The sequence below is a fragment of the Pan troglodytes genome, chromosome 11 (assembly GCF_028858775.2).
Source record: "Pan troglodytes isolate AG18354 chromosome 11, NHGRI_mPanTro3-v2.0_pri, whole genome shotgun sequence".
NCBI classification, from domain to species: domain Eukaryota; kingdom Metazoa; phylum Chordata; class Mammalia; order Primates; family Hominidae; genus Pan; species Pan troglodytes.
Genome location: NC_072409.2, coordinates 11,891,657 through 12,180,014, shown reverse-complemented (window position 1 = coordinate 12,180,014; position 288,358 = coordinate 11,891,657). Strand labels below are relative to the sequence as shown.

Below are 288,358 nucleotides of genomic sequence, written 5' to 3'. Positions count from 1 at the left end.
AATTACAAGATACCACTGCTACCCACCATGATAGTTAAAAAGATAAAATATCAAATATTAAAGAGGACATGCAGAACAAGAACTCCCATGCACTGTAGGTGGGTACTTTGGCAAATTCATTAACTGCTAAAGCTGAATATATGCACACCTGTGGCCCAGCAATTCCACTCCTTGGTATACACCACACTAAATATTTATCATGGACATGTACGAAAGTGTCCATAGTTGTACTATCTGCCATAGTCAAAAACTCAAAACTACCTAAATGCCCATAAATAATAGAATGAATAAATTTATCAAAATAGATAAATTGTGGTGTATTCACACATTTAAATATTATACAAAAATGCAAATAAATTACAAAAGGGTCTGATATCGTAGAACCTTGGAGAGACTTGGCCTCAAAGACGCCATGTGTAAGGGAAAGTGGAAGTGGCACATGGGGCTTAAAACAAGGGGGTTGACTGAAGGCTGGTAGATAATGCTATCTACTCCTAGACCTCCCAACCCTACTTCTACACACAGAACACCCAGAACTCTAGTGTCTAGCCACCAGGCAAGAGGTCAGAGGGTTCCTCATTGGAGAAAGCCCCAGCAAAAAAGACTACCTCATTCTAGCCCTACCTCATTTGGGGTCTTTGGCTCAACTACTCATGTATGCAGGGCTCCCAGTCAGCTTTTCATTGCCTGCCTCTTAAATATAAACAGATAACCAAGATAAAATAGAGAAATCAAGTGTATAAACAGAAAACGTGAACCCAGAGGAAATCAAGATAACATGCAAAGTAGAAGAGTATTTCAAAAGAATCAAATTATTGTGCTCAGAAAAATTAAAGATGAAAAACTTGTAACTAGACTGTACTGTACTGTCTATGAGAAAGGAACTATCAATAAGAAAGGACTCTGAGAAATTAAAAATTGAAGTGCTGAAGTGAACAATTCAATAGAATTAAAAGATAAATTTAAGGGATTTTCCCAGGAGGTAAGATAAAGATAAAGGAGGCAGAAAACACGAGAAGAAAATAAGAAACATAAAATATTTATTTAAGGGTTTCAATAGTTGACTAATGGTAGATCCAGAAAAAATTAATTTTAAAAGGGGGCGTGGAGGAAGAATTAACAAAGATATAATACAAGAAATTTTCTCACAGCTGAAGAATACAAGTCTACAGAATAGACAGAACCACTGAATGCTCAACAAAATGCAAAGTAATCAACATATAGATACACTGCCATGAAGTGTCAGAACACTAAAAATAGGCAATATAAAAAGCTTCAAGAAAGAAAAATATGTCATACATAAAGGATTAAGTACCAAAATGCCATCACATTTTTCAATAGTAGCATTGGATGCAATATTTTCAATATCATCAAAATTCTGAGAGAAATCATTTTCAACTGAATTTATATGCCCAGCCAAACTGTTGATCAATGTGAGATTAAAAGAAATAGTCTCACAAAGTTTACCTCCAGTGCACTCTTTTTAAAGGAAATTATTTGAGAATGTGCTCCAGCAAAATGAGGGAGTAAACCAAGGAAAAGGATACATGGTATCCAAGAAACAATGGGCCAACCCAGAAAAACAGCAAAGAGAAATCTCAGAAGAGAAGCAATGCACAGAGCCAAGGAGGAGCCAGACCACATTGGAGATGGAGTCTCTGGAAAGGGAGAGTATAATAAAATATGGAATTGGATGGGAAGGCTGGAAACAAATGAAAATGTGATAATGGCAAATAGCACAAGGGGAAAAGGGCAGGTAGAAATTCCAGGTTGGGGTTGGGGGTGCGGAATGATATTAAAAAAATAAAATACAATCGTAATACACTACTTGGCTCTCCAAAGGAACAGTATTTAAATAGTGTTTTCGGTGTGGAGGGGTATAAGCTAAAACCTCACCTATCACAGCAGGAATACAATGACTAATGAAAGATACATAATAAATCAAGAAACAGAAATTGAAGCATATTATTGCAAGTGATCAGACATACTGTAACTAGGAGCTGTAAAGGAGCTGAAATTCTGGGATGAGAACTAGGGATTCGGGGTGGATGTGGGCAGAGATCTATTTTTTTAACCAACGTATGTAATACACTGATGTCTTTTTTAAATGGCCTTTAACTCTGGTGGCAGGGTAGAACTCTGATTACAGGTGGTTAAGAATAGATTCAGGGAAACTGGTTAGGAGAGTATTGCAGCAGTACCGGCAGGAAACAAAGGTTTATTGGACTACATTTGTGGTTGGTGGAGATGGGGACAAGATGATGGAAAAAATGCCATTAGGAGATCAAATTGACAGGCCTAGCTGGTGGGTTGGGTGAAGGGATAGTGAGAAAGATGGGGATCCAGGGAGGATGCCTAGTTTCCTGCTTGTGCATGTGGGTGGACAGTGAGGCCCCCCACTGAGAATCCTAGTCAAGAATCAAGTTGTTAGGAGGAAGTAGTGGGCTCAGATGGAGACAGGTAGAGTTTAAGGTGCTTGGGAGGCATGGAGGAGAAGACACTAGGCAGGAGGTTATGAACACAGCTCTGAGCTCCCATCACATATCCAGGGCTAGGCAACAAGCCTGTTAATGCAGGTGAGCTCTCCTAGGGAGGGACTGAGGACGCCAGAGAGAAGTAGTTGATGGTGTAAGGGTGACACTGGTCTCACATCAGATATATCCAGCACAGAGACCCGGACTGGTACAGATCTAAACATAGTCACACAGTCACAGCATCCTTACAGGCATACTTATAACTCAGACCCCCCAAGGATTAGCCGTTACTTTAATTTTTTTTTTCAAGACAGGGTCTCACTCTGTCACCCGGGTTGGAGTGCAGTGGTGCGATCACAATTCACTGCAGGCTCTACCTTCCCGGCCCAATCCATCCATCCACCTCAGCCTCCCCAGTAGCTGCGACTACAGGTGCATGCTACCACACCCGGCTAGTTATTTTTTATTTTAACTTTTTGTAGACACGTGGTCTCACTATGTTACCCAGGCTGGTCTCAAATTCCTGGGCTCAAGTGATTCACCCACCATGGCTCCCCAAAGCACTAAGATTACAGTCATGAGCCACTGTGCCTGGCCTAATATTAAAATAAGATAGTTCAAGCACTCATCCTCATGCTGTGGAAGACCTCGTCCAATATTTCTATCCTTGGTTTGCAGGAAGACTCTCCTGAGTCAGATCACACTGTAGCTACCCTCAGCACAAGCCCCAGCCCCTAACTGTGGCCCCGACTTCCAACTTTGGCTGATTGTACCCACATACCCACCCCATTTATTTTCCCCAAATGGCACCAGCAAAGGTTGTTGTGTGTAGCAGACTTCTATTAAAAATTTGGGACAGTTACAGTATACAACAGGAAGCAAATTAAAACTCAGTATCAGGCATCATCATTTCTAGAAATGTATCAGCTGTACCGCACCATAGGGAATTCTGTTCTGGCCATGACTTTGCATGGAATCCCTCCCTTGCTCCCTGTTAGGGTCCTCTTCATTCCCTCTGGCCTTTCCTCCCATCTCCCTTTGTCTTGTCTCTGCATCCTCCAACCCCTGCCTCCCAGGCTGACCCCAGAAATTATCCAAGAAATTCAGCTCTCTCTTTGTTCTCCCTCACCTTGCAGACCTTGCCAGGCCACTTACAACACCCAAGGGGGCCAACAATTTATTTCACAAAACAAAGAGCCATCTCTCATGAGATGAATGATGTCTGTCCCCTAGAATGGTAGGTAAACTGGCTGCCTTCTGGCCATTCTTTATTTTTATTTTATTATTTTATTTTTTCAGAGGCAGCGTCTCACTCTGTTACCCAGGCTGGAGTGCAGTGGCATGACCATAGCTCACTGCAGCCTCTAACTCCTGGGCTCAAGCGATCCTCCCACCTCAGCCTCCCAAGTAGCTGGGACTACAGGCGTGTGCCACCACACCTGGCTAATTTTGTATTTTTTGTAGAGATGGGGGTCTTGCTATGTTGCCCAAACTACTGGTCTCAAACTACTGGGCTCAGGTAATCCCCCCAGGCCTCGGCCTCCCAAAGTGCTGGGATTACAGGCATGAGCCACCACACCCAGCCTGGCCATTCTCTAAAAAGCACCCCTCACATACACTCATATGCAGGCATGTACATTTACTTTTACATTTGCTTATGTGCACACATGTTCATAATTGCATATACACACTCATGTGCACACATTCACACTTATACACACTTGGACATGCAGATGGGCTAAAAGCTTTTCACAGTGAGCATCTAGGGGTAGATGGAAATCACCCACTCAGGTTAACCCCACCCCTAGTGCGAGTGTGTGCATGCACGTGTCTGTGCGTACACTGGCTCTCTGCTGCTTTACGCACTGAGCTGTCTTAAGGGAGTCTGCTTCTGAACCCGTGCCTGTCACCTGGGGAAAGGTCTCTCCTCTGCCCAGCAGCTAGAACCGAGCTGGTGAGCCTGAGTTGGCTGGGACTGTGCTGGGGTCTAAAACATGGCTCTGTCACAATGTCACAGAGGCGGCCTCACCCCGGGCAAACAAGCCAGGAATGGGGGGCTGTGGCAGGAATAATGGCCCCCACCAAAGACGTCCACGTCCTAATCCCCAGAACCTGGGAATATGCCAGTACCCATGTGCACAAGGGGCTTTGCAGACATGATTCAGCTGAGGATCTTAAAATGAGCTGAGCAGGCCCAATGTAACCACAGGAGTCATGAGGGAAAGGGAGGCAGGAGTGTCAGAGAAGACAACAGGACAATGGGGGAAGAGGTCAGAGGGCTGGAACACGGGCTTTGAAGATGGAGGAAGAGGCCCCAAGCCAAGGAATATAGCAGCCCCTAAAAGCTGGAAAAGGCCTGGGAAGGCTTCCTGGAGCCTCTGGAAGGAACGCAGCCCTGCCTTCCCCTTAATCTTAGCCCTGTAAAGCTCCTTTTAGACTTCTCCAGAACTGCGAGGGACTACATTTGTATTGTTTAAGCCACTAAGTCTGCTGCCATTTGTTTTGGGTTGTTTGCTTGTTTGTTTGTTTGTTCTGAGACAGAGTCTCACTCTGTCGCCCAGGCTGAAGTGCAGCGGCACAATCTTGGCTCACTGCAACCTCCACCTCCTGGGTTCAAGCGATCCTCCCACCTCAGCCTCCTGAGTAACTGGGATTGTACAGGCATGTGCCACCAGGCCCAGCTAATTTTTGTATTTTAATAGAGACAGGGTTTCACCATTTGGTGAGGCTGGCCTCGAACTCCTGACCTCAGGTTATCCACCCGCCTTGGCCTCCCAAATGCTAGGATTACCAGGTGTGAGTCATCACACCCAGCCTGCTGCCATTTGTTACTGCAACATTAAGAAACTAGCGCGGGTGCCCTGAGGTGCTGCCAGCTCTTGGAGGCCAGAGATCAGGATAGGGTGAGGTCCTGGGAGGTGTTGCCTCCAGCGGGACTCAAGTTCAGGCCTCTCTGGGTCACTGCCCTGCAGCTATGTGGGGAGCTCGCAAAGACTAAGGAGAAAGGTTCTGCCCAGGCTGCCAGGGAGCAGGGGCTTTCCGGGACTGCGTGGTGTCTCCGGGAGTAGGAGGCTCTGGAGAAGGAGTTAGGCCTGATCATGAAGCAGCCCCTCTCCAGAGGCCACTCCTGCAGGAAGAGAAGCTGGAGGCCAGGGACCCGCTTTCAGGAACAGCAGCCATGAGCCCCTGGGTCTGTGGCTGAGGAAGGGGCAAACCCTGCCATCCTACCGTCTCCCTTTGGAAGGGATTCCAGGTTCTTTAGCCGATGATAGCCAAGCCCCCAGCCTCAGAGGAGAGCCAGTCAATCCCAGCTTGTGTTAATTGCCAGACCAGGCAACTCAGATTCAGGTCTGTGCCAGCCATCTCTGGACCCCACGCCAGAGCAACTGTCCAGCAAGCACCAATGAGCCTGTGTAGGGGGCAGCAAGGGACAGGAAGCCCAGACCCATCTGGGATTGCTACAGAAAAGGGGATCCTCTGGGGCCCATGAATCATCCAGCCATGTTCCTGGACCTCCTGAATGGAAAATTCCAGGGCATCTTCAACCTTAGTTCCTCACACGCTTGGATGAGATCCTAAGTGTCACTCTTGACTTTGTGCTCATAATTCCAGCAGAACCCATGGTTCTCCTGGGCTGTGGCAGTCCAGTATAATCCCAAGAAATGACCTTGGATGAATGTCTTGAGTTCTGTAGTCCTCAGTCTCTTTCTCTGTGAAATGGATCATGTAATAGTTATCAACCTCACAGTGCTGTTGTAAGGATTAGGTGAAATAATGAGTATAAACTTCCTGGAATAAAGCGCAAGAAAAGACCTCTTTTTAAAAAATCTTTTAAAGTGTGGGGACCAAATTTCTGGATCACATTCTGGCCCATCACCATCTGATGCCCACCAAGCACTGGCTATCCTAAGAAAGCGAGTACTCTGGGCCATCCAGAATTTTCTGGGTTTTGCAAATTATTAGACCCTGGCCCCCCACTGGCCACTTTTCCAACTCCACTTCCCTGTTGATAAAAGTTCTCAAAAATGGGTGGAGAATCCTAGAAATCCCTTCTAAGGATTTATCTATGAATGCTAAAGGACAAGAGAGCAAGAGTGGTGTTTATTATGGTGAAAATGGAAAATTCCATGGCCAATAGCAAAGTTATCATTAAATATATAAAATGGGTTTGCTGACTAAAATGTTATGCATTGATATAAAGGTGTTTATACATTTTCTGAAAATTATGACGATGTATCTGTATGGAAATAGAAATATGTTCATGATATATTAAAAAACTCATTATTTAAAACTATTGTTAAATAATTATGTATGTAACATATAATACACACATTTTGATGTATATATGTGTGTTTATGTCAGATACACACAAATATCTTAGATTTATGCACATGTATACATATACACATATACATATAATTTATATTTTAAAACATGTATACGTGTGTATCTGTGTGTGTGTGTATGAATCTATGTACACAGAAAATGGAAAAACAATCTGGAATTAAATAGACCAAAAAGTTAATGATTGAAATGGTTATTACTGATTAGTGGAATTTCAGATGCCTTTTATTTTCTTCTTTATAGCTTTATGCATTGTCTGAAAAAAATGCAATATATATACTAGTCTTTTTCACAATGTTAAAATAAAACATTTTACACACACAGTATTGACGATGTCATAAAATATCATGAAGCTACCAATCAACTTAAGACATATGTTACTTTTATCGAGAGGAAAATTAGTTTAAGTTATTTTTTAAAATATGTGTTCCATGTCTTTGCTATTGCCAACAGCACTGCAATGAACATATGCATGCATGTGTTTTTTTAATAGAATGATTTCTACTTCTTTGGGTATATACCCAATAATGGGATTGCTGAGTGAAATGGTATTTGTGTCTTTAGGTCTTTGAGGAATTGCCACACTGTCTTCCACAATGGTTGAACTAATTTACACTCCCACCAACGGTGTATAATCACTAGTCACAATAGCAAAGACAAGGAATCAACATAAATGCCTACCAATAATAGACTGGATAAAGAAAATGTGGTACATATACATCATGGAATACTATGCAGCCATAAAAAAGAATAAGATACTGTCCTTTGCAGGGACATGGATGGAGACAGAGGCCATTATCCTTAGCAAACTAACACAGGAACAGAAAACCAAATACTGCATCTTCTCACTTATAAGTGGGAGCTAAATGATGAGAACACATGGACACATAGAGGGGAAATTAAACAAAATGGGGCTTTTCAGACGATGGAGGATGGAAAGAGGGAGAGGATCAGGAAAAATAACTAATGGGTACTAGGCTTAATAACTGGGTGATGAAATAATCTGTACACCAAACCCCCATGACACAAGTTTACCTGTGTAATAAACCTGCACTTGTACCCCTGAACTTAAAATAAAAGTTTTAAAGAAAAGTTTTCTATTATTATTCAAATAATAAGAAATATATAAAAATAAAGTCTCTAGTTCACCTCAATTTTATTGAATTATGAAATTTTATTGAAAAACTTTAAAATGTAATATGAAAAACTGGAAAATATATACCATATTTTTGGAGGGAAAGGCTTAATATAAAATGTCAATTCTCCCAACAGTAATGTATAAATGTAATGAATTATATTATAGTACCATTATAACTCATTATAATGAGTTACATTATAATACCATCTGATTATAGAACCATTTTTAATTGGATGAAATGATAATAAAGTTCATGTAAAAGAATAAATGTCTAAGAATGGCCAAAAAAAATTTAAAGGGAAATATCTTGCCTTGCCTTATAGATATTAAAATATACTATAAAGCCACTAGAATCCAACAACATGGTATTGGCATAGAATTAGTGGATTCACAGAAAACTTTGGAACAGAATAAAGAACCCAGAAATATGTCGTAGTATGAAAATTTAATACATAATAAATACTTTACCTCATTAAGATAAAAATTAATAAATAATGCTAGCAAAAAGCAGCTATTTGATTGTAAGAAAATGAAGTTGGATCCTTCAAACCAACACAAATTTAAACTCCAATGGGTTAATAAGACTTAAATATAAAAACAAAACATAAAACCTTAGAAAAAAATTTAGGCGAATACATGTATAATGCAGTGTGTAGGGGGCACTTTTACCTGTGACAAGAAACCTAGAATCTATAAAGAAATAATCGTTTTTGACTGCATAAAATTTAATCTCATCCAGTTAATTTTTATTTCAGATATTGTATTTTTTGGTTCTAGAATTCCCATTTGCTCATTTGTATAGTCTATTTCCAACTGAAGTTTTCTGTTTAATCATTCATTGCTAGTATATTTTTCTTCATGTCCTTGAGCATAGTTATAATGGCTACTTTTAAATTCTTGTCTCTTAATTCTAACATCTAGGTCACATTAAGGTTATTCTCCATTGATTGCCTTTTCTATTAATATGGCTCACATTTTGCCGTTTCTTCATATGTCTAGTAGTTTTGGATTGTATCCTGGACACTGTCAATGATAAGTTGTAGAGACTCTGGATTTTATTATGTTCTTCTGAATGTCGACTTTTTATTTTAGCAGGCAGTTAACTTGGCTGAACTCAAACTTCAAACTCTCCCCTCTGGTAGACAGCAGCTGAAATCTCTGTTCAGTTATTTTAGCCACAGTTAGGATTCCTGGAGCCTCCCAGATGAATTCACAGTTCAGAAAACAGTCTGAAGTTTGGGTGGAGAATTCGGAACATATCCTCCATGGAGTTCTCCTTCCTGGAATTTCCTCCTTTACTTTTCAATTTCTGTGGAAGTCCCAGATTCTGCCCTGTGATTCCTTAACAAGTAAGAATGCAGATTTCTATCCAACTTTTAACTGACTTATGTGGTGCTATGTGGGGCCCGCAGGGCAGTGACCCAGGGAGGCCTGAATTTGATGGCAGCCAAGCCTCCGGCCTCAGAGGGGAGCCAGTCATATAAAATATAAAAATAAGAAACACTGTCATTCCCTTCTTACAAATGTCAGATGTTACAAGTTCTGCCTGGTTTGGGTCACTTTTAGTGCCCCCACCTAGCCTTTTGTCCAGAATTTATAATTGCTATCTGTGGGAGAGATTGTCTTTTACAAGGTACTCTGTCATTATTGGAAGTACAACTCTCTGACTACATACAATTTAAACTTTTTTAGGCCGGGCACGGTGGCTCATGCCTGTAATCCCAGCACTTTGGGAGACTGAGGCAGGCCGATCACCTGAGGTCAGGAGTTCAAGACCAGCCTGGCCAACATGGTGGAACCCCATCTCTACTAAAAATACAAAAATTAGCCGGGTGTGGTGGGTGCCTGTAATCCCAGCTACTCAGGAGACTGGGCTCAGCAGGAGAATTGTTTGAACCCAGAGGCGGAGGTTGCAGTGAGCCAACATCGCATCACAGCACTGCAGCCTGGGCACCAGAGTGAGACTCTGTCTCAAAAAAGTAAAAAATAAATAAATTTTAAACATTTTTAGATGGCTAAATGTTCCCATAAACAAAGCTAAAAGACAAGCACTGAATTTGGGGAAAACATATTCGCAACGCCTACGACGGAGAAAGAGTTAATTTTTAGCTCTTACAAATTGTTAAGCAAAAGACAAAGCATCCAATAGAAAAATATTCCCAGGATATGAATAGGCTCAGAGAAGAGTAAACCCAAATGGCCAATAAACATATGGCTCAACCTCCTAGTACTCAGGGAAATGCAAATTAAAGTAACAATGAGGTAGCACTTCTCACCCAAAATTCAAAAGAATGTTAACACCTACTACTGATGAGAGTGATAGGAAAAGTATATTTTCATACATTGCTGGTTCAAATGAGAACTGATACTGCCTTTTTGGAAAGCAATATGGAACAAATCTATTTTAAAGATCTAAGTATACATAGGCTTCAACCCAACAATCCCACTCATAAGAAATTTGTCCCAGAAATAAACAAAAGCACTCAGATGTAGGAATATATAAAGGTGTTAATGTCACAATATTTGTAGTGGCCAAAGAGCTAGAAAGACTCTGTCAATAGAAAAGGGTTTAAATAATTATACGGTCATGCCATGGAACAAGAAGCAACCATTAAAAAAAATAGATTCAGCCGGGTGCGGTGGCTCATGCCTGTAATCCCAGCACTTCGGGATGCTAAGGTGGGCAGATCACCTGAGGTCAGGAGTTCGAGACCAGCCTGGCTAACATGGTGAAACCCCATTTCTATTAAAAATACAAAAAATTAGCTGGACATGGTGGTGTGCGCCTGTAATCCCAGCTACTCAGGAGGCTGAGGCAGAAGAATCGCTTGAACCTGGGAGGTGGAGGCTGCAGTGAGCCGAGATCACGCCATTGCACTCCAGCTTGGGCAACAAGAGCGAAACTTTGTCTCAAAAAAAAAAAAAAAAAAGAATAGATTCACTTGGATGGGTTTCCACAACGCATTGTTAGTTGAAAAATTCAAGAAATATATGTAATGTGATCCATTTGGTCAAATAAAGATCAGCAAGCCCTATATGTATACGATGCACAGGCACATGGAAGATATGGGATACACGCCAGGTTATTAACTTTGGTTTGGGGAATATCAGGGAAAGACCAGGGAGATGGAAAAGAGGGTCAGACAAAACAAAAGCGTTTTAAAAGTTTCCGCGAAAACAGCAAAGTATGTGATATATTTGTGGACAAACGTGTGTATGAAAGCAGAGAAACAGAAAGGTATTTGAGGACTGGGCACGGTGGTTCATGCCTGTAATCCCAGCACTTTGGGAGGCCGAGGAGGGTGGATCACCTGAGGTCAGGAGTTCAAGACCAGCCTGGCCAACATGGCGAAACCCTGTCTCTACTAAAAATACAAAAATTAGCCGGGCGTGGTGGCAGGTGCCTGTAATCCCAGCTACTCAGGAGGCTGAGGCAGGGAGAATTGCTTGAACCCAGGAGGTGGAGGTTGCAGTGAGCTGACATCGTGCCACTGCACTGCAGCCTGGGTGACAGAGCAAGACTCCATCTCAAAAAAAACAAAAAAAAGAAAAAGAAAAAAGAAAGGTGTTTGAGCAGGATCAAAATGTCCATGGTGAGGTTTAGGGAATTATTAATTTGTTCTTTATACAATTTTATATACTTCTTTCTTAAAATCTTTTTATTTATGGTAGAGATGAGGCCTTGCTATGTTGCCCAGGTTGGTCTCCAACTCCTGGCCTCAAGTGATCCTCCCACCTTGGCCTCCCAAAATGGGGAGAGTTTGAAGTTTGAGTTCAGCCAAGTTAACTGCCTGCAAAAATAAAAAGTCGACACTCAGAAGAACATAATAAAATCCAGAGTCTTTACAACTTATCACCTAGGCTGGAATGCAGTGGCATGAACATAGCTCACTGCAGCCTCAAACTCCTGGGTTCAAAGGATCCTGTCTCAGCCTCCCAAATAGCTAGGAATACAGGCAAACATCACCATGCCTGGCTAATTTTTTGTAGAGATGGGGTCTTGCTCTGTTGCCCAAGCTGTTCTCAAACTCCTGGCCTCAAATGACACTCTCACCTTGGCCTCCCAAAGTGCTGAGATTACAGGTATGAGCCACTGCACCTGGCCTTTAAACACTATTTTTTAAAAAATCTTTTAAGTATGTGTTAACTACATAAATAGAAAAAGTAAAGGTATTTTTATCATGAAGAAAGATTTTTTTAACTCCAGAAGTATATAGAGTCAAAAGTGAAAACTAAAAGACCAACCCCATTTCCATTCTCCAGAGCTAATCACTTTTAACATTTTGATGAAGGCAGGTCCAGATTATATAGATTACATATACATATACAAAATACATATATATGCATACCACATACATACACACACACACTATATATATATATATAAATATATATATATATATATCCTATTTTCTTTTCTAATAAAAAGGTCAGAAAAATAATAAAGGGGGTGGGAGGAAACTTTGGGAGGTGATGAATATGTTTATGGCCTTGATGATGATGGTTTCACACGTATATACTTATCCCTAAACGCATCAAGTTGAATAGATTAAATATGCACAGCTTTTTATACGTCAATCATGTCTCAATAAAGCAATTTTTTAAAAAAAAGAAAAAGAGTCAAAAGAAGAAGAAAAGATGAAAGTGTAGCCTTCTGGGAGTTTCAGAACCCGGGTTACAGAGTCTAACCTGCCCCTCCTCCACTGCGTCTCCTCCTACCTCTGTATTCCTGACACAGATGCCTGGGGCACTGTCACAGGAGGTCCTGGGCCCGGGACCTCTATCCTCGTGCATTCTCCTTACGGAACTGTCTCCTGTCAGCACCAAGTGTCCCTAAAAAAGGTGCCATCTCAGCAGCTGGAATGGTGCAGCACTGGCACAAGCACCCCCAGCTCAGCCAGACGAGGGGAACCCTGCCGTCCCTGTGGCTTGAATACTTCCCCATATACCATGGATGGTGCTGGGACTTAATTGTGTTCTCCACAAATTCATATGTCGAAATTCTAATTCCCAATAGGACAGTATTTGGAGATGGGGCCTTTGGGAGACAATTAAAGTGATACCAGATATTATTGGATCAGTGTTGAACTTCTTGGGTTGACCATGGTACTGTGGTTATGTAGGAGAGTGTCCTTGCTCTTACAAGATACTCTGAAGTATTTTGAAGTGAAATGTTGTGATGTCTGCAAATAACTCCCAAATGAGGCTGGGTAGGGGAGAAAACCAATGTTACAAGATTTTAATAGGTTGGTGAAGCTAGGGGATAGTAACTATTCTTTTCTTTCCATTTTTTGGTGAAGTTGAACTTTTTCAAAATAAAAGTTGTGGGAAAGCTGGGTCCACGTCTGGTCACTGGCCAGCTCCCCACTGCTGCTGTGTTGATCCTCCCCTTTCTCCCTCCTGATCCTTCTTCCCCACCCACCAGTCTATTCTCGCAGAGCTACCCAAGAGACTGTCTTAAGACTTGCCATTCCCATGACTAATTCTTTCTTTCTTTTTTCTTTTTCTTTTTCTTTTTGGATACAGAGTCTCACTCTGTTGCCCAGGCTGAGTGCAGTGGCATGATCTCAGCTCACTGCAACCTCCACCTCCCGGGTTCAAGTGATTCTCCTGCCTCAGCCTCCCGAGTAGCTGGGATTACAGGTGCGTGCCACCACACCTGGCTAATTTTTGTAGTTTTAGTAGAGATGGGGTTTCACCATGTCGGTGAGGCTGGTCTCGAACTCCTGACCTCTGGTGATCCGCCTGCCTCAGCCTCCCAAAGTGCTGGGATTACAGGCGTGAGCCACCACGCCTGGCCCTCCTAAGGCTTTCTTGACTCCTAAAACAAAATCCAAATTCCCTACTGAAGTCTCTGAGTCCTTCCACGGTCTGGCCCCACTGGCCTGCCATCCTCACCACACTCATTGTACCCCAGCCTCAGGGCCTTTGCACAGGCTGTTCCCTATGTCTGAACCCTCTGCCCCCAGATTTTCATGTGGCTCTCTTTTTCTCATTATTCGCACATCTGCTCAATGCCACCTCCATTGAGAAGCCCTCCCTGACTACTTTTACTTAAATAGCTTCCCCATTCCCACCCAGTTGAACTCTCTCTGTCAACCCAACTTAATTTTCTTCTCAGCACTTGTTTTGTTTCTGTCTCCCCTGCTGGAATGTAACATGCTCCCAAAGTGGAGGCTTTGTCTAGTCAATGATGTTCTCTTAGCACCGAGAACAAAGCCCAGCACATAGTAGGTACACAATTAATACATCTTAAATGAAGATGTAGATAGTCACTGATACAGACACATATAAGTGAATGTGCTTACACAAACACACACTGTCACACAGGTAGACACACAACTGCTCAGTGAAGTACACGTAGAGAAAGAATCACAGACACATCTGTGAACAGCACACAATTATGTAGCTCATATAAACACATAAACACACATTCATACAAGACATCCGGATGGACTCACGCACTAACACACGTTAATCTTTACCTATACGTCTACTAATCCACACACATACGAACATTGACGTGCACAGTCACGTATACCCAGACAAAAAAACATGCTCACGCAGCCACACGTGTATGAAGAGTCAGGAGTACAGTCATGAACGGACACCTACACACACACACACTCACCCTTGCCTGGCCTGGGACTGATGCCCTTGCTAAGCCTGGCTTGGGTGGGCACCACTGGGTCACTCTGCAACCCTTGGCTGGGAGGACCTCAAACCTCCTGGCAGCACTCCCCTCCCAGGATAGACGATCTGAGAAGGGGTGGGGGCTGCTAGGCACCTCTAGAATTATGACTGCTCTGAGGCTGCCGTTAGGAGCAGCAATGTCACCGAGGCCATTAGCTGCCTGGGCAGAGCCGTAAAACACGCCTGGCTCAGCACCCTCTCCTCCAGCCACGTCTGTGTCTGTGGTCACCCTGCCTACAGGGCAGTGCCGAATGCCAGAGACAATGGCCTCTCATGGCCAGGTGCTAATGAGACGAGGTCAGCAGGAAAAAGCTCCCCAGTGACCCCAGGTGGCTAATCACCTGGCCTGTTGGCTGACGACCCTATGGGGTCAGGGCAGGCAGCAGGCAGTGGTTCTCAGTGAGGCAAGGCAAACTGGTCTACGCTCTGCCCAGAGCCAGCTGGAGCCAGCAGGGGCTGGGGCTAGAGAGGGCTATGGCCACCAGGGGAGGGGCTGAGATGACACCTGGCCACCCAGGTGGGCTCTGTCAGTGCCTGGAGCTCCCAAGGCACACTCAAGGCCAGACGCCAGGCAGCAAGCCAACCCTAGAGCCCAGCAGCTGGCATAGCCCAGGCTGCTCCAGGCCCCCTGCCTGATGTGCCGAGGATGCCAGTCTGAGCTCCTGAAGTCTTCTGGGAGCTGGATGTGCCTGTTGCCCCAGCACCCATGTGGGAGACCCTGAAGAACCCTCTGTGGCCATCCTCCCCAGCCCCTGCTCACGGGGAGCCTTTGGGTGACGCCCCCTGCTGGGCGCAGGAGTGGAGGGACAGCTTCCAGAGGGGTCCCTACCATACGTCTAAAAGCCTAGAAGCTGAAGAGAATGCAGTTTGTTCAGGAACTCAGTGACATAGCTGTGAAGAGGGACCAGCATGATGGAGGGCGGCGGTGGGAGGGGACATGGTGCGTTCAGGGCTTGAGAGAAACCTAGGCTGGCTGGAAGGGGGTGGGGGAGCTAAAGAACAGGTGATGCCCAAACCATGCAGCCCCAAGACAACGATTTGGGGCTTTAGCCTGAGAACACTGGGAGCCACAAATGGGTAAAGGAGTGATGTGATCTGATTTGACACGATGTCCCTGGCCGTCTCCTGCAGCACGTGGCCATTATTCCAATACAGAAGTGCAGAGGTGGACTGGGACAGGAAAAGGGGAGGAGACATCTTACATTGTGTCAGGGACTGTGCACCAGCAACCCATGTTTTGCCAAAAGAATGCTACTTGCAACCGGTGTTAAACCAAGAAGCTGGGTTCCATTCATTCATTCATTCACACATGCATGCGTTCTTGCATCTACCATCATATAGGCCTCACGGAGATAAGAAATAAACCAGATCCTGCTGTCCAGGGGTGTACTGTCCAGTAGAGGAGGGGGAAAGGGAAGGGGCAGGAGCTGGAACCAGCATTTATGGAGCACCTGCTGTATGCCTCACAATCACCCACTGAGGGAGGTACTTCCCAGGCCATTTTATAGACAAGGAAACTGAGACTCGGGGTGAAGCCACCGGTCCACATTCTCACAAAGGGCTCCAGCCCCGGGGGCAGAAAGGTTTCAGAGTGACAGAGAGCAGCCTGAGCTCCTCCAAGGGTAATTTCAATCCTTGTCTTCAGGCCCAGCAAGGTTCTGAAGTTCCCAGAAAGGATGAGACCCTCGGGGATTGTCTGAGGGCCCAGCGCTGCCTCCCCCTCAGCTGTGATTAATGCCTGACAGTCCCTCCACTTGCAGGGAACTCATCAGACTAATGTTTCCTGATGTGAACTCCGTGTCGCCCTCGAATGAGAAATCCCAGCCCCTTCACGTTCCGTGCCCCAGATGAATGGGCTCCCGTCCCGAGTCCCGTGAATGATGCAGCCCACATCTGCAGAGGGAGCTTGATAAAGACCCTTTATCAGCAGAACCATGGCTCCCCATGGCCAGCCATCGGACCCCAGCTCCCCTGTCACACTACTCCCCTGGAGCTGACCCTGGACTGCCTGCCAGAGACAGGGAGGCAAGGTCAGTGGGAAGGTCTTTCTTCCCAGCAGATGGGAAGAAAGGGCTCCGTAAAGGAGGGATAGGCCTTCTCCAGCCCTGCCTCCCATAGCTGGGACTCTTGAGGATCAGAGGGAAGGGGCGGGGTCTGCCAACATTTTGTGGTGAGCCCAAGGAGGGCGTGAGCATGTAGCCAGGCTAGGATCAGATGCCTGCTGAAGGCAACCTAGAACCTCCAAAGTTCTGTGGAGTGGAAATGGTGGGTGTGGAACCAAGTGGTTCTAGGAACAGAAACACCAGTGGTTGGTCTAGTGGTAAGAGAAAATAGAAACGATACCCAGTATCATGTATTGAGTGCTCGCCATGTGCTAGGCATGGTGCCAAACATCAATATGCATTGTTGCCCCTGATCCTCACAGAGCCTCGTGTGAAAGGAGGTATGATCCCCTTTTACAGGAGAGAAAAGTGAGGCCTAGAGCAGTTAAATGATACTCTGAGTGGAGGTGTCAAGATTCAACCTTAGATTTCCCTAGCTTCCAAGCTGTGCTTTTAGCTATTCATCATGCAGACATTCAACTGCTATTTGTAAAATGCCATCTTTGTGCCTGGCATTGAGCCAAGTGCTGGGACTACACAAGGCAAACATGGTCCCTGTCCTCCTGGAGCTTGCAGTCCTGTGGGGAGCTGACCTCCCACAAGGGGACTGTGGTGCTTCAGTGAGCATGTGGGTGAGGCCTGGGTGCTCAAGGAGAGTCTCGCCAAGGAGAGGGAAGCACCTTATCTTGCCCTTAGCACAGTGCTTCCTAGGGAGAAGCCAGTCCAAGCCCTAGTGTGGGTCCTGAGAACAAGTCCTCCTTGAGGTGGCCAAAGGTGGAAAGAATCCAGGGCTGAAAGTCAAAGCACTGAAGGCCAAAGCCAGGAAAAAGAGAGCAGCCATCCTGCCCAGCAGGTGCCCATGGGCTGATGGCAGAAGTGGAGTTGGAATGTGGATGGGACAGAATCAACCAGAAGGAAACCAGGGGTCTCCTGCTCGAAGGAGGCGGCCAGAGCTGTGTGGACCCTGGCTGTGGGGCAGCTTGGGCTGGCCTCCAGATGGAGACGGAGAGGATGGATGTCCACACCCGAAAGGGATCTCCCCGCTGAGGGTGCCCCCCGCCCCGACAACAGGATATACTTGGAGTCAGGTACACAGCAGGTGATCCATCTGTGGGAGGCCCCGAGCCAGAGGCTCAGGGAGCAGGTGTGACTCAGGGGTGAGCTGGCATGCGTGATGAAGGCGGCTCAAGCCCCAGACAAGCAGGGTGGGTTCCAGCTCAAGCTCCAGGCCCTGCAGGAAGAGGGACAAGGGTAAGAGCCAGATCTAAGCAGACCCACAGCCAGAGCGGAGGGTGCTAAGAGTAACATTGAAGGTCACCTGCTGATGGTGCTGTGGCCAAGCGGCCACTCTCCAGTCAGTAAGGGTGGGCCTGGGGCTCCCACTGGGAAAGGCAGGGTAGGCAGAGCCACCCACCCACGCCTGGGGCTGCCAGGAGCTGGAAGTATGGGGTGGGAAGAGCCTAAGCCCTGGCTGCAGAAAAGCTCGTCTCTCCCCTGCATTTTACCTGTAGTTTGGCTCTAGGACCTCATCGTGTGCAGTTTCCTGTATTGTAAAGGACGGACACATCCTGCCCTCTGACCTGCTCCCTCCCTGAGCCCCACATGCGCAAGGCTCCACCCTGTTTCTGAAGCTGCCTTGAACCTGACCCTCAATTCATCCTTGACCCTTACCCTGTCCCTGACCCCATTCCTGAGCCTCACTCCATCCTGAAATTTCTTCCATCTCTGGGCTTCAGCCCCTCCCTGTCTTTTCACCCCTTCCTCAGTCCACTCCAGTTCTAAGCCTCTCTCCTCCCACATCTGGTTACCCCATTTCTGACTCCCGCTCCAACCCTCCCATCCCACACCCTACCCCAGATCCTTCCCCATCCTTCCTGCCCACACTGCCTCTGGAATGGGGTTGGGATTCAGCAAGGCTCTGGGAAGAGAGAGGAAGGTATCTGTTGTTCATATGCCTTATAAATTATTTCAAAGCTGACCGGGCGCGGTGGCTCGCGCCTATAATCCCAGCACTTTGGGAGGCTGAGGCAGGCACTTGAGGTCAGAAGTTCGAGACCAACCTGGTCAACATGGTGAAACCCTGTCTCTATTAAAAATACAAAAATTAGCCAGACCAGGTGGTGGGGCCTGTAATCCCAGCTACTCGGGAGGCTGAGGCGGGAGAATCACTTGAACCTGGGAGTTGGAGATTGCAGTGAGCCAAGATAGTGCCACTGCACTCCAGCCTGGGCAACAGAGTAAGACCCTGTCTCAAAAAATAATAATAATGATTATTTCAAAGCTGAGAGGTTCCTGTTTTCTTTGGGTAGCGGGGGCAAAAAAAAACAGGTGGGAATTTCAAAATCTACTTTATAAGACAGGTGGGAATTTCAAAATGACCTCATTAAAATGCCAGATATAGTATCAATCCATAGCTTGAGACATCAGAATAGTGGTCCCCCTTGTGCGAGGAGGGAGGATTGAGACTGGAGCAGGACACAGAGGGAGGGGGACTTCTGGGGGCGAGTGATGTGGTTTCTGGAGTTGGATGTTGGAAACACAGGTGTATTCAGTTGGTAAGATTCATCAAGCAATATATTTATTATTTGTGCACTTTTCGGTATCTATGCTATACTTCAATAAAAAGTTTTTCTGTAATGCTCTGTAACCTGGGCAGGTTGGACCCTCAGGGCAACAGAGCTGGCTGCTGGGTCCCTGTAGCAGTGGGGTCATGCCACCCTGGGGGCACGCCACCCTGGGGGCCTTCGGAAAAGCATAGTCTGGTTCTCTGCTCCCAGGACGGTTTCATCCCAACGGGATGCTGACGAGGAGCCCCCACCCGCCCTCTGCTCAGCCACAGACCCCATTGTCCGCTGGGACCTTGCCTTGGTGCCAGCTGCCTTTCCTACCCTAACAGCTGTATTTTTCAGGTACAATATGACAGGCTCAATCTATTCCTGTTATATATTTCCCAGTAAATGGACAAGGTGAAAACAGTGTCAGTTCAAATCACTATCATGACACTTAATTCTGATTTACTGTACCTTTTGCTGCAATCTTGAAAGTGCCTGCATCTGTGGTGAGCTGGATCGCCCAGCCAGGCCCCACGGGGTCGACGTTAAGATCAGCTTCAATAAACGAATTTAGGGTAAGGCAGCCCCAGGTGGGTGGGGGGCAAGCTGGAGCCCAGAGGACCAGCCAGCGGAGACGCTGAAGCTGCTGCTCTTCCACACCTCCCTCCCTCGACTCTTTGTCCCCAGCCCTGTGTTTGCAGCAGCTGGGAAATTTATGGAGGCTCCATAAACGGGTTTTACAGACAGCTGTTAGAGCGTGCGGAGCAAGGCTTGGCTGTCGGGGGACCCAGTCGCAGGCTTACAGCCAAGACACTTAAATATTATGGCCCCACATATATAAAAAGTGTGCTGTGCACGTCCTCAGCTGCCTCCCTCCTCCTGACCCAGGAGCACGGGGTCTGGCCAGAGAATAGCAATGCTCGCAGTTGCTGGCTCGGCAGAGACAGAATGCCCGCTGCAACCCCTTACCGCAGCCCCTGCAACCGCCACCGGGAAACTCTGGCACGGCTGGGAGCAGAGAGATTCATCCAAACAGCAGTGCCAGCGCGTGCTGGCCCCCGCCTGCCCCTGCCCTCCGGGCCTACTGCGCCAGGCTCAGCTCACCAAGTTCTCTTAGCCTCACGGCCTTGCTCCAGCTGTTTCTACTGCCTTGAAAGCGCTCTTTCTTTCTCCCAATCCTCTAGCCTTTTCTTGGCCAATTCCTACCTACCCTTCCAGAACCCGGCCTAAATGGTGCTTTCTCAAAGGCACGGTCACCACCCTTCAGAGTCAGGACTCCTCTTAGAAATGCTCATAGCCCCCCTGGACTTCTTCATAACATTTATAACAATTGTAATTAAATAATTATTGGTGTCATTATCTGTTTAATATCTGTCTTCCCCACTGGACAATAAACTCCGTGAAGACAGGGACTCTATCTGAATTATCCCTACTGCCTTGTGCAGGGCCTGGCACTCAGTGAATATGCAATGAATGATGGCATGCCTGAATGAGTGAATACGCAGAGATGAATTCCACACAACCCTCAGACAGAACACAGCGAAATGTGCTCAGTTCCTAAGAGCAGGAGAAGGATTCCTCAAAGAGAAGGCACTCTACAAGGGGGAATCCAGACAGGCTTCCAGGAAGAGGCACCATCAGACCTCATAGTATAAGTAAAGCGCTTTCATTCAGAAGCCCCAACCATGAAGCTTAAAATGTGAGACAATGAGTGAGTCCTTTAGTCTCGGTGAGCCTCCGCTTCCCATCTTTAAAATGGGACTAATGATGGTTCCTACATCATATGGTTATTGTGAAGGTCAAATGTACTTAGCACAGCACATGTAATAAAAGTTCTTTAAACTATATCACTAGTAAATACAGCTGGAGCTTGGTAATGCCAGGCAATGGGAACAACATATATGCAGGTATTGATGAGGAATAAAAATCATTCTCTGCTGCCTCGGAAGCCATGCCTTGTATCTCAGAAATTCAGCCTGAGCTATTTGATCAGGGGAGAGTGTCTGACCTGATAAGAGCCAATGATAGGTGGCTGGTCAGGGACCTATGACCTAAGGCCAACGAGATTTCCTCTCATGGGTGATTGATTGAAGAGACATGAGAAGAATTGGCAGGAAGAGCAGAAACTGTAAGTTCCATGATGAAAATATCATGGCACAACAAAATAGAAATTAAGTAAGTGCAGGGGTCAGAGAGAGCCAGTCCAGCCCCTCTCAAGCCTTATGATGGAAGTCTTATTTTTTTCTGTTGGAGGAGGCAGCATAGTAGTGCAATTATATTCAACTTCTCGCTCACAAGCGTACAAGCTGTGTGACCTTGGACAGAATACTTAACCTCTCTGAGCTTCAATTTCCTTATTTGTAACATAGGGATGATAAAAGCATTATCTCAGAAAGTTGTATGGATTCAATGAAATAATGTGGTGGACTATATTACCATTCACTGGTATCCTCACCAAGACCAACCAGCCTGGTTTCAAAGATATTGTGATTGCTTAAGACTTGGCACTACTCCAGGGCCTCTAATCTTTTGTGGATAGAAAACAGGCTGAGAGGCCAGGCATGGTGGCTCATGCCTGTAATCCCAGAACTTTGGGAGGCCGAGGCAGGTGGATCACCTGAGGTCAGGGGTTCGAGACCAGCCTGGCCAACATGGTGAAACCCTGTCTCTACTAAAAATAAAAAATTAGCTGGGCGTGGTGGTGCGTGCCTGTAGTCCCAGCTACTCAGGAGGCTGAGGCAGGAGAATCGCTTGAACCCAGGAGGCAGAGGTTGCAGTGAGCCAAGATAGCGCCACTGCACTCCAGCCTGGGCAACAGAGTGAGACTCCGTCTCAAAAAAAAAGAAAAGAAAACAGGCTGAGAAATATGCCTAACCCACAAACTGAATATATTCTCCAACATGGAGAAAGGATAGGTGGAGACTATGAAAATTGCCAATATTCAACCATTTTGGTTCACAAAAGCGGTCCCATAGAGTTCAACATTAGAAGAGGAAGGATCCCTCAGGATCCAAGAGCCCTGGAGAACGCAGGACTAGGGCATTCCTCCCGGGAGACAGAGTCAGGACCTGATCAAGGAACATTCCCCGTGCCCAGTGAAGGAACCCTTTGAAATGTGGGTCCAGCCTGATTTCAGAATTTCTCCAGTGCTCTGACTGCCATGTGTCTCCCATTCTGGTCCCTTCGAATAGAAGTGTTTAACTGAGATTGCCCTGTTCCATTTCACCACGGCATATTGAGTCTGTGGGTGGGAGGTAGCCAGTCTTTTTGGTTCATAGATCTCTGAACCAAAATGAGCCAGTTATTTCCTCTCCCTGATGAGTTTCAACTTGATCACAAGATCACACAAGATCCTGGACTTTGGGCTTCAGCCTGAACTAGTGGCTGGATGGAACTTTGGATTGCTTGCCTGGAGGTGAACATGTTCTACATGTAGGAGGTAGAGGGAATTGAACATGTGGTGACCAGAAGAACAGGGCCAATCCAGATATTTTTTTGGCCACTAATGCCCTAGCCCATTGAAGTCAGTCTTCGCCACGTAACTCACTTTGACCAACAAAATGTGAGTAGAAGTGACATGTCACTCTCAGCAGAAACTGCTAGAGTCAATTTGTATTTGGCCACATTTTCTTTCCTACTAAAACAACAAACACAACCAGCAATGGTCCAGACAGAGAATGCTCCAGCGGCCTGGATTCTGGAAGAAAAAAAGTGAATTGCCAAACCCTAGCCAACTTGACCTGGACAGTAGCATGAGTGAGAAATAGACACTGTAAGATCCTGGGATTTTCGAGGTTGTTTGTTACTACAACATAGCTTGGCTTATCCTGACTGACCCAATCACTCAGCACAGAGCCTGGCTCAAAATAGGTGCCATCACGACTTTTTTCCTATCTCTCGAAAGCCAGATAATCATATTAAAATTCCTGGAGACACACATAAAGTATGAGTTTGGTTTGGTAAAGAATTAAATGGAACTAGAGTGAAGCCTACATGGAGGGGAGTAGTTAACAATAAAAGTGAGAAACTGAGGCTGGGTATGGTGGCTCATGCTTGTAATCCCAGCAATTTGGGAGGCTGAAGTGGGCTGACTGCTTGAGGCCAGAAGTTCGAGACCAGCTTAGGCAACAAAGTAACACTCTGTCTCTACAAAAAAAAAAAAAAAATATATATATATATATATATATATATATATACATACACACACATATATATACATATATATATATGTATATATATATAAATTAGCTAGGAGAGGTGGCATGCACCTATAGTCCCAGCTACTGAGGAGGCTGAGGTGGGAGGATCACTTGAGCCCAGGAATTCAAGGCCACAGTGAGCTATGATCACACCATTGCACTCCAGCCTGGGCAACAGAGACAGGCCTCCTCTCTAGAAAATAAAAATAAAGCGAGAAACAGAGGCCAGATTATCAAGGACTTGCAATAGAAGCCATATGTTTGGCTGAACTTATTTTGTAGAGGGTACAAATAAAATCACCTTTACAATTCCAATGTTAATTTCCCTATCAGAAGAAAGAGTATCTTTCTTACCCTCTCACACCAAGTTAAATCTGAGATCCCCAGCAGGAGTCAGTTGAGGTTACTGCTATCTCACAGAGAGGAGCAGAAAATCCAATCTGTCCACCAGAGGGAGGGCCTGTGTTCCTGGCTGCTGGCTTCTCTGCCTTTCAGTGTCACAGCTGAAAACAGACCCGCCCAAAACAAGCAGCATAAAAGAAACAATTGATAGACCTCCCTACGCTAAAATGTAAAACTTCTAAATGACCGCAGACACCATAAACAAGCTAAAAACAAGCTATAGCCTGGGAGAAAATATTTGCAATTTATATAACAGATAAGGGATTAGCATCCAGAATATATAAAGAATTCTAGCAAATCAATAAGAAAAAGACAAATGGCCCAATAGAACACTCAGCAACTGATAAAAAACAGTCGATTTTTAGAAAAGGAAATTCAAATGGCCAATAAACTTGAAGAATGTTCAATTTCACTAGTAATCAAGGAAATAAAACATTAAGTGACTTTGAACTATATTTCACTCATCAGATTGGAAAAAAGAAATTAAAGCATTAAAGCTTGATATGAAATGTTAGTGAGAGTGTGTGGAATTCGGGACTCTTGGATCCTGCTGGTCATGATGCAAATTCGTATCACCGCTTTGAAGAACAAGAAATCCACTTGCCGGTATCTCCTCTGGAGGGAATGTTTGCACATGTACACAAGGAGACCTCTGTGAGGGTTTTTACTGAAGTACTTTCCATAAGAATAAAAAACTGGAGACAGCCCAAATGTCTATCAACAGGGGATTTGCTCAATAAACCATAGCATGGCCCTACTATGAAGTATTATGCAACCATTTAAAAGAATGGGGTAAATCTATGACATCACCTGGAGAGATATTGTTGGGCAAATAAAGCAAGAGGCAAAAAATATTTAGAGTAGTACCTTTTATGTAGAGACAAAGAGGATGAGAGAAACAGAAACACCCAAAGTAATTTTTTAAAATTTTATATGGATATGGATGCATAAAAAATATTTGAAACAATGATTCAAAAGGAAATACGAGTAGCAATCTCTGAGACTTCAGGAAAGGACTTTGTGTGGTGGTGGTGGTGGTGGTGGTGGTTATGGTTGAGAGAGTGGCAGGAAAGAATTAAAGGGGACTTGAGCTTTATCAATATTTTTGTATTTTTTACAGAAGACAAAAAGAAGAAAGTATTTATGAACTGCTTGTATAATTGAAAATTAATTATTCATAAAGAGAAAAACAGGCTGTCTGGCAGCTCAGTGAACCCCCTCCCACTGACAGAAAGACAGCACAGAGCTAGGAGCACACACATCCCACCACTGATGGGGGACAGTCATTTTTCAGGGCACAGTGGAGGGAGAAACAGTGGGTTAGTCAGGACAACCTAACTGCTGTAAATAACAACACCGACATCTCAGTGCTTTAACACAAGTTTTTGTCTCACTCACTTCACAAGTTAATGCACAGTTGGGTGGAGGCTCTGTTCCACACAGTCACTCAGGGGCCCAGGCCCCTTCCATGTTATGGTTCTGTCACCTCATGGTGCTTTGCCTTTCAGGCCTAGAAGTAACCATACCTCACATTCTATTGGCCAGAACTGAGTCAAATGGTTTCACCTAACTGCAAAGGAGGCTGGGAAATGTAGTCTAGCTGGGTGCTAGGAAGAGGAAAATGGCTTGATGATCGTATAGCAGTCTCTGCTACACTCAGCCCTGGTGGCTCCAGCTTCTATTTACACAGTTGTTTTAGGACATATCCCAGCCTGGCTTCTCACAATAAAATGGAACAGGGACCTATTACCTATAAGCCATCTAAAAATTCAGGTCTTAAACGTAAACTGCCCAATTCTCCTTGCTTGGCACCCTGCAAGTAAATGTCTTCCTTTCTCCCACTACAAACCTTGGTGTGGATATCTGGTCCTACTGTGCCAGGCAAGGGCACCCCACATTGGTTTGGGAGTCACTCAACTCCCAACAGCCTCTCCCCCGACCTCCCTGCACCAAGCCATTTTCCCCAAGGCACCCTCAAGCTGTCAGTTTAGGAGGGGTTTCCAACTCTGACCATCCTCTAAGCCTAGACCCACCCTCTGTCCCCATCTCACTGTCTTGGTAGTGTAGCAAAAAGGAAATCCCTCCCTAATCCCCACGTCCAAATGAAATACCCACCCTATTTGTATGCCCCCTACTTTCTCCAGGAGGAACGTTCACCTTTTGCTACACAGGGCTGGGGAATGCAAATTCCACTCAGAAGCAACAGGAGACTTGGAAAAAGTTCTGAGTAGGGCACTGATGTGACGAAATCCATGCCTCAGGAATTGGTGATGGGGCAGCAGTGAAGGGGTGAACCGGGTTTGGAGGTGATAACAGGGTCCTGCTGTGGTACTTGATGTGAAAGGATCACTTAGGCAAGTCTGGGGCATAGGAAGAAGATGAAGAAACCCTCAGCTCTCCTCAAGATGTGTCCTTGGAGCTCCCAGCATCCGGAAATTAGGTCAGCTGAAAGGATGGACTTCCAGACACTGCCCAGTCTCTGACACAGGGCAGAGGAGCTAAGACAGGTGGGAGAAGTGCTTGGCAGAGGAGGGAGCCCTGGGTGAGCCCCCATTTTCTGAGAGGGAGCGGCTGGGCCATGGAACCAGAAGCAGTCCAAGGGAGGGGAAGCTGCATGCCAAGGCTATCTTGAGGGCAGGAATGTGGCCAGGGTAGGCAGGGCCAGGTTCATGAGTAGGTACCTGTGAAGTCACACCCAAGCTCCAGCAGGCCCTGAGCTTGGTTTAATGCTCTGCTGTGGCCGTTTTGAAATTCTTAGCAATTTTATCTTTGAACTGTGTTTTGTAAGTAAAGATAATAGGGGCAATGGAGCATGCCGTGAACAGAGTAGATAACATGCAAAATGCACATCCCTGTTCCCCATTCTCAGTGGTTTCCATGCCCATGAGCACGGAATTCCAGTGGACCCACAATGAGTGGGAGTCCAATGACTCTCAAAGCAATCAGAAGGCAAGCGTGTTACTTCTGCGGCTAAGTGGGATGCTGAAAGCCCCAAGAGGCCACACTCCCTCTGCAAACCAGAACTTGCTGCAAACAGAAAGGAGGTGTTCTGAGAAACGTGAACTACCAAGCAACCCTAGCATATCCTTTCCTATCCATGATACTTCTCCGCATTAACCAACCACTTAGCCAAAAACCACGATGGGAGCAAAGGAACAGATAGCGCAACCGTCGTTCCTTTTCCCTTCAGACCTTCCGTACTCATCTATAAGCTGGAGGTAGACAGTGTTAGGAGAGTGTGCATATATCTAGAAGTGGAATAAAAGCAGGGAGTGAGTGTTGTGCAGTATTTCTACGTTCTGATGAGGACAAAATGCATATGTCTATGTGAGCTATGAAATACGTGTATTGGTGGCGGGCGCCTGTAATCCCAGCTACTCGGGAGGCCGAGGCGGGAGAATTGCTAGAACACGGGAGTCGGAGGTTGCATTGAGCAGAGATCTTGCCATTGCACTCCAGCCTGGGCAACAAGAGCGAAACTCCATCTCAAAAAAAAAAAAAAAAGAAATATGCGTATAACTTAGGTGACTCTGCACATGAGTTAAATGCTCTAATGTTTGCATTTAAAACTGACTTTGTAAAATACAGAGTAAAATTTGTACTAATAGTTTGAAATTATGTGTTTTTTATTTTTACTTAGAGTGACATTACATAGCAAACTGAAACCATTATAAGTCAAGAGAGAGACCACTGAGGAAAGGAGAAAACTTTTTATTTTAATATTTTTTTGGTGGCACTTTTCTCCTGCTTTTTGAACAGGGGACTCGTTTTCATTTTGGAACTGGGCCCTGCAAATTATGTTGCCAGCCCCAAGGCATTTTTTTTTAAGTGGAATCTCGCTCCATTACCCAGGCTGGAGTGCAGTGGCACAATTTCGGCTCACTGCAACCTCTGTCTGCCAGGTTCAAGTGATTCTCCTGCCTCAGCCTCCTGAGTAGCTGGGATTACAGGTGCCCACCATCATGCTCAGCTAATTTTTGTATTTTTAGTAGAGATGGGGTATCACCATGTTGGCCAGTCTGGTCTCAAACTGCTAACCTCAAGTGATAAGCCTGCCTCAGCCTCCCAAAGTGCTGAGATTACATGGGTAAGCCACCGCGCCCAGGCTGGGAAAGCATTTCGACTTGCTTTCTTCTTGACCAGGGATTTGAACTCTTCTGTAATCTTGCTGTATCTCTGATTCTGGTAGCAAATTGTCCCATGGTTTAGAGCTAGGCTTGAGCCAGGCTGCCTTGATTCAAGTCCCAGCTCAGCTTTTGCTGGCTGTGTGATCTCAGGCAAGTTACTTGACCTCTCTGGCCTCTATTTTGCCATCTCTTGAATGGGGATTTTGGTAACAGTACCTACCTCCAAGGGTTGTTGAGAAGGCTGGATGAGTGAATACCTGCAAAGTGTTTGCACAGCCCTTGAGATCTCCAAATGGAACTCAGCTGTGTGAGCTATTATCACAGCATTTTCCACAATTCCACTGCCCAGTGGAGGAAGCCCCCAGGTGCCATCTCCTCTTGTATCTTGGTGCCACCAGGAAATTGGGCCAAACTCAGGCTGAGGAAGGGGCTGTGGGAAATGTGGCCCTGGGCTTCATGTCTGCAGGGGTCCATGCTGCCTCCAGGGCTCTGTGCAAGGCTGTGAAGGCGATAGTGGGTCTGGGGTGGCACTGGGGGACATTGGGGGTCTCTTGGCCTCCATGTCTGAATTCATTTGCCAGGGCTGCCATGACAAAGGACCACAGACTGTGGCTTACACAACAGGAATTTATCTCCTCAGAGTTCTGGAGGCTGGAAGTCCAAGTCAAGTTGCCAGCAGGGTTGGTTTTTCCTAAGGCCTCACTCGGCGTGGAGATGGCTGTCTTCTCCCTGTGTCTTCACGTTCTTCCCTCTGTGTGTGTCTGCATCCAGATCTCCTCTTCTCCTAGGGACACCAGTCCTACTGGATTAGGGACCTCACCCCAGTGACCTCATTTCAACCTTCATTACCTCTTTAAAGGCCCTCCCTCCAAACACAGCACATTCTGAGGTAGTGGGTGGGGGTTAGGACTTCAACACATGAATTTTGAGAAAGACACAATTTGGCCCACAACAATGTCTGTGAATGCTTGGCCATTCCTGGGCCCCTGTGACTGTGTGATTGCACATCTGTGCTTCTGTGTCAGAGTCTGTGTGTCTGTCTGTCTGTCTGAGCGTCTGACCATAAAGAACTCTGTCCTTGTGAATTTTTGGGGCTGAGACTCCTGGGTCTCGGCTGCCTTTGCTTATGAGACCTCAACAGCGTTCTGTGTGGACTTGACCATGTCTGTAAGTTGGCCTGCAATCCAGGATGTTATAGGTCAGGGAGACTGGGACCTGTGCAAACAGGATCTGTCCCTGTCTGGGCCCCTGTGACTGTGGGTCCTATCATGCATCTATCTATGGTCTGAAATCCAGCCATCTCTGGGCATGTGGCTGTAAGGCAGAATTTGAAAGGAGAGGGGAAGGATCATATTAATTTGAGATTTGAAAGGAGACAGAGTGTTTACAAAAGCAGAGGAACAGCGGGTTAAACATCTGTTGACGATGACGGTGAGGACAGCAGCTGAGGCTGGGCCGGCTCCAGTGTGAGCTCTGTGGCATGTTGACATCTTTAAAACTGTCACAAAACCAGATACAGAAGCAAAACAGTGGGACTGAGGGAATCTGCTGATGGGGGCCGGGGCGGGCAGTGCAGGAAGCAGAAGGGTCTGGGAGGGGGACTTCATGAAGAGGCCTCTTTGTCTCGGGACCAGGGAAGCGCACAGCTGACCCCTCCAACACTGACCTCTTTCTCTCTCTCCACCCATTTTCTCTGCAGCTGAAACAAATCTGTGTGCCCCAAGGCCTGGGGCTGTCGGGTGGGCATGGCCCTCCCTGCCAAGACGCCACCCAGACTGTGCTCGGGGCTCTACAGGAAGCTTCTGTGTTCCTCCCTACAAGCCTGCAAGGGGCAGAGGGCAATTATTATTCCCATTTAAGAGTTGAGGAGGCTAGGCACAGTAGCTCACACCTGTAATCCCAGCACTTTGGGAGGCCCAGGTGGGAGGATCATTTGAGCCCAGGTGTTCAAGACCAGCCTGGGCAACATGGCAAAACCCCATCTCTACAAAAACACAAAAATTAGCTGGGCTTGGTGGTGCATACCTATAGTCTCAACTACTTGGGAGGCTGAGGCAGGAGGATTCCTTGAGCCCAGGATGTTGAGGCTGCAGTGAACTATGATTGCACCATTGCACTCCAGCCTGGGAGACAGAGAGAGACCCTGTCTCAAAAAAAAACAAGGGAAACTAAGACCCAAAGAGACTCGATGACTTGGTCAGGCTGTAGCACCTAGGATTTCAGTGAAGTCTAATTGCTCTAGTTGCCCAGGCTGGAGTGCAATGGCATGATCTCAGCTCACCGCAACCTCTGCCTCCGGGGTTCAAGCGATTCTCCTGCCTCAGCCTCCCCAGTAGCTGGGATTTCAGGCGCCAGCCACTACGCCCAGCTAATTTTTGTACTTTTTAGTAGAGACGGGGTTTCACCACGTTGGCCAGGCTGGTCTCGAACTCCTGACCTCAGGTGATCCACCCGCCTCGGCCTCCCAAAGTGCTGGGATTACAGGCATAAGCCACCATGCCCGGACTGTAATTTTTGTCTGTTAACTCACACTAAGCAGGGCCTGTCTTCCCTGGGTCTCCCGTGAGCGCTGGGTTGTGTCTATAGAGCTGTTCCAAGCTTGCCTCCACGGGGATCCAAGATTTTCCTCTGGTCCCAGGTGAGATTGCTTACTAATTTCACAGGGTAAATGCCAGTGGCTCCAGGCTTTATACTGGGGCATGCTCTAGCCCTGGACTCCCATTATTTTTTCCATTCCTGGCCCAAGAGATTGGCAAGACTATTTGCCTCCTTTGCAGACCAGCAGGCAAAACTTTTCCCTACAAGTTTTGATAGGTAGAGCTGCTGTGCTTGTTTATTTGTAAGCATGGTACTTTCTAATTTCCATGATATCAAGGCTTTGGGCCCCATCTATGAGTTTTGACAAGGAGCATTTTCCAACCCAAGCATCCCAAAGGCCCTTGAACTTTTGGCTTTGACCCGTCATTGATTCACAAATCTTTTGTTTAATTTCCAAAGTTTCCTTTTTCTTCTGATCTTTTGTCAGTTCCAACAGATTTTTAGAGTGGATACTAACTAGAAAGGATAGAGCTAGAGAGGTGTCTAGAGTTGTTATTTTAGTTGAATGTTTAACTAAATTGACAATGCCTGATTATCAGTATGCAGGCCAGTTATGGAGTGGCCGGGTCAAATCCCTGCTCCAGGCCTGACTTAGCAGTGCCACTTGGATGCCCCACTCCACGAATGGTCTCAGGCCACTGGCTGCTCATTGGGAGGACAGTGGGAGCCGTGGGCAGAGTTGTTCTGTCCCTCTTCCCCTGTGGCTCCTGGCTGTATGCACATAGCACTGTTCCAGCCCATTGCATTCACAGGGCCCAAGGCTCCCAGCACCCTCCCTCTCCCCAGCAAGCCCCTCAACCTCACATTCTGCTCACTGTCCCAACTCTGAATTTCCTCTTTCTCTGGTCCCTGGGGCTTCCTTTTTCTTGGCTAGGAACTCAACCATGCATTTATATTTTTTGTTTATATTTTATTGAGTATTGTAATGTATATAGAGCAGGAGGGGGGATTTCCCATATTGGCAGTTATGGCCTGAATGTGTCCTCCCCAAATTCACATGTTGAAACTTGATCACCAAGGCGATGATATTAGAAGGTGGGGCCTTTGGGAGGTAATTAGGTCACAAGGGCTCCATCCTGTGACTGGGGTTAATGCCCTTATAAAAGAGGCACCAAGGAGCTGCCGTTCCCTTCTGCCATGTGAGCACACAGCAAAGAGCCACCTATGAAGCAGAGACCCCTCACCGGAAACTGAATCTGCTGGCACCTTGATCTTGGACTTCCTGGTCCAAGATCCTGGTCCTAGAACTGTAAGAAATAAATGTCTTTTGTTGTAAATTACGCTGTCTAAGGGATCTTGTTACAGCAGCCTGAATGAACTGAGACACTGGCTTAGTGCACTGCATTAGTTAGAATCCCCAACACAATTAGCTACATGACTTTGAGCAAGATACATAATTTCTCTGAACCTCAGTTTCTTCGTGTATAAAATAAGTAGGTCCTACAATAAGAGTATCTATATAATAGGTTTTGTGGGTTTTCTTAGGCAGAGTCTTGCTCTGTCACCCAGGCTAGATGGAGTATAGTGGCGTGATCTGGGTTCACATGGCTCACTGCAACCTCCGCCTCCCAGACTCAAGCGATTCTCCCACCTCAGCCTTCTGAGTAGCTGGGACCATGGCACCCGCCACTGCCCCTGGCTAAATTTTTTGTATTTTTAGTAGAGACGGAGTTTCACCATGTTGGCCAGGCTGGTCTCGAGCTCCTGACCTCAAGTTATCCACCCACCTTGGCCTCCCAAAGTGCTGGTATTACAGGCGTAAGCCACTGCACCTGGCCCCAAAATAGGTTGTTATAAGGCTTGTGTAGACAGGTGTGCCAAGAGTTTAACATACATGGTGTCTGGAACAGGGTAGGTGCCCAATAAGTGATAGGTGCTATTGTCATTCCTGCTCCTGTTTTACATATAAAGGTCTGGGGCTTAGAGAGATTGAGTAGCTTGCCTAAAGTCACACAGCTGGACAGCAGTATAATCCCCAGATGTTTGAGTTTTGCCAGACCAGGAGCCAGACATGGGAGTGAATGGGTCTTCAGAATGACCTGGGCCGCAATCACTGTCTGAATACAACTTCATGAGAAACCCCAACTGGGAACTGCCTGGTAGAACCCAGCCAACTCCCAGATTTGTGAGCAAAGCAAACAATTCCTGTTATTGTAAGCCACTGTTTTAAGAAGGCTGGTCACACAAAACTAGATAACAGGAACAGTGTCCTAATGCTTACAGGGTACAGTTAACTCCTCAGCAGATGCAGGGAAACACAGAGCTGCATCATTTGTTCATCCATCCTGTATTAGGCCATTCTTTCATTGCAATAAAGAAAAACCTGAAGGCCGGGTATGGTGGCTCATGCCTGTAATCCCAGCACTTTGGGAGGCCAAGGCGGGCGGATCACCTGAGGTCAGGAGTTCAAGACCAGCCTGGCCAACATGGTGAAACTCTGTCTCTACAAAAATTAGCCGGGCATGATGGCTGGTTCCTGTAATCCCAGCTACTCGGGAAGCTGAGGCAGGAGAATCGCTTGAACCTGGGAGGCAGAGGTTGCAGTGAGCTGAGATCGCGCCATTGCACTCCAGCCTGGGTGACACAGCGAGACTCCATCTCAAAAAAAAAAAGAAAGAAACAGAAAAACCTGAGACTGGGTAATTTATAAAGAAAAGAGGTTGAATTGGCTCACAGTTCCACAGGCTATACAGAAAGCGTGCTGCTGGTATCTGCTTGGCTTCTGGGGAGGCCTCAGGAAATTTACAATCATGGCAGAAGGCAAAAGGGAAGCAGGCATGTCACATGGCCAGAGCAGGAAGAGAGAGAGGGGAGAGGTGCTACACACTTTTAAATGACCACATCTCATGAGAACTCACTATCATGAGGACAGTACCACAAGGGGATGATACTAAACCATTCATGAGAAATCCATCCCCATGATCCAGTCACCTCCCACCAGACCCCCACTCCAATGCTGGGGGTTACAATTTGATATGAGATTTGTTGGAGACAGAGATCCAAACCACATCACATCCACTCACTCAACAAACATTTATTAGCTCTTGTGTGCCCTGGGCTCTTTGCTAAGCACTGGGGATTCAAGGGCAAATAAGACAGAAACATTGGAAAGATGGGAAATAAACAAAAACACCAGGTAGTGAGGCATTGAGATTAAAATAAAACTTGGTGAGATAGAATGACAAATGGGGCTTTTCAACTTTTAGATGATCAGGGAAGTTTGCTCTGAGGAGGTGGCATTTAGGTTGAGGTGAATGTTAAGAGGAAATATTATCTGGAAGCAGACTATTCCAGGCAGAATGCAGATGCCACTGGGGGAGTGAGCTTGGTCTGTTTGAGCCTCCTTCAAGGGCCAGTGTGGCTGGAACAGGGTGGATGTGGGAGCCGAGGACAGGAGAGGGTACCTGAGAGGTAGGCAGGGGCCACAACACAGAGTGCTTTGTAGACCACTCAAAAGATTCTAGATTTTCTTCTAAATGCAATGGGAAGGCACCAGTGGGCATTTTTAGTGAGTGGTATATCAGTCAGAATGGGATAGGCATGCTACAGTAACAAATAAACCCTAGAATCTCTGTGGTTTGCTCTGATAGACATTTATTTCTCTGCTACATCACAGTCTGCCAGGTTTCTGGAAGGTTTCTTCTGAATGGTAAGCCAGGAGCCCAGGCTGCCTCCATCTTGTGGTTCCATCACCTTGTAGCTTCAAGGTCACTCTGAGGTTATCTACCTGAGGGCAGGTAGAAAGGGAAGAGAGAGTGGGGAAGCCCACGAGGTACTTAACTACTGTAGCCTGGGATTAATACACAGCACTTCTGCTCACATCTCCATTGGCCAGAACCAGTCACATGGCCAACCTAACTGCAAGGGAGGTTGGGAAACATGAAGGAGCACACCAATATGCTCAAGGGCCCCAGAAGCCTCTACCACAGATGGCAAGGTACTCTGATTATATTTTAATTGGCATTCTGGTTTCTGTGTGAGAAATTTAAATCATCAGTAGTGGGAGTTTCAGCCACATCGGGCTCTGAAATGACATCTTAACTCCTTCCCCTTTGGGTTTGTCATTTGGGGCCTTATTTGCCGGGTAAATTTTACCTCCTGGAACAAAAAAGCCTATGCTGAAAGTTGGTCCTAAGGGGACATTTAGGTCAAAGCTGTAGTAAAGAGTTCAAAGACAAATGTTTAATCAGGAGGCCCTGATTCTCAGACCTTGGGATTTCAGGGACTGGAAAATTCCAAAAACAATTTGGCAAACCAACAAAGAGTTGCGTACAGAGAAGCCAACAAAGAGTTAGTCTGTCTCGTAAGTATCTATGCTGTCACCATAATTTCATAAAATAAAGTCCATCTTAAAATTTATCAGTTAGAAGGAAATAATAACACAATGAAGAACATTCCAGCCGGGCACAGTGGCCAATGCCTGTAATCCCAGCACTTTGGGAGGTGGAGGTGGAGGATCACTTGAGCCCAGGAGTTCAAGACCAACCTGGGCAACATAGCAAGACCCCATCCATTAAAAAAAAAAAAGAAAAAAGAAAAGGAAAGAAAATAACACTCTTTTCATTGAAGAGACATTTGACAAATTTGCACATATCACACACACATGCACATGTACCACACACTCGCCAGATATTCACAGGTACTATACATTAGTTGGCCTTCTGGAATTGCCCATGAGAATCTTTTATCATCATTAAATAAGTGAATCTGTGCGATGACCCACTGTGGAAATACATGGAGTTGCCTGTGTGAGAAGCTGCTTGATGATAAATTACCACCTTTCATTCAAAGAATCACCCTAAAAACTTTCAATTTGGGAGTTATACTTAAAATCAGTTTGTCAGCCAGGCACAGTGGCATGCACCTGTAGTTCTAGCTACTCAGGAGGCTGAGACAGGAGGATCACTTGAGGTCAGGAGTTCCAGGATGCAGTGTGTGATGATTGTGTCTGTGAATAGCCACTGCACTCCAGCCTGGGCAACATAGCAAGATCCTGTCTCTAAAGTAAAAAATAAATGAAATAAAATCATTTTGGCTTCTTTTACTGGGGCATCTTAATATTCACCTTGTGTCCCTCTCAATTGGTAGCCATATAGGCCTCTTGTGTTAATAACTGCTTTCCTATTTGTGGTGTCTTTCCTCTTGGTGCCCTCAAAGTGAATTTTGTGCATACCATGTAGCTTCAGTTTTTAAGCCAGAGTATTCCAAACATCCACTTACATTCAACATGTCCGGTCATTTTCATGCGTTGTGGTAACACACAGACAGAAATGCAATTCTGTTTCTATCATGCCACATTGTCCCTATTTCTCATTTCCCTACTTGCATGTCCATCTCATTGACAAGCGCTGGTCTGTGAACTCGTGCTTGGAGACTATAGGGCTGGGCGTGCAACAGGAGCCAAAAGCCAAAGCCAAACACGGTGGTCTAGGAACTGTGATTCTGAGAGTCAAGGATGGCCACATGGGCAATGGGCAGAAGCCTGGGTGAAGACAAGAAGAGTAGGCACAGGGCTTAGTGCTTAGTGACAGGCTATGGAGGACCTTGAAGGGTAAGCTAGGAGACCTAGGGATCTGTCAGGACCTGTAGGAGCCGGCCAGACTCCATTCACTTCTGGAGCCTTCCTTCACCAGGTCCCCTTGAGTCCCCATCCCTGCAGTCAGACTGTCTTCCCTGCCATCCCCACACAAGACCTCTTTCTTATATTTTTGTGACCTTTGCCCATGACCTTCCTGCCTGAAGCATCTCCTTCCTGGGCCCCTGCCCCACCACTTCCGCTTGGCCAATGTGTATGTATCCTTCACAAGGAACATGCCTGTTCTTCCACACAGCTAAAAATAAGTTTGGCGCTCAGTAGAGGCACCTTCTTTACTGTCCTAAGCCTTGAAGCTGACAACTTGGAGGTGAGGCATAAGAGAAAAAGAGGAGGAGAAGATGGCGCCCAGGTTATTGGCTGAGCAACTGGAAAGATGGAGCTCCCGATGGATGGGGTGGGGAAGACTGAGGGAGGAGAAGGTTTGAAAGGGATGACCAGAGCTGAGGTCTAGATGTGGGATGCCCACAAGCTATTCAAATGGACATGTCAGGTAGGCTGTTGGATATACATGTTTGGGGTTCAGGGAAGAGGACCAGGCTAAAGGCATCAATTTGAGAATCACTAGCATAATTGGATTTAAAAGAATTTTTGGATGAGGTTATGTGGGATGTGGCTCCCACTAGCCCTCAGCCTGGGACACTAGATCCTTCCAACTGGGCGTCGTCCACCAATCGAGCCTCATGCCTTCCCCTCCCAGCTGTGCACCCTTCACACTGGCCCCAGCAACCTCTCATCCTCCTGCACCCTGCACTTGGGGACAGGTTTCCTGGCTTGTCTGCCTATTGACTGCCCCTCGTTTCTCAAGGACTGGCTCATACCTTCTTTTTCTCTGTAGCTTCTTCCTGGAAGAGTGAATATTTCTATTCTTACTTTTCCCGCAGCATTTTGACTGTATGTATTGATACCCTTGGCAAATGACCTCACACTATGTTATAATACCTGTGTTGTGGATAAATATTTTGAAAGAGTGTTTTCACCTTGGCAATTCCTTCTAGCACCTTAACCTGGTTCTCATCCCTCTTTAAAAGTTACGCTTCAGCCAAGTGTGGTGGCTCACACCTGCAATCCCAGCACTTTGGGAGGCCAAGGTAGGCAGATCACCTGAGGTCAAGAGTTCAAGACCAGCATGGCCAACATGGTGGAACCCTGTCTCTACTAAAAACACAAAAAATTAGCTGGGCATGGTGGTAGGTGCCTGTAATCCCAGCTACTCAGGAGGCTGAGGCAAGAGAATCGCTTGAATCTGGGAGACAGAGGTTGCACTGAGCCGAGATCACACCATTGCACTCCAGCCTGGGCAACAAGAGTGAAACTCCATCTCAAAAAAAAAAAAAAAAAAGTTAGGCTTCATATCTCAAGGAAGAAGTGATACAAAACAAAAACAAAAAATAAACAGCAAAACAAAAGGTTAATTTTGTAGCTTTGAGTTTTTACATTTCACTACTAAAAATCTATGGCATCAAGAGAATGAGAAGACAAGCCACAGACTGGGAGAAAATATTTGCAAAAGATATAACTGATAAAGGACTATTATTCAAAATATGTAAAGAGCTCTTAAAACTCAACAATAAGAAAAAAAATGATTTAAAAATGGGCCAAAGACCTTAACAGGCACCTCACCAAAGAAGATGACAAAATAAGCACATGGAAATATGCTTCACATCATATGTCGGTAGAGAATTGCAAATTGAAACAACAATGAGATACCTCTATGCAGCTATTGGAATGGCCAAAATTCAGAACACCGACAATAACAAATGCTGACAAGGATGTAGAGCAACAGGAATGCTCATTCATTGCTAGTGGGAATGCAAAATGGTACAGCTACCTTGGAAGACAGTTTAGCAGTTTCTTGCAAAACTAGACCTACTCTTGGCGTACAGTCTAGCAGTCAGGCTCCTTGGTATTTACTCAAAGGAGCTGAAAACATGTCCACACAAAAACCTCCATGTGATGTTTACAGCAGCTTTGTTCATAATTGCCAAAACCTGGAAACAATCAAGAAGCCCTTCAGTCAGTGAATGAATAAACTGTGATACATCCAGTCAATGGAATATTGTTCAGCCCTAAAAAGAAATGAGCTATCAAGCCATGAAAAGACATGGAGGAAACTTAAATGCATATCACTAAGTGAAAGCAGGCAATCTGAAGAGGCTACATACGTATTGTTGCCAGCATTGAATCCATATCTGTACAGGTCTGCAGCAACCTCAATTCTTGCCTCTTCAGAAGAAAGAACTCAACTGAGGGGCATAAGGCAGAAGCAGAGACCGAGGCAAGTTTTAGAACAGGAGTGAAAGTTTATTAGAAAGCTTTAGAACAGGAATAAAAGGCAGTAAAGTACACTTGGAAAAGGACCAAGCAGGCGACTTCAGAGATCAAGTGTGCGGTTTGGCCTTTTGACTTGGGGTTTTATACGTGTGCGTATTTTCAGGGTCTTGCTTCTCTTATCCCCTGATTCTTCCGTTGGGTGGGCTGTCCACATGCACAGTGGCCTGCTAGCGCTTGGGAGGGGAGCATGCGCACTGTGTTTACTGGAGTTGTACCTATGCTCACTCGAGACATTCCTCCCTTACCAGTCTAGCATTCCTAGAGGAAGATCATTTACCAGTTAAACTCCACCATTTTGCCTCTTAATGCTTATTCTTGAGCCCACTCGCCCAACTCCAGAGATCTTATTTGGAAGCTGCTGATCGCCAGTTTCAGGTGTTCTCTGACTATTGGAAGACTACCTTTCCCTAGCAACGGATGTTACCAATTATTATTTTACAGAGACAGTCAACAACCACCTGACCATCACCTGATTGTCACCTGACATTCCTGCTGTATGTGTGTGGGTGGGTGGGGGGAACACTCTCCTGCCCTGCTCATGCCTGACCAGCTACCCACTGTAACAGTATGATTCCAACTAGATGATATTCTGGAAAAGGCAAAAAGGTGAAGACAGTAAAAAGGTCAGTGGTTGCCAAGGGTCAGGAGGGAGAGAGGAATGAACAGGCAGAACACAGGACTTTTAGGGCAGTGAAACTATTCTGTGTGATACTCTAGTGGTGGACATAAGTCATTATACATTTGTTCAAACCCATAGAATGTATACCACAAGAATGAGCCCTAACGTAAACTATGGACTTTGGGTGACGATGCCGTTTTAACATAGAGGTTCATCTGTTGTAACAAATGTACCACTCTGGTGGTGGATGTTGACAGTGGGGAGGCACAAGGGGGCAGTAGGGTGGCAAGGGTGGCAACCCTCTGTACTTTCTGCTCAACATTGCTGCGAACCTCAAACTGCTCTAAAAAATAAAGTCTATTAACAAAAAATAGTTAAGACCAAAAAAAAAATGCCATGGCAGAGAAATAGTTTGAAAGACCATATGCTTTTGACTTTTTTTTTTTTAAAAAAAGAAAGCTTCCTGGAATGGGTGTGAATGTGAGGAAGGCTTGGAAGATAAAGCCAGAGGGTTTGGATGCTAATTGTGGGATGGGGTGAGCTTGGGATGGGGTGAGCTTGGGATGGGGTGAGCTGGAGATGGCACAGCCATGCTCCTTGAGTTCCAGAACCAACTGAGGTGGGGTTAGGGGCTAGTAGAGGAGATAAGCAAACAGAATCATAACACAGCTTTGGGCCAATACATGGGTTGATTTTCCCAGGACCACCCATTTTCTTGGCAACCTGTTCTTTCTGCAGGAGCAGCTGTGTTCTTTAATGACCCTGTCCCTCTAAATGGCCTTGATCAGGCCAGAGTGGTCACCTGGTCATAGCTAGGCCCATTGGAATCTTTTCCCAGGATTTTTAAAGTGAATCTTAGACAGCCAATTTTTATTTAGTGGTAGAAGCAATAAGAGGATATAAAACTGTCAGCAGTCTGATTCTGCCATGTGGAAGAAGAAGGTCTGTAATGAGAGAACGAAGCTGAGATAAAGGAAGCTCTGGGTTTCTGGTTTCAGTTCTTCCTGAGTACACCTGCAGCCCTAACCTTCCTGAGGTTTGCCTGGCACAGGGAAGTGGGCACATAGATGTGATGCTATCCTGCCCTCTGTCCCAGTTTATTGGGTCTGGGGTAGTTCTGACCTTTACTGGGCCTGTCAGATCATCTCTCTGAAAGTCTGGAATTGGAGCTTAGAGATGCCTTGTCACTGTCTGCAGGCCACTGGGACTGATGTGATATAGGCTGTGGGCTGAGAACACCATCATGGCAGCAATTGTTAGACTGTGGACAGGGAGGAGAAGAAGAGAAAAGTGGTGTGTTAGAAAGGGCAGAAAACAAAGGCAGACACAGGGAAAAGGGGAAACAGGAGGAAACATAGCCCTGGAAGAGGCCTGGAAATGTGCCTGCCGTACGAGACTGCTTCCGTGAGAGAATCCCAGTTTGTTCCATGAATTCTGTTTTATGCCTAACTGGGTTTGAGAGCATTTCTGTTACGGAAAACCAAATGATCACTGAACAACATCTGAATCTCCCTACAGCCTGTGAATATCTTGAGGGCACAACTGACTCTGTTCGTCTCTCTAAATCCAGAAGCTTGGCCTGGACTCCCAGTGAGAGAGTGAAGAAACAACCATTGTCCTGAGAATCAGGGCTCTATCCAACACAATGCGCTTCAGGACTCTGGAAATCCTGCTCCAGAGTTTTGTAGACAGGTGCAGTGGCTCTCACCCGCAAACCCAGTGCTTTGGGAGGCTGACGGGGTAGGATCGCTTGAGGCCAGGAGCTCAAGACCAGCCTGGGTAATACCGCGAGATCTCTGCCTCTAAAAAAAAAAATCTAAAAATTAGCCAGGAGTTCAAGGCTGCAGTGAGCTAGGATTGCACCGCTGCACTCAGTCTGGGCAGCAGAGTGAGATCCTGTCTCAAAACAAAAACAAACAAAAAACAACAACAAAAACAAAACAAAACAAAAAAACACAAAAAAAGAGTTTTGTAGAGTGAAGTTCCAAGCATCGACTTTAGAGTCTAATACCTCCAACTCCTACTTTCCATGATATAACTTAGGAAAGCCACTTTATCTCTCTGAGCCCCAGTTTTTGTAGTTATAATATGGCAATCATACTCCCTGCTTTACAGGATCAGTGTTGGTTATTGAGTGAAATAGTTTAGGCAGAAGGACCTAGCCCAGTGCCTGACACAGAGGAAATACCCCGTGAATGGCAATGATCATGATTCCTAACAGTTGCGGATAAGGACCGACATTAATTCAAGAATTATTTGTTGAGTGCCTGCTAAGTCCTAGAGTGGTAAATAAAAGAGACAGGGCTCCTCAGGTGCCTGCCCCTGTGAAGCTTACAATCTAAAGAAAGGAAGTCGCTTTTGCTGAATGCTGTCTTTGTACCAGCTCTCTGCGGCACAAAGGCCCTCTCTATTAGGGAAGGTGTTGAAACAATCACAAGTTGGATCCGTTATTCTGTGGGGCCTCAGTGTCATAAAAGCAGGTCTGCATGTGTTTATGGCTTCTTCATTTCAACAGCACTGTTTGTGGGTATCCTCCGTTTATTTCTCACATCCATCCAGTCAAAGTCTTGTGAAAGAGAGCCTGCCACATTTACACACCTGTCCCACAAACATGCTAATCCCACCTGCCTGCTTTCTGCTCCTACCAGCAGGTCAAAAGCTGTGCAGATCAGGGAAAAGTTCTGTTTAGCCAGCAAGACTCATAACTGAGGAGATTTTACCCTTACTCTTTCAAGGCAGAATCAATCCATTCTAGTTCCCGCAGATCAATACCAGAAAACAGCCCTAGGAGTAATGATGTATTTATTATCATAATTGAGAGAGCCCTTAAAGAGGGCCAAAAAGGAAAGAAGTGAGTGGTGGGGATCTGAGCTCCAGGAAGCTGCCCGAGTTGGCCCTGGACCTGTGCAGGTGAGGCCTGGTAAGCATGAAGACCTGCTTCGCACGGCTCTCCACACTTAACCCATCTCTTTCAGAACAAGTACTATTTGTGGCACTGAACACTTTCTGGGATCTTATCATGTATGAAATGCACTGACATTTTTTCCCCTGATTATAAAGGTCATATAGTTCATTATTAATTTTTTTAAAAACTTAATTGCCTTCTTCCTTGATAATGAAACAGTGATTTTTTTTTTTTTTTTTTTTGTATTGGCCTGGAAATACAGCCAGTCTCAGGAAGTGACTGCCATTGACAAAGCCAATTTCCCATCCTCCCTTGCAGTGAGGAGGGGCAATGTGACCCATTTCTAGCCAATGGTATCTAAGCAGGCCTGGTGGGGAGTTTCTGAGAAAGTTTTTGCTGCCAGGCCATGACATCTGAAGCTGGGGGAGCAATCCTGCACCCATGAGGCAATGACAGAAAAGACATCAAGCATGAGCAGAAAAGACATCAAGCTGAAGATGTCAAAGAAGTGTGGATGGACATGTATTCTTAATGGCTTCATTCTTTCATAACAAGAAGACTGAAGATGATTACTGGCCAGTAAAATAAACGCCTACTGTTCAAGCTACTGTTGGTTGAGTTTTCTGTTATTTTTATCCATATTCCTAAGTGATGCAAATATGCTAAAATAAAAAATGATAGTCTCTGTGTAAACCATTCCCATACATAGCCACTGTTAAACAGTTAACATTGGGTATATATTTTTTCAAGAATTTTATGCATATATGAATACATATAAATAATCACAAATACATATAAAATTGATGGGCTTATATAATAAATGCATTCTGTTCTAGAACCTCTTTTTTACTTAACAAAATACCATGATATATTTCTATGTCAGTACAGCTTTTTTAAATGACTCAATCTATTGCTAGACATTTAGGCTATGTCCAATATTTTCTCATTATAAGCAATGCTGAAATAATTATCCTTGAACATACATCTGTGTGCACTTGTCTGATTGTTTATTGTGGATAAATTATTAGACATGGACAAAGGGAACACACATATTAAATGTTGACACATCTATCTAGAAAATGTTTATTGAGGGGCTAGTATGTGTAGTACACTTATGCTTAGTGAACAGAACAGATATGTCTCCTGTCTGGGTGGAGCTATTTGTATGCTGGGAAGACTGACAGTTGAACAGGTTAACAAATAGTGGATGGTTCCAAATTGTGATGAGTGATAAGTAGGAAATGAACTAGTGGGGTATGGAAATAAAAGGGACCTACTTAGATAGATGAGCCATGAAGGCCTCCAAGAGGGTGACATTTGAGCTGAGAGCTCAAGGATGAGAAGAGCCCAGACCCTATAAGACTGAAAAGAGTGCTGTAGGCAGAGTCACCCAGGGAAGAAAGAGCTTTGATGTTTAAGGATCTACAAGGAAGCCAGTTGGTTAGAATGGCTGAGAGGAGGCTGGAGGGGAAGCTGGGTCCATATAGCGTGGGACCTTGAAGGCTGTGCTGGAGCATTTAAATCTTATTTTATTTTATGGAAAGTCACTGGAGGGCTTTAAGCAAGGGAGCACCTGCTGCATTTTTATTATTTATTTATTTTGTTTTATTATTTATTTATTTATTTATTGAGATAGGGTCTCACTCTATTGCCTAAGCTGGAGTACAGTGGCATGATCACAGATCACTGCAGCATCAACCTCCCAGGCCCAAGCAATCCTCCTACCTCAGCCGCCCGAGCAGCTGGAACTACAGGTGTGCCACACCATACAAGGCTAATTTTTGTTATTTTTCATAGAGATGGAGTTTCATCATGTTGCCCAGGCTGGTCTCAAACTCCTAGGCTCAAGCGATCCTCCTATCTTGGCCTCCCAAAATGCAAGGATTACAGGTGTGAGCCACTGCACCCAGCACTTATTATTATTTTTTTATTTTAAAAAAGTATTTATGTATTTTTTTAGAGACAGGGTCTCTCTGCCATCCAGGCTGGAATGCAGTGGTACAATCATAGCTCACTATAGCCTCAAATTCCTGGGCTCAAGTGATCCTCCTGCCTCAGCTTCCCAAGTAACTAGGACTACAGGTTCACACCACCATGCCTGGCTAATTTATTATTTTTTGTGGAGATGGAGTCTCACTATGTTTATTGATCTTGAACTCCTGGCCTCAAGCGATCTTCCTGCTTCAGCATTCTCCAAATGCTGGGATTATAGGCATGAGCCGCCATACCTGGCCTATTATAATTTGTTAATGATTGCTCTGGTTGCTACTTTCCATTGTTTGGGTAGGGCAAAGCCAGGAGACCAGTAAGGAAATTACTAGAGTGGTCTAGGCCAGAAAATATGGTTTGGAGTAGGGTGTATGAAATATACAAATTTGTATACCTTATTTGTATACCTATATACAAATAGCTCAATAGATTAAAATGGATATTCCTATTATATACAATAGATGTATAATATACAATGGATATACCTATTTTTACAGGAATAGTTATTTAAAAATCTACGCATTCTCAGCAAACTAACACAGGAACAGAAAACCAAGCACCACATGTTCTCACTCATAAGTGGGAGGTGAACAATGAGAACACATGGACACAGGGAGGGGAACATCACACACTGGGGCCTGTTGGGGTGTGGGAGGTAAGGGGAGGGAGAGCATTAGGATAAATGACTAACGCAAGCGGAGCTTAAAGCCTAGAGGACGGGTTGATGTGTGCCGTGAACCACCATGGCACATGTATACCTGTGTAGCAAGCCTTCATGTTCTGCACATGTATCCCAGAACTTAAAGTAAAAAAAAAAAATCTATATCTATATCTATATCTGTATCTATATCTATACACACAAATAGATAAATGGATAAAAACAAAGCATTTATAAACAGAACTTAATATATGACAAAAGTGTATATTCTTACACTAGTGGCCCATAGTTTCTTCTGAAGTTTTACATTATATTGTAATATTTGTTAGAGCAATATTTTCTCATTATTCTTCCATTTCAAAAATTTCATGGGTATTTCCTCATACTTATTTATCAAGATAAGTTTCTTGTTTGTTTTTTTTTTGTTGTTGTTTGTTTGTTTGTTTTTGAGATAAGATCTTGCTCTGTTGCCTAGGCTGGAGTGCAGTGGTGTGATTATAGCCTACTGTAGCCTCAAATTCCTGGGTTCCAGCAATCCTCCCACCACAGCCTCCCAAGTAGCTGGGACCACAGGCACACACCGCCATACCTGGCTCATTTAAAAAATTTTTTAAGAGACAGGGTCTCACTATGTTGCCCAGTCTAGTCGCAAACTCCTGGCCCCAAACAATCCTACCACCTCGGCCTCCCAAAGTACTGGGATTACCAGCATGAGCCAACACACTCACGCCAATCAAGGTAAATTTTAAAATAATTTCATCATGTTCCATCTCACCTCACCCCTCAGATCATAGTGGTTCCTTGATCTGAATTTTACTAAATTTATAAAGTGAGTTGGGGAGACACAGCATCTTTGCACTGTTGAGACTTCCTGCCCAGGGATTTGTTATATTTTTCCGACTATTAAGATCTTCTTTTATGTCCTTCAGTCAGGTTTGTAGTTTTCTTTCCATGGACCTTCACATTTCTTGTTAAGCTTATGCCTAGTATATGCCTTATAGTATTCATTGCTAATGTGAATATGCTTTTTTTCCATCATACTTCCTAAATGGAAATAACTGGTATTTAGTGTTGTATTTGGAGGTCTCTGTAAGTAATACCTCCCTCCCTATTCTAAGTTTGGAACAAACTGGGGCATAGACACAGGAAAGAGACATAAGACAAAAATACTACCTTAATTTTTAATGAAGCTGACTGGAAAAACTAGCTTTTGCTCTGTAGCTAAGTGGGCTTGCTATATTTCTCCCTGAATTGAGTAGATTTATTTGTGTAGTGGCGGGTGGGGCAGGACAATAGTATCACTCTGTCCCTGAAACAGGTTCACTTAACCCACAGTGAGAGCGCATGGAAATATTTGCTCTCTGCAGTCAGCCAAATCCAAAAAGAGAACTCAGAAGCATCTATTCTTGTCCACTTTTTCCAAACTCACTCATCTTCCCTTAGAGTGGAGAGAGGCCAGAAGTCTTATTCTAATGGAAGTCCCTCTATATGGAAAAGAAGGCTTCTCCCTTCAATACCATAAGACAGGGTAAGGAAGAAAAAAAAGAATAATAATAAGAAGAAGAAGAAGAAGGAAGGAGAAGGCTTCTCCCTTAACATTTAGGAAAACCATTGATTTTGGTGTTTATCTTATAACTGACCACCTTACCAAAGTCTCTATGATTTTTAGTTGATTTTTTTTTATTTTTACTTTTTGGGAAACACTTAAATCATAAGCAAATAATGACAATTTTATCTCTTCCCTTCTAATATTTATATTTCTTATTTATTTTTCTTATCTTATTGCATTGGCTTTATTCTATAGCCATTATAGCAGGCATCCTTTTGACAGACTTAAATGAGACTACCTTTAGTGTTTCACCATTAAATATGTTTGTTGATGGCTTCTGATAAACTTTGTCATGTTAAAAGTTTAAACTTTCTTCCTATAATAGTTTACTAAGAGTTTTTAGAAATTTATGGGTCATTAGTTTTGAAGTTTATAAAATACTTTTAAAGCATCTATCCCATTGATAATATCCTGTAATTTGTTTTCCTTTAACAATGCAATGAATTTACAAATTCCCTAATGTTGGATTTTTCTTGCGCCTCTGGAATAAATCTTGCTTGATCATGGTGGGTTTTGAGTTGCTTTAATAGTAAACTGGATTCAAATGGCTAAAATTTTATTTAATAGTTTTACAACTATTATATACTTAAATATATAGTGCAGATTCACATATTGAAGATTTATCAGTGAGCTTTAGAAGGTGGTCCTGGCTCAGATGAGTTTGGGAAATGCCAGGTTAAACAAACCAAACAGGTTTCTTTACTCCTGGACTTCACAGAGGCCTTCCTTAATATACGAACACTTATCGTGATTCTCCAAAAGGTACACTATAAACGGCATGCAGCACTTTCTCAAGTTGCCTACAGAAGCCCATTTTCAAAAAATAAATATTAAATTCTCTGGGGACTCGTGTTCTAGGTTAGTCATCTGCAGTTCTTTTTGGTATTGTCTGTTGGATTTTGGTATCAGGGTTATGCTAAACTTGGGAAATGAAATAAAAATTTTTGTTTCTTTTGTTTATTTCTTCCTGTGTAACAGTTTAAGTAACATAGGGATGATCTGTGCCCTGATGGGATGATAGGGCTTGCTGTAAAGCCATCTGAACCCATGGCATTTCTGAGTAGTGAAGACACTGGGAATGCACACGTGCATGGCTTCCCTACAGGATGTTTCCCCCGACAGCCCATTCTGCTTGGCACCCTTTTCTTTAGGATCAAACAGCTATTATGGAAAAGCCTAGAATGTGTGAAAATGAGACTCAATGCATTAGCAAATCAATGCTGATCACTCCTGCATGGTCCTCAGGTCCTAATGAATGCTCCAGCCTCCTGGCAGGAAACCTTTCAAATCTTGCACACGCTGGCCTCTGCCTGGGGTGCCTGGCTGGGCCGTGTGGGGGGCATGGTTGGTTAAGGCGCAGAGTCCGCCTTTCCTACCAGCCACTCTAGCTGAGGGTCAAGCTCTGGACCCTCCCCCAACCATCCAGCTCCATTTTATCCTTGGCTTATGCCTTTCCCCAAGTACTGCAGGGTAGGACTCCTGCTAAAAACCTTCTAGATGCTTGCCTGAGGCTGGCCCCATAAACCTGATTCTAGGCTTCTGGGGATAAATCATCTAACCAACATAAGAGAATTGCTAGGAAATTGGGGTTAGTTTGAGACGACTGGCTGAGCTCACCTTAGGTGAGCTGGGGGGTGGGGAAAGATGAGCTGAAGGATTCTAGGGTTCAGTGAAGCCTAGAATGGCTGGGTGGGCGGAGAGTCCTTAGAAGGGGCCAACTTCTAGCCTGAGGGCCTGGGGGCTTCCAGGGATCTGCAGCCGAGCGGAAGACTGGTCTTGCGTACAGCGAGGCCTACGAGAGCTAAGTGGGCTGAGGGTCCCTGGAAAAGACCAGCCTGGGGGCGGGGACCATCGATGCCCCAGGCTCTAGAGGCCGTGGGCTCCCGGGGGCCTGAGGCTGGACTGGGGTCGCCGGCGGGCTCGGGGAGGCCCGGGTGGGCGCACCGGGGCCCTGCCTGCGGCTGACGGGCTGGGTCGAGGGGGAGGCTGGGGAGGCGGGGTGCCGGCCGGGGCGGCGGCGCGGGCTCGGGACGCCAGGGCTCCCTCTCCCTCCTCCCGCCCGAGCCAGCCTCGGGCGCCGGGCGCCTCCCCCGATCCTGAACCAGCGCCAGCGCCGGGAGGCCCGGAGCCCGGCCCGCCGCCGCGGCCCGCGGAGGGAGCCGCCGCCGCCGCCGCCACTGCCGTTGTCGCCGCCGCCGCCAGGCCGCGCCCCGCCCCTCCGCCGCCGCCGCCGCTCTCGGTGAGGCTCGCGCTCGAGCTGCGGCGCCGGCTCCTGCCGCCTGGGCCCCGGGCCCGGCCCCTCCCGCGCCGCCCGGGCGATGAGAAGCTGCTTCTGCGTGAGACGGAGCCGGGACCCGCCGCCGCCGCAGCCACCGCCGCCGCCGCCCCAGCGGGGAACAGTTAAGTGAGGCCCGGGCGCCGCGGAGGCTCGGCGGAGCCGGCCCTGCAGCCGGGAGGGCGGGCGGGCGGGCGGGCGCGGGCCCCGGGCCGAGGGGCGGGCGGACGGGAGGAGCCGGGCCGCGCCGAGGCCTGCGGGCTCCGTGCCCGGCCCGCGGCGGGGACAGGCCCGGGCGGCCTTTGCAGAGCCCCGAGCACGCCGCGGCTGCCGGTGCCCGGGCTCGGCCTGGCGGCGAGAGGCGGGAGAAGCTGGGGGACCCGAGTGCCAGCAGCGCCCCCAAGGCCCGGGCAGGTGAGGGGCGCCGAGAGCCACCTCTGCCCGCGTGAGAGGGAGGCGGCCCACCTGGGCACAGACTGGGGACAGTCAATCGTTTGACCGGCCTGGCCTGGGGTCCTGCTCTCTCTGGTCACGTGGGTGCAGACCAACGTGCACCTGCCCCAGGGGCATCACTGCCTCTGTGACCTGGGCACAGCAGAGAGGACACCTAAACCCTCGGGCACCTGTCTGCAAGGTGACATGCCCAGCCTGGGTACCTGAGACCCAGAGCACCCATCCAGGAACATGGTGGGCACGTCGAGCACCCTACAGTGACTCCAACACCAGCGAGACGGGAGGAGCAGGGGCTGGGACGAGAGCTGAGGCATGGCACCAGGGGACATCACATCCTCAGAGGAGGCACCAGGGAACGGGGTAGACCCAAGAGCATCTTTTGTCCTCTTTGTTACCAACACACAACTGTTCTAAATCAGCAGCCCTTCTCACCATGAAAGATGAGACTCTTCTGTTCCCTGCCCCTCAACACCTCTTGCACAAGGCACTGAGGAAGACCACAGGAGGGCAAAAGGCAAATGGTGGTTGCCCCTTCCCTGCTTCCTGCCCCCACCCAAGAACCAGAGCCCACTCCGATTGCTGCCACAAAAGCAGACAGCAGACCAGCTCCTCTTAGGGGCCTTTGTCTCTCGTGGTTCCTTCTCAGTATAATCTCATTGTACATTTCTCGACAGCTGGCTGGATCTCATCTCGTTTTAACAGGGCTAGGAAATCTTATCAGCGGCACCAGGAAAGCTTAGAAAGTTAAAAAATAAGCTCTGTGAAGCCTTGACTAACTGAAAAACTCAATGTGCCAGGATGTTTAGTTACAGTAGATGGTGACACCTTTCTTGCTTGTTAGAAATCATGTGGGGTCCTTGGAGATACTGTACCATGCTCAGAATCTTTAAATAGGGCCTCAGAGAGATGAGGCTTCTGCTTGGGACCCGGGCTCCAAGCCCCATGGGAAGCAGTTGATGTGGCGATTACTGGTTCATTTAAACCTAAACTTACCTTCTGTAATCCACATTTTTCATTCCTTCCTTCTAGGCTTTAGGTCACACTCCTAATTTAGGTTCAAGGCATTTTCCTTGCCCTGTCTCCATCCTGCTAGGGACCTTTTACCACTTCCAACTGGAATGTTGTGCCATGGTTATGTGCAGGGAGTTTAGAATTAGCCCTCAGCTTAAGTCTTGGCTTTCCTACTTACTTTGTGCCCTTGGACAAATTATTGAACTTTTCTGAGTTTCAGTTTCCTCATCTGTAGAGTGAAACTAATGATAGTATTCATCTCATGGGATTATGGCGTGATGTAAATGAAATTTTGCAAGAAAAGTCTAGCTCAGTGCCTGCTACATGGCAAGAAGTCAGTAAACAGTAGGGGTCATTATGAGAGGTTTGTTAACGGATGAATGAGAGGAGTAGCTTATTTATTTATTTTTAGAGTTTCTTTCTGTCTGCTTTTTTTTTGGTTTTTGTTTGTTTTTGAGACAGGGTCTCACTGTCACTCAGGCTGGAGTGCAGTGGTACCATCATGGCTCACTGCAGCCTTGAACTCCTGGGCTCAAGCGATTCTCCCACCTCAGCCTCCCAAGTATAGGTGCCTGCCACCACGCTCGGCTGTTTTTTAAATTATTATTATTTTTAGTAGAGTTGGGGTCTTCCTATGTTGCCCAAGCTGGTCTTGAACACCAGAGCTTAAGTAATCCTCCCACCTTGGCCTCCCAAATTCCTGGGATTACAGGCATGAGCCACCACGCCTGGCCTATTATTTAGTCTTTAACGGGACAACCAGGAAGTGATGGTATAGTAGAAAGAACACTGGACTTGGATTTACGAGCTTGAGTTTGACTCTCAGGCTACCTCCTGGACCCCAGGTGACCCTAGGGGAGTCACAGAACCTTTCTGAATCCCCATTTCCGTAATGTAAAAGTGTCTTAAGAACAAAGCCTACCCCATAAAGCTAATCAGTCAAGAAGAGCTGAAGGAGCTAATGTATGTGACTGCACTTGGCACTGCAGGAGGTGGCGGTCCTCATGAAATTTAAGTGTGCGATTCAGCATCCAGCAGCAGATCATGGTGTTTTTTCAGGTCCGATGTTTATACAATTTGTTGCGGGGAGAGCATTAAGAAAAAGAACACAAGAATATCCTGTGTTTGTACATGTTACAGAACCACACCACCATGTGAGCACACTGCTGGATGCCCTCTCAGGGCCTTGGAAGGGGTAAGGGAGAAGTGTAGTCTCTATCCATTTCATGGAGGTTCTTCTCCTGGGGGGATCAGAATCCAAATGGCATAGGCCCCTCTGTCTGAGTTTGCTGGAAGTGCTCCATACTCAAAGGGAGACATCCTTGCCACACTGCAAAATAATGACGGTGCTGGAGTCAAGCATGGGAAAAGTCGAAGGTGCTATGATGATGATGGAGATAACAAATGACTACATGGCTGGATGTGGTTAGGCTGAGCACACTGTGTTGCAGAGCCTCCTTTGCAGGTTGGGTTGTGGAGGGGAGGCCTGGGTTTCTTGAATAGACACCTTCTCCCCAGGCTGCTCTGGCTCTCACTGAGGCCCACCCTGGCCAGCATTTCCCCAACCCACCCCGCCCCCAACCCCGGCTCTCCTTGGCCTTCTGCTTGCTGGGCTGCCCTAGGGAATCGTGGCTTCCCTGCGCTGTCTGCACTAGTTGCAGTGGGTTTGCCAGAGTCAGGTCTCCTGTCTCCGGCTGCCTGGGAGGCAAAGCCACTGCAGAGTGTGCTTGACATTACCTCCCTTGTTGGGGACATCCTGTGGGCATGCATTTGGTTTACTTGACACGCTTCTGGCGAGATGCAGAGCTTGTCCAGGCAGAAATGTGAGAGCCCTGTGGGCCTGGAGCCCAGGGGTTGCACATAGTAGCTTTGTAGCTCATACTTCCCTTAGGACTGGAGGGCCATCTTGTTGGACCTGTGGCAGGAGTCAACACGAGTTTGTTCTTTCTTTCTTTACACACGCACACACACACACACACACACACACACACACTTACAAAAACAGATTCTAATCAGCAGAGCAGAATATTCAAAAGAATATCCCCTGATCCTTTAGAAGAGAGAAATAAATGAGTTTGTAATGCACTAAATATGCCTGTGGTGTTGATGAAAATGCAGATTCTAGGACCTCATACTCAGACTTTATTGAATCAGAATCTCTGGGGAACGGGACCTGGAATCTGCAGTCTTAACAGACACCTTGGGTTATACTTCTGCTTACCGAAATTAGAGACCTACAGTTCTTGATGCTTTCTAAAAAAGTGTTAAATACACGTAACATAAAATTGACCATCCTACTCATTTTTAAGTGCACAGATCGGTGGCATTATGCACATTCACACTGTGGTGCAACTAAGCTCCAGAACTTTTCATCTTGCAAAACCGAAACTCTGTGCTCATAAAACAACTTTGCATTTCCCCCTTTCCTCACCCCTGGCAACCACCATTCTGCTTTGTGTTTCTGTGAGTTTGACTACCCTAGGTAGTCAAACTGTATGATCCTAGTGGATCATACAGTATTTGTCTTTTTGTGACTGGCTTGTTTAGTTTAGCATACTGTCCTCAAGGTTCATCATGTTGTAGCATATTTCAGAATTTCCTTCCTTTTTAAGGCTGAATAATACTCCATTGAATATGTGGACCATATTTTGTTCATTCATCCATAGATGGATGCTTGGGTTGCTTCTATCTTTTGGCTATTGTGAATAATGTCGCTCCGAACATGGGTCTACAATTCTCTTTGAGACCCTGATTTAAATTCTTTTGTGTAGATACCCAGAAGTGGAATTGCTGGATCATATGGTAATTCTATTTATAATTTTCTGAGGAACCACCACACTGTTTTCCATAACATAGTGGCTGTGCCATTTTACATTCCCACCAGCAGTGTGCCAGAGTTTCCAATCTCTTCACATGCTTGCGAACAGTTATTTTGTTTGTATGTTTGTTTGTTTCTGGTAGTAGCCATCGTAATGAGTATAAGGTGAGATGTCATTTGGATTTGCATTTCCCTAGTGGCAAGTGATGTCGAGCATCTTTTTGGGTGCTGGTTGGCTATTCGTATATTGTCTTTGGAAAGACTTGTTATTCAAGTCCTTTGCCCATTTTTAAATTAAGGAATTTGTTTTTTTGTTGTTGATTTGTAGGAGTTTTTTATAGATTCACATATTAACTCCTCATCAGATACATGATTTGCAAATATTTCCTCCCATTCCATAGGTTGCCTTTTTACTCTGTTGATTGCCTTTTGCTGCAAATTCTTGATGCTTTCTACACATTATAACCCTGTAGAAACAATATTATTTGCTATTCCGGTTTTATAGGGATGGAAACTCAGGCCCAGTTTAGTTTAACTTGCCTAAGGTTATACAGTAAGTGTCAGAGCTGGAATTCAAGTTCGGGTCCCTTGGACTCCAAAGGGGGCACCCCTCCCATTCCTCTGCTCTGCCTGACTTTCCCCCCTTAGAGCTAATAGCATAAGGAGGCCCCATGGAAGTCTGAAGGAAGGGGCGTTGGTTGGAGAAATGTTCAGTTGCAGGTGGGGAAGTATGAACGGAAGGCCTGGGAATCTCTTCCATTAGACCACTGGGGTGCCCCTTCCTGTAGCTCAACATCATTGCTTAGATCTTAGAAACAGCAGAGAAGTGCAGACAGGTTTTTTAGTTCAGTTTGATTGTGTTTTGTTTATTTGTTTTCTTAAGCATTTTATAAGCTTGTTTCAGAGCCCATCTGCTCCTTGCAGTTCCCCGAGCAGTCCCTGTGTGTTCACACCACGGTGCCTTTGTTGAGGCTGTGTCTTCTGCTTGCAAGACTTTCACCACTCCACACACCCCCGTCTTTCAGGGAGGCCAGTTCTTTGCTCACCTTTCCCTGCGTCACCAGGCAGAAGGAAGAGTCCCCTCCTTTGCAGTCCCTTTCTCTTGGGATATTTCCCACAGCCTGTGAGCTCCATGTCTTATTCATTGCTCTATCACCCAGCACTGTGGAGCTTCTCCTTGGCTGTGCACTCTCCAGTCTCAGTCCCAGCCTGAACCAATTAAATGAGAACCTGAGGATAGGGAATGGGAAAGCTGTGCTTCTACAAGCTCTCCGGGGCATTCTTCCTGCAGCCAGCCTGGGCACCCACTGGCCCCTGACAGGCCCACATCCAGCCTGGCTGCACTGAGTTAGATCTAAATCTGGAACTCCCTGGAAGTGCTGCAGTCCCTTCCCCCCTCCTCTGTAAGTGGCTCACCCCTGGGGTCATGGTGTGTGTCCTGTATGGAGGAATCAGTGATCCCAGACCCCGGGCTTTCACTGGAAGGGGTCTGACAGCTCTGCTGTTCCCCCGCCCCTTTATGTGCCCCTGCCCCTTTTGTGTCCCCACCCCTTTATGTGCCCTCTCCCCTTTATGTGCCCTCCTTAATCCAGTGAAACTTGGCAATTTTGAGAGGATAGGAATTTTGTTTGTTTATCCTTCCCCCATTCATTCATAATCCATTTATTGAGCACCCACCATAAGCTGGGCATTGTGGTGGACATAACACACCTTTGAGTAACTTACAGTCTGCTAGGGAAAGCATGTTCTAGCCTTCTGAGAGGAAAGGCTGTGTGTGTATGTGTACGTGTGCACGAGTGCATGTGTGCACATACGTGTGCTAAGACTACGTGCTTGCATGATATCAGGATTCTGAGTGGTGGCACCTGTCTGACTGGGAAATTGGAGAAAGTTTGAGGGGAATGGAAGATGTGACCCTGGTGTTTTGTTTTGGTTTTTTTTTGAGACAGACTCTCACTCTGTCACCCAGGCTAGAGTGCAGTGATGCAATCTTGGCTCACTGCAACCTCCGCCACCCAGGTTCAAGTGATTCTTCTGCCTCAGCCTCCCGAGTAGGTGGGACTACAGGTGCGTGCCACCATGCCTGGCTAATTTTTGTATTTTTAGTAAAGACAGGATTTCACCATATGGGCCAGGCTGGTCTCGAACTCCTGAACTTGTGATCCGTCCGCCTCGGACTCCCAAGGTGCTGGGATTACAGGCGTGAGCCACTGCGCCTGGCCATGACCCTGGTTTTATTTATTTACTCATTTATTTTTTTGAGATGAGGTCTGGCTCTGTCACCCAGGCTGGAGTGCAGTGGCACCATCTCAGCTCACTGCAACCTCCACCTCCTGGGTTTAAGCGATTCTTGTGCCTCACCCTCTCGAGTAGCTGGGATTACAGGCACCCACCACCACACCCAGCTAATTTTTGTATTTTTAGTAGAGATGCGGTTTTGCCATGTTGGCCAGGCTGGTCTCAAACTCCTGACCTCAAGTGATCCGCCCGCCTTGGCCTCAAAGTGCTGGGATTACAGGCGTGAGCCACCATGCCCGTGTGTGACCCTGGTTTTAAATGGTGGGGTGGGTGTCTGCAGGGGAGGAACCTGGTGCCCTTGGGTGAACTGTCAAGAGGAAGGAGGGGGAGACTGGAGGGCTGATTCTGAGGCTTTTGTCCATGGAAGATTACCTTTAGGTTCATTCCATCCATCCATCCATCCATTCATTCATCAAATACCTGATGAATACCTGCTCTCTTGTACTTAAATTTTGGACTGTAGACCAGCTGTTTTAGTGTCAGCTGGGAGCTTGTGTTACAAATGCATGTTCTTAGACCAGCTCAGGCCTACTGCATCAGTATCTCAGGGGGTGGGGTTCAGGAATGTCCGTTTTAACGACCTCTTCTGGTGATTTTTGCACATGCTAAAGTTGGATAACTCCCACTCCAGAATGTGGACTTTCCATCTCATTACTGTAGCCTCAGTGCTTAGCCCAAGTGGCTCCGTACTCATCTGTGGACTCACTGTTCACGCGCCAGGCCCCCTTAGAGACCGGGAATGTAGGAGGATGCTTCAGGGGGAAGATGGCAAGGTCAGCTGAATTTGAGGTATTCCTGAGCCATGTGGGCAAAGACACGAGACAGATACCTCTGAGTCTCAGGAGAAAAGCCTGGGCTTGAGGTACTTTGGAAGTCATTAGCATATGGGTAGAATGATTAGATGACCAAATATATGAAAAAAAATTCTCAAGACCCATGTGAAAGTCAGAGAGGGGTGTGGTGGCCTGGCTGGCCTGAAGACAGGTGTTCTGATGATTCTGGCAGGGGCCCCCATTTGCCTGGCACTGAAATTATATTAGTGTCTTTACTGTATGAGCACCGTGCCCATAAGGGCAAGCTGAGACTCCTATCACCAAACACTCAGGAACCATTGCTTTTGGGGCCTCCAGGATGGTTTCATTTGTAGGCATCTGCCTTCTGTTGGGGTCCTTTTTTTCTCCTTCTCTACAGGGGACAATATGGCACCACCCAGCAAAACCTGATGGGAGTGGACATGGACTACCCTCATTTGCAGTAATCATGGGCAAGCAGGTGGTACCCACAGTGTACTGGAGAATGCCCTACCCTCGAGTAATGTTCCCTGGTTTGTGCAGAGTCAGGCCTGTATGGGGCAGGGCTTTGGCCAGGGCTGTGCTGTAGAACTTGATCCTGAATTTATTTTTGGAAAGTGAATCCTGGAACCTACCATTGCACCATAAGGGCTGCAGCAATCTGAACCCTAGTCCTGCCTCATGGAGTTTATGCAAAATCTGTTTGGTAATCAAATGGTTAATAGAAATTTAAGCATAAGGCAGATTGAATACACACGTGCATATACTGGATTCTTCTGTTGGGGGGGAAAGGAAGTGCTCACAATTGTTAGTTCCCGAGCTGGAAAATTCTTTGCGATCTAGGAGAGCTTAGAAAAATATTTGCCTTAGTTGCCCAACAACTTAGCAGCCCTCCTAGCAGCCAGTGACTTGTTGCCACCTGACTATGTCCAGCAGCATTTGTCAGAGTGTTTTGACTCTGACTGGTCACCAGGTAATCTGTCCAAAGTTCAGAAGGTGTCAGGATGCTATCCTGAGGCTCCACAGTGACAGCCTCTCAGTCTGTGCACTGTCCCCCACGGGTGGCCCCAAAGCCAGCTGCCCATTTAACTGGGCACAGCATGGACACTGGCCTCAGCTCTCAGCCTTCTGAGGAGGTAGGTCTCTGCACCTTTCTGTAAGGAGGTGGCTGGGTTTGTGTGTGTGGTGTGCATTGGTGAGGCCTGGCCACAGGTTCCCTCCTTGGGGACAGGCAGTCCCTTGCCTGTCCTTCTGTCCCTTGCTTGCAATTTGCCAGCAGAAAGGTGTCAATAATTCCGGGGCACCAGAGGTGGGCATGTATTCCTACAGACCATCGCTGCCAATAGGAAACAGGCAAAGACCCTTTCTATGAAGGCCGGAGCAGCAGCTTTTACTGGGGGACAACCCATTTCCAGCAGCTACCTGCTCTTGTGGTGTTTCCTACGGCGAATGAAATGTTTATTCTTCTCCCTTCCTCAGCCCTGTAAGCTGGTATATGTGAGCACGCAGTTTTTGTCTTTGGTGCCCTTGACTTTGGATTTCAAGCAAGCTGATCACAAGTTTGCCCTTCTGTAGGGATGTAATTAAGCCACTGGTTTTGTCATTTCAATTACAGTAGCCCAATTTAGCCTGCCCCCCTTTAATACTTTGAAATTACTCTCCTCAAAAGTTGTATGCCAGTCATGCCTTCAGCCCTGAGCAGCAGCGCTGGCTGGCGCCGCTTCTGAGCCGGCCTCACCATGGCAGGAGGCCGAGATGGCGGGAGGCTGGAACGTGGGCCCACTGCCCAGGGCACCTGCTTTGAAGGCAGCGCCCCCTGCCCCCTGCAGTTGTTGCTCCCTGAAAGCACTTTAAACTCCTCGGCCCACACCCCGCCGCTGGAAGGGCCTCGGTGGAGAGAGGTCTGAGCTTTGTTAGTTGGGTTTTGATTTCAGTACAGGAGTTGATAAAACGAGATAAACCCCAGGCTCAGGAGGGCCATGGAAATTAAACAGAGATGATATCAAAGTTCCCCTGAGTTTTCAACTGTGATACAGTAGCTCTGTTTTCTCCCAGACTGGGGCCGGGAGGCACGCCTTTGATTCCGAAACAATGTTCAGCATCAGTTAAGCCCAGCACTGCTGACTTTCAGGGATTAAACACACTGTTGTAGTAATTCTTTGATCAGCTACAAGGGAGCAGTGTGCCGTCTGTATGAAGGGTCTTTATAGTTAAAGTTCATTTCTCCGTGAACCCGGGATGACAGCCTTGGCTAGGTGCTGCAGTGCCGGGAGCTGGGGCCTCCCCAAGCGCTATCTGCAGCACTGCAGGCAGAAGCTGGAAGCAGGCTTGCTCCTGGCTTTGTTGTGTGGTTTGCATGGTGCTCTTTGAGCATGGCATGGTGGAAAAAATCCTTCTAGCTTGGAAAACACTTCACCTTAACCCTCCCCAGCTTTCCCATTCCGTACACATGTGGGCGCACATACATGTATGTGTGTGCACGCACGCGCGCGCGCGCGCGCGCGCACACACACACACACACACACACACACACACACTCTACTCTCCTGCCTTGCCGAGGGAGCCTCTCGGGGCAGACAACACTGCCTGAACCGAGGCTCTGCAGCCCCCAGCCTTGGAAATGATCTCACAGAGGCTGTATGCCCGCTGAGGGGAGAGGTCAGAATGGAACCATCTGGGACCTGATGACCTGCGAGGTGAAAGTAAGAGGACCTGCTCAAGGTCCAATCTGAGTCCCTGGCATCCTACCACCTTTATTCCTTACCCAGCATGTATTGAGAATAGACTTAGATTGGCCCAATCCTATAGTTCTGAAAAATTTCAACATTTGTCTTGTCATCCAAAACACTGGGTCAGCTTTGGGGGTTCCCTATAGAGACCTTCCTTGCAGCCACAGCTGGGATGGCACAAGTTTCCCCATTTTGCTTCCCCCTCCTCCTGATTGGCCCTGCAACTGCCAGTTGGTAATGGAGCCCCTGTGAGCTGTCGATCCTGCTCGCACCGTGCCATAGATCAACCTATTCCCTCCTGTGCGGTGCTTGGATCTCCCTCATTAGGCCTAAATTTACCTCCATCCTACACAAACATGGCCTTAGCTCATTTTTATTGTTGTAAATTATTTATGAGGGGAATGTTGAATCTTGAAACTGAGGTGTGAGGAAAATTAATCCCGTGTTACTTTTATCCTTCTGTACTTTTTCCCCCTTGCTTGACTTATTGAGCTGTGGCTACAGAAAGAAAAGCTTTGGCATTTTGAAATATAATTAGTGTTGAAACTGCTTTCTCAATTGGATGGGATGTTGGTGCCTCTCTGCCTAGTACAACAGAAAACAGACCAGACCTAGGGAGGAAGACCAGCCGTCCCATTCCTGGAAGGTGACCCGGCCACCTCCCAGGTTTGATGTGAGCTTCAACTGGGAAGGAGCCTGAGAAAGCTTCTCGAGAGCTGCAAAGCGCTGTCCAAATGCAACAGACCTGTTAGTGTGTTTTGCGGGCAGTTTGGACTTTGAGATACAGATGGATGCTGGATGAGGAGCTGTTGATACAACCTGGGGTTGTTGCCAGTAGGCCTCCGGATTTGATGTGAGAGGGCCGGCATGAATGGCCTCCTCGAGTCCTTAGCCGCGGGGCCATCCTTCCTGGCTTGAGGCTCCGCGCGGCCTGGGAAATGTGGAGCGCTAGTTAATAAATGGCCTTTTGTTAGGAAGGTCAATTGAAGTGCCAGTAGAGACGCCGTTAAAAGTAATTTGCAGTCAGAAAATATGTAATTCAGGGCAAGCGGCTTTGAGTGATGGCCCCTGCCATGGATATCTTGGGCGTTTCTCATTAAAAGCTGCCTTGGCTGGTGATGGCGCTTCCTCGATGAGTCGACTGTAGCCCGCGCGGCCCGGAGCCATTTGTCCATATTTCACAAAGGCCGCCTCCGTCCGGGGCACAGCAGCTGGGGGGAAGGAGGGAGAACGGCTGGCGTTGGAGATGCTCTGCGCGCAGCTCTGCAGGGCCCTCTGGCAGGCCAGGCCCGGCTCCTTTGTCTGCCTCAGCCGGGGGCCGCCCGCAGCCATCTTTGAACCTTCTCCTGGGCCGCCACAGGGCATTGTGGGAGCAGCATGGCTTCTTCCAGGGCATGGTGACCCTCCTGCTGTTGAGAGCGGGCTCCAGGCAGAGGGCCATTGTCATCATCGTACCGGGGAGGATACTGTGACCAGGGGATGTGGCAATGAATCCACCAGCAAATAAGATACTGCTTATTCATGCTTACCCCCACTTCCCTCTCTCCTCCTTTTTCTTTGTCACTTTCTTTTCTCTCTCTCTGATAGTAGAGTCCATACTATCTTAAAAAAAAAAAAAAACTTACCTCACATGTTCTTTATTAAATTCACAGCGTGATATTTTAGCACTGGCAGAATTCGTACATTCTGTTAATGAGTTGTTAATTGCAAAGCATTCTTGGTAACCAACAGCAGGTACCAATATTTTGCAAACTGCAGCAATGTTATTTTCATGTTACCAATACTACGGGATTTTTCAAGTGCTGAGCCCTTTTGATCAATGCCTGCTCTGGATCTGCAGGTGCAGATATTTAATTCTAAACCTTTATTGGGGACATGCACTAAGTAAATATTCACTCAAATATTTACTTAGTGCCTACTGTGTGCAGGAAGCACTAAGCCCTGTGTTTTATGCAAATAAACCTGCCTGGTAAATGAAACTTGAAAGTAGAAAATGATGCAGTGATGCAGTGTGATACCCCCTGCCCTGGCCGTTTAGAAGCTTATTTTCAGAAGAATTAGGTAAAGCATAACTTTGTTAAGCTTTGTTGTAAACAGAAGAGGAGACTGCAGCTGTGCCAGGCACTTCCTAGCCTTGATCGAGGACTCAGCTCCACTGCATTGACAAGTCTGTTTCCGGAGCTTTTTGTGGGTTCCACTGACTTCATGGGAGACTTGCATACAGCATTTTGATTGTTCCTATTTAGGAGGCTGCAGTCATTTTTAATGGCCTCTGCCTTTTCTGATTCTAGGCTAGAAGCAAGAATATTCCTCCTGCCTGCTTAGTGAGGTAGGGTGTTTGGTTTGTGTTAGAAGCAGTAACCAGCCTTGAGAGATCTGGCAGACCTACAGCCAGTGGAGTTTAATTGCTGCAGAAGGAGGTGGAATTTGACTTGCTCTTTTTCACTGCTTGTCCTTTTAAAAGTACTTAGGTTCATTTACATATGGTGTTGCCTCTTTTATTTGCTTTCTGGTGCACTGCCACTCCAGCTGCCCAGACCCAGTGCTCTCTATATTCTACCTGTCTCCTCTGGTCGCATCAAGAGGCAGTCAGCAGCAGAATAATAATTCCATTTTCCCTCCCTTTCTCTCAAAGTGCCCGGCAAGAATTATGATCATTGTTAGTATTTGGCTTTGAGTAAGTGCCCACATGACCCGAGGGTAAAACACAGCAAAGGGATCTGCCAGTCCCCTATGGAGTGACGCCTATCACATTTCTGACCAGTTACCTGGACTTGTGTGTCCCAAACCCCACCAGTTTTATGTGGTTTTTTTTGAGCGCCTACTGTGTACCAGGGACCTCTCCAGGCCTTTCATTTACATCCACTCTCTTTGACTCTCTTGGTCCTCACAGCAGCTCTGCAAGGGTCAGTATCATGACCTCGTTTCATAGCTGAGAAAATGAAGGGTCCAGGAGGTTAAATTGCTTACTCAAAGTCACCAGCTAGTCAGTCATGGAGCCTGGACTCCAACACCATTCCTTCACCTGAGCCCAGAACACTTATTTCTGTGTTTGCAACATTCCTTGCTTCTTTGCAAAGCTCTGCGTGCTGAAGGCCTAACCTTGGCTGTGGGTTTGGAAGTCTAGGCCTCCGTAGGAGAGATTGCAAGGGAGAGAGAGGAAAGGTGTTGTTAAGCTTAGCCGTGTCTGATATGTCTTCAGAGCAGCTACTGGTATCTGTTCAGAAATCAAGCAGCTGAATGGCGGAGTTAAGAATGACGTGCTCTTGGGTTTGAGTCAAGCTCACCTCCTGAGAGTAGAGACAAGCTCTCATCTTAGCTCAGTGTTCAAAGCTAACTTGAGAAGAGTGGGAAACAGAGGTGATTTGAATTCTTGACCTGGGGAAAGGGTCACATAGGGTCAGGACTCATTCAACCAGTACAGGTATGTGAAACTCAGGGTATTTGCCCCAAGATTCTGGTTCTGTTTGAGACTTTATATTATTCACATAAATGCTATGTTTGAATTTTGTGTTTTCTTTTTCCTTTGCTGAACCAGGACCAGTCCACCATGCCTGAAGTCAAAGACCTCTCAGAAGCCTTGCCAGAAACGTCAATGGATCCCATCACGGGAGTCGGGGTGGTGGCTTCTCGGAACCGAGCCCCGACAGGCTATGATGTAGTAAGTCAAGATACTAGTTTGTACATTTTGCTCACTGATTCTACAAGTATTTATCTCCTGTGTCCAAGACCTTCTGGCCCTTGCGTGTAAGATGTGCTTCTTCCCTCTAGGAACTTAATCCAGGGAGGGCGTGGAGAGCATCCTGGTTTGGGAGTCAGAAGACCTGAGCCCATCTGGGCCGTTTCCTGGCCTTGACCACCTCTGTGATGGTCATTTTCACCTTCTGTAAAATTAAGGAGTTAGATTCATTGATTTTCAACTTCTGGTTGTGACATTTCATGAAAAGGATCCAGAGTCTATGAACGACTCCTGGTGGTTGTCATATATTGTCATGCATGTGTAAATATTGTAAAGGCATTGTCCTATGTCTGTGTAGCTCTTTACAGTTTAAAATGTTTCCTGCCCATGAACTCATTTAGCTCTCTTGGGCTTTTGGAAGGCTGGGAGGGCAAGTAGCTGTATCACCTCTTTGCTGATTAGGAGAACCCACGCTCTGAGAAGTGAAGTAACAGAGTCCCAGTCCTTGGATATGGTGAATCATCAGGACCAGACCCCCTCCAAGTCCAGTGCTGTGGCTGACCACACCACCACAATTTAGTGGAGAACTTTCGTTGCTTTTCAGCAGACATCTGTGCTGGTGTTCAGTAGTCCTGATGATTGGAACTGGTTATTTTGTTGTTTCAGTAGGTAAATTCTGATTCGGGTGGAGCTTGCAAAGTACAGAGGAACGTTAGGAGGGTTTAATTAACAGTGGATATTATCATGTGTTCTGAGATTCTAAGGTGGTCTTATGTTTACTTTCCTCACTTTGTTTGTGACGTTTTGTTCTTATTCACTGAAAATGTGCACCAAGAATGCATAAGAGTGAAAGAACACGAATCTCATTAGCCAACACTGAAAACCTCCCACAGCAATTAGAATAGTCTCTGATGTCCTGCAGTGAGGAGAATGTGATGCCCGGTCCAGCAGAAGAAGCCCTAAGGCAGGGTTTCCCAACTTCGGCACTGTTGACATTTAGGGCAAGACAATCCGATAATTCTTTGCTATATGTTTTCCTGTGCATCCTATGATGTTTAGCTGCGTTCCTGGCCTCTCCTTAGTGAATACCAGTAGCACCTGTCCCTCCTTCCCCAGTGGTGACAACCCAAAATGTCTCCAGACATAGCCAGATGTCTCCAGGAGCAGGGGGTGGCTGGGCAGAATCAGCCCCCATTGAGAACTGCAATGGTCAAGGCAGATCTGTACTGGGTCAGCCAGTGCTGGGTCCCGGGTAAGGAAGGAGGAGCCTGTTCAAATGCTACACATCCCTTCTCTAACTGTTTGAAAGCTCATAAACATTTTAAAAGTGAAAAAGTGAAGGAAACTTTTCTGACAAACATTTCAGTCTTACCTGCTGCTTGACTTCAAAGCGTGGTTTGAATGTATAACTTTCCATAAAATAGAATCATTAGGTATGGCTTTGTGCCACGAAACTCTGGGGGGAGCTAATAAAAATGTTCCTGATTTGAGAAGCCAAAGTGTCTTTTGATGAATTAGGGATGAAGCAGCAAGTCATGAATCAAGGCAGGGACTGGGAGTTCCCGCTGTGGGAGAGGACGGGCTCAGGGGTCGCTCTCCTAGGAGGGCTCACAGGGAGCTTGAGCCCAAGGCAGGGGTCTCCCCATCTTCCCATGCCCTCTTTTGTTGATCTGTATCTTTAGCATTCCGTTTGTACCTTTAGGGTCATCCTGCTTGCCTGGGTAGTGGGTGGCAGATGGCCTTTGATAGTTTGGTTTTCTGGAAGTCTTGGTAAGTCTGACAGGAGCAGAATCTATCCCTATCATTTTCTCCTAACATCTAGCTCAGGGCAGAAGAGCGCAGTGTCAAATGAGTAAAATTAATAAGCACATTTCATGATTGTGCTGTGCCATGCATTTTAGTGGGAGGTGAGCAGGGCAAGGGGCTTGAGCTCATCCGCCCGGTAATTACCCAGCTCTGCACGGCCGAGGTGGAGACTGCCTGGGCTCCCTCTGAAAGCCCTAACAGGGAGAGAGGTGGGAGTCCCCTCTTGGTACTGGCCTCTGGACTGTGTGCAGATAAGTGTCTCGTTCCCCAGAGGTCTGGCCCCAAGTTCAAGGAAGGCGGGGAGGGCATGGTGAGAAGAGAGACTTCTCATTCCTTTTATCTGGAGTTTCATATTAAGTCAACATCCAAACCAAAGTGCAAGGCGCTCTGTGGTGGCTAGGCTGCAGAGATGCTGAGACAGAACTCCAGCAGATGAGGAAGCCCTGCTGCGGATTGGGCCGAGACCTCTCTCTGTCTGTTGTAGCTGCTGTAGGATTAATTTCTCCCTGCGCACAGAGCCCGTTAAGTACTGCCACCACGCAGCCCTGCGAGTTAGGCACCAGATGGACTGGTGACCCTGAGTAGCACAACTGCTTTAAAATGAGCTTAGGTCCCATTGCTGCTTGAGGTAAAAGGTGCCAAATGTTCATTTATAAAAATTTAATTCAATAACTTCCCTTCTCTCTGGGTCAGGGGAGCCTTCTTAGGCTAGGGGGCTGGGGATTATTTGCTAAACTTCTCAATTTATTGTTCCGACGTCTGCGGTCCTCTCTGAAAGAGCCTCGCTTTTCTGTTCTGCACCCACACTATCTGGGAGTGACTGGTGCTTCTCGCCCCTTGCAGTCAGAGTTGGGGTGAGTCTCGTGCATCTTTGTGATGCCACGTGTCCGGAGTAGTGACTATATGTCATAGATAACCAGTGTTTGCCAAAGGTAGTGCATGCTGTTTTATCCTGGGTGGATGGTCAGTTTTCGAAGAATTGTAATGCTATAAGAAGCACTTCCTGCTACAATGCCTGTGTGCAGAATGTAACCTTTGATTTACAAGCCACTCTGGGATGTTGCAGTGTCTAAAGGGCATCAAGCTGGACATTACTGAGAATCATTGTTGGGTGTGTTTCCAGCAATACACATTTTACCTTTCACCCACATTCCTTTGCCTTTCTAAATAAATGCTTATGGCCAAGCATGGTGGCTCATGCCTGTAATCCCTGCACTTTGGGAGGCCGAAGTGGGCAGATCACTTGAGGTCAGGAGTTCAAGACCAGCCTGGCCAACATGGTGAAACCCCATCTCTACTAAAAATACAAAACATTAGCTGGGTGTGGTGGTGCGTGCCTGTAATCCCAGCTACTCATGAGACTGAGGCAGGACAATCGATTGAACCCAGAAGGCAGAGGTTGCAGTGAGCCGAGACTGCGCCACTGCGCTCCAGCCTGGGCAACAGAGTGAGACTCTGTCTCTAAATAAATAAATTAATTAATAAATAAATGCCTACAACTCAGAGACTGAAGCTGCAACACTATATTTATGAGATGACTCTTTTTCCATAAAGGACATGTCTTCCTTTCCTTGAAAATATACTTTTCTTGGTAAAAAAAAAAAAAAAAAAAAAAAAAAAACACAGAGAAAGTGAGACGAATCAAACACTCCAGAACATTTTAATTTTAAATTGTTTGTCTATCCACCCCATTTTTTGAGTACCTACTATGTGCCAGCTAGGAGCTGGGAAGACAGCGATGAGCAAAACACACACAGCTCCTGCCTTCACGAAGCACACAGTCTGGAGGGGAAGACAGGCAATGATGGTTGCAAATAAATAAAAGATGAAATTGGGGGTAAGTGCTTTGAAGGGAAGTCCTTATAGATGATTTATCTTTCAGATCTAGCTTTCCAGATAATTCTGACAGCATGAACCCCTTGCATCCTGCTTCGAAAAATCACTGATCATTCCCTTCCTTCCATACCTGGAAGCCTGCTAGGTGTCGGAGCCTTTCCCGGGAGACTGCCTCAAAGGTGCTCACAGTTCTTCAGCGCCAGCTTTCTCCCCTGCCACCACATGGCGCCTTTTTTGTTGGTGACATCTGCGAGGTTGTCCCATGGCTGGGTTCAGCTCCCTGCTCACCTGGCAGCTGCTGCTCTGGCCTTTCTGGCCTGTGTAGGGGTTGGACACCGCTCTCCCTGCATCTCCCCCTCCTCTGTGACCCTCCATGGTGTCTTAGTCCTTTTGTGCTGCCATAACGCTATCCCTAAGACTGAGTAGTTTATAAAGAGCAGGATTTATTTCTTACAGGTCTGGAGGCTGGGAAGTCTAAGGTGAAGGGCCTGCATCTGGCAAGGGCCTCATTGCTGCATCATCCCATGGCGGAAGTCGGAGGGGCAAGAGAGGGAGAGTGAGCAGGAGGGGGCCACACACATCCTTTAATTGGGAACCCACTCCTGGGATAAGACTGTTAATCTATTCATGAGGACAGAACCCTCAGGACCTAATCACTTCTCACAGGTCCCATCTCTCAACACTGTTGCACTGGGGATAAAGTTTCTAGCACATGAACATTGGGGGCACATTGAAAGCATAGCATATGGCTTCCCATAGAGCAGCTGAGACCAAACTTACTTTTAGTGAGACCTTTCTGGGACTTTGGGGATAATGGGAGTGAGATATTAAAACTCAGAGGATCTCGACAGCTGTGGTGGGGGTCCAGGTCCATGCTCAGACCTCTTCCTAGCCAGCCCTGTGTCTTGCTGTTGGCTGCCTTCATCTTGCCTACCTCAGAAAAGCGTTGAGAGCTGCCACACCTTAGCAGCCAGGCTAAACTGCATCCTGGTCTTAGACAGACTAGGAGATATTTTATTCTTTTCTCTCACTCCAATTTAAGACCTCCTCCATTCTCTTCTGGAGAAATCCCACCCAACACACAGGAGTCTTTCTGGCAAAGTAACCCTGAAGTGACAGATCAGCCTCAGGCTCCGTGACTCTTTCTGAAAGTCCAGGTAAGGGATTCCCAGGCGTTAGCGGGCCTCAGTCCCCTGGAGGGCCCTGCATCAGAGTTCCTGCCTGAAGGGTGCTTTCCACCTTCGGGCATATCTAGAAGAGCAAAGGCCTGATGATAATAAGCATAGGTTTCAGTGGCAGGCAAGGAGCCACTCCCCAGGAGGTCTCTCTGATAACCACATGTAGGATAAAAATCCAAATTCTTTGATTTGGCTTTCATGATTTCAGTGTATCTTACAGTCTTACTTCCTTCTGCTCATCCTTTCTCCAGAACCATTGAACGGCTCACTTTCTCACATCCAGAATAAGCAGGAACTTTGTACCATTGTACCTTTAAACCCTCTTTCTTCATGTTTCTGAAATGCCTATACCCAGTCCCCCAACTTTTAAGTAAAACTTTTCTCATCCTTAAAATCCAGGTTACATAGCCCCTTAGTGAAACTTTTTCTGACCATTACTCATTCATTTATTTATTTGCTCATTGGTTTCACAAATGTTTATTGGCCACTTAGCTATTGTCCAAGGCACTGGAAATCCAGTATCCTGAGAAGGCTGGGCTCCATCAGATGAGAGGTGAGAGATGAGGATGGGCAGGTGGGTGAGACCAGATCATAGCCACGCTAAGGAATTTGCAATTATTCTGAGGGTGGTGGGAGTCATTGGGAGATTTTAAGAAAAAAGAGGCTCTTAGACAGATTTGTGTTTTCCCAAGATCACTTGGTTGGCACGGAAAACCCTTCGGGGGAGGATAAGCAGTGAGGCAGGTGGGCGTGTGTGGAGGCTGTGAATTCGCGCAGAGTGAGAGCTAGAGCCTGCGCCAGGCTATTGACAATGGACATGTGAAGCAGTACGTGGATCCTGGGGCTGTGGGAGCACGGGACGTGGGAACCCAAATATGTATTTTTGATGGCAAGAATGGGTTGAATGTTGGGAGGTGGGGGAGTGGGGAGGAAGGGGAAGGATGAGAGTGCCACAGGATGTCTTGCTGGCCATGGGTAGATGCTGGTGTTCTCTGCTGGGACAGGAACAGAGACAGCCAGGTCGGGTGGAGGCGGGAGGGAGACTCTTGGGTCAGTTTTGAACACCTTGAGTTTGAGCTGCTTGTATGACATCTAGCGGAGCCCTAGGGCTGAAGGTCTGGAGAGAGGTCTGGGCACCATCCTCATATAGCAAGGACTGCGGGCCTAAGTGGGCTTGTCTAGGGAGGGTTGTGGGACTAGAAGAGAAGGTGTGCCATTTCAGACTCCACTACCGTGGAGGGTCACTGGTTAAGGATGGGTAGAAGAGGAGGCACTCAAAAGGGGACTAAGCCTGAGCATCTGGAGAGGTAGGTGGAAAATTAAAGAAAACTAAGGGGAAAAGTGTATTTCTGTAAGAAGGTGTGGTGAGTAATGTTCAAAGTTGCCGAAGTGGAAGGAGCCTGAAGGGTGTCCATTGGGTTTAATGCAAGGAGATGGTTGTGAACTTGGTGGCCAGCTCAGAAGCAAGGTTAGAGTGGACCTGCAAGGTAAGTGGGAGGTGACAACGAGAGGTTGAGAGTGCAGATGGCCTTTGAAGAGGGGAGGCCAGGGCATAGCGGGAGCTAGAGGATGCCATGACTCCCTTTGTTAAAGGTAGGAAAGTGTCGAATGTTTCTAGTTGCTGATGAGAAGGAACCAAAGAAAGGGAGGGGTGTAGATACAGGAGAGAGGGGCTGGCTGATGAAGCAGGGCCCTTGAGGGGGCAGAGGAGTTGGGACCCAGAGCCCAGTCTGAGAGGGGCACCGGGTCATGTTTCTTTAGCCCTTGCCCTGTCCTGCCCCTGCACACTGGGAAGCCAGCCTTGGGCTCGGCCTGTGCGGGCAGCACATGGGCCAGCTGCCCTGAGAGTCTCCACTTCCCCTTTTTTGCTGCTCCCGCCTCCCCCCATGTCTCTTTCTCTCAACACTATTTATTTCTGAAACTAATTAGACAAAAGAACCTTTTTTTAAAAAACAACTGGACCTGTATAATTTATATATGCCCAAAACGTAGTAGGAATTTCCTGAATACTTGGAGTTTCAAATGCTTGAATGCAAATATGCGGGACTATGGGGGTCCTAGGAGAGGTCTGCTTCTCTCTGGGCCAGTGGGCTGGGTATAGGGAACATAGGGAGGGATAAGTTTAAAATCCCAAACCTCCAAATGAGGTCCTATTCTTCTACTTACTAAAGTAAGAGAAGGAAAAAGAATCTCAATGGTGATACAAGTTCAAACAAGCTTGCATTTTTATATAGTGCTCAAGGAATTTTTAAAAATCACGTTATGAAAAACATGTGAAGATGGCAACTATATGTTGTTAAAAACATATGGCAGATATCAAGTGGAAATGTGGGACATTGGCATATCCCGTCTGAGCACAGCTGTCACATGGATTTTCAGAAAGCCGAAGCTGTGGTGGGGGGCCTTTCAGGGGGCAGGAAAATTGCCCTCGTTCTCCATGGGCTGGAGGACAGCGGCAGCCCAAAGCCTCAGGCAGTTAGTTGCCCCTCCTGGAACTCTGCCTCCATGAAGCCAATGAGGAAACAAGGGCGGCAGCTTGTTCCTGCTGTCGCAGCTTCCTGAGCACAGAGCTTTGCTATCGTGGGGCTACTAACTGCAGAAATAACCACAGACTTTGAGTCCTGCCACACAGATTGGTTTATTTTCAAAACCAGAGCTTGTTTTGATAAAAGGCACCAGGTGTTCCTCCTTTTTGTTTTGTTAGAAAATACATTAAGCTGAGATTTACTGAAATGCGGAAAGTGGTTTTTGTAACTAGCCCTGGGCCTTTGTTCCCTGTGGCCTGGATTAGCAAACCTCTTAAGGTCCTTCCCTCCACATTCCCCTTTGTCCTGCCGCACCCTGGACCCAAGGGAGTAGAGCTGTGGTCTGAGAGAATGCACGTGGCACACTTAGCACAGTGCTGGCATCCACGAGGTGTGCAGGAGGCAAACATCAGCTATCGTTAGGTGATCCTTTTAGAAATAGTGGCTTAAAGCACCTGGTTGCAGAGGAGCTGGTCTTGTTTTCTTCTAGGCCAACCATGAATTTTTCGTTTTGACCCAAAGTTCCCACTAATGACTTGTTCCGTAGTTGATTCATTTGGAAAGTGGTAGGGAACAGGCAGTGTTCTGGTACTTCCTTCTGTTCGCTAAAACTTCCTAATTCCCTATTTAAAAAGCCTTCTAATAATGAAACGTCAATTAATTGGATGGATGAAAAAAGACGAGGCGCTTGCTTTAATTTTTCTTTCTTTTTTTTTCAGTTAAACTTTTTATTTTGAGACAATGGTAGACTCACATGCAGTTGTAGGAAGTACTACAGAGAGATCCTGTTTACCCCCCACCAATGGTAAAGTCTTGCAGACTAGTACAATGTTACAACCAGGATACTGACATTAATACAGTACATTAATACAGAACATTTCTGTTTTAAAATGTGCCCAGGTTTTTGTTCTTATTCATGTATGATGTGGCCAATAAATTAGGAGAGGATTGCCACTGGAAAGATTATTACTCACAGTTCCCAAGAGGAGCAGACAGGCCACACCCTGTAGGGCCACCTGGGGAAGCGCAGGTGGGGAAACATAGGTGGGGAAGCGTGGGGTGTGTCAGGAAGCACAGAGAGCCAGGGAGAAACGTGCCAGGAAGGGCAGTGTCAAGCAGGGTGAGCACACTTAGGATTGATTAAGTTTGAATAATTTTGGCAGGTCCTGGGGTACATGGGTGAGTCCCTCATTGTCAGGTACCTGGCCCTGGGGTGATTTAGGGCAGGGGAATCATGTCCTGGACTGCAAGAGCCCATGAAAGCAGGCAGATGGAGATAAGAACTCAGCATTGGTTGGTTTGCATATCCAAGGCATGCACACAAGCAAGTCATTCACCTAGGAGGGGCAGTCCCTCCCTGCTTCTGCAAGACCTCAGGATATCAAAGCCTCATAAAATATAGAAAAAACCTGCCAAAATACAATTTCTATCACCATAAGGATCTTTCATGTTGTCCTTTTATAGCTACACTCACTTCCCTTATACTACCACCTTCTCCTTAACCCTTGATAGCCACTAATCTGTTCTCCATTTCTATAATTCTGGCATTTGAAGAATCTTATATAAACGGAAATATAGTATGTCACCTTTTGGAATTGGCTTTAAAAAAAAACTCAGCATAATTCTCCTGAGATTCATGCAGAGAGTCTATTGTGTGGGTTAATAGTTTATTTCTTTTTACTGATAAATAGTATTCCATGGTTTGGATATCCCACAATTTGTTTAACCATTTACCCATTGAAGGACATCTTGGTTGTTTTCATTCTGGAGCCATTATGAATAAAGTTGCTATAAATACTCAGGTGAAGGCTTTCATGTGGCTGTGTTTTTATTCCTCTGGGATAAATATCCAGGAATGCATTTGCTGGGTCACATGGTAGTTGCATGTTTAGTTTTTAAATAAAATGTTAAACTACTTTTTGGTGTAGCTGTAATGAATATATGAGGATCCAGTTTCTCGACATCTTTTCCAGCATTTGTTATTGTCAGTATTTTTTTGTTTTAGCCATTCTGACACGTGCATAGTGATAATTCATTTGGTTTCACACTGTATTTCCCTAGTGGTTAATGAATGATGTTGAACATCTTTTCATGTGCTTATTTGCCATCTGTATGTCTTCGATGAAAATTTCTCCATGCCCTTTACTCATTTTCTAATTGGATTGTTTGTTTTTTTACTGTTGAGTTTTAAGAGCTCTTTGTGTATTCTAGCTATGAGTCCTTTGTTGGATATGTGGTTTCCAAATATTTCTCCTAGTCTTTACCTGCCTTTTCATCTTAACAGGGCCTTTCACAGAGCAAATGTTTTTAATTTTGATGAAGTCCAATTTATTACTTTTTCTATCTGTGAATCATGTTTTGGTGTCAAGTCTAAGAACTCTCTGCCTAGCTCTAGATCCTGAAGATTATCTCCTGTTTTCTCCTACAACTTTTATAGTTTTACATTAACACTTAAGTCTGTGATCCATTTTTGCCTTAATTTCTGGAGGCTGGGAAGTCCAAGTTCAAGAGGCACATCTGGTGAGGGCCTTCTTGCTTGGTGAAGATTCAGCAGAGTCCCAAAACAGTGCAGGTCATCTCATGGTGAGGAGACTCAGAGTGCTAACATGCTAGCTCAGATCTCTTCCTCTTTTTATAAAGCCACCAGTTCTGCTCCCATGATAACCAATCAATCCATTAATCCAATGAATGAGCCCTCATGATCCAATCACCTCTTAAAGGCCCCACCTCTCAATACTGCTACAATGGGGATTAAGTATCCACAGGATTTTTTGAGGGGACGTTCAAACTATAGCAGGTAGAATGATTCCTTCTACTTTATTCTCCTTTCCAAAATGATTTTAGCTATTCCAGTTATTTGTCCATATAAATCTTAAAATAATCTTGCCTATATCTACAAAAAACTTGTTGGGGTTTTAGTGGCAATTGATGTTAAATCTGCATATCAATTTGAGGAGGATTCACATCCCCACTATGTTGAGTATTCCAATTCATGAACATAGTATGTCTCTTCATTTATTAGTTCTTCTTTCATTTCTTTCACCAGCGTTTTGTAGTTTTCAGCAAACAAGCTCTATAATGTTTTGGTAGATTTAAGCCTAAATATTTATTTTTAGATTTTGAGCAATTATAAATGGAATTGTACTTTTAATTTTGATGTTCACATGTTCATTGCTGTTATATAGAAATTCAGTTAATTTTTATAGGTTTATCTTACATCCTGTGACCTTGCTGCACTCACTATTAGTTCTAGGTTTTTGGTTTTGTTTTTTTCTTATGATTCCTTGTGATTTTCCACCTGGACAACAATCTCATCCTTTTTTCTTTCCCATCTGTATGCCTTTTATTTCTTTTTCTTGCCTTATTGCAAAGGATAGAACATCTAGCACTATGTTACCTGTGAGAGAGTAGACCTTCTTGCCTTATTGCTGATCATAGGTGGAAAACATTCAGTCTTTCACTCTTTTTTTTTTTTTTGAGACTGAGTCTTGCTTTGCTGCCTAAACTGGGGTGCAGTGGTGCGATCTCAGCTCACTGCAACCTGCACTTTCTGGGTTCAAGCAGTTCTCCTGCCTCAGCCCCCAAAGTAGCTGCGATTAACAGGCATGCGCCACCATGCCCGGCTAATTTTTGTACTTTTAGTAGAGATGGGGTTTCACCATGTTGGCCAGGCTGTTCTCAAAGTCCTGACCTTGTGATCCACCTGCCTTGGCCTCCCAAAGTGCTGGGATTACAGGCTTGAGCCACCATGCCTGGCCCCAGTCTTTCACTCTTAAGCATAATATTAGCTGAAGGTGTTTTGGTAGGTACTGTTTATCAAGTTGAGGGAGTTCCTTTCCACTCCTGTTTTTCTGAGAGTTCTTATCATGAATAGGTGTTGAATTTTGTCAGATGCCTTTCCTGTATCAATTAATATGATCATGTGATTTTTTTTTTCCTTTAAAGCTTGTTAACATGGTGGATTAAATAGATTGGTTTTTGAATATTAAACCAGCCTTGCATCCCTTTAATAAATTTCACTTGGTCATGGTATATAATTCTTTTTATTTATTGCTGAATTCTCTTTGATAACAGATTGTTAAGAATTTTTTTTGGCTGTTACAGATGTCTGAAAAAGAAAGAAAAAAATGTTGTGTTTGTATTTATGAGGGATATTGATCTGTAGTTTTCTTTTTGTATACTGTCTTTGTCTGGCTTGGTAATACTAGATTCATAAAATGAATTGGAAAGTGTTCCATCCTCTTCTGTTTTCTGGAAGAGACAGTGTAGAATTAGTATTAATTATTTTTTAGATGTTTAGATGTGGAAGTCTGGGATCCTTACTCTGGCTTTGTTGGCATGGGTGGGTGTGGGGCCACAGTATTTTTTGTGGCATTTGGCTGGGGTAGAGCAATTATTATCTAAACGTCTTCCCTCTTGCTAGGCTGCCCCCTGACTAGAGAAAGCAGGCTTCTGTTGTTTTTGTTTGTTTCTTTGGTTTTTGGTTTGTGTTTACTGCTGTTTCTGGGTTGCTGATTTCTTTAGCTTCAAGTCTGGGATATATGAGGCAGAAAGAAAACCACGGAACTCACCACCATGTTGTTCCCTGGGTCATGAGATCCCTAGCTGGTCAGACGGATTATTTCACCTTTCAGAGTCTTCTGGTGTTTGTTTGGTATAATTTCCAGTTTTTTTAGTTGTACTTACTGGGAAGATTAGGGAAAAGTATATTTACTCCATATTCCTGGAAGTGGAAGTACTGGCTTGCTTTAATTTTATGTTAATTCAGAGTTAGCCAGATAATCTGTTTATTTCTAAGCCTGTCATAAATCTTTCCAAAACATTTATGTTTCAGCCTTAATATTATATATATAGGCAGGAAGTATGCTATTGTGTGCTTGTAAAATACTTGCTAGTTACTCCTTAAAGTATGGAAGACTCAAAATGCTTCGGAGCCATCTTTCTCAATTTTCGTAGTCCAGATTTATAGTATTAAAAGGCTGTTTGCAGGAGGGATTATGCAAATCAGGAAGAGGAGATGTGGCTGGAGATGAGGATTGTGGCTGGTGAGCAGTATTGAAAGGTGGAGACCACTGAAGAAGAGAAGAGTCCATGAGATGTCTCCAGGAAGGGGAGATGAGACTGGAAGGAAGGATCTGTTCTGGTTCTTGAAGTAGGCAGACATCCAGGGAATCTGTCAGCTCACTTCTGTCATTCATTCATTCACGTCTTTGTAAAGTATTGTTTTGTTTTAATAGTGCAAGTATTATACTGTATAAATACACTCACACTGTAAAAGATTCAAGCAATAAAGCACTGTCACCTTCCCTTTCCCAGAGGTAATTATCGTTAACAGTTTGGTCTGTATCCCTCCAATCCTTTTCCCACAAATCTGCAAATACCTATTTATAGAGAGAGGCCCTATAGTTTGATGGTGACCTTGGTTAAGTTACTTTACCTCTTAGTGCCTCAGTTGTCTTGTCTCAAAAGTGAGGATTAATAGCAGGACTTTCCTCATAGAATTGTGTTGAGGATTAAATTAGCTAATATTTGTAATGTATTTAACAGTGATTAGCAGTAGCGTGAGTGTTGTGGCTGTTACCGTAGTGTTATTATTATGTATTCTTATGCAGTACATAGTGTGCCTTGACTTTTCTTTTTCCCTTAACATTATATGTAAGAAGTCTCTCCATGTCATGACATGCCACTCAGCCTCTATTCTTCTACTGGTATGTTTCCCTACTGTAGAATAACTTAGTAACCACTGCGCTGCTGATAAAAATTTAGATTTTTCTTTTTGGTCTGTGAAAAGCAATGCTGATGATGAGTATTCCCATTCATACGTCTCTGGGTGTGTGCTGGTGGATCAAAGGATGTGTACATTTTAAATTTCAGTAATTACTATACCAGGTAGCTTTTCAAAAATACTTTACCAATTTATATATACTCCTAGTAAACAGTATATCCAAATAGCTATTTACCCTTGTCCATACCATTACCCTTTATTGTCAGTCTTTTTATTACTTTTCAAAACTAGGAGCTCATTTTGCGAATGTGCAGTTCTGTGATTAGCAATAAGGCTGAGCATCTTTTCATGTTTCTTAGCCTTTTGCATTTGACTGTCAGTTTCCAGTTTTTGTAGTTGGCTCATATGGCTGGCTTTCTCTTCCTGGTTTCTAGGCTTCCCTTATATATTCTGTGTATTGATTCTTTGCCTGTTATATATGTTACAGATATTTTTCTCTCGGACTGTCAATCTTTCAGTCTTGTTCATAGTATCACATTTTGTTGATACGTTTGTTCCTCTTATCAAAGTTTTGTTTCATTTTTATGTAATCATATCTGTCAATCTTTTTCTTTCTTTCTTTATGATTGTTATGATTTGTTTGGTCGTAATTCTTTAAAAGACCTGTCTAGATGCTAAAACTAGGGGGTGATATTTTTATGAGAAACAGTGTATTTACAGAGTCTCAGAGTATCTTCCACAAAATTCTTCTTAATTACAAAGGAATAAAAGTGGGGAAACCCAGCAGATACCACTGTAAGCAAGTGATCCAAGTTAACATTACCAGTAATGAGACAATTAGATGTCATGTGCCTGCTGATATGCTACACTGAGAAGGACACAGCATGTAAATGACCACATGGATATGAAAACACATATATACACACATGCGTGGGAATGCAATGTATACATATATAAATACAGAGAAAGAAGGGGAAGCAAACATAGTAATGTTAACATTTTAGGGAATCTGGGGACAGGGTATATAGGAATTATTTGCATTATTTTTGTAGCCGATCTTGAAATATGAAATTATTTTTACATAAAAACTTAAAAAAATTAGAAACAAAAAAGCCTGACTACCTCAGGATAATAGAAATATCATCGATTTTCAGCTAATATACCATCTATTTTATTGATTTGGCTTTTTAAACATCAGATTTTTATTTTGGAGTGGAGTCTAACTTATTTTTTTCCAATTGTGTAGCCATTTTCTGAACACTGTCTTCTCCCTGTAGTTTTGATGAGCTGCATTTGTCATATGCTAGAGGTCTTTGCATATGCACAGATTTATGCTGATTAGAACGCTCGTTTCCTATCCCACAGATGAAACCCACAGCAGCTTCTTTTTCCTTAATATAGGGCCCTTATGCAGAGAATACAGGACATAGGGGAAAAAGAAATAAACCTTATTACCACCTCCTTCTGACCCCTGATGACCCCAAGCCAGACTCCAGCTAGCAGGTGAGGGGCTGATCCTGGAAGCCCCATCCTAGGGGTCTGCGGAAATGCTGGGTGGGCTTTGCCCTTCAGGCTGGGATGTGAGGCCCACGTGCATAGAGGTTGTAGTAGATACAACAGCAGCTACACTGCAGCAGGCCCAGGGCCAGGGGCATAAACAATACTCAGGTTAGGTCAAATCATACCACTAACAGCAAATCATGCCCTTAACATTCAACGCTACTTTTCTGCTTAAATTTAAAGTACTGCTTTATGAGGATGTTGCAACATCTTGCTTATAACTTAAGGCCTGCTGGCTTCAAATGATTTAGGAAGCAGCCTGCTGACCACAGGAAGAAATCTTGTTGTCGGGTGGCATTTGCTTGGGCCCCAAAGAGAGGGATTTTCCAGAATGTTTTTAGGCCGCATTCTCTTTAATTAATCAATTTAACCTATTCTTCCACAATAGCCCACTGTTTCAGTGATTGCAGGTTTATAGCATCGTTTTTGAAGTTAGCAAATTGTTGATTTTCTAAAAACTGAGGTAAAGTAACATAAAATTAACCATTTTAAAGTGAACAATTTAGTGGCATTTAGTACATTTATAATGTTGAACAACCACCACCTCTATCTAATTCCAAAACATTTTTATCACCCCAAAAGGAAATCCTGAACCCATTAAAAGTTGCTCCTCATTCTCCCTTTGCTGCCTTCCTCTGGCAACCACCAATCTGTGTTCTGTTGCTATGGGTTTGCCTATTCTGGATATTCCATATAAATGGAATCATATAAGATGTGACCTTTTTTGTTTGGCTTCTTTCACTTAGAGTCATGTTTTCAAGGTTTTTAGAATATGTTTTAATGTCTGCTAGAACTATTTCCTTCCTTCTCCTCTTTTTCAAAATTGTTTTGGTTACTACCACATATTATTTTTTCTAAAAGAACTTTAGATTCAACTCGTCAAATTGCACAAAATACTATGTTTTGATCCTCAGTGCAATTGCAGTGAGTAATAAGTTGATTTGAAGAGATTCGACATATTTGCAATACTGAGTTTTCCTATCTGGGAGCATGATTTGGGTACTTAGGTCTTGTTTTGGTACTTCTTAGTTAAATTTTAAAGTATCCCGCAGATGTTTTGTCATTTCTGTTATTGTATGTACATGTTTGGTTTCTGTCGCGCATGGATTTTTTTTATAGCTTTATAATTGACGTACAATAGACTGCATATATTTAGAGTGTATGATTTGATGAGTTTTGGTGTATGTATGTAAATGTCTGGGACACCATCATCACAGTTAAGATAATGAACATGTCCATCACCCCTAAAAGGTTCCTCCTACCCTTTTACAATGCATCCCTGATGTAGTTTGGGTATTTTGTCACCCCGAATCTCATGTTGAAATGTAATCCCCCGTGGTAGAAGTAGGGCCTGGTGGGAGGTGATTGGATCACGAGGGCGGATTTCTCATGAATGGTTTAGCATTCCCTTTGGGTGCTGTCCTTGAGAGAGAGAGTTCTTGAGAGACCTGATCATTTAAAACTGTGTGGCACCTGCCTTCATTCTCTCACTGCTGCTCCTGCTCTGGCCATGTCACATGCCTGCTCCCACTTCACCTTCCTCCATGAGTAAAAGCTCCCTAAGGCCCCCCAGAAGCCAAGCAGATGCCAGTGCCATGCTTGTATAGGCTGTAGAACCATGAGCCAATTAAACCTCTTGTCTTTATAAACTACCTAGTTTCAGGTATTCCCTGAGACTAGCAATGCAAAAATGGCCTAATACAAGCCATCACTCCCCCAACCCCACTTCTAGGAAACCGTTGGTCTACTTACTTTCTGTCACTGTAGTCTAGGTTGCATTTTCTAGAACTTTATGTAAATTCTTTATTTTGTCTGGCTTTTTTCCTCTCAGAATAATGATCTTGAGATTCATTCATATTGTTGAGTGTGTCCTTGTTTGTTTAATGAGTAGTGCTCTGTTGTACACCTGTATGACAATTTACCTGTTGAGGGTTATTTGGCTTGTTTCCAGTTTGGGCTATTAAAGTAAAGCTGCTGTGAACATGCATATGCAAGTCTGTGTGTGGACATACACATTCATTTCCTATGGATAAATACCTAGGAGTGGAAGGGTTGGATTGCACAGTAGATGCATGTTTAACTTTTAAAGAAACTGCCAAATTATTTTCCAAGTGGTTGTATCATTTTATATCCCAGCAGCCGAGCATCTGAGTCTCAGTTCTTCCACATCCTTGTCAACACTTGAGATAGTCATTCTTTTAATCTTAACCATTCTAGTGGATGTGTATTTGTTTATGATTTTAGTTTGCATTTCTCTAACAAGTAATGATTTTGAGCTTTTTTTTTTTTGCCATTAGTATAACTTCTTTGGTGAAGCATCTGTTCAAATTTTTTACCTGCTTTTCATTGGGTTATTTGTCTTATTCAATTGAAAGGGTTCTTTGTATATTTTAAGTACAATTCCTTTGTTGGATATGTATGAACTGTTTTCTCCCAGTCTGTAGCTTGCCTTTTCATTTTCTTAACAGTATTTTTGAAAAGCAAAAGTTTTAAAATTTGATGAAGTCTAGTTTATTAATTTTTTTCTTTTATAGTTAGTGCTTTTTGCATTACATTTACTAAATCTTTGCTAGCCCTAAGGTCAAGATTTTTCCTTCTAATCCCTTCTGGAAGTTTTATGGTTTTAGTTGTTATATTTAGATCAATGATGTATTTCAAGTTAATGGTTATATGTGATATGATATATGGATCAAATATCATTTTTTATATATAGCTGTCCAATTGTTCTAGTACCCTTTCTTTAAAAATCATCTGTTCTTCATTGAATTACTTTGGCACTTATGTCAAAAATCAACTGATCATAGATGTATAGGCACATTGCTAGACTCTGTTTTATTCCATTGATCTATAAGTCTGCCTGTATGCCAAACCCATACTCTTTGATTACTGTAGCTTTGTAATAATTCTTAACACCAGGTAGTCTTTTAACTTTATTCTTTTTCAAAGTTATTTTGGTCGTTCTAGGTCCTTCAAATTTTAATACAAATTTAAGAATAAGCATGTCAATTTTTATTAAAAAAAAAGCCTTCTGGGATTTTGATTGGAGTTGTATTAAATGTGTGGGTCAATTTGCAGGTAGTTGACATCTTAACAATATTAAGTCTTCAGATCCATGAATGTGGTACATCTCTTCATTTATGTAAGTCCTCTTTAATTTCTCTCAGCAGTCTTTTAGTTTTAGTGTAAAGTCTGCAGATCTTTTGTCTGATCTTTTAGGCATTTCATATTGTTGATGCTATTGTAAATGGTATTTATTTTTACTTTAACTCCATTCTTGTTTATAGAAATACAATTGATTTTTGTAGATTGACTTGGTATTCTGCAATCTTGTTAAACTCACTTATTAGTTCTTATAACGTTTTTGAATATTTCTTACAACTTTCTATGTAGATAATTATGTTGTGTGTGAATAAAAACAATTTTACTTCTTCCTTTCCAGTCTGTATGCCTCTTATTTCTTTTTGTTGCCTCCCTGAACTGGCTAGAGCATCCAGTACACTATTGAGTAGAAGTAGTGAAATCAAGCATTCTTGCCTTTTCCCAAATCTTAGGGGGAAAGCATTCGGTGTTTCACCATTTAAATATGGCATTTGCTGTGGATTTTGAAATAGATACTATTTAACAGAAAGTACTCTTCCAGAGGGTTTTTAAATCATACGTGGATATTGAATTTCATCACATGCTTTATCTGCTTTTATTGAAATTATCATATGGTTTTCTCTTTTTAATTTTAATTTTTTTTTTTTTTATGGAGACAGGGTCTCACTCTGTTGCCCAGGCTGGTATCCAGTCTCAGCTTCCCAGAGTGCTAGGATTACAGATGTGAGCCACCATGCCCAGCCTGGGTTTTCTCTTTTAATCATTTAATATAATGAAATACACTGATTGATTTTTGAGTGTTAAACCAAACTTCCATTTCTGGAATAAATCCCCCATGGACATAATAAATTGTCCTTTTAATATATTGTTAGATTCAATTTTCTAAAATTTTGTTAAGAAATTTTATGTGTATGTTCGTAAGGAATATGGATTGGTCTGTGGTTTTCTTATAATATCTAGTTTTAGTATTAGGGTAATACTGGTCTCATATACTGAGTTGAGAAGTGTTCCTTTCTTGCCTGTTTTCTGAAATATTTAATGTATATTTGGTATTATTTATTCTGTAAATATTTGCAGATTTTACCAGTGAGGCTCTCTGGGCCTGGATGTGGGAAGGTTTTTAAACAACAGTTCAATTTTTTAAATAGACGTAGTGTCATTCAGGTTATCTATTCTTAAATGAGCCTTGGTAGTTTGTGTCTGCTAAGGAATTTTTCATTTAATTTAATTTTTCCAATTCCTGGGCATAAAGCTGTTCAAAATATTTCCTTGTTATCCTTTTAATGCTTCTAAGATCTGGAGAATGTACTCTCTTTTATTCCCAATAATGGTAATTGGTGTCATCTCTCTTTTTTTCTTGCTCAGGCTGCCATCCTGGATCAAATAGTAGTTCTTTTTTTAGTTCTTTCCATTTTATTTTTGGTTATAGTCTTAGTTTTATCAATTTAATCAGTCTTCTCAAAGAACCAGCTTTTGGTTTTATTGACTTTTTCTATTCTTGTTTTTAACTTTATTGTGTTCACTTTTTAAAATTGTTTCTTCTGCTTACTTTGGGTTAAATGTTCTATTGTTTAAGGTGGAAGTTTTGGTCATTGATTTGAGACCTTTCTTCTTTTCTAACATAAGCATTTAATGCTACGAATTTCCCTCCAAACTCTGAATTAGCTGCATCCCTCAAATTTTGTTGTGTTGTATATAATTTTAATTCCATTCACAATGCTATCTAATTTCTCTTCTGATATCTTTTTTGACCCATAAATTATTTAGATGTGTGGTTTTTTGTTTCCATGTATTTGGGGACTTCTAGATATGTTTCTGTTACTAAGAATATATTCCATGTGGTCAGAGAACATAGTTTTATGGCTTACAATATGAGTCAGCAAACTTTTCTGTAGAGGGCCAGATAATGTATATTTTAAGCTTTGTGAGCTATATGATCTCCATTGTATATTATTATGTTTTCAACTCTTGAAAAAATATAAAACTATCTTTAATTTATAATCTGTACACAAACAGGCTACAGGCTGGATTTGGCCTGCAAGCTGTGATTCATTGACTTCAGCCTAGAGTGTGATCCGTCCTAGTGAATGTTCCACATACACTTGAAAAGAATGTATATTCTTCTTTTGTTGCAGTTGAGTGTCCTACAGATGTCAATTAGGTCAAGTTGGTTGATAGTATTGTTCAAGTTTTCTGTATTATTCCTGATTTTCTGTCAATTTGTTCTATCAATTATTAAGAGAAGGGTATTAAAATCTCTGACTATAATTGTGGATGAGTCTATTTTTTCTCAGTGCTGTTTTTGTTTTCTGTATTTTGGTGTTCAGTCATTAGTTGCATAAACATTAAGGAATGATATGTCCTCGTGATTAATTGACCCCTTCATCATTATTAAGTGACCCTCTTTATCCCTGTTAATATTCCTTTCTCTGAAATCTACTTTGTCGTCATATATTAGTATAGCCACTACAGCTTTCTTTTGATTTGTGTTGGCATGAAATATTCTTTTCCATCCTTTTGCTTTGAACCTATCTGTGTCTTTATATTTGAAGTGGGTTTCTTGTAGACACCGTATTATCTAGTCTGACAATTTCTTCCATTTAATTGGGGTGTTTAGCCCATTTACATTTAACATGATTATTGATGTGGTTGGGTTTAAATGTACCAGTCTTGCTTTTTGTTTAATTTATTTTTTCCCATCTGTTGTTTTTTCCCCTTTTCCTATTTTTCCAACATTTTTTATTAATTATTTTTATCTCATTTTATTTCCTCTGTTGGCTTACCAGTTCTATTTCTTTTTGTTGTTGTTGTTTCTCAGTAGTTGCTTTTGAGTTTATACCATGTATCTTTAGCTTATCACAGTCTACTTTTAAGTAATACACAACTTCATGTGTAGTGTAAGAACAGGATGTTTATTGTTCCTCTTCTAGCCCTTGTGCTATTGTTGGCATACATTTTTTTCTACGTATGTCATAAACTCCATAATACATTGTTATCATTTTTGCTTTAAAATTTTATTATCTTATAAAAGACTTAAAAATAATAACATAGTCTTTTATAGTTATCCCTATGGTACTATTTCTAGTGCTCTTCATTGTTTTGTGTAGATCTGCATCTGATATAATTTTCCTTCAGCCTGGGGAACTTTTTTGAACATTTCTCATCGTGTTGGTTTGTTGGTGATATATTCTCTCAGCTTTTGTTTGTCTGAACAAAGTCTTTATTTTGTCTTTGTATTTGAAGGATGTTTTCCTTGGGTATAGAAATCTAAGTTGGCATTTTCTTTCAGTACTTTAAAGATGTTGCTACAAATACAAAAAATTAGCTGGGTGTGATGGTGCACACCTGTAATCCCAGCGGCTCAGGAGGTTCAGGTGGGAGAATCACCTGAGCCCGGGAAGTCAAGGCTGCAGTGAGCTGTGATTGCGTTACTGCACTCCAGCCTGAGCAACAGAGTGAAACTCTGGAAAAAAAAAAAAAAAAAAAAAAAAAAAAAAAAGATGTTGCTCCATTATCTTATGGCTTGCATTGTTTCTTATAAGAAGTCTGCTGTCGTTCTTACCTTTATTTCTCTGTACATAGAGGGTCTCAGGCTGTCTTTAAGATTTTCTCTTTATCACTGGTTTTAAGCATTTTGATTATGATATACCTTGGTGTAGTTTTCTTAATGTTTATTCTGCTCGAGGCTCATTGATCTTCTTGAATTTGTGGGTTTACAGTTTTCATCAAATTTGTAACATTTCTGTTTATTATTAAAGTATTTCTTGTTCAGTTCTCCCTTTCTGGGACTCTAGTGACATGTATATTGAACCACTTGATATTGTCCCACAGCTTAAATAGCTAGAAAAACACATGGAAGGAAATAACAAAGATATAATCAGAAATTAAAAGTAAGAGAAAAGGAGGGAGAGATGTTAATTAAGAATTGAGTCTTTGTAAGAAGCATAATAGATAAACTTCTGGCAAATCTAATAGTAAAATAAAATAATATAAAGATAAGGAAAATGTATTTGGGAAAAGGAAAGTAAGAATATAGGAAATTTCAAAATTATAAAAGAAGATGATGTGTAGCTCTTATGTACTGCCATGTGTGACTGAAATTGAAAATCCTGATGAGTTAGATAATTTCTACTGCTATCTAAGAACAAATCCTAAAAAGCCTGTATCCAAGGAAGAAATTGGAAATGTTGTTAGAGAATTATTTACAACAAAAGCACTAGGCCCAAATTGCTTTAAAGTAACATTCTCTCAAATTATCAAGGAACAGTTAATTTTTACATCGTACGAACTATCCTAAAGCTTTGAAAAAAGATTGGACGCTTCTTCATTTGTTTTACAGAGCTAATTTACCAAGGTCGGTTTTACAATTGACCTTGCTAATGTAAATGGTACTGTTTCCCCCACCTCATTTTATTTTTTAAAATGGTTATTGGTGTGGTTTACATGTTTTGCATAAAGGAAAATTAATTTTTGGCCAGGCGTGGTGGCTCACACTTGTAATCCCAGCACTTTGGGAAGCCGAGGCGGGGGTATCACCTGAGGTCAGGAGTTCGAGACCAGCCTGGTCAACATGGTGAAACCCCGTCTCTACTAAAAATACAAAAATTAGCTGGGTGTAGTGGCAGGCGCCTGTAATCCCAGCTACTCAGGAGGCTGAGGCAGGAGAGTTGCTTTAACCTGGGAGGTGGAGGTTGCAGTGAGCCGAGATTACACCATTGCACTCTAGCCTGGGTGACAGAGTGAGACTCCGTCTCAAAAAAAAAAAAGAAAATTAATGTTTTAAAAATAGATTTCTCTTACATTCAACAACCTCATTGAATTATTGTTTCTAATTCCCTCCCTTGCTTCCTGGCTGTTCCATGACCCTTTAGATTATGGTTTAGGATGACAAATTTATGAGGTATGTATATGATGGGAAATTATGTGATTACAAACTACCGTGTGTGTAGGGAGTGGCAGGTGATTGGAGAAGAATGTAAGAAGTGATCGACCTGTGGACTAAGCAAATACACATTGACTCCGTTCTCCACGCTCCTTTCTTAAGGCCTATTGGATTGTCTTCTAGTGCATTTCCCTAACTCCATTCTAACCTTCTCCAGTCTTCCCTGAACTGTTGCCAGTGGAAACTTTCCAAAAGATGAGGTTACTCACCTGCTTAGAATTGTCCTCTGGCTCTCTGTTTTTAGACTTACAGGCAAATTCGTTGTTTTACTTACCACCAAGCACTGAGCACCTAGCACTCAGTAAGTGTTTGTGTAATGAATGGACTTCACTGGCATCTGAGAGTTGTTTAGATTTGCTCCTTCCCTAATTTTCGTGTTCTCATTCTGCCCCCACTCACAGTTCCTCAGAGGTGCTGTGCCCGTCCTTGCCTCTGTGCTTTTGTGCGTGCCCACCATTCCTCTCCCTGTGGAATTATGTTCTGGTTCTGTGTGTTTCAATGGCACCCTTTTCCTCCATTGCAGTGCTTACCACTCTTTAATTACAGTTTAATTACAGTTACCACTCTTTAATTACTTCTCTGTGTACTGAGCCCCATGAGGAGGAGGCCACAGAGCTATGCCTTTTGCATAGCTGTACCCCCAGTACCCAGCACAGGGCCTGGTGCACACATTCTCCACCAGCATGCACAGGATGTTTATTGAATTGAATTAGCTGGCTCCTTTCTGTTTTGCCTTTCTGTGTCTGGGATATTGGATGCCAACATCCAGCTAAGTTATGTTTGTGTTAAACATGAATTGAAATGCAATTACAGCTGGCAATGTGCTTTGAGAGCTGAGTAATAGAGTACATAAGAAGAGTGACTTAGGCACGAGGACCAGTTTATCTCCTTTCCTTTCTTGCCTCCTGTCATTGGGCATGACTCATGAATGGCACGAGTTCAACTTGTCTTCTCTTAAATCCCATCACTTTAACTCTTCCTGCCCTCCTTGTCTTGATGGGTCTCTTTCAGGGCCCCTTTGTTAAAACCCACAAGAAGCCCAGAGCCAGGCCTTGCAGTCTGAGTTGGTTGGAGCCAGAGGAGGCTGCACTCCCCACTCCAGGGCAGAGGTGGGGCCAGCACCATGGGTGGGAGTGTGCACGGGGCTGCTGAAATGCTGGCTGGATCACTAGTTTTCACTACTAATCACATCCTGCTAGTGCCCTAGCTAAGGCAAACATGGTGTCTTTTATCAAAGATGTTGCCACTTTACCTTAGACCCATTGTTTTCATAGCCTTCTCGAATTGCATTCAGGAATTGTGTCTTAGGTTTGGACCCACCTTGAGGTTAATTGATTTGGCTTGATAGAAAAACTCCTCCCTTCTTGTTCTTTTGTTTGTTTGTTTTGTTTTGTTTTGTTTTGAGATGGAGTCTCGCTCTGTTGCCCAGACTGGAGTGCAGTGGCGCAATCTCCACTCACTGCAAGCTCCGCCTCCCAGGTTCATGCCATTCTCCTGCCTCAGCCTCCCAAGTAGCTGGGAATACAGGTGCCCGCCATCAGGCCTGGCTAATTTTTTGTATTTTTTAGTAGAGACGGGGTTTCACCGCATTAGCCAGGATGGTCTCTATCTCCTGACCTCATGATCCACCTGCCTCGGCCTCCCAAAGTGCTGGGATTACAGGCGTGAGCCACCGCGCCCGGCCTATTTTTTGGGTTTTTTTTTTTGAGAGGGAGTCTTGCTCTGTCACCCAGGCTGGAGTGCAGTGGTGCAATCTTGGCTCACTGCAACCTCCGCCTCCCAGGTTCAAGCGATTCTCCTGCCTCAGCCTCCTGAGTAGCTGGGACTACAGGTGCCTGCCACCACACCCAGCTAATTTTTTTTTTTTTTTGTATTTTTAATAGAGACGGGGTTTCACCGTGTTAGCCAGAATGGTCTTGATCTCCTGACCTCGTGATCTATCCACCTCGGCCTCCCAAAGTGTCTTTTTTTTTTTTTTTTTTTAAGAGACAGAGTCTCGCTCTGTTGCCCAGGCTGGAGTGCAATGGTGCAATCTTAGCTCACTGCAACCTTTGTCTCCCAGGTTCAAGTGATTCTCCTGTCTCAGCCTCCTGAGTAGCTGGGATTATGGGCATCCGCCATCATGCCCAGATAATTTTTGTATTTTTTGTATTTTTGTAGAGACAGGGTTTCACCATGTTGGCCAGGCTGGTCTCAAACTCCTGACCTCAGATGATCCGCCTGCCTTGGCCTCCCAAAGTGCTAGGATTACAGGCATGAACCACTGCACCCAGCCTCCAGAATCTTTCAGACCGTGCAGTTGCTTATTAATATGCCTTTCTATTGTTTCTCTAAATCAGCTGGCATGCTCATTTTATAAATCCACTTTCCTGGGTCCACAGGGAGATTTCATCAAACTTTAGAGATGGAGCAGAGGAATAGGGAAGCTTTTATTTATTAGCAATTATTTATTAAGCCCCCACCACGGGCGTGTACTGGGTACTGCAAACTGAGTGGTGAATGGTCAGATGTAGCACTTGCCTGCATGGAATTTACAGACCCAGACTGAAGGATTAAAATGAAAACAGGGGTAGCAGAGATTGGAGCACCCTCCAGTGGCCCTCTTCCTTCCCAAGATTAATCCCAGTAGGTGAGTTCTCATTTCCACATCTTCCTGCCTGGCTTTTGCTTGGAATTCCCTCCCTCATTGTGCTGTCAATCTCTTCCCCTCCTCTATGTCTTCCTTTCCACAAAGACATGCCTCTGTCCCCTCTGTTCTTAGCAGATGCGGCCTCCGCCACCCTCCCTTCATCTCACCAGCTCCTCCAGCCACCATCTTTGTATGCCCTACTCCCCAAAATCGTCCCTGCTTGCCATCTCCTCTTCATTATCCCCACTCACCCCTCAATTCCTAAATTGTCTAACTCAGAGGCTCTTTCCTAATCCGTATTCTTCACAACCTCATCTCTACTTTGGTTACTGTTGACCAATTTCTTCCTTCCTTAATATATTCGTTTTCTGAATGCAGAACTAGTACATGTTCATTATGGACTATGTAGAAGATGTTAAAAAGCACAAGGAAGAAAATAAAAGCGACCTGTAATCCTACAACTCAGGAAAACTATTGTCCACACTTTAACTGTGTTTAGTTTGTATGTGTGTGTGTTTTAGCAGCAATGGGATTCTATTTATATAAATTTTATAACCTGCTTATTATTGCATCATATTTTCTTATTGTATTTTTGCAGTATTTTCTTAGATCATCGGATATTCTTCTATAGTCCTTCTTTCCTAAAATGCTGCATTCTTTCCATTTGATTTCAGCTGCATTCAGCTTTGTTCCCCTCTGACCCCTTTTCTTGTAGTAGCCTCTCCCTCACTGTGCACCCTGCCCAGTTCCCACCCAGCCTCCTGCACTGAGCACTCTTCTCTCACTTGGCGTCTGGCCCTGCCAGGCGCCAAGCTTCTGACTCCACGCAGCCAGCCTGTGCTCTCCGTAGCATGGGGCCTCCATTTCCACCAGCCTGCTGGACAAGCCCACAAATCATGACCGGCTGACACCTCAACCTGAATATTCCCAAACCGAACTCCTCTTCTGTTTCCTTACCACTCCCAACAGAAGACCCAACCTACAACCACCCTTCTTCTGAATGTTCCCACGAGACAGAAGCCAGAATCCTTCCAAGGCTTCTCTGCTGGCCCTACCTGCCAGCACCCCATCAGGCATTTCTTCATCTTTTCATCCTCCTCTTCTGTCTCTGCTACCACCTGGATAAGGTCCTCACAAGTCTTGACGCGGGTAGTTTCTTCTAAGCAGTCTCTGGTGCCTCCCATCTCGACTCCAGGTTTCTCCTGTAAGCGCCACTCAGAATTTCTCCTCCCTGCCCGGGGCTCTCCAGCCACGCTCCCCCTCTTGCTCCATAGGATGGGGCAGGTCCTAAGACAGCACCTGCCCTGCAGCCTCCCAGGTTCCAGCTCCTCCCACCAGATCTCTGTGGTCGTATGGTCTGCTCTCTCTCTCTCATCTGCGTGGCCAGTGGTCCAGCCAACCCCACGCTTCCCACATGTGCCAGGGAGGACCCACACCCTGGCCTTTTCTGTCCTTTCTTCTAGGGGTGTGCCTGCCCCTCTGCCCCTACTTCGTTTCTGCCTGCTAGCACTTTATGATGCATCCCACCTGAAGATGCCTTTGGTTCTGTTTATCCTCCCAGCAGCCTGCCTCTTCTCCTTCTTCTGCCTTATGCTTGCTTTTGAGAGCTCTCAGCACTTGGCGCTCCCTTACAGCGCGGAGGTGATTCTGTCTTACACTTCTGATGACACCAAATATCCATACTGTGTCTGCCCCTGCACTAGTTGCTTCCACACACAGTATTTATTTCACACAATAACCCTGCCAAGTTACTATTGCAGTCTTGTTTTACAAGTAAGAAAGCAAAGCCTCTGAGAGCTCAAGGGTGTGGCTGAGCGGAGGTCAAACCCAGGTCTCCTGCCTCTGTGTGGCTCTCTTCCCTGCGCCCTCACTCCTGATTCAGCTCACCTGGGAGCCATCCTCGGAGGGAGGGGAGGGAGTGCCTGACATATCATAAATGGCTAGTGAATGTTTGCTGAAAGAAAAGGAAAGACTTGTGGCCTGAAGAGATGAACTGCAGCTTAGTGATGATGGCACATGCTGGGGAGGGCTCTATTTGATGCCAGGCCCGCCTGCATATCTAGGTGCGGAAGGGAAGCAGTGGTTTCCGATGCAACACCGATACTTAGCATTGATTAAGTGATTACTGTGTACTGACCAAAGCACTTTCTTTGGTGCTGTAACTACAACTGTATGAGCTAGGACCTACTGTTTCCATTTATAGAGACAAAAGCCGAGGCTCAGAGAGGTTAAGTAACACAGCCAAGGCCACACAGCCACTACTGGTTGGTGAATCCAGGATTTGAATCACATCTGTCTAGTATCAAGGCCCATGTTTTAAACTCTGTATGCTGCTGGCCTGCGAGGCTGGTATTGGGTGATGTGGAGCAAACATTGTTATCCCAGATTCCAGCCAGGAAGGGGCTTTGGAGCCTGCCCTGCTTTGCTTTTTCTTCCTTCTCTGCGCAGCAGATGCACCCTCCATAATGAAATCACCTTGAACTCCTTGGATACCGTGGTAGAGAGAGGGTTGGAGAACCTTGTCTTTAAAATTTTAAAAAAAAATATCGCATGACATTTAAAAAATTATCAAAGCTCATCTCAGAAAATCTAAATCATGTAGAATTCTATCAACCAAAGAGTGAAAATATTACCTTTCTTTTTTCCTCTAATGCCAATACATCTCGTTGACAGTTTGCAAGTATCTTTCTAGACTTATGTTTTTCTTTTTACCAAAAAAGTATTTATTTTTAATTAAATAAGGAATAGAAGAATATCTTTTATCTAAAAAAATTAAATAATAACAGCCAAGGCTTAAGTACCTTTCAACCACACCAGTTTGCTCATTTTTCTTCCTGACTTTTTTCTCTGCATTTATATGTAAATGACTTACAGAAATACATCGTTGTAATTTGTGTTTTTAATATAAATTAGATCATGCCATCAGCTCATGCTTTATTTTTATGAAAGATGTACATATGTCATGTAGATCTTTCTAGACTCGCGTGTGTAGACCCTCCACACTCTTGTTAACAGGTGTGTGATGCTCCGTGGTTGAGTGAGGGCCACAGGAGCCTTCTGCTGCTCAGCCTGTAGTTCTTTTACCTTCAGTTTTTCACTGAACAAAGCTTTTAGTGCATGCTTCCTTGTTAATGTTGTTGGATTTAGCAAATAAAAATACAGGATGAACATTTTGAAAAAATTTTTAATTAAGAAAGGTATTTGTTGTTTGTCAGAAATTTAAATTTCACTGGGTGTCCTGTATTGTCTGTAGCAACTCCATTCCTTATGCACATTTGTGAGATTTGAAATAAAAAGTTTCTTCTTCAGGTCTATTATCTGATTTTTAAAATTAAAAAGTTATGTTACAAAATATTCCAAATATATAGAAAAGTATAGGGAACAATGTAGCAAATGTCTATGTATCCACCATACAGCTCTTCCAAGTCTTGATGTTTCACCAAATTTCTGTCAGATTTCTTTTTTAATAAAAGAAAGAAAACATTATTGATGCCCATGCAACCCCCAGGCCCATGCCTCCCTCCTTTCCAGAGTCTCCACTGCTCTGAGTTTGGTGTTTTTCATTCCTAGGTATCTTTCCATGTTTTCATACTTTATATAGGTGATATCCTACATGGGATATACATCACACTTATATGTATTTTTCATGTGGTTTTTTTGTTTGTTTGTTTTTTTGTTTTTTGGCAGATTTTCACTCTTGTTTTCCAGGCTAGAGTGCAATGGTGCAATCTCAGCTCACTGCAACCTCCGCCTTCCAGGTTCAAATGATTCTTCTGCCTCAGCCTCCCGAGTAGCTGGGATTATAGGCATGTGCCACCACACCCAGCTAATTTTGTATTTTTAGTAGAGACGGGGTTTCTTCATGTTGGTCAGGCTGGTCTCGAACTCCTGACCTCAGGTGATCCACCCACCTGGGCCTCCCAAAGTGCTGGGATTACAGGTATGAGCCACCATGCCCAGCCAGCATGTTTTTTTTTCTTAGCATTGTTCTTGAGATATTTTTCCTTGCTGATACAGCTCTAGTTCATGTATTTTCAAGGGGTATAGAATTATATTCCATGAATATACTATAACTTAGTTATTCATTCTTCTGTTGGTGAGGATTTGGGTCATTTTCAATAATGCAATACTGTAAACAATGTTGTAAATAATATCCTTTTGTCTTTATGCTAAGGATTTCTCTAGGGAACAAGTTAGGAATAGAATTGCCGGTCATTTTCGCCTTTCTGGATATGGACATGTGCCCTCTGAAGTGGCGTGCAGGTTCAGGTTTGTACTCCACTCATTTTGTTGGACATTTGCAGTTTGGTCAGTGATTTGCTGTGAATGGTCTAGCACTGCCATTTTGCTTGTGGGTGATGTCTTTTTCTTATTGCTTGGGAGGGGCCCTTTTTTTTTTTTTTTTCCCCCCAGACAGAGTCTCGTTCTGTTGCCTAGGCTGGAGTGCAGTGGCGCCATCTCAGCTCATTGCAGCCTCTGCCTCTGGGTTCAAGTGATTCTCCTGCCTCAGCCTCCCGAGTAGCTGGGATTGCAGGCGCCCACCACCATGCCCAGCTAATTTTTGCATTTTTAGTAGAGACTGGGTTTCACCGTGTTGGCCAGGCTGGTCTTGAACTCCTGACCTCAAGTGATCCACCCACCTCGACCTCCCAAAGTGCTGGGATTACAGGTGTGAGTCACCGCGCCTGGCCTGGAGGGGTTGTTTATTTCCTTATTTTGGATGTTAATCCATTGTCACTGTGCACTGCTCCCAGTCTAAGGCTTATCTTTTTACTTTGTGTCTTGTGTCTTACAAAGGATCCCTTTGGGATCCCTAGGGATACTACAAAGTATCCAAGTTTTCAATTTTAGGGTAGTAAGATTCGTCAACCTATTCTTTTATAGATGGTTTTGTACATGTCCATCTATTTCTTTAATAATTCTATTTAAACATAAATATACTCCACATTTTTTTCTAAAAGTTTGGAAGTTCTGCTTTTCACATTTCATCTTTAATCCATCAAGAATTTGTTTTTGACAAATTGAGGTAGGGCTCAACTTAGTTTTTCCTCTGTAGTGATGATCAGGTGTCTGGGTACTATTGATTGACTAGTCCCTACTTCAGCCACTGATGTGTCACTGGCAGTGCTGTGGTAGACCAGGTATCCTGTGGCTGAGAGGAGCCGGCCTTCCCCTGGGTGCCGACCAGCCGCAAGGCAACCTCTAGGCTGCTGATGCTGCTCTCTGCAGGCTTGTGGAGGTCCGGGGCCGTGTCATAGCTTGGCCGTCTGGGTGCAACAGAAACGGGAGCACTTCTGGCCCAGAGCCTCCTTCCTGATGACTTGGAACAGGGAGGACGTACCTGCTCCGATGCGGCCAGGTGCCCTGCCTATGTGTATCTCCCATTTCCTGTCTCGTGGGCCCCCCACGGAACTGTCTTCCCTGCCTGGCTCCCTTTGGCCATCAGGAGGTGCAGAGCCAGGGCTCCTAATCCCTTCACCTCTACAAGGGCTTTTGCTGGGAATAGGGACCTGCTTTCTGCCTCCCTGCCCAGCCTCAGGAAGCCATCCCCTCTGTGCCTGGCATGGCTAAGGCACCTGTGCCACAGGTAGAATGAGGAAAGGGCTATCTTGTGTAGTCCTAGATGCACCAGGCTTCAGTCTTTGTGTGTTTTTCCTACCATGCATTCTTTTCATGGTTCAATGGTTCAATCAGCCGTTTGGCAAATATCTGATTGTGTACTGTAAACAAGGCATGGGGCTAGGTACTCAGAAAAATATTCCATGAATAAGATAAGATCTTTACTTTAAGGACCAGAGATAATAGTAAGTAGGTAACATTTTTTTAGTGTCACCATGTGCCAGGCCTTATGCTAAGTATTTCTAGAAATACTAACAGCTTTATTGAGATATAATTCATATACCACAAAGTTCACTTTTTAAGAGTGTACAATCCATTGGTTTTTAGTATAGCCACAGATTTGCACAACTATCACTGCCGCCTAATTTTGAACATTGTCATCACCCACTAAAGAACGCTCCACTCATTAGCCATTCTCTCCATCAACTCTTCCTGCCCCGCAGCCCCTGGCAGCACCAATCCACTTTCTGTCTCTAGGGATTTCCCATTTCTAGACTTTTCATGTAAACAAAATAATGTAATATGTGGTCTTTTGTGTCTATCTTATTTTATTTAGCAAACTGTTTTCAGGGTTCCTCTAAGTTGCATTATGTATCAGTATATCATTCCTTTTATGGCCGAATACTATTTCATTGTATGGCTATGACACATTTTTATCAGTTGATGAATGTTTGGATTAGTTCCTCATTTGGTAATTAAGAAAACCTGCTGTCATGAACATTCACATGCAAGTTTGTATGTAGACGCTTGTTTTCATTTCTCTTGGGTATATACCTAGGAGTAGAATTGCTGGGTCATATGCTAACTCTATGTCTAACATTTTGAGGAACTTCCAGACTGTTTTCCAAAGTGGCTGCACCCTGTTACAATCCCACCAGAAGTGCAGAGGGCTCGCATTCGTCCACATCCTTGCCAACATTTGGATTGCCTGTCCTTTTAATTGTCCTGTCCTTTTAACTACCATAGTGGTTCTGAAGTGGTATCTCATTGTGGTTAAGTGCCTTTTGTGCTTTCTCTCATTTAATCCTTACAAATAATCCTATGAGGTAGGTATTATTTCTATTGTCATTTTTAGGTGAGGCTCAGAGAGTAAAAGAGTGACTTTGGAAAACCCTAGTATGTAAGTGGCAGAGCTGGGACTTGAACTCGAATCTACCCAACTCCAGAAATCCAAGTTCTTGCCTGCTGGGATCATCACGGAGGCCGTAGAGTGGGGGATTCTTTCAGCCAGGCCCTAAATAATGAGATCATTTCAACAAGACAGATGTGAGAGGGAGCAACACGAGCAAAGGCAGGGAGGCAGGAAATGGCGGGGCACAGTTAGGAAAGACCTGTCTGAGAAGGAGAACTAGAGTGGAAAGCGGGTACAGTACTAGGGTTAGACATAGAGGCCCAGAGGGGTGCAAGGCCAACAGGGCTGGGTGGTCCGCTGTGTCCCTGTGCCCCGTGAGTGGAAAGGACCACCTGAAGACTGAGGCAGATGCATTTGTCTCAGGGAACAGGTTTATGTTTTTCATTTCTTTTGCTAAAAAAAAGAGACATTTCAGCTGAAGGTATAAGAAAATGATGCAAATAAAATCAGAACCGAAAAACTGAGAGTTCCTGACCTCTTCACTGGATTAGTCAAATGCCTCTTCCTTTCACTTTATATTTGTAGAAAGCATCTTGAGCACACCACCTGTTAGGGAGTCCACGGATGGTTGGATAGGCTCCTTGCCTCTGCTGTGCCCACGCTGCTCTTATTGAGTTTAAGTGGCTCACAGTTGCCCGCTGTCTGGCCTGGGCCAAGTGTGTGTGTTTCCACTGCTGATGATCTAACATACCCAGAGGACTTTGAACTTCATTCTTGTTCATCGTGTCAGCCAGATATTTCCTTTGGAATGTCTGCAGGATTTCCTGGCCCCTTTCATTGCTTTCTGTCTGCTGAATACACCTTTGAATTGTGGGTGGGCTCTCTTGAAACACCGGGGTGTAAACAGATTGATGAAATTGGTGGTTAGCTTGTCTTTTGAGAGTTTCTCTTTGGCAAGGAGCACTCAATTCCAACGTTGAAAAACCTCTGATGGTTGAAATGATTGACTGCGCCGCTCCTCTTTAGGTGGCTTAGTTGGATAGCTGATTTACAAAGTGCTTCTCAAGTTTAAATCCAGCGGATTTTTATTTTTCACCCCATCAAATGAAGTATTTACAATTATTTTTCTTATAAAAGCTATATATGCTCATTACTAAAAAAAGCAGAAATACAGGGGAAAAAAAGAACATTAAAAATACTCATAATCTCAACTGTGCAGAGCTAAACGGTGGTTAATGCTTTTGCTTTATATTTGCCTAGATCCTTTTCTATACAGATAATTGTTTTGAAAACAAACTAAAGTATTGTACTTTATAAACCATGTTGTAACTTACTCTTTCTCCTGAACTTTCCGTGTTAGTGTGTGTATGTGTACAAAGTTGTTTCAAATGGCTGTTGAGTCTTCTATTGTGAGGATGTCCTCTAATCATTAGAAGTTTATCATCTCCCACTCTTGCCTTTATAAACTGAGCCCCAATAAACATGTCAATAACGCTCATCCCATCTTACCAGGCTCCAGTTACAGAGCCCCACTTTCTGTCCCTTTAATATGACAACTTTATTTCTACCCTAGGGTCTTCACAGTAACTGTCTCCCAGGCCTCCGGCCCCCAGATCTTTCAGGGATTAAGGGAGTCCCTTGAACCAGGGAGACTGCTTACATTTAACCTCAGCGGTCGCTTTACAGTGAACATGACTTACAGGCCAGCCGCAGGTAGCCAGTCCCACTGTCCAGTGGGCTGTTCAGGGCTTCCTGAATGCACATCATCCCCTGTGACTGCTGCACAGTGGCCCAGAATGTGACCTCTGAACTCAAGCTAGAGAAAGCAATCAGAGACCTGGGCTATGTGAGACAGGGGTGGGGGCCAGGTCCCAAAGGGTTTGTAGAGCCTTGTGTCGATTCTGCGGCACTGGCAGCCACCATCCCAGGGACTGCCTGGGTGCTGCAGCTCCGCCCCCAGCCATCTGCATGTTCAGTTTTGGTGGACTGTAGCTGTGGGGAAGGCTGGAATCAGCTGGACTTGCAGCTTTGGACATTGTCACCCACTTGGGAACACACTAACAAGCTAACTAGGAGTGAGATTATGTTGCATTGCTAGTCATGTCCCTGATGGCAGCAATAGCGGCAGCTTGCCTAAAAGAAATAACGAATTATCATACTATCTTCCATGAGATATTTCCCCAGCTCTCTTTCAAAGTTAAAATTTGCTTTTACTTTAACAAAGTGATGCCTGCGTGCACAGTTTAAAAAATCAGAGTGCTCATAAGAAAATATAGCAGCCCCTGCCCTGTCTCCCCACCTTCACCTTTTTATTTCCTAGAGGCATTTATTTTCCACTTTTTAAGATTTTTTTCCCTCTAGTACTTTATCTCCATATTTCTTTTTTTTTTTTTTTTTTTTTTTTTGAGACGGAGTCTCGCTCTGTCGCCCAGGCTGGAGTGCAGTGGCGCGATCTCGGCTCACTGCAAGCTCCGCCATCTCCATATTTCTAAATAATTTTATTATATTGCTTATTTCTTGATTATTTTCTTCTCTTATAATCTCCTCCCATTAGGCAGTATCACAATTTTTGGTGGATTAATGCTTAGTGTTTACATAGATTACAATGCAGACATTGGGTACCACTGAATCAAGTAACATATTAGGAGTGTGTGTTCTTTCTCATACAATCTTTTATTTTTTTCTTGGAATTAATCAGACTTGTTTCATTCATTTGAGGAGTTGTCCAGGTGCCTATTGATTTTCACAGTACGTTCTTAAAATGTCTTTTTAATTTTTAAATTGATTTTTTTTTTTTTTTTTTTGTCAAATAGCCTTAGGTACATTGTTTTCATTGTTCTAAATGCTCTAAGGCAGTTGTCACATGCCCATCCCTATTTCTTTCGAACGAGAAAGTACAGTTCTAAATGCTCTCCCCTCCACATCCCCTCCTCCCCAGAGGTTGCTGCCCTGACGTCTCTTCCTTTCCCCGTCTGGGCCTGGGCGTGCTGCTGTCCTCTGGCTGCTGTGCTGTGTGGGTTCTGTTTCCTGGAGTTTATGGTTTCCCCTTTATTGATTTAATCCTCGGTTCTGCTGATGCATCCTCCAGTAGCTTCCTCAGAAAGGGCCCCTGGGAGATAAACTTTTTAAGTCCTTGCACATCGGCAAAGGTCTTTATTCTACCCTCACACTTAATCGATAATGGGCTTAGGTGTGGAATTCCAGAGTTCCTCAGAATTTTGAAGACATTGTTATCTTGTCTTTTAGTTTTTAATGTTGCAGTTGGGAAGTCTGATGCAACATGATTCCCGTCCCTTTGTATGTGACCCGTTATTTTTCTCTGCAAGTGTTTAAGGTGGTTTCTTTAGCCCCAGTGTGGTGGGATTCTCGGTTCTTTCGTTTTGGGGTGGGTCTTTTTCATCCACTTTGTGGAAACACTCAGGACCTCTTTAACACAGAGGCTCCCCCTCCCCTCCGGTTTTTATTTTAAAAGTTCTTTCTGAAACTTTTTGTTAGCTGGATGTTGTCTTGACCCTTCAGTTTTCATTCCTATAATTGATCTCTTCATCTCTGTACTTTACCTTCTGGAAGATTTCCTCAGCTTTCTCTTCCAGTGTTTACAGTTTCTAATCTCTTTATATTGTCCTCAAATTGTTCCTTTTTAAAAACGTTTTCATAATACTCTGTTCTTGTTTGGTATTTGCAGTCTATTCACTCGTCCCTCTGAGGATTTAATTACAGACTGGGTTCTCTGTCCTGAGCCGGCACTGTTTCCCCCTATTCTCTGTGCTACCTTCAAGCTCCCTTTTTTCTATTTTGGGCCCTTCTATCATGTCTGAGCCTGTCCCCAGTGCCTGGTGACCCTTTGTTGTGGGTTGGGATTTAAGATGGAGGCACCAGCTCATGGGCTGGAGCCCTGTGGGTGGGGGGCCTGCTGGCTGGTGTGCTACACAGTGGGGCGACGAGCAGGGAGCTGGCTCGGATCGTGGGCTGGTCCACCCTGGCGCTTTCCAGAGACAAAGCCCTCAGTGTCCAGTGTTCAGGGGAGGCGGCTGGAAGCAAGAAGGAGGGTAAGCGCGGGTGGCAGGGAGGGGCCTGCCATTGCCATTCAGTGTGTACGCTTGGTTACTCAATTACCCTCGTTTCCACTCTGAAGTTGCACCTCCTCCCCCACCTCCTCCTGACCTCCAGCCTCCTTCCCCACCTGCCGGGCTTGTAGAGTCCTGAGCTGTGCTGGGTTCCTTTCTGCAGAAGATACACCTGAAACTGGGGTGGGCACCTAGGAGTCTAACCACTTTGTTTATGAACCTTGTTTCAGTCTACCTGATTCAGCCCTAAACTTGCACTTGCTCCCCTGCCCCCACCCCAATGGTGTCTGGTGATTCTGGATCCTGGGGCTCTGCTCAGTATTGGCTGCCACGGGCCCCTTAGGTCACAACCCGCCCCCCCTCACCACACTTGCTAAATCCCTTGCCTTCCGCCTTCTGCAGTGCCAGGCCTTTGTGCTGCCTCTCCCCTCTTCCTCTTCATTGTGGAGGCTTCTGCACTGTCCATTTGATTGTTGTTTTAGAAGAATCCTGGCAGGAAGAGAGATAAACCATGTGTACATTCCGCCACTGCCTGGCCCTAGGGCCCTCCTGCTTCTCCTCAGAGACAGCTCCTACTCCCGGGGAAGAAATGCTAGGAGAGAGGTTGTGAGAATGTGTGAGTGTGAGTGTGCAAGAGCATGTGCATGCGTGCACATGTGCACATGTGTATGCGAGGCCCTGTAACAGACTCTGAAGGTTCTGTAGTCAGCAGACATATTGAGTTGTCTTGAGAACAAGGCAGCAAACACACAAGAGAACCAAAAGAGTAGGTAGCCTCAGTGCTGAAATGGATATGTGCCTCAGAGTGGTGATTTTGAAGGGGATTCACTCAGCTCAATGGATTAAATCCTGGAAATTTCATTTGAAAAACTTCCCGTTACCTTACTTGGGTAGCTGACAGGGTATGTGGCTTTTCACACTGCCCTGATTGCAGAGTTGACTCGTTCATTTATTCTTTCAACAAGGTTTGATGGAGCCCATCCGTGTCAGGCATTGTGCTTGGCACAGGGGGTAAAATGGCAAGCAGAACAGGCACTGCCGTTGTCCTTGTGAAGTTTATAGTCCAGGGTGGGATAGCAGCGGGAGGGCAGATGTTCCTCGTACAAGTATATCATTTGTGTTTGGAAAGACCAGCTTTGTTCCCAGAGATTGGCACAGAGCCCCGGGACAACTGAGGACTTTTTGAATCCTGATGTAGCCTGACATCACTTTCCAGACTTGGTTCGCTGTCAGAGCAGATGTCCCCTTTTTTGGTTTAGAAACATTCGCGCTGTCTTTGGAGTGCTCATGCACTAAGGCAGGCACTTTGCATGTTCGTGGGCTCCTGTGCCCCGGCAGTGATGCCCGCAGGGAAAGGCAGCATGTCCACTTTGCAGAGGAGGACAGGACTGGTTTAAGCTATTGGGCCTCAAATTCAAGTCTGCCTCTGAACTCCATGTTGCGCATGCTGCACGCAAAGCATTTGGTCCTCCACCCCACACCCCACCTCCCCCCAGCTTCCTGATGCTGGGACCTGAGGCTGACTGCTGAGTTTGTAAGTTTCTGCAGTGCCGCCAGGTGGGCGTGGGCACTGTCAGGTAGACCCTGCCTTGAGTCAGGTGTGGAGGCTCCTCTTGACACTGTGACTTCAGCCGCATAGATAGATCATTTATCTTGCAGATCATTAGCTCTCCTGACTTGGGATGGGAAGAATTTAGGTTATTAGGCACCTTTATGTGACTGGGTTGGGAAGACACCTCTGGGTACATCTTGTTGCTGTAGGAAAGACAGGCCAGAAATGCCCCCCTTGTTCCACCAGGGCTGCCTTTCCAGTGCTCTCAAAGAGCCAGGAACCCACATCTCACTCCTCACCCAGTACCTGGTCCTGTGGGTCCCTGAACCATCCAGCCCTCCAGGACCATTCCAGAGCCCTTCTCTGCCCAGCACTGCTTTCCTTGGAGGTTAGGGGAGTCTCTCTCTCTCTTTCTCTCTCTCTCTCTCTCTCTCTCTTTCTTTCTTCCCACCTCACCTCCCTGGGCCCTTCATGATGCCTTTACACACTTCCACGTCATTGCAAATGAGTTTGGGCCCAGGTCAAAGCTGGGTCTTTGGTCATCCTTTTTTAATGCTTCGCAGACAAGGACTGGGAGGCTCTAACTGCCCAAACAGTGAAGCGTGGGCTCAAACAGAGAGGCTCACGTTGCCGGCTTCTCCCATTACATTTTCATTTCTCACTCTGAAAAAGGACAGTTCTAGCAGTGTGGTGGGTGGAGAGAACCATCACTGGCAAGCCCTGGAGACCTTTCTAGCCTTGGGTTAGAATGCACAGCACCCCTCTGTGGCACTTCCAGATATCCAAACAAGCCCTTCTAGACGCCCTTGTCTCTTGGAACGTTAAAGACACAGCTCCCTGTCTTCCAAGGCAGCTTGTGGTTCCACAGCCTTGGAGCGTCCTGCAGACAGTTTCTGTTTTTGAAAGTTTTTCAGAAATTATGCATTTATTATAGAGAGACCATGTAGGTTCCCTTATTCCCTTTGTTTAGAGCATCTTTTATTTTTACATTTTAGTGATTCTGAAATTGGGATGCATCTTAAAATAGATGCATGTGTTTGGATATGGTGCTGTGCCTTTTTCGTGTGAAGGGGTGTTCCCCAAATGACTGCATCCTAGAATTGAGGAAATACAGTAAAATTGCATTGGGAGACAAAAATCTTTCAAAACATGTAATCCATGGGAGAAAACAAGCATAGGGGGTGCTTTTTGTGGAGGAGCTGAGACCACTGCCTTAAATCTCATGTTTCCCTAGAAACTCTATGTGTGACCATTATGGGGAAAGATGCTGACAAGGCCTGACCCCCATTCGATCCTGTTTCTATCTGTGGGGGTGACATACTTGGAGCAAACAGTTCCTAAAATTATCCCCATACCATTCCTCCTTCAGCTTTCAGGTCAAATATATTTGCATCTTTATCATAAGGGCCTTTGTTTTCCTGTTGTTATATTTGCTAATTTACAATTGTTTGGTTTGAAAAACAAGGATTTTTTCTTTTGCCTCCTGGCCTTTTGGTTTTTCTGAGGCAGCCTCAGAGAGTGTGGCCGTGGTGGGCTCCAGGAATGTCCTGGGGAGCCTGAGCCCACTGGGCTGGGGTCCTGGCTCCCGCCTCCTCCCTGAGTGTGTGACAGGCAGAGGCCATCCATGTGCTGTGGGGCCCGCCATGCTCTGTGCAGAGCCTGCAGTCAGTGTGCGGGATGGGGCTGAATCAGGGCACTTTTGTGTGAAGAATGGAGGCACTTCCAGCCATTTGTCAGGATGGGCGGGAGCTTGTCAGGTCAAGGACTGGATCCCAAAGTCTGAAGCTCAAAAGGACAACCCAGAAGGAGTCAGAAACTGAACTGCTCAGAGACCTCCTGCAGAGTTTATCCCAAAACAAGCTCTGCTCCTCAGTCTTCCTGGATGTCCCCCTTCGCGGTGCTTAAAGGAAGGTGTGCAAGGTTGATTCATGCTCTCAGAGGGAGGCTGAGTCAGAAAACAGACCAAGCCCTGACCAGCGATTCACAGAGCAGTCTGGAAAGAAATAGGAAGAAAACACCACCCTCTCCTAGCCTTCTTCTCCTCCTCCTCTCCCATCTCCTTTGCACTCTCTCCCACAAAGCCTGGTCTTTCATGGGAATATCCCCCAGCCCAGCCCCAGTCTAGGTCACAGGGGCTTTGATACTCAGATCAAGGCTGGCTGGCATCATTCTCAGACTCTTCCTAGTGAGAATTTCTACAGCTGCAGATGAGAAAATGGCTTCTTAGTGAGACTGGAAACAAGGAACCGAGTGAGTCTTCTTTTGTTTTTCTATCCTGATCCAGTTTCTCACCTTGAACCCCACTGTCAGGGCTTGTACCAAGAGGACGCAGGGTGGAATGAAATGTTTCTGACCTCCCTCCCTGCCCCAGCCTCCAGTAGAATCCCGTTGACTGAAGCACCCAGCTGGTCCTGGGGCCCTAGAGCAGGAGGCTGTGTCACCCTCGCTGCAGGCAGCGCCCCCTCAGGTGGCTCATCACACCCACTGGACTCCTTTCTTCACCCCGCACCATCCCCCCGAGTAAGTGGTAATAGCCGCTTAATGTACTGACTTACCCAATCCCTTCTTGGTCCATTACGACAAAAGTTGCTCTTTTCTCATTAGAACCATTTTTGTCAGGGTGTCTTTAATCAATGGCTTCCCCAGGGACAGTATTTTTAGAAGTTGTGTTTTTCACACACTCTCCCTTTTCCCCTTTTGGAAAATCTCATCCCAGTGCCTAGTGAAATGAGCTAATGAGATGCCGGGAGATCCCAGGCTGGTGTTAATTGGAACAGGCATGGAAGAAGTGGCCCACGCGCACCTTCAGTTCCTTCCTGCCTTACCTGCGATCCTTTTCTCTGTCTCTCCGGTGTAGGTTGCACAGACAGCAGATGGTGTGGATGCTGACCTCTGGAAAGACGGCTTATTTAAATCCAAGGTTACCAGATACCTGTGTTTCACAAGATCATTTTCCAAAGAAAATGTAAGTCTAGTCGTAGTTTCCATTTGCTGAGTGAGCACAAGTAATTTACATTCCTGTTTGGAATTTCCTCATTTTGTTGTTGTTGTGGTTTATTTTCATTGCCATATTAATTTATCTGTGGTTTTAGTGAACTGGGTAGAATCAGCAGCCAGCACTGTGTTTCCTTTATTAACAGTGTTATTAACCACGTACCCAAGTGTACCGTGAATTCCATTAAATTGTGTTCTCAAAAGGAAACCAGGAAATTTCTCTCCCAGCTCTCATTTGCCTACCTTTCCTCCAAGCAACAGATCACAGGGTAGTGCAGCAGTGAGAGTTCTCCAGTGGAGCGGGATTTAATGCTGGCCAGCAAAGGCAGCATGGCTCAGGGAGGGCCCCTGTGACCCCACCCCATGCCCTTGCTTCCACAGTGACGTTTCCTCGCTCTTTGAGTCTCTGTGTGACATATCACATTTCGTTATTTTTGTAGGTAAGTAATGACTCATGTAGATTTCTCTGACTATGCTTTAAAAAAAAAAAACAAATACTTGCACCTGTAAATTAGGAAACTTTAAAGACACCTACTAAGGTTTTTTTTTTTTAAAAACATCTAATAAGATATTTTAATAGATGGCTTAGAAAGAAATGAAATAGCTTTGGTGAGTATCTGCTCTGTACAAGGCCTGCCTTGGGCACCTCATTCTGTCCCCAGGTAATCTCTACCAGTGGAAGTTCCTTTCCATTGAAGAAACCGAGATCCAAGAGGGAATATGCTTGTTCAAGGTTACTTCTCTTCCCCAGCCCCAAACAGGGAGCAGTTGGGATTTTCATTTTCAGGGCTAACATTTTATTTTTGGCCATATGTTATTGTCTCTTTGTCATGTAAATTTTTATTTTGGGAAATATTTTTATTTATTTATATAAATTATATTATAAAAGTAATATTTATTTGCAGTTAAAAAAAAAAACTGAACCCAGACAACAAATATCCTCATTCAACAGCATGAAAGGGGGAAAGCATTAGTCATCCTCTCTGCCACCTGGCCCCGCAGGCCCAGGGTCCCATCACAGGGTCCTGGCGTGTCCCCTTGGTGTTTTCTGAATATCGACCATCATGTGGCTCTCTGGCTTGCACTCTTTTCTGCCACCCATTCCTGTTGTTTGTGGTTAATTCTTTGATACGATAATTATTCTGAACATATACAGGACTGGGAGAAAAGTCATTGCTTTATTTTTTCCCCTAATTACAAGAGCAATATATGCTTCTTGTGAAGTACAGAGTTTATAATGGAGTCAGGGGAAATCTTGACACAAAAGTCTGGACATCTTTTCAATTCAGGCTTTTGAGTGTATTTTAAATACCAGGAAGGTGGCAGGGCTAAAGAGTGGACAAGGGCACTGAGATCTTATAATGAGTCCCTGCAGGTCCCCCAGCTCACTGAGCAGCCTGAGGTACCCAGGAGTGGGCTGAAGGCTGAGTAGAGGCTTCAGTTAAAAATGAGTAGAGGCCGAAGAGGCTTCAGTTTAAAATGGCCTGAGGACAGCCATGATCTCTGTGATCATTTTTAAATTTTGTTTTCATTGCATTTTCCCCCAAAGACTATGGGGTGTTGGTACCTAGGCTAGCAGAGTCCCTGCATCCCTTGGAGTGGGGACAGTGACAGGCCTGAATGTGACAAAGAGAAGTCACTGGGGCTTGTTAGCATTGGGTGTCATGGGTAAGTGTATTAAAGAAAACACATTGATTTCGTCAACATATGTTGAACATTAAAAAGATATTTATTGGGCATGATGGAGGGATGTAAGAAGAGGACAAGGGCAGTGCGAAAAGCCTCTGCCTCGCTTTTGAAGCAGAGTAGGAGATAGGTGCGTGGTGCATATTGTTTTTGGAAAAAGAATGAATGGATCCAATAGTGCGATTCAAACGATCGAGTTCCAGCAGTTGGCAGGGGCCCACTTGCCAGCCCAGGAGTGGAGGAGGAATCAGAATATTTTAATCTGTTACAGCCAGTCTATGCTGGCCCTGTAGTCCAAACCAAGACTTTGCAGAGCATCATTTTTTACAACTGTAAAGGAGGGATGTGGGGTGTCAGGACTGGACAGAGTCTTAATTAGCTGACTTGAGACTCCCAATGTAGGAGTTTTGGGAGACTCCTTTGGAACCCAAATTCCTTTCCCCCAATAATGCTATTAATACAGAAATCTGGCTTTGGAGTGACATTGCTTCCTGGGGAAGGATCGAGATGAATTGCACTTTTCATGCCCTGTACTTTCTGCATTACCTGTAATAATAATGTACATAGATTAGGTAGGGAGGATATTAAACAGAAGGATTTATGAACATTTGAATATTAAGTTGGTTATCTGTGGCTACCTTAAATGCAAGGTTGTCAAAAATAATTACAGTATACTAGCAAATACTGGCTACCAGAGACAATATAAATACCCTGAGTCAGTGCATATTGGGCTTTTGGCATGAATCATTTGCTCAACAAGGATTGGGAATACGTTCTTCATATTTATGAGGAGGAAATGAAAGAGAGCACAGATGGGGGAGGGGAGAGGAACAGGCAAAATTAATGGTGTCGCAGACCCACTGTATTAAACCCGGTACAGTGGCAGCCCTGTGTGAGGAGGGACCACAGTTGGGCTGTGGGGAGCTCTGACAGTGCAGCCTCCCATTTTGTATGCATGCAAGGGTTTTTTGATTTGTTTTTAATGGCCACACCACTGATGTTCAGGTTTTATGATGAGGGACATTGGTAGAGTGTGTGGAGGGTGAGGTCACTAAGTGGTTTGCAGTTGACTTCTGTAAAACCCAACTTGTCAAGCAGAAGACATTTGAGAAGGATATTGATGAATGCCCATCCATCTGCGGGGCAGGAAAACATGCCTAGTTGTTAATTTCTCAATGCAGAAAGCAGTGATGACATGGAAAAGCAACTGCCATGAAAAAAAATTATAATAGATTAGACCAGGCGATTCTGAAAGCAGCTGATGTTTGCAAGTTAGGTTAACGGTTCAAACCCTTCCTACACGGTCAGAGATTTATTCCGTGTTCTGAGGGTCCCACTTACCACTCACTAGGCTGCACTGTACATTGTCTTTCCGAGGCCCAGCTACCTGGAATGTCAGAATATCAAATTGTTGGCAAATATGATAGTTCTGAGAGGAAGAAACGGTTTCCTGATGGCAGTGCCGTAAAAACACTGGTCATAGATTACACTTGCTGCTTTGACCTTCCTAGTTAAATTCTAATAATTGGTTTCATTTGTGTACTTTTGGTTCATAATATTTATTAGTGTCTATCAATACTTTTGATATTTTTAATCATATAGTTTAGATTTGACATCTCAGCAAACTCAACTTGATATATGTGTGTGTGTATATATATATATGAAACGCAGTCTTCCTCTGTCGCCCAGGCGAGAGTGCAGTGGTGCAATCTCAGCTCACTGCAGCCTCCACCTCCTGGGTTCAAGCGATTCTCCTGCCTCAGCCTCCCAAGTAGCTGGGACTACAAGCGTCCACCACCACACCCAGCTAATTTTTGTATTTTTTTTAAGTAGAGACAGGGTTTCATCATGTTGCCCAGGCTGGTATCAATCTCCTGACCTCAAGTGATCCACCTGCCTCGGCCTCCCAAAGTGCTGGGATTACAGGCATGAGCCACCATGCCTGGCAGATTTTTTTTTTTTTTTTTTTGAGACAGAGTCTCACTCTATTGCCCAGGCTGCAGTACAGAGGCCTGATCTTGGCTTACTGCAGCCTCAACCTCCCAGGCTCCAACAATCCTCCTACTTCAGCTTCCTGAGTAGCTGGGACTACATGCATGAGTGCCACCACACCCAGCCAATTTTTTTAATTTGTAGAGATGGGGTTTCGCCATGTTTCCCAGGCTGGTCTCAAACTCCTGAACTCAAGCTACCCACCCACTTTGGCCTCCCAAAGTGTTGGGATTACAGGCATGAGCAACAGCGCCCGGCCTCCAGTTCGATTTGTGACTCTGAGTGGCCCGGTTGAAAAATGTGCACCCAAAATTAATTTATTCAGCAAGTAATTACTGAGCACCTGCTGTGTGGCAAAAACCATGCTAGGCTTGTATTTATAGTAGGAACAGAGATAGTTTTGGTCTTCATGGTTCTTAAACTCTAGAAGCAAGACAGATATTAAACAAATAACCCCACAAATTGATAGGGAGGGAAAAAGAGAGTGCCAAGAGGGAACATAACACAGTTTAGATGATAAGAACTCCCTGCTTGGCTTTCAGAGACGTGACACAGTGCAGGTGGAGGTGGGATCTTGGCTCCCATGTGCAGAGATGGAGGTAGCAGCCCTTCTTCTCTAAGCAAGATGGAACAACAGCCTGAGAAGTTGCTGTCCAGGGCAGAGTGATGGCTGACCAACTAGATGCTTGTCCAAGGATGCTGAACAAGTAAACGGAGAGCATGTTCACACTGGGCTTCGGGGATGAGGCACTTCTGCAAAATGGGCACGTGGAGTGCATTGCTAGTATCCTAACAGGAGAGATTTGGGATTTGAGCCCATCATTCTTTCCTTAACTGGCTCTGACTAGAGAGGGGGAACCAAGCTGCAAATTACTCTGAAGATTTTAATGAAATCTCCAAAGTGGCCCCACATATTTAAGTTGTAGGGTAGATATCTTTAGAGCTCATTTCCAGCTTGAAATGTGGGCTACAAGTGCCGGCGTGTTTGCAAAGAATTCTCTCTTGCAATTACAGAATGGTGTACTGTCTTAGAAAGATATTTGTACACCAGTTACCGAAACTGCGCACTGTGGACCCCATATACTACCACTAAACAGAAACTTGAGGAGGCCCTTGTGCGTGTCATTTTAGAAGATGTGTAATATTGAGGCAGCAGGGCTTTCACTCTGTATTAGTGTATGATTCTTGGGATTTTGCAGAATGTATTTAGCAACTGAAATGTGTGTCAGTATGCAGACTGGTGATCACTTAGGAGTGTGATTGGTTCCCTGTTAGGTTTAGATGCAGCTCTTTCCTACGAGTGCCTCAGGAATTTGCTCTTCCTAAAACCTCCTGGCCTTGAGATCTGATGCTCAGGGCTCAATGGCAGCCTGGTCCCGGGACCTGTGTGCACAGCTGCCCTCTGCTGGGTTATGTCTAAAGCATCTCCTGGGTTGCTCCTGCCTCACCAAGGCCGTGTCTGAGTTGAGTGGCTTTGAGGTTCCGCAGATGAAACTCCTTCCCGGGGGCCACATGAGTCCCTGCATAACCACTGGGGAACATTAAGTGTGACCTACTCTAATTAACCTGCTGTCATAAAGCTGCACGAGTCATTGTGTTAAATATGCATCTGGAAGCCAAAATGGCAAACCCACCACACGCATGTTCAGATTAATAGTCTGTATCTCTTTTCTTTCTTCCCAAGAGTCATCTGGGGAACGTGTTAGTAGATATGAAGCTCATTGACATCAAGGACACACTGCCTGTGGGCTTCATCCCAATTCAGGAGACGGTGGACACACGTGAGTCATCCTTTAGTAGCACTCATCACAATGAGCGTTTTCTTCCTCCAGGTATATTTGTAGGTGTTTTTCTATGTGCATTTTTCTTCAGAAACACTTTTGGAGGCCTTACTGCATGCCCATGAACAAACCCTGCTGCTTTTGATGTGTGTCTGGCTGGGTTCTCCAAGGAGTTTGCAGAGTATTCTGGGTAGCAGCATGTAAATGAGCAGAACGTGCCTTTCTTTTAGAATGGTGCTCCCTGCTGAATCGGCTCACTGGGGAATGGAATGGTGAAACTATATAGTTTGTCTTTAGTCCTTCCTCTGGTGTTGCTGAAGCCAAGCTTGGCACAAGACCCAGAAGGAAGCGGAAAGAAAACAATCAAAAGACGCCCAGAGAACACAAGGCCAATAATGTGCCCATTTGGGGCCCACTGAGCAAACAAGAAAAGCGAGAATCAAAAAGACTGCAAATTAAAGTTCATAGGTTCGAATTGGACTGAATATTCTGACCACTGAGCAGGTCCAAGCAGAAGTGAATCACTGGGGAATCGGCAGCATCTTCAGGGTGTTGGAGCCCTTGGAGATTCTTGACCCACACATGGGTTATTAAATGGTGCTGGAAAACCTCTGGTGATTCGGCTTCCTTGTTTTGGTGTAGTTTAACTTACCTTGTTTCATTTTTAATCACTGGTCAGCCAACTTTATGGTATTTACAACAGTGAAGCAATGAATACAAAACAAATACAGAGAATCCTTTCATTACGACTCAGGGTTTATTTATTAAATTCTCTGTCTCATTTTCTGTCTCATACTTTATTCTTTCATAATTAGCCCCACTTTGGTCCCACTGTTTTTTGCGGTTTTCTTGCTAGCACTTCATATGATATGAACTAGAGTTTCTATCTCTACGCAGATCCCCTGCTGTTATTTTCATGAAACCAGCAGACCCCGTTGTATAGCATATTTTTATTTTCCTGATGGTCCCTTCATGTTTCAACATTGGATGGCTTTTTGTCATTTATTATTTTATGTATTACCTGATAATCATAACAGCTGATACTTAGTATGCATTTACTGTATGCTCACCCCTGTGATAAATGCTTTACCTCCCTGATTTCATTTAATCTTCAGAAGACCCCTCTTTAGAGATGGACATTATTATACCCATTTCAGATATGAGAAAAATGAAGCACACTCACTCCTTAGGGATTAAAGAACTTAGCCAAGGTCATGCATCTGGAAGTGGAGGAATAACTAGAATGCTCACATACGTCTTACTCCAGCCACACTTTTAACCACAGCGGCACACTGGAAGAGCACGTGTATAAGCACCTTTTACAGATATGTTTTATATTAATGTACAGAGTTTTAAAAAATTAAGCTATAACTCACATACTGTGCAATTCACCTATTTAACATGCACAGTTCAGTGGCTTTTAGTAAATGCAGAGTTGTGCAACCATTATGGCACATTATATCACCCCCAAAACCCATTTTCAGGATATCACCCCTGTACCCCTTAGCAATCACTCTCTTATTGCTCTCCAACCCTCACCTCCCCACTCCCCGCCAGCCCTAGGCAACCACTGATCTACTTTCTATGTAGATTTGCCTATTCTGGACATCTCATATAAATGGAATCATACAGCGTGTGGTCTTTTGTGACCAGCTTCTCTCACTTAGCATACTGTTTTCAAGGTTGGCCCATGTTGTAGGATAGATCATTACTTCATTCCTTCTTATCACCAAATAATATAACATTATATGGATATACCACATTTTGGTTATCCATTCAACTGATGGATATCTGAGTTGTTTGTACTTTTTGGCTGTTAGGAATGAGGCTGCTATGAACATTCATGTACAAGTTTTTGTTGGACTTATGTTTTCGTTTCTGTTGGGTATCTACCTAGTCATGGAATTGCTGGGTCATATGGTAACTTGGTATTTTTGAGGAACTATCAAATGATGTTTCAAAGGAGCTGCACTGTTTTTTATTCCCACCAGCAGTGTCCGTAGATTCCAATTCCTCCACATTTTCACCAGCAATTTGTTATTGTCTGTCTTTTTGATTCTAGTCATCTTAGTGGGTGTGAAATGGAATCTCCTTGTGCTTTCTGTTTGCCCTTCTCTGATGGCAAATGATGTTGAGCATCTTTTTCTGTGCTTGTTGGCCATTTGTATTATCTCCTCTGCTTAGGATCTACAGTTTTCTCCAAGACTTGGATCACTTTCCTCCTTTTCCCCTGTGTTTTTCACAGTTTTAAATTTTGCATTGGTGTTCATTTTTTGACAGTCAGTTGACTCCGAATGTCTTTATATTGATGTGCTGTGGAGCCGCAATGGGTTTTCCATTCTGCATTTTCCTCTAGGTTAGTTGGACCAGTTCACTGAGGCTCTGTCCTGTCTGGGCTTGGGGCCCAGCTGCTGTGGGGCCCAGGGGTCCTGGTTGGGAAGTTTCTCCCCTGTGACTGGGAGTACACAGGTTGCTGTCCCAAGTGTGGACTCTGAGATTGGTCCTGGGCCTAATGCCAGGTGCCTTGTCACACAGGAGGGTGGGCAGCAGGGGGTCTCTTCATTTCTGGTTCTAGCAACATTTCCTGGAGCTTTTCACCCAGGGAACAGAGGAGCCCAAGCTGGCCATATAAGCCTTATGATCAGCTCTGTATCATCTGAGAGTATTCAAGGCCCTGATTTTATACAGTCAGCCAAAAACAGGAGACTCCTGTAATTCATTGAAAATATAGTTTGCTGTAATCCATACAGCACTGAAAAACTGGAAGATGTTTGTTTTAGTAAAGTGCTGTGTACTTTCTCTGTGTTCATTAGCATGACTGAACACATTTCTATTGACTATGTATAATATGTTTACTTAAAATTAGGCCTGCTTAAGCATGTGTAATCAGTGGCTCCATCTCTTAACCCCGAGTTTGCTGCAGATGGAAGAATGGAGCCAAGAGCAGCGTGGCAATAGCAAGTGAAACACCCGGCATTAGTTTTCTTTGTGTAAAGGTCTCTCTTCTTCGCGCTTTCTAAGGCCGATCTGATCAGCTGATAATCTTTGAAGTTGCAGAGTTGCCGTGAGCAGTGCCCCCAACTCCCCAGGTTGCTGTCCCAAGTGTGGACCCTGACGTTGGGTCTTGTCACACAGGAGGGTGGGCAGCAGGGGCCTCTTCATTTCCAGTTCTAGGATCATTTCCTAGATGTTTAGCAATGTTTAGGGTCTGGATTCAGAACGTTGTTTCTCTCTGCTCGTAGATCTGCTCTAGCCCTCAGTTTCTGTGCCTGAGGAACCCACAAAGTTATCTGACTCTTTAAAAAACAACCCTACCCCCCTCAAAATATAATAACAAAACAATTCCACTGATTTTCTTGTCCCCCTCCCCACTCCCGGCCCCTATAAGAACCCCCGGGCAGGACTGTACTTCCCCTCATTCTGTTCCTCAATTTGAATGTGCTGTTGAATGTCTTACTTCCTGCCACAGAATTGCAAGGTCTTGAAACCCAATACCAAGCACAGGCGTAAATTACATGCTAGAGGCTTACTTGTCAATAATGACGGTAAGATCCCACACAGCTGTTCTTTACTGAGCACTTACTGTGTGCCAGGCACTGGGCTAAGTGGATCATATGTGTTGGCACAGTGCATCCAACCCACATCCCTGTGGGGTGGGTTTCATTAACTCCCTTTTACAGTTTACCAAGACTCAGAGAAATTAAGTAACTTGCCTGAGGTCACAGTGCCAGGAAATGTTGGTGTTGGGATTTCAACCCAGATCTGTCTGACTCGTGTATTAAATGGCCGCAGTTGGTTGAAACTCAGGTTTAAAAGCACAAACAAACACACACCTCCCGTTGGTCAGCACTGGAGGTTGCTAGAGCACCAACTCCTTACTCTAAGGCTTGATAAGTAAGAGAAAAGAATCAAGTGCTTATCCTTTTTTTCCTATACAAAACTTACTTCAGGGAGACCAAATAGTTGATGAAGGAAAGTTATTTTTTACATATAGAAGGATTCTAGCTAAAAAATGCAGAAGTAGGCCAGGCGCGGTGGCTCACGCCTGTAATCCCAGCACTTTGGGAGGCCAAGGAGGGTGGATCACGAGGTCAGGAGTTTAAGACCAGCCTGACCAAGATGGTGAAACACCATCTCTACTAAAAATACAAAAATGAGCCAGGCATGGTAACATGCATCTCAGCTACTCAGGAGGCTGGGGCAGGAGAATCACTTGAACCCGGGAGGTGGAGGTTGCAGTGAGCCAAGATCATGCCACTGCACTCCAGCCTGGGTGACAGAGTGAGACTCCATCTCAAAAAATAAAAAGAGCAGAAGGAATGACAGAGTTCAAAAATCACCATTGTGAACCTTTAATAAAACATGGATCTTAGCAACAGTCATCAGAGGGTGAGAAAGTGCTCAGAGGATGGCAGTTGGGGAACTGTGTGACCGAGGTCCTGGGCCGACACCAGCAGAGCTCAGCAAGAATGGCCCAGCAAGACTCCGGGCCTCACTATATGACAGCCTAGACTTACACGTATCCCCGGACAGCGTGCATGCCTAAAAAACCTAACCTGAGTCTAATCGAGGCTTTAGCTCTGCCAGCCTACAGGAGGCACAGGGGAGTGACCCGATTTCTCCAACCTGTTAGGGCCCTGAAGAAAAGGGAGCAGGAGTGGTTGTTCCAGAGTCAAATGATCTGGGAGGCCTGACACCCAGAGGCAGTGCCTCAGCATCCTGGGGATCCAGATGCAGACAGACTGGAGAAAACGTGGATGTAGACTCTCTGTTGGATGATACTCAGGAATTCTGTTCGTTTTGTTAGGAATGGTGATGGCATGGTGGTCTTTAAAGAACAGTGTCCTGGATGCCTACTGAGGTATTGATGGTGACATAACATAGTGTCGTCAGGGATTCATTTTAAATATCCAGCAAAACTGCAGGGGCGGGAGGAGAGGAAACCAGCTTGTCCATTGTGCACAGCATTGACACTGGGTGACGGGAACACGTGGATTCATTCCACTGTTCTCCCTGCTTTGGGGTATGTTTGAAGATTTCTGTAATAAAAAGAAAAGAAGTCCATGTAATGAAATGTGTTAATGCTCAGGGCGTCAGTGTGCAGGTTTCTGATGGCTGAGCAGTGAGCAGATTGTGGTTGCGGCTCTTAGAAGCCACCCAGATTTACTGCAGGGTGTGTGGTCCCCTTCTCAGCAGGGGGTGTCTGGGTTGGGTCCCGCATGCAGAGCAGGGTGACTGCAGCCCCGGGGAAGGCAGGCGGCAGAGCCCAGCCCTTCTGTCCAGCAGCTTAGGTGACCTGCCACTTCTGCTGCCAGGAATAGGGCGTGACAGGGGATGTGGTTTTCAGAATAGAGATGCTGGTATCTCTGGAAAACTCATACCTTTTCTGTTGTCCTTTCCTTCAGAGGAAGTGGCTTTTAGGAAGAAGAGGCTGTGCATTAAATTTATTCCACGGGATTCAACGGAAGCTGCGATTTGTGACATTCGGATCATGGGCCGGACCAAGCAGGCCCCGCCTCAGTACACGTTTATTGGGTGAGTCTTAATAACAGGACTGTCAGCTGCTGCTCTTCCCTGAGAGCACTCAGGCCACTCCAGGCAATGAGGTCCAAGAGATTTCCATGCAGCCCCCCAGGCTCTCAGCTATGGGCCTCTGTCAGCCCAGTGCTCCTCGCTGCCCTTCCTGCTCAGCTGCGGTCTCTCCGAGCCTCGGCTCGCACTGCTGACTCCACCTTAGGGCCTTTCCTCCCCTGCCCTTCTGCGCATTCAGCCTTGAAGCTCCTCTGGGTCCTTCCCCGACACCCTGTGATGCCACTGGCCTCAGCTCTTCACACTCGTTATTCACCCTAGGAAAGGTCACAGGGACCTATTTTGTACCACGGGGCCAAGGCCACTGGATGTGGTTATAAGTGAGGCAAAGGCCGTGCTGTCACAGAGCTGATGTTCTAAAAGGGACAGACGAGCAATAAACAAGAAAATAAATGAGATAATTCCAGACAGTGAAGAAAGTGAAACACAATGATGGAGTGGGGGCCTCTTCCGTGAGGGGGTCAGGAAGGCGACACTTGAGCAGAGACCTGAATGTCAGGAAACCAGCCATGCACAGATGTGAAAGCATAGTCTTCCAGGCAGAGCAGAAGCAGAAGGAGAGAAGTGGGAATGAGCATGGCACGTTCTGGGAGCAGAACACAGCCCTGTGCAGCTGGAAGAGCCAGGGAGAATGTTGGGACAAGGGCGAGGGTTGGCAGGACCTCCTAGGACATGGCCTGGAGTTTATTCCAAGCACACTAGAAAGTCAGTGGAGGGCTCCAAGTCAGGAAGAAACATAAATATTACACAGCTGCATGATAATTCCCCAGTAAGCAGAGAACTGCTGAGGCCTGGGCCCGTTTGTGTCTTGTTCCTCCAGCAGCCTCAGCACTGAGCATGGGCCTGGCTCTGTTACAGCTCCATAAATACTTACTACAGTGAAATCCCAGGGTTTCACTTAGGGCTCTGTTGATTGTAAGTGACAGGAAACCCAACCCAGTTTGGCTAGAGCAAAAGGAATAATTTATTGGCTGGCATCACAGAGGAGTTGGGGAGGCAGGACTGGCATGCCCGGAAGCGGAAGCTTGAAGGCCGGCACTGGGTTCTGGTTTCCCTGTCTCCCCCTGGCTCCGGTGCTGGGCTCTGTTCTGACATGTTTCCCCCTCGAGGAGGCCTGGTGCTACAGTAGCTCCACCTGCTTTTCATCCAGGTTCAAGTCCAGAGGCCGAGAGCAAGTTTGTGTTCCTGACAGTTCAAAAGAAGTTCTAGAATTTAGTCTCATTGGTCTTGATTGATCTAGGTAGGGTCATGTGCACCCTGGGCTTGTCACTGTTTTCTGGAAAATTCTTCCATTGACCAGGCCTGAGCAGGAAGTAGGATCAGCTCCATTGGAACTCAAGGACAAACCATGACTGGTGCTGCTCCTAAAATACGGAGGGGCAGTCAAAAGTCAGAAAGGGGGTGAGTGGATGCCAGCTGTCCAGAAGGAAATAGATGTTCACTGTCTTCAGTCAACTGAAATCCAGGTGTGCACTTTACTTGGTGTGGCAAATGGTTTACAGCCCCCTCAGCCATGTGCCTCTTCCCTGGCCAGGGCTGGCAGGGGCCATGTGTCTCCCTGTGGGCTCCCAGAGGCACCCTCTCTTCCTCGGTTTCTGAGGCGAGCCTCCTGGCTCAGGCCTGTACTCTGCTTTACTCTTGTTCATTTGAGCCCAGAGCCACCTTTGTATCAGCCAGGGCCTTTCCTGATAACCTAGACCCGGTGAGACAGCAGATGAGCCCTCGTGGCATTTGCTTGAAGCATGCAGGGAGCAGGTACCACAGAAATGCAGAGTTTCACCTCGGTGGGTGTTCAGCTCTGGCATCTGAATGCTCTGTGTCAAGATCATGTGGTTAAGAAGGACTCTGTGATCATTCCCTTCCTACACACTCAAAAATCCCATTTTGCAACATGGTTTACACTAATTATGTAAACAGGACTACAGGAGTAGGAAATAGTTAGAATAAACATACTTCAGGCACCTCAGAAGCACCCATTTACATACAAATGGCAGAAACCAGCAATTTAGTAATGAACTTTTAAATCTAATTTCAGTTGCTATGTGTATCTTTAACTACAAACTATCCTGTTGTAAAAAGATTCCATTTTTAACCAATTTAAACAATTTTAAGGAATAGATATGTACCATTATGTACCTTGATAAAACCAAAGGCTTTTTTCCTTTATATCACTTTGGAAATATTGCTATAGTTTTATTTCATCTTGGGGCAACAGTTCTTTTCCAGAGGAAGACAATTCCAGTGTTATTTTTAAGCAAGGAAAGAGAATTCAGTATTCAGAACTCTAAGTCACTTATTCTTAAAAGCGGGCACAGTTCTGCATGTTACTTTGCAAGGGTTTGGGATTGTCAGTTGGGGCAGATAGAAACCTCACATTGCAAACAGCACCTCCAAAGCCTGGCAGCTGGAGGCCACGGCCCAGAGGTGGAGAAATCAGTGCAGCTCATTGGAATCACTCATCTAAGAAGACAGGATTGTGGTTTTACATGGTTCCTGGGGTGTTCTGAGAAGCTTATTAGGGGTTCCCACAGAATAAGTCTTTTTCCATTTTTTGAAGAGATTATATTCCTCTACATCAGGTCCCAAAGACGCAGTTCTGTGGGCAACTGGGAAGTTGGAAACTGAATATGGTGAAAATGATCCCGTCGCTATTCCTAGGAGCGTGGCTGTCTCCTCAGCACTCACGAGTGTGTGGTGTAGTAGGGGGCGGGGCTGTGGTGACTGCGAGGGAGGTCACAGGAGAGCTTATGCGGCGTCTGGGAGGCCCCTTGGTGTCCACTCCTAGTTGTGTGGTTCATGGGGCCTCGAGTTTTGTAGTTTGAAGATGACTCCCAAACTGACCCTGAGAATGAGTCCAACGGCAGGTGACACCCAGCTGCAAGAGGCTGTATCCTGAGATTGGAGTGTGTTATAGAGTAGGGGGCTAATTCTTCTCATGGTTAAAAACCAGCATCTCCCTGTCTGTCTCTCCTAACTGCACAAAGGACTTGATGTGGATTATCACGTCACACTCTACAAGGAAATGGCAAAACAAAAAGAAGTTTGGAGAAGCAAGGAAAGTACCAGTTGGAGTAGGAAGGCAAGCTTGGGAAGGGTGATGCAGGCGGCCTTGTCCCGAAGGCCTGCCTAGATGGAACGGGTCACCCTCGTGTGAACTATGACACCCAGAGCACAAAGGAGACGGTGGAACCCATTTCATGTGGAGGGCAAGAATTGATTCCCTGGTGTTTGAGGCCATGACTCTTTTAAATGAATTGGTTTGCTTTGTCACTCAGGTAAATGTTTGTGCTAACCAGAGCCATGAAGATTTCTCTTTTTTCCTAAAGGGAACTGAACAGCATGGGGATCTGGTATCGAATGGGCAGAGTACCAAGAAATCATGACTCATCTCAACCCACAACGCCTTCCCAGTCATCAGCTGCCTCCACCCCAGCCCCCAACCTTCCCAGGTGAGGCCTTGTCGGGGTGTCTTGCGTTGTCCCGTGGTCTTGGGTCCCTGCACATTTTAGAACACCACCACTTAGTGTCTGCTGAAATAGTGCAAAGTACAGCTGAATAATTATAGAAGCAATATATCTTTAGAGGAGATTTTTAAAAATCCACTTGGAAATCTTTGCATTACATGAATGCAAAGGCCATTCTATAGTCTATTTTGTGCATGTTCTGCAGGCTTCTAAAATTGCAGATTATGCAACTTAAAATTGGCTCCCTATTCAAAAGAGCTGCTAGCTACACACAGACACGTGCTGTGTAGCCATGGGGTTGGGATCACTGGCCTTAAGGTCAAATTCCTTCTCTGTCTTGGCCAGCAACTCATTTGAAACCCAGGAGGGTAGGTGAGTTCTTATATTCTTCATTTTCATATAATTTCTTTTTCCAATGAGCTATAAAGTAAGAAATGGGTAGTTTGAGTATGAGAGAATAGTGAGGAGTTTTTCAGGAAATGCTAGTTTTAACAATTGTCTCCGCAAAGAAACTTGGGTGAGCCAACTGTTTGCTCTGCAACTGATTTCAGTCATAACAGAAGTAGTAACAGTCTCTACACTTTCTGCAAAAAGAATCCTGTCAAATAAAAATCCTGTGCATCACTAGGAGTAAACTAAGGGCAAGGAACAAACAGCACTGATGGATTAAGCTTGAGAAAGGGATTGCAAAAGTAAATAAAACAAGAACGGTGAGGCAGCAACACTTAGGGATTGACATAACGTAAATGAGAATGGATCTCCAAGCTTCCACGTGGGTGAATAGAGATGAACAAAATCTGTCAGGAACCGGACAGAAGAGTCACCAGTAGGTCTTCCTGGGCCCTCCACAATACAGCCTGCCCTCCGGGACATACCACCAGCTCTCTGTACTCTGTTCCTCTGTGCCAAGCCTCCGTCTCACTTGGAAGAATGTGCTGTAATGAGGCTCCAAAGCCCTGAGGACTCTGTCCTCTGGGACATCCCCCTATAAAGACAATCTGGTCTTTCTCATGACAGTTTCACACACCAAGAGTGGTATTTAAACTTAACTACCCCTGGAATTGCCTGAAACTTTAGAAGTAGTTTTCAGTTTCATTTGGCATAAAAAGATAGGAATCTCTAATAAGCCTCCCAGAGTTGCAGGGTGAACAGTTGAGTCTCTATTGGGTTCAGGAGTGTGAGGTTCGCACTGCCCATCAGCACTTGTTCCTCATTTCTGAGCCAGAGCGCTGTCAGCTCCGCCCTGGAGGGCACTGCTGAGGGTCACTGTCTCCTGTGCTCAAGGCTATATCAGGTGTGTCACCTGTGCTGGCGAGTCAGCTAAGTCCATCACCTGTGTGTCGGGGTCCTCCATCACCTGTGCTGAGGTCCATCACTTGTACTTGGAGCAGCTCAAGTGTGGGCTCCTTGCAGAGGCTGGAAAGCCCCCACAGGAGCAGTTGCCCTGAAGTTGTTACAGCTGCTCCCTGCTGACATCATGTGGTCTAGAAGGGCCCAGAAATGGGCACCACCTCAGGCAGGTTTTGACTTTCTGTGGTTAAAGAAAGAATACCAGTTCTCTCAGATAAAGCAGAGAGAGCTCTCAGAAGCCTGCTGGTGACTGTGAGAGCAAAGTCACTTGCACCTGAAGCAAGACGGCTGAGAACACCGAGCCACCGGCAGCCTGGTGGGTTTGGAGGGTAGTGCGTCAGAACCAGGTGTTTATAAGGCTTATGTATTTTATCACCTCTGCTGTACAGTTTATGGTTTACAATGGCTGCAAGGAAATCGGATCAGTTTTGTTTTACTTGCCAAATAAAACAAATGTCAAAATAGTCAATATAAAATGTATTCTAATTTGGCTGAGTTAAGTCAGCCAGTATGCAACAGGATAATTGAATGTTCATTAATGCTTCCAAGTAAAAGCCATTTGTCTGTCCCAAGTTCTCCTGTGCGGTAATTTACAGGTAGGATGCACACCTATGTAAGCCTCATCCATCCAGGTTTTTTGGTTTTTGTGGGATTTTTTTGTGTGTTGTTTTCCTATCCAGTATCTTTGATTTATTTTAAAATGAAATGTTGATTATTCATTCAAATTTTCCATTGAAGACCTAGGAAAGGATGAGTATGCTGTTTTATTCCTTGAGGCTTCAGGTCTCTACACTCTCCAGAGGAGGAATCTGATCACCTCCCCTCTGGTGGGGAGCAGTGGCTGGGGCTCGTGCTCCGAGTGCTGGGGGTCTACCAGGAGCCTATAGGGCAAGGCAGGCCCCTCAGTGGGGCCTGCAGGGCTGCACACCAGCTCCGGGATTTCCTGTCTTCCCTTTCCCAGCCAGAGCCCCAGACATTAAGCTGCGCTGGCAGCCTCCTCCTCCCCTGGCTTCTGCGCCTTTGCTCCCGGTGCTCCCTGCACATGAGGTGTGTTTGACAGGTCTCAGCGCAGAGGACTTCTCTCCCGGGAAGCCCTCCCAGAGGCTCCTGGGCTGGGCCTGTGCAGGGTCTTCTTCTCTGAGCGCTTCCGGGGCATCTCGAGCCCGTGTGGTGGTGAGGGCATGTGGTGAGCCTCCGAGGAGCTCCCCAGCGCCTACCTGAATCCAGGCACGAATTCAGTTTCACCATAAATGCGTCCCTGGCAACCCCTCCAGACTACTCCCTGGTCCCTGAGCACTGCGTGGGTCTTTTCCTATGGCGAGAGTAATCCAGGCTTGTAGAAAATTGGCAGAATGTAGAAAGTATGAAAAAACAGGAATTCCATTTCCCACGAGCAAATGCTTATAACCTTTTGTTATATTTCCCTCAAGTCTTTTTCTTGTGTACTTTTTACATAGGTGATATCATATCGTGTAATAGCAAGTCTGCATCTTGCTACTGTTTTCTCAGGTAGCCTTAACCATAAACCTGAGAACCACGTCCAGTGCAGTCTTTGTGTGGTGTGGATCGGGCCGCTGGGAGCGCGGTGACGCAGCGCCCTCTACTGCCCAGCCGTGGCGGTGGCGGGGAATGCGGTTCTGAGCCGGAGCTAGTGGCAGGCTCTTTCGCCGCAGAGCCCTGGCCCAGGCCAGCCAGGAGGACCTAGGAAGGGGTGGGTCACAGATCTTGCTGCCTTCTTGAGTCTGTATTCTTCTCCAAAGCCAAAACCATGTGCTCCGCCTCCATTTCTTGTGTCATCACTCAGATTTCAAAGAATTTCCTGCCATTTTTTGGAATGCCGTTCATTCCCAGCTTTACTTCAGACAAAGGTGGATCTTTGCACCGTCTGTAGGCCATCACCTGAGGACCTCGTGGTTCTAGCAGCACTGCCTTCTCTGTCCAAAAGCAGGAACTGCCTCTAGAAGCAGGAGCTTCCCGCAGAAGCTCCGTTATTGCAGAAAATGCTGTGGTGTCACCGGCTTTGGAGTTGTCCTTTTGGAGCGGGCAGGTCCCCAGGGAGAGGGATGCTCCTGGGCTGTATCCATTGAGTTGGTGGCTAAGGTGGTAGAAGGTAGCTTGGCAGAGCTCCTCTCCCTCATACAGTGATGCTTCATCTCACATACAGACATCGCCACACACATCTCTTGACTGTCTTCTAGTGAAGAAGGGCAGCCACTTCTTCTGGGACCCAGAGCCTCTCCATATCTCTGGCCGCAGGTGCTCCATCCCCTGCCTGCCTATGTCATGTACGTCGATCAACAGGAGAGAGCTGGCCTGGGGATGGAGGCACAGTCCCATCTCTGTGGCCCTCTTTGAGGCTGGGCCCAGCTTTGTGAGTCAGCCTCGGGCATGCGATCAGATGGTGGGGTTTCTGATTCGGCTCTGTGATGCTGTCTGGGGCCGGGGGGCCAAGAGAGGAAACACCTTCCTGGCCTCTATCAGAGCAGCCCCTCCACCGTCTGTCACATGCAGGGCATCACCTGTTTCTGCTGGGGAGAAGAGGTTCCGCTGCTGCTGGGACAGAGGTTGGGAAGAGCCCCAGGAGGCAAGTGGGCTCACAACCGCTGGAGCACCAGAAGTCCCCAGTGTGATAAGGGAATGGCTCTGTGTCGACCCAGGAGGAGGCCCCTGGTGGGCTACAGCCCTCTAGCTCAGCAAGCAGCAGAACCATGGCTTGATAAAGACATCAGAGGCATGCTTATCAAATTTGCAGATGATGCAGAGTCATTAGGGTGAGCTGACGTGCTGAATGACAGAATCAATACTCTGCATCTCCTCTACAGCCAGAACAACCTGCTGGAGCCATGGGAGGCGATGGGTGCAGGCGGAGAGGGCCCCCGAGGTTCAAAAATCCATCACACAGGAGCCAAACTGAGGCCTGGCTTAGCAGCTGAGTGTGTGAAATGGCGGGTCGGAGCGTGGGTGTGTGGAGTGCAGCCTGGTGTGCACAGCGGGAGGCCCTGAGTGGAGTCCTGCTCCTGGGGCGTGTCCACTGCCTCACACCACAAGGCAGAGGTTACCCAAATCCAGTGTCAAGTTTGAGGAATCCAGTTTGGAGCTGGGTAGAGACAGGCCAGCCTGCTGCAGATGTCTTAAGGGTCAATGGCAGGAGAGAAAGTAGAAGTGTTTCCAGGTGGGAATGGAGGGGTGGAGAGATGGCTGGGGGCTCCAGAAGGCAGAATTAGGTCAGGTGGACTGAAGTTACAAGGAGATAGATTTAGGCTTAACACTTTAAAAAAATCAGTAAAGACAGCTTCCCCAAGGTGAAAATTCTGTGGCATCAAGAAGCTGACCTGAGGGGTGATGTGCTCCCAGATGCTAGGGGTGGTCAGATGGCATTTGGATCCTTCAGACTGCAGGAGAATTAGAGCAATCAGTGTTTCTTAAGCCATATTTAAGAAACGTGTCATATTCCCTCTCCCCACCTACAGAAATTCAGGTTCTGCAGAACTACGTGTTAGGGTCACAGACACCTTGTCCAGAGAACTTCAGGGCCCTCCAGTGGGCAGGGAGGGCACAGAGCAGTGGGCCTTGGTTTCAGAGGTCCTCAAGCCGCCGTCGATGCTGCTTCTGTATCTGACTTGCAGCCATTGCCTTCTTCCACTCCCAGTGCCAAGGTCAGAGGAGGAGGCATGGATAGTGGAGAGTTGCTGCTGTGCAGCCTCCCTGAGAGGGAAGGCTCAGAGGGGCCTCCCACAACGTCCGGGGCCCTCCCTTGGTGATGCGGACACCGTGTCTCCGTCCAGGGTAGGCAGGCGTGAGCTGATGACGGGTGGTATTCCGTCCCTTTCAGAGTCTGTCAGAAACATGTAGTCTGGCCTCCAGGTGGCTAGGATTTTCGGGACATCTCGTGTTTATGTGAACATCCATCCTGCGGGGGCTCTCCTAGAAAATCTGCAATGTGTGGTTCCAGTAGCCTCACCCCACCCTTCCTGCTGACCTGGGCTGTCCTCACCATGGTCCTGAGGGAGAAGCTGCTGCCCAAACTCTCCTCCCCACAGACCCCAGGCCATGGGCACATCCTGTGACCTTTCCCTAACACTGTCTCTCTTGGGGGAAAGGGTTTTTTCCCACCCGAAGTCACAGAGCATTTCCCAGCCATTGAGTTCTGACCGGCAGCCTCCCCTGCAAGATGCAGCTCCCAGGAGCCTCTCGGAGTGTCAGCCAGGCCTGGGTTGCCCGTAGGAGGTGACGTGGTGCTCGCTATTGCAGTCATCTTCCTATAATTTGTCAGCTCCCAGCAAGTTGTCAGTCACAGGTTCGGAAGTATGTTTCTTAGTGACAGACATAATTGTACTTAACTTTTTGCATGGATGTTATCAATCTGTGACAGATACTCTGGGAAATGGGGCATTTTGATTGCAGAAGATCTGTCACATGCATTTAGTCTTCCTCTCAGGGACACCAGGATTCAGTCACAACTTTTGCATGTCGATGTCAGGTTTTGAGAACATAGATCCTTGCTGACCTCAAAAATCGTTCCATCACTCCGATCCCAGGGCTGTCATCGGAAAGGTTAATGGCCCTTCCTAGAGGAGAGGAAAAATCATGCCGTGGTGATCTAGAATTCAGGCCGTGCTGCCCAGGCTTGTCCCCCATCACATCATTGTCAGAAGCCCATGAGCGTGCCACGCTCTGTCCTGGCCTCTCCAACCCCGCCTTCCCTCTGGACATGGGGATCAACTCCATTACTTCCTGATTAACTCGCAGAGTAAGTCAGCAGTGGGGGCGGAGCCTTAGGTCACTGGCTGGAGCCTTGTTGTCCACACTGACAGCCTCAAATCCTTAGGCTGCCTTCTGTCCGTTTTCAATTGTAAGATGGCCCTTGTACCCCAGATGACATGTCACCTGTCCTGTTGTTGCAGGACTTGAACGAAAGGCCCAGAATCCCACAGATCAGGGAGGCTGAGTTTCCCTTTTCCTGTTGGGGTGTTTACCTACCTGTTCAGAGTGGCAAAAGGCTTGGTGCTGGAGGCATTTGCCTGTGAGAAGTTTCTCCCTAGGGTTCAGTAGGGGAAGGCTCAGCGCAGAGGATTGGAGTTGAAATCTGTGGTTTCATGTAAGGTGCATCATTTATGAGAGGGGTTCTGTGTATCCCAGGTGATTCCAATGACTCTTTTTGTCCCCTAGTAATAAATTGTGACATGGATTTTGAGCTCCACTTCCATAATGGCAAGAAATGGTTTGGGGGCAGGTGAGCTAAGCAATGGAGCACTCTGTCCTGGTCCCATTAAAAGAGGGCTTGGGGCGCTGGGTGTGTTGGCTCATGCCTGTAATCCTAGCACTTTGGGAGGCTGAGACGGGAGGATCACTTGAGTTCAGGAGTTCAAAACAAGTGTGCGCAACATGGCAAAACCCCGTCTTTACAAAAAAATCAAATACAAAAATTAGCTGGGTGTGGTGGCACAAGCCTGTGGTCCTAGCTACTCAGGAGGCTGAGTGAGAGGATCACTTGAGCCCGGAAATCAAGGCTGCAGTGAGCTGTGATCATGATTCCTCCATTGCATTCCAGCCTGGGCGACAGTGCAAGACCCTATCTTAAAAAAAAAATGGAAGAAGAAGACGAGGGCTTGGGCCCTGCTTTTCTGGCTTGGGGGCCTTCAGACACTTCTGCAGGTCATGTCCAGGCATAACTATGGGTCTGGCTTCACTTGGAAAAATTAGATTTCCTCTTCCTTCACACTATAGCCACACATGCTTTTTGTTTGTTTTACCTCTAAAGACAGAACATACATTTTCATTGTCTTTTAAGATGAAGACTGTAGCGCAGGGTTCTTTACACAAGGAGCACAGACGTCAGCACGGGGGTGTGAATGATCCCGCTGCGCAAGTGGCACCTTCCAGCCGAAAGGACCAGCAGCCAGCCCTGTCTCAGAGACGAGCCCTCTGGAGGGGTCGAACCTGAACACTAAATCAAAGATGGATCTGGGGTGGGCTACTGGGGCTCAGGTATTATTTCTGTAAATAGCCTGCATTTACATTCTTTGCCTGTAACCTTAAAGTCTGTGGTGACCTGATAACTGCACTGGGGTTTTCAGACACACATATGTTCCTTTTTCCTCAATCCAGAACTTCACTGGCTTCCTGTTATCCGACCGCCCCCCACACATCCTCTTACATTAATTAGGTGAGTCTCCTCTTGGCTCCGGGGCACACCATTCTTATTCCAAAAGCATCTCTGCTCTGGCCTTCACCATGCACCTCAGTTTGTACCAGCCCCTTCCCTCCTGGAAGAGTTAGACTGGACTCCAGAATGCTTAGGATTGGCCCTGGCCAGCCCCGCCCCAGGCCTATAGTAGCCCACATCACTGCTAGAAAGCCTGGCCTGCGTCGTTTCCCTTCTTCTCCTCCAGTTGCCTGCGTCATACGGCTTGGCATCTCACAGTTCCCTGTCATTGCTGCGTGTATTTCTGTTTGATCTTACTGACTAGATTTGCTGCTTACTGATGACAGAGATCCTCATGTTTTCCTTTTTCTCCTTTAAAGCCTCAGAAGAGGCTAGTCACACAGAAATAGCAATGATGATCATATTGCATCACCGTTTATCAAATTTGAGCAAGTACTTTCAACCATGTCATCTCATTCCATGCTCACAGTAAGTGCTCAGTGGAAAATGTGTGGCCCCAAGATGGTAAAGAACTCTGAATTCCAGGTGGCTGACATGTGTTAGGCACCCAGAAAGTATTTATTGGATGCAGAAAGTGAGTTAGTTTAATACGTAGGACTGGACATCATATTTTGTGCGTCGCCCTTCCATCCGTCCATCCATCCAGCAGAGACTTATCATGCATTTATTAGGTGTGAGGTGCTGTTCAAAGGCTTTACAAATAACTCCTTTAAATCTTTTTTTTTTTTTTTTTTTTTTTTGAGACAGAGTCTCACTGTCGCCCAGGCTGGAGTGCAGTGCTGCTATCTCGGCTCACTGCAACCTCTGCCTCCTGGGTTCAAGCAATTCTCCCACCTCAGCCTCCCAAGTAGCCAAGTAGAGATGGGGTTTCACCATATTGGCCAGGCTGGTCTCGAACTCCTGACCTCAAGTGATCTGCCTGCCTCGACCTCCCAAAGTGCTAGGACTACAGGCGTGAGCCACCATACCCAGCCAACTCGTTTAATTCTAATAATAGCTCTGTGAGTCAGTTACTATTATCAGCCCAGGTTTAAGTTGAGGAAACTGAGGGTGAGGAGGTTAAATCCCTTGCCCAAGGTCATACAGTTAGCAAGTGTCAGGGCTAGGATCTGCACCCAAGCAGGCAAGCTACTGTTAGTGTGCAGACTGTCACGAGGCCCCCAGCCGTGAAGCCTTTCATCAGGGAGCCAAGCATGTGCCTGGAGGGGCTGGTGGGTAGGTGGGGTGCCCATTCAGGTGGCCCCGCCATCTTCCTGTGCAGCTTCTCCAGGCTCCTGACCAGCAACTGGTGAATGAGGACTTCCCAGGGCGTGTGGGTGGAGAACTCATCCCACAGAGGCCCCTCTGGTCGGAAACCGCCTAAGCAGTCTTAGGGAGACGTGTGAACTTTGGCCGGTGTCCAGCACACTTGCACTGTGGTCGCTGACTGAGGGAACATGTGGAGGCCAGCCCGGGAGGTCCCAGCACCACCATCCCTCCCTCGCTTTGAAGTGGGCGTTTAAGCAGGGTTAGGAGCAGTGTGGTTGATTCTGGTGATCGTGAGAGTGGCATGAAAGACACCTACAGAACGAGGTTATTTGAATATCTTCAAAATGCTCATGAACAGAGCGGCGGCCGCTCTTGGACCAGTATCAAACTTAGTTTTGGTGTCAGAGTAATTTTGAAGGGGAAATTTCATTAGAATGCAGTTCGGTATTGTTAGATATGAATGATGAGTTTAGGCTGAGCAATACACTTTTCGATATTAATTTTTAATACAGCTTCTTGGGAAGTCAGAGCTTCTATTTAATGAAGAATTGACGATTCGTCAGTTCAGCTCCCGCTTCGGAGCTGGCCTTGGCGTTCGCAGTCTCATGTCAGATTTTTGACAAGGTATTTGCTGCTTGTAAATGTGTTATCTTTGTAATTTTGGTGACTTTCTGAGTGTCTTATTTTTCTCAGTGGTCATGGTGGTTATGTTTGCTTTTTTGTTGTTATCGTCCCGAGAAGCAGGGTTAGAAATGGGAAATTATTCCCTTCTGAGTCCAGCTCGCGAGTGCACGAGGGCTCTTTGTGCAGTTGGTTTCAGCGCCAGGGTTTTGAGAAAGGCTTTTTTCAGGATTATGAAAATAGTTTTCTGTGTGTCAGAACAGATTTATCAGTTCACTTCAGGGTCGGTTCTGTGAACCAGACCATTTAGAGAAGGATATTTTACCTTTTATCAGAGTGGAAGCTGACAGTCTATTTGCAGGTAGTTCTGTGGAATGTTTCACCTGGGTCTCTCAGTGTAAATCTAGCTGCCAAATAAAGTAAAAATGGGCATTAAACCAGCGATATTTCCCAGGATTTTACTACCACCCCCTACCCCCCGCCCCAACTATGCTGCTCTATTTCGATGCAGAGTTTCAATTATTAATTGGGATATTTAATAAAATCCTTTGCTTGCAGTTACTTTTAAAAGGCCTTTTGAGTTTATTTGGGTTCGGTTTTTGCCAGTGGGTGGGGTAGAATTCAATCTGAATATCCTTCATGAGCAGCAGATGTTTTGTTTCCAGTTGAATAATAATATTAATAATTATTAGTATTAGAATAAATACAATTATTATTATCATCATTATTATTTCAGCTGTAATTTTCTGGGCTTCTTGTGCCAGGCATTGTGTAAACATTATATATATATGTACACACATACACACACAGAGATAGATATATATGTAGTTTTAATCTTTATAACCATGTTGTGAGGTGAATAATTGTGTCCTCATTTTATTTTGTTTTGGTTTTGTGGGGGGTTTTTTTTTGAGACGAAGTCTTGCTCTGTCACCCAGGCTGGAGTGTTGAGAAGACTGAAGCTTGGAGAGATCATGACTCATCCAAGGGCAGAGAGTTAGGATTTAGAGGGGCTGTGAGCAGAGGAGAGGTCTCACCATAATGCCCTGCCTGCCTTCAAGGAGCCTCAGGGCTTCCTGATGGAACGCTGACCCTCTGCTGTGAGCTCGACCTTGCATGGGACCAAAAATCACCGTCCAGCCTGTAGCCCACATTCCACCTCCTCTTCAGTCATGGCTGTATTTTGTTAAACAAATTGTTTTCCACAGCTTTTGAGATGGATTGGGCAGGGAGGAGACAAGTGTTGCCTTTGGCTCTTTGATAGAGGATGTGCCGCATTCAGTCCAGACTGCAGCTTGCCCTGCGCTCTCACGCACACAGCCCTTTATGAATCTGACTTTGGCAGTCCCCTGACTCTTGAATTTTCGAAAAGCGGATATTTTAGTAGGCTGGAAGAAGATGAAAAGCTAGCGGTGCCCATATGTTCCTTGTTTGTAAAAGTAAGGTCAGCGAGGTTTAGAGACTCTTTAAATATTTCAGTTTATAAGATTAGACTAGATCATCTGGAATGGAAGTGTGGTGCCCCTGGTCCCAGACTTGGCTTTTTTCTTCATTTCTTTTATATGGGAGGTAGGTGTTTTGGCATTGCAAGGTTCAAGTGTAATAAAACTTAAATGTAGTGAATAAATACCATGATTTGGAGTGTTGCTGTGGCTATGAAAGTTAGTTTCCTTTCTTCATCTTTTTTTTTATTAAGTAATCAGTGACTTGAAAAATAGCAGATTGGTATAAGGATTGTAACTTAAGAAACTGAAAACTCCCATGCTTTAAAGGAGTATAGGCTTTGATATTTTTCTGCGGAAGCATTTTCTTCACTCATTTAAATCTTCCTAGGCTGAGATTAAGCATTCATCCTGAAATGTACACTTGAATAGTTTGAAATTCAACACAAGTGTATATTTTTAGTGAAGACATTTTCTCTTGGGTTATCAGTGGTCAGTGATGTAGTGGTGGTTTTGCTTGACCCCAAGGTATTTAGAGAAGCCTAGGATCTGAGCAAATATCTAGCCCAACCCCAAGTTGGGACTAGGTCTCACTTATTGGTACAGCACACCTAATGTTTTATGCCTCTCACCCAAAAAGCGTTTTTACGGCCAGGATGTGCCCGTAGTCACCAACAGTAACTGCTGGGAGACACGTCAGGGAGAGGTAGCTGTGGTCACTGCCTTGTACAACAGCCAAAAGGCCAAAGCAGGAGGGACCCTGGCCTTCTCCCAGCACACAACGAGTGGGAGCTCTGTGTGCTGGCCGGCATTTCCCGTCACGTTCAATAGGACACGTTCACTCTTCATACTTCTTCAATTCTAAATTTCAGAAGTAATTTGTCACTTTAGAGGAGGGTGTCATTAATAACCATTATTTAGAACTGTCGAGTCTTCCTCTCTGTCTGTGAGCGTCTGAGTGAAGCATCCCCAAAATTGGCCTTGTTGGTGGCAAGCAGTGCCCCCACATTGACAGATTGAGACTACCCCACCCCCACCGACGCCCTCGCAACCCAGTTCTTCCCCGTCTGCCTTTAATCACCGAGAGGGGGGCGACAGGGAATGGCTACGGCATGTCCTCCTGGAATTCATTAGCGTTATTACCAAAGACCGTGTTGTAAATTGAGATTTTTTTTTAACTGCTAGGAAAAAATTTCTCCTTAACTATTTCATTTTATTGTACTTAAAAAAAAGAAAGAAAGATTTTTCTCATCAAACTTTTGGAGCAGAATGGTTCAGAAACCCGACTTCAGATCCCACTGGGTGTGGACCCTGAATTGTAAATGAAGCTGAAATCGCATCTGGTTACCCCTGAGCTCTGGGGTGAGGGCCAAGGAAGAACCCCCAAACCTTCCGATGGGTGGTTAAGAAAAAGAATTGCCATTCAATGTATGTTAATGCACATTGTTATTCTTTAACATTAAAATTCCACTAAAGTACTAATAATTACTGTTAATATCTTTCGGTGGAAACTTACAGTAAAGGAGCAGTAGTGGAAACAGTATTTAAGGGCGAGCTGCCGGCATGATAAGAATGCAAATAAGCGTTATTAGCCTAATGATTTTGCCGTCGCTATGGTTGTGCGGCAGCAGTGTTGTGAATATGTCATCCGGCACCCGTGAATTTGGAAAGTGTGTCAAAACACAACTTCAATTAGTTTGCTCTAATTATGGCTCTGGAGAGTTTGTAACTACATCACTCCTCATTAAAAGAGATTTTCTTATATGGATTAATGTAATATACAAAGGAAAGTTTCAAAGTTCCCGATGCCATTTGCTCCCCCCACGAATGAGCCAGGAGCAGGCCTGTCTGCAGGATCCGGGGTCTGTGCCTGCAGTGGGCCCAGGCAGGGGGCTGGGGCGGCTCCCTCCTTCTGCCTGGCGATCCACTTCCTGCTGAAAGTGGCCACTGCAAATGGAGCCTTTTCCACAAGAGGGTAAGTGAACCCGTCTCAGGCTTTTAAGGAGAGATTGCTAACCTGAAACTATCAGGATGTCCCTCCTTCTCGGCTTCTCGGCTTCTCGGTGAAGGCTGGAAGCAGAAAGGTCTCTGAACCTACCGTGGTCCAGTCCCATGTGTGCACTCAGCCCTTGGCTGTGTCCTGGGTCCTTCGGGGAGATTATGTGGCAAAATGTGTTGTTTTTGGTCATGTAGAATCACATGGTGTCTATGAAATGTTAGTAAAAGTCTTTTCAGATAGCAAAGGCGTACATTAAGGAAACGTAATCACCAAGCTGATGTATAGTTCTAAATGCTATCATTGAGCCTTGGCCATCTTGAAAGAAGAAAGAGAGTTCACATTTTTTTGTCCTGTTGCAAACATTCCCCTCCCCAAGGACACCTGTCCCGCAGCGCCCACCTTCTCGAGTCCTACTCTGCGGGGTTTGGATGGCCACCTTGTCACCTTGCCTCAAATCGGCCTTGTGGGACTGTTCCTTGAGCTTTGCTGCCCCCACCTCCACCATTCTGCTGAGCCCCTGGCCACAACGGCATCGTGACTTCCATTGTGGGGGGGGGCTCAGTAATGCATTTTGAACCCAAGAGTTAAATTTTAGAATGCTGATTGAAGAGGCCTGGGTTTTGGTTTTCCTTTGATTTAGCCACACGGTGCAGGTGATCCAAAATACAGCCTTGAAAACATTTTTGTGGGCCTTTGCGTGTTCTCTTTGTCATCACTTTTGGTGAGTAACTGTGTGTGTGTGTGTGTGTGTGTGTGTGTGTGTCCCTTGGGCCTTCTTTACACCACTCACAGGCAGTGTTACTTTGAGTGAGTTTTATCACTCTCTGAGCCTGTTTCTTCCTCTGTGAAATGGGGATAGAAATGCCTCCTTTGCAGGATTTGTCATGAGAATTAAATGGGGGGGGGGACACAGAAAGCACCACCCTGGTGCCCAGTGAGCACCCATGCATGCTGGCTTTCTGTGTCCAGGGTTCAATGCAGAACTTAGCCTAAGCATGAGCAGGGCATCCCCTTAGACCTTTCCTTTGCCACCATGTGGCTCCCGCCTGCTGCAGTTGCAACTCCAGTCACCAGCACCCCTCCAGCACCTCACAACATCAGAGACCGGGCACAGGCAACCTCCCCTGCGGAGCTGGGACTAGAATGGCTGTGTTCACAGGTGAGCAGCTGGGAAGGGGTTAAGATAGTAATTGTGTAAGTCTTCCAGGCTTTCTCCCAGTTCTGCGATAATTTGATGAAGAACTTCACCCTAATTAAATATTCAAATTAGGAATAAGTGTCAATATGGCTTCCCATTGCCTGGAATGATGATTAATTGTATTCAAAACTCTAGTGGCCCACTGTAATCTAAACCTAACCGTTGTTCTTGATTATTTCTGCACCACACTTGCCATGTTTTTGTTTTAAGATTTAAACTAGTAATTGATTTGCCATATGCCGTCAAGCTGCACGTACTTTATGCATTTAGGAACTTGGGGAGTTTGGAATTGTGATTTCCTTCCTCTTCCAGTGGCAGCTTTTTTTTCCCCTTGTCCAATGCACAGTGATTTGGTTTTGTGTGTGTGTGTGTGTGTGCACGCACGCACGCGCATGCATGCATGAGTGTGTGTGTTGCCCATGAGGAAAACCCATTCTACAGTCAGCCTGGTAGGTTGGAGTTGCATTGGTCGTGGCAAATGGGCTTCCTGAATGGAAAATGAACAGGTCTGTGTTTGCACTTACTTTGTGCCCTGTGTCATCTCAGTAAAGCAACATGGCATGGTGGAAAGAGCATGAACGCACATCCTAGCCCAGCCATTTTCTTCAGCTGTGTGACTTTGGGTGAGTTACTTAACCTCTCTGAACCACTTTTCCCCCACATATAGGGTACTACTTCCCTTGCTGGGTTGTTTACATTAGAGATGTGTATGAACATGAGGAATGGTGCAAGTGCCCAGTGAGTAGTAACTGCCATAGTCCTAAATAATTACAGGAGTGAAAATTCCAGGAACAAAGCCTTCACGCGGGCCTCCCTGGAAAGCCCCTCCCAGCCATGCAAGTCAAATCCCATTTCCTACCTCTCTGACTCCCGGAGCCTCCGTTGCCCATCCTTGGCTTTGTGACATCTCTTGGGCCACTGTCTAGACTCTTGAATTACTATTTCATTGCTCGGGCCTCTTCTCCCCAGCCACAGTCTTTTCTTTTTGCAGGTGGGACCATGGCTCCCATGTCCCTGGATACCTCCCAGGGCCTAACAGAGTGCCTGGCCTGTAGTAGACTCTCAACAGATGTTTGTTATTTTGGTTATTTCTTTTTTTTTTTTTTTTTTTTTTGAGATGGATTCTTACTCTGTCACCCAGGCTGGAGTGCAATGGCGTGATCTCTGCTTACTGCAACCTCCACCTCCCAGGTTCAAGCAATTCTCCTGCCTCAGCCTCCTGAGTAGCTGGGATTACAGGCACACGCCACCACGCCCGGCTAATTTTTATATTTTTTAGTAGAAACGGGGTTTCACCATGTTGTTCAGGCTGGTCTTGAACTCCTGACCTCGTGATCCACCCGCCTTGGCCTCCCAAAGTGCTGCGATTACAGGCATGAGCCACCACACCCAGTTATTTCTTTTTCATGCCACTGTTTTAAAATTGAAGCATATAACCATATTGTCCTTTATGGCCTATCTTTTGATATTCAGAGCTTTTACTTTGTGATATAGGAGATTTATGTTCGTGTTTCAGTTGACTTATGGATAAATTCCTAAAGGGGAAGATACACGTTTCATTTGGTTTCTTAAACTGTCTCGGTGCCAGGCAGTGCCTAGCACACAGTAGGAGCACAATAAAAAAAGTGCGCTGAGTCAGTCGCCACCCCAATTATAGCGGCCTTGTGTGCCTGTTGATACTGGTCCAGCTCCCCTGGGATAGGCCTGTGTTCACTGGGTAATACTTGGAATTAAGTTTTAGGTCTGGGCATAGAAGGTTTATAACATAGTGAATATAACTGTAGAGGAAATAGGTCTCTTTTAAGTTTTACAAAACCTTACTTGTCTTGGCTGGTGTCAATTACAAAACGAAACAAAAAAGAGACTCATCAGACCGTGACAAATGATAGTAAACTTTGCGCATGGTGGTTTCTCTCTGAGGTTGGCTCCAAAATCAATATGAAAGGAAAAATTACCACAACTGAAAATATTTTACAGCCTAGAGTGATTAAAACAACTGACTTTCTGTTTTAGCGGAACCAAGTTACAAGAAAGAATTACAATATCTCCTCACATCTCTGGGTCTTCACGGATCTCAATCGTAATTCAGAGCCTCACTTGGGAAACACAGGGGACTTGGAGCAGGAATCCTGGCTGTGAAGTCATTGAGGAGGATTCGAGTGTTAGTCAGGCCCTTCCAGCTGAAAATGATTCATTTTAATTACCTTCCAGGGTGATCCGATACCTGAGCATATGGTCTTTAAGAAATAAGGTTCCCCAAACTGTCAGCAAGTGTGGGCAATGGTCAGGGACCTCTTTCTGACACCGTTGACCAGCCTTGGAGAGCGGGTGCTCTAGAAGGTGCTTATTAAAATGCCAGCAGGTGCAGCAAAGGTCCCCTTCTCTGTGACTCCCGCACCCTGCTTGTGCCAGGTGTTTTATAAGAGCCTTTTTCTTCATTAAATGGCATTCATTAAGCACGTCCTTACACCTGGCACAGAAGCTGTGCGTCACAGATGACTTCTTCCCAGTGGTGTTTGCAGGAATAATGTGGAATTTCATTTAGCCATTTGCTGTGTTCTTCTTCCCCTTCCTATCTTAACTTGATTTTTATTGCTTTTCATATTTCTTCCGCTGCCCCCACAATCCATTCCTCTCCTTTGTACATGACCTCTGGTCTTTGTCCACCAGCAGACACATTATATAGAAAACAAGGTGTCCCTTCAGCACCAAGCACCACCACGCTGGATGCTTTCATACGTGTGTCTCTTCTACTCTCCCAACCACATTGAGAAGCGTTCCCCTAGTTTTTGCCATCTTTTTTTCTGATTAAAAGAAATAATTTCTCATCCAAAAAAATTAACACTTAAAAAATATGGAAGAGCAGTGGGGAGAATCCACACTCCCATCTTAGAGGCTTCTGTCGTCAATACCGTGAGCCTCTCCTGCCCCTCAGTCACCTCTAAGTTACTCCCTCCAGCCCTTTGCTGTACTGTAGCTTAGCTGTGTGTGCCCATGGAAAAAAGATTGTCTTATGGGATTGTTTATAATACATCATTCTGCAACTTTGTTTTTGCTTGGCTGGTTTTTTGGTTTTGTTTTACTTAACAGCCAGTCTTTGGGAGTTGGCCATTTCTACAGAAAAATCTCTGGCTCTCTTCATCTATTCGCTCTGTCCTACTTTAGTATTATATGAAAATTCCACATTTTATTAGCCTCCTCTTATTGATGGTCATTGGGCTGCTCCCAGTTCATTGCCATGACAAATGCTGCCCCAAGGCCCTGGTTCCTGTCCTTTCTTTCCACAGCTGAGATCATATTCCATACACAGATCCTGAGCATCTCACTCCAACCCTCTCCACAAAGCCTGTAAACATCATTTTATGTCTGCATAATATTCTGAGTCAGACATTGTAACATTATTTCCAGTTTTTGAGTAGACCGTCATAATTAAGAGCATGAATTGTGTAATTGGCCCCATCAGCATTCAAATCCAAGCTTCTGCATACTCTGTGTTCAAGTCCAAGCTGTATCCAGCAGAGAGGCAAGCTGTGGAGCCTCTCTGAGACACCTGTGGAGTGGGGGGGGGGGGGTCTCAGCAACTCGCCGTAGGATTGGGTTAGGGATCATAAGATGCATATGACAGGTACACGCTGTAAACAAGTCAACTGATGATATTTTTAAATTTTCTTAAATAGGTCATTTCCCACATTTCAGGTTCTTTCCTCAAATTTCAAAAAGGGAAGAATAAATGCTGGTCCTTTTGTCCCATTACTTCCCCTTTCTTAAGTATTAAATTCGAATCATCTGGAATGTATTATTAAGTGTTTCTCCTAGAGAAGGTGACATGAGTAATCTTCTGTTGTCTTCCTGCACAAAAGACAACTTGAAGTCATACAAAATTGCTGAATCACAACTATTTTCACCTTCAAAACTGGCTGCGTCGTCTTCCAGCATTTAGTATGGCAGAGGAAAAGTCTGAAGTCACCATCAGTATTTGCCAGGATGTATCCTCTTTTCATTGCATTTTCTGGAATCCTGTGAACCCCATTGGTTGTGTGTGTGTGTGTGTGTGTGTGTGTGTGTGTGGTGTGTGTGTGTGTATAAGGGTTGGGAGATCAAAGTGGCAGCTGACTGACTATGAGTGCGCCTCTGCCTTGCTAGTCACCACTCTCTCGACGCTGCCCTTTGACAGTCTGGGAGGACAGCAGGCACTGCAGCTGCCTGGGCAGAACCGTCTTCATTATATGTGGCCACTGGGTCCACAAGATTAATGGTAACATTTTAAAAATTCACACAGACCTGGAATCAGCACTAGAAAATACAGATTTAAATTAACAAGGAAAAAGCAGAATCCCATCAAAGGAAATAAATCGTGCTGGCAACTATTGTCTCATAATAAAATATATTCTATAACTGAAGGGCTTTTATATGGAGCTGTCTGCAGCTTAGTGGCCATGTTAATTGAATAAGGTGCCTAAGACTGACTTGGGGGAGAAAATGAAATTCCCCTCAGCATGTATTTAGCTGGAGCCGTCATCGCTGGCAGTGTGTGCTTGCTGACCTGTTTGTTACAGAACAGCCAATCCCTCCTGCAGAGAGACGTGATGGCCACCAGAAGCAGCAGGGTGAGCCCTGTCTCCTCCGGGCAGTTCTGTGGGCAGGGGGAAGGGGAGGAGAGCTTGGTAACACTCCCCGAGGATTTAGGGACTGTTCCAGTTACAATTCTCCAGTGACCAAACAGATTTTGGAATAATAATCCATCCTTTGAGTCAAGTGGCAGAAATGGTTGTCCTCTGATGGACAGCCCTTGCTCCAGGGGTCCAAGACCTACTGGGGAAGGTGACAGAAGGCCTTCACCTCCTGGCACTATCCTAAGTAGAGACAGTTTCTCGAGCCTTTGAGTCTCCTTCTCCTTAGTCTGCTGGGGAGCTTTATGAACTCTCCTAAAATCTAAACTCATGGATCTGCCTACAGAGTGGTCAACTTCGGGCCCACTAAAATGACTCCACTGAAACTGCTGTCCATAAGTGCACCAGCCACCATCATTCTCGTGGACCTCTCAGGTTTTTTTTTTTAATTTTTAATCTATTTATTTATTTTGAGACTGGATTATAAAACTGGCTAATTTTTGTTTGTTTGTTTGTTTGTTTTTTGGTAGAGACGGGGTTTCACCATGATGCCCAGGCTGGTCTCAAACTCCTGGGTTCAAGTGACCCACTCGCCTCGGCCTCCCAAAGTCCTGGGATTACAGGCATGAGCCCCCACTCCCAGCCGGCCTCTCGGTTTTGTTTGATGCTGTCGAGTACCTACTCATTCTTATAACTCCCTTGGCTGGGAGCTGCAGAAGAGGTGAGTGTCCAATGCCAGTGGCCTAGTGCGGCTCCTCATCTCTTGCTTCCTCCCTCCTCCAGGTACAGGGTCGTGATCGGGGCCTTCCTTCAGTCTCTCCTTAGACAATTCAACCTGTTTATTCTCATGAACCAGAGGCCTTTGTATGGGAAAGAAGCCAAAGAGTATTGGGTTAACTGACCATGATTCCAAGCATAAAAATAAGGACTTTCTGTCTATGGATGCCAGTCCATAGACACTGGATGCTGTGGTCATAGGCATAGGCACTGACCAATAAAGAGTCTTCTAAAATATTTTAAAAGACAGCCAAATATTTCATGAAACAGTGGTACCACAATTTTTTAACCAGTCCTCCATTATTTGATTGTTCATCTGATTCTAGTTTTTGGCTTTATAAGTAGTGCCGTGATGAATTTATTGTTTACATAAAAATATCGTGAATCAGAAATAGTTGCATTTTCCAAGCCATTAACCAACCCAGTCGTGGGGATGAGAAGGAGAGAAGAGACAAGGCTTCCTGGAAGTTTCCCGAAACTATCCCTAATTATAAGTCAGAATCAGATCAACAAGTAGTAGGTAATCTTAGAGGATTTTCCCTAATATTTGTTAAGCGCTCACTGTGTACTGGGCATTGTTCTCGCCCCTGGGGATGTGGTGGGAAGAAAAGGCGTGGTGGAGATCATGTTCTGGTGACATGAAAACAAGTCAGACAGCCCGATGAGTGGGAAGGGCGCCACAGGGAGGAGGCAGGTGTTATAAGAGTGTGGCAGGGTGCCTCCTCAGAAGGGTGGCCTGACTGGGGAGGGAAGCCAGCCGCTGAGATCTGGGGACAGTGGCAAGTGCAAAGGCCCTGAGGCAGGAACAAGAGCAGGGGCTGGAGGAACAAAAGCGGCTACTGAGGTTGGCAGACGTGAATGCAGGGAGGGTGGACAAGACGTGGTCAGAGAGGAGGGATGGGCCAGAGCTGGCAGCACCTGTCAGCCGTGGGCGGGTTTGGATTTCATCCTGATGCAGAGGAAAGGCCCCGTGGGTTCTGCTGTGGTGCTGCATGGAGGCCCTCATGAGCCAGACTCTACAATAATGCCGGGGTGGCAAGAATGGGGAGAGTGGGAGTAGGATTGAAGCTCGCGTACTTGCATGTGCTCACGCATGCCTGGTTGTGTGCTGTCAACCCTGCCTGCATGGTGGCCCTCTGTGCCCTGGGAGGCAACACACCCCTGCCAAAGGCCATGTGGCTCCCTGGTGCTGGCGCTGGGATTTGGACCCACATCCAGCAGACTCGGGGGCACTGCCCTCAACCACTACAACTGGTTTGCCTCCCTGGGTGTGCGATCGGGCCATTGGTCATCCAGCTCTGTATAGTTCACTGTAACCTGTCGGGATCACTGAGCTAGTGAGCGGCAGAGATGTCATGTCCCTGGCATCACTGATTTCAAAAGGGCCTTCAGGAGGGACCCTGTGGCCCTGATTGAGTAGTCTCATTTTATATACCCGATAGTGAAGCTGAATCGGGGTAACTCTAACATAGCGATAACCACCTCCGGAGGACACATGGACTGACCTCTTCATTAATACCTAGCTTTCCCTTCATCAACTTTACCTCTCAGGGCCTCAGTTTCCTATTCTGTTAAATGAGAATAATTACTCCTATCTAAAAAGGTTGTTGAGGGGATGAGGCCGGGTGATATATTGAGGACCCCCAGCCCAGGTCCTGGCAGGTGGGGCTCCACCCCACGCTGGGGAACTGGAATCTTATCTCGCCAGAGACCCAGCTGATGGCAGAGCCTTCGTCCTTGTCTCTCACTTTCAGGCTAATCTGACACCAAAGCACCCCTGGGCCACTTCTCCTTCAGCAGGTGACTTGTCCTGTTTAACCACAGGTAATCTGTCCCTGGGGCCCAAACTGTTCATTCTCATTAATGGGAAGCCTTGATGTGCCTTTCTGTCCTGTCCCCATGTCCCCTGCTTCCTGTGTCCAGGAATAGTGGAAGCAGAAATGCAGGGGAAGCTATTTGCCGTGTAGGGAGGAGCCCTTCTCCCTAAAGCTTTCTTTGCCCAGGGGGCCTTCTCACCTGCTGCTCTCTGACTGCCGTCCCTTACCCACTCTTGCATCAGCTACTTTAGCTGGAGTATTCAGTAACCTGATTTCAATTCAGCACATCCCTACTGAGCAGTTATTCTGCAGAAAATACAGTCAGCCTGTGACTTGAATCCTCTTTTAATTTCACATTTGCTGCATCAGGCACACATTGTCTATCATATGTGAACAGAAACCTTCTTTTTTTCCCCTCTTGTAAATTCCTGGTTGCTGCTGCTGCTGATTTCTTCTTACCCATACCTGGTTTCCTCCATAATGGAGAGAGGTGAGATTCAGGGTATAAAACAGAGACCCCTGGAGTCTAATTGGGAAAATACACACAGGGAGAAATGAAATGATAGAGACTAACAGCAGTTCATGTCAAAAAAGAAACCCAGGGGTTTTAGTGAGCCAACTACAACACTTGATTTGGTCAACAAATGGTCAGTAATTGTCTACCCTGTGACAAAAAATTGTCCCAGAAAATGAAGTACAAAATTGATGATATTTGGCCCTGCTCTTGAGGAGGTCACAATCACATTAGGGGACAGGTTTATATCAGATGACCAAAGTGTACTGTGATACCTGGAGTGGGATGAGAGAAGACACTCAGGCATCCAATCCAGTCTGGGGCAAGCCCAGGAAAGGTTTTTCCAAAGAGGGGATGGTTGGGTGGGATCTTGAAGTATGAATAGGAGTTTGGAGAGTCGGTAAGGAAGAATGGAGATTCCTAGGAAGAGGGAGTGGCATGGATAAAGAATCAGGCCTAGGCATGAGAAAAACAAGGCCTGTTCAGAGATTAACAAGACTTCCACTCTTCCTGGAGGAGAGGGGAAGTAAGTAGTGGCAAGAGGCAGAATCTGGAAGGTGGGCTGGTGTGCCGGGGATGTGTAAGTGTACGGAGTGAGAAGACAGCTAAGCCAGCACCCTTGCAAACAGCAAGCTTGCAGAGGTTGGAGACGAAGTGGGAGTTGGCGGGGTGGGGGATGGTGGGCAGAAAGAATCATCTCCAACGAGAGAAGAGAACCTGGGGCGGGGGTTGAGTTGCAGGGCAAGCCAGGCAAAATCTGAGGCCCCGAGGGACAAGAAAGTTTGGTCCCGGACATCAGTATTGCATGGAGCAGCTGAAGAGCCGGGCCCCTTGATTTCTGTGTTGTTCATATACTTTTTTGTGGTTGTTAGTGCTCATATATTTCTTTTAAGTCCTAAATTTCCCCAAAACTGTCCATTTAGAGGGTCTGTGGCAAGTCATGTCGACAGGAATGAAGTCTCTGCACAAAGTAGTGAATAATTGTAGGCTCATGATCATTTGCTGCTACCATTTCCATCCACATTGGCGCCTTAGTTTTATTTCCTCACTCTCCCATAGACGGGCAAGCTTTTGAAATTGTAAATTGGATGTTGGCACATTTCTGCTTAAAAATCATTCCAGAGAAAGGCAGAACCCATGCTGGGCTCCACGTGGCCTGGCCCCACCATCTTCCTAGCCTTCTAGGCGTGGCCACCCTGGCTTCCTCCTAAATCTGGAGGAGGTCAGACTCCCCACAGAGCCTCGAGTGCTCACCCCTCCTCCCTGCTGCATCTCTCTGATTTCTGCCTATCTTCAGTTCCCACCTCAATGTCCCTTCCTCCAGGGAGCCTTCTCCTACCCTGCCCTTCATAGCACTTGAGTCTTCCCGCCTTCCATAGGAAATAATCACACTTGTAAGCAAGTGTTCAGGTAACTTTATGGATATTTTCGTGTCCCCCTGCTTGTCCTGCCACCACTGAGTCCCCCACAGATCTGTGTTGATGCATATTTGACCACCCAACAGCTCGGCTGGCCCCATTTTCTCCTCTGCCTCCTGACTGGCCTCTTTGCCATCATCCATGTCCACCTGGCTCCCAAAGTTCTGCTAATGCTCCTGCCTCCTCTGTGAGCCTCCCTGAATGCTTCTAGCCCCTGGAGTGTTTACCGCACTGCACAGATTGCTCTGCATCCTTAGTTAGGTTGCGTGCACCTTTTTAGGGCTTTGGAGGCTTAGAAATTTTAGTCTGGCAGCCATGAAGCAAAATACTTCCCTGGCTCCTGGAAATTCCCTCATTGGTATAGTGAGTACAGTTATAGCACCTACCCTAGATCCTTTTAGTCACACACACAAAGCCCTGTGCTCAGAAGGGCCCCACCATGGGTTTAATGCTCTGCTGTTGCCATCTTGAAATTCTTGATAGCATTTGAATAAGGACCCCATGTTTTCAACACGCACTGGGCCGCGCGTATTGTGTAGCTGCTCCCATACCTGCCTCGAGGGGCGTTGTGAGGAGCCATAGGAGGATGTTTGACACCTGCATTCCCAGGGCTGGCACCTGGTGGCACTCTCAGCAGGGTCACCTGTCATCATTTTAGTTCTGCTCAACCACAACCACAGTCGATAATTCACTCTTCTGTTTGCTCAGCTTCATTGACTAAGTGCTGTGGTCAGAGACATTGATCAACTGCTGAAAACCCTTCTGCAGCTGCTCCTCACCTTCGCAGGGTTCCCAGACCTGGCCAGTCTTCAGATTCACCGCTGGAGCTTGTTAAAAATAGATTTCTGGGCTGCACCCGGCCAGGCCCACTGACTCAGACTCCCCAGGGTCAGGGCCTGTGAGTCTGTGTTGTAGCAAGTTCCCAGGTGACTGACACCTTCATTAATGCCATGATGGGAGTTTAGGAACCTCCATCCTAGGAGTTTGAACCCAAGCCTCTTGTAATGGTGTTTGGCGCCCTTTCCATCTGGCCCTGCCTGCATTTCTAGCTCTGCTTCCGACGTGTGCCCTAACCCTATGGGGAAGTGCTGGCTCTCTCTGACTCCCTGGTGGGTGCCTTTCACTCCCATAACACTTTGAGGGGTCCTGAAGCCCCGTTCCCTTTAACAGAATATATTGTTCCTTCTTTTCATGCTTACCAGCACTCAGTTTTTCTTGTTCTCCGAGCACATGTCACGTTGCACTGTGATTTGTTTCTGCTTTATTCCCTGCAGCCTGAGCTGAGGGAGCTCACCTCTGTACCCTTAGTTAGCAGCAGTAACAAAGAATATTCCGGTTCCCTCCATGCACGCCAGTGCACCCGGTGGACACACTTACAGTGCATGTGTCTGCTGGTTCCCCGAAGCCCTGAGCATACAGTTGGTGCTTGATTCAGCCTGGCTGGGCTGTGGCTGAGTGTCCGCCATGAGCTATCACTCTGTGGCTGGCAGACCCAATACCTTCACAGCCCTTGGTGCTCATCTTGCCCCTGGAAGGCTCCTTCCGGTTCCAGCTCAATCCTGGAGCTGTGGGAACATCCCCTCCCTGGAGAGCCTTTCCTCCCAGGAGTCTTTTTTTTTTTTTTTTTGAGGCAGAGTTTTGCTCTGTTGCCCATGCTAGAGTGCAATGGCATGATCTCAGCTCACTGCAACCTCCGCCTCCCAGGTTCAAGCGATTCTCCCACCTCAGCTTCCCAAGTAGCTGGGATTAGTAGAGACAGGGTTTCACCATGTTGGCCAGACTGGTGTCAAACCCCCAACCTCAGGTGATCTACCCACCTCGGCCTCCCAGAGTGCTGGGATTACAAGCGTGAGCCACCGCGCCCGGCCCTCCCAGGAGTGTTTATGCACAGCAGTCATTCTAGAAGGTCACACATGTGCTGTGTGAAAAAGGCACCTAGTAATTGACCACTTACTTTATGTGATAAGTGTTTCCTCCACCAGTCTCTTCCATTTCGGAAATGTCCGGGTATGGCCACAGGTTAGGCTCCTGAGCTATTGCAACACAGCCCCCAGTTGTCCCACCAAGAGGTTTTGTTGTTGTTTTTTTCCCCTAGTCCTGTTGGGTTTTAAATATTTTCCTATTCGCTTAATTTTTCTTTTCAGCATTCACTACAGGCAGCTGGTGACCATGCCAAATGGATTGTTTACTTTTGACTAAATGCTCACTTAGGCTGAGTGTTCTTTGTGAGCTTGAATGACTCACACCTGAGCCATCAAAGACTGTGCTGTATCTGTCTGGAAGGTGCTTTCCTGAGCACCTACTGTGTGCGCTGCCTGAGGGGGAACACACAGACATAGCAGTTGAGAGCGATGTGCCATCCTGATTTTCAGAGGTCATTAGTCTCCTGGACTCATATGGCAATAATAATTCCCAACACCTTTATTTACAAAGCGCTTCATGTGCAGTGATCCTCAGCAGCCCTGCGGTGTAGGAATGGAAGCATTTGCATGGCTCCTGGAATAAACCAAGGCTGGTGTTCAGCGCCTGGGTTGTTACGGTCCTGCTGGTGCATTTTGCCCGGTGGGCAGAGATCTGGGTCAAACTGCCACCCCGTAGAGTCCCTTGGACCTGCTGTAAGGCTTGGGACACACTTTCTTCCTCTTAGATGTCCTTTCTAATATGGAAAAAAAAGGTGGCTGCTGATGTCTAGAAACTTCCAAATTCCTTGAGAGGACTTGAGCCCAGTGGAGGAGTTATGCTTGATTGAGAAGGAGGCGCTGGCCAGAAGCACCTGCTCTGCCCGCTGATCTGTGCTGCATTTCAGCTGTTGATGGCGTCAGTGCTTCCTGAGTCTTGGGGAATGCTCCTTGTAACCTCCTTTCTCTCGTCCTTCTCTTCCTCAGGCACATCTCCCTAACACTTCCTGCCACCTTCCGAGGCAGGAACAGCACCCGGACGGACTACGAGTACCAGCACTCCAATTTGTATGCCATATCAGGTATGTGGAGCCACTGCTGCAGGCCAGCTACAGAGTCTGTGTCCCGGGCGCCGCCTCCTTCCACACGTTCTCTGTCTTCTCGTGGGATCTGTCTGCCTTACCTCTCTTTTCTTCCCTGCAGGGGACCTGTTCCCTGCAGGAACCAGGCCTTCCCTTTCCTTTGTGTCGCCACAGCACTTAGAGAAGGGCCAAATACTCAGCATGTTTTGAAACTAATGATGAAAAACAATGTGTGGATTTCACAGGGTTGAAGGGAGGTTTCCAGAGAATACTCGCCACATTGTTCACCTGCCAGACCCGGGCAGGCTTCCCACGAGGCCTCGGGAGCAGCGCCGAGCTGAGCCCTGGTCGGCTCACCCTCCCATATCCAAGTCTGTCCTCACCTCTCATTTCTCACAGCTGGGTTTGTGGCCAGCGGGTGCACTGGCGGTCTCCCCTCACACCCCTGGAGCATGAGTCTGTGGTTTCTGAACTCGGCCTTGAAATTGATAGTGTTACCTTGGCAGGAACTTCATCAGTCCTAGTTTTCCTTTTCACCTTCACCCAGGGAGGGGAAAACTTACAAGCCTTATTACAGAATTGAGATTCATTAGGTGCTTGGCGGCGCAGGTGACTTGCTAAGAGCCGAGGAAACCCACAAACTCGCCTCCGATTATCCTGGGCCGCCAGTGAGGGGTGTTTGTGTATAAGGGGAAAGTGGCAAATCGGTGCCACTTACCAGCACACACCCTTAATGGTGAGTGACATTTTGAACACAGGAACATGGCATTCATTCATGTACCATAATGAATCGGTTATTTAAAAGGTAATCTTTTTTCTAAAAATTGCAACTACAGGTTACTAAATAGATGAAATAGAACAATGGCATAATTCTTGTCAGTATTAGTTTTTCTCGTTATGATCACTCCCTAATAGGTTTGGAAGTATAAGCAAAAGCCAGTTGTTCCATTTCTGGGTGACATTCCTGCTGAGAAGAGGAGGAGCAGGGATGTTCTTAAGCCCCCATCCCTGGCTCCACTGCAGGAGCCAGGCTCTCCAAGGGGAGAGGGAACGTGTTTGTCTAAGAACAGCATCTCCAGGGAGAATTTCTTTTGTGCTGTGGCTATTTCAGCAGAGTCGACAAGGAGCATAACAAGTGTGGAAAGATGACCTATTTTGTAGAAAAGCTGAGTATTTCCCCAGATGCTTAGTGGCATAGAGGTGCAGAACAGGCCTGTGGAATCCAGCAGGGCGCCCCCATTCAGAATGCACACAAGGGAAGCTCCATCAAAACAGATGACTTTTTTTCTGCAGCTCGCAAATCTTTTTCCAGCCACAGCGTTTGGCTACACCCACTTTACCTGTGTTCTCTGATGGCTTTCCCAGCTGTTGGCGTTTCTGCAGGAAAGAGCCACAGAGTGAAATCTCCTATGGTTTGGCAGGAACACTGCTGTCTGCCTCTGGACCGCTGCTTCCTCGCCCCGCAGCTTTGATGAGGTGTTGTCTGGGTTCATTTCAGCTGTTAGTTTAGCAATACCAAGGTAACAGCCTCAAGACACAGGGGAAGCCATTCAGAAACTTCCTGTTACATTTATGTAAGTGGCAGTCAATTGGATTTTATCTTCCAAACAGAGGTAGTTGAGGCTACAGCCCACGGCAGCAGGCAATTTCAGGCCTCCTCAGTGGCTGCAAGCACCAAATTGCTCTGCCAGGGTCCAGGACCGCTTTGTTGTGTTGCTGCCAGAAATACCCTGCAGGACCTGCTGGTTCCATAAGGCCTGCAAGCTCAGCACTGGGCAACTATGGTACAACTGGGAAGGCTGCCCGCCCACCCACTGGCAGCCTGCCTGCGAGTCATTCTGGCTAGAAGGGAGCAGAGACCACCTCCCTTACCCCCATATGAACAGTATTTGGCACTGAGTGGCCTATCTCAGTTTGGTATTGTGAAGTTAGGGTTTCCAATGGTTTCTTCCAAAAACAGTTAAGGCAAAGTGTGCCCCAGGCCCTAGCCCTTGCCCAGTACCCATGCCTTGATAGCTGGAGTTCTGCTGATAATGAAATGAATCATCAAACCGTTCTGCCTCTGAACTGGCCCTGGCACAGGTTCACTGCAGACTTCAGGAGCTGAGCCTTTGGTGCAGACTCCTGGCGGGCTCTGTGTCCCTCCTGAAGACATTCGATTACTGCTCCCTTAGTGTTCCATCCCTTCCTAAGATAAGTAGGTTTCAAAACAGTGTAATTAGAAATTTGAAAAACAGCCCACACTTAATGTGTATGTATGGTTGTTAAAGTATATTAACTTTTAAATGTTTTCTCAGTGGCATACCTGCTAGTAGATTCCTTTTCCTGTATCTTTCACTAAGACAGTTGGCTCCCATCATGCCTGCTAAGGGTGAGACGTGGCACAGAGTTGCAAGAGACACGAGTGGAGACGATATGTAGTGCCATCCCTGGCACAAAGCAGTGCTCATGATGTGGTCAAGGAAGGAAGGAAGAGACGAAGGGAATCATTTAGCCTCCTGTCTGCCTTGCACAGGAGTACCCTCCCAAAACCCTGGGCCAGGTAGTCATCCTGATTTTGCTGCTTGAATGCCTGTGGTGTCTGGGACCACCACCTCCTACCAGCCCACCCATCCCTGTGAGATCCTTCCTCGTTAAGCAGGGCTCTGTCTTCCTGTTCTTTCACATCCACTCAGCAATTTGAGACACTGTGCATTCTGCCGACCAAAATTTGCCAGCTGTTCTACACAGTCCAGTCGTATCTCTCTCTTGCCCACAGAAGTGGGGTGAGGCGCTCTAACTCAGTGCTGAAATCCTGAGATGCCTGTGGCCTGCGCTCTGCTCTCTTGTACCCTAATCCAAACGGCCACAAAGCCAGCATCCATCCTCACACTTGTCCTAGCAGTATCTCCTAGAAAATACAGATGTGCAAAAAGATTTATCCACAAGGATAAGCACCGCCACTTCTCAAAAATAATACTTCAAGACAGGGGTGGGAGGTGGATAGATCTTAAATGCCCCAAACAAAGACGAATGCTTAAATTACAAAACATCCATACAGTAACCTTAACTTTTCAGCCATCTAGAAGTGATGACTTAGGTTAAAAGATGTATGTGAATATTGTTAAGTGGAAAGAAAAACAGGTAACAAGTCAGAATATGCAGTGATCTCATTTTAACAATTACGTCTAAGCTGGGAGTGGTGGTGCATGCCTGGAGTCCCAACTGCTCGGGAGACTGAGGAGGGAAGATCCCTTGAGGCCAGGAGTTCGAGGCTATAATGTGCTATTATGATGGCCTTTGGAAATAGCCGTGCACTCCTGCCTGGGGAACATGGATCTTGTCTCTTTAAAAAAATTAATTTTTTAAAATTAACAAAAAATACATCTAAAGGTCTGGAAAGGTCCACACCTAAGTGTTTATGGTGGTTTTCTTGGGACTTTCATCTTTTTTTGGCCTCTCTGCAGTTACTCATTTTCCATAATAGCACGTGTTGCTTTTGTAGTAAGAAAAAATACACACCTGATGTGAGTGTGGCATGTCCTTGGTAAACCCTGCCGGCCTGCAGGATCACCATTTTCTCCTGAGCACTCATGAGTCTATGCTTTCAAAGTTTACTGCAGAGCACTTCCAGACCACAGATCAATAATTTTCTTATTGTCCCTTTTAGAAAATATGATTTTTTTTTCCCTGTTATGCAGTCCCCTGAAATCACCTGTTCACTCGAGTTCCTCAGAGATCACTGTCTGTAATTCCAGCACCATCCTTTATGTCCTGCTGGCCCTCTGGATGTGGACTGGGCAGGCAAGCAGCCGGCTGCTCCAGCCACCTCCCTGCCTTCCTTGCTCTTCACGTCCCCCATCATTGTGTCACTCTGTAGGGTTTTGAAGATGGTTTTCCCTAAAAGGATAAAATGATGGTCGCTTGGCTTGGCTCACTCTGTTACCCATCTGGGTTAGGGTCAGCAAACTAAAGCCCATGGCCCAATCCCATCCACGGCCTGTTTTGTATGACCTGCAAGCCAAGGATGGTTTTAATATTTTTAAGTAGTTGGACAAAAATAAAAAGAGTAATATTTAGGGACATGTGAAAATTATATGAAAATCTTTAGTGTTTGTAAATAAAGTTTTATTGCAACACAGCTATGCCCAGTCCTTTACAAATGGTCCATAGCTGCTTCACATTCCAATGGCAGAGTTAGGTGTGTGCAGGCAACGCCAGATGGCCAAGAAATCCTAAATATTTACTCTCTGGCCTTTTACAGAAAACATTTGCCAACCCCTGGTTAGGGTCATCACTCCTAAGCCATGGGTGCTATTCATCCTTACTCTTTCTAGCTGTAAACAAAATATTTCAAAACAACCTTTTTTGATAGTTCTTACCTTGCTGACTGTAGCTTTCCTGGTGCTGGTCTTACTGGTGTGACCCCTGTAGCTTTGTGCCTTTGGTTTTTCGAACATGCCTTTAAGATCTTACCTCTTTGGAGGGCCCTCTTCCGGGTCATGTTGATTTCTCTAGGTTCTACTCCAACCCCACCCCTGAGTTTCCTGGTCAGGACTCTTAGTGGCTGTTACTTTTCTTAAGAACATCTTACCTTTCCTGAAAAGTCTTCTATTTTAGTCCCAAATGGTGGCACCCTACCTTTTTTTTTCTTGGAATTTTTTATATGTTTAGATATCTGCCCATTCACTCATTTCTCTTTCATCTATTCCAAAAGGATTTAAGGTAGCTCCAAAAATACATACGGCCAAATGAAAATGGAAGTGAGGAAACACAAGTTAATGGAAATAGGATAGAAAGTAGGTGCGGCTGTGTGCAGGGGATATCTAGATTAGGTTCTGAGGCAGAGGGCTGTCCCTTAGGGATAAGAGAGAAACAAGCTAGTTGCTTGGGAAGAACTGAACTATTCTCTTAAGCCCGAAGAGCTGTCCTTCCTCATAAACAGGGTCCTGTGGGTCAGCGCTGACTCCCACATATGCATTCCTTAGAAAGCTGAACAAAATGAGCAAAAAACCTCTACCACCAAAATGAGTGCTCTCGTTTTCTTTATTTCTTTAGTTCTGCACTTTCCCACATTATTGCCACATGAGTGTTAGTCCTATGGATACATATTAAAGCTAGTAGACGTCTCAGACAACACTGGACATGAATGAGAGAAATATAAATATTTACCACCTTGGGGGAGGGAGGAGGGCTCCATAAAATGCTGTAAACAATGTAACAATTGCTTTTCAATTATTATAACTGTAAGTTTGATAAGAACAGCTTATACATATATGTATATATATATATTTATATATCTCCATGTATTGGGGGGACACCTACTTGTTTGAAATGAATCTAAAATGTCTGAAAGTTGAGTGAGATGTTTCTTAAGAAATGTTCTTGTGGTGGGTGTCAGGCACCTTATGGGACTGGAGACCTCGGGGAATGTCAGGAAAGACAGATCTTCCCTGACCCCCTGCCCAAACCTGCTGCTCACAGCTGCCCCAGAGGCTTCCTATAAGGAGAGGGGCCACCAAGGAGAGCACAGTGCAGCTTTTCTAACCTAGAAGGGTTTTTTGTCTTACGGCAGGTTTTGCTTAACAAACGGGACTGTGGGATGGGAAATGATACCATCCTATTCTTTTGTTGTGTTTGTTGTTGTAATCTGATTTCTATCTCCAAGTGCACAGTTTTTAACCATAGAAAGCTTATTTTTCTCTTTTGAAAAAAAATTGACATAGTAAAATTAAGCAAATACCTATTAAAACTGGCATATAATAAGACCGAAAAATCTCGAACACCCCATGAATGCAGGGTGAGCCACAGTGCAGAAACTCCGCAAAGCCACACAGTGCGGTGAGCTGCGGGGCTAGGATTGCTTTCCGCTTTAGGACCTAGACAGGTTGGCTCACTGACATCTTCATTTATCCATCAGCATTAGGCTGACTATAAAAGTGAAGGGGGCACACAATTGTCCCAGGACAGAAGCCGTAACCTGAATCTATCCTGGCAGACTGGGGTGTATTGGCCACTCCTCTGCCTTCAGCTTTTTTTCTTTTTTTTTTCTTTTTTTTTTTTTTTGCTTTTCTTTTTGATTGCTGGAAAAGCCAGCTTATTGCCCTCCACAGCTGTTTGCTTTTTAAAAACCAGCCCCCCTTTCAGGATGTTTGACACCAGGAAAGATGTCGGTGTGGTCAAGTCAGTGTCCATCATCTCATCAGTTTGGATCATGGCCCCTTGTACAGAGAGAAGGAGGATTTTATCTGTAACTCAGAACCGTGGGTGAGCCATGTAGCTCTGACATTGGAGTAGGAAAGCACAAAGCAATTAAAAATAATTAATGATTTCTGAATATCAGCCTTCTCCATGCAGTTTTAATCTAGTCCTCATTTAAATTGGAAGATGGACATTTAATTATCAGTATTATGAAATTCATGATTTATATATTTCATCCAATTGGATAAAATTTCTGCCACCAGCTTTTCATCTTATGATGAAAAAAATGTGTATCTTACAATGTGATCATTTAAAAACTCATCTACAGCATACCAAACAATTCCAAACATATTTTCCTTTCATTTGCAGTGATTACATGATTTCTGTCTCTCAATTAGGAAAAAAAAAAAACTCACCCGGAAAATTGAAAATAAACTTAATACTTTAATGATCAGGAAGCACTGCAGGGTTGGGAAAATGAAGGGTAAAAGACTCAAACAATAGGGTGCTTGAGAAGCGCTGTTCTCTCCTGTGTCAGGTGTGCTAACACAACTGCTTGGCATGTTGTAATGTTCACGGTTTGATGCCACAGAATTTGCATCCACATTCTGGGTGTGCCATGTGCCTGTGGTTCTCCTTTTCCCTGTGCTCGGGTGAGTGTGTGTCCCTGTGCTCGGGTGAATGTGTGGGCTGAGTGAATGTGTTCCTGATAACCACCAAGGAGGGAAAGAGCCACTGTCTTCTGGTGCAAGCCCCTGAGTAGTGTTAGCCTCTGCTTTCACAGGGGTCCCTGTGGCCTTTGTCTTCAGTGGATATGTTCTCGTGGCTCGGGGTGGCATTGCATTTCTGACCCCGGCTTCCCTGAGGTTCTTCGCTCCACAGAGGATTTTCATAATCACTGACAACTGGCTCAAGCGGTGGTGGGTGAGCGTATGGGAGGGTTGCCCCAGATCTGAGACAGGAACATCAGTTTGGCACAGCCACTGATAATAGCATATGGGAAAATTCCTGAATGAAGTGAAAAGATATTTATAATAATTGTGCTTGAACCAAGGAGGAAAGAAGTCATTTTAAAGACAAATACATTTTTATCATCACCTATAAGAACCATTTTTATCATCCCCTATAAGAACCCTTGTCTATCCATCTCCTCTTGCCCTGACTGACAACAAAATCAAGTATAAAGAAAAATAGAATAAGAAAAAGAAGAAATGAATGGGAGCGGATGGGGAATTGATCGCATGGTGTATTTGTATATCCTGATGTAAAAGGTGCGGCTGACAGGTGGCCAGGTTTGCTCTGTACACAACCATGTGTGTGCTGTCAGGCGCACGCACACTGCCTTGTTTCGATTGATGAATTGCCTGCTTTCTTGATTAAACCTTCCGTCACTTAAGAAACAAAAAGCCTGTGTTTAGATGGCAGAGTGGGACATGTCAAAAAAATCTGTCTCCTTTACCTTTGTGCAGATGTTGGGCACAGACTGTAACATGTATTATTAAAATGAATGTGGCATTTACTGTGCATTATTCCTTTCCTGGGAGAAAGGACTGTAAATTATATGCTAATAATAAGCTTTAACCCTTTCGAAATGCAAAAGATTTAAGAGTGCAAATATTCATGTAGGCCTGGCTAATTGGATGTGCTTTTCTACATCCACCACGGTGGCTGTGTCACTGAAGTTAATGAACAGCGTGTGCAGGCAGACACACAGGGCACTTGGGGAACTCCTGCCTCCTGGACGTTGTCTGCAGTGCGAGTGCCTCCTGGACTTCACAGAGAGATAGACCCTGAGAACCCTGAGCTGGGCTCTGGGTCATCTTACTCCAGATGAAGTCCATGGTCAGGATCAGTTCCCCAGCAGGTCCTCTGCAGCTGAGTGTTAAGCGTGGGACCTCTCTTCGCACACCTGCATTCTCACTTAGAATGCAGGGCCCACAGAAGGCCGTGGGCCCGGGCCTTCTGGGCTGCAGTCTGGCAGGTATCAGGCTTTGGTGCCCAGCCCTTACTTGACTCTCTTCCTTGACCAGGCTTTTCTAGCCTCAGCTCAGTTGCCCAGGTAGCTGACTCATCTCTCCAAAGACCTCCTTGGTCCCCTTGCTCCTCAGATCACACCTTTGTGCCCCGCCACAGCCTGACTGCATTCATTCAGACCTCAGACCTCACCTGCCTGGTGTTGGGGCTGTCAACAACCAGCCCCACCCGTGTCCCACCAGCCTGGGTCGCTCCCTGCGTCCTCCTTGCCTTTGTCTTGCGCTATGCTTGCCCCGCCACTCCAGCAGCTCAGATTTCACCACCTTCTCTTCTCTCTGTCCCTGGCTGTGGCTCTGAAGGCCGCTCCCAAGCTGCCTCTCCATCAGGCTTTTCTGATTCCTCTCCCGCTGCTGACTCTCTCTCCTGGTTTACCCCACACTACTCTGTTGGAGAGTTTTCACCTGTGAGCACCTTGAGTGAGAGGGCAGAGACCATATTTAGAGAGGATGGAGGCTCCCCTCTTTTTTTTTTTTTTTAATTGAGGAGGACGTAGGTAAACAAAGGCAAAGACAAGAGCAAGATTGTTCACTCCATTCACTCAACAGTCACCGAGAGCTGCCCTGTCCTGTGCTCCTGAGGGCAAGCCTGCTGCCCTGATAGGGCATTTGGGGTTGGAAGCATAGGGTCAGAATCTTGGCTCTGACACATACTGGCCATCATACAGTGCTGCTGTGAGCAGTTGCCAAAGTTGTGCACTGCACAAAATATGTGACTAGCATCCTCTAGAACTGTACAAGGACCCTGCACAATGCTACTTTGGGCAATGCTAGTATCCATACCTTTAAAACAATGCAGTAATGCCCGTTTCCTTCCTGGATTGTTGTGAAGATCTAGGGTATGTAAGAACATTTTATAAACCAGGAAGCAGCATAGGAATGTCACTTCTCTCCTTATTCACCTCCCCTGCAGAGATGTGATCCGAGAAAGAGCCCAAAGATTTGTTGAGAATTATCACATGGGACACGCTGGCTTGGGCCCAGCACGGTCTTCATCTTCTTAGCCGTGTGCTCCCTTATATAATTTTGATATATAAGATTACTTCTCAGAGTGCTCAGAGGAAATTTCTTCCTCAGTCCAGAGAAACTTGCAATAAAAGGCTCTCTGGCATGGCTCAGCTCAGTACCCCCTGGAAGCCGAGACATTCTGTCACGCATCACCACTTAGAAGTGGGCTATTTTCCGTGGCAAGCAGCCCACGATCCCTTTCTCAAGAAGGTGACAGAATGATGGCTTGGGGGCAGGAAGGAGAGAAGTGCTTGGCAGCGTGAGGCTGCAACTTCTATAAAATCTTCCAATGTACCTTTGGTTTTTTGGAGGAAAAGTGCCTGGGGGGCTGATTTCTGCTCTAGGCTTTCATTTCTGCTTTTCCTGTGCCCCATGGGTAGGAAGAAGTTAAGACTTTTTCCAGTTAAGTCATCATGAAAAATAAAAATATTACTAGGTGACAGATACTTCAGTGCTCTTAAACAGGCGGCCACCTTCCCACTGTGCTTTCCTTCTCTTTTTGGTTTTTAAGCATGGCAGAGCTTAGGCGGCACTGGTTTAATGGGCCACATCCCCTTCTTAACTTGGAAAAGGGTTAAATCTGTGGTCCAGGCAGCCGAGGGCAGTTGGATGAAGCAGGGTGGGAGCCCAAACAGCTGGGTGCAGGCCCTGTCTCTCCCACCGACTAGCCGAGTGAGGCCAGCAGAGATCCCAGCCTTCCTGGATCTAAATTCCACATCTCTCCATATCAGCAATTGCAGTAACAATATCGATCATTTGAACATAGCAATAGGTCGGCTCATTCTTATGGGACGCTTCCTGTGCACCAGGCATTGTCTGGTGTTTAAGGTGGAGGTGGTAATGCCCACCTCCCAGGACTTAAAGCTATGTGGGAAGGAGGCTTGTATATTCTGCAGCTTGAGATGCCCCAGGCCTCGCAGTGGCCAGCAAATGTGCATTTACTGCCCCTGGACTTCACAGACATTCTGTCCAAACACTGCCTTGACTGTAACGTTCCTAAACACATGAACACAGAAAAACCAACTTTCTGATACCTTTCTCCCTGTATGTTTATCTTCTTTATCTAGTTTTTCAGCAGAAATATGCCCCTGTTTCCCCCTGATATTTCCCTTCCTTAGAGACAACATAATTGTAGACCTGGCCAGAGAAATGCTGAAAACAAAGGGAACCCCCTTGAGCCCAGCCCTTCACCTGCTCTTAGCACTTCTTCAGAGGTTTACTCTGGAGTGAATGAAGTAGTGTGACCAGACACTCCTGCCTAGAGGCAGCTTATACCAAATTAGCCTTTTGTTTCTTTCTCTACCTCTGTCTCTCTCAAAATAATAAACTCTCAGCTGAGAGGGGAAAATGATGAAGGCAACTTCTTTCATTGAAACACATTTAGTTGTTTTTGCATTATTAAAATGGATTAAATTAATTAAATGAATTTACTGAATAATACCCAGCCTTCCTCTTACTTACCCTGTGTAAGGTGTGTCATATGCACTTGCCGTGCATTATGTTATTTAATCCCAACAAATCCTTAACCAAGAAAATCTTTTACAGATGGGGAAACTGAGGTCTTGAGAGCTTGTGATCAGCTCACAGTTACACCTGTGGTACGTGGCAGGGCTGGGATTCAGACCCAGGTCTCTTTGACTGCAGACACTGAGCTCGAAACCACGGTACTGAGGATGCTTCTTTAGCACAGGTTGCGTGTGACCGTTTCCCTCCCCTCATCAACTTGAAGGTTGGAAATGGCACACAGACCTGGAGTGAATCGTGCTAGGACTAACTTGGTGTACTGGGCCTCAGCACTGTTTAAACTCTCACGTGGGCCCCTGGACGATCATCTCTGGGACCTCATCAGAGTGAGGCCTTTGACATTTGGCTGATGGCAATGCCGGATCCAAAGGACAAAAGGAATAGGAGGTGTGGCTCCCCTCACTCTTGCTGGGCAAAACGGTGAAGGTGGGGAGCCCAAAGCCTCCTTACTTAAAGTTAAATGACCTTGGGCAAGGAACTGAACCCTTCTGTGCCTTTGTCTCCTTACCTGTAAAATGGGGGTGACGGTGACTTATGGTGAAGCTTAGAACCATGCCTGGGACACAGAAAGTGCTATTGATGTGTTGCTGTGATTGTTGGTATCCACAGCCCTGCCCTCCCAGCCCCTTCTCAGATCCTTTCCCAGCCAGGAAAGGGGATACACCAGGTACCTCAAAGAACCTCTGCCTTCATAGTGGGAGCTGCACTGGCCTTGCTGCTATAAACCTGTGTCTGGGGGAGCCCTGGGCACTGGGATGTCTCTTCGTGGTGGCCTTCTCTTAGCCTATAGTGATGGTGGGCAGCCCAAGCCCATCGTTTCACTTATTGGGTCTGACCCCCAAGTGTTCTTCTCCCCTACTCTAGCTCTCCTGTTCCGTGAGTCCCTGTACCCTGCCCATGGGCAGGGCTCTAGTTTGAACTGATAGTCACCTGTGTGCTGCCCTGCCTTTCCTGCTTGGAAGCTTCATTCTCTAGATTGGGCCTCCTAAGAGCCAACTTCTCCTAAACCCAAGCCCAAGGTTACTGAGCCATTGCAGCCCGTGAGCATTCCTTGTGAGTATTCCCTGTGAGTGCTCCAGAATAACCCTCACCTGTGACCCAGTCATTCCCAGCCCCAGCTTCCACTCCTGCCTGCTTCCAGCCCCCCCGAGTCCTCCAGCTGCCAGCATTGCCGAGCTCAAGCATCTCTGAGTTAAGACAGTAGTGGCAGGGCATTGGATTCCAAGTTGGGGTAAACTCTCGATGGCCTGCTAAGGATGGATACATGCGGTGTCAGAACTTGGGGAGAAGTTGAACAGTCGCACAAGCTTTGGTGATGAGATTTATCTTTCAGCTCTTACACAGTATGAGGGTCCCCCTTTTTTGTCAGAATGAATGCATTTAACTGCTGACATTAGGACAAAAGAAATTCTGATCTTTTTTAGAACAGCGAAGCCACCTGTCTTGTTTGGACAGAGTACCTGAATCCAACTACTGTCACCCAGTTGGTGTTTGTGCCCTGAATACTGAATGGCTTTTTCCCTCTTTTTATTAATGGCCAGTGATAGTCCTAAATGCATTTATGTTTAAAAAAAAATCTTCAGTCCTGCAGCCTGGAGTTTGGATGGAATATATTTATCACCTATCCCAGAGAATGAGGTTCTTGATTCCCCAGATTTGTCTTAAATTGTCTGTAAGACAATGAATGATGCAGAACTCTCCTCCAAGGTTGAGATCCTTTGTTAGAGAGCAGTTTCTTACGCCTGACTTGTTTTATAGCATGAACGATCTCATGATCCACTGGCGAGGCAACATCCATAATTTTGAATGAGGGAGTAAAGCTTGCCTCGGTGGCCCTAAGCATCGCTTCTGGTGACACACTTAGAAGTCCTTAATCGCTTGCTACCTAGAGGCAATAAACTCACCCATCTTTATGTTCCATTGCCTGTGTGTTTACCTGAAATATGCCCTGCGTAGCAAAATGCCAGTTTCACTCCTGTGAGAAGGTCCTTGGCTCATGAATTACCCGGCCTTCACTCACCCCTATTTTGCCAAAGGTGGTTGTGCCTTTTGTAGGCCCAAGACGTAGCTTCTTTGGCCAGGAAACCCCTTGGCTATTTATGCTTCTTGTAAAACTCTGGCCATTTGCTTGGTTTCCGAGTTCTAAGAAAGGAGATCCATCTCTGGTCATCATGTGGAGTGCAGGGTTCATTCTGGAGGGCAAGATGATGACGTCTCCTTCACTGGTGTGTGCCTGATGCCCAATGCCCAGCCCAGGGCCTAGCATACAGGGGATGTTCCATGACACTCAGTGTTTCGTTGATTCTGAGAGGACCTGGGTCTTAGAACTGGTTCACCGTTTTGTATCCACCCTTTCCACCTACATTACTTTAGACAGTTTATATAACATTGCAGTCTGTTTTTTTTTTTTGTAATTTTGAATTATATTTTCTCTTCTGAATTTGAGGATTAAAGATAATGTACATGAAATACCCAGTGCCTAGTACCAAGAGGGCACTCCAGAAGCGGAGCTGCTATAACTGCCGTAAATACTGTTATTCCAGGGAATTGCTGCCTATTATACCAGAAAGCACTGGTCTCATTCACCCTGCAGCGTGACCTCACCTAAAAGTCCAGCCGGGGGTGGAGAGGGTGCAGCTGACAGAGGGAGCTCATGAATGGTGGGACCTGGCATGGCTCAGGGAAACTTTTGGCGTAATAGAAGGCACACCCTCCCTTCTAGTTCAGAAATGTGTAATTGCTGGAGATGTTAGCTTGCTACTGGGTAAAATGATTTTAAAGAGAGAACTTCTCAACATTTAAATTAGCCTCAATTTTCCATGTTCCTTTTCATCAAGTCAGCTGTGGTTTGAGAAGGGATCATATCGGCACTCAACCCTTTAAATGATTTTCCTTCTTTGCCTTTCTTTTTCTTTCTCTTTGGCCTTGGCTCCTTCCTTTCCAACCACTCCCCTCCCAGAACCTCTTATTTTAGCCAAAAAAAAAAAAAAAAAGTTTCTTTCCTTGCTCCAGAATCACACCACCCACCGAGCACATCATCTGGAAGTCCCCTGTCCCCGAGCCCACTTGCTGCCAGGCTGGCGGCCCCCAGAGGCTCGAAGGCCACAGGGGCACACCGTCTTTTCTCAGGGTTGGAGAGAGTAGATTAGACAACATCCTCAGATGTCCCATCTCATGGCAGGTCACTGCCACTGTGAAGGGTACGGCTGTAGAGGCGGGGGGACTGTTTGTTTCTTCAGGCTACATTTTTTAAAAAGAGATCATACCTTTTCTTTGGATTTAATGAGGACAGACATTTTAATCAGAGGTTAGTCATTTATTTTTGCAAACTATTGTTTTGATTCATCATTTTTGCAGATAATTAAATGGTTCAGTTGGCACAGTATGTCTACTTTATTAAAACAGGTAATTTTGGGGAAAAAAAAGAGATGCTGTTTTTTGGATCACTGCACAAGAATTGCTTTTATCTTCATCTTTGAGCATAGTTTCTGGTTATTTTGCCAGGAGGCTGTCTCGTGTTCAGGCATTTGGGGTCCTTTCTGGTCTGGAGGGGCTTGCCCTTTGATGATTGGGATGTTAGCAGATACGCCCTTTGAAACGGGAGCTGAAGAGTAAATTCTGTGCAGCCGCCTTTTAGGAACACTCTTAGGTTTTAATTGGATTGGGAAAAAGAACCTACAAGTTATGAACTTTGCAGAGCAGCAGTTCTTATGCTAAAAACAGATTAATTGTAGCCCTCGCAGGGGGTGGAGTTTCAAAGTCAATTACTGCTTGTCCTATTATAATTTACACACATAGGATTTGAAAAAGTCTGCCACTTAGTATAAAAGTGAAAAGGTTACGTGTACTAGTTTGAGTATACCTATGACTTTTCATTTGTAAACGCTTTAGCTAGATGTATGTGTATGTATGCAACTTGCAGCTGTGGAGCTGTAACTACATCTGTGAGCAAGATTCCTTATGAAGAGTAACCTTTAAGGTCTGGTTCTTTAAATCCGTAGTGGCTCAGCATATAGTCCTTTGTCTGGCAGTCCAATCCACTTGTGGGCACAGTGGCTGGCCCCTGCAGAGCCTAAGGGGCACTCCACTCATGAGTCATGAACTAGTAAGGGAATGGCCCTTCCGGGGTCAATTTTTTAAAAGCGAATTGCTCACAACATTTGCTTTCTTTAATTTTTCCCATGTTTGTGTCCTGAATCAGTTAATTTACTCATTAAAAGAATTTATTTTAGGTGGACCAATTAAAACTTTGGAAGCTAATTTTTTGCTGAGCAGAGCAGACCTCTGAAAACACAATTTATAACATGGCTTCTGCCCTTCCACAGAGAGCTGTCTTATGGTACTGTAACCTCTGGTGCTTGCAGAAGTACAAAATTGCTGTTCTTTGTCCTCCAGCTCTGGAGCTGAGCTGCCGTGTGGGTGGGTTTCTCGAGCCTTCCCATTGTTTTAGGGTGAACAGGCAAGTCTGAAAAGTCCAGCCCAGCCCAGGAGTGGCATGCTGTATTTGTTTGCTTGCATAAACTCCATAGTTTAATTTTTTTAATAGGAAGCTGCTATGTAGTTCGGATATTTAAACAGTTATTAACCGAATGACAATTAACAGATTGCATAGACAGATTTTCTTTTGAAAACCTCTGAAATTGAGTACAGTTTGCAAAACTATCACGGCATAGTAATGACAATGAATTTTGATTTCCCGGAACTGATATTAGACTCCTTATTAAACTATGTGCATCTGCTTTTAATTTACTCCAAATAATTGGAAAATGCAATGAAGCTTTCCAATTAAAGCACGGCTTTATGCTGTTTAATAATACCCCCATAATATTATAGCTTATGAAGTGACAGGTGAGTTGGTGTATGAATAAAACATAAAGGCAGCAATAAGGGACAGAAAACCGGAGACAGTTGTGGGGATTTTAAATGCTGGATGTAATTTGCATATATTAATCTCTTCTTTTCAGCCTTATCAGGCGTTCTTCAGTATTTGAAGTTAAAATAGCGTTGACAGGCGGGAGTATGCTTAGTTTTTTCAAGGATTTATTACTTGTATAATTTCTGATCTTTAATAAGCAGATATGACTGATCCTCATAGTTCTATAGAAATCAGTTAATTGTTCCAGATGGCGTGTACTGATTATGCAAAATTACTTTTCACACCATTTTTTTTGTGATGGAGTTTGGAGTAAAATTAAATTTTTTATAGCCTTCTTATCATGCTGTTTTACAGTGGTTTTTCCACAGAAGTTGAATTTAATCTACTATATTACATTGACCAGCACAGTTATTCTAATGTAGCATTTTGTGATTTGACAAAGAATAATAGAACACATTGCTCATTGTTCATTACTGTGTCCCTAATAAAAAGGAACTCCTGTGTATAGAACATAGCTGTTATTTATGAAGAATGCCTAATTCATACAGTTAAAAATGCAAAATTGTATTATGAAGTAGTTCCTTTTGGGGAGAGAATATCTGGAGAAAGCAAATGGAAATAGGCTTGTTGCTGCAGATTCTACATGCTAAGGGAGGAGCCTTCTTTTAATGACCAGCGTGTTTAAATTGTGCTACTTTCTCCTTTGAAGAAGGAAAAACCCAGATAATCTTATTCTATTAACAGAGGTGTCACTGGTTGACTTGTCTTGATTTACATAATCCCAAAAGTCTTTCATAATTGAATAGCATTTATAAAAGGTGGTTACACTTTAGTGTAAAGTATCCAAAAAAAAAAAGTCTAAAAGGTGTCAATGATAATTCGTCTCTAACATTTTCCAAAGTGTCTGTTTATCACCAAGGCCCTTGTGTTGGTGTCGGATCCAAGTCCAGGTGGTGTGTACCCCTAGGTAACATTCATGTAGGCTGATCCTCGTCCAGGTTCTCAGATAACACTCTCTCTATGGCTCAGCTGCTAGTGGGATATGAAGTACTCAGCCGACTCACTCCAAAATGGGACTGAGGGACTGTCACCTTGATGCAGGAGTGGATGCAGTTTCCGTCCTTTGGGAGGACCTCTTCCCAGAGCCCAGTGGGGTGGGGGTGGGGGGAGAGAGCTCTCCGTTGCATCAGAAATCCTGTTTGGATATGCGGTATTTTAAATATAGCAGTAAATCCATAGAAAAATATTTATCTGTGTATAGTCTGACCTGTTTACAAAAGAGCCCGTCACATATTAAGTCTTATCAGGACTTGTGTAGACTTGGGACTTATCTTTCTATTTTAAGTAGAGTCGAATCCCGCGTATGATACTCACTCGATCGCTACAAGGTCCGTCTGCTTGCTCCTGATAGTTCTGGTCCACCTCATCAGCCATTCCACAGGCTTGAGAACACGTCCTTGTTTGAACAGACTTGAGGAGGATTTGGATCTGTTTAAAGGGTTCGATTCCGTTAGCCCTGGGGGAATCGGACTTTTTTTTTTTATTTTAATACACTTCCACCAGCAACACTGATTGCTCTTCATAGAGGGGGCCCTGGAGTGGAAGCAGGCCTGCGTTGATGCCTCTGAGCAGGCTCTGGAGAAACAGAGACAAGCCACAGAAAGTGGCAGACCTGGGAGCTCTGAGAGCTCTGGGTAGGGAGCTCGCAGGGTCCGCTGGGGGTGGGGGCGCTAGGCAGGGAGCTCGCAGGGTCCGCTGGGGGTGGGGGCACTGGGCGCAGGGTGAGAGTTGCTCTGTGGGAGTCTGGGGTCTCCACAGGGACCTGAAACACAGATTCTGTTAGAAACCCAGATGTTAGCACTGCCAGTACCACACAGATTGTACCATGTACCTTGTACTATATTCTGGTCTTCAGAATATTTTTGGTTAAACTCTTATTTTGTATCTACTCTGGTCTTGAAGGACATTTCACAGTAAGCCTCGAATAGTACTAGAATGACTAATTAAACCGAACATGAAGAAATGTGACTCAGAGCCTAGAGCACGCTCACATGTACAGTACCAACTCAATTCTGTATTCACTTTACCTCCAGAACTTCAGAAACTTGAAACCTTTCACATACCCTCTTCTGTAAACTCAAAATGTATTTTTGTGAAAATGAAAATTATATGAAAAAGAGAATGGATAAATCAGAGATGATTAAAAATATTTGTTCTAATGCAGTAATAATTTGGTAGTAATGCTTTCATCAGTATAGCTTAAGGCTACATTAAGTGGACAGACTTTATATGGATTCTCTAATTTTAATCTTCAAAATGCTATCTAATGTCTCATTAAGACTTGCATATAATGTATCTTAAGTACAGTCATTAAATATAGTTTAGGGAGATTTATGTTCAGATATTGCTTAAAGATGTTTTAATAGGCCCATTTACTCTGATGATATTAATGAGCTCTTAATACAGACTAAGCTTCTAAAACTAGTGGTAAAGACTCCCAGCCTGAACACAACAACTTGGAATTAATGCCTGGTTTGGACAGATGCCTGAGGGTGAGTCCTGCAGACACTCGAGGGTCAGCGCGAGCCCCTTGCTGGATGGAGCCTTGTTTCAGAAAGGGGCCTCCTGTAACGGGCTCTGGCTGCTGACTCCAGAGCACCCATTCTTCGGCCAGCCTGAGTACCGTCTTTTTTCTCCCCCAAACTGTGCACAGGACATGTGCTAACTAGGCCGAAGTACCTCTCCAAGGTTATTTGAGAGGTGCTGATAGCCTTGGCGGTGGCACTGGGGCCTGTGAGGGGTTAAAGGAGGCTGTTGCTGAACTTCCCGTGGAAGCATCTGCCAGGTAAGGTGTGCACAGTCTGGCATCGTTACATGAAACAGCTTCCCTCTGCCACGAGTGAACTGTAAAAGGTCACATGGGTGTGCTTTCATCTTTCAGGCATTCATCCTAGCTGAAATACATGTAATAAAGTAGTCCTGCTAATTCAACATCAGAAAGAAAAAAAAAGCCCAACAGGAACCTCCGTGAGCCCCTCACACGCGTGAAACAGTTGTTCTCCAGGCCCCACTTCTAAACGTGTAGCAAAAAAAATCTGTTTTGGTATTTCCCTCTTTCAGAGAAATATTGAAAAGTACATTTTTTTTTTGTTTCAATTATTTTAAGGGAGGGAAAAAAAGAACCAGTGAGTTCAGAGACTTTTCTAATTACTAAATTGGTTTGTTATAAAAAGATAATAGCAAATTTCTTCTTTTCATAATTGGACATTTCTTCCCTGTAGGCTAATGCAGGCACAGCCCGTGCATGCACAATAAGTTATGCTTTTGAAAAGCCATAACTAGCTAATAACAGCTACAGTGTCATCAGAGAGTAATGGTGTGCTGATTAGCATAATTAATGACAAATGGTGGTGCGGAATTGGTGGATTGGTTTAGCGGATGATGAATGCGGCGAGGCCTGGGCTGGGGCCTGCCAACTAGGCCTCGCTGGCTGTCAGCCCTTCTGTTCTCCCGATGCAGCCCTCATTAGTCACGATGGGAGGTGCCAGTTTGTATTCCGTTTGGAGCACAGAAAACTTAATAATCCAAGCAAATGTGGCTATCCCTTTTTCCTCTGTATTTACTCACAAAACCCTCTCACTCATTCCCATTGTGGCTGAACCATTAAGACACAGCTATTTCCAGATTCCTCTGTGAGGCTTGAAGGCAAAACAAAAGGGAGCGTAATAGAGAGAGGCACGGATCTCAGAGCTTTCATCTGACCATCAATGAATTACTCTCACTAGGAAGACTTCTATTTGGTGAACCCTGTTTATCTGTGTACTTTATAAGGGGAAAAGAGATGAACTCAGTAAGCGATACATTCTGTCCTAAAATAAGACTAGCACATTCATCTTTGACTTGATTAATCAGACCTAATTTGCATTCGCAAATGAGACTGATAAAAATGGATTTACCTTTTAACCTTTAGAGGAGGAAAGGTATTTCTCTGCAAGATTTCTGGGGCTATCGTTTCTTAACCGATAAGAAGCCACTCCTTTATCAATAAAGATGAAAATCCGCAATTTGCATTAGTGAATGGGACTGATTATTATATAGTTAATTAGCATCTGGAAATGAGGATTATCTTAATTACAAAGCACAATTTCCCTAATAGCTACAAAACTGTAAGTTTGATCCGTGTGGAAATTGGTAACATTATTATGTAATTAGTGATAACATTAATAGTGTAGAATATTTAGATGTAATTTGCATATGCAAATGTGATTTACCTGAGCCAAACAAGTGGACCATTAATGATTAGAGCATGATGTAGCTGACTGAAAGTTCTAGATAGCTGAGTGGTACCTATTATGCAGAATAACTAAATTATATAGTGGTAGAGTCAGCAAGGACCTTTTATATTTAGGTGGTCAGGGTGGATTTTGCTTTAAGAATTAGTAGCTGCTGGGTTTCATAATGGAGCTAACTGCTTGGAGAAATAGCTAGCCCATAATCATCTCCTTGACTTTGATTTTTTCATGCTTCCCTATATCCCTTGAATCTGAGATGTACTTTCCCTATGTACTTTAACAATTCTGAATTTTGGATCTGTCTTACAATTGATGTGTACTTTTAAAGCAGTAACACACATAAAGAATAATGGTGCAGTTTACAGTTCTTCAGGGGAGAATCAGACCTTTCTGAATTTTATCCGCAGGGCCCTAGAGGCTCCTCCCATCAGAAATGGTTCTTTGTATCTTCTGGGGTTCTATCTACTTCCTCCCTCAGGCTGACATATGCTTCCCAAAGCCATGTACTCATGGTGGGGTGGATTTTAGAGTAGACATGGATGGCCTTTTGAAAACTGTCATTCATAATAGCTTATCAGTGGATATCATTGTTCAGAATGGGACTAAAGTCAGTGTATTGATCAGTCTTTGCTTGGTTATCATGCCAGTAACAAACACCCCTCCAGATCACAATGGCTTACAGTTTCACTGTTTTGTAAAATGGAACTTGGAAATGTAAATTGGAACTTGAGTGACATATATCACCATGTCACTCAAGTTCCAATTTGGTGACCGTGGATTGGCTGGAACCCTGCTCCTTGTGTCTTTGCACTCTGGGACCCAGGCTGAAAGAGCAGCTCCCATCTGTAACTTGCTATTTTTATAGTAGAGGGAAGAGTGAGACCTGGAAGAAACAACCAGTGGCTCTTAAAGCTTCTGGCCATGGTGGCAAGGCCTACAGCCGGCCAACATGAGTTGGGCAGAAGTGTATCCTCTTCCCCCAACGTGCCTTTCACACAGCAGTGGGCAGATGGTCATACTGTTACAGGGAAGTGGGAACACATACTCGGGAATGGTGACACTACCCACTGGAGGAAGCTATTTTGAGTTTAAAATGTGAGTGTGTGCTGTAAAAATATAGTCAGTAATTATACTGGAAAAAAATAAGTGAATCTGAGACATCAGACACCTTCCTAGAGTCTAGAAAACACTGGTGGCCGATAATGTCTGTAGCTTTTCCCTGTGCAGAGTTTTATCTTCAACCCATCAAGAGTTTGTGTCCTCCTGGGGTGTTTGGGAGAGCTCAGGGATTTTGATGGGTGTTCAGCACAGTGGAAGTAGCACTACTTTCTGGGGTTTAAGCCCCATTTTGGCCATTTCCAAACATGGGACCGTGATTCCTTTCTCTGGAACTCAGTTTGCCTAGCTGCAAAATGAAGCTGTTGGACAGGGTGGACCTCCTGTCCCTCTATCCTTCCACCAGTCATTGAGGGCCAGGCACCCTGCAGGGGCTAGAACAGGTGCCTTGAGAGGTTTTGCCTCAGGGCAGGAGGGACTGAGGTTCCAACTGAGCATGACCCGCCCATCATTTCCGGTAAGAACCTGATAAAAAGTTTGTTCCTAGACCAAACAGTTCATTGATATTTCTTCCTCTTTTAAAAAATAAAAAAACAGACACAAAGCTTTTCTTACCTGAATGATAAAAGTTACATGTTCATTGTAGAAAAGTTACAAAATATATGAAAACATTGGAAAGAAAATAAATATCACTTACAACCCCATTACCCAGAGAAACAGTATTTCTGTGTATGTCCTTTTAACACTTTTTCTATGCCATATATTTACATTTAAAAGTGTATGTCTACCTAATTGTCCATTCTGGGTTCTTTTTAAGTCAGATTTATTGAGATATATTTACGTGTAATAAAATCCAGGCTTTTTATGTGCACGTTTCAGTGACTTTTGACCAATGTCAAACTACATGACAGCCGCCTCCAGAAACAAGATACAGAATATAGCCAGGAGTCCCATAAGTTCACTTGCCTCCATTTCCAGCCCTTCCCTCCCCATCGCCAGTCCCTGGCAGTCACTTGCCTGCCCAGTGCTATCATATACATGGACTCATACAATATGTAGCTTTGTGTGTCTCTCAGCATAATATTTTTGAGAGTCTTCCATGTTGTTGCATGTATCAGGAATTTGTTCCTTTCTAACACTCCAGGTGTCTATTCTGCTTTGAGACCTGTTCATGTACCTCGTTCCTTGTCATTAGGTCAGGTGGTCGTCAGGCTGGGATTAATGGTTGTATCATCCTCCCTCTTATGGATACAATGTACTTTACCTAGCCAGTCCTCAGTGGCTGAGTTTTTACATTATCTTCATTTCTAAAAGTTATACTTCGGTGAATGTTCCTTTAAATAAATATATAAACACATTTTTAATTCTTTTGACATATAATGACAAATTGTCCCCCATAATGGTTGAATTTGTTAACACTTCTGCATGTATGAAAGAGGTTTGTTTGGTTTGGTTTTCCACACAAGACTTGCTAACTGGTAATTTTTTTTTTTAATTTTTATCAATTGGAAGGTGAAAGAGTATTTTATTGTTAATTTACATTTCTTTGATTACTGCTAAGGTTGCCTGTGTTGAGCCACTTGTGTTACTCGAGACCTTTGCCTGTCTGTCCGCAGCATCTCTTCCATTGCAGTCTTAATTTTGTTCGTGGAGTTGCAGGAGCTCCTCTTGCAACAAGGCCTTCTTTTGCTCTCACATTACTACCGCTTGTTTCCAGTTTCTGCTTTGTACTTTCATTTCATGTTTCCTTTATGTTTTGTGTCTTTGCCATCACGTTTTAGAAAAGCCTTCTCGGTTTTCTGGTATATTCTAGTACCTTCATTTTTTTTAACATTTAAATCTAAAGTTCTGCTGTGATTTGTTTTGATGTGTGACAAAATAAGAATCTATGTTTTTCCAAATTATTTATTATTGTCCCAGCATCACTTGTTAAATAATCTTCTTTTAACCAACTCATTTGGAAAACAATCCTATAATAACCTCTTACTGTGATGTATTTTGTGGCCTGTGTTGTGTTCCATTGAGTTGAATGCATATTCCAATGGGAGGGTCACGCTTTTAATAATTATAAATGTATGTATTTTAATTTCTTATCTTACTATTCTTTGTAGTTATTTTTCAGAATGTTCCAGGTAATAATAACTTTTTTACCCAGTAGAAATTTAGAATCACTTTAAGTTCCAAGGAAAATACTTTGAGGATTTTGATTGAAAAAAACATTGAAGTTATAAGTCAATTTGGGGAGAGTGGTCATTTAGAAAAATATCCAATCTTTCCTTCCAGAGATATAACTCTCTATTCAAATGTCTTTGTATATTATTCAGTAACATATTATAGTTTTCTTTGCTTTCTGTTTATATAATTCCTAAGTTTTAAATTTTGTTGCATTACCCATTATGTTGGTTTTGGTTTTTGTTTTGTTTCTTTTTGAGACAGGGTCTCACTCTGTCACCCAGGCTGGAGTACAGTGGTGCGATCTCGGCTGACTGCAACCTCCGCCTCCCGGGTTCAAGCAATTCTCCTGCCTCAGCCTCCCAAGTAGCTGGGACTACAGGCACCCACCGCCACACCTGGCTAATTTTTGTATTTTTAGTAGAGACAGGGTTTCACCATGTTGGCCAGGCTGGTCTTGAACTCCTAGCCTCAAGTGATCCTCCCCCTCGGCCTCCCAACGTGCTGGGATTACAGGCGTGAGCCACCGCACCCAGCCTGCATTGCCCATTATGTTTTCATTGGTGATTAAATATTTAATTTAATATTGTTGGGTCTTTTTTTTTCTTTTTTAGAGATGGGGGTTCTCACTATGTTGGCCAGGGTGGTCTCAAACTCCTGGCCTCAAACAGTCCTCCCACCTCAGCCTCTCAAAGTGCTGGGATTACAGGCTTCTGCCACTCCACCTGGCCCTGTTGTTTTTTTTAATCTTCATTTGGTAACTGGTCACCTCTCTGTATGCTTGTTATTTCCAATAGCCTCCAGTTTATTTACTTGGATTTTCTTGGAAGACAACATCATCTGCAAATACAGATCATTTTGTCTCTTTGATAACATTTATACACCATTGGTTTTTCTTGCTTTGTATTTTTGGCTAAAACATTGAAAGCAGTGGCAGTAGTTTTCATTCTTACCTGGTTCCTGACTTTAATGGGAATGCTTCTAGTGTCCCACAGTTAAGTCTGATATAGATTGGGAATTTGGAAGAGAGAGGGCCGGATTGTGTTAAAGGACCCATTCTCTATTCCTATTTTCCAAAGTTTTTTTTTTTTTTAAATAAATTCAGGCAGTAATTTGAGTTTCATATAAAAAATCTGGAATATTTTAATGTAGTATAATATTTTTTCTCACTTATTGACAGATACAGATTATTTTGTTTTGATGATTTAGCATTTAGAAAGTTATTGTTATATTTCTGAAATCAATCTTTATTATGGTGCATTCTTCTTTAAATATAGTATTAGATTTGAGCCACTGCTATTTAAGTTAGGATTTGGGCATTTATATAAGTAAGATTAGGCTTTTTGCTTATCAAAAGGTAATTTTTGTGTGATCTAAGTTTTTTTCAAATATAAAAATATTTCTAAAATATTAAAATGGCTGTTCATTTTGGGGAAAAAAGAAGACCAAAAAAAAAAAAAAAAATCCTGTCTGAACTACGTGGACCTGGAAGCTAGGGGCATTTTGAGGAGATGGACAACTATTTCAGTTTCTTTCACCATTAGTGATTTTTTTCAGGCTTTCTACTTTTTCTTGAGTCAGTTTTATCATGTGTATTTTTTGAAAGAAAATATAGCAATTTCACCTAAATTTCATCTAAATTTTAAAGTTTATTGGTACAAAATTTTACTTAAGAGTTTGTATTTATCTTAAAATTAATATACCTATAGTCATATATATCCTAATGTTATTTTTCTCTCTCTTTTTCTTGGTTGATTTATGTGCTTTATTTGTCTTTCCAAATAACTGCTTTTTAAATTTATAAAGCCATTAGACTTTTGCTTTATACTATTTAATAAATTTTTATCTGTATTAGTTCTTTTTTTTTAACTTTTTTTTTTTTCCTTTGAGACAATGTCTCACTCTGTTGTCCAGGCTGGAGTGCAATGGTGCCATCTTGGCTCACTGCAACCGCCGCCTCCCAGGTTCAAGTGATTCTCCTGCCTCAGCCTCCTGAGTAGCTAGAACTACAGGTGCGCACCACTACGCCTGGCTAATTTTTGTATTTTTAGTAGAGATGGGGTTTCACCATGTTGGCCAGGCTGGTCTCCAACTCCTGACCTCAGGTGACCCACCTGCCTCGGCCTCCCAAAGGGCTAGGATTACAGGCATGAACCACTGCCCCCAGCCACCTTTTTTTTTTTTTTTTTAACTTTCTTTCTATTTATTTTAGTTTTTTTAATAGCTTCCCTTGAGTGGTTCCCTCATTTGTTTTCTGTCCTTTTTTGATTTTTAATAAAAGTGTTTAGGGTTATATAAATATTCTTGTATATTGCTTTGGTGGCATTCTGTAGCTTTCATATATAATATTTATTTATAAATACATAATTTCAGTTTTGATTATCCCTTTGACTCAAGTGTTAGACATTTCTAAGTAATTTTTGAAACCTTAATTTCTGCTTTTATTATGTAATTATCTGAGAATATGACCTCTATAATTTTTTGTTTTTTCAAGTGTATTTAGTCTTTGCAGTCTAATATATATATCAGTTTTACTAAATGCTCCGTTGATACTTGAAAACACATCTTCTCTCTGTCACAGTGTTTGAGATACACACACTCCCACCACCAACGTTTTTTGATCAAGTAGGATGGATGGGTATGTATACCCCCATATAGATATATACATTCATTCATTCAATTTGACCAAACAATGGTAGCTTTTGTTTTGCACAGTTCTTCTCATGTCAGTATCATTTTGATCATTGGTTTTATTTTGTATGTTCCTATGCAGTGTTATTGAGGCCATGAAGGTTTATGACGGTTAAAGGTCTATTATGTATTTTACTCTTCATCGAAATAGAATTCCCCTTTTGTCGCATCTCGCATTTTTGGCCATAAGTTCCATGGTCCTCCTGTCCCTTGTGGCCCTGGCTCTGAGTGCTGCCCCTCCTCCTCCCTCTGCTCTGGCCAGGTGAGGCTTCTCCTCCAGGGGTTTTCCACCTTTGCTGTGGTTGTCTCTTCCACCAAAGAGAGCCCTCCTGTTCCCCACCACATCCCTGCCAGCCTCCGACCTGTCTGTGTCTCCAGCTCTTCCCAGAAGCCCTCCCTGGCAGCTCCTGTCCTCCTCTGCTGGATCCTGTGAGCACCACAGCCTCCTGTACACCCTGAGCTATGCCTCTCAAGGCCCTCCACCAGCTCATCCCCTGCTGTGGGCACAAGCCCTGCTTTCAGAGTTTCCCTGCCTAGGGAATGAATGCCCCCTTGAGAGACCACGCATATGCTGCAAGTCCAGCCCTGCTCAGAGCCTTTCTTTGCCAAATAATCACCTTGTTATTAAAGAGCTGATTGTTCTACTAGACTCTTCTATTCTTATGGTTCACCATGAAAGACCAGTTAATTCACTTTTTAAAAATTACTTCAAGAGCCTTGTGTTTGGCCGTTTTGTGTTTCTATAAAGAAATACCTGAGACTGGGTAATTCATAAAGAAAAGAGGTTTAATTGGCTCACGGTTCTGCAGACTATATAGGAAGCTCCAGTATCTGCTCCTGGTGAGGGCCTCAGGAAGCTTCCAATCATGGTGGAAGGCAAAGGGGAAGCCGGTGTATCACATGGCAAGAGCGGGAGCAAGAGAAAGAGAAGGGGGAGGTCCCAGGCCCTTTCAAACAACCAGATCTCGGTGAATTAATGGGGCAAGAACTCACTTATTACCAAGGGGATGGTGCTGAACCATTCATGAGGGATCTGCCCCCCGATCCAGTCACCTCCCACCAGGCTCCCCGCCTCCAACATTGGGAATCACATGTCAACGTGAAATTTGGAGGGGACAAACTGCCAAACCATATCAAGCCTCATCCCAGAACTTTGATCATTGGAAGTGCTTATTTGAAATCTTCCCATCTTCCCTGATGATACTCCAGGGGCCCACACCAGAGCGCTAGGCAGCGTGGCATAGAAGGAAGGGCAGGGGTTTTAGAGACTGGCTGCCTCCCTGGCTGGACATGATCCCATAACTTGCCAATGCTCCCGTCAGCTGCCCAGTTCCTTGCACCTGTCTCTCAAGGGGCATTCGTTCACTGGGCAGTTACTGAGGAAACTCCCATGTGCCCAGCCCTGGGGCCTGGACTGGCAGAGAGCCCCGGGCAGTGAGTGGGAGCTCAGAGCACACGGGGCCCCCACACACCAACTGGATGCGACCTGCCACCGGTACAAATACAACCTGCAGAAGTCGGATGTGCTGGTCCCTCTGTTGAGAAGGCTCGGTGGCCGCAAGCACGTATTGCAGTCCACAGAACCATCCTGGCAGATGGCAACGGCTGTAGAGAAGACCCGCAGGCCCTTTCCCTTGCAGGTTTGCTGTCTGACAGACAGGTCTGGCCTCCCTGGCTTCCTGTCATTAATGTGGTTTCAGATGAGAGTGACCCCCCACAGCACCTCCTTGCTAAGGCTCATTTCCAGAGGAAGGCAGAGAGTCATTCTTCATGGTTAAGAATAAGGACAGCCTTTAATTTCAGCAAATTTAGCTGCTTCCTTTCTGCCCAGAGGCATAGGAATATTTCTGAACCTGGACAGGGCTGGCCTGGGCCCAGTATGTTCTGAGTCCCATGGGCAGGTATGCTTAGGCTGGGGTGACTGTTACATCATTACCTGCAGCGAGAGACTGGCTTTTTTCCTCTCCTGACTGGCCTTACCATGGAAAAGCAAGTGACTTTTTGTGTCTGTTTGGTTTCAGGAATAATAATCAATGTTTATTGAGCTAAGTCACCTTCATATATAAACTCATTTAATCCTTGAAACCACTCCACTTCCCATTTTACAAATAAGGAACCGAGATTCAGAGAGGTTAAGTGACTTTCCCAACATCACACAGCAAATCAAGGCAGTGGCCCATGGGTGCCTTCATTGTGCCTCCTACGGAATTCCGTAGTAGGCTTTCTCACTCCTCCACTCTTAGTTTTAAGTTGCTGTCTCATTTCCTAGGCTGAGCACTCCATGAGAGATGCCCTTGGCCTCCTCACGTCTAACATCAGAGTTAACCGTGAGAGCTCTGCAGTCAAGTTCATGTCGCAGTCTGGTCTCGCCTGTGCCCAAAGCCTGGGAGGGCCCATCAGGTGATGAGTCCTGCTGCTCCCTGCACTGTGCAGAGCAGAGCCCCTGGCCCTCCCTGGGAAGGAAGGTCTGGCTCCCAGGTGGGCGGTGGGCAAGCTCCACTTCCTCTCATTAGTCAGCCTAATGGATGGCCGGCTGAGCTTCCAGATCTGTCCGGGGACTAGTGGACTCTTACCGCCTGCTCCCAGAGCAGCCTGGGAAGCTACCCCCATTGGGGTGGCACAGATGGCAAGCCCAAATGACAAAGTAAACTCCAATATGTCTTGGAGACATTGTCAGCCTGCAGCTTATTTGTCATGTCACAGCAGCCTTGTGGACCAGGGATGTACTCCCTCCCCGGCCCTGCTCCATCCCCATGTGAGGATTATTTACAGGAAACTGCATTTGATAGGGCTGGTGGGGAGGGCATAGAGATGGAGGGGTGCCAGAACAGACGTTGGTCATTTTCTCACGTTTGGGAAATTAATAACACTCACTTACCTAGCATTTATAGAGTGCTTCACCCAAACTCTCTTCAAGTCTCATAGCAACCCAAAGAGGTGTCGATATAATTAATTCCAGTTAATAGATGCAGAAACCAAGGCATGGAGAGCTCAGTCAACTTGCCCAATCACACAGCTAATGAGAGCTGGGATTCCGGCTCAGGCTGGTGCAGCGGAGGCTGAAAGGGCACTTGCTGCCTGCTCAGGGCTGGGTTTTGGGAGACAGATCAAGCAGGAGGAATGACACCCTGTATCCCAGGGATGTCCTTCAGCCCTGCAGGTGCAGACCAGCTGTGCCACCCAGCCCAAAAGGGGACACATTAAGGCAGGGAAGCGGCACTGTTTGGCCTTTCTCCCATGGTGACTGGGCCCTGCGGTGAGTGGCTGTGTTTGGGGCTGTGCTGGACAGCAAGGTCACGTACTCCACCCTAGGTGGCATCTCTGCATCACCAGAAGAGCAGGGGTCAGAGGAGGAGGAAGAGGCTTGGCAGGCTGAGTATTCCCAGCCTTGCCTTTCACACCACCACTGCCATAGGGAGTCAGGCCCTTCACCATCTGGGCCTCAGCGTCTTTGACTGTAGAAACAAAAATGGAGGCATGAAAAGCCTCATTCGAGAATTGCAGTGAAGACGAAATGAAATAAAGCTTGCAAAATGGCCCTGCCCACAGTAGGTGCTCACCACTGTAGAGAATGGCTGGGAAGCAGTGCAAAGGGGACTCTCTCAAAGGCCTAGGCCTTTTGCTGCACCTCCAGGTGGAGGAGGGTGTCAGGGACAGGTCAGGGGTACTTAATAGAGGGTCTTGAGCAAATGATCCCAAGAGCTGCAGCCCGTCCAGGCTCTGAGCAGGAACCCTGGAGACCAGAGACAGCAAGGCTCTGTGAGAACTGGATTCAAGCCCAGGGGAATGGTCAAGCCTGCATCTCCCTATCCCCAGCTCCCAAAGCAGTAGGAGTTCAAACCCACCGGGACAGGGGGGCCAAAAAGCTGGACAGAGGGATGAGGCACTGCAGGAACTCCGTGGTGGGACACGACCCTCCCACTACCTTCCAGAGGCAGGAAGAGAGGAGGCACAAGGGTCCTGGGTGGGTGCCCGGGACTCATGTCATCTGGAGGGGGTTTATTTATCTTTCTGATTTAGCTTTAAAGATGCCCCTGAACCCACAGCCTCTGGTCACAGGTAAGCAATGAAAAGCCAGGTGGAATATGAAGAGCAGATTAGGTTAGCCGTGTGACTGATCCCAAGCTGTTTGCCGAGTCTCTGTGTAAATTTCATGCAGGTTGTCTGATTGAGGACACCTGGAATGCCGCGGGCTTGGTGGTTATGAAAGTCCCACTGTTTCATTCCTTAGCCCCGCTCACCAGTTATGTGCAAGTTGAACCGTACCATCAACCCCATTCCCAGCAGCTCCGGTGCATGTCGGAGGCAGGGGATCCTTGTGTCAGGCACCAGCAGATGCACCTACTTTTTCCCTAGGAGATGAAAAAAGGAAGAATGTGAGTCCGTGCCTTCAGCTCATGCGTGTGCTCACGTGCAGGCACGCGCAACCAGGGCTCCCAGGGAGAATGTGCATTTTAAACAATAGACCCAGCCTAATTCCTGGTGTTCACGTGGAGGCCATTCAGCCAGCCCTGAGCCCCAACTACTTGCTGGTCATTCTACTTGAATCTGGGACACAAAAGGTAAAGAAGACATGGCCCTGCCTTGGAGCCTGGGAGGCTTTCCCTCCTCAGCTCGGGCCAGCACTGGGGACTCAGCTCCAGATGTGTGCAGACCCTGCGGGCCCACGGGGTTGCCTGGGAGCTGGGGAAATGTGTTCCCTGTTAGAGCGCCGTCCATTTGGTCATTTGGGGGCAGCCGGTGCAACACATTCGGCAGGGCCTCAGGTCGTTTGGCCAGACTGGAAATTGGTTCTATCCCAAATGTTGCTGGAAATAACAAGGCAGCTGTTCAGCCTCTCTGTTCTCAGTTAGTGAGAAAAGTGTGTGAGCCTGGCAGAGGAAAGAAAGAGTTGTCAGAGCCCATTTCCCCCATGCCTTTGATCTTGCTGACCTGGATGTTTGGGTGTTGGGGGTGGGGGTGATTTGGGAGTTTGGGTGAGTTTTTTGGCTGAAGTAATTGAGATGTCTTAGGAAGCAGGGAAGGAAGGGAAGTTCAAGGGTAATTGCTAACTGATGCCAGAAAGAAAAAAAAAATGAAATGCTTAGGCACTTCATGGCCCTTTATTTTCCAGCCATTTCTGCAAATTGCAGTCTAGTTCTTTCTCAGAAATAAGTGACCTGCTAATACAGGGTGGGGAATAGTGGCTGTAGGACAATGAGGTTTAATTTTTAAAAGCTCTGGACTCAAGTCCCAGCTCTGCCCCCGAGACAAGCCCCTCACCTTCTTTGAGCTTCAAGTCAGTCTTCTATCAAGAGGGGCTGAAAATGCCTGCCTCCCGGGATTGTGGTAAAGACTAATTAAGAGAAGACTTGCTGAAAGTGCTTTGTCAGCTGTGAAATATGTGAGGAAGATAAAAATCCCTATTTCTTCAAGTTCAGCGGGTTTTTAGTGAGCATCTATTTTTGCCAGAAAACCCCATAGAGGTGCCACCTCCCCGTGAGCATCCCCACCCACCCCAGTGCATTGTCAAGGACACATGAACTTGTCAACTGGGTGAGCAAGCAGGGGAGGGGTGAAAGGTCCAGCTGCAAGCAGGGAAGCAGCTGAGCACCCAGAGCAGACCAGGGCCTGGCTGGGCAGAAGGGACTCCCAGAGCTCAGGAGTGTTGCTGTTTGCCCCTTCTCCCTTCTCAAGTATGGAGTTTTGTTTTCATACCTGAGGTTGGAGGTCCTAGTGATTTCTTTCTGCCTGTGTGGACTGTAGAGGAATCCGTTGCCAACAGCAGTGGCCTGTGTATCACCGGCTGCTTCCTGGAAGAGGTGTTCATCACACAGGCTCGGCCTCTGCTTGCCCATGAGGCTCTTGCGGTTTCTTTCTTCTCACTATGCCCCTTCTCACATGTGCATAACTCGTACATGGACACAATCTCACATGCGTTACGTGGCACATGCATACACTCACGTGTACATACATACCGTGTGCATGGTCTTGCATGTGACACACAGCCTCACATGCATATGTGCACACATGACACGTGTGCATGCTCACATGTGTGCACACATGACATATACACAGGTGGCCTCCCCTCGTCTCTGGATCATCAAGGATACCATCCAGATTACCTTCCAGGGCTGGGACAAGGACTCATCAGGCCCCGACAGGGCAAAAGACAATGAGAGAGGCAAGATGGAAGTCTGGTGTCCCATCAGGGAAAGTCTAAGTGAGAAACAGACGCGGTAAAGCAGAGAGCACTGGGAGACAGGAGAGGCATGGACCTCAGAGTCAGTGCCACCACCACCCGCTAGCACCTCCCTTTGGTCCCTTCAGCATTTTAAAACCTGCTTTCTGTACTGAGAAATAGGCTTTCTTCTTTTATTTTCAAACTTCAAAGATCAGTTTTGAAATAAAGTTTTTTCTGATGAAATTCCAAAGGTTTTACACATGTGTGAAAGGAGAAGTTTGGCTGTTAAAATGTGTTCACCCTGCCCCTTGCTGCCCTGACCCACCAGGGTCCCACCATGCCTCCACTTTGTTCTCCTAAATGCTGCACCAGCTCACAACCACCAACAGTGTGTTGTTCCAGCCTCTTTCCTTCATCCCCCTAATTCATTTGTGTTCAGCTAGAGCCTAGTGGGGCAGAATTGATTTTTTTGTTAATGGGAAGAAATGTTTCCTGTGTGGGCACTGTTTACCACTCTGCAGCTAATCCCATTGAGCCTTGGGCTCAGTAAGCGGGACACCCAGGTGGCCTGGGGCTGGGCGAGTAGAAAGGTGGCCCCTGGTCTTAGCCAAAGGAATGCCCTATTCAAGCATCAGGATACATTTGCAGTGGCCAGGGGTATGGACCTTGCATTTTTTAACCCCTGCATGGCTTTAGCCCCATAAAGACCCAACTAAATAAGTGAGATGGAAGTGAATGTTTTCCTCTTCTTTTTCATTTTACTTTTGTTAAGCACTGCATAATGTGCATGCCACGTAATACAGTGAATAGCCTTCTGGCAGGGGCCGATGACCATAATTGAGTTTGTTTTTTTTTTTTTAATCAGCCAGGAAAATGCTTCCTTAATCAATGTTCTTTAAATGCTTTGACACATGGTAACAACACACCACAGAGATGCACGTGCCGCTCTCCACCAGACTCCACTGATAGGAATACTGGGCAGCCCTTTCTTCCCTTCCCTCCTGTGAGCCTGCGGGTGCACAGGGCAGCCACTCCGGGGATGAGCAAGCATGCACCATGATGGCGATTCCAGGAAGGATCTTGAACCACGTCCTGGCAGGGCTACCTGGGCCAAAACCCTATTTCTAGGCCCCTTAAAGGTGAGCGGGCTTCAGCTCTCTCCCCAGTAAGACCCACAACTCCCAGTAAGACCCTGCGAGCTGGCTAGAGGTGAATTTATTTTATTTTATTTTATTTTATTTTATTTTATTTTATTTTATTTTATTTTATTTTAGATGGAGTCTTGTTCTGTCGCCCAGGCTGGAGTGCAGTGGCGTGATCTCAGCTCCCTGCCACCTCCGCCTCCCGGGTTCAAGTGATTCTCCTGCTTCAGCCTCCCGAGTAGATGGGACAACAGGCATGTGCCACCATGCCCAGCTAATTTTTGTATTTTTAGTAGAGACGGGGTTTCACCATGTTGGCCAGGATGGTCTCGATCGCTTTACCTCGTGATCCACCCACCTCGGCCTCCCAAAGTGCTGGGATTACAGGTGTGAGCCACCGTGCCTGGCCCTTATTTTATTTATTTTGAGACAGGGTCTTTCTCTGTTGCCCAGGTTGGAGTGCAGTGGCAAGATCATCACTCACTGCAGCCTCGACTTCCCAGGCTCAGGTGATCCTCCCACCCCAGCCTCCTGAGAAACTGGAACCACAGGCGCGTGCCACCATGCCCAGCTGATTTTTTTGATATTTTGTAGAGATGGAGTCTTGCCATGTTGCCTAGGCTGGTCTTGAACTCCTGGGCTCAAGTGATCCAGCTGCCTCAGCCTCCCAATGTGCTGGAATTGCAGGCGTGCAAACCACTAAGCCTGACTGAAGTGGGTATTTGAGCCTCTAATGCTCCCTGTTACAGTTTTGCTGTCGTGGTGGTTCTAAGACAATAAACTTTGATAGGTCGTTTTCTTTCTTTCTTTCTTTCTTTTTTTTTTTTTGTTGAGACGGAGTCTTGCTCTTTTGCCCAGGCTGGAATGCAATGGTGTGATATCGGCTCACTGCAAACTCCACCTCCCAGATTCAAGCAGTTTTCCTGCCACAGCCTCCCAAGTAGCTGGGATCACAGGTACCCGCCACCATGCCCAGCTAATTTTGTATTTTTAGTAGAGACGGGGTTTCACCATGTTGGACCTGGCTGGTCTCAAACTCCTGACCTTAGGTGATCCGCCCACCTTGGCCTCCCAAAGTGCTGGGATTGCAGGCATGAGCCACCACGCCCCGCCTGATAGGTTATCTTGAACATCTCTTCCCAATACAGTAATTAGATCTTAAATGTTTTTGTTGGATACTTACCCCCAAGATATTCCCAAATCTCCAAATTTAAAAATAGCTCTTCGCACACGATTTCTCCCACAGAATGTAGTAATGTAGACATGAAACATTCAGGTGAACTTGTTAGAACTAATGGTTCTATAAATAAAAACTGACATCATTCATAAAGTTATTTAAATAAATTTTGTCACTAAAATAAATTTATATGTTACATCATTGCTAATAATGATTTTAACTGTGAGTTTTCTTTTTGTAAAAAAGAATTGAGCCAAGCCCCAGGGTTTTTCTAACAAGCTGACGGGATACTTGGCTGAGGTTCTCATCCTGCCCCTCCCTGCTTCCAGCTCAGATACTCGGAATATGGTTGAAGCCTGACTGAATCATAAAGACTGCCTGAGAGTGAGAGAGGAAAGGATCAGTTACTCTTTGGCCACCTTGAACGCACAGCTTCCTTTTCCTCCTGGGGTATGGGGTCTGAGGCATCTCCTTCCTAGAGGCCATGTCCATCTGCATTGCAGGGTGTTCTGTGCAAGAGCCGTGCTCCCCTCGAGTTTCTTCAGCTGATCTAGTAATTACTTCACCAGCAGCAGGCTGCTGACAGTGCCCCTGTTTAACTTCAGTTTATAAAAGAAAAGAAAAAGTAAGCGTCTTACAATTCTGGAACCTCCTTTCCTCTTGGGAGTCTACGTATGGGCCCCGGCTTCGTCCTGAAGCAGTGTCAAGAGTCCTGTGCCGTCTGCTCATGCCCTCACCCCACGAGTTTAACCAGATCTTCAGCTCTCACCAGAGTTTCCTCCACAGTCAGAAGCCCTTGCACTAGGCTCGCAAACCCTCTCTCATTTCCACATCGCATGTGTGGCAGGCTCATTCCTCCCAGAGTAGAGCTGAGCTGCACCCTCGGCCCACCCTCCCCTTTTTAATCGATGTCAGCTCCTTCCCTTACCCACACTGCGGCCAAGTCTCTCCCCTTTCTTAGACCTTTGGGATCCCTTCTTCCCTCCATCACCAACATTAGCAGTTGGCTCTTGGGTGGGATCAGTTTTTTAAAATAAAGAGACGAAGTGTCACTTCAAGGGAGGTACTGCTTTTGCAGGAGAAAAGTGGGGCGCCTCTCAGCCAGGCTGAAATCTGGGAGCTGCATCTGACTGGCTCGCTCACTGGCCCAACTCCCCACTGAGGCATGCCTGCTCCAGGAATGCCAGTGTGTGCCAAGTTCAGTGACACGTTTATGTCATGACCTTCAAGACTTCCACCAATCCTAGCCACCATGAATGTTATTTTTTTTTATTATTTTATTATATTTTAGATTTGGGGGTACCTGTACGTTGTGTACGGGTAGAGATTGGGCTTCTAGTGTACCCATTGGATGTTGGAGTCTCAGGTCCCAGAGAGTCAGATTTCAGGTGTGAGGATGCGGTTGCCAGTACTTCCATTTTCTCTGCATTTTGTCACACCTCAGACAACACAGGTTGAGACTGAATGAAAATAGGGACGCGTCGCCTGTCGTTCTACTGAGGGAGAACGGGTGGTATGTGTTTGGGATTTTACAGGCAGAACATTTAAAGGCCACCTTGTGTTTTCTGAACCTTAGGCACAAATGAAATCACGGCTTGGTGCTTGTCCAATAGCCTCGCTGGAGTCAAGCTGAGAGCCCCTCTCCATCAAAACCAGATAATAAAAGCGAGCAAAAAGCTTGTGCTTTCAAAGTATGTCTGGCAAAAGGCGATTTGGGGACTTTTTCACAATAAAGACTGAGCAGAAAGTGAATAGCCATTCTCACCATCTCCTTGAGCTCCTGGACCCCACCGTCAGTAGCCCTGCACTCTCCCTCACCACGGGGCAACCTTGACTTTTGATTGTCAGGTCCCTGCCAGGTCTCCGCTCAAACGGTTTTTCCACTGACCCAATAAATGATTATGTAACAGTCAGGAGACCCCTATTCAGACGGTTCTGTTACTCGCCCACCAGGTCACACTGAGCAAGCGGGTAAACGTCTCTGTGCCCAGGCTCAGCCTCACCAGGCCCAGGATGGAGACCAGGACAAATGAGATAATGGGTGTGAAACCCATAGGAACCCTGTCAGGCACCACACCACACGTTTGTGTGTGTCTGAGAAACCTGTTATTTCTAGGCTGTTCGGGGGCCTCTGGGCTGCTCCTTTTGGGGGGCTTTCTGACCCCTGGCCGGAGCCAGCATCCTCACTCAACACTGGCTCTTAATTTTGCCTGCCTGCTGGGTTTCTCTTTTCCCTGAGGGTCTGCTCTTTTGGATTCACGTGATATTCTTCTTCCCCTGGGGCTTTACGGAAAGTATTTTTAAGAACAGGCCCCGGGTCTCCTATTGGGCCTTGCGTTTCATGGTGGTTCCCCCTCATTCCAGCCTGCAGTTTGTCCCGCCTGGTTGCGACAGCAGCCCTGGCTTATTGGTATCTTTCTAGGCTGTTAGGTTCCATTGAAATGTGTCCTTCTTATACTTTACTGTGACCAGAGTCCCTTGAAAAAATTCAGGGCAGATTTTCAAATGGCTGGAAGTCATTACTCAGGGAAGCACAGAAAGGTTCAAGGAAGGAAATCAAGAATCCAGCACAAGTTAGAAATACTGTGTTCCTTAGCTTCAAAATAGGAAGAGCTCACTTTGAGTTAGGTAGGGAAAGAAACCGAAAAAACACCCTCTGTCTGGAATCCAGAAAAGGCATTCACAAGGCATCTGAATTTATTCTCTTTCTTTCTATTACTGAAAGTCAATACCTTAGAAACCCTGAGTGCTGAGAAAACTCACTAAGGCTATAGATTCGGATGACCAAGGATCTCTGAGGGTTCCTTTCATCCTGCAAGTTTTAAGGGCTCAGATCACAGCAGGTCTGGACCTAAGAGAACCCCCAGGTTGGGTTACATACTAAGGAAAAAGTAATCAGTTGGCAAGTAGGTTACCTGGCTGTGCTTTGGCACTGGTATTTCTTGATGCCTTGTCGTAAACTCAGAGTGTCACGAGCCTGGCCTGCTGAGTGGTGCCAGTGCAGGCCTCCCCTTGACTGACACATGGCTCCCTTGCCTCTCTGAGCCATAAAACAGGCCAATTGTGTTTTTCTTAGGGGACTGTGACCCATGGGGACAGTCTAGCATGGTGCTCGGCACAAAGTCCAAAGCCGTCTCCAAGACGCAGCTGCATCACTGCCTGCCCCTAGCATGGTTAGTCCTTCCGGGTAATGGAGAGTCCTGTTGCTTCAGAAAGGCTTCACAGAACTGTGCCTGTGAGACCACGAGACCCTCACCCCAGCAGCACGCGGGCACCCAGCCCACAGCAGCATTTCTCATGGTGCCATTGTGTCTGCGGTCCCAGAGCCAAAGCCTCGGGAGGCTTGGGGCTAAGGATGTGTATTTACGCACGCAGCCCAGGTGACTGTGGCATGCCTGCGGGTTTGAGAGTTTTGGAGCAGAAGGATGCCTCTTCTGGATGTGGGGCAGCTTGGAGTGCGCAGTTGTTATAGCGCTCACAGGGGCCGCGCTCACCTGCACCCATCCTTGCCTGCCCCGCTCACCTGGACCTGCCACTCTCCCACAGGGGCTGCTTGTCTCACAGCCAGAATCGCCAGCTTCAGCCCACCCATCTCGAGGGAGAGAAAGGGCTCCGGGGCTCAGTGATGGTTTTCACAGGCGGGTTTCATGAGTGGAGCCGCTCTTGTTGGGAAGCAGCTTCCCCTGCGATTTGGGGCATGTGCTTTGGACTTTGAATTTGAGGCTCCCATTTGAAACCACTTTTCCCCAGCCGTGGCCTCTGCAGTGTTCTGTAACTCAGTCTTAGTGGCTCTAGAGGATGTCTGCCTATCTTCTTGAGGGGGCCCCTAGGGGTCCCCAAATCAGTTGACTTGTGCTCCCTGGCCGCTGGGCCTGCAACACTCCGCCCAGCTGCTCTTGCTGGCTGTAGTTCTGCTCAGACCTCCTCGGCAGGGTGGACAAGGCTCCGTCACCATGCAGGTGACCAGCACTCACTGCACAATGAGGCAACTTTGCTGCCGCCTTGCTGGACACATTCCTGGGAAGGTCACAGGCACTCGGGCCTCAGTGTCTCCATCTGAAAAAGGAAAGCATTCCACAACATAAGTCGCCAAACTAAACTTCTGGCTCAGATCTTCCCACATTCTTTGATTTGTTTATCCTCAGAATTCTAATGTCTCTGCTTCAGCTCACATCCAGCTGTGCTCTTGGTCATGCCAGGAGATGCCCCCAGATGCTCTGCTTCTGCTGCACTTCCCGTCTATTGCAGAAGCATCTGCTCGGACTCCATTTCTTTCTCTATCCCCTGTGTAGAGATGTGGAGCCAGGAGCAGCCAAGCAGCCAACGGCAGGTCAGAGGGGTGGGCATCGCCTCTCCCTGACTGGGGTCTGGAGAAGGGAGGGCCAAAGGGTGGATTTAGGCCTCAGCACGTTGGGGAGATGATGCTGGGGGTGGTGGCGGGCAGTGGAGGTGGGGAGGAGGGCAAGTTCCAGAGTGATGGCCAGCTGGAATGAGAAGACTCCCTGGGTTCAACCCTGGCTCCACCTCTGCTGGCAGGTGCTCCTGGGGAGGTTTCTTAACTGCTCTTTGCCTGAGTGGCCTCTGTAAAATAGGAATAATAATAATAATATACACACATCCCTCATGGGGTTGCCTTGAGGATTAAATCAGTCAATACACAGAAAGCCCCAAGACTACAGCCTGGCGCAGAGCAAGCATTTGAACAACGTTTTGAGTCACCACCACCACCCTCTTTGGGATTTACAGGACTGGTGACTGTTATGAGGTCTGGGGACAGGTCCCTGTTCTTCCCAGGCCTTGGGACCAGACATCCAGGTGGGTGGTAGAGCTATTCACAGGGATCAGGAAAACAGAAACTGGAACCTCATAAGGAAGAGAAGTCCACCCATTCTTCGTTTCCCGTGGAGGCCAGGAGTGATGCCTTGATCCAGTTCCATTGTCCCCACCTGGGCCTGTGCATGGCCGTCAGCACCCCCACAACCCCCGAAGGCTGGCCCTGGTGGCTTCTACAGGGATTGCTGTCTGTTGTCTTTGAATCACGCTGCTGGAGAGGCGCTTTCATAGATTCCCAAGTTTGTAATTAAAACAATCGAGAAACAATTTTCACTATATATATATAAAAAAGAGCTAAACAGAAAGTCTCTTTTAAGCAGATGTTGTGCTGTGAGCCATGTAGAAAAATTATTTTATCATCAACCCAGCTCACCTATCTCAAAGCTTGAAAGAAACTAAGGGAACATCTTTTCTACTAGCCCAGCGTTTTTTAGCTCCTGATATCATTTCACATTTAAAGGTGACAGCAATATCTTTAACGTTTTTCTGTTGGATTAATAACATTTAATGTTCAAAGCAATAAAGCGAAATGTTTTCGTGAGGGTGCTTTATATCACTAGTGGAAAATCCAAGTTTAAAAAAAAAGACCACACACACAAAGTAAAAGACGTGGACAGCCGTAAACCGAGAAAGGGAACCCAGGCGTGGAGGTGGGAGCCTGGGCGTGGAGGTGGGCTCCTGGGGTGGGTGGGCTGGTGGGTGTCCAAGGCCCTGAGCCCCGACTGGCTGGCCAGCGCTGGGAGGGGGTCGGTGCCCGTGGGGGTGAGAGCATGGGGGCCCTCGCCCACCCGCCAGCCATTCATCTCCACCCAGCAGCAGAATATGACAATGTTAGCATTTTTCATTTCCCTGACGTTACCATTAATAAAGCAATGATCCAAAAGAGGCTTCGCTGAGTCTGTGCTTTATGCTCCCATCACTCACGACTAGATAATTTCACACAGGATCGTTTTAAAATTAAATGACGATAAAAACGCTCTGCTGTTCTGTGTTCACCAGTTCATAGAAGTCTATCAAGTCATTAATGTGTCATGACAAACTGCTCGATAGATACAAGAGTAATTAATTATTTGAATAAATAACAAGTTGAACTTGGAGCTTTGAACCACAATGACATACGCATCCCATTAGGGGCGTCTTGGAGCCTCCACAGGGCACCGGTACGAAGAGTTAAAATGCAGGCCAGGGTATTGGAAGTGATGAAAACCAATTTCGTAAACACAGGGTAATATTTTACGGGGAGATAGCCGAAGTGTCACATTTCCGTGCCCACATGAGGTTCAGTGTTAAAAGTTCCCTGGCAGCGGCCATTCCAAGACACCATTTGATCAGAGATGATTTCAGAGAACAATTATACAGATTTTCATAATCACCATTAATCTCTGCATATTTTTCAAGATAATTACAGCAATTATTATTTAGATTTCTCTTTTATATGCCCATTGTAGAAAGGAACAAGTGCTTATTATACCGGATAGTTCAGAGAACCTTGGATGAGAATTCTTTGTCATCTCTGCGCTCGTTATTTCAACTCGTGTTGCCTCTGAAAGTTCATCAGCTGCAGAAATTAGAATACCAGCAGGCCCTGTTATTAAATCTTAAGGTTGAGCTGAGACCATGGTTAGAGTGGCTGGCTGAATTGTTCGTTTGTGGGACTGCTGAGCTCAGGTGGGATTACTGTCAGGTGGCAGGAGATGCCCCTGACAGGTACAGGCAGAGATGGGTGGCCGCCTCACACCCATTTCCCCTGATAGGCTTACAGAGTGAACTCACAACCAATATTTAGAGGATACATTTTCGTGACATGCCCTTTAAAGATAAATATTAGATCTGAAATCTGGGTAATTGATGGCATTCTGCCTCATAGACACAGCGACCAGACAGAAGGCAGCTCAGCACATCCCTGCTATTTCCAGATCAAAGCTCATGTCAGTTTGGCATCAGCTCCGTCTCACGTTGCACCTTCCGCCTCATCTCCCCACTGTCCTGCGGGCTGGTCCATTGGAGCTGAGTCCTGGGCCAGTGGGTGTGGTGTGTGCTGCTTTCAAGAGAAGCCCTTTCCCAGGGAAATGGTTCTTGACAGTCCTGCTGGTTGGAAACACACCTCTGCGTAGGTTGGTGTGTGTTCTCCTGCCTCCCGTCTCCAAGAGGCGTGAGTTCTAAGGGTTCCCATCCTCTCACATGCACCATGAGGACTGTCAGCCGCATCCGGCTCAGCTAGATGATACAAGTAGCTATGTGAGGGGTAGGAAAACCAGGTATTCAGTTTTGAACTGAGAAGTCCGGTATTTCTGCTTGCTATAAAATGAGAGAAATACAAGGCATAGAAATGCCTTTTTCTCCATAAATTAAGTTTTATTATGAAGAGATGACCTGGTTCGAATGCACTCAAGTGGTACCAACTCACACAAAATAGAAGTGGGGTTTAGATTGCTGCCGACGCTCTGTGGCAGGTCTCTCTTTATTTGGTCTATCCCTGGCCACCATGGTGACTCATCTTTTGGAATCACCTGGTGGCTCTAAGGAGGAAGAAGTCTGGGGCCCTCTCAATAGCCTCTCCCAGGTGGCTGTCCCCTGAGGGGTCACCCCCCAGCCTGAGCTCCAAAGCTTCCATCCCCAATTCTCTGGGCTCTCTTGAGGGTGCTCAGGTCCTGGGGATCTTGGTCCCACTAATGAAGGTCAGAAGATCCCTGTGCTGTGGTACCAAGTGTCATATTTTATACCATTTTTTTTAACCTGTAGGGAGTCTTTTTGAAATCTTAAGCAAAATTTGTAACAAGCTTATAGCTTTCCAGTTTGTGCAGTACTCAAGCCTACTATCTTCGTCACTCCCGTACTTGGGCAGATAAGTGATTAAATCATGGAATCCGAGTAAGGAGTGGAATGTCCCCGTTTCATAGAGTCCTAAAGAATCCCCATTGTGAAGCAGCTTTCTTCTGGGCACACGACTTTATTCACTCATCTGTCTATCACCTCATCCAGGCCTTGGCTACTGAGAGTTCCCCCACCTACAGGCCCTGGGCCAACAGGGACCATGGTTCCCTCATGGAGCTCATAATCAGGGGAAGATATCCAGGCAGATGATCGGAGCACAGTCATCCACTACGAAGGGTGGTAGCTCAGGAGGCAGCCCAGGGGGTAACGTTTCTGCCCTCTGAGGAGTTCACAAGCAGGTATATAGGAAAGGGCTCTCCAGGCTGATCCCACAGCAAGGAGAAAGGCCTATCACAGATGGAAGGCTTGACTCAGTAGGAAGTGGTTAGCAGGCCAGAATAGCTAAATCCTAAAGTGTAGGGAGCAGAGTGGCAGGGAGGAGAGAGCAGCTAGGGAACAAAGCTAGGTTGGGATCAACCTGGAAGGGCCTGGACTGTGGCATTTGACATGACCCTATAAGCTTTAGGAGACATTGAAGTTTTTAAGTAAAGGAATGGTACACGAGGTCTGCACTTGAAAGAGAACTCCAGTGATATTGACGTGGGAATATTTGTCTTGGCCATGAATGGATCTGCTGGGAGAGGGCCCGGAGGACACTCCCTAACATCCCTTAACTCTGTGTGGAGCTTGCCTTCACTTTCACACCTTCTCGATTATATTTTCTCCACTTCCATCTTCAGATGTCTTCTTCAGGTCACATGGCAAGGTGTTACCCTCTCTTCCTTCACATGGCGGAAGGCAGTGGATTTAGGAGATCACCGTGTCCACCCAGCTCTGCCCTTGACCAGCTTTGCGGCCCTGACAAGTTCCTTCCCTTCCTGGCTTCAGACTCCTTCTGGGGGGCATGGGAATGCCAGTGCCAGGGCCATTGTGAGGTTTATACGAGAACACCTCTTAACTCCCGGCGTGCTTTGCTTCCCTTAGACAGATGCTCTCGTGCCGGTATCGGCTTCAGACACCCAGAGCATCCAAGACACCTTCTCTCTTCTTGCCCTTTGGTTTCAGGGGAGGAAAGGGAAGGCCCAGGACCTACTTTTATCTTTGCAGACCATTTTTGAGAAGACTTTATGAGTAGAATCTGGGTGAGGGCTATAGAAATCAGCTGTCATGTAGGATGGACCAACTTAGTGAGTTTTATACATTGCATCCTCGGTTTAAATCCAGGTTCTCAAAAATTACCAATACATATTTAATACTTGGGGTGACTCAGCATTTGTGAGAATGAAGACTATCAGAGCTGGATCTTAAACATCTTCTAGCCCAGGGCTTCTCAAACCTAGTTGCACATTAGAATCACCGGGGAGCTTTGAAACAATGCTGATCCCCAGAGCCCACCCCTCAGACCAATTGAATCAGAACCCCTGGGGTTGGGGGTGGCAGGCAGCAACAATCTTTTCAAACTCACCAGTGAGCACCAGGATGAGTCACTGATCTAGCCCAACCCTTTTACTCTCAAATGGGGGCACAGACTTCATTGCCCAAAAGCTGGGCCCCCTGATGCCAAGGCCAGTTCTCTTCCCATCGTTACTTATTCAATAGGTTTCTTTGGATGCCATTATATGTTAGATACTGTTCTAGGAGCTGGGGGCGCAGCTATCATGGAGCTTACCCTTTAAATGCACGAATGGCCTCCAGATTGGTGGGGGCAGGGGGTAGGGGGAGCACAATGAAACTGGGTCCTTCCAGCAGTGTGTCAAGAAAGTCTTTCTCAGCCTCTGCACATCATTGGGATGGTAATGATAACAATAGCTAACACATGCTGAACATTTATTTTAGATGTGTTATCTGTCTGAATCCTTGCCTCGCCCCTAGAATAATCAGCCCCATTTCCAGAGGCTGTATAAGTGTGTTTCATGGGTGCAGAGCTAGTGCCTGGTGGGCCTGGCATTTGAACCTAGGGCTGTCTGACACCAAAGCCCTTTCTGTTAACTGACTTTATTCTAAGGCAGCCAGTATAAAGATACAAAGAGAGCAGTTTCTGGAGAAATCTATCTGAATTTCCTCTCAAAGATGTAGCCCCTCCATCAGTTAGTTTTTGTTGCATAACAAACCACCCTAAAACTTAGGGCTTAAACCAACCAACATTTAGAATTTCTCATGGTTCTGTGGGTCGGTGGGTGATTATGCTGGTCTGGGTCAACCTGGCTGCAGCCGGATGGCCTGGGGTGGCCTGAGATGGCCTCACTCCCTTGTCTGTAGTTGGCAGGGTGGCTGCTCCAGGGATGCCTTACCTGGGGATGCTCGTGTTTGCTCCACATGATCTCTCAGGCTCCAGGAGGCTTCTCTGAGCCTGTGTACTTGGCCGACCCAGCACTCCAAAGCAAGGGAAGTCTAACCTGGCCTCACAAGTGTGTTTACGTCTCTGCTGGTGTCATAACTGCTAATGTCCCATTCACCAAAGCAAGTCACATGGCCAAGCCCAGATTCAAGGGGTGAAGAAATAGATTACACCTCTTGATGAGAGAAATGACAAATCAGATTGCTAGGGGGCACATATACGTGGATAGTGTGACATGACCGCGTAGGTGGCAAATGGTGGGATTTGCCACCATTTTTGCCATCTACCACTGCAGACCACACCAAAGAAGCCTTCCAGCCCTGACAGGTGCCAGGAGTTGTTAAGGAGGAAAAAAGTGTTGTATTGTTGAATGTATTTACATATACTTTAGAGCACTTTCTATGGTGCCCTAGAGATGCATACTTTATAATTAAGTAACTCTGGTGTTTGTGATCATTTCTATTACAAATTGGATATCAGCCCTGGGATAGACCTATAATAACCTTGTGTATGCCACTCACTTTTGTGGGAAATCAGATTTTTTTTTTTTTTTTTGAGACAGGGTCTGGCTCTATCGCCCAGGCTGGAGTGCAGTGGTGCAATCTCAGCTCACTGCATCCTCCACCTCCTGTGTTCAAGTGATCCTCCTGCTTCAGCCTCCGGAGTAGCTGGGACCACAGGCATGTGCCACCATGCCCGGCTAATTTTTGGATTTTTTTTTTTTAGTAGAGACAGGGTTTCACCATGTTGCCCAAGCTGGTCTCAAACTCCTGAGCTCAGGTGATCTGCCCACCTTGGCCTCCCAAAGTGCTGGAATTACAGATGTGAGCCACCGCGCCCAGCCGGAAATCAGATTTGATTGAAGTAATTTAAACTGAACATCACCTTTTCTGGGGCTGTAACGTGAGGACTCCCCCGGGTGTTGTAGATCCTATCCTTTACTTCAGTATCCTGTACCTTGTGTAATATCCGTTGTTTGATGTTTTCTCATAATAAGATTTGTTATGCATTTTGGCAGGAATCCTCCTGAAGCCATCGATAGAGTCTCACTCTCAGTGCATCCTGTTGGGAGGCCCACGGTGCTGGTGTGACCCAGTACTGGTGAAGTTAGCTTCGATCACCTGGCGAAGGTGCTGTGTAGCAGGTTTCTTCACTGTAAACTTACTGCTTTTACCTTTGTCATTAGTAGGTAATTTGTGGGGAATACTGTAGGCCTACGTGAATAACTTGTTCCTCATCAGATTTTCACCTGCCACTTTCAGCATCCATTGATTTTTATAACTCTGCCATTTCTCCAGTATATAAGGAAGAGGTTTCCCTTATCCTCAGCCAGTTTATTTCTTTATATTGGTATGGACTAGGGTATTCTTACTCATAGTTGTCATTTTTTATTTTGATGCTCAAATGGATTCATATTTAGCCAATGGGAACCCCTTCGGGCTGGCTTTCATGCCCTTCTGCTGTGTTCCCATGATTCTTTGAGAACCTCTTTACTTTCTGGCACAACAAGATGTTCCTGGCCTTTTCCCTTCCTGCCCAGCACTGAATCAGCCACTTCTCCAAACAGCTCCTGTCTCTTTTAGAGGAGATGCTAGAAAGCAGAGTCTGGGTATGAGGAGTGCCCATTGCCTCTGAACTGCTGTTGCCTCAGCAGAGAGAAATGTATGCACACGTGTGTGTAGAGAGAAATATATGTACACATATACATATAAGTGTACACACACACAGATGTGCGCTTATGTATCTGTCTACAACTACATATTAAAACCGACTTTATAATGATACATCTGATTTTGATCCAATATCACAGAGTACATTCTGATCTTCCCATTGTTGTTGCCAGCTTGGAACGTTAACATTCCTCAGCTCTGTCCCAGGTCTGCCTCTCTCACCATATTCCAGAATATTTCATCTTCTCTCATGGTCTCAATTATCACCATGCTGGTTACTTCCAAACTCACCCTCACATTCCCGCCCACCAGGCCTCATTTCTGGATCTCCACCCGGCATCCCTCACGCACCCATCTCGCATTCTCGGTCATAATGTTCTAACCAGTGTTGACCAGTTGCCTCCCCTTGGCTGTCACCCAAGCCCCTCAAACTGGACACATGCTCAGCGGGACCCACGAGTTCATCTATGCTGCTTTTCCACTGGCCCCCATGCCCCATCAGTACCTGGCATTTCCTTCTCCCAGCTCTTTAGGCCAGGATCCTGGAGTCACCCTTGATTCCACCTTGCCCCTCTGCAGCCAGTGGCCAGGTCTCTTGATTCTTCCATCTAAATGTCCCTTGGCCTTCCCCAGCCACTCCATTCTTACTGCCACTGCCCTCATCCGGGCCACCAGCGTCCCTCGCCTGGTTCAGTGTCAGAACTTCCTCCCTGGTGTTCCTGCTCCAGCCTCACTCCCTGTAATTCATTCTCCTCTCCATAGCCAGGGAGACGTTGTTAAAACCTAAATCTCCCCATCTCTCTCTCCAGCTCAAAGACCCTTTGGTGGCTCCCCAGGGACCTCATGATGTCCTTCAGGCCGCTGAGAATGGCCATCAGGACTCCTGGCAGGCTGGTTCTTGGTTGTCTCTGGACCCTACTTCTATGCAACAGTTAAAAAGGCTGAGACAGAGCTCTAAGAATTGATGTGGAAACCTCTCTGACAGTCAATTGAAAAAAAGTAAATTGCAAAACAGTTACTTATGCTGTGATGCTATTTTTATTAAAAACACGAATACATACAAAACAAAATTCTGGCCAGCTGTAGTGGCTCATGCCTGTAATCCCAGCTACTTGGGAGGCTGAGGCAGGAAGACCCCTTGAGCCCAGGATTTCGGGGCTACACACAGCTATGATGGCACCACTGCACTTCAGCCTGGGTGATAGAGCAAAAGTCCATGTCTAAAAAATAAAAAAATAATATTCTCTCTTTTTCCTATACATGCCAACACGCAGGTGAATGCATGGGAGACAGGCCGGCAGGACCCCAGGCACTGTGTACAGACCACTACCAAGGCTTGCTCTGAGAAGGGTCCAGGGATCAGCGGCTCTGGATTCAAGGAGTGCTTTGACTTAGCTATCCTACTGGAATGGTTTCCTTAGAAAATATATTCATGTGCTGAAGTGTTAAAGAGTACAACTTAAAAATATAGATGGGTTGGTTTTGAGAAGGTAAAAAGAGCCCTGGCAGAGAAAGCGCGTCTTCCAAGCCTGAGGTTCCCTGCTCCACAACCGAGGGGTGTATGTGATGCTCAGCCTGGGGGACAGGCGTGCTCAGTAGTCACAGGCCATGCCTATCAGGCCCTTGCTGTCAGTTACCCCCGTGGCTGCAGATCACACTGCCTGTTTTAGAGCATGCCTTCTTCCAGAGGATGTGGTCGCTACTAGTGGTAACATATCGGCATTGGACCTTGGGTCTGCTTTTTGTTCTGCATCTACAAAGCTCCTTTGGTCTCGAGCTCACTGAGGAGTTTCTGTGTTTGTCGCTGTGGGCAGCAGGTGTGTGCACTGACCCAGTGGCCCCTCAACCACCAGGGTACCTTTGTACTCATGTGGAAAAGTATCACTGAGTTGCGTTTTATCTTTACCTTGAGCAAAATGCAGTTGATCCCTGCCCCAAGCCATTAAATATTTATAACGTTAAAAAAATGTTTCTTTAATGTCTCTGAGCCTCTCTTTTCTAAACTGTGGAAGAAAGAAAATAACAATACCTGGATTGCTATGATGTTTAAATGAGATAAAAACATAAGGTCCTAGGTACAAACTAGCTGCTCAGTAACTGTTAGCCACTGGTATTAGTATTAGTGAGTATTAGTGTTATTACTGCCGTACAGAGGAAAATACCCTTTCGCGGTAGACCCCTTTCTGCCTGCTTTCCCATAAAAACAGGAGTGCAGCCATATTAAATTACATAACCCAGGGGCTGTGAGTCCCAACCCAAAGACGTTTGGAGGGACAAAAGCAATGTTTGCTGAGGAGTAACTCATTGGGTCCCCCAGACCATGGCTCTCCATGGTGTCTGCTATCTCTGGTGTTGCAAGTCAAGCTCGACTTGGAAGCAAGAGCCAAGCTTCTGAGGCTCAGTGAGAATGTTCTTGTTGTGTGTCGAGTTTCTTGTGGGTGTGGACTGTGGGGCAGCTGCCTTCCCTCTGTGCTCCCATAGCTTTCAGAGAACTGCCCTGGACCTGCATGAGGTTGTGCAGCCCAGCACTGCACCCTGGACCCTGGAGGGAGGGACTGCCCTGAAGGAGGAGGTGGGTGGGCTGGTGGCCCTAGATTCCTCCCAGGGCACTAGGGATGCAGAGGGATGAAGCGAGCCCCTCAATTACAGTCTTCTGTGTAGAGACGGGGAGCCTAGGAGGAGTCAGTGCTCTGTGTGTGTGTGTGTGTGTGTGTAATCCAGATTGCTCATGCCAAATAGAACCTCTAAGAATGTTCGTTTGTGGTGTGAGGGCACCCTGGTCTGGGTGCCCAATGAGTGACTCCTTAGCAAACATTGCTTCCGTCCCACCAAACGTCTTTGGATTGGGTCTCACAGCCCATGGATTGTGTAATTTAATATGGCTGCACTTACGTTCTTATGTGAAAGCAGGTAGAAAAAGGTCAACCGTGAAAGGGTATTTCCCTCTGTACAGCAGTAATAACACTAACACTAATACGAACAGCTAACAGTTACTGAGCAGTTCGTTCGTACCTAGGGCTTTATGTTTTTATCATGTTTGAATGTCATTGCAGTCCAGGTATTATTATTTTCTCTCTTCTACAGCTGAGGAAAGAGAGGCTCAGAGAGATTAAATACTTGTCCCAAATTACAGAACTAGTTAGAGGTGGGGCCTGGTCTAAACTCATTTCCTGCAGAAACAGCTGCTTTCGACATAAAACCGCAGCCTTGCCCCCATTTTCTGAGTGGCTGCTGTGGTCAGGCTGTTCTTTCCCGTTGCTGTCTGATCCCTCAGCGGTGCTGCGGAGTGGGCACAATTATCCTCATATGACAGATGAAAATCTGACTCTGAGGTTAAGTGACTTGCCCAAAGCCACACGGCTAACAAGCACTGGGCCCAGCTCGGCGCTCACACGTGTCTGACTCCGGCGCCTGTGCTCCATCCTCCCGTGCTGCCTCTCACGCGGGGGACTCGGGAGGCTCCGGCAGTGGCTGATAAATCACTCCTTTTGGCTTATGAATAACATGGCAAAACAAATTACTTTGGGGATCTAGAAGGAAGTTGTTGGCCCTGTGTAAACTCAATTGGAATGTCACTGAGCAGACAGCTCTGGAGGCATCTACAAATATCTTCCAAGGAATATCCCCAAAGTGAAATCACCAAGAAAGCAAACAGGCTCCATGTTTTGGTTTGCAAATGAGTTTTGAGAAATGGCCTTGAGATCTTGAGTTGTTGGCATTTTCCCCATTACAAATTGTAAAGGACTTTTGAAACGCCACAGGAAAGGGGAGAAGAAAGGCTTGGGGTTGCTGATTATTTACAGCTCCAAGCCCCGGGCAGGTACACAGAATTAAAGGCCTCCCACCACTCCAATTGCATTTAATTTTATTCCGAAAATGACTACCTGCCAATAAGCCTCATTGTTCACCAGCATCTCTGCAACTACTTTGAGGTACTATTACCCGAGTTCACTTAACACCGCTTGACAACTTTAAGCAGATAACAATTGAGATGCTGGTAATGGAGTCTGTTTTTTTTTTTAATTTTTACATTTTTACCACATGACTTTATGACTCTCTTTATCAAGCGTGTTGAAATTAATCCATGTGTTGATTGGAGTATTTCCTCACCCCTGCTGCGTATTGACATGTTGGGGAGGGATAAGGGTTGGCGGCTCTGAGCAGCTAGGTATTCCGGGGCAATGGGTGGTCCTAAGTCCGGAGCCTTGGGAGTTGGTCAGTGGTGGGTTTGTGTTGAGCCTGCAGAAGTCTGAGGTGTGTGTTTGGAGGGGAGAATCAAGGGATGGCTCTGGAGGACTGCCTTGGCAGGTAAAATTATAGTTCCCATACGAAGGGAGGATGCAGGAGCTATAATCCCATCTCGTTGCCAGGCAAAGTTCCTACAGATTCATGGCAGAGCTGTCTGTGCAAGCAGGAATCCAATTTTATGTCCAAACAAATGCAGCATGCAGATTGGACTGACTGCTTCCCCGAGAATAGCAAAGACAGGCATTCAGGTCAGCTGGCAAAAAAAAAAAACCCACCACCCCCTTTTTCCTCCTTTAAAATAGGGGGTGGGATTAATACAGTAGCAGATTAGAGCTTTATTTGTTTAAACCTTGTAGAATCTGTAAGCATTCACAATCCCCTTGACTTGTAGTGCCTGATTGTAAAAAGAACAGTTGAATGAGCTCATTGTTTTCTGGTTTTTTTCTTTAATGTATTTTACAAACACTCTGGTGACAGGCCTGACACGCTGATTTCTATGTACTGGCACTTCAGTTTGGGATTACAGCATTAATAACAGAGTTCCATGCATCATGCCATTTTTAAGCATGATCGTTATGATAAAGGGCATATACTTAATTACAGGCCTGCTTAATTACAGCTCTGTTGAAGCTCGTTTGTTTAGGAGAATGCTAATTGCGCCACAGAGCCAGCGGCACATCCTTGCTTTCATCTGCTGGAGGTAGCTCGATGCTGTGGATCAGCATTTTGTTAAAACTGCCACCAAAAATAAAAAAAAATTTTTAAAAAGAAGAAGAAGAAGAAAGCACTGGCCTAGTACTGAAAGGAAACCTGCCCCAGCACATGGCTTTTGGTAAGAGAAGAAGCCAGGGTTAGGTGACCAGCCCTCCCTACGTGGTGGGTGCTTTATCTCTGTCGTCTTATTTCACTTTCCTTCACCCTCACCGCAGCCCGCAGAGGCAGCTGTAGTATTATGCCCACCTTACAGACAGGGCAAGTAAGGCTTAGAGAGGTGGGGTGGCCTGTGCAACAGCTGCACATCTGCACCTGCTGAGCTGCAGCAAAAACTCAGGTCTGCCAAGCTCCAAGCCCCTCCTTCCCTGCCATAGCCCCCCGTAGCCCCAGTGCAGGTTACACTCTGGGTTTGAATCCTGGCTCCAGCCAAGCCTCATAACTCCTCTAAGCCTTGCAAGTGGTGTATTAGTTCATTCTTGCATTACTATAAAGAAATACCTGAGACTGGGTAATTTATAAGAAAAGGTTTAATTGACTCATGGTTCTGCAGGCTGTACAGGAAGCATGGCAGCATCTGCTTCTGGGGAGCCCTCAGGAAGCTTCCAATCATAGTGGAGGCAAATCCAGAACAGGCTCATCACATGGCCAGAGCAGGAACAAGAATGCCAGAGCAGGAACAAGAAAGCCAAAGAGCAGAAGGTGCCACACGCCTTTAAACAACCAGATCTCGCGAGGACTCACTCGCTATCGCGAGGACAGCACCAAGGGGGTGCTGCTAAACCATCCACAAGAAATCGTCTCCCCACATAACTCAGTCATCTCCCGCCAGGCCCCCCCTCCCATACCGGGGATTACAATTGAACATGAGATTTGGGTATTTGGGTGGGGACACAGATTCAAACCACGTTAAGTGGTAATGTTGAGGCTTGAGTTATTTGATGCCTGTTCACCACCTTGTGTATGGGCAGTAAGCACAGATTCCCTTTCCTTTTCTGTTTTGTAGAACTGGGCTTGGGGAGAACTTCTTTACCTCCCAGGTTTGTTGGGGGTGGGGGGCTTTGTCATGGCACACTGAGAGCTCCAGGGCCTGGAGAGAGGGCCGCTTTGTACCTGGGTGCCGTCTTTGGCTCTGCCAAGGAAAGGGCAGGTGCTGTCCCTGCATCTAGGTTGTGACTGCAGACTGGTCAGGCAGTGTGGGCGGAAGAAGCCCCATCCAAGCCCTTAGGCTGCATGGAAGGGGCAGGTCAGGGGTGAAAATGTGTGTCTCGTTCCCAGCTCTGCCTCCATCCAGCTCCTCAAACAGCATGTCACCCTGCATGGGACTCAGAAATAGACTAAATGCTAGAACATCACAGTCTCTCTGCTCTAAAATAATAACAAAGACAAAATGCTGGTTGCAGCTAGGGAAAAAGAAAGGAAGGAAGTAAACGTGGCTCCCCAGGAGAAGCCAGGACGGAGATGATTCATGAACATTCTTTTGGAATGCATGAAGAATGCATGCCGTTGATTTTAAGAATTATGTTTTGCAAACCTCTAGATATTTTAAAATATGAAAAGGCCGCCCAGATGAGAGGAGACATGGATGTTACAGAATTAAGAGGGGATTTAGCAGTCCCACAGATCAGCTTTCTACCCAACACACAAAATCCCTCCCTAGCTCCCCAGCAAGTCGCTGTCTGCGTCTAGCCCCTTATGCTGTGACCACCGTGAAAACATGTGCAGACATTTGATTATGTTCACCTCAAGTCTTCTCTTATCTGAACCGCCACTTTTGCTGCAGTTCTCATGTGCTGGACACCATACTGGGCTCTGAGGGTGCTGGGCAGGGTGCTAGGATGAATAGAAATGGACAGGATTGTGCCTTCCTGGGCTATCGAACCTGATGGCTGCTTCTCCTTTCCCTCACGTGGTCTGGCTTCACGTTCCCTCACCACTCTGGCCTCCTTGAAGGCCCCCGGGATGACCCTCTGGGAAGGTGGTTCTGACTCTGAGTGCCCCACTCAAGCTCCAAGTAGACCAGGGTGAGTGACTCATCCGGGCACCAGGACTGCGGCACTGTAACCTTATAATGCTCCGTTTAAATAGTCAGATCACGTCATTGACTTACTCACCTACAGCCGCCTTCTTTCCTGTCTCCTGCTGTTATTCCACGCCTCTTCCATTCCATCCAACACAGTTGGGTTTTCGGACCTACACTACGAGACTCTTCATGGGTCTCTAGTGAACTCCTTCCATTACATTTGGCCCATGATCACAACTTTTTGAGACTTTACTGGTTTTCACTCTGTTATCTGGTTTGTAGACTGCCCACCTTGGCTTCCCATCAGGCATGCATTAGATGAGCATACCCTGTGTGTCTTCATTTGAGTCATTGATCATGCCCTGGGCACCCTTCACAGGGGTCACTTAAGGTTAGCATTGGTCTCTTAATCAGCTTCTTGAATGTGTGGTTCAACCAGTTATGGATTCTGCTAACCTCCACAGTAGCCAGCTGTATTTATCTATCTTGTGTACATGGATAACATGAGAAAATTTGTAAGATGCTTTGCTGAAATCCATATTATTTCAGCCTGCTTTAATCTTTGATATACTAGATTTTCTAAAATAAGTGGGATTTGGTGGGCAGATTATCTGCTTAGCAGAGTCTTGCTGGTCCTGGTGGCACTTGCTTCTCTTTGGAGCCTCCCTGTGCTGGTGAGAAGGGCACTGTGAGAGCCCCGCTCCTCGCGATTCAGCTCCCACTGTGAGCTTCAGCCCATGGGATCCTATCACCTCCTCTTTCTTTCCTCTGAGTTTGTTAAAATCTGTTTTCTAGGCCATGTGTGGTGGCTCACACCTGTAATCCCAACACTTTGGGAAGTCGGGCTGGGAAAGTCACTTGAGGCCAGAAGTTCAAGACCAGCCTGGACAGCCTGGACAGTGAGACCCCCATCTCTACAAAAAATAAAAGTCTATTTTCTAGAAGAACATAGGGAGCATCTGACTATGCCCCTCCTTCTGTCGTGAACTCTCAGACGGTGGTGGTCTGTCCTGAGGCTCCCGTCTCTGTCGCTTGACCAGACAGCTCCTCCTTGCAGTCAGGATTAGGTCAGAGCAGGTCTCCTCATCTCTGCTGCTGGTCCAGTCAGGAGCACGTGGGCCGAGGGGTGGAGCGAGGCCGTCAAAGTCCTGAGGGCCCCCCTTGCTGCTGCCTCTTGCTCCTCAGACATTTCAGGAATGCGTCTTCCTTCCCTCCCAGTGGCTGCTGTGGGGCATCCCGCAATGATCTCACATCTCATCTTTGCCTCCTCACTAAGGTGTTACCACTGAGCCTGCCTGAGGGCCAGAAGGTGCCCTCACCCAGGCACCTCGATGCCTGCATGTGGAGCAGGTTGGCCATGGGCCCCACCAACTCCCCAGGGTGCCCCAGAAGGTCTGGGAGGGAGGGCTTCACCTCTGGAGGGCAGATGTGAGGAGGGCCTGCAGACGAACAGGAAGTGCCTCTGAGGGACTTCAGGGCCCACTGGGAGGCAAGGTGAGCACCCTGCCCGCTCCCTGCAGTCTCTCAGTGGCTAAGGGAGGGCCTTGTCCTAATCATATGTGGGTGTGTGTATGCATATGCATACATATGCACTTATAATGGAAATATATAATTCATACCTTACATATTATATATACAAAATGTAAATCTGCCGGTTGCGGTGGCTCACGCCTGTAATCCCAAGACTTTGGGAGGCTGAGGCGGGCGGATCACAAGGTCAGGAGATCGAGACCATCCTGGCTAACACGGTGAAACCCTGTCTCTACTAAAAATACAAAAAAATTAGCCAGGCATGGTGGCGGGTGCCTGTAGTCCCAGCTACTCGGGAGGCTGAGGCAGGAGAATGACGTGAACCCAGGAGGAGGAGCTTGCAGTGAGCCAAGATTACGCCACTGCACTCCAGCCTGGGAGACAGAGCGAGACTCCATCTCAAAAAAAAAAAAAAATGTAAATCTATAATCTATGTAAAGGTATATTTTTACATAATATATGTGATATATATATATATATATATATATATATATATTTATTTGTGTGTTAGGCTGTTCTTATATTGCTATAAAGGAATACCTGAGACTAGGTCATTGATAAAGAACAGAGATTGAATTGGCTCTTGGCCCACGGTTCTACAGGCTGTGCAGGAATCATGGCACTGGCATCTGCTTCTCGGGAAGCCCCAGGAAGCTTCCAGTCATGGTGGAAGGTGAAGGGGGAACAGGCGTATCGCATGGCCAGAGCAGGAGTGAGAGAGAGGGCCAGGGGAGGTGCCACGCACTTAACCAGATCTTGTGAGAATCACTCACTACCGTGAGAACAGCACCAAGCCATGAGGGATCCACCCCCATGACCCAAACACCTCCCACCAGGTCTCGATCTCCAACATTGGGGATTACATTTTAACATGAGACTTGTCAGGGACATATATCTAAACTATGTCAATATATGTACAAAAAATGCTATTGTTGATATCTAAGTTTTACAAGTGTATAGTCCATTTTCATACTGCTATGAAGAAATACCTAAGACTCCATAATTTATAAAGAAAGAGAGGTTTAATGGACTCACAGTTCCACATGGCTGGGGAGACCTCACAATCATGGCAGAAGGCAAAGGAGGAGCAAAGGCATGCCTTACATGGCAGCAGGCAAGAGAAGCATGTGCAGGGGAAACTCCCCTTTATAAAACCATCAGATCTCATGAGACTTATTCACTCTCATGAGAATAGCATGGAAAAAACCCACCCCCATGATTCAATTACCTCCCACTGGGTCCCTCCCACGACTCGTGGGGATTATAGGAGCTAAATTCAAGATGATATTTGGGTGGGGACATAGCTAAACCATATCAACAAGTTACTTTTTTATCCTTGATTTTTATTTAAAGCCCTAAACTCAGAGCAGCCAGCCTGGGCAACCCATTCTTCCTCATCTCCTCTGCTGACTAGCAAGGCAAGAGCGCAGCGTGACAGGAGGCCTGGCTACTGTGGTCAGAAAGCCAGGCTTACAGGACCACCTATGTTTCTAGATCCTTCTCTTTCAAAGACATGATCATCAGTTGGAAGGAGAAAGAAACACACGCTCCTTGTGGGAGCAGGGAGAAACTGCTTCATGGGTGAGGGGTTTGGCTTTGGAGCGATGGAAATGTTTTGGAACTAGATGGAGGTGGTGATCGCACACCATTGTGAATGTTCTAAATGCCACTGAATTGTTCACTTTAAAATGGTTAATTTTATGTGAATTTTTTAAAACATTTCCCTCCCTGCTTAGATCTTCCCAGTTCCTAGAAGTGATTCCCAGGCTTCTGCTATCCATGGCTTTCATCTGCAGCAGCAGCAGGCGGGGTAGCAGTGAGCAGGGTCCCCAGGTCCTGAGAGAGTTAGGCACTTGCCCCAGGCTGGAGCCCCCTACCCAGTTCCTCAGATCCCCGTGCATGGGAACAGCAGCCCTCCCTCTCCAGCACAGCCCCTGAGCCCCCAGGCCCTGCCCCTGGGCTGGGGACCTGGAATGCAGAGGTGACTCGCACATGCACCTACAAGAAGAGGAGAGGAGACACGGGCCTGGCCAGACCCCAGGGAGGGCCTTGGGGAAGGCATGCTGCAGGAGAGGCACTCAGAAGACTGGGAAGGACAGTTGAGGTACAAGCATAGAGGGAGGAAGGGATGGGTAAGCCGGGAAGAGGGTCAGGTGCAAGGGGCCAGGGCCTTCAATGCCAGTCGAGACCCCCATCTTGGAAACCCTGCCCTTCTCTGTCCATTGGAGGCACAGGCAGTACTGACAGCCTCTGACTAGGGAGGCCTCCCATAGGAGGAGCCCCCTTCCTCTCTGCCACCCCCAGTACTTCCCAGCCCCCTCAGTTCCTCGTGTAATCAGGTCTTTGCACATCACCTTACCACCTTTGTAACACACAGGATCCCTAGACATACAGTGACATGTAGATAGAAACAACTGTCACCAGTGAGAGGCAGTTCTTCACTCCTAAATACTAATAAGGTCTTTAAAACATCAGAGGCAGAAAGTCTGGGGAATGAATGGTGAGTGGGTTCTGCAGGGGAGCAATTGCCAGGGCCTGTGCACAGTACCTGGGCGTGCAGAGAGGACTCTGCTGTGGACCCTGCTGTCTGTCTAGCAGGCAAGAGAAGCTGTGGAAGAGGTGGATGTGGGCAGAGAGTGGGAAGTGAGGACCATGACAGGTGAAGAGTGGGCTTCGGGACTTTACTGGGGAGGTCAAGTAGCCTGTACTATCCAGAGCTTTGGGGCCACTGCTGCCTACCTTTGTGACCCCAGCAAGCACCGACTTCTCAGAGCCTCTGCTTCCCAATCTCTAAAATGATCAAAAGTGTTACGAGTGCCCGGCCCATCTCAGCAGCACTAGGAAGGGCATGGAAGTCAGGTCGGGCAGATGGTGGCGGGAGCTGGCACACCTCTTCCTGGATATCCAGTGGGACTCGACTCTGCCCTTCTCTAGAAGGCTTTGTGGCTCTTCGAGACTCCTTTATTCATTGCTGAACTTTTTCATCTGTGAAGCAGCATACACGCATAGGTACTTAGAGTTCACACGCAGGTCTGCACGCGGGATGTCCTGAACGAGATTGAGGCCCAAATGCGGGACGTACTGAATGAGATTGTTTGGGGCCTTCCCCTCACCCCACTTTCTGGGGAAGTGTTGCCTGTTGGGGACTTTTGTCCCATCTCTTCCGTCAGCTGACAGCAGGTTGCCAGCACCACCTGAAATGGGAGAAGGCCTCTGACCAGGAGTCTCTATCTAAGTCCAGCAGCCACACTGGGCAGCGGCCCTTCCAAGAGAGGAGGGCGCGGGGAATGCAGTGAGTGCCGCCACCTGTGCTGTGTCTTTTTCTTCATGCTGATCCAAGAAGGTTTCGTTTCTTTCCTTCCCTAAAATAAAGCGTGAGCAGAGTTCTATGATGTTTTATCCCTGTATGAACGTAGCATGAGCCATTCGGCTTTTCTTGCTGGTTGGGAGGATCCGTCCCAGGTTTCTTCTTCTCTTATGTCCTTTCCTCTTGCTTTGCTGCTTTCTGCTTCTGCTACTCTTCTTTGTTAGGACTGAGAAAAAAAAAAAACATGACCACTGACGGTTCCAGAGAAGTCATCATTCCAGGAGACACTGGGGGAAGCAAAGATTGTTGGTCCCGGGAGCACACTGCCCGCCGCTGCCCCCATGCTCTACCTTGCTTCCATTGTGCTCACTCCGTTTCTCCCTGAAACCACAATTTACTGCATAGCCACCACCTCAGGGTGTGGCCACCCCTGACTTCGGGGCTCCGCGTCCCTGCACTCATGACCAGGCCCCTCACAACTGCAGCTGCATGTTCCCGACTCTTCCCAGACCTAAGGGAGAAGCCGACACTGGAGAGGCCCCTACCACTGTCCCAGCAGCCACATGGCTGCCACGTTGGCTCTGTGAATGCCGGCATCACGTCTCGTCCAGTGTGACCTGTTCCTCAATGTGGCAGGATTTCCAGTCCTGGTGTGGCACCAGAGTCCTCCTCTCTGAGGTTATAATTCATAGAGAAGTGCTCACTTACGGAGGCACACCCTGGGTCGTTTCTGTCCGTGTGCTTTTGAAAGCGATCCCCTGGGACAGGGCGGAGGGAGGGGTGGCCACAGAAAAGGAACCAGGCCCCTGGTTTCTCCGTCGTTGCGTCCCCGTTCCATGCCCTTTTTCTCGTGTCCTGTTAAAATTGAGCACACTGGTGAGCCTCGAGTCAGCCCTTGATGCCCTGGGTCTGAGTGACTGAGAGCGACAGCCACTGTTGCCCCCACATGCCAAGCACCTGCTCTGTGCCAGCGCTGGCCAGGTGCCCCACACACTCCACTTCTGATGCACAGGCACCCTGTCACGTAGGCGGCGCCATCTTTTTAAATGTGACTTCAGTTTTTCGTCTTTCAACTTCAGTTGCTCATCTGCAGTCACCAGCTGGGATTTGAACCCAGCCAATCTGACTCCTGAGCTCCTCTTTCCTCCCACTTAGTCTTTTCCCCTGAGCCCAACAGCACCTTAGAGCATGTCTAATGCACGTGCTTACTGCCTTCATCTCACTGCAGCCTGTCCCTGCCAGCTGTGTCACCTTCATCCTGCTGCCAGCCCCTGGTGACTCTCCCGTTACAGATCAGAGACCAGACTCCAGGGGTGGAGAGTAGGGGTTCTGGACCAGCCGCTCTCTGCTCCTAGAGCTCTTGTCTACACAACTGCCTGGTGCTCAGGGGATGACGAGGCGCCTGCCTCTCTCAGTAGGTTGTGTGTCCTGGCAGCAGGGGTGAGACCTGTCCTCTTTCAAAGCTCCAGCACATCTGTGCTGGATGTCACCTGACTCCATCCAGTGACGGATTCATATTCTCTGTTTCGACATCTTCAGTTGCTGGACAACTAAATGCCATCTTCAATACCTTTAATGCCATCTTTTTTTTTTCTTCTTTTGCAGCAATGGATGGTGTGCCTTTTATGATTTCAGAGAAGTTTTCTTGTGTTCCAGAAAGTGTAAGTTTTATGCATGATCGCCCTTCCCCTCTGCCACCCCCCAGCCTGAGGTCCCTCCATCCTGATTTACAAGGCACGCAGAGCTGTTCTGGCAGTACTCACGCCCCTTCCCCTACCGGAATCTTGTCCGCCTGCGTGTCCTCTCTCCCACTGGAAGCTGAACCCTGCAACCCAGTGACAGGAACTCCTGAGGTTGGGGGGTGGGTCGTGTGCATCTCTGGCCCTATCAGCCAGTGCCCCATGTAGTAGGTGTTTTGAGAAATGAAGAAAACAACAGCTGGGGGATGGGAAAGTAGCAAGAGGCTGTCAGACAAGCTCAGGTGCACTGAGCCTTTGCCATACCGCACGTGATTAACCCGACCTGAGCTTCCCTGGTTGTGAATGTTCTTTGTCTCCCAAGTCCAACTTAGTAAGTTTTGTTCTTTCTTACTTAAGGATGACAATTTCCTGTAGAAAGGAGGCTGCCTCGTTTTCCCATTGTCATAGCTGCATTCTGCGCTCTGACACGGAGGCCGCCATGCAAATGTGGTGCCTCTAGCTGTGGTCTCCTGCCCATGCCAGTCCAGCATGGACCCAACCATCCACATCAGCACTCTCGCGCAGGCCAGGCTTACGCCATCTTTTTATCAGAGGGACCGAGTGAGCTGGCCGGGACCAAAGGCCAACTTCAGACTGTGAGGGGCGGCCACCCTGCATGGCAGTGGGGTCTCTGCCTCTCACTGCTAGGGTCAGCCCTCCAATGGCGCCAGCCCCCAAGGTGGCAGTGGCCCCCTCCCAGCTGCGCAGGCTTGCCCCACGCTGGCTCAGCAAACCCGTTTCTGGTTTTGATCCTTTCTGCAGAAGTTGGCCTTGACTAGCTAATAAACATGAAGGCCCCAGCTTGGGCACAGCTAAAGAATCCTTCAGTGTTTTTCTTGGATCCAGCTTAAAACCACCCGGCTTGCGATTTGACCTGCTCTGTAGTTTCCATTTTCGTGAAATAGAATAGGCCTCCTCTGAACCCTTCTGGTAAGCAGCTTAATCTTGAAAAATGCTCGTGACGTGACATGCGGAGCTCCAGGAACTTCAGCCGACTCCACGGGGCCGCGTTGCCATGGCGACGCTGGCGCCTCTGCCGCCGTTCCCTGGGAGAGGCAGCTCTGTCCTGCTCACCAGCTCCAGTTGGGAGAATTTAGTGGGGTGGTTAGAGCCTAATGACACAGCAGCTGCACCTCTGCTGGGTCGCGGGCAGGCGGCCCCGCTCTCGCACCCCTCGTTTTGGCAGCACAGAGAGCACCACACTGTTCCGTGGCTACCGGCAGAGCAGCCGCGAGCGGAACGTGTGACTCGGTGGCCCCGTCCCAAGATCGCCCTCGCGAATGTGCTGCTGCCGGGCGCTGCCACCTCGGCCAGGGCTCCAAGGACACACACCCAGCCAGGCCCGGTGCCCTGCGCTCCCTGCTCTTCTCAGTGCAGCGCCCCGCAGCCCCACTACGGGGGCCGCCGCTTTTAATGGACGAGGGAATGAGGAAGGGATTTAACCCGCAGCTGCATCGCCAGGAGGCGCTGAGACTGGTTTTGAGTCTGGGTCCTCAGGCTCCAGAGCCGGCCTCGCAGGAAACCCCTGCTGGCTTCGCGGAGGCTCCAGCTCCACTCCCATCCCTGAGCTGCTGCCCTTCAGGACCATGCGGGCCCTGGGGTTCTGTCGAAGGCCCTCAGGTTTAGCCTCGGCCCCAGGAGGCTGGGCCAGGGACCCCTCTGGGGAGCACAGAACACTCATGTGCCCAGTAGGGACTCAGACCAGGAGCCACATGGACTGGACGCCCTCTGCCCTCCGAGCCTCTGAGTCCAGGCTTCTATGGGCCTCTAGCTCACTCAACTGCCATGTGTATTTGATTTTTCATGCTGTCTGTTGAAAAGCCAGCATTTTTTTAAGTCTCCAATCTTCATGAAATTATAAAAACTCTCATTAAAATGCAATGTTATCATTTTTTCCACATCGATTTCTCAAATGATAATTGATGGGCAGTTGTTTCATTTACCTGGCATTTCCAAAGACCTGGAATCCCCCCAGCTCCTACCCTGGATTCCCCCTAAGGAACTCTTCCTCCCTGGAGTTCCTTAAACCTCCTGCCTTACCCAGACACAGTGGCTGGGCGGCCTCCGGGGAGAGCTTGGGCACCTCCGGTTTATAGCTGCAGCGAGAAAGAGCAAACCTTGCCTGCGTGTTCTGCTGGCAGGGGGAGAAGACAGGTGAAGCAGGCCAGCCACGGTCAGTCCTCCAGGAGACCTGGATCCCCCTGGGTGCCACAGACCACAACTAGGCAAAGATCCCACAACGCAGCACAGGGGCCAGCACCTTGAGGGCCACATTCCTGCAGCAGGCTCTATCATCACTTCTCCTGCCACCCCCACGCGTGACCGAGAGTCCCACTGACTGTCTTCCTGTGGAAAGTGGGTAGAGAAACGCTAGATCACACCGTGGCTTGAGGTGTTACCATTGTCATGCATAAAAGTAAGTGTGGGAGGAGCATTTTCCAGCTATTTAAAAGGGCAACTTCATCTGTGTTTTCAGATGCAGCCCTTTGATCTCCTGGGAATCACCATCAAATCTCTAGCAGAAATCGAAAAAGAGGTAAGCAAGCCCTCAGGGGAGGGGAGGGCAGGCCTGGGCCATCGCCTGCACACCGGCGTCTCTCGTGTTCCCCTAGGGATCCACTCCAAGACAGGGACAGGTGGAGGTGTTCCGTTCTCTTCTGAGAAAAACACTTTCGTTTCACCCAAATGTGTTTCTTAGATAAAGTAACTCAATTCTAATGTATTTCCTACTTCCAGTCAAATATGACCCACATCTTGTCTTCTCTAAGTCAGAATGTTTTACATGACAGACAGAGCCTCAGTTCTCCTTTTTTAAAAGAAGTCTCAGCTTTGGGAAGGTGGAGGTTGGAGGACAGGCACCAGGTTGACTTTTCTTCCTCCATTTGTTTTGTTTTATTATTTGCCACCAGGAGGGGTTTCGGGAAATGACCAAGCGTCTCCACAATTTAGGGGCAGGTCAGGGTACCTTCCACTGTGCTTCATGAGGTCAGGGTACTGTCCACTGTGCTTCATAAGGTCAGGGTACTTCCACTGTGCTTCATGAGGTCAGGGTACCTTCCACTGTGCTTCATGAGGTCAGGGTACCGTCCACTGTGCTTCATGAGGTCAGGGTACCTTCCACTGTGCTTCATGAGGTCAGGGTACCGTCCGCTGTGCTTCATGAGGTCAGGGTACCTTCCGCTGTGCTTCATGAGGTCAGGGTACCGTCCGCTGTGCTTCATGAGGTCAGGGTACCTTCCACTGTGCTTCATGAGGTCAGGGTACCTTCCACTGTGCTTCATGAGGTCAGGGTACCTTCCACTGTGCTTCATGAGGTCAGGGTACCTTCCACTGTGCTTCATGAGGTCAGGGTACCGTCCACTGTGCTTCATGAGGTCAGGGTACCTTCCACTGTGCTTCATGAGGTCAGGGTACCGTCCACTGTGCTTCATGAGGTCAGGGTACCTTCCACTGTGCTTCATGAGGTCAGGGTACCTTCCACTGTGCTTCATGAGGTCAGGGTACCTTCCACTGTGCTTCATGAGGTCAGGGTACCTTCCACTGTGCTTCATAAGCTGGAACACATCTGGCAGCCTGCTTTCAAACAGTTCACACATTTTCCTAATAAAAAGGAAACCCAGGACTGGCATGCGGATGATAACTCTGAAGAAAGGGAGTTGAGTCAGACCACCAGGGCCCTCCTGTTTCCCTAAGACAGCACGGGGTGTGTGGCTTCTCTTCTGTAGAGCGGGTGGTTAAGCAGTCACACGCCACAGCCAGCTCTCCTCCGAGAGGAACATTCATCTCAAAGATGGAAATGGTAGAACCATTTCAATATTCTCCATTCCTTGGGGTTTTCTCTTGTGTACCCAGCTAGCAGAAGCCGGCTGCATTATTGAAAGATGGCTGAAATCAAGCAAAATTGAATCAGTGTAGTACAACAAATTTCTAAACCTGTCATAGCAAAAACAAGACAAAAAAGTCCCCCTTTGTCTTTGATTTTCAGTAAATCATAAAAACCAACCTGATTGTCATATATAGATTTTTTTTTCTTTTTTTGATAACTCAGGGAAAAAATGGCTGGCTGGGACATTAGAAACATAGGTGTGCATAAAATTTCACACCTGCCCTTCTCAAAGCAGGGGAGCTGTGGGTGGCTGTGAAGTCCACCTGCTTATGGACACCCCATTTGCATGGGGCCCTGCGTGTGGTGCAGCCCAGGGTATGTGAGGAAGGCCTCAGAGGAGCTGCTGCTGCCACAGGTGGTCACCAGGGCAGAGGTTACACTGACATACCTCCAGACCAGCCCACTCCACTGTGGACAGGGGCAAGTCACATACCTGCTGTTTACCATGGGGTCACGGCAGAACCTGTCTCACGGGGTGCTTTGTGATGCCAAATGGATATAGGTGGGACGTGCTGGCAGCAGCGGCCTCAGCGTCGAGCCATCTCCCCTCCCGTTCTGCTCCGGCCTGCCTGTGGGCCTAATGGTGGCACCGTTTAAGCACCTGCTGTGTGCTCAGCCTGGGGCCTGAGGCTTTCCATACGTGATCACTGGTTCCTACCCCAGGCCTCATTCCTCCCTGTGTCGTGGGGAAAAATGGAGACTCCGAGAGGTGGAGTAACTGGCCAAAGACAAGGTGGAGACCCAGTGTGTCGTGCTCCAAATCCTCTCCACTGTGACGCAAAGTGGCAGCTCTGTGTCCTTCCAAGGGGGCTCTCTAGGCTGGTGGCCAGTCAGTCTAGTTCCTTAACCTCGGTGGGCCTTCGAGTTGCTGGGGTGGGGTGAAGTGGGTGACGGTCCCAGTGTGGGGTCCAGGGCGGGTGGTGGGAACCCTGCAAACCTTATTCTCTTCCCCACTCTAAGGACTGAAATCTGTGATTCATTACAATGTAGTGTCTCAATGTCGGGCCTCCGAGTCACAGTGTGGCCACCCCCAGGAGGTGCAGAGCCAGGGGTTGGGGCACACCCCGGAGTCAGTGCCTGGCTAGAATCTCAGATCTTCCACTGACTTTTCTGAGCCAACATTTCTTTTTCTGCACAATCAGGATAGTAATAGTAGTGCTTAGTCCAGAGTCTATGTGGGTTTAACTGCAAAGGTCCAGTGAATGGCCTGGACCAGTGCCTGCCTCAGTGCTGCTGGCTGCCACTGTTATCACAGCCACCACCATCACCATCGTTACCGTTCTCCTTGTCCACAGAGAAGGGCGTGAGTCGGCACAGGCCCACCCATTCCACTGTCCCGCTGCTCTGTTGCTGGGGCTGAAAGCTCCATCCCTGTGGACCAAGGCCAGCTGTATTTCTTGGGTTTAGTGACGGGTTAAAAGAAAAACAGGTCTAGGCCAGGTGTGGTGGCTTACGCCTGTAATCCCAGCACTTTGGAAGGCTGAGGCAAGCAGATCACCTGAGGTCAGGAGTTTGAGACCAGCCTGGCCAACATGGTAAAACTTTGTCTCTGCTAAAAACACACACACAAAAATAGCCAGGCTTGGTGGAGCACACCTGTAGTCCCAGCTACTCAGGCAGCTGAAGCAGATAGAAATCACTTGAGCCCAGGAGACGGAGGTTGCAGTGAGCCGAGATTGCACCATTGCATTCCGGCCTGGGCCACAGGGCGAGACTCCGTCTCAAAAAAAATAAATAAATAACAAAACAGGTCTGTATTTGCTATTGAAGTAAATTAAAGTCGATGTAAAGAAATGTGGGAGAATGGGGAGAGGTTAGAACCTTAAACAGGGTAGAAAACCATAACAAGTATCACTGCAGTGGAGAGCACCACAGAGTTTTTCATTTAACCTGAGGACTTAAAAGTTCCTTATACCAGCCATTGGCATGCACAGCCATTCGCGTAACGCTGATGTCTACACACTCTGGCCAACGGGCTCCTTCCGCAGCCATGGCAAAGGCTTTTCTCCGTAAATAAACCTGAAGTTGCTTCTTTTAGCCACTGAACTCGGCATTGCTCGTGGGAGTTGGGGGCTCAGGGAGAAGTGGTGCCTGGAGCCAGAATGACTGGCTGTCACTCTTGGACTCTGCAGGTTTGGCCCTGGAGTGGGCTGTGTTCCCTGGGTCAGGATGAGTTTGATTTTGTGCCTTCCATTTATAACAGGTCTGGCTGCCCTTAGTGAGGGGCATGGGGGTGGAGAAGTCTCTGCTCAGAAATTTGCTTTGCTCACTGTAAACCTTTGTGTTTTATACCATTAAACCAAAAAAAAAAAAAAAAAATAGAGTAAATACAAGTGGGAGACTGCTTTCAGGTTCAGGGGCACAGACCTTTGACCGTGCCTCCCGCTTGTCCAGAACAGCTCCCCAGGCTCGCCCACGATTCCCAGACAGGGTGGAGAGCCTGGCATCCAGGGAGAGGCTGCTCTGTGCTGGGCAGGTGCTTCCCTTCAGGATCCCTCTGCACCCCGTGGGAGGAAGGGGGGTCCACCCATTTACGGAAGTCTGGACTCAAGAAGTTAAGTGACTGGCCAGATTCCCACAGCAGCAACCCAGAGCTGAACAGGGGTCTGAGTGTGACCCTGGCTGAATACATGACCGTCTTCATCTACTAAAGAGTGGTCCCAACTTGAAGGGAAATAGAAGTGTGAGCCCTGAGGCAGCACTGTCCTGTCCTTCCAGAACTGCGGTGAGTGTCCCTCCTGCCAGCGTTAACTGTCCTCACCATGTCCTGCCTGAGGGATGTTTCTGAATCGAAGCCGAAGCACAGTTGCCACCATTTGGCTTCAGGGACGGTCACCCTCCAACAAGCCGTGTGACCCTGTGTATTCTGAGCATGGAGGTTAGGGACATGGGCAGCCACAGGGAGCTCCCCAGAGCCAGCCAAGCAGAGCTGCCTCCACCCCCACAAGGACACAGATGGCCTGGCCTAGGAGCTGCCCAGCACTGACTGACAAACAGGGTGTCACTTGGTTGTGGGTGGGTGTCCCTCAGCCCCCAGCATCCTGAGGAGCCCCAGGGAGCATGCGCTGCTGGGCCCGGACAGCCAGGCTGCCCTGGAGAACTGGAAGGGGAATGAGCCCATTCAGATGCCGGTGTCTGCAGGGACCCTCATGGGCTGTGTAGGCAGTGGACAGGACACAGCCTCCCAGTGTGGATGCCTGGGGTAGGGGACAAATTTGCCATATAGGCTTGGCTCTGGGGCATGTTCCCAGGCCCCCTCACCCCAAAGTGGAGCACAGGCCTGCTCATCCCAGCCCAGCGTGCCACACAGCGCGGCAGTCAGGGCACCTGGCAGCTGGTGGAGCGTGGTTAGATGTGGCTGCCCTGCTCTTCACCGGGGTCTCCCCAAGAGTCGTGGTACCTGATGCACTTGGGTGAAATTTCACGAAAAATGCCCAAGGACGGTCATGTTTTAAAGTTAGAATCAATGGGTGCGCCATTGAGCAAATTTTGAAGAAAAGGATCTGTGGAAAGACAGAAAACCTGTCACGATTCAGACGTGCTCCGTGATGGCGTGGGTGGGTGAAAGTGAAGGAAGCCATGATTCATAGAGAAACTCCAACTCCAACGCCGTCACCCTGCTGGCTCCCCATGACAGAGCAGTGGCCTTCTGCCTGGCCATCTTCCAGCAGCCATGTGCTCCTGCCACCTCCGTCACCTCGCACCCAGAGCAGGGGCTTTGCTGTCCTCCCAGGGCCCGCATACATGAGTCCCAGGGATGAGGAAGTGAATTTTTACCTCATCGTCCCTCAGCCAGGGAGGTGACCAGGGACTGGTCAGTGGCAGCCTCGTGGCCACCGTGGGCAGTTTTCTGTTCCCCTCCCCTCCAGTTTGGCTCTGCAGGAGGGCAGTGGGTGACCCGGTGGGGCTGTTGTCCCAGTGAAGCCCTTACGGTTCTCCAGACAAAAGGCTGTCTGTGTCCCAGAGCCTGGAAAGTGTAATTTCGCAGCCAGCACCCGTGATGAAGCATCTTCTCTGGGCGTGAGGAGATGGGTGTATAAATATTCTCTGTCTCTGCCGCTCTTTATTTCCCTGGTAAGCAGTTGCCCCATTTCTCTAGCTGATGGATTCCCCATCGCAACCAGGGTGGGAGCTGCCTGGCTCTGCAGTCCAGGGGAGAGCTTCTAAAATAATCCTCATGTCTTGATTACCTGTGTATCCTCCCTCCCCACCCACGGTCCCGCCCTGGCATCCGTGGAAGACCTCACCATCCTGGTCAGGAGGCAGCAGCCTTGGGCGTAGGTTTCATGCTGTGTGCTTAACTACCCGCAAGCCTTGTGAGAACAGGAGTGAACCATTCCTGTAATGACAGGGCACCGGGCAGTGGAGAAGTCCGGAGCGACTTCCAGCCCCATGCGGAGCCGTTTCTATCAGCTGCCAACCTCAGCAGAAACCACAGTGCTCCCCGTTCCCTTCCAGGAGTGCCACCATCAAAACCGCGGCGGAGGACGCCACACATTAGCCTGCCGCACTCCTGGCGGAGCAACAGCCTCCATTTTCATTCGACTTTAAAGCCGAAAGATGAGGGAGGGTCTAATTAGTAAAGGGATGCTCTAATATTAATCACCCGCTTAAAATTGACAAGGGAGGCAGTTCATTTAACCACTTAATTGCCACAGGTTTTTATGGGCTGCTGTTTGCAGACATATTTAATGAAGAAGTTATAAATCTAAGGGAGCTTACAATTTTAATTTTATACCTAAATATTTTCCTTGTTCTCATGTTTGTAGTCAGTCCTCAAGAGTGTAGTCACGTGGAATGTTCTTTAAATGAACATATTTGCTAACTGGCGTGATTTCAGTTTTTAAAACACTGGTTCCAGCAATTAGGCATTTTTTTCAGTTCCCAAATGACTAGAGAAATTCGTCTTGATTATAATTGCTCTTAGCCACGCATATCTAATTTGTGTCTTTTTAAGTGTTAATTAGTAAACAGTTTGAGCTGACATCTTTATGTGTTTGTGCGTTGAAAAATGGGGCTTATTGCTTATTTAGCTTGGGGCCGATTCCACTAGCATTTACGTCACGACACTGAGGTGGAATTAATGAAAATGCATTTGGCAGCATGAGGTAAAAAGGATTTTTGAATTCAACTTTTAGACGTCCGCATTGCGTGGGCTTCTGCGGGTCTCTTCAAATATATGAGGTTAGCGTAGATTTGGGACCTATGTCCCGCAGGAATAAAGTGAAGCAGATTTTTGTATCAATAATGAAATGGCAGCGTCCCAATTTTATAAAAGCAAAATGTTCCTATTCCCGCACAATTGTTCATTCTTTCTACTTTTGGAAAGCTTTCCTGGTGCTTATTAGATGTTGAAGAATTTTGTGGCGCAAACTGGTGCAGCCTGGAAAATGTGCGGTCCCTTTGCACCATCTAGTGGTAGGATCTTAAACTGCAGCAGGAAATAAGGTGCCTTTTCTCTGCCTATGAGATTCAATATTTCACCGCCCAGAATCCTTGTTATTTCTTTATTTTTCTGTTAGAAAGCTGAAATGTTTGGGGAAATAAATCTGCCTACTTCAGATATTAAAAGTTAGATAAATAAAAAGAAACCAACCTAGTCTGCTCCCTTTAATATATTGCTAAAACACACAAAACTATCACCCAAATTCCTACAGAGCTGTCACACTGAGCTAATTCCAGCCCAAAACAGAGAAACCTAACGAATTAGTAAAGTAGATGCCTTGCAGAAATCATGAGAGAAGTCTGAGGCTTCTTTTCAAATACAGGATATAGCTTGGGACCACCGCTTCATAGACTCTACAAGCGTCTGACCACAGCGCAGGAATCAGTTTTATGCCACAGACAAGATTAATTATCTTCCCATAAATTGTTGAGGTTCTTTTGGGCAGTTTATCATTCTAAGCAGCTCCCCTGCTGATCAAAATTGATTTTTTAAATATTTAGTGTTTCCTGAGTACCAAGGTTGTCCATGTTTATAAAAATGCAAACATTACAGGAACATGTAAAAGGTGAACCTCCCCCTCCGTCCACTCCTGCGGCATGTGCACACACATACACACACACACACACATGCATGCACACACGTTCAGCAGGCTCATGCAGTACCACCAGCTGCGACCTGCCTCTGTACTATCTAGTATGTCTTACACGTCTTCGCATGTTCCTTTACAGATCAGCCTTACCCTTTTTAATGACTATATCTTGTTCCCTTTTATGATTATGCCATAATTTATCTAACCAATCCACTATTGACTGACTTTTGAGGTGCTTCCAATTATTCACAATTACAGTGCTGCAATAGATTCCCTTGTACATGTTGCCTGGCTCCCCTGGGTCTTTCCCTGGAAGAGGATGTATGTTACCATTTGCCTTTTGAACAGGGCGGGGCTATTGGAAGTCCCACCAGTGGTGCCTGAGGGGACCTTTCCTCACATCCTTATTCTAGCTAAGACTCACTGGGACCTTAATGTGCCCCTCCATTTAATTTTTAATCTTTGCTTATTTTGGCCAGGTGCAGTGGCTCACGCCTGTAATCCTCACACTTTGGGAGGCCAAGGTGGGAGGATCACTTGGGCCTAGGAGTTTGAAACTAGGCTGGACAACATAGCACCACCCCATCACTACAAAAATAAAAAAATTATCCAGGCACAGTGGCTCATGCCTTTCTTCCCAGCTACTCAGGAGGAGGCTGATGTGGGAGGATCACTTGAGCCCAGGAAGTTGAGGCTGCAGTGAGCTATGATTGTGCCACTGCACTCCAGCCTGGGTGACAGAGAGAGACCCTGTCTCTTAAAACAAAAAACAATTTGGCCACTCTTCAAGTTGAACAACTTTTCAGGTGCTTATGAGCCACTGTGTTCTCACGTGAGCGTCTTCTGCTCGCTCTCTGCTCAGTTGTTTTCTATCAGCTTCTGTAGCTGTTGCATTGATTTTAAAGAGCTCTTTATGTTTTACAGAGAGCAAACTTTTCTCTAAAGTTCGAATACACACACTTTAATCAGTGTCTTTTCACCTTGTAAATGATGTGTTCTGCTATACAAAAGTTTCAAAATGTTCGTGGGCAATTTTCTCTGTTTATTTGGGCTTTGTGTCATAGTTAGATTATGAAAACATTCACCCCTATTTTCCCTTATTATTTTATATATTAAAATATTAAATACTTTTCAACTACTTAATCCATCTGAAATTTATTAGAAGGTAAGAACTACAGACAGCTTTATTTTACCCTAAAACATTAGCCGGTTTTCTTAATATTGGCGATCTTTCTTTGACTCTTAAATGCCACTTTTATCATACGTAAGTGGACCAGTGGATGTTTTTCTTGATTCCGTTCTGCTCTGTTATTCCATTTTTATATTAGTACCACACTATTCTGAATCTTATCGCTTTATAGTAAGTTTTGATACAGGGTAGGGTTAGTTCTCTCTTTTTTCCCCCAGAACTTTACTAATTTTATTCACAGGACTATTCTTCCAGTTGAACTTTAGAATCCTGGGGGGGAAGGAAGTTCCAAAAAGCCCACTCTCGATTTTTATTGGAACTGCATTGAGCACATGGTTGAACAGAATAGTAATCGGAATCTTAGATCAAGCGTCTCTCCATCCAGAAACAAGGGATGCCTCTTGTAAGCCCAGGTCTTGATCCTTTCTCTTTAGGTCGTTCCTAGGTGCTTTCTGTCTTTGTGGTTCTTGTGAACGAGATCTTTTTTCTCATTCTATTTTCTGCCACTTATATGTAAAGCAACTGTTGACTTTTGTGTAATATTTCTGGAGCTAGATATCCCTCTGGCTTCTTTTACTGTTTCTGATGGCTTTCCAGCTGCATTTCATCGGTTCCCCAGGCAGGCAGTTACGTCGCCTGTGAATGCTGAGGCCTCCATCCTGGCAAGGTCGTTCCTCTTCCTGTGTGCCATTGTCCGACACCTCGGCAGGCACTTGCAGGTCCCCAGGCCCCCTTATGTCATCTGTATTTTAAATGGAAGTTTGTAGTTTCAATATTAACCCATAGTGCTGCGTTTTGACTTGCTATTTATAGACATTGTTTTTTTTTTCTTCATGTTAAAGTGTTAGCCATCTATTTCTGTTTTCCTAAATGTTTTTATCAGAAATGGATGGTGGCTTTTGACAAATATCTTTGAATCATCCATTGAGATGATCATATTTTTTCTCCCCAAGCATATTAATACAGTGGATTGTATTAATAGAGTTCCTAATTCCAAGAGTCTTGGAGGCCCCCTTCCCCACTGCCCTTTTGGGTCTTCTTGGCAGCCAGTGTCCTAGCAGCCACCACCACCACACATCTTGTTCCCGTGGTGGCCCAAGGCATTCATCATATGAATAAGAGAACCAGGCTGAACCTGCAGAAATAAAGTGAAGCAGAGATTACGTTTGCCAGGCAGAACCACCTGCCCTGGTTACCGCCATGAGTCATACCCGCTCATGCAGAATTGAAGTCAAGGTGAACATCTCGCCTTTTGCACGTCCTTCAGAGAAGGATTTTCCTACCCTTTTCTTATGGTCTCTGGGAACTTTTGCACCTCTAGTTTTAGGTAAAGTAATGCCTACAAAGATGAACAAGTGGAAAGCTACCTGGCATGTATGTAAAAATAAGCATCAAGACAAAGGGTGGGGAAGGCACCTTTCCAGAGCACCTCACGGCTCTCATTTTCCACCCAGTAACCAGTGGTGGCAATCATTGTGGTTTTAAATCTCTTCTACAAACTATCTAGAAGAGGAGAAATACAAAGACTCACTTTTTAGGTGGTATTCAGGTGAATTCTAAAATGCTGACTCAGTGACCAGGGAGCACCCCCCCCCCTCCCCAGGGTTGTTTGCAGACACTGAAATAGCATTTAGGCCAGGCCCGGTGGCTCACACCTGTAATCCCAGCCCTTTGCCAGACCAAGGTGGGTGGATCGCTGGAGCCCATGAGTTTGAGATCAGTCTGGACAACATGGTAAAACCCCATCTCTACAAAAAATACACAAATTAACCAGGTGTGGTGGTGCATGCCTGTAGTCCCAGCTACTGGGGAGGCCAAGGTTTGAGGATCACTTGAGCCCAGGAGGTCAAGGCTGCAGTAAGCTGAGATCGAGCCACTGCACTCCAGCCTGGGTAACAGAGTGAGATCCTGTCTCAAAAAAAAAAAAAATGAGAGAGAGAGAAAGAAGAGAAGGGAAATAGCATTTATTCAGTGGCCAGGGCATCTGACAGTGCACAGCCCTGCCCAGAGCCTCCACCCAGAGCAGCACAGCTGGACACCCAGGTGCCACAGGGAGGGAAGGGTTGGGGAGAGCGAGGCGAGAGCGAGTCATGGTTTTGTCTTTGTTCGTCATGCAGCCGTCTTCATTTCCACCACAAAATGTGCTTTCTCCCATTTTTTTTTTGAAATACATAGTTTTCTCTTTCATTTTCCTACTTTTAATAGTCACAAGTACGAGAAACATTTTGCTTTCTTGCTTGCTCTGCCCCCATCATCCTATACATGCACACACAAGACAGTCACCGTGGTGAGATGGCAGTGGACACTCTTCCCAGCTGGGCTCCGTGTAGGGAGTGTGGGGTACTGTGGCAAACTGGAGAGCACAGGCCTCTGGAAAGGAGGCCACCTCCACCCACCACCCACCTGTGAGACTGAGGGTTTACTGGGTGAGAATGAGGGTCTGGAATTGTCGTATCTCCCTATGTTTTTTTCAATAGTATCTAGATAAATATTGGCATCCTATGCAAAGTCTTTCCACTTTTCAGTGTTTATGACTATTGTGAAACACCGCCCAGGCCAGCACTATGTGAACCTGCAGCTTGTACACTGTCTGCATAGAGAAACAGACCAGCACTGTGTGAACTGCAGCTCGTACACTGTCTGCATAGAGAAACAGACCAAATCACTAGACTTAGACTCATTTTCATCATCCACAGGTGTGACGTGCTGCTGTGGATGGGCCCTGGGCTTGGTACTTGATGTGTATGAGTTACTGTACCATGGGATGGGCTGTCACTCAGTCATGCCCAGGGGCCCCAGGGCTGTGCAGGCACAGTGCTGCTGCCACAAGGACTAGAAACCAGGATGACCTTCTACCTGCCCAAGAACTGACCCCCTAAACTAGCTGCTTTCTCTCCTTTGCATTGAGCTATGCCCAGAGCCTGATGTGTCTCTTCACTCACCATCAACTTGTCCACCCACCCACCCACTTACCCAACCATCCACCTACCCATCCACCTACCCATCGCCCCACCCACCCTTCCACCCACCCATCCATACACCCACCCACTTACCCATCCACCCTTCCACCCATCCACATATTAACCCATTCACTCATGCACCTGCCCATCCACTCAGCCACCTACCTATCCACCCATCCATCCATATCCACCCACTCACTCACCCACCCACTCACCGCTACCCACCCACTGTTCACTCATTCCTGCATTCATTCTAGGCTGTGATCTCTACTGGGCTCTGGAGCTACAGCTGAGGCTCCACAGCTGCCCTGAGCGTGAGGAGGGTATAGAAAGTGTTGTTGTGGTCCGTTCTCCCCGGGGAAGGAACACGCTTCCCAGAGCAAGTGCCCCTTTAGTGGTCCTTAAGGACACGTAGGACTTTGCCACTTGAGGGAGGAAGAGTGTTCCTGACAGAACTGGCTGGGAGAGGAGAGAGAACCATGCAGGGGAAAGACCTCTCCCCAGGATGTGGGGCTCAGGGCTCTGCATCAGGGTGGGGAGCTGGGAGTCACTTGCCCTGCTCCTGGACACAGGCCAGATCCTGGGTGGAAGGTGTTTTGTGAGATAGGGTGCCCTGAAGGTGAGGGCGCTCTCCAGGCCCCTGTCCCCCAGGGGACAGGCAGCCTAGGGCAGGGTGTCCCTCAGAGACAGACCCTCAGCGTTGTCATCACCCAGTGGGAGACCTAGGCTTGGAGGAGACAGGAGGGGCTGGGTACTGATGAGGATTGACAGAATGACTGGGATGCGGACTAGTAGAGAGGAAGGGACTGGACTGGCAGATGGCCATGCATTTATTCAGTGACCCGGGCTGGGTGCTGTGCTGGGCAGTGAGGACACAGCAGTGCCCAGACACACAGGCTTCTGCTTCTGGAGCTCTTAGCTCCAGGGAGCAGGGGCTGAACTGGCTGGAAGTGGGGGGCCCTAGAACCACATGGAGCCAGCGGGGCCCTTATTGCACCCCCTGGTTTAGGGTGAGACCCCCCCCAGCTGGATCTGGGGCTCCCTGCTCCTGGGTTGCAGCTCCCAGGTTAGAGCTCATAAACCATCTGGGCGGGCTGTTAGGAAAACAGAAATGGCTTCCTAAAGGGTCTGCGGGAGCCCTCACCCACCCCTCTGCCCACACCCTGCAGTGTGGTCATTGAAGGCCTCTCCCAGCTGTGCCCTGACCCCGAGACCTTGGTCAGGTGGTGCAGCCTCATGGGACCTCGGCTCACTCCCCAGTAGTGGCAAGGAGGTTCTGTCCTGCCAGACTACTCGGCTCCCCACTCCTGACCACAGGGGTCACAGCCCTGAGCTCCAGGCCCAGCTACAGGGCCTCGCTTTCAAAGAGAGCATTGAACAAGGAATCCACCTCATCTCCGGGGCATGAGGTGAGCATCCTGGCTTCTCGCTACCCGCAAGGCCCACCTGCTCGTGAACAGCCTTCCTCCCAGTGAAGCACTTTCTCACGCTTTCTGGAGCTGGGGCTTCCCGCTGGGTATGCAGCCTCTCCAATGTCTCTAGAACCATGGCCCAAGTAGGAAGCAAGGACTTCAGCTGGCCCTGCAGCTGCTGGAAGAAGACGTGCAGGGTTTGCAAACCGAACAGTTGCTCAGAGTCACCTGGGGTCCTTGTCAAAACGCCCACACCCACTGAAGTACTGCCTGGGGAGGGGTCCCGGAATATGGCTCAGAAAGCAGCGGGCAGCCCACCCTCGTCTCGCGGAAGAGGCCTGCAGGATGGGGCCGTGGGGCCCTGAAGGCCTCTCCCGGGATTGCAGCGCTTCAGGCCTCGCCATATGACGTGGGCACTGTGCTGGGCCCTGCCTCTCTCCTCCCGCAGCGTTTCAGAAGCCAGGGCTGCATTCCTCATCTTCAGGAAACAGATGAGGACATGGAGCCCCTCATGTGAGGAAGCTGAGGCTTTAGGATTTTAGAAACAGGAAGAGCCTGTATCATAGCCGAGGCCGTGGGAGTGCCTGAGATGGAGGGGGATGACTGGAGTGCTGAGCCGGGGGGCTTGGAGAAGCAGACAGGTGGGGCTGCTGTACAGAATCTCCCCCACCTCTCCCTGCCTGTGCTAGGGCCAGGCCCATCCGCCTGCCCAAGCCCACCCACCAGTGTCTGTCCACCCCTGCACCAGACTCTTCTCGTTGGCCCCAGCCTTGGCCCCTTTGGTTCCCTCCCACCTGTCCTCACCTGGCCTGGCCCAGCCCCTGCCCTCTGGACTACACCATTCCAGGCCCTACCGTGATTCACCCGTGAGCTCACTAGTTCATGTCTGTCGGTCTGGCCCCCATGCTGGAGTTGCACTCCAGGAGAGATAGGTGCCAATGCCTGCCCTAATGCAGGTTTTCCAGCCAGCCCAGCACCTGCCCCCTGCGCCTCTCTGGGCCCAGGCCTCGTCCAGCATTGCCCAGCTCACTCTGGGACCTCAGGAAGTCAGATCCTTTCTTGGGCTTCACTTTCCTTCTCTGCAAAGCTCGGGTGCTGGGAACAGCCCCTTACTGCCTTTTCTCGTCTGGAGCCCTCTAGAGTGTTCAGTATGAGACCTGGTGTGGGAAGGAGGGAGGAGGCTGGAGGGGCAGTGCACTTGCCTTCCCCTCTGGTGATTAGTGCAATTAATACTGAAATCACCTGAGTGTTTTCAAAAAATGCTGGTGTCCCCGTGCCGGTTAAACCAGGACCACTCCTGCCAACCACAGGTGGGGGCCATGCATCACTGTGGTTAAAGCCTTTGGTTCTGATGCATAACCAGGGCTAATTCTTTTCACTTTCAAGGCACTTGCACACGAATCGTCCTAGTTGTGAGTAGACCAGTAGGTTCTATTGCCCCCTCTTTGCCTCGAAGCTGGGTGCCTTCCAGGTGCTGCTGGAAGCTGCAGTTGGCACCTTCTATCACAGGACACTGACCTCACTATGAGAAAAGGCTTTTAGAAGCTGAGACTCTCGCACCGTGGCCTGAGACGCCTGCTTCCATCAGTGGCAGGGTCCCCGGGACCCCTGGCAGAACCCCTGACAGTTACATCTCTTTCCCGGGAGAGGCCTCAGGCCCGGGCTGCCCAGCTGCTGCAGTGGCGGCCTGTGCCCACCAGAGGGCGCAGGCCCGGCGCTGCGCAGCTGGACCGGGCTGTGCGGACCAAATGCTTTTTAATTGAAAATTTTTTTAATTCAAAAAGGATTTGCTGTTTGTTCGCAAGTGCAGGTTTTCCTTATGCAGGAGACTAATGTCTTGAGTAAACAGATCCGGGTCCAAATCCACCTTCAAAGGTACTCGCTGTTTGCCCAAGGGAGTGAAAGGGCTTCCAGAAGCGGCCCCGTCTCCTGGGTAAACACGGCGGGAGGAGCGGGCAGGGACCGCGTCTGCGGGAAGGCGGCCGCAGCCAGAGGGGATTATGTCGCGGGACATATGTTGAAATTTCATTTGGGGAGTTAGGGAAAACAAGAAGCGGGGGTGGGTGGCGCTTTTCTCCAGCCAAGATAACCTAAAAAGGGAAAAAATCCCGAGGGAGAGAGGGTGGGGGCGCAATCTGTGCGCCCTCGCGGGGACCGGCGTGGTGCAGGCAGGAAGGGGCGCCTTCTCCGCCCTCCCCCAGCCCGCGGGCCGGGAGATAGGAGCTCAGCCCAGCCCGGAGGGCCCAGCCATGCCCTCCCCGTGACCCTGTCCCCACTCCTGGCCACAGAGACTGGGACAGCGGCACAGGGTCCCCACGACAGCCCCTCTGCCCAATCAGCCAGTTGCTCACACAGGCGTGGAAGCGTCCTGCTCCCCCGCTCACCATCCAGAAAGCTCCCGCCAGGCCCGGGCCTAGGCCCTCTGGCTGTGGACGCTCGGGCTGGGGCTGCAACCGCCCTTAACCTGCTCTCTCTGGCCGGCCAGCCCTCAGCACTCCCTGCCACCCCCAGGAACCCGGCCCAGTAGATACAGCAAGACCTACTGAAGGAGCAGAAGGGCGCGGCCCAGGACGCCTCCCCCAGCCCCTCCACTGCCCTGCAGGAACCTGGCTCTGGGCTTTCTCCCTCTATCATCTGAGATGCTTCACCTTTGCAGGCATCTCCCTGGCATGGCCTTGGCGCATCCAAAGTGGAGCGCCTCCAAGCCATGTCCCACCCCCTCCCCCAGTTCTTCTTCTCACTCCCCCTCCCCCCGCCAGTCCTTCCCCATCTCCTCTCTGCACAGTGTGTGGTCTCTGGCCCTTCCCTCTCTGCCCATCCATGTCCACACCCATTCCCAGGTTCCAGTGATTGGGTCGTAGAATTATCTAAACTGGTCCCCAGACCAGCAGCATGGGGTTACCTGGGAGCTATTTGAAATGCAGATTCTCAGGCCTGTCCCCAGACCTACCCAGTCAGAATCTGCATTTGACCGGGACCCCCCGGGGATTGGTGTGCGTTCAGGGTTGAAAAGCCTGCTGCACGTTCTCTCCTGAGCCGGGGCTGATGGCCTAACTATCCACGCCGTAGGCCCTCAGCCCCGCTGTCTCCGCAGGCATGTGTGCCCGTGGCGCTCTCCTCTGCACCTTGGCACCTATTGCCCTAGGGTGCTGTCCATGCCCTTCCCCAGTCAGGCCCCGAATCTGCTTTCAAGATGTGAATGCCCCCTGCCCCGCGAAGCCCTCCTTGCTCTCTCCGGTGGTCCCCACGCCCCATGCATGTGCTCTCGGAGGTGGCCTTCATGCTGGGCTGTGCTGGGCATGCCCGCCCCCTCCTCTGCTACCTTGGGAGCCCCGCGCTGGGCGGATATCAGTGAGGGCTGATGAAGCCAGCCAGGGAATGAATTTGCCGCTGTTCCCTGCCGTGCATGTGCCCAGGCGGCCACCAGGTGGCAGTGTCCTCCCAGACTTTGGCGCAGCCCCTCCTCCTCAGCCTCCCGGAGCCGGAGTCTCCTGACCGCGGCCTGTGCCGGGTGGTTGGCGAGCAGGAAAGTGAGAGGGCTGGAGTGAGAGAGCTGGCGCTGCATGGTGGGTTCTCTGGAGCAGCCAGATGCTCAGTGATTGCTTGCTCAGTGCTAGGGCGCGGCGGGCCCTGATCTGCCATCGCTCATTCCATCCTCCAGGCAGGCCTGGACATGGGCGCATCACCCCACCTGAGAGATGAGTTCACTGAGGGCAGGAGAGGAGAGGAGCCTGCCTGAGTAGCCCTGAAGCCTCGGGTCCTTACCTCTGCACCCTGCCAGGCAGCAGATGCTGTGAACAGGGCTCCCTTCGGCTCGGGGGCCACATGTCTGCTCAGCCCACCGTGCACACGGGGACAGAGCCAGCCTCAGCCCCAGCTGAGACTCGGGTCTGTCCATTTGTCCCGAGTCAGCCTGGGGACTGTGGAGCAGTGGCAGCCGTGGACATAGTGCTGGGCTTTGGCCGTGGACATGGCGCTAGTCTGTGGCCATGGACGCGGTGCTGGGCTGTGACTTGCTGGCTGCCACAGCCTCCCCACCAGTTTTCCACTTTAAGGGAAAAAGGTCTCCCATGCTCCTTCATGGTTGGATGGCTTTTGGGCCCCACTCTGCCCCTGAAGGCTCAGCCCTGCAGCCTTCCTCACTCATCAGAGCCCTTGGGAGGGCTCCTTGCTGCAGGCGGCTCGCTCTGGGCAGCAGGGAGGGCAGGGCAGGCCTGGAAAGCCGCCTGCTGGTGGGCAGGGCGTGGGCACCCCAGGGCCCTCCCTGGGGCTGGGTGCAGTGCTCCGCTTCCTGCTGGGGCGATGTGACCCCTGCCGTGTTCCTGAGGGCCTCCCTTCCTGGCCTGCCCGTGTACAGGTGTCCCCCAAGGGGCTGCAGCTCATGGTCAGCTCACCCATAGGGCAGCTCCACTTCTATCTGCTGTCTGCAGGGGAGCCCTTCTTATGACAATTCTACTGCTAAAACTTTTCGAATACTTCAAATGCTTGAAAACCACTGATCTAATCTAAGCTCCTGCTTCCTAAAATCCATGTGACCACGAGGCTGCCTTGACGCAGGGTTCCAGGCCATTCCCCATACCCCACCCAGCCCCAGTGCCTTGCACCTGTGTGCGGCCAGGCAGCTGCCAGCCCATTTCTGTGGCTGGGGTGCCCCGTGCCTGCTCTGCCCACATGCCCTGCCTTATGTTTGGGCACCGAGACCTCACCTGGCCTCTTAAGTGAACTACAGGTGCTCCTAGCCCCCTCAGAGGTACTTACCCCTTCTCTAAATTTCCATCAGACTTGGAACGTGTTTTAGTGAGCCAGGGTCGGTTAGGTGAGCTGGGGTCTCTGGCGTGAGGCTTAACTCCTGCCCCCAGACAGGGGAGCAGCAGGGCTGAGCCGTGGAGGAAGGTCCCCTCCCCGGGCAGCTGCCCTGGCCCCGCTGCGGCCTGTCAGGAGTCCTCAGCAGGGGTGCCTCTGAGGACTCTGTGAGGAACGCATGGGGAGGGTGTGGATGGTGCCAGGGACAGCAGTGGAGGCCCCTCCCATGACCCTGGGCACCACCTGGTATTGGTCCTTGCTTCAGCGGAGCCAGCATATCAGGGGTCCCTAGAGCCTGGCAGCTGAGACCAGCCTCAGCCAGGTTTGGGGTTGAGAATCTACCCTCACCAGCAGGGGCACGAAAACTGTCCTGCTGGGCGGGAGGCCATGACAGTCAGCACGGGCCTGGCAGATGGGTGGCACCGTGGTTTTACACACTGCTGGTGCCACGCCTGGCCTCACAGGGAGCAGGCAGGGACTGTGAAGGGTACCAGTCATCACCACAGGAGCCTGTCACCCCCGCAGGCGTGTCCACGCACACACACAGTTCAGGGGCCCACGAGGGCCAACAGAGGGCAGGCTCTGGCTGGCACCAGCCTGGCCAGCTGCGCTATGTCAAGATGCCCCACGAGGCGGCCCAGGCCTCTGCCTGATCTTGATCTGGGGCTGTGGAGGGGTTTCCCTGGCGTCCCATGGACTGACTGTGTCTCTCTGTCCCCACCCGCCCCTGCAGTACGAGTACAGCTTCCGCACAGAGCAGAGCGCAGCCGCCAGGCTCCCGCCCAGCCCCACCAGGTGTCAGCAGATCCCGCAGTCCTGAGGAGCCAGCGGCCACCTGCGGGGAGACCACCGCCGCCCAGACTACTGACGGCAGGGGCTGCTGCCCCCGCCTCCTCCTGCCGCCTCCGCCAGCCCTCCCTCCCACACTGCCCCAGCAGGGCTGGCCCGGAGACTGGGCAGCTAAGTGGGCGCATCCCGTCTTCGGCTGGCCTGACTGACACCCCGGCCTCCCTGGGGACGTTGTTCATAACCATGACTAATCTGTGTGTGCTGTAGTGACCAGCGGCTCCTAACGTGTCTGTGTGATGACCAGTTGTCCTCCAAAAACCTCACTCACCACGGAGTCACCCTGAGGGCCCCGGGCAGTTGCCCTGGCCGCCCAGTGACGCCCACCGGCTCCCTCCGCTCCCTCCTCTCACCTACCAGGGCAGACCCCACTAAGCCGTTGAGTCTCTTCCTGGAAGACCCTGAGGGCCGGCAGCTTTGCCTAGGACTGTCCAGGGTCGCTGATCCTCCCCGGCCTAGGGCTGCCAGGAACAAGTTCCTCTCTGCAGGATCTCACAGCAGCCCTGAGAAGACATGGGAGGAAGAAGCCAGTGGCCCCGGGGTGGACCCTGCCCTTTGGACATCCCATGGACTTGTCACCCAGTCGCCTGGAAGTCGGGGAGCAGCACCCCTGCCCCCGGTGGAGGAGTTGTTGCTTTCTGGGGAGGAGGACGGTTGACGGCCCTGCTTGGATCCACCACCAGGACGCTGTGCTCGGCCATGGTGCGCCTCCCCCAAGGGCTCATCTTCGCAACAACCACATGCCAACAATAGCTCCAGGTGCCTCAGCCCCGTGCCCTGACCCGGGGACCACAGGGACGCCCTCTGAGACGTGCTGGCCCCAGGAGGATACAGGCACACGGGCACCCATCCCCTCTCAGAGCCAGGCGTGTCTTGACGGTATCTGCTGATGGGAACAAGTCATTCTGAAAGGTCCCTCTGACCCAGGTCACCAAATTTGGGCCAGAACTGGCACTTCTCCTGAGTGCCCACTGGTGCTGGCGTCCTCAAAGTGCCGGGCGCCAAGTTCAGCCCCAGGTGCGTTTGCCTAGGCAGTGGTGGCTGCCATCCCTCGGGGCCCAGGCCCTCACCCAAAGGGCTGCCTCACTCTGTGGTGTCAGGCACTGGGCTGTGTCCTGATTCCTCAGAGTATGGGGACCTGACATCTTTGGGTCCCCAAGAGTTGGCTCTTGGATGTGGGGGCTTGATGCTGCGGTTGGGGGCTGCACTATCTGGGTCCGTGGAAGCCTCTGCCTCAGCGGGGACGGCCTCCCGCTGCAGGTCCTGGGCAGCCCACAGTAGTGCTAGCTGAGGCCGGGAGGAAAGGGAGGCAGCACCGGACGGTGCAGCTGGCCAAGAGGCGGGCGGGGCCAGAAATACCTCATGCCCCTGCACCAGCCCCTCCGTCTCCAGGCCCCAGGCCTCTGTGTGGACCCATCTTCCTCCTCTGCCACCCCAATCTTCACTCGGATACCTCTTGATTTCTGTGGATAAGGGAAGCAGCCACTTCTCCCTCCCTGAGACCCGAGGATGCCCCTGGTGGGGGTGGCCGCCTCAGGACTCCTGGGTGGCACAGCGGCAGGACCTTGTCATGGGACTGATGCTGAGCAGGGAGGGGGCTGCCAGGCTGGCTGCCGATGCTCCGTTCACATAAGCCAGTGTGGTTCTGGGGACCTGAGGAGCCACCTATATCTGCCGTGGCTCCTCGGGTGGTGCCCTGTGTGACAAAGCCCAACAGCAAGGGTGACTCCTGGCAGGTGGGGGCAGCAGGAGGGCAGAGGGCAGAGCTCTGCCCACTTCATTAAGGTTTGTGAACTTTGTCCTTCACCTCTTTTCGTGCCCTGGTTGTGAGATTGCCTCTAACAGGTAATGCCAGGGGCCCTTCACTCCGCCCCCATGACTGGGAAGAGGCCTGTGGCAGCTCCGCTGGACCCTAGGAGGCTCAGAGGCAGTGGTGTGGGAGCCCTGTCTGCAAGGACGCAGAATAAGCAGTGAGGGCGGCTGCAGGAGAGGAAGGGGCTCCCACAGCCCCCACTGATGCTGCAGGCCCCTGTCGAGCTGGGGTCCCAGCCAGGTGCCCCCGCATGCCCTCCTGCAGTTGCTGGATGGATAGGGACACCAGGAAGAGGACAAACTGCGTGGACTCAAGCGAGCTGGAGCCATCTTCTCCATAGCATTACGGACTTAGCATAAGAGTAAATGACTGTGAACGTTGTAGTAAATGGCAGCTTAAGATAAGTAAGCAGAGACAGTGTTAAGGATGAGTTGGTGTCTGTGGTAGCTTTTAGGCTGCTCCTAACCCACCATTTATTGCCTTCTGAGAGGTGGGTGAGGACAAGCATGTGCCTGTGTGTGTGTGCGTGTGTATGTGTGTGTGTGCGCGCACATGCGTGTGTATAAGCCCACCCGAGTGGGGCTCGTGCAGGAGAACTGAGGCGTGAAACTCTGGCTCAAACCTAGGAATTCAGAGCGTTTCTGTCTTTTGGGAGAGTACTTTTCTCCACGAGCCCTCTGGCCACTGTGGGAGGGAAGGACAAGGGTTCCCTTGGAAATGTGAAGGGTCTTGGCCTCATCCCTCAGGTCCCCCCACAGCACTTCCCACTACTGCTGCTGTCCCTGCTGGCAGCCTCTGTCCCTCCAGAACGGCTAACCAGAGCACACTGTCCCCACCGCCTCCCCTTTCTCTCTGGAAAGTTGAAGTATCTCCAAAGGCCTTGGAAATGGCACAAAGGTGATAAGGAGCAGGTGCTTTGCTGCAGGCTCCCTTGCAAATGTATAATTAAGGCCTTTCTTCCCACCCCAAGTCCAAGAAAAAATGCCAGCCACGTCCTCCGCCACTTGGAGAGATGAGAACCCAGTGGGGTCACGTAAAGGAATTGCAGGTCGGTGAGAGGACAAGAGGGACTCCCATGTTCTAAGCACCTGTTCCTGGCCAGGCTCTAGGCCAGGCTCTCTAAGCACATTTCTCCTTTCATTCCCCCTAAAAACAGAGTGACCTGGAAGTAGATGTTCTTTGCTCCTTGTCAGAGTTGAAGGGGCTGAGACTTGGCCCGCTGCTGAGCGGCAGAGGCAGGGCCAGCCATCCTGTCGCAAGCCCGTGCTGGGGCTGCCCTTTCTGTTTCCAGTCCAGTTACGGACTTCCCGGCCGCCACTGGGCCCTGCCGGTCACCAGGCCACTGTGCAGTGGGCGCAGAGCATGGTCAGGAGTGGCCTGCCCGTACTCCTCCACCCAGATGAGGGTCCTCCAGAGCCTGCAGGCATCTGTGGGGAATCCCAGCCTGCAGGTTCTTGGAGAAGCAGGTGAGCCTAAGGATGAAAGCAAAGGAGGGCCTTGAGGAAGCAGCCCCCAGGCCTGGCAGCCACGCAGCGGCTGAGCTCATGAACTTGGTTCGCAGCCTGCCTTGCCCCTGGAGGCCACGCCAGGCGCTCACCCCTGAGCCCACAGCCCCTGCTTGGGCTGCCTGGCACCCTCAGGGTGGCCCGGCCGCCTCCTGCCACTCTGAGCACATGTCCGGGGGTTGCCACCAGAGACGGCTTTGTTCTCCCAGCTAAGGCCGTGGAGCTGTTGTGTGACTGTGTCAGGCCTGGACAAGGAAGGCCCTTAGGGATGACGTCCCCGCTGCATATTTATTCAAGGTGACTCTTGTACTTGGCAAGGGAAGTCCACTGTGTGATTGTCTGTATTCTTAATATAATTTGTTAAATAAACGTTTGTTTTAACCTCTTTCCCCAGTTTGCTGTCGTGGTGTCTGAAGGCAGCAGAGGTCAGTATCCCTCAGGGCAAGCCCCAAGCTCTCTCTCCCCCAGCAGGGCTCTTGTCACCACCTGGCCTGTCAGCCTTCTAGAAAGGACTGGTGGGCTTCTTTGCCCCTTGCTTAGTTGAGACGACCTGGTTATAAGTCAGTGGGATTCCGGGGGATGCAGAAAGCCCCGCTGTTATCTGGTGGCAGCCCTCGGGGTGCTCCTGGAAGGAGAAAAGCCCCAGTTGGCGTGAAGGCAGGAGCAGCTCCTGCCAGGTGGCCCCGGCGGGGAGGGCCGGGGTGCTCGGTGCCTTTCACCTCCGACTCCCCCCAGAGCCCTTGTCTGGGGGCACAGAGCACGTCGGAGTCTGGGTGGTTTCAATCCTGTCCCGACTGCTCACCTGCTTGTGAGAGGCCACTCCAGACACCAGCTAAGGAGGCTGCAGGGCCCAGGAACAGGCGCAGCGCTCCTTGTGAGGAGCCGGCAGTTCAGGTTTCACCGTCAAAGCTCTTGGCCTCCTCTTAGCATGCTCTGTGCGTCTGGGCCAGACACCAGTCTGCCTGCAGCCTGTTCACACCGGACTCGGGCAGGAAGGAGCTGGAGCACAGCCACCTTAGCTCAGCGCTCACCTCAGGGGCACCAGCCCCGCCTCCTCCACATCCCAGACCCCTGCTCCGGGATGTCTCAGGTCTTTGTCCCACAGTAGGAGAGGAAAAGCAGCCCGGAGGATCCCATAAGAGACCCGTGGTGCAGATAGAACAGCCGATGCTGGGTTCCAGCTTGGGCCTTGCCACTTCCTGACCACGTGGCCTTCGACAGGTCATCTGCACCCTGTATCTGTCCAAAGCGACACAGTTCCCCTCCCTCAATGGCTTGCCCTGGGAAGATGGAATGAGGACCCAGGCAGGGCATTTAGCACACAGCAGAGACATTTAGCACGCACGTGCCAGGTCTTTCTGGGGGGCCTTGATTCTATGTTACTGTCCACAAAACATACAGAGTCCCTCCTCTATGCTGGGTCTGGAGACACCAAGGAAGTACAAGTGGTGGTCTTTGGTATCGAGGACAAGGCCTCAAGTACTGCTTGGAAAGACAGAGCAATGCCCAGGGCCCCAGGGCTGCAAGGAGCTGAAATCTACTACACTGGCCTAAGCCAAGGCAGTAGTGACCAGCCCAGGAGGAGGCCCATGGTACCCAAGGCAGGTGCAGCCCAGCCTCAGAGGGCCAGCCTGGCAGCCCCTGTTCATCCTCTGCACTTCCCATGGGCCCCATGGCACCTGAGCCGATGTCTCCCCCTGCACTTCCAGCTGCTGGTTCCCAGCCTGACCACCATCTCAACCCTAACGTTCCGGGGCTTTCTCTTCCCATCTGTGTTCCCGCCAGCAGCTCCCTGCAGCCTTTCTCTGTGCTTAGCTCTGTCGCTGGTCAGTCACTCCAAGCTCCAGCCACATAGTTCCAGCAGCCACCTAGAGGTGTCCATGTGGAGGTCCCATACTCACGTTGACCTCAGCACATGCCGAGCTGAATGAACCATCCTATCTCAAGCCCTAAACGGCCCCTCCTCCTCCAACCCTCCCATCTCTGGGATAGCTCCACCATCTCCCCCTAGAGTTAGCCACGGCCCCCACCTGGAGCCCTTTGGGATCGCTCCATCTGCAGCTGGACAGTTCTGTCATCTAACTGTTTTCAAACCCGGCCACTATATTCTCTTGTTGCTGCTGTGGTGGTAGTTCTGGCCTCAAGCCCTCTCAATTGGATCGCAGCATCAGCCTCCTAGCCACACCTGCCTCCCACATCACCCTGTCCCCTGTCATTCATCCCCCACACAGCCCAGATCCAGCCAACAGGACTCCTCCACTTACTCTGCCCTCATCACCCTAGGAATGAATGCTGAGTCCCCACCATTCTGTGCCCCTCCCTCCTGGGCCTGGCTCACCTCCCACTGATGCCTCTGCTGAATTATTTGCAGTTCCCCAAACCCTTACCTCTCATATGCCTCCCTACCTTTGCACATGCTATTCCCTCTGCCTAGAATGCTTTTCCCCCATTTTTCTACCTGGAAAACTCCTACTCATCCTTCAAGACCCTGTTCCTGCACCTCCTCTGTGATGTCCATCCGGATGTCTTGGAGGCAAAGGTAATCAATGATTCTCCTGTTCAAGCTGCCTGTGCCTTGCACAGGGGACCACATGTCGCTGCATTGCAGCCACCTGTACCTCTCATTAGATTATGTGCTCCTGGAAGAAGGGGTCCATGTCTTTTTTTTTTTTTTTTTTTTTTTTTTTGAGGTAGAGTCTCACTCTGTCGCCTAGGCTAGAGTGCAGTGGCGCAATCTTGGCTCACTGCAACCTCCGCCTCCCGGGTTCAAGTGATTCTTCTGCCTCAGCCTCCCAAGTAGCTGGGACTACAGGTACCCACCACCACACCTGGCTAATTTTTGTATTTTTAGTAGAGATGGGGTTTCACCATATTGGCCAGGCTGACCTCAAACTCCTGACCTGGTGATCCACCTGCCTCAGCCTCCCAAAGTGCTGGGATTACAGGCGTGAGCCACCACGTCCAGCCCCATGTCTCATTTATTATGCCCTCCCCCACCATTGTATACCCAGAGTGCCCAGCACAGGCCTGGAAAAATGGTGGACATCAGCAAATGCTCTCTGAATGAATTCCTTACACTGGATGAAGTAGACAGATGAACTAGACTCAATTGCTGAGGAGCCCCAGAAGGACAGACACCAGCAATACAGGGCCCGTGATGCCCAGCGGCAGGCCTCCCTGGACACACCCCGATGCTGGCCCCAGAGAGATCAGACAAGGATATGAAAGCTGAGCCTTGTCTGGTTCATCTCCGAAGCTGCAGGACCCAACACAGGGCCTGGCTGCAAGCTGGCATCAGTCCATGGTGATGATGGTGGGACAGGAAGGTGAACTGCCACGGGCTGCTGTGTCTCTTTCTAGAACCCAGCTCTGGGGGATGTCAGAGAATGGGAGGAGGTAGATGGGTCACATGACCCAACACTAAAATGGCCAGGGGCTTGGATCTCAGGGGCTGGAGAACTTCAGAGATAAGTTGATTCCAAATAGATATGGATAATGCACATAAAAAAAAAATTAGGAGCCTGGCTTGCTTCATGAACATGGGCATCAGAAGCCTCAATAAAGTTTTGTTTTTTTTTTTTTTGAGATGGAGTTTATCTCTTGTTGCCTAGGCTGGAGTGCATTGGCGTGATCTCGGCTCACTGCATGCAACCTCCGCCTCCTGGGTTTAAGCAATTCTGCAGCCTCAGCCTCCTGAGTAGCTGGGATTTCAGGTGCCTGCCACCTCATCTAGCTAATTTTGTATTTTTAGTAGAGATTTACCATGTTGGCCAGGCTGTTCTCGAACTCCTGACCTCACGTGATCCACCCGCCTTGGCCTCCCAAAGTGCTGGGATTACAAGCATGAGCCACTGTGCCTGGCCAAGAAGCCTCAATAAAGTCTTGAGCAGAGTGAAAGGTGGTTGGGTGCCTAGACGACAGATGGCAGAGGTCAGTTTTCTGGCTATGCCCATTCATCCCTTCCACGTTGCCCTAGGTGGGTCATTTTCATCCATTTGCAGGTTGGGGAGGGGTGTCAGCAGAGGGCAGCATAGACGGGCAGCTGCCTGGCCCTGAGCCCCCTCCTCCCCTCGCCCCACACCTTGGGTCATGTTGCTGCAGAGACATGGGTCTTGGGAATGGTGGTGCGGGGGCAGAGATCTGGGAAGGCCCTGAGGGCTGGACTCCTGATGGGGAGGGCACATGGGCAGAGGTTGGCACAGGTTGGAACACCCAAGACACATCCATCCCCAGCTCCTCATCCTTCTCTGGAGCGGGCACAGGGTTCTCAACTTCAGCTGCACATTAGAACCTTCTGAGAGTGGGTTAGAATTCCTGTGCCCAGACCCACACCCAGACCAATCAAACAAGAATCTCTCTCTGCAGGAGGGACCAAGGAGTCAGTAGTGTTCAAGCTTCCCAGGTGATTTCAATGTGCAGCTGAGAGTAAGAACTCAATTCTGGCCGGACTCGGTGGCTCACGCCTGTGATCCCAGCACTTTGGGAAGCTGAGGTGGGTGGATCACGAGGTCAGGAGTTCAAGACCAGCCTGGCCAAGATGGTGAAACCCCATCTCTACTAAAAATACAAAAATTAGCCGGGCACAGTGGCAGGTGCCTGTAATCCCAGCTACTCGGGAGGCTGAGGCAGGAGAATTGCTTGAACCCAGGAGGCAGAGGTTGCAGTGAGCCGAGATTGCACCACTGTACTCTAGCCTGGGCAACAGAGCAAGACTCCATCTCAAAGAAAAAAACAAAAAACAAAAAACTCAATTCTGAGCTTTCACCACTTCCCTGGTTACATGTTACCAGCCAGTGGAGCTGAGTCCCAGGGAACTATGAATTCCCAGGGGCAGGTGGAAGAACAGACATCAGAAGAGCTCATCCACCCAGGGAAGACAAGAAGCTGAGCAACCCACACCAGCAGAAGCAGAAGTCATAGACCAGCCAGAGCTTGAGTTAAATATAAACAAAAGGCATCCTCCAAGAGATGTGGGAGGACCCTGGGAACATTGGGCAGGGAGAAGTTGTTTGGAATAAGAGCCTGTCAGTTTTGAAATACTGACAGACCTAGAGAGACAAAAACAGATAAGCCAGTAATTGCACTTGAAGATTTTAACACACCTCTCTCAGAAACTGTAGTCAAATTGCCAAAATATGAGCAAAGATATAAAATGTTTGAATAACCTGATTAACAAGCAGAGAACTTTCAACCTGGCATAGATCCCATATCCTTTCAGAATCAACTAAGAACTTAAGCCACTAAACAAACCTCAATAAATTCCAAAGAGCCAACATCATATCTAAAACCATCTCTGATCATACAATGAAAAAATAAGAAATGTAAAGCAAAATGATAGCTTTTTAAAACCACACGATTGGAAAATGCACTACAATTAAATAAGAGGAAGCCATAAGGGAAATTATTAACATCTTAAAGGAAAATAATAATGAAATCACTACATATCAAAATTTGTGGGAGGCCAAGCATGGTGGTTCACATGTACTGTAATCCCAGTACTCCAGGAGGCCAAGGCAGGAGGATCACTTGAGGCCAGGAGTTTGAGACCAGCCTGGGCAACATAGTGAGATCCTGTCTCTACAAAAAAATTCAAAAAAAAAAAAAGTAGCCAGGCATGGTGGTGTGCTCCTGTAGTCCCAGCTACTTGGAAGGCTGAGGCAGGAGGACTGCTTAAGCCCAGGAGTTTTAGGTTACAGTGAGCTATGATTGCACCACTGCACTCCACTCTCCTGGATGACAGAAACCCCATCTCTAAAAAATAAAAATAAAAAAATTGTGGGACACGATTGAAACGGTAGACAATGAAATTTACAGTTTAAATTTATCCAAAAGCAAGAAAGATTGAACATAAACAAGCTACGCTTTTAACTGAAGAAGATAGGAAAAGAGCAACAAGTAAATGCAAAGAAATAGGAAATAATGATAAAAAGAATCGACAAAATCAAGCAAACAGAAATTATGAACAAAGTCAAAATTGGGTTCTTTGAAAAGACTAAAAGAGAGGCAAATAAGAATTAAAACAAAAACTGCAAATATAACAGTTAACTAACAGGAATATTATTAGTAACCATGTATTAATTACCATATATCTGGAAAAATATAAAATGTCAAAATTGGTATAAGAAAACTAAACACCCTGGCACAGTGGCTCACACCTGTAATCCCGGCACTTTGGGAGGCTGAGGTGGGTGGATCACCTGAGGTTGGGAGTTCGAGACCAGCTTGACCAACATGGAGAAACCCCGTCTCTACTAAAAATACAAAATTAGCTGGGCGTGGTGGCGCATGCCTGTAATCCCAGCTACTCGGGAGGCTAAGGCAGGAGAATCGCTTGAACCTGGGAGGCAGAGGTTGTGGTAAGCCAAGATCGTGACATTGCACTCCAGCCTGGGCAACAAGAGCGAAACTCCGTCTCAAAAAAAAAAAAAAAAAAAAAAAAAATAGTCCAATTTTCAACCTTTTCCTTTATGATCGTTCTTTCTGTGTCTCGTTTAAAAATCTTTGCCTATCCTCCCAAACCCTTTAAAAAAAATGTTTGGCTTTTTTTCCTGCCAGTACCTTCCCTGGAAGATGAGTGAGGAAGGGTTTCTGGAGGAGGCAAGGTATGCCCTGAGCTCTAGAGGGGGCTGGACTGGGATGTGTTTCCCAGGGAAGGTAAGCAAATGTCAAGGGGGGAGGTATTTCATTGTTCACTGGGCATCAGCAAACGTTTACAGAGGACAGCAGGGGTAGCCTTATGTGTGTCATCACCACAGTCCTGAAGTTAGGGATGCCCCATTTAGCAGATAAGGAAACTGAGGCTCCAGAGAGTGCTCAGAAGCACACAGTCAGACAGGGGCACCTCAGGGTCTCCAGCCCAGGCATGTCCAACTCCAGTGCCGCTCCTGGCGCGGCCTGGATTATGCACACCTGGAAGGAGGTGTCCTGTCCTGTGGGGTTAAGGTGAGGATGGCTCCTGAGGTGAGACAGGCCCAGTTCAGGGCTCAGCTTAGTCACCTCCCTTGATGTGCCCCTGGGGCTCTGGGATAACAGCAGCCAGCAGCAACCAGGGCTTTCTGGAGGAGGAACTGAGCAAACCCATTACATACTTGGCCTGGGGCAAGGCACACGGCAGGGGTGGGGGATACAGCAGAGGGCGTTTGGCCACGGGGAAGCCCCACCAGGCCCCTCCACGGGCAGGAAGGGAGACTGAGGGTCTGAGGTCGTGTGAGCTGCCTCCCCCTACCTGTCCCCTGGCCTTGTGCAGAGACTCAGGAGCACGCTTGCAATCTGCTTCCAGGCTAAGCACCCGCCCCAGTTAGCTCAAGAGAGCTTCCCGCTGGGGAAGAGGGATGATGTAGGGCCAGGTCTCCAGCACCCCACCTCACTGACTGGGGGGCGCTCCCTAGGGTGGGTCCTGGCAGAGGCCAAGACCACCTCACCTCCCGCAGGCCCAGGAAGAGGCACTTCGTAGCGAGGCAAAGCCCCTTGGAGTCCCATTGCCCCGCGAGAGGGCCCCAGGAGGTCTCTGGCCTGCTTTCTCCCCTGGAACCCGAGGGTCCTGGCACCTCCCTTTCTAGGTTGCCCGGCAGGGTGGACCTCCAGAGCCGCCTGCACGAGGCCCCTCCCACCGTGCCGCCCGCCCGGGACCCCGCCCTGGGCTCCGCCCCCAAACACGGGTTCTCACGCGGTCCGGCCGCGCGGGGGCGCCCGGCTCCCCGGCCCTCGCTGGGCCCTGCGGGAACGCCCCGGCCGCGCACTGGGGATGCTCGGACCCCAGCAAACACGAGGCGGAGCTCCGCGGACTGGCGGCAAATCAATCCCTCGGCACCGCGCTACGGACGTGTGTTTGGAAGGAGGCTAGCCCGCCGCGCAAGTCCCCGCAGCGCCCCGCCGGCCTCCCACCCCCTGCGGCGTCCGGACCTCGTGGACCTCGGGTGGCTCCCATAGACTGCGGGGCCGGGCCCAGCCGCGCTCGCTTTGCTCGGGAATGCAGGTCGACTGGAGAGGCCCGAGCAAGCCCCCCAGCTCCACCCGCCCTTAAAGGGTGGGCTTGGGCAGTCACATCAGGAGCCTCAACATTCACATGCGGAAAATGGGAAGGTCAACAGTCCCTCCTTTAAAAGGTTTCTGAGAAAGTTAAAGATGTATCACTATTGCCCAGCTTCCAGTCCTTAGGCAAGCCACCTGCGCCCCTCCCTGAACCTCAACTTCCCCCGCTGTAAAATGGGGATAAGAAAAGTCCTCCCCTCAGAGGGCCATTGTATAATACGATGAGCTTGGCCCACGCTGCTGGGCACCCCCTGAGCTCTCAGTAAATGGAGCTATTGGGGTTATGCCCACTTAGCAGAGGCCCCACCTGCAGTCCCAAGCCTGTGCCCCAAATCCCACGGGTTGTCATTTAGGGACCCAGGCCCCCCAGTTTGGGAGCTGGTGGCTTAGAGTGGGTGCTCCCTCTGGTCCCTGGCTGGAGTGGGGGACTCGCTGTGCAGCCACAGGTGTCTGGGCAGGAGGCTTGGCGGCAGTGCCCCTCCCCTGGCTGCCCTTCAGGACCCGCTCTGGTTGAGTCACACGGCAAAAACACTCCGCTTTTTGACACCATCCAGAAAATGAAAATGTCCCAGGCGCCTAATCCTTCCCTTCCTTTTGGCAACTTAAACTGCCCTGAAACACAGCCAACATATTGAACGCAGTGTGAGCGTCCACGCCAGAGTGTAGGCCTCCCGCAAAGCCAGCCTTGGGGACTCGTGGAGCAAAGCCTCGTTCCTCTGTCAGACTCTGCCTTACTAGGTACGGAGTGACTCTGGCCCCCACCAGCCGGCATCTCAGCCGCCTTCAAACCCGCCGACCTGAGGGGCACGCCAGGAACTCTGACTTCCTTCCCAGCCAGGGCTGTGCCGCCCCCACTCCCCCCCAGAAAAATATTTGAAATGGTCTTTGACTGAAATGAGATTAATCCTCAGTTCCCTGACAGTGTCTTTGGGCATGTGTTTTTATAACCTCCCTTTCAAATGAGAACCATTTGTCGCCGGGAAGCTGGGGAGGCCCTGCCCCAACTGCTGGGCCAGACATCACCGGCACCTGATTGAATGTCACGGACAGTGCGAGGGGTCAGGGCTGAGGTGAGGGCCGTGTACTCAGGGCCAACTGTCCTCTGCTGGTCTCTGGCTAGGTCCCCATCTCCAGCCAGTGGCGTAAACTAAAGGATATGAATTCCAACCTGGATTCCCCTTACCACCACAATATGCCCTTGAGCTGGTGGCTTTGCCTCTCTGAGCCTCACTTTTCTCATCTGTAAAATGGGGGAGATGATGGTCCCGTCACTCAGGTGATGGACACAGCCTAGTGCCTGAAGACAATCCACACTTGATATTTGCAAGGCTTTTGAACACAACCTCAGCTCCCTCAGAACTCCTGGTGGGAGGGCAGAGTACCCCCAAGCTGGGGCCTTCCAAGGGCCGCAAACGTTCATCCTAAATGTGGTTCGAGTCTCCTACTCTTCCAGACTTGGCTCTAAATGAGAGGCCATGTCGGCAAAGAAGCCGAGTTGCTGATGCTTGCCTAGGGAGAGAGCTGTGCGTAGAGGTGCCACCATGCAGGCTAATTAACTCTGAGCCCTGGCTCGGTGGCCTCCTCTCCCGGCACAATCTCCCGCCACCCCCACCACTCCAGGTCCTGTTTGAAGTCTGCAACACCCCCCTCCCCCGCCTTCCTGCCGTCCCTGCTTGCTGAAGCAACTACAGCCCCTTAGGGCTCAGCTGGGAGGGATTTATTGGAGAATTTCAATCATGGGGTCTTGGCTCAAACTTGTTGCTTCCTCAAAAATCTCCCCAGAAGTTGGCTACATGTGAAACTGAGGCATGAAGGAAGGACTCGGATGATCTCAGGGTTCGGAACTCCACCTGGGCCTGTCAGAGAATTCATAGACCCTCACTTGGAGGAAGAGAGCACAGAACAGCAAGAAAGATGCAGGTTCCTGGGACGATGTGGAGGTACCGGGCTTGGTTCACTTTTAAGGAGCTGCTTAGAAATAGTGTTTCAGCTTTGACCACCACTCCCGCCCCCAACCATGACACTTGAGTGCAGGTGTCTGATCTCTGCGGTGTAAGCCCGCTATTGGTCTTAGGGTGGGAAAGTGTGGGATGGAATCCAGGTTGAGAGTCCTGAATGGTAGAATAAGGGACCAAAGCCATGCTGATGTGCCATTTTTCTTAAACTGTGTGGCTTCCCTCCCCAAAGGCATTCCCTGGGCAGCTTTCAGGCTAAGGAGCCCACGCCCTTCCACGGGAGCCCAGCCAAGAAGGGCCCGGGACAGAGGCTCCATGCATGCTTCATTTTCCTTCCCCTCTGGGCAGGGCTGACTCATTCCATTTCTCTGAACAATCTTTGCAATGATGGATAAGCTGAGGCCCCAAATGCCGTGGCTCTGGAGAGAAAAACCATCTTTCGCAGTTTCACATAAGCCTCCCACTTCTTTCTTAACAAGTGCTGAAAGCGGCACAAACAGAAATACCCCGGACTCCCATGACCAAGGAGATGACTATATCAGGCTGCAGGGCTCAGGAATAGGAACTAGCGGGCCGTGCGGCCCCAGGGCGAGGTGTCCGATTCCCTCCCAGGATGCTCAGCCAACGGCGCTTTGAAGCCGTGGCTGAGGCTGCCGCACTGGGGAGGAGTGGGACCAGGGGCCGGGCCTCCCCTGCACGATGTCCACAGATTCACCGAGATAAAGGAACCGCAGCTTCATCCAACTTGTGCTGAATCGCTCTTTTCAAAAGCCCTTTCAGATGGTTTCACTTCTCTGCCCGCTTTGTTGAAAGATGTAAAAATTTCAAACCACCACAAAGTAAACATTTCAAAACCCTCTCTTTTCAAAATCAGTCACATTTTCAAAAATCTCTTGAATTCCATCCCCTGCGCCCCACTTCGTTTGCTGTCTTTGGAGTGTTTTTCATTAATTTAGAAGCAGTCCAGGTAAAGCTGGTGTTTTCGAGCCGTGTTTTAACGGGCGGGAAGTAGCTTTGTTATTTAGTAGATGTGTTAGATAAGTCGATGTCTTGTCAAAATCAAGCAGGTTTTCTTTATTAGGGTGAGATCGTAATGAACTCATCTGCTTCTAATATTTATAAAGAGAAGAGAGGCCATTAATTCTACTGCTTGTGAATAAAACCATCTGTGATTTCTTTCCATTTGATGGGTTTTGGTTTTAATATACATTTTTCACAAATAAGCACAGAGATTTTTTGGTGAAAATGTCACATTCAGAATCTCATAAAGAAAGAATGCAAAGAGGGGAAAACTAAATGTTTTGTTAGCTAAGTAATTTCTCACCTTGCAGAGTGGGGAACACTTGAGCCAACATTAGCACATTAGGTGATAGCCTCGCCGTTCCCCGCTAATGCAATCCATGACATGTGACAAGGCAAACCTCGTCCGTTTTGAAGTTTGTTTTCCTTCGGGAATTACACAGTTCGTTTAACCTAATCTGTCCTGACACTTGAATTATAATATTATGAGCTTCTTCAGGGAAGTAAAACAGTAGTTGCCTGCTTAAAAGCAAAGCAGAAGTTAATAAAGCGGGCAAAATGTCAAGGAAAAAGGGCTAATCGAATCATGGTGTCATTCTCTAGAGAAAATATAGTCAAGTTGTATTTTTTTTTCCAGTGGAAATCTTGGACGCCTAATGACATATTTCTGTCCAGGAAGAAATTCGAACTCTGAAGCCGAACTTGATTAAACCCCAAACCGAGAGACCTTGCCCAATGGGACCACTCCAGGACTTTGACTTCTGGGTGTCAGAGCTTAATTAAAATATTCATCCAGCTGCTCTCCACTCGCCAAGGGGGCCCAGAGGAATTAAACCAATAAGCTTAATTCTATTAGTTCACCTGCCTGTGTACATAGACATGCGGAAGACCATTTACTGATTCAGAAAAAAATCATCAGACCCACCCTATAAATTCAGCGTGGGCAGCCGTCACTGCAACAGCAACACGGTCCCCCCAGCAAACGTAACACTCAGCAATCTCGACTCCTGTCTCCGAACACACACAGCTATTTTTAAGACTCTTCCAAGAAAACCAAAATGCTAAACGGGTCAATATAAGGATTGATGTGCGCACATGTGTGTGTTATGATTTATGTGTCGTTTATAATAACATGTAACATTTAGTTTGTGCCACAATGCCAAGCCTTTCTCATTCATATCTCAAGGAAACTGTCACTTCCACTCTAAAAAGTCAACACTATCATTACCCCCACTTGACAGATGAGAAAACTGAGGCTCCGTGAGATGAAATGACTTGAAGCCCAGAATTGTCAGACCACACAGTTGGCTGAGCATTTAACCCCTAGTAATGAGGGCTCTACTGAAATCTGGATCTTTGTTTTACATTGGAATTGATGTCTTGTCTGCCATGCACACACCTAGTGTAACATTTGGAAGGTACAGAAGCTATAAAGTGAAAAGTCAGCCTCACATCATCCCCACCTCAGCTGCCTGTTCCCTCTAGTGTAACATTTGGAAGGTACAGAAGCTATAAAGTGAAAAGTCAGCCTCACATCATCCCCACCTCAGCTGCCTGTTCCCTCCCCCGGCAGCCACTGCGGACAATTTGTCTCTCCTTCTCGAGTGGAGGCTTATACCAGCCAATGTGGCTATGTCTCTTTTTGTAAAAAGAGATATGGAGCATAACAGGTACGCTGTTCTGCAGCTTGCTTTTTTCATTTAATAATATATCTTGGGAGAGTTCTCCATCTCATTCCTTTGAAGACTACACGTCATTCCATTCAATAGAAGGAGTACATTGGCCCCTATGGGATTGTTCATATTCAACCATTTTTGACCAGCAAAAAAAAAAAAAAAAAAAAAAAAGGCAATTTCACATGATTCTGCCTATATACCATAATTGTTTACCGAATCTCCTATGATGGGCGTTTGGTTAGGTGGTTTCACATCTTCTGCCCTTATAAACAGTGCCGTGATGTGTATCATTTGCACACACCAGTGGGTAATATCTGTAGGATAAATTCCTAGAATTGCCACTGCCTCTGTGACCCTGGGTAAGTCAAGTTCCTTACCTTAACCCCGAGTGTGAAATGGAGCGGCCGCATTAGATGATTTCTGAAGCCCCTGGCAGGCCCTATTGTTCTGCAAAACTGCACTTCTCACATTTGTAATTCTATATCATAGCTAGAGATTACTCACCACGACCTTGTGAATATAACCACAGCTCAAGCTCAGGGTGCCCCAAATCACTGTGGAAACAAATGTTTTCCACCAAACGCTAACTAACTCCCTGCTGGCCATATTTGTCAACCAGAGAATGAGACATTTCCCGGTGATCAATACAAATGAAATAGAAATCTATCCTGGGCGGCGGCGGCAAGACTTGGTTTTTAATAAGGGAACCTCCAGAGGATATTGCATTCCTATGACAACGGCCGACAGACCTTGATTTTTAGTGTCAGAAGCTGTTGAATGCAAAGGTCTGTGGCCGGGGCCTGGCCAGGCGGTGGGTGGGGGGGTTCGGGCTGGAACCAAGTTGGTCCTGAAAGGCTGTTGCAGAAGCCTGCCGGCCGCCCCAGCCCACTGCCCATCCACAGCCTGCTGTGGGCCACCTGTTCACGAAGGCAACCACATTTGCCAGCTGGGCTACGGTGGAACCGGCCAGGCCAGACAGCTAGCCAAAGATGATCCGTAGCCACAGATCTGGTTATTTACGGCTTGCCTGTGGTCCCCAGTGACCGGGCAGCTCTCGGATGACAGCAGTTCATCTTAAACAAGACCAGGTACTTGGGCAGAGGTGGCAGGGAGCACAAACGACCGTACTGATAGTCTCTTTTCTGGCTGTAAATTTATCTGGTAACAGAGTGACTCGGAGACACCCTGCATTACTTGCGGTTTGCGAAGTCTACAAACTGCCCGAGACAAACTAGGATATTCTGAAAACACAATTCTCGCCCAAACAGCCGAGACAGTTCTGGGTTCCATCTCTTGATTCTTCTGCCTCTTTCAAAATTATCTGCCGATACAGACCAGGGCTGGGAAAGACGGCAGAAACAGGAAAACAGCTGGCATGGAAAGGAGATGGGATCGGCAGTGATTTATTTCCAGCGATGTGATATTTTAGGTTATTGTTGTTATGTGTGTGCAATAAATCATATTTTAAAGCATCTGTTAATAGAGTGTTTTATTCTCAAGAATTAATTCTTTTTTAAAAAATTATTTCAAATGGGTGGGTTGTTTCTTGAAGTTGAATCCTCAGGTTTTATCAAGAGATGTGACAGTGAGAACATGACAAGAAGTGTTTCCACTGGGAAATTTCGCTACTTAGAAAAGTTCTTGTCCTCGTAAAAAAAAAAGTAGAAGAAAAACAAGAAAGGGAGCCGTAGAGGTTATTGCTTAAAATACTTTGTTTGAATATGTGTAAATGTATTTAGGCCTTTGGCTTTTTAACCACCAAATTAATGTTTAGGAATTTTAAGCACCACAATGAGCTTTCTCTCTGAGTTTCCAAAGGCAGCTCTCAAAATTGCATCTACCAAACCTTTAAAATCAGGTACAGAGGTCCCCCGAGGAAGGTCTTGGGGGATGATTACAAATTCCTCTGTGCGACACGGTAACACCCGACCCGGCTCGTGTGCGCTCTCGGACCCTCTGTTGAAAGCAACTGACTAGGCTGTGGCTTAAAACTAATCTTGTCCTCGGCTCCCTGGCAAGAGGTCAGCAGGCAAGTCGGCCAGGAGATGATCCCCAGCCAGATCTGAAGGGCTCTGAGAATATAACAAGTTGTAAAAGGGCAGGGGAAGGGGGAGAGAGAAAAAAAGAAAAAGAATAAAGGCAAAATTAATTTTCACAATTAAGTATATTCTTTTTTTTCATGTAGTTAATTTCCAGCCGCTCACATTTATTGCACATTAATTATGCATACAGCTTTTGTGCAACTTAAAAAGTGAGGAATGTCATCCTTATTCTTTTATGGAGGCTCCGGCTGCCGTGCTGGAGGCCTCCGCGGCTTCGGGTCAGAGGGGCAGGAGCTGCGTCCCCCTCTGCGAGCAGCCAGTGGCGGGGCCACCTCACCCCCAGCCAGTGCCAGGGATCTTGGATTCCCCCACCTCGACTTTCTTAAAAGTGTTTCCTACAGCAGGGGTGGTGATCGGGGGCCGAGGGAGCCTGGACGATTGGCTGGATGTGTTTCTGGGCCGAATCTTGGGGGAAGGAGCCTGAACTAACCCCTCACCAGCCTCTCCGTCAGCTTGCCCTGGCCAGTATCGGTGTTCAAGCCCACTGGCCCAGGCCTGGGTGTGAAAACAGTAATGTGATGAACGAGGCCTTGGCCGGGAGGCACTGGGGGCACATGTCCTTCCTCCAAGCCCCTCTGTGTGCCACAGGACGCCAAAGAGGTGGGAATATTAACTGGGCTGCGAGATGCTGCCCCCAGCCCCAGCCTCAGACTCCTGATGACCCCCTAAAGGCCTCAGGAAGGGCTGGGCAGGTGGCCCCTCTGCCAACATGCTGTGTGACACTAGACCAGTGCCACAGCCTCTCTGTGCCTTCTCCGAATCTACATGGAAGTTCCTCTGGACACCAGCAGGCCCATGCCTCTCTCCCTGGGAGGGCTACTTGCACCTGACCCCCCTGCATCCAGCTCAGAACCCCAAAGAGGACCCTCCCATGTAAACAGATGTTAGGGTTCCCCACTTGGCACATCCACAGTGTGGGGCGCAGACAGCCCCTTCACCAGCTGCCCAAACTTCAGCCAAGAGCACAGACCCAGGAACCGGAGACCCTGCATCCCACCCACGGAGAGACCCTATGGGACTCAAGCACAGTTGTCCACAATGGACCAGGACCCTTGAGCTCTGTTCAGCGCTAGGCTCCCTGTGCCCCCGGAAGCATGCTCTTCCTCCTCAGCCCAGGAGCCAGATCACTTCATCAGGACAGAGCTCCCCCCTGAACCAGGCTGGGTGATTTCCTATGCAGATCCTAAGCAGACAGAGTCAGGACCCTAACCCAGCCTCGCTGCCCCCACTGCTGTGGGCACTTTGGCTAAGGTGGCTCCCCATCTCTGGTCCAGTTCCTCATCCGAAAATGGGATTCAGAATTGGACACAGAGTTGGGTGGAGCATTGTCTCCAAAGCACCCAGCTCAGTCTGAGCTCCCAGGAAATGGCCCGAGGGGTGGGCACAGAGACCCATTTTACAGCTGAGGAAACAGATTTTCAGAGGCAAGGTGCCCTGCGCAGCCTGGAGGTGACAGGAGGGCCAAATGTGTGAAGGCTCCTGGTGCTGTCCTGGGTTCTGCCACCGTCAGCCCACCAGGGTTTAGAACCCAACCCCTGCTCCATCCACTGATGGTGGAGACGAGAAGTTAGAAGAGGAAACTCACGCAACTGGTCCCCCTCTCCCGTGGGGCGGCTTTTGTGGCAGGCTTCCTGAGCCTTCCACACCAAATAGGTGGCCTCTCCCACTCCTCGTTCGAGCTCCCCATGTTCACAACCACAAACCAGCCACCGGGCATCAGCTTCAGAAACAAAGACTGCAGCAAGCAGAGCCAAGTTCCCTCCCACCAGCCAGGCCCTGCAGCCGTAACAGATCCCACCACAGCCAGCAGGCAGAGCTTCATAACCAGGGACCTGACGACAGCCCTGGCCGCCACTCCAACCCCTGACCCAACCGTGGGAGGGGAACAGGGGCCTGGGCCACCCCCTTTTCTCTCTATTTTTTTTTTTTTTAAATAAAAACTGTTCTCCCAGTGGTCCTGCTGGGATAAACTGTAAAACATCTCTCCCGTTCTCTTCTGGAATCCTGCAGTCACTCGAGGACAAACTTGAAAAATAAAATTGTCATCATAAAGAAATCAACCGAGCATAATAATAAACAACATGTTTAACATTTATTACTCCGTGTTCTGACAAACTAAAATGTGAAAACATGCCAAAATTTGGCTTTCATAAAACAATTTCTCATCAAGTTCTTTCCTTTGACAGAATGCCTCTGTTTCCATTCCTAGCTGGTGAGATCTGCTTGGAACACGGTAGCATTTCCAGAAACGGGTCTTGGGTTTGAGACTTGTATGATCCCCAAAGCATCTCTCTGGCTCTGTTAGATTTCCTCTGATTGACAACATTCTCTCCTAGTGACAATATTCTGGCTTTCCTAGTAAACAGTAGTGAGCAATCGGGTCACACGGGGACGGGGTGGGTGTCACCATCATTCAGAAACAGGAAACCTTACAAGGCAGCCAGTCACGGCCACCAGAACCCCACTTTTTTTTTCTCACTGTGGCAAAATACAGATCATGCAACATTCACCCGCTTAACCATATCTAAAAGTACAGTTTGGTGGCATTAAGTACCTTCACGTTGTTGTACAATCATCACCCCATTCATTTCTAGAACTCATTTCATCTTGCAAAACCGAAACTCTGTCCCCACTACGTAAGAACGCCCCACTCCTCCGTCCCCCAGCCCTTGGCAATCTCCATTCCATTTTCTGCCTCTATAAACTTGACTTCTCTAGATACCTCATATAACTAGATTCATTCTGCATTGTCTTTTTGTAACTGGCTTATTTCACTTAGCATAACATCCTCCAGGTTCACCGTGTTGTAGCATGTGTTGTAATTTTGCCCCTTTTTAAGGCTGAATAATATTCTGTTCCCAAAGCCCTATTTCTAACATTACACAGAGCACAGACCCACATTCTGACATGAGAACACCCCAGATCTGCTCTTGAGACATCCATACATGCACCAAAATGCACCCTCGCCCCTCCAGTCTCTGTGCACATATGAGGACCACCCTCCTGGACCTGTGAGATCCTCGGTCACACCCACAGATAAATGCAGTCACCCCACAGCCTCCATCTGCAGCTCTCACCTGGGCATGCCCCCACGCACACCCCCCATCAGAAGGAGTCGTGGGAGATTTTGCAGATTCTTGGGGACATCATAGCTGGAAGATCCAGGGACCCATCTCAGCCCTGGGTCGAGGTGGAGGGATTTTGGCACTTGAACCCCTCCGCTGTCCCTGTCTCCAGGTCCCCTCCACAGGGTAAAGAAAAGGGTTGCTCAGCACCTGGGAAGGCCCCACATCTCCCCAAGCTTAGCTTCCGTGACCCCAAGGGGAGCTGAGGACTTGGTCGTGGGGAAGCCCAATCAGCCCAGGTCTCACAGAGATTCAGCCCAGATCCAATCTGCCTGCCAAGCTCCACCCCCCTCTCCTCCGGACGGGGCAGAACTGGGAAAACAGGAGCCTCTATGCCCAGGACCATGAAGGGGGACCCAGGGGTGGCCTCTGGCCTGGGACGTATTCCCTGTGCACATCCCAAGCACCTACCCTACTAGCGTGGTGCTCTGCTCCCCTGGAGATCTCAAACTTTGGAATGGGAGTGTCATTCCATCTTCCTCCAGCTGCCCCGCAGGGGGACCAAGCTCAAAGGAAGCTTTGCAAACAGTAATGCAACACACAGTACCTCCTCATCTAACGAAGGTCTCAACGCTTACGCCTTGACTCCCAAAATCCCTCCGTCTCAAATCACTGTTAATTTTCTTCAGATGATAATGGTGTTGTGGTTAGAGAATATCCTCATTCTTAGAAAAGCACACGAAAGTATTTAGGGATGATGCCTGGAACTTACTTTCAAACTTACGGCAAAAAATACATAGCTCTAGAGATGTATCTACACAGACAGAAAAAGCAAGCGTGTGACATGGTTACGCGTCAGCTCTAGGATGGGCTCTGAGAGTGTTCCTTGTTCTTTCTTCAACTCTTCTGTATGTTTGGATATTTTCATCATACAAATTTGGGAGGAAAAACCCCTCGCCCTCATCATGGCCGTCCTTTGATTACCCGCTCTCCCTCTGGACGCTGTCATCATGAAGTGACCAGGAAGTCCAAGAGGATTTGTCAATGGTAGGACGTGGAAAGAACGTTCTGCCGGGTACACGGGCAGGAATATGCAACTTCCTGCCTCCCAGCAGAGGCGTCGTGCGGCTCAGCCCCGAGCTGCTGAAGGAGCTCTTTCGGACGGGAGCATGAAGCTGCTCCAGGGTGGCTTCCCCACCACACGCCATCCCTAGAGAGAAACAGGAGGGCTGTCCCCAGACACTGAACAAGAAGGTCTCTCCCCAGCCCTCTCTCTTCATGGCCTAGCTGTGCTCTGTGGTGTCCCAAACAGCTGTGAAATGTGTGGCACAGAATCCATTGCTCAACCGGCTGGGTGAGGTGGGTTATGCCAGTAATCCCAGCACTTTAGGAGGCTGAGGTGGGTGGATCACTGGAGGTCAGGAGTTCGAGACCAGCCTGACCAATATGGTGAAACCCCATCTCTACTAAAAACGCAAAAATTAGCCAGGTGTGGTGGCACGTGCCTGTAGTCCCAGCTACTCAGGAGGCTGAGGCAGGAGAATCGCTTGAACACGGGAGGCAGAGGTTGCAGTGAGCCAAAACCTCGACACTATACTCCAGCCTGGGTGAGAGAGTGAGACGCTCTCTCAAAAGAAAAAAAAAAAAAAAAAAACAAGAACCAGAAACCCTTCCATGAATGCAGGACCACACCTCTTTCACTCTTGCTGTCTCCCCAGCACCAACCCAGGGCCTGACACACAGTGGGCACTCGGAGTAAATTAAAGCTTACAGCCAATGTTCTCTCTTTTACAAGTTAGAACAAATTTCAGGTCATTCCTCACAGCCTGCCAACTTTAGAGATAAGAGGTGAACGGCCTGCAGTGAGTGGGACCCTGGCCACCCCTGCCGCCTGACCTGGGTGGCTGCAGCTGGGGATGAGCGAGCCGTAGCCGGGAGGAGGCTGAGGAGCCTGGCAGAAAAGCCTCAGGAGCTGGAGGCTGGGATCACGGCAGGAGGAAGGCAACTGGGGTCAGAAGATGGAGAGCAGGCCAGAGCCAGGGCATTCTGGAGCTGCCTTTGACCCTAGGACAACTTCCAAGTGAGGACCCTGGGACTGGGACCAGGCAGCCTCTCCCTGGCCGTTCAATGTCTGCCGGCCAGGAAGGAAGGCCTCCTCGGACAAGGAGGAAGCACCGGAGAGGGTGTTTGTGTTAATCATCGGAGATCAAAGACAAGTCCCACCGGGCTTGTGGTCCTCCTGGGGTAGCCAGGCCCTTTCCTCTCCTCCTGCCCCAGAGTGGCTAACTCCACACCCCCCATTCCTTCCAGAGCTGCTGCCCAGGACAGCCGGGGCTCAGGGAGACCTCTGGACACTGCATCCTTCCAGGGCATAGAGAATGAGGTAGGGATAGGTGTCCAGAGACCTTAGAGCTGAGGCCTTGCTGACTTTATGGCTGTGACCTCACAGAGAGCCCAGTCATGGGTAAGAGAAACGAGAGAGGGATGGCGCAGCTAGAAAACTGCCATGTCCAGGGGGCCAGCTAAGGCTCCCCCACCTTCAGGAAGGCCAGTGGTTGAGAGCAGGGCCCAGGGATGACAGATTCGGTCCGATTTTGCCTCTGATCAGTGAGCCACCTAGTTCTCGGAGCCTCTGTTTGCTCTTCTGGAAAAGGGGCACACGGCTGCTACTGCCATGAATAGCATTTGTCAAATACTTGGCTCAGAGCCTGACGCGGAGTGAGTGCTCCGTGAGCAGCCAGTGTTCTTGTCATCAGTGTTGTTAGCCTGTGTGCCCTCATGATGCGAGGGACCTCCTGGCTGCTGCGATTTGCTGAGATGCATTCAAGGTTTTGCTTCTACTGGGGGACCAGCAGAACAATCGTGATGGGCAAGTGGGTCTGGATATCAAGCCCTGCAAAGTGACCTGGGCCAGTGACACCCCCACAGGGCCTGCCATCTCCCTGCCCCACACGCCTGGGTGCCCCAGGAGGTGGGCTGGTCTCTATTGCCCAAGGACAGAGGCCAGCGACTTTGTCCCTGCTCTGTTTGCCATGAAAGAGCAAAACCACCACAGGGTTCAAAGGAAAAGAGGAAAACCCAGTAACTCGTCCCAGACGGTCTGTCCCCTTTATCAAAGCTGATTTCAGGGAGCAAAGTTCCCACCAGGAGAGGCCACAGCCTCATTAGAGAGTTCTGGGAATGATGAAAAGCCAGGCCGCCGTGCACATCCCTGGGACAATTAGGCCTTGTCCCTCTGCCTTCAAAGGCAATCTCACTGTCTCTGCGCGTGTGTGCGCACGTGAGAGGGTATGACAGTATCTCCGTGGGTCTCTCTTCTTCCTCTTAGTATTTCTTTTTGGCTCTCCCTGTCTTTTTCTGTTCTCTGTCTTTTCCAACTATTCTTTAACCCCTCTCAGTACCCAGGCACTCTGCATGTTTGAGATGATCCCTCTTCTGCCCACTGGGTACCTAGATGTCTAGATGTCCTAGACCAGACAAAACCTGCCCCAGGAGACCTCCCCCTCATGTCCTCAGAGGAGGCCCCAGACACTGCCCCCCGCCACCAGACACCCAGCTTAGCCAAAAGATGGGAATGGTGCAATCACTTCCACGGATCCCTTCCTCTGAACTCTAATTCTCCCCATCATGAGGACAGAATGCAAACTATTCCCCCACAGCAAACTCCGGTTTCCGGATGCCTCTGTTGGATACAGCAGGGTCTGAGCTGAGATTCTTCTCCAAATCCCGACGAGCAGCCTCCCCCCACCCCCAACCCTACGGAATGTTTCTTACCCACGGCAGGAGTTATAAGCAAGGCAGTAACACATTCCTCCACACCCCGGACGCTGCCAGGGCCTTAGGTTGAGAGGCGTTCTACCGTCCAGAGACACAGACCCATTTCGGGGATGCTACCCCAAACCGATCCATGCCCCAAATGCACGCAACGCAGGCCCGCCCGGGCCTGCCCACGCTGCCAGCACCCTGGCCCCTGGCACCATGAAATGTTCCTAGAACAGACAACACCATGTGTGAGACGCAGATTCTTACATCAGGCAATTATTGGAGGAAATCGGCCTGTTCCTTTAAGTGAGAAGGCAAATTCTACATACTTGTTTTTGTCATAACACCAGAGGAAGCGGGCGCAATATTTTCGAAATTAGAAACAGCCTTGGGTCTCTGCCCCTCGCTGATGGTACTCGGGTATTAATCCATTAAGGCAATCAAAAGAGCTTAAATAAAAGTCTGAAGCCTGCAATATACATGTCAATGAACAAGCGGTAAAACTTCCTGAAAAGGTGATTTCAAAGCCATATTGCCCACGCTTGGCAAATTGCATATTTAATTATTTTGTCAGTCCCTCTTTCTCCTCTAATCTTTGCAAAAAATGCCTTGACCATGCAAAACCAGTTAGGATAATTAAGGTACGATGGAATTAGGTGTCGGCTGATTTCTCAGAAAGATGCCATCCTCTAACCTGGTATGAGCTGTGTGCAGGCCCCAGAAGGCAGACGGCATTGTAATGTCTCCTTTCTATAGAAAGATCAAAGGTCTTTTGCCCCTTTCAAGATGTTTGTAGAATTTGTTTCCCAATTATCCCACATTTGCGCGCTGGGACATCCTAGTTAACTCTTTGATGGCACCTCTAGAATTGGGCAGTAATTGACATCAAGCCGCACCTCCTGGCTCCAGGCTGCGGGCTGAGATTTCGATCTTGGGTCTGTGTTCAGAGAGGGAAGAGGATGAACGCGAGATAGAAATGGGGTGCAGGTTTAGGTTTTTCATCCCTTTGGTTCCAGCACTACTCTGCACTCAGTGATTGGGACTCCCCTCATCAGTTCAGACTTGGTGAGCACTGGGAAACTCCTCCCGCTCTGATTCTGGTGTCAACTGGGCCTCAGATTTGGCCGTTGCAAAATTTTACCATTTTAAAGGCAAAGCCTGAATGCCTTTAAAGACCATTCTGGAAAGCAAATATATTGAATACATGATTTTCCCACAGAAGAACGTTTCTCCTGGTCCGGGAAGATGTTTAAAAAAAAAAAAAAAAAAAAACAGCCATCAAATATTTGGGAAAAGTAAGAAAAAGTGGTCAAGATTTGAAGTTCTAGTTACAGCATTTTTTAAAAAGCCCATCCATCTGCACACTGATAGTCATGGCATTTTGAAACTAAATGGGATTAGAATAGCACACCGAGGTAGAAGGTCAAATGTTAAAATATTTTAAAGAAAATCTCATATAAAGACTTTTTCTAGTGTGTATTTTATTTACTTTTCATGTTTCCTTTTTTCATGTTCTGTTGATCTTTCTTGACTCTACAAATATTTTTTCCTGATTGCTTCGTTCAATTTGTCTTAACATCTTTGTCTTAGCTTAAGAAAGAGAGTTGCAAAGAGAGAAAGAAAGAAAAAGAAAAGCCTTCTGAATCTCTTTATGTGCAAATACAATGACTTCCTTGGAAATAATTTTTTGAAAAAGCTCTTAACAATTTGAAAAATGAAATGCCATTGATCCAGGGAACCATATTCCCAAGGCTACTCCAGGAAATTTCTCTGATATTTTATCTTATTCTGTCCACTTTAACCCTTAAAAATTCACCTGTGTCTTACAAGTTTTAAATTGAGGCGATGAGGCCCCAGAGGCATCAGAAGGAAAAGTTTCCCTTATAATGACTCCTGTTTTCCATATTCTTCCAGAGAAACCGGAGATCACGAGGCTGCCTGCCGGCACTGCTACGTTCTCTACAAACAGCAAACTCGAAAATGCTGTATTTCCCTGATAAATAATTCCCATTCTAAGGGATTCCACCCCCCATTCCAAGTCCCCTCCAACAATATATATTGAAAGAAAACAAAATCACAAGGAAACACATTTTCTACTCTTTGTAGCAGAAAAGGGCTGGTAACGGCTTTTTGGTGTCTGCATAAGCTGAGAGCAAGTGGCTCTAACCTGGGTTTCTGCTGCCAGAGAAGGGGCCTGGAAGGTTCTCCCTGTGAGGAGATGGGGCAGCCCTACTGGGACACTGCGTAGGATTGCCAGATTTAGCAAATAAAAATACAGGACATCCCATTAAATTTGAATTTCCAATGAACCAGGAATATATATAATATGTTTTTTTTTTTTTTTTTTTTTTTTTTTGGAGACAGACTCTTGCTCTGTTGCCCAGGCTGGAGTGCAGTGGCATGATCATGGCTCACAGCAACCTCCTGGGGTCAAGCAGTTCTCCTGCCTCAAGCTCCCGAATAGCTGGGATTACAGGCACCCGCTACCACACCTGACTAATTTTTGTATTTTTAGTAGAGACAGGGTTTCACCATTTTGACCAGGCTGATCTCGAACTCCTGACCTCAGGTAATCCCCCTGCCTCGGCCTCTCAAAGTGCTGGGATCACAGGTGTGAACCACCACGCCCAACCAGGAATAATTTTTTTTTTTTAAGCATAGGTATGTCCCAAAGGTTGCATGGGACATACTTATACTAAAAACTTATTCCTGGTTCATATGAAATTCACCTGCCCTGGTGTATGCCATCTGGCAACCCTAGCCTTGGGTTCCAAACAGGGTCCAGCAGGCTGAACAGGGACATCCCAGTTTTCCCACCTCAAAGCAAAACTGAGTCCATGAAGAAAAGAGTGCTTTGTGCTGGGCTGGGAACAATGCTTGCCTGGCCATCAGCTTGCTGTGTGACAAACTCGTCCCATCTCCTCTCTGAACCCCAGTTTTCCCATCTGTGAATTGGGGGTTGGGTGAGATCTGAGGCCTGCAGGAGGGAAGGAAGCCGCCCAGCTCCGGCAGCCCTGAGCGAGTCTTTCTGGGTCTCACCCTCTCCTGTCTTTGCAAGCCTCCCAGATTACTGACCCGGTCCCTGCTTTATGATAAGGAAGCTGAGGCTCCAAGGGAGGACGTGCCTGGCTGGGTCACCCAACAAGCACGCAGACAAAAACACTCAGAAATTTCAGTTGGATTTTCTTGTTAAGCACCAAACTGTTCACCGCAGGGAGAATCGGGACTTTGCAGGTTTCCTTGATGTTTGCTTTACAGTTTACTACTGTGTGTTTTGACGACCTGGGGTAGAGGATAAATTTTTGGGAACTTTGGCCGTTCAAAGTCGGGACTTGTGGGCCTGGCTCTCCCCAGCCAGCTTGGGTCCAGGCCCCGGAGATGTGGGGTTTCCCAGACCTCTCACCTCCTGCATTGAGCTTGGGGAAATGGCCTCAGAGGCTCCTATGAGACCTCAGACTGCTGGCCCTGCTGGGGTGGCTTAGCCCCTGCTCCACACGGCAGGGCTGGGCAGGCACAGGGATCTACTAATTCAGATCATGTTCTCAGAGGAGAATACAACTTCTCAAGGGAGTGTCCCCATTCCCGCTGCACACAAACCACATTCCTGCCCCGGGTACTGGGATTGCCCTCCTGGCCAAAACCCAGTTAGGGGCTGCCATCCTGTTTCTTACAGCTCCTCAGAGGATGGTTCTCTTACTATCTCAGTCCAAACCCCTCCTTCAGCCAGTTCTTTTTCCTATCCTCCTTAACTCCCTCCTGCTGTAGGAGAAATCTTTTTGGTCCTGCTGAGCCTCCAGGGAGACAGGGAACAGCTGGTCAGCATCTGGTGCTCTCCATTAGCCAGGACTCCTGCCCCCTGGGCCTTCCGCTCCCCAGGCAGAATAACCCTGCTTCCTCTAACCTTTCGGCTGGGTCCCATGCTCCGGGGCTTTCATCATGTCCTTCATACCTCTGAAGCCACTCCAGGCTCCCTGGCCCTCCTGTGGCTTCTGTTGGGCCCGGCCAGGCGGGCCAGCCAGGGCAGGGGCAGAGGGCGAGTGACCCTCTCCCCTCCCAGCCCAGAGAAGCGGGGGATGCGGGGAGCCATGTCTGGGGAAGGAGGCAGATGTCACAGCTGTGCCAGGTTCCTCCTACTGCAGGGTGAGCCTGAGCTTGTCTTCTGGAAAATGCGGACTGATGCCCTTTCTGCAAGGTTTGGTAAGAGGATGCCATGTGGTGGTACGGGTAGAGGCCCCTGCCTCTGTTCCAAGCCACCCTGAACTTCTCTTTCCCCATTGGATGACCTTGGATAAATGACCTCACTTCTCAAACCTCAGCTTTTTCACCTGTAAAGGGGTAGTTAGGAAGATTCTAGAGATAAGGTCCTAATGAGCCTGGCCCTGACCCACAGCAAGAGCTGTGCGGGGCTCATATTTTCAGCGACATTATCACTGTTTTATTGTTAGTCATCTCAGGCCAGGAATGTGCACGCCCAGGGGCTCAGCTGTCTGGCTTTGCTCGACTCTAGAGTCCTGGATTCCGAGCCTGTTGGATTCTGCTGCAGCCTGCTCCTACCTAGGAAAGGAGGGGCCTGTAAACACGGCCGAGTTAGCTCTTCCTCCGCAACACTTTCAAAATCCATTTGGGGATCTCCTCTTTCCAGAAGCTTCCGAGGCCCCAGTGAGATGTCTCTGCCAGCCACAGGGGCACAGGAGGGCTAAATCCAGTGGCCCTCTCCCTTCTCTCCCTAGCTTGGGTTCCTTTGTGCCACCCCGCGAGCAGGGTGTGTGTGCCCCAAGCCGACATGGGCACCTACAGGTGAGGCCTGGTAGGCTGAACCGTCCACACTCAGCATTTACAGACTTGAATGAAAACCAAGCTCACAGAAGCTCCAGCCACCATCCTGGCCTCAGGTCACGTCCCTCAGAGACCCACCGCGGTGAAGGTGTCCCAGAAATGCCAGTTGTCTTTTGTCCAAAGATAGCATAAGCTGCCTTTGATTTAGAAGGGATCACCCCATCCCAACACCCGGCTCTCAGAGGCACCTCATTCTGGAAAGAGCTGGAGAGGCCATCTTGTTGGTCTCCTGCTACTGACCTGGGCCGTCTCCCATCCTCCTCCCCGCAGGCCTCTGTGAACCCCCCAGACCCCAAGTCTTGCTCTGCAGCTCACGGGGCTAGGAATGGGCCCTTGGTGGCATCCACGACTCCCCCCTGCCACAAAGCACATCTGCACAGACACCCAGCACGCACCTCACGATGCACTTGGTGATAAAAATTGGAGAGAATCCCGAAGAGAGAGATTTTTATTAAATGCAAACTTCTAATTATTCCTTTAGTCGTCTTTTTTCTAGTGACTGAGCTATGACGTATTTTCCTAGCAATTATTTTTAACATCTCGAAAACTGCCCTTAAGATATGCAAAACACACTCACTTAAGAGAGGCAAGTTCCCTTTTCCCTGTATCTCAGTTATTAAGAAAATAGGAAGTTAAATTTGTTCATAATCACATTTCCGCAGCAGACCATAACAGGGGTCACGCCTCCAAAATGAACAAGGAAAGAAAACCAAGAAATAAAAAACCAGAACGCCTTGGCGTGTTTGCGACTCCTGCCAGGGTGTGTAGGTTTGACGGTGGGATTTTCCTGGCATCAAACAGCAGTGAGCCCCAGGCTCCCCCAGGATCCTTCAGGGTCCGTAAGTGGGTCAAGGAGTTCAGAGTTGGACCTTACCTGCGGGCGTCCCGAGGGGCAGGCTGGGCTCAGGAGCTGACCGTGCCAGGGCTGGGCCACAGAAGGTGAAGGCGCGGTGCGTGGAGGCCCTTTGTGGACAGGTGCATGGGCCCATCTCTCTCCGAGGCGCTACCTGCGGTTTACTGGACGTTTATTAGAAGCTCACACAATATCATGAAGCACCTGCAGGCAATAAAATCCCTTACATGTGTGAGGCCTTGAGGAAATTAACGGCTCCTCCCTGGGGATGCATATTTTGTGAAGATGTTTATTGCAGATGAAACGCTCCCGGGGTGGGACATTAACAAGTTGTAGAGTGATAAAAGGATTTTTATCCTTTCTCAGTGACAGAAGTAGGAAGAAGGCTTTAATGGAATCTATAAAAGACCTACTTCCTAATGAATTTTCTTAACTCTTTATTCATGGGGCTGGCTGTGTGGAGTCGGGGTCCGTGGTGTGCTGCCCCATTGGACAAGGCGGGGATGGAGAGGGAGAAGGGGCACGGGGCCCGTGCTGGGTCGAGAGCGCATAAGAGGGCTCCGAGTGAGAATCCCGGGCCGGGAAGTCCATCTGTGAGTGTGCTCCGGTGATAAAGGCACTGCCCCAGGAAACTCATTTGGAGGGCCCTTGGGGTGATGGAGTGAGTCAGGCCAAAAGGCAGGTTCTGAGCCCCACTTTTTAACCCCCTGTGTCCCGCTCCAGCCTGCAGGCCATTACTGAGATGAAAGCCGGGAGAATGCCTTTGGACCACGACTGCGGAATCTAATTGAATTATATGAACGCAGTTAAACGTCTGCTTCAGAGAGGCAGGGCTCACTTTCAAGATTGGATGCTTCAGGAGTTAATGGGCTATTTGAACAATATAGGCCGAGAGCCGAACACAGGTGGGCTGTGTTAATAACTTTATTTAGACTTGCTTTTTTTTTTCCCTTTGAGGCGCACAAGCCTTCCATTAATGCATTCATTAGAGTTTATGGGCAGGCTCTGGTTTTCTCCTAATGACACTGTCCAGACCCGGCTCCCAGCTAATTGAGGCCAGCTGCCCGGCTGCCCCGCCCCAGCCTCAGGACCCGGTGTCACCAGGATTAGCTATGGGGCTGGGGCTGGAGCAGTGGGGGAGGAGTCCTGCTTGCCCTCTCCAGTAGGTACAGGAGGGGAGGGGCCGAGGGACACCCCAGCACCACTCAGGCTGGTGAAGGAGCCCAGATGGGTGGGCTGCCATCCCCACGCCCCTTGGGACAGCCTCTGCCACCATCACTGTGGCCCCCTCCTGGTCCTCCTCCCCTTTGCAGTCACACTGATGTTCCAAGAGACCAATCCAACCCTGTCACACCCTGCTGAACAGCCCACTGTGGCTCCCCACTGCCCTCAGAAGAAAATGCAGACTCCGTCTCTCCATCCAGCCATCTTCTCATGGGCTCCAGCCTCCTCTCTCACCTGGTCCTCGTTCCAGATGCATCCCCACCTCCCTCCTCTCTTTGTTGTGGGCCAACAGCCAGCAATGCCTCACCTTAACCCAAATGGACCCACCCTCTCCCAAACCTACAAGGCCCAGTTCAAATGCATCCTCCTCCAGGAAGCCTTCCTTTTCTGCCTGAATTGGAATCCTTTGAATGTGTGTATGTCTTATTGTTTGCCTCTCCTTCCACTAGGCCATGAATACCTTGAGGGCAGGATCCGAATTTGTTATTAGTATTAAAATAACAATAACACAGCTGGGCACGGTGACTCACGCTGTAATCCCAGCACTTTGGGAGGCTGAGGGGGGCAGATCACTTGAGGTCAGGAGTTCGAGACCAGCCTAGCCAACATAGTGAAACCCCATCTGTACTAAAAATACAAAAATTAGCCAGGCGTGGTGGCAGACTACTGTAATCCTAGCCATTCAGGAGCCTGAGGCAGGAGAATCGCTTGAACCAGGGAGGTGGAGGTTGCATTGAGCCGAGATTGCACCACTACACTCCAGCCTGGGGGACAGAGTGAGACTCTGTCTCAAAAATGAATAAAATAAAAATAACAATAATACACTAGTGGTCAGGTCCCCACTTATGAAGCAGAGGTTGCAGTGAGCCGAGATTGCACCACTACACTCCAGCCTGGGGGACAGAGTGAGACTCTGTCTCAAAAATGAATAAAATAAAAATAACAATAATACACTAGTGGTCAGGTCCCCACTTATGAAGCAGAGGTTGCAGTGAGCCGAGATTGCACCACTACACTCCAGCCTGGGTGACAGTGAGACTCCGTCTCAAAAATGAATAAAATAAAAATAACAATAATACACTAGCGGTCAGGTCCCCACTTATGAAGCATTTACTATATGCCAGTTGCTTTATAAGCACTGGCTTATTAAACCGCCACAGCACCCGGAAGGGACGTTTTATCGTCCCCATTTCACAGGTGAGGAAACTGGTGCTCAGGGACAGAACATGACTTGCTCAGGGACACCTGGCTCTGCCACTTACCAGCCGGGTGACCTCCCTTCCCCTCCCTGATGACTGCGTCTGTATGTCTGTATCGTGAGATTGTAGCAGTGGAGTGTGGGCATCGGGCCATGTCAGTTTGCAAGAGCTGCTGGTTACATTTTCAAGAATTAATGTTACAAGCTGGTTGTTAAACACAGCCTTTGTTAAACATTTAAATTATGTAAACTTAAATAAATGATATTCAAATCAAAGGTAATAAACACTCCAAACTCATCCATTCCTATACGTTTACTTCATTTTCCTATCATCTATGCCCTTGAGCTCATGTCTACTGTATCTGTGTTGGAAATGCCACATCATGGCAGCTGTGGCACATCTGTGCCTAACTCCACGTGCAGTAACATCATGTTCATCGCTTGAAATCAGCCATAGTAGGAGTATTTACACCACAGACATGGTCAAACTCCACAAATCAGGGCTTTTTTCCTCCAGAGAGCAGGTTGTGAGACATGTAGCAGCACATTACTGGGTTATAAAGAAACGCCAAGAAAGAACTCTGCCCACAGCTCTGAGCACAGTGCCAGGTACACACTAAGCACTCAATAAAAGTTTGTTTTGATGAAGATTATAAGAGTGATGATGACAACAATGCCAGTGACATCATGCTCCCCATATCCCCACCCCCAAACCACTCCTACCAGTCCAGGCCTCTATCCTGAGCTCCAGAGCCCCGTGGCCCAGCTTCCTAGACACCCAAAATAGAATCTCCCCCTTGAGGGCCCCTGGGTCAGAGAATGGCATCTTCATCCCCCACGGCCCCGCCAGCAGCCCAGGCAGCCGTCTTGCCTCCTCCGCCATCTCTTGTCAGCACTGGGGTCGTTCTCTCTCACTGTTGCCCATCTCACTCCCCCCCTCCAGCCCGCCCTCCTCCAGAGGGCAATGCCACCATCCCCAAGCGTGAATCTGACCCTGTTACCCTTCCCTGGGTTCTGGTCACCTCTGGAAGTTCCGGGCTCCTCGGCCGTCATCTGAGGCTCTGCCCAGCCTCCTGCTGCTGCCTAGGAGTACACAGCCCCATCGCCTGCCCATCCCTCGGGTGCACCCTGCCCCAGCCACACCAAACCGCTCACATTGATGGATGGCATTCTTCCAGATGCTATTCCAGGTACTGGGGCTACAGGGTAGACAAGACAAAATCCTTGTTCTCTTGAAGTTTTCATTTTAGTAGGTTAAAACAAATTTTAATTTAAAAAGCAGCGTGTGTGTGTGTGTATGTGTGTGTGTGCATTGTGTGTGTCTAATATCAGGTGGCATTGTTATTAGGTTGGTACAAAAGTAATGCGTTTTTTTGCCATTAAAAGTATTGTCAAAAAACTCAATTACTTTTGCACCAACCTAATAGCATGGAGAAAAATAAGCAGGATAAAGACCAAGACAGTCACCGTGGGAGTTGCTGTGTTATATGGGAGTCAAGAACAACCTTATTCATTGGTGACCTTTGGGCGGAGACCTGAAGAAAGAGACGGTGTGGCTCTCCAGGCAGAAGGAAGAGCCAGTGCCAAGGCCCCGAGCTGAGACTGTTTTTCTATCTAAGGAAGAGCAATGGCTGGAATGGAGTGACCAGGTAAATTCAGAGAAACACAGGGGCCAGATTGTGTAGGGTGTGATTGTTCATGCTTAGGACTTTGGAATTTATCTGGAGTGAGCTAAGAAGCCAGTCGTGGGTTTTCAGCAGGGGAGTGATGTGACAGACACATTTCAAAAGCTTCACTCTGGCTGCCGTGCTGATTTGGAAGTCTTGGGCAGACCCTGGGACACAGGCTAGGAGGTGGCTACAATTATCTTCCAATGAGAGATGACGATTCTTCTTTCTGGTCTTTGGCTCATGGTATCCCCTTATCCTAGAATGACCCCCAACTTCTCCTCATTATGTAAGACTAAATCCAGGTTCACCTCCTCCAGGAAGCCACCTCTGATCTCTCCTACCCAGGTTGGGTCAGGTGGCCTCCTGTGTGCTCCCATAGGCCCAATCACGCCCCTCCCACTGAACTGAAAGGCCTGTTTACCCACCTGGTTCCCCAATAGCCAGAGAGCAACTTGAGGACAGAGGCTGGGAATCTCTGTCTCCAGGACCAGCACATGATCAGGCACAGAAGAGATGCTCAGAGAGGCCAGGGGCGGTGGCTCATGCCTATAATCCCAGCACTTTGGGAGGCCAAGGCGGGTGGATCACTTGAAGTCAGGAGTTCAAGACCAGTCTGGCCAACTCGGTGAAACCCCATCTCTACTAAAAATAATAATGAAAAACATAGCTAGGCATGGTGGCATGCACCTGTAATCCCAGCTACTCGGGAGGCTGAGACACAAGAATTGCTTGAATCTGGGAGGCGGCAATTGCAGTGATCTGAGATTACAGCACTGCACTCCAGCCTGGGCGACAGAGTGAGACTCCATCTCAAAACAACAACAACAACAACAACAACAAAAAAGAAAAGATGCTCAGTGAACATGTGTTGACATGAGCTAAAAGATACAGTGATATTATCAGAGTGAATGTCCTTCCACAAATACTTGTCAAAGGTAAGCTTCTACAGGGTGCCAGAGATTCCATCCCAAACAAAATAAACATGGTCCCTGCTCTTGTGACTCTCCCACTCTAGGGTTGGGGAACTTCCAGAAGCTAGGGGTGGCCAGGGTAGCAAAAGAGGGGTGAAGAATAGTAAGAGCTGAGGCAGAGTAAATCATGCTGTACCTTTAATGTCATGGTAGAGAAGTTGCAATTTCTCCTGTGATCACTGAGAAACTGTTGAAAGCACGTGGCATAGTCAAATGTTTTTAAAAGATGACCCTAAAATGGCACCAGGCCCAGATGATTCTATCAGTTCTCTCAAAGAATAGTGTACATGTAATTTATACTTTTCCAAAGATGAGAAGTTTCACTTATAATTTTGTGAGTTTAGTACAAATCTAATCCCATAACCCAACAAAGACAGCTTTATAAACCCCATAGATGACTAATCTCATCTATAAACAGCGATGAGGAAACACAAAATCAAATGCTATCATAGAGAAAGTAGCAAAACATTAAAAATATTGACTGGGCACAGTGGCTCATGCCTATAATCCCAGCACTTTGAGAAGCTGAGGTGGACGGATTGCTCGAGCCCAGGAGTTCGAGACCAGCCTGGGCTACATGGCAAAACCCTGTCTCTACAAAAAATACAAAAGTTAACCAGGCGTGGTAGCATGCACCTGTAATCCCAGCTACTCAGGAGGCTAAGGTGGGAGGATTGCTTGAGCCCAGGAGGTCAAGGTTGTAGTGAGCTGTGATCATGCCAGTGCACTTCAGCCTGGATGACAGAGTGAGACCCCATCTCAAAAGAAAAAGAAAAAAAACATTAAAAATCTAATACACCATTCTAGGAATACAGGTTCAGATGAGGAAAGTCTGTTTATATTATCTATCTCTCTTAATGCCCATTCTCAATCTAAATGTTATGCAGACTTTGTACTTAAGAGTGAACGCCAGCCGGGCATCGTGGCCACACCTGTAATCCCAGCACTTTGGGATGCCAAGACGGGCGGATCACTTGAGGTCAGGAGTTCGAGACCAGCCTGGCCAACATGGTGAAACCCCATCTCTACTAAAAATACACAAATTAGCTGGACATAGTGGTGCACACCTGTTGTCCCAGGTACTCGGGAGGCTGAGGCAGGAGAATCACTTGAACCCGGGTGGTGGAGGCTGCAGTAAGCTGCGATTGTGCCACCGCACTCCAGCCTGGGCAACAAGAGGGAGACTCTGTCTCAAAAAAAAAAAAAGAGTGGACATCGTGGCAGGTATATGAACCAGACCTGGCTATGACAAGGATGCCTGTGTGACACAGCATTGCCCCAGGTATGCTGGATGCTAGCGCACTGTCCTCCTTCTTTTGTCTTCATGACACAAACATATTTACATACGGCAGTCACCCTTTATCCTTGGAGGATAAAGTCCAAGCCCCCCAGTGGATGCCTGGAACCTCAGATAGTTCCAAACCCTAGTTGTACTATTTTTTTTTTTCCTGTACATACATACTTAGGATAAAGTTTAATTTACAAATCAAGCACAGTACACTTGCACTTGGGGGCCATTATTAAGTAAAATAAGGGTGACTTAAACACAAGCATTGTGAAACCACTACGTTGATCTGATAACTGAGACAGCTACTAAGTGACTATCGGGCAGGTAGTGAAGGCAGGTAGCGGAGGCTGTGTGGATCTGCTGGACCAAGAGATAATTCACATCCCAGGTGGGAAAGAGCAGCATGACGCGAGGTTTCATTATGCAACTGAGAACACTGTGCAATTTAAAACTTAGGAATTTGGCCGGGCACGGTGGCTCACATCTGTAATCCCAGCACTTTGGGAGGTTGAGGTGGACGGATCACCTGAGGCCAGGAATTCAAGACCAGCCTGGCCAACATGGCGAAACCCCGTCTCTACCAAAAATACAAAAATTAGCCTGGCACGGTGGTGCACGCCTGTAATTCAGCTACTCGGGAGGCTGAGGCAGGATGGGAGACAGAAGTTGCATTGAGCCAAGATCACGCCACTGCACTCCAGCCTGGGCGACAGAGTGAGACTCCATCTCAAAAAACAAACAAACAAACTAAATAAATAAATAAAACTTAGGAATGGTTTATTTCTGGAATTTTCCATTTAATATTTTTGGACCATCGTTGACCATGGGTAACAGAAACCACAGAAAGCAAAACTGTGGCTAAGGAGAAGCTGCTGTCCTCGTCTGGTTATGGCCACCCCTGGGTGTAGAGGGTAGTCCTCAGCCACACAGGAGGTTTTGCTGGTTCCAGGACCATAGACTGTAACCCACCAGCTCAGATAATCATGACAGACAGTGACCTAGTAGGAAGTACAATATTGGAAAAATAAGTACCGCTACTTTCAGATGAAGATGTCATTTGTCTGTAAAATCCAAAATAATCATTTAGAAATTATTAAGACTAAAAAAGGGGTTTGGCAAAATGGCTAGCAGAAAATTAGAAAAGCAGAAATAAGTAAGTTTTCTATATTTTAATAACAAGCAGTTTGAAAATATAATGGGGAAATCCCACTTATAAAGGCCATTAAAAAGTATTAAATGGGCCAGGCACAGTGGCTCGCGCCTGTAATCCCAGCACTTTGGGAGGCTGAGGTGGGCAGATGGTTTGAGCCCAGGAGTTCAAGACCAGTTTGGGCAACATAAGGAGACCCTATCTCTACAAAAAACTTAAAAAATTAGCCACACATGGTGGTGCACGCCTGTGGTCTCAGCTACTTGGGAGGCTGAGGTAGGAGGATCTCTTGAGCCCGGAAGGTTGAGGCTGCAGTGAGTCATGATCACACCACTGCACTCCAGCCTGGGCAACAGAGCAAAACCCTGTCTCAGAAAAAAAAAAAGGTTATAAATGCATAACCAGAAATGTGCAGGACCTATAAGACTAACACTAAAAAAACTTTACTGAGGGATATAGAAAACTTTTTTTTTTTTTGAGACAGAGTCTCACCCTGTTGCCCAGGCTGGAGTGCAGTGGTGCGATACAGCTCACTGCAGCCTCCGCCTCCTGGGATCAAACGATTCTCCTGCCTCAGCCTCCCAAGTAGCTGAGACCACAGGCATGCACCACCATGCCCAGCTAATTTTTGTATTTTTGGTGGAGACGGGGTTTCACCATGTTGGCCAGGCTGGTCTTGAACTCCTGACCTAATGATCCACCCTCCTAGGCCTCCCAAAGTGCAGGCATGAGCCACCGCACCCAGCCTAGAAAAGCTTTTAAATCACTGGGGAGAAGTTTTCTAAAACTGAGCATTTTTCTGGTATGAGAAGATTGATTAGTATAAAAATGTCCATTTTCTCCAAAGTAATGAACAAATTTAACACCAGTACAAACAAAATATCAGTGGAATTTTATTTTTCAACTTAAATATTTCTAAAGTTCATCTGGAAATACAAATGTATTAGAATTACCAAGAATTTTTTGAAAAGAAGGATTAATAAGAAGTTTGCCTATAAGATAACAAAACATATTATAAAGCTATAGAAATTAAATCAGGAAGATACTGACAGAGAAAGAGACAAATGTGTCAATAAGATAGACCTGGCCAGGCGCGGTGGCTCACACTGTAATCCCAGCACTTTGGGAGGCCGAGTCAGGCAGATCACCTGAGATCAGGAGTTTGAAACCAGCCTGGCCAACATGGTGAAACCCATCTCTACTAAAAACACAAAAATTAGCCAGGCACAGTGGTGGGTGGCTGTAATCCCAGCTACTTGGGAGGCTGAGGCAGGAGAATCACTTGAACCCGGGAGGTGGAGGTTGCAGTGAGCCGAGATTGCCCCATTGTACTTTAGCCTGGGCAGCAGAACGAGACTCCATCTCAAAATAAAAAAAAAAAATTAAAAAAGGCCCAAAGACAATGGAAATTGAGTATAATAAAGGATAGATTTCAACTCAATAGGGAAATAATAGAATGCTTAATAAATAATGTAGAAACATCAGAGGAAGCATTGGGAAAAATAAAGTTAAATCCCTACCTTATGTGAAAATAAATTCCAGATAGATTAAAGATGTAAGTTTTTAGGGGGATGTTTTTTTAATTGCCAGAAGAAAATATTGGTGAATAGTTATACAATATTGAGTGTGGGAAAGATATTTCTAAATACTACTTCAAAAACAAAAACAAGAAAAAAGTTTTAATTGCTATGTTTACATTATTAAATTATAAGTATTAGATAATATTTTTATTATTTTTACATACAACTATTACATATTTGGCATATTAAAATATTGCAGTGAGCAAACTAGAAGAGATAAATTCTAAATTGAGGAGAGGAAAGGTACTTGCTAGATATATGGCAGAAAAAAGTGATTATATTTACATATAGATATCTCTTACCAATCTAAAATTTAGTACTAATTTGACAGAGGCAGTTCACAAAAGAGGAAATAAAAATGATCCATATGTGGCCAGGCACGGTGGCTCATGCCTATAATCTCAGCACTTTGGGAGGCGGAGGCGGGTGGATCACTTGAGGTCAGGAGTTCTAGACCAGCCTGGCCAACATGGTGAAACCCCATCTCTACTAAAAATACAAAAATTAGCCTGGTGTGGTGGTGCATGCCTGTAGTCCCAGCTGCTCGGGAGGCTGAACCAGGAGAATGGCTTGAACCCAGGAGGCAGAGGTTGCAGTGAACTGAGATCGCGCCACTACACTCCAGCCTGAGTGACAGAGCCAGACTCCATCTAAAAAAAAAAAAAAAAAAAAAAAATCCGCTAAGTGTAAGAAAAGATGCCCAACCTCACAAATAATCAAAGAAAGGCAAATTAATACACAAAGATAGTATGTTTTGCTTATCAAACTGATCAAGATTCAAAAAAATGCTAACACCCAGTGCTGGTGAGTTTGTGGGGAAAGAGGCACTCTCACACACTGCTGGTAGTGGAGTAAATTGGTGCAGCCTCCTGGAAGAGGCATCATACATGAACAGCCCTTAAAATACTCAGACCCTCTGACCCAGCATTTCCACCTTTTAGAATGTATTGTGGAGAAATAAATAAGATACATGCACAAAAGAATTCAATGAAGCACTCTTTATAAACAGGTAAAGAATTGGATACAAGCTAAACATTTAGGGAAATGGTTAAATTGTTGCACACCCATTCTAACCAGTATTAAAAAGAATGAGGGAGAAGAATCTCTGGGTGCTGACCTGAGCAATCTCCAGACTATAGTTGGGTAAGAAAAGAAAATGCCAACACTATGTATAGCATGTTTGAAGCTGTGAAATATACTTACAAACATTTATGTTCATAAAAATTCTGAAAACATGCCCAAAATGTTACATTGTGGAGAATATAGCTTTTTGTGTTTTTTTTGAGGTTTTATATGGTGCTTGTATTATTATTTATTTTAAAATGTTAAAACAAAAAAGTTATGCTATGTATGTGCATTTATTTTCACATTGGAGACCTGTCAAAAATAATCAGTTAACTAAACAGTGCAAATAATATGATACCATCTTTAAAAAAAAGAAAGAAAGAAAGAAAGAAATAGGCCAGGCGCTGTGGCTCATGCCTATAATCCCAGCAATTTGGGAGGCCCAGGTGGGCAGATCACCTGGGGTCAAGAGTTTGAGACCAGCCTGGCCAACACAGTGAAACCCCATCTCTACTAAAAATACAAAAATTAGCCGAGCATGGTGGCGGGCACCTGTAATCCCAGCTACTCAGGATCTGAGGCAGGAGAATCACTTGAACTTAGGAGGTGGAGGTTGTAGTGAGCAGAGAGCATGCGACCACACTCCAGCCCAGCGACAGAGCAAGACTCTGTCTCAAAAAAATAAAATAAAATAAAATAAAATAGAAATAAATATACACACGAATGTCTATATGTATGTGTATATTTCTCACCTGTACCTGGCTTATCCATTGCCCCATTCCACTCTTGCACACAAAGTTGGGGCATAATAAATATTTGTTGAATACATTTAAGTGCATATTTCTGGAGTATATACATTCATATCTTAAATGGTGCTGGTCCCTGGGTGAGAAGATTATGGATGGTTTTTATGTTCTTCTATTTGTTGTTTTTTCCCTAAAGTTTCCCTAATAAATATATATCATGTGTCTTATTTTCCTGTTTCCATTATAAAAAAAAAAAAAAAGAAACATTATTTCTCTATGAAATGGATGACTAATGAACTGGTTAACAGGCTGTGAGGTTGAGGGTCTGGTGACATTGTGGAGGTTGGGGGGCCACCGTCTGCCCAGAACATGCCCCCACTGAAGACCCCTTCTCGAGTCCTTCCCTACTGTTCGCTTATCCATTCTGAACAATAGCAGACTCACCTGGAAGCTTACAAAAAACATTCATTGCCAGGCCCTAGCCCAGGCTGGCTGACTCCCTGGAGGCGGCCATGGGCACTGTGGTCTGAAGATCCAAAGTCATATTTCACCCGTCTCCCTTGAACCCTATGCCCCCTGACTAAGCGTCTCACTCTTCCTGGAACAGGCCTGGCCCCTTGTACCTTGGCACGGCAGCTCCCCAGTCTGGGGCACCCTCCCCACTTTGCACCCCAACACATTTCTACCCGTGGTCACCAACCCCGGGTGTGTCTTCAGAGACACACTCACACCCCCGTAAACAAGGAGGTCTGGAAATAGCCTGCCACTGTCCCACACCCCAAATCCTGGGGTCTCCGGATCAACTCCCCACCCTGTCTGGACTCCCATCACCCTCCCAGCTCTATTCTCGGCCGATCACCTGTGGCCCTAAAGCTGCAACTGGTGCTCCGAGTCCATTCTGGGGACAGGATGCTGGAGGGGAATGCTCTAGAACCACCCCCTCTTACAGATGTGGTTCCTGATGCCCAGGGAGGCTGGTGCTACCCTGACCACACCCTCACACCCTGCAACTGCTGGCTCTCAAAGGATTCTTACACATTAATAAGAAATCGTCACGCACCCATTAGAATAACACCAGTCCTCCCTGCTCCCCTAAGAAGTGCATGGCTGGAGGCTTCCAAATCTGCCCAGAGCCTCAGCTCACCCAGGAGCCTCAACTTGGAATCTGGGGAGGAGGAGTCCTGGCTTGGTCCTGGCCCTTAAACTGGGGCTTTCCTCCTTGCCCTTCGCCTGATGCCCTGCATGAAGGGTCTCAAAACCTCTCAACCTCTTAGCATCCTCCTAACCACGCCTCACTCCCAGCAGGTGAGGGCTGAGGCCTGGATGTCCTGGTGACAGGAAGCCCAGATGAAAGAGTGACATTTGCTTTGACAATTGCCCTCCCCAGAGGAGGGGTGACTGAAGGGCCCTGGGGTCTGCGTGGCTCGTCCTGGACATGCCTCTTTGCAAACCCACAGCTCCCTGGAGCATGGCTGTCTGCCCCTGGTTTTCTCATCTCTCCCAGACACCCGCCACCACCAGGCTCAGCCATCCATGTGGGAGGTGGGAGGGTGCCCTGCGGTGGCCATGGCCAGTGAACGCTCCAGGGGGACATGGTTGGTCCCCCTTGGATGTGAACCTACATCAGCACAGGCGTCCCTGGGGTGGGTTTGGCATCTGATTCCTCCTGAGAATCCAGCTCCTGCCCCTGCTGAACGTGGGGTGAGAGTGAAGGGAAGATTGAGGGAGAGGGCAAAGGGATGCAGTAGTGCTGAGGTGAGCCTGTGCCCTGAGTGAGGCGGCCCCATCCAAGGCCTGGCCTCTGCTGAAGTCTAGCTCCTCAGCCATGTGCCCCCAACTTCTCTGCACCTCAGTTTCTTCCTCTGTGAAGGGGACATAGGGATGGTGTATTAGTCTCTTCTCACACTGCTGATAAAGACATACCGGAAACTGGGCAATTTACAAAAAAAAAGAGACATGGCTAGGGAGGCCTCACAATCATGGTGGAAGGCAAGGAGGAGCAAGTCACGTCTTATATGGATGGCAGCAGGCAAAGAGAGAGAGAGCGTGTGCAGGGAAACACCCCCTTATAAAACCATAAGGTCTTGGCTAGGCACGGTGACTTACGCCTGTAATCCCAGCACTTTGGGAGGCCGAGGCAGTTGGATCACGAGGTCAGGAGATTGAGACCATCCTGGCTAACATAGTGAAACCCCTTTTCTACTAAAAATACAAAAAATTAGCCGGGCGTGGTGGCAGGCGCCTGTAGTCCCAGCTACTCGGGAGGCTGAGGCAGGAGAATGGTGTGAACTCAGGAGGCGGAGCTTACAGTGAGCCAAGATCATGCCACTGCACTCCAGACTGGGCGACAGAGCAAGACTCCATCTCAAAAAACAAACAAAAACAAAAACAAAAAACCCATCAGGGCTTTCGAGACTTATTCACTATCACAAGAACAGCACAGGAAAGACCTGCTCCCATGATTCAATTACCTCCCTCCAGTCCCTGCCATGACACATGGGAATTTGAGATTTGGGTGGGGCACAGCCAAACCATAACAGGTGGTGTCTGTGTCGCTGGGTTGCTGCGTGAGTTAAGCAGGATGTCCATGGAAATGTGCAACCCGTGCTGGCCCTGGGCGAGTGCTCAGTGCACAGGAGCACCCCTTCCCACCCATCCCTTCCTCCTCCCTCCCCTCCTGCCTTCCCTTGGTCATCTTTTATAATTATAGCAATAATATCCAGTAGCTGTAGCAGTAGTTTGCAGTCTCTGAAGCCCACTCGGGGTCCTCTCTCTTGGCTCCTGCCCTGGAGGCCTTCCCTGGGACCCTGTTGGGCTGGGAGGGTGGGAATGGTCTGGAACAGAGCGGCCCCTGGCACTGAGCTCTGGAGATGATGGAAGAACATACTCGGAGTTTGGTAGGAGACAAATAATTGAATGGAAAGGAGGATGGTCTAGGCCTGGGTGGGGCAGCTGCTAAGCCCTGTGTACCTTGGTTTCCCTGTCCCTGGTCCCTGTGGCAGAATCTTGCTGCCTGCCCTTTGTGCCATGCCCCCTTCAGCTGAGCCATGCAGAGAGGGGACCTCACCAGGGCCCTCCTGTCCTCCCCTTGGCCCCTCCTCTGCCCTCATCCCTCCCCACCCAGAGCCAGCCTGCTCCCCTCACCAAGGTGGCCAGGGTCTTCAGGTGAGAATCTCCATGGCATCTTAGGGCCCCAAACAGAAGTCCATCCCTTCACCTCAGCACAGGACCCACCTGCAGCCTGTCACCAGCCACCCTCCTCTCATCCCTGGCCCTTGCTGTCCCACCCCGATGCTGTCCCACCCAGGCTCTGTCCCCTCTCCTCTCCTACCAAAGCTTCCACAGCCTCCCAGTTCCAAGGTGCACCTGGATCCTTTCTAGAGGTAGGGGCCAGCTGAGTCTGTCTAGAAATAATTTCTAGCCATGTGAATTCTTACATATTTTAAGTAATTAAATTTGAAATCTATTGCAACATGTTCTAGGGTGAGGTGGGTGCTGGAGAAGGTGGAAGGGAAAGACTCAGCCCAGGCCTTGCTGTCTGGTCCCGGGGAGCTGAAGCCTGAGCTTCTGTTTCCTTCTATTAGGCTGCAATGGGCTCAGGTAATCGACACTCCAGAGGCCAGGAGAACAGATGTGTTGAGTAGAGGTACTTCTAGGATGTGGGCACACAGTGGACTGGTGGGTGGGGCAGGGGTGACGAGCTGGCATGGAACCCAGCCCTTCCCTGGACCAGATGTCTCTAATGTGCAGGTGAGGAAACCAAGGCACAGACAAGGCGAGTCACTGGCCTGCCACACAGCGCAGAAGCCGGACTTCGGCAGAAACCAGGCCTTGGATGGGGCTGCCTCACCCAGGGCACAGGCTCACCTTTGCACCACTGCATCCCTTTGCCCTCTTGCTCAATCTTCCCTTCACTGTCACCCACATTCAGCAGGGGGCGGGCGCTGGAGTCTCAGGAGGAATCAGATGCCAAACCCACCTCAGGGATGCCTGTGCTGATGTAAAGTCACATCTGAGGGGGACCAACCATGCCCCCCTGGAGTGTTCTCTGGCCGTGCCCACTGCAGGGCACCCTCCCACCTCCCACATGGGTGACTGAGCCTGGGGGTAGGGGGTGTCTGGTAGAGATGGGAAAACCAGGGGCAGACAGCCATGCTCCAGGAAGCTGTGGGTTTGCAAAGCAGTGTCCAGGGCAAGCCACGCAGACCCCAGGGCCCTTCAGCCACCCCTCCCCAGCCAATGTCCCCCTTTCCTCTGGCCTTCCTGTCACCAGGACTTCCAGGGCTCAGCCCTTACCTGCTGGGAGTGAGATGCGGCAAGGAGAAGGCTGAGAGGGTAGGAGGTTTTGAGACCCTTCATGCAGGGGGTCAGGGGAAGGGCCAAGTTCAAGGGCCAGGACCAGACTCCTGGACTGCTAAGATGTAAAGGTGGGACAGGAGCCCCTGTCCCGAGTCAGGCTGGCTTGTCTCCATTCATTCATTCATTCAGTCAGTTAGTCATCAGACATCCCTTGATCCCTGCAGTCTGCCCAACTCTGGGCTGGGGACTCATATATAAATGGCAGTGGGTGGGAGGAACGCTTAGGGCTGGGGCTTAGGACAAGTCAAAATCCATGAACAAGGGACGCAGCAGAGGGAATGTCCTCTGCCACCCTTTTCATCGGATTCAGACTCTGAGCAGAGCCAGAGACCTGCCCATTCCACAGGCACCAGAGTTGGCAGCCCAGCCACCACATAGGTGCACGGGGTGGAGGCAGCGGCTGGCAGGAGGTGGGCAGCTGCTCTGGGGGAGGTGTGGGTGCCAGGCAGAGGGTGCACACCCATGAACAAAGAGGCACACCAGTGCGCACTACAGGGGTTGGGAGCGCGGGGTGGGGTGGGCTGGGGTGGGGCAGCAGCTGCCTCTCCAGCCTCCCGGTCCCTCTCTTGCTGAGCGATGGGCAGGGCTGATAGCAGCGGATGTTGGGCCAGCCGAGGGGGCTCACTGCCCCCCCCACAAGAGTTCTTTATCGGCAGGATGCGCCGTTGCCAGGGAGCTGGCTTCAGGCCCTGCTCTAGCCGTTGCTGGGAGGATTATCAGAAAGATTTGAGTCTTTTTAATTAAATCCAAGCGAATGCAATTCTGTGCCTGCACGGAGAAGCCCATTCAGGATCCTGTCACTGCCTCCGATAGCTTTGTCTCAAAGTCCCTGCTATCAGGCCACAAATCTGGCCACGAGGCGGCTGCCCCCATCCCCAGCCTGACAGCAGTGGGTACCTGGGGAGCCAACACGTAGGAGGTCCCTTCTGCCCTGCTGGGTGCTGGTCTCAGAATTCCAGGGAAACTTTGCCAGGGGCCAGGCCAGAAAGTCACAACCCTTCACTCAGCTTTAAAAGTCAGTCTTACCAGCCGCAGCACCCAAGCACATGCCCTTTGAGCTTTCACGTGGTGCCAGGTGTTGTGCCCTGGCTCATGGATTCCTCAGGCTGCAACCCTATAGGGAAGCTTCTACTACCATCCCCACTTTACAGATTTGAGAAAACAGAGCCCTAGAGGGACGAATTCACTCAGCCAGGTCCACACAGGTAGTAAGTGGCAAAACCAGGATTTAAACTGAAGTCTTTCTGATTCCAAAGTCTCCACTCTTAATTCCACTCTTTTTTTTTTTTTTTTTTTTTTGAGACAGTCTCGCTCTGTCACCCAGGCTGGAATGTGGCGGTGCAATCTTGGCTCACTGCAACCTGCAACCTCCGCCTCCTGGGTTCAAGCGATTCTCCTGCCTCAGCCTCCCAAGTAGCTGGGATTACAGGCGCCTGCCATCACGCCTAATTTTTGTATTTTTAGTAGAAACAGGGTTTCGCCATGTTGGCCAGGCTGGTCTTGAACTACTGACCTCAGGTGATCCACCCTCCTCGACCTCCCAAAGTTCTGGGATTACAGGCATGAGCCACCGTGCCTAGCTTTAATTCCACTCTTAAAGTATCCATGTCTACTAGTTTGAGGGCCAGCCTGGGCCTCCCCAACCATTCCAGCCACCGTCTCACCAAGGCCCCCGGGCTCCATCCAGCAGTCCCACCACTAGCAGTCATCACTCCAACCATAACAACAGCCAGCACGTTCCAAGTACCCACCAGGTGCCAGGCACCTTTCCCCTTGCCTCGTTCAGGCCTCACTTAGCCTTCGGAGGTGGCCTCAGCCTCTGCCCCATTCCTGGATGCAGAAACAGAAGCTCTGAGAGGGCTGAGTCAGTTGCCCAGCATCACAAAGTCAGGGACAGGTCTCCCTTCCCAGGTTTTCCTGGTTCAAAGCTGGCATTCCCGGCCTCTCTTGTCCCACAGGAGGCAAAAGCCCATGCCTGGCACAGCCTGGGAATGGGAGGCAAGTCAGGGTCAGGGCTCAGGGGCTTGGAGTTGGTTCATGCTGCGGCCAGAGGACAAAATTAACTCGATAAATAACATAGATATGGCAGGGGGCGGGGTGCGCTCCTTTTAGAAAACTCGGCAGCTCCGGGCACCCATGCCTGTGTGCGGGCTTTATGGAGCTAAGTTTTCATCGCAGGCCCCACATCCTGGCCGCAGCCTTCCTGCAGAGGAGGACGCGTGTTCTTTTTAATTAAACCTGTCTGTTATCACAGCAGATTGCTACGAAGGGAGGCCCATTAGCGGAGCGGCAGCTGTTGGGAAACCGCTTGCCACACTGAGCACACGGGCCCTGAAACTCTCGACGGGGCCAGCATCCCTGACCCTTCCCCTGCCCCTGCCCCTGCTGCAACACCAGCGAGGAGCTCTGGGCAGGGCCTCCCATGCCCAGCCCCACTATGCACCAGGAGACACCTGCCACCCAGAGCTCCTACTAAGCAGGGGAGCCTCCCACTCCAGGAACACAGCTCTGGGGACAGAGAAACCTGGATGGGATCCTGGCTCAGCCACTTGTTGGCAATGTGGTCCCAGGACAGTACCTCAGTTCTTTGGTAATGATGAGGCACAGCTCCCATACACCGACCCACCCAGCTTCAGGTACACAATCCGACGACCTCCACAAAGCTTCACGAAGTAGGGACTGTTGTCCTCATTTTACAGATAGGGAAACTGAGGCTCAGGAACAACTGACCGGGTTACACCGCTTGAATATGGCTGAGCTAGGATTTCAATGGACCACAGTCTCAGCTTCCCTAGCTAGGAAACGCAGATAATGGTCTTCACCTGGGAATGTGGGTGGGGGTGGGGGAGTTATTAATAAATAAGGCAGTGAAGGGCGTGGAGTGAGCGTCCATAAATGGCTGCAATTCTTATATGAACGTTGTAATTTAAGCACATGACTGGCCCTTAGCCCCATTTTCCAGATGATGAAACTGAGGCTCTGGCCCTCATAGTCCCCGGTAATCCCCCCTCCTATATCACCCCACACCTGGTCATGCCAGCAGCCTCCCCACCACCTTTCCTAATCTTTTGCCTGTCTCTTCTCCACTGGGCACCAGAACAACTTCTCATTCTCTCATCAAAATAATGTGGATTTGGGCCCAGCGCAGTTGCCATGCCTGTAATCTTAGCACTTTTGGAGGCCAAGGTGGGAGGATTGCTTGAGGCCAGGAGTTCGAGACCAGCCTGGGCAACATGGCAAAACTCCATCTCTACAAAAAATTTAAAAATTAGCTGGGCATGGTGGTGTGTACTTGTAGTCCCAGCTACTCAGGAGGCTGAGGTGGGAGGATTTCTTGAGCCTGGGAGGTCGAGGCTGCAGTAAGCAGTGATCTCCAGCCTGGACGACAGAGGGAGACACTGCCTCAAAAATAACAAGGCCGGGCACGGTGGCTCACACCTGTAATCCCAGCACTTTGGGAGGCCGAGGTGGGCGGATCACCTGAGGTCGGGAGTTCGAGACCAGCCTGACCAACATGGAGAAACCCCGTCTCTACTAAAACTACAAAATTAGCCAGGCGTGGTGACACATGCCTGTAATCCCAGCTACTCGGGAGGCTGAGGCAGGAGAATTGCTTGAACCCGGGAGGCGGAGGTTGTGGTGAGTAGAGATCACACCATTGCACTCCAGCCTGGGCGACAAGAGCAAGACTCCATCTCAAATAATAATAATAATAATGTGGATTTGGTTTTTAGTTAATTATAAAATAAAACCAGGGTAAACACATTAATGGACAGATGATTATAAAAAGAACATAGAGCCCACGGGCAGTGGCTTACGCCTGTAATCCCAGCACTTTGGGAAGCCAAGGTGGGCGGAGCACTTGAGATCAGGAGTTCAAGACCAGCCTGGCTAACATGGTGAAACCCTGTCTCTACTAAAAATACAAAAATTAGCCAGGTGTGGTGGCGGGCGCCTGTAATCCCAGCTACTTGGGAGGCTGAGGCAGGAGAATCGCTTGAATCTGGGAGGCAGAGGTTGCAGTGAGCCGAGATCCCACCATTGCACTCCAGCCTGGGTGACAGAGCAAGATTCTGTCTCAAAAAAAAAGAACATGGAAATCACCCATAATGCATTATTATTATCTATTGGGGTTCATTTCTTTCTGTCCTTTCCCTGTTCACCCATTCATTCATTCATTCACTGAGTATAGACTGAGTGAGCTCCTACTTGTGCCAGGCCCTGTATGTGGTGCTGGGGAAGCCGTGGTGGACAAGACTGACCTGGTCCCAATCCTCGGGAGCCTGACGCTGATGGGAGAGATGGATACTAAACAGACAAGCACATGGGCGATATTGAACCCCACGTATAACTGCCACACTGCTCACTCAATGGCCTTCAACAGGGGCACTGACCCAGCTGGGATCAGGGAAGACTCCTGGGGGAAGTGCCATTACATCTGAGCCTGGAGAGGCATTGATTTTGCCTGCACATCTATATACCTCTGAGGTTGGAGATATTTTTCTAGAACTTCTGGCCATGTCTCTCCTCGGTGCTCGTTACAGCCTCAGGGCACCTGCACTTTGCTGCCCCTCGAAACCTTCCTGTACCTCCACTCCTTGCAGTGGCTGTGTCCACTGTCTAGGATGCCCTCCCCTCTCTTCCTGGGCCTGTTGATGAACTTCTATTCATCCTTCAAAGCCCAGAGCGCTTGTCTCCTCCCCCCTCCTCACGGGAAGTCTTCCCAAATGCCCATCCTAGAATGGCAGGGTTAGTCACTCTTCTTTTTCAATCCCTCAAAATGTTTTTGTTTTTTTGAGACAGAGTTTCACTCCTGTCACCCAGGCTGGAGTGCAGTGGTGCAATCCTGGCTCACTACAACCTCCACTTCCCGGGATCCTACCTTAGCCTCCTGAGTAGCTGGGATTACGGGCACGTGCCACCATGCCTGGCTAATTCTTTTGTATTTTTAGTACAGATGGGGTTTCACCAGTTGACCAGGCTGGTCTCGAACTCCTGATCTCAAGTGATCCACCCGCCTTGGCCTCCCACAGTGCTGGGATTACAGGCATGAACCACTGCTCCTGGCCGTTCAATCCCCCAAAACTTTTGACTACAGCTGGGTTGTGTCTCTCCCACTGGTCTGGGCCTCCAGGGCCCAGCTCAGGGCACTGCCCCTTAGAGTGGGCAATGAGGGAGGAAGACCTTTTCCACGGGGTGCCCTGGAATACTATAGGGCTATAAAACCAGCTGGGTTCATTCGGCTTGGCAGTGAGGCCTTGTCGTTCGCTCTGGCCCCCATCTGCCTCCAGGGGCATGACAGCCACTGCCTGTAGCTGGGAGGTGGCAGGCTGCACCGTGCATGCTCCTGAACCCTAACTTGCTCCAGGTAGGGGTGGAGTGGCTACACCACAGAGGCCCTTCCCTGGACCAGCCCCTTGTGCCTGGCTTCACCCGTGTCAGGCCTGCTACTCCCCCAGGCGGGAGGGAGTGTGCAGTAGCCTGGGCACTTTGGTGACTCCATCCTCAGTGGCGAGGGTCTAGGTGAATTAAGCTCCATATGGGAGACAGGTCACTCTAATGGCCTAAATTTAATAGCTTCACATACTTGACCAGTAACCGTGTGGTCCCCTCCCACCCTGAGTCTTCCCCCACTATGTGGCTTTCTCTGACCAACAGGATATTTGCAGATGTGACACAAACAGAGGTTTGGGCATTGCCAGCCAACTCCACTTGCCCCTGCTGCACCAGGATCACTCGCTTTGCCCATCTCACCATGGGCCTATGTCTAGGCAACCTGCTGGAGGATGTGGGGGACACAAGGAGGAAAGCCGAGGTGCCCAGCTAAGGCTGCCCACAACCAGCCAGTCCCCAGCCAAACTGCCAGCTGACCACACATGCCTGCGTGAGCCCAGCCAAGATCAGCCAAATCCATAGACACGTAAGATACGATGCATAGTTAGTTGGAAACCACTAAGTTTTAGAATTGTTACCCAGCAATAGCTGACTGATACACTCCAGCTCTATGGTAGCACACAATACAGCCATTGAAAAGAATGAGGTATCAGGAGGCTGAGGTGAGAGGACCACTTCAGCCCAGGAGGTCGAGGCTGCAGTGAGCTATGATGGCACCACTGCTCTCCAGCCTGGGCAAAAGAGCAAGACCTTGTCTCTAAAAAAACAAAAATAAAATAAAATAAAAATTTTAAAAGAATGAGGCAGCCCTTTATGTTCTGACATGGAAAAGTTCCCAGGATATATTAAGATAAAGAAATTGGCCAGGCACGGTGGCTCATGCCTGTAATCCCAGCACTTTGGGAGGCCGAGGTGGGCAGATCACAAGGTCCAGAGTTCAAGACCAGCCTGACCAACATTGTGAAACCCCATCTCTACTAAAAATACAAAAAAATTAGCCGGGCGTGTTGGCGCGCACCTGTAACCCCAGCTACTCAGTAGGCTGAGGCAGGAGAATCACTTGAACCTGGGAGGTGGAGGTTGCAGTGAGCTGAGATTTCACCATTGCACTCCAGCCTGGGCCACAAGAGGGAGACTCCATCAAAAAAAAAAAAAAAAAAAAAAAGGAAGAAGAAATAAGGTGCAGGCCGGGCATGGTAGCTCACATCTGTAATCCCAGCACTTTGGAAGACTGAGGCTGGCAGATCACTTGAGGTCAGGAGTTCGAGACCAGCCCAACCAACATGGTGAAACCCTGTCTCTACGAAAAAACTACAAAAATTAGCTGGGTGTGGTGGCTCTCGCTTGTAATCCCAGCTACTTGGGAGGCTAAGGCAGGAGAATCACTTGAACCTGGGAGACAGAGGCTGCAGTGAACCTAGATGGCACCACTGCACTCCAGCCTGGGTGACAAGAGAGAGACTCCGTCTCAAAAAAAAAAAAAAAAAATGGTAAGGTGCAGGTATTGTCCACGGAATGCTACCATTTATATAGAAGAGAAAAAAAGAAATAGCAGGTATTTGCAATCTGTAGACTCTCTCTGGAAATCTCTAAGTCCCCGGTATCAGCGGTTGCTTCTTGGGAGGGGCCAGGGACCTGTGGACAACAGGGGAGTGAAAGAGAGGAAGACAGACACTTCAAAGCCTTATTATCTTATTTTATACCACTTTTGAATTCTGTACCACATGCTTTTTATAATAGGATTTTTTTTTTTTTTTTTTTTTTTTTTTTTGAGAAGGAGTCTTGCTGTGTCACCCAGGCTGGAGTGTAGTAGCACGAACTCACCTCACTGCAAGCTCCGCCTCCCGGGTTCACGCCATTCTCCTGCCTCAGCCTCCCGAGTAGCTGGGACTACAGGCGCCCGCCACCACGCCCAGCTAATTTTTTGTATTTTTAGTAGAGATGGGGTTTCACCGTATTAGCCAGGGTGGTCTCGATCTCCTCACCTCATGATCCGCCCGTCTCGGCCTCCCAAAGTGCTGGGATTACAGGCATGAGCCACCGCGCCTGGCCTATAATAGGATTTTAAAAAAGATAACATTTAGGAAATAAATCACCTGTTTTTCCAATATAATGGTTTTACTATTTTTCTTTGGTGTAAAGCTTTGTTGTCTATTCACCTGTGTTCAGATCCCAGCCCCCACCACTTCCTGGCTCTGGGCCTTGGCAAGGGGCTTCTCCCCAGAAGCCCCAGGATGGCAGCCCTGGGGGGAATGAGAATGACATGCGTTTGGTGCCCGGCACATGGCGGGTGCTCCCCCGTTCTGAGGGCCGCCCGCACACTCCGTTCAGCCTGGAGCCCCTCTCCCCCTGGTGTGGGCCGGGACCACTTCTGGCTTCAGCTGGGACCTTCTATCCCCTTAGGAGTGGTCCTGACCAGCTCTGACCCCAGGCTTGGCCAGGGAGTCCCCCCATGGAGCAGGGACCTGGGAATAGCGGCCCCCAAAGAAGGAGTCCTCCTCTGAGGCTCAAGTCCCGGCAGCCCTCATGTCTCTGCCGGCATCTGAGGCCCATGTGTGCGCTCTGCTGGCCAGGGGTTTGGCTTCCTTGTTTTATGACTCCCTAATCCTCACTTGGCAGAGAGGAAGTGGTGGGCCCGCCTGGCCGCGCAGAGAGTGACCAGAGGATCGGCAAAGGAAAGATTCATGGACCATCAGAAGGGCCCTTTGCCTCCGAGGCCGCCCCAGCCCTTCACGTGGAGATAAATCACAAGCAGCAGGGGAAGATAAAAGGTGCGGGGATGCAAGCCCTGTCTTATGAGAAGAAATGTGCGCAGGGGACGTTTCCCTGAACTCCTGCAGAGCTGGACTGCTGACGTCTCCACAGGCTTCCTGACTCGGACTGGAGGGGACTCGAGTCCACTCCTTGTCTTCTCCATCCCAGTGACTTTACAAGGCCCATCCCTTCAGGCCCCTAGCATGGTACTGACCTTGAGATGACCCTGAGACCCATTCCTCACACTTCTTCCTCCGATCCAAAAGGTCTGGCTTGGAGGGCATGGGACCTGTGTGATCACACAGGCCCTGGAACTCAGAAGGGTCCTGCCCCTGGCTTAATACTCTCCTGTCATTGTGTTGAAATTCTTAGTAATTCTGGAGCGGACATTCCCACACTTCATTTTGCTCTGGGTCCTGCCTGGCCAGGAATGGCTTTGGGCATCTGGGTGCCCGTACATCCTCTCCAGCAGGCGCCTACCAGGCACAGTTTGCACATCTCCGGCAATGAGGAGCTCACCTCCTCCTGGGCAGCCCCCCCAAGTCCACCATAGAGCAACAGAAGCTTGGAGGCCCTATCTCATGGTGGTGACAGGAATGGGTCCCAGGTCACCTTCCAGTCTTGGTGCCCCACTGGCTGTGTAACCTGGGGCATGTTATGGCGCCTCAGTTTCCGGTCTGCAGAATGAGGCTAATAATAGGGCTGTTGTGAGAATGAAACAATGTATTTGGCTTAATTTTGTGCTTAATCAATGATAGCTGTTTTTGTATTTTACTAGAAAAGGCTGCCTTCCAGCAGATTGGGATCCTTAGGCCTGGCCAGTGGTTAGGGGGAGAAGGTGCAAAAAGATGCATAACCACCACCACCACCCCCAACCCCCATTCCCCCCCATCCCCCCCCGCCCCCCCGCAACACACACAGCCAGAAGCTCCCCTTCTTTTGCCAACCCTGAAGGTCAAACCTGCGCACTTCACCTGGGCTCCACCCGTCAGGTGCCTTGTTCTCTGCTGCCATCTGCTGGCTGGAATGGGGCACTGCATCACAGCTGGCACCAGGCTTCATTTGTCCCGTTAGAAGAGGATCGAATAATTCTGCAGGTGTTTTCTGAGGACCTGCCTGGGCATTGAGGATTTGTCAGTAAACACAAAAGACAAAGTTCCTGCCCTCTTGGAGCTGACACTTCTGTGGGAGACATGGCTAATAAGCAAGAAATCCAATCGTGATTTCTGCTAGTAACAAGTAAAATTAAAAGAAGAAAAATTTCAGACAGTGGGGAATGGCACTGGTGGACGGTAGGATAGTTTGTTCTGGGGCAGGGTCAGGAGAGAACAGGCTGAATGGTGGTCAGGTGGGACAGGAGAGCTCTGCTATCCAGCCAGTCCCACCAGCCCGGCTGCCTGCCCCCCACTGCTGCAATCTCTGTGACAACTGTGGGCAACTCCCTCTGCTGACCAGGACCTCAGTTTCCTTATCTGGAACACAGGGAGAATCACAGCCCCTTCTCGAATTAGTACTGTTGTTTGGATTTAAAGGGATCCTGGAGGGGGAAACGTTTTGTGAAGTGTATTGTTCTCGTGAATTATACGCTTCGTGTTGTTAGCTGATGCTTGCTATGCACTTAACAGTGCAGAAACTCTGTTAAGCCCTTCTGCGGGTTACCTCACTGAGTCCTTAGGGGCACTGTCCTTGGGGACAAAAGCCTGGCAGCAATGAGGACCGAGGGCCTTACCCTCCTCCAGGATAGCAGCCTGCCTTTCCACTTCCAGTCACCTCCATCCACTCTCCAGTCTTCACCCTGGGGTGAGACGGACCCATGAACAGGACAAGGAATGGATGAATGGATGAACAAATGGGTGAATGAGTAAACAGAAAAAAAAAAAAAAAAAAAGAAACCCTGTCTCTACTAAAAAAATACAGCCGAGTACGGTGGCTCACACCTGTAATCCCAGCACTTTGGGAGGCCAAAGTGGCCGAATCACTTGAGGTCAGGAGTTCGAGACCAGCCTAGCCAACAAGATGGAACCCTGTCGCTACTAGAAAAATACAAAAAAATGTATTTTTAAATGATAAGTTGTACTTTATTAAAATTTAAAACTTCTGCTCTGCAAAAGACACTGTTTAGGGAATGAAAAGACAAGCCAGACTTCAACAAAACATTTGCAAAACTTATATCTGAAAAAGTACTGGCATACAAAATACACAAAAAAACTCTTAAAACTCAACACATGAGAAAACAAACAGCCCAATTTAAAAATGGGCAAAAGACCTGAACAGACACGTGACCAAATAAGGTATAGAGATGGTAAACAAGCATATGAAAAGAGGCTGAACCTACCTCATTAGGAAACTGCGACTAAAACAAGACACCACTACACATCTATCAGAATGGCCAAAATACACAACACTGACAACATCAAATGCTGGCAAGGATGCAGAGCATCGGAAACTCTCATTCATTGCTGGTGGGAATACAAAATTATACAGTCACTTTGGAAGACAGTTTGGCAGTTTCTTATAAAACGAAACATACCCTTACCACATGAGCCAGCAATCACACTCCTTGTTGTTTACCCAAACGAGCTGAAAACCTGTTCACACAAAAACCTGCACGTGGGTATTTATAGCAGCTTTATTCGTAATTGCCAAAAGTTGGAAGAAACAAAGATGTTCTTGGGTAGGTGATCAGATAAATAAAATATGGTATATCCAGACAATGGGATATTATTGGGCAATAAAAAGAAATGAGCTATCAAATCATGAAAAGACAGGGAGAAATCTTCGATGTATATTGCTAAGTGGGAGAAGCCAATGTGAAAAAGGTTACATACTGTAGGATTTCAACTATATGTCATTCTAGAAATGACTAAACTGTGGAGATAGGCAAAAGATCAATGGTTGCCAAGGATTGGGGTTAGGGGATAAGAAAGGAAAGGATTAATAGGGGAGCACTGGGGGCTTTTAGGGAAGTGAAACAATTCTTTATGATACTATCATGATGGATACGTGTCATTATATGCTTGTCAAAACCCATAGAATTGCAACACATAGTAAATTCTAATGTAAACTATGGACTTTAGTTAATAATGTATCAACATTGGCTTATCAAATGTAACAAATGTAGAGCACTAATGCAAGATGCTAATTAATAAAAGGGAAGCAAAGCATATGGGAACTCTCTGTGTTTTCCATTCAATTTTTCTGTAAACCTAAAACTGCTCTAAAAAATGAAGTCAATTAATTTTTTTAAATACACGCTAGCAACAACAACAAAAACTAGCAACAAACACACATCACAAGGCTGGACGCAGTGGCTCACACCTGCAATCCCAGCACTTTGGGAGGCCAAGGCAGGCGGATCACCTGAGGTCGGGAGTTCGAGACCAGCCTGACCAACATGGAGAAACCGCATCACTACTGAAAATACAAAATTAGACGGGTGTGGTAGCGCACGCCTACAATCCCAGCCACTCGGGAGGCTGAGGCAGGAGAATCGCTTGAATCCGGGAAGCGGAGGTTGTAGTGAGCCGAGATCGTGCCATTGCATTCCAGCCTGAACAACAAGAGCGAAACTCTATCTCAAAAAAAAAAAAAAAAAAAAAAAAAATCACAGGGCAAAAATGAGATTAGGGGCCTGACACTCAAATACTTCATCAGTGACACACGTTGATTTGACTCATAATGACTAGAAAATAAATATTTTAAACAGTTAACAGCAAATTAAAAAAAAAAACCTGAAATGACCAATGTTGGTGTGACAAAGAACACCAGGTGTACATATTCATTGCTGCTCATCTTTTAGAGTAATATGATGCGCCTAATAAGGGATCTGAATGGATGTGGCTGACATGCATGGTGAATGGAGTTAGCTATAGTAGCAATTGGAGGGGAGTATGTGTTTTGTGTATTCCTACAACCTAGTTCAGCTGGATGAAATATTCCTAGTGTTTCTTATAGACAAAATCATGCATAAGAAAATGGGAAATTCGAGTAATGCTCAAATTTTCCCAAATGAATAACTTAATTAATTGTGCTGGAGCAAATTTGGTTTTCAAAGCAGGCATTATCACACAACCGACTGTAGCATTAAAAGGCTTATTAAAACAATAGCCTTTGATTTCTTTCATCAATGTCTTATAGTTTTCAGTGTGCAGGTCTTTCACCTCCTTGGTTAAACTTATTCCTAAGCATTTTCTTTTTTTGCTCTCTATTGTAAATGGGATTGACTCTTGATTTCTTTTCAGATAGTTTGTTGTTAGTATATAGAAATGTTACTGATTCTTGTGCATTGATTTTGTACCCTGCAACTTTGTTTGTTTATTAGTTCTAACAGTTTAAAAAATTGTATTTTTATAGAGAGAAGGGCTGCCCTCACATCCAGCAGACTGTGGGCTCCCACACCAGAGAAGCATCATCTGTTGAGCACAACTTTCCCAGGCCAAACCATCCTCGGGACGCGAGGTGAGTTCCTGCCTCCTGTCTTCTCCCCTGTGTGACCCAGACATGCTGCCTACTCCCTCTGTGTCTCTGTTTTCTCATCTTTAAAGTGGAGAGAACAGACAGGATGGACAGAGGCTTGTGAAATAACAGACGGGAAAGGGTTGCGTAAACTGCGAAGTGTGGTGCACACACAGCCCCAGTTGTCACTGCCATTGATTGAGCACCTCCTAGTCCCCAGCACCATGCTAAGCATTTTTCATGCATTTTCTCCTTCTTACCCTCACAACCCTGAAAGTGACCAGCTTGTCCCAGTTTGCCTGGAACTTTCCAAGTTTTAGCACTGAAAACCCCACATCCTGGGAAGTCCCTTAGTTCTGGGCAAACCTTTAAAGTGAGAATATTTTCTCCATTTTTCAGCTGAGGAAACTGAGGCTCAGAGTTTCACTTATCCAGGGTCCCACAGCAGAGAAAGGGCCCAGGTGTGTGGGCTCCAGAGCTGTCATCTAACTAAGGCACGTGGCTGGTTCCTGTGGACAGTGGGAGCCATAGAAGGTTCGGGGCAGTGGCAGGCTCATGTCCAGGAGGTCACTCCCCACCCCAGGCAGCCCTGTATTGTCTAGCCATGGAGGTATCAGCCAGCAATGCACTGCAGAGAAAGACAATCTAAATGAACAGAAGAATCTGCCAGGGACCCTCCCTTCTTTGTTTAGGTTTCAACTTTGCAGATGCAAATGCTTCAAATAAGTTCAATGTGGGCTCTGGGACCAAGATACTCAGGCTCCATTTGCTTCCAAGTGGCCTGTAGACCTCATCCCCAGAACCCCTGGTGGGCGTGCTCACAGTTTTAGAGGTCTGAGGGTCCCTGGCGGAGCAGGAAGGGACCACATGCATTCTTGGGAGGCTGGGCCAGGGGTAGGAGTACTCACACTCGGGGCCAGACAGGTTGGGGCAAAGCCTGGTCTGGAGCTTCTGTTGTCAGCCACAGTCCATTGAATGCTCAGTAAGCAAGCCTGTAGAATGCTCTGAATGCTCACTGTGGCTCGGTTAGGAAAGGCCTTGTTATACCCATTTCACAGATAGGTATGCTAAGGCTGAGAAGGAGTATGACTTGCCCCAGGTCACCCAGTGGAAGTACCTGAGCTAGATCAGACCAGGGACCCTCAGCCTTCAAGCCCCACTGTTGGCCTCTATACCCTGCTGCCCGCAGACTCGTGGTGTGACCTGGGCATGTCTGCCCTATGCATCTTGGCAGCTTATCTGGAAGATGGGAATAAGAGTCTATACCTCCCAATGGGTTAAAAGGAGTCTAGAGATACTGTTTATAAAGCATTCGGGAGCAACCAGGCTCATGGCAATGAAAAGGATTGGTCGTTCTCATTAATACCCTATGAAGGTGATCTCCATATTCAAGTTCATGATCGTTGCTGTTTTTGCTGCTGCGGTGCCTGCAATGTCTAGGAGCAAGAGGAGCTATTGATTGAGTACTTACGCTGTGCCCGGTTCTTTATGTGCATTAACTCATTAGTTCTCACTGCCAGCCTGAGACAGGCAGCATTACCAGCCTCAGTATGCAGGTGTGGACCCCGAGACCCAGAGAAGGCGCTCACCATGATCACTTAGCTACTAAATGGTAAGGCTGGGACTTGAAGCCATACAGGCTGGGGCTACATGGGGAGATTGATTCCATGGGATGGAGGCCCCCGGGGGCAGCTGGGACCCCTGGGACTCCTGGCTTTGGTGAGGGGCAGGGAGCTGGGGAGCTCTTGGTGCCCTGAGGTGCCATGGACACCCCAATTGGCCCATTCTTAGCTCCCTTTGGCATTCCTATCTGTTTTCTCTGTAAAGTAGGACGTGAAGCCCACAAGGAAACCAGGATGCAGAAGTGGAGGACGGGTCGGGGCTGGGGTGGGAGAGAGAGCCACATTAGCCAAGTGGTCAGGACAGCCTTGCTGAAGGCTGACACTGAAGCCAAGCCCTGCAGCGTGCAAGGGAGCTCGACTTGTGAGGAGCCAGCTGGGTGTTCCAGGCAGACAGTGCACCTTGCTCCCAAGCCTGTTTCCCTCTCTGTACAGAGGCAAGGAAAGTGGAATTGTCCCTGCCCTCAGGGAGGCCACAGACTAAAGTGAAGCAGAATCCAGGCAGCTGTGACTCAGGCAAAAGCCAAGGACACACTTGGCTGGGCAAGCTCAGAGGAGGCGGCATTGCCTTTTCTGGGAAGGTCTGGGAGGGTCAGGAAGGTCTGCCTGGATGAGGGGACCTGGGAACCCAGCCTCAGGGAGCAGCAGGTGTGGGCTGGGGACCCTGGGAAGCCTGAGGGCTAGGACAGGGCCCTCCTAGGACTATAGCCTATGTCTCCAGTGGAGGGAAGGAGGGACCAATGGGTCTAGGGTCCAGGATGTGGGGCACGCAGCAGGCAGCAGGCAGCAGGCAGCAGGCAGGGTCCTAACCCACGGCTCTGAACTTTTACCCTGGATGGGTAGGGAAGAACTGGGGCCGGATAGCAGAGGAGGACGGAGGCGATGGACAGCGGGGCGGGGAGAGTAGGGAAGGGCCGCAGATGGGAAGCAGGTGGGGGGGTGGGAGGCCGGAGACAGATGAGGCCTGGCCAGGGAGGAAACAGAGAACAAGATGAGAGATAAGATTTCAAAGGCGTCAGACAGTGGCATGGCAGCCACAGAGCAGGGAGCAGCAACCAGGGCGGGGGAAGGGCAGGGCTGAGGCACCTGGGGAGGGACCAGGGACAGCTCCAGGTCATGCCCCTCCAGAGCCTGACCTGCTGTGTCCCCAGGCACTGTCTCGCTGTATCTGTAGTGCTGTCCTGTCACCAGCCACTGTCCAGCCATGTCCCCAGCCACAGCCCCCTGTGCCCTGACCCTGTCTGGTTGAAACTCATGCCTGCTGTTTAGGGGTATGCCTAGTATGTCCCCTGGGTCCCCAGCCACTGTTTGGCTGATCCCAACCTCTCCCCATCTGTGTCCCACAGTACTGGCCAGCCTGTCCTTGCCCAGGGACAGTGCTTCTGGCTCCCAGTGCACAGCATCCCTGTGCAGTGGGAGGGGAAGTCCAGGTGCACCTAGTTGGGCAGGCTGTGGTGTGGGGGCTCGCCCCAGCCCCCACATTTCAGCAGCAGATAGAACTCAAAGGGAGTAGCCCTGGAGAAATCCATGCCCAGTGGAGTCCCAGGGAGCATTTAGAGGCCCCCTCTAGCTGGGGGTCTGGATGTCACTCCCAGCCCACCCAGCTTCCTGTGCATGCCTTATCGTAGATGGCCTGCAGGTGGCTCTGGGGACACAGGGATATTCAGAGCCTGCTGTGGCCCCTGACCTGAAGACATCAGCCCAAACCCTCCCACCTCTACCTGCACTGCAGATGCTGGCCCTAGGTGGCCGGGTGGACCCCCAGCTCCACCTCCTACTGCAGAGGCCTTGGCAAGATGTTTGGGTCTCAGGGGCTCAAGTGTCAAGTCAATGGTGGCGCCTGCATCCCATGGGTTGATGTTAAGAATGATGATGGCATGGCCCACAGTTGGACCTCATTCGATTGGCATATGCCCACCCCCCAACCCCACCATCTCCACAGCTCTACTGGGAATAATGGAGTCTGAAGGACCCAACTGGAGGGTAAGACCAGTGGCATCAGGAACCCAGGGAGGTCTCTGCACTATGGCCTGGGTTGAAAAACAAAGGTCCAAGCAGCGCTCTTTCTCCCTTTCAGCCAATTTGCAGCCGACCAGCGCTGAGTCTTCAGGGAAATGGGCACCAACCAGCGCGAGGTCCAGAGGCAGGACCACTCTGGACTTTGGGTAACTGTGGCGATCATGATGCAGGAAGCATGCCCAGTGCATGGAGTGGGGTGGGAGTTAAATCTTCGCCAGTGAATCCAAGGTAGTCATGAGTTTTGTTTCTGCAGCAAGTACAACTTGTGCCCAAGAAAATGGGTGCCAAGCTGCGGGTGCAGCTGCATGCAGGCATTCACTGAGCACTTCCATTCCTTGCCATGCACCCGGCACTGTTCCGGGGACACAGCAGTGAGCAACACAGACCAATGTCCCTGCCCTCATGGAACTCATGTTCCAGGAAAGTGGGGGATGGAGACAGGCAGTGCACAACATTAATAAGCAGTAGGTTAGATGGTGCTGGGTGCTCCAGAGAAAAACAGAGCAGGAAAGGAGGGTAGGGAATGCTGGGGTGGGAATCACTAAGAGGTTACAAATAGGGTGGCCAAGGGGAAGTGCCGCCACACAGACATCTCGGGGAGGAGGTTTCCAGGCAGCAGGCACAGCAAGTGCAAATGTCCTGAGTCCAGTGCCTGCCCAGCACATCCAGGGAAGGAGGTACTGGAGCAGAGCACGCTCAGACACCAGTGCAGGTCAGGTCACACGCGGCTTTGCAGATGGTCATGGGACTTCTACTCTCAGTGCACTGGGGTCATGAGCAGAAGTAGGATGTGTGTTGACTTGAACTCTAAGAGACAGAAGCAGAGAAGCCAGTCATGAGCCATTGCTGTCTCTTCAGGCAGAAGGTGATGGCAATTTGGACCAGGGTAGAAGGGAAGTGTCAGGGTGTAGGGCATGCTCTGCAGCTGGAGGTCCTTTGAGAGTCTTGGGGCCCGTCAGGCCGGCGTGGGTGGTCTGCCTGCAGCCTCCGACATCAGGGCCAATGGAGCAGCATCGAGAATCTGGAGGCAGCTGGACCAGGGTGTGAATCTAGCCCCTCTACTTCCCAGCGGGCAACCCAGGACAACCCAGTCTGAAACATCTTTAGGATAAAAATCTATGCTCCGTGATATGGGACTGGGAGGGCTTAATCCTCCTCTTTTCTGTGTGTTAGAGCACTTTATTTTGGTTAATGTTTATTGGGTACATATTATTTGCCAGTCATTCTGCCAAACACTTTACATACATTATCTTATGTCATTCTTACCCTAACTTTAACCTTACCCTTGGTCATTTAAATAATAATCTCCATAAAACAGACCCCTGGCCGTGAGGTGCACACTTAGGATGTGTGTGTGGCTCCTCCCTCCATGAGGGTACCAGGACCCACTGAAAGTCATGGGGTGTGGAATACTACTCAACAGGACAAAGTAACCAAGTATTGATGATGCCACAGCTTGAATGACACTCTAGGGAATAATGCTAAGTGAAAAAAGCCAATCCCAAAAGCTCACATATTATATGATTGCACTTATATGACGTTTTTGAAATGACAGCATTTTATTTTATTTTATTTTATTTTATTTTTTTATTTTGAGACAGGGTCTCCCTCTGTCACTCAGGCTGGAGTGCAGTGGCACGATCTTGGCTCACTGCAAACTCTGCCTCCCAGTTTCAAGCAATTCTCCCACTTCAGCCTCTTGAGGTTGGGACTACAGGCATGCACCACCACACCCAGCTAATTTATTTTAATTTTTTTGGTAGAGACAGGGTTTCACCATGTTGGCCAGGTTGGTCTTAAACTCCTGACCTCAAGTAATCCACCTGCTTCAGCCTCCCAAGGTTCTGGGATTACAGGTGTGAGCCACTGCACCTGGCCGGAAATGAC

At 47.6% G+C, this 288,358-nt stretch overlaps 1 protein-coding gene and 1 pseudogene across 4 annotated transcripts; both read left to right on the top strand.

The window, feature by feature from the left end:
• Window positions 1-48,537: 48,537 nt before the first annotated feature.
• Window positions 48,538-228,067, top strand: MVB12B (multivesicular body subunit 12B). Of its 4 annotated transcripts, none has more exons than XM_024345885.3 (10): window positions 48,549-48,735; window positions 62,250-62,372; window positions 102,858-102,965; window positions 108,357-108,453; window positions 113,859-113,988; window positions 117,369-117,491; window positions 143,552-143,646; window positions 203,097-203,152; window positions 205,707-205,766; window positions 224,249-228,067. In XM_024345885.3, exons 1-10 carry the CDS (start codon window positions 48,655-48,657, stop codon window positions 224,333-224,335), a joined length of 960 nt encoding a protein of 319 aa, XP_024201653.1. In that variant the 5' UTR covers window positions 48,549-48,654; the 3' UTR covers window positions 224,336-228,067. The 4 variants fall into 4 exon arrangements, with proteins under 4 accessions (XP_024201654.1, XP_054514404.1, XP_024201653.1 ...); XM_016961671.4 differs by lacking the exon at window positions 48,549-48,735 and adding an exon at window positions 57,007-57,118; XM_024345886.3 differs by lacking the exons at window positions 203,097-203,152; window positions 205,707-205,766; window positions 224,249-228,067 and adding an exon at window positions 179,534-179,772 and having other exon boundaries at window positions 48,538-48,735.
• LOC112204460 (small nucleolar RNA SNORD116) lies at window positions 148,584-148,661 on the top strand (annotated as a pseudogene).
• Window positions 228,068-288,358: the final 60,291 nt, after the last annotated feature.

What these genes read in the sequence shown, in the direction of transcription:
- MVB12B (XM_024345885.3), top strand. Translation starts at nt 48,655, where the DNA reads ATGAGAAGCTGCTTCTGCGTGAGACGGAGCCGGGACCCGCCGCCGCCG. An exon ending in CCCCGACAGGCTATGATGTA is followed by an intron (nt 62,373 to 102,857) that starts GTAAGTCAAGAT and finishes TCTCCGGTGTAG; the next exon opens with GTTGCACAGACAGCAGATGG. An exon ending in CAATTTGTATGCCATATCAG is followed by an intron (nt 143,647 to 203,096) that starts GTATGTGGAGCC and finishes CTTCTTTTGCAG; the next exon opens with CAATGGATGGTGTGCCTTTT.